A 201,984-nucleotide genomic window follows, 5' to 3' on the forward strand; every position below is an offset into this window, starting at 1 on the left:
TAACTGAAACCACAGAAAGCAAAACCACAGATAAGGGGGGATTACTCAAACAGCAAGAGGCACTACGTGTTAAATATGAAGTGAACAGAATGCATATTATCCAGATGTTTGGAATCCCCAAGGGTTAGGGTCCTTCTTAGAAACATTTTATATAAAATGTGAGATTTGAGCACGGCCTTAACTGGAGGGGTAGAACTAAACCAAGGGAGAAGGAAAAGAAGCATTCTACATTGGAGAAAATATGGATATATGGGCAGAGATAGGAAAAGGCAAGACAGATTCAGACAGGTTGACTGAACCAAGGAATGACATAGGAAGGTAAATAAACATAAAGGGTCAGATCATAGAGGGGCTTGCTTTATCCTAGATGAGTTTTCCTTTTGTATCACAGGCTTCTTTGAGACTCGCAGGAAAGCCCTGGACCTCTTCTGCTCTTTCTCAAAAAAAAAAAAATTTTTTTTAAGTGCATTCATAAAACTGTATATAATTTCAGGCATTCACAATCCTCCTGAACTCCCACTTAGCACTGAAAGGATGTGAGCAGAAGAAAGGTCATATGTTCCAAGCAGTGTTTAAGATTCCTTTGCCTAAGAGGACAATTGTTGGCAGGAAGGTCAACTGAGAAACTACTGCAACATAATGCAAGCAAGAGCTCATATGGCCCTATGCTAAGGTGTGGCTCTAGGAATTCATTTAGTAAGTAAACTTTTTTTTTTTTTTGAGAGCTTACTCTGGATCAGGTCTGTGCTCAGTGTAGGAAGGTAATAATGAGAAGATAAGAGCACAACTGTCAAGTAGCTCCAAGTTGGGCAGGATCAGAAAGGCAAGCAACCACAAATGCAGAGGGAATCAGGGCAGTAGCAGATAGTCTTACTCAGAACTTTGATTGCCCAGTTCTAGAGAATCAAGTCAAAGTCTTTGACATCATATTCAAGGCACTTCACGAAACTTCCACAAGTTACTTCTCTGCTGTCATTTTTCACTTAGGCCTCCACCACAACTACTTTTAACACACACACACACACACACACACACGTGCACCCGGAAGGGCGGTCATACTGCTGTCCTCTGCCCCTGCCTTGCAATTTTCCTGCCATTCTGTTACTATTTTTCCCCAACCAGCTATGCATGGTCAAACTCCTACCGACTACCCAAGACCCAGGTTGAGGGGCTGTCTTCCTTGAAGCTTTGTCCAGTCTCCCCATTCATTCTGCCCTAAGTTAACTGTGTGTGCCTCAGTCTCCCCTAGTACTCAGTAAGCTTGAGCCCACAGGGATGTTTTCTCTTTATCTTATCCTGGGAGGAGCCCCTCCCCATAATAGCAAGTGCTTAATATATTTACTGAACTGAAGGCCCAAGTCTGGGGAGAGACCAGAGTCAAGGTTAGGAGTCATCAGCAAAGCCTTGGCAGATAAAATCAGGAGAGGCAACCTAGATGTTCTTCTCCTCCTGGAAGCATTCACCCTCAGAGGACAGGAATGAAGGTGTTTCTGAGTACACACCACGTGCTTTTATGGGGTTTAAGAATATAGGACATTCACATCCAGGCAACTTAGGTCAGCCTATTTATAATGATTGCAGTTCCCACAGGGAGAGGATAAATATTATTCTCACACTGCTGGTTTGGGGTGCACACTTCCCATTTCCACTGGATTATTATTATTAATTTTTAAGAGAAGAGCTTACTTGCAAAGGTCAGATGGTTATAAGGCCTAAATCGTTGAAAGTATTGATTGTAGGTTCACTCAAATAGCTCTTGCTTTTTCATTCTTTAACAATTGTGGGTGAAACTGCAGAGTGCGATTACCTTGCCTTTGTTTGCACTATCCGAAAACACAAGACGCAACTAAGGACACCTGAATTCCTTGGCTTGATAGCAGCAGCAACACTACGGGTGCAGACTTCCGCCTTTGGGGTATGAGAGGATGTGGGTGCCTCTCTAGCCTAGCCCGCAGTCAAGAGGTCCTCCCAGACAGGTGCGCTAGGCAGAGAACAAAGTCCTAAACGAACCGAACCCACACACCAGGAAGTTGCCAAGTCCCGGCAACTGCCGCGTCTACTCAACTTTACTGAAGAAGAGTGGGGGCCAGGACCCCCAAGCCCGGTAGTCTGAGCGACACTCTGCAGTCTAGCTCCGCGCTCACTTCCCGTCTCCTGGCGGGTCGGTCCTCCAGAAGGTGCGCGTAGGTTCGTCTTCCCGCCAAAGAGTCCACTCACTTGCCCCGCCCCGCCCCGCCTGATTGGCCGAGGGCGGAGGGGGCGGGGCCGGGATTCCCGGGGGCTCTAGGCAAAAGCGCCGGCCCGGCCCGCTGGGCGCAGCGGGAGGGGTGGGTCTCGCGTGCGCCCGAGGACCCGGTTAGACTGCTGGGGCCGGCTCAGGATGAGGACGCGCTGGGCGACCCTTCGCCGCGCGGCGGAGCTCCTCTTGCTACTTCTCAGGTGCTGCGCACTGGCGGAGCCCTCTGGCCGCGCAGGTAACCTTGGGCGGGCCAGGTCGGCGGCGGCTAGGGCCCTCGAAGTTGTCAGGTCTGCCGACTTTCCTCGGTTGGGGTTAGGGCGGCGCCCCGGGTCTCGTCACCTCTGCTTTCCTCGGGGGTCTGGAGCCGAACATGTGAGCCGAAGGGGAATTCTGGGGTAGGAGGAGCTCCCTGGCCCTCGGGCGCCTGGAGGATGGAGGGGGGGCGGGGGGGGGGCGCGGGGGGGGGCAGGGCCTTTCTGGTGCTGAGAGAGAACAGTCCACCTTAGGGAAGGCGCATGACCTTTTCTGTGCCGGTCCCCCGCCCCTTCCTCGTCCTGAAGCCTCCAAAATCTTGCCTCCTTAGAATAAAGGGCTCTTCACCAACCCCCACACCCCATCCAGCGGGTCTCGCCCTCCTTCGCCTCCTGGTCACCTTGGCCACTCAGTGTCTAGAGGAACTTTCTACCCATAGCGCCCAGAATGATTAATGATGCCCCAACTTAGCTGCACGTCCGCCAACGTGCACATCCAAAAGGAAGTTAGGTTAAGCCATGTCTTCTAAAGTGACCATGATCATAACTTATTTATGATGCCCTCCCCTAAAGCCTTGAGCGGCGATCTTTTCCCCTAACTGCCTTATCAGCTCCAAAACACCCCTGCGAGGCTGACGGTCCCACGTTGAAGCGCAGGGGCTTGTCCAGAGACCTTCCTGCCTCTAACTGCGGAAGCAGGACCAGGAATAGACTCCCTTCGCTGATGCTCTGGGTATTGCCAGCCTCGCCATGCCCCCTGGCAGCAATCGGAGTTTGCTTTTACTTTCTTTTTGCCTTGGCAAAAGATGCCCCCGAGGACTTTCTTAGTCGGGCTGCATAGCGAGTGGTCAGTGGGCCGTCACCACCTACCACTTCTGTTCACTTTTCCTGTATGAGGAAGTAAAAGATGGGTAAGAACTTTTTTGAAAACCGTAGGCTGCTTGTGGTTCTTATTTTCCTGTAACAGCTAAACTAAGTTACTGCCAGATTTAGACTTTTTTCAGAGCGTGATGTGAAGAAGCTTCCCAGAGTGTGAGTGACATCACCCTATCTACAACAAGGACCTTTTAGTGAATGCTGATCTGATTCACACTTCTCCATTCTCCTTTGACCCTCCCTGTTGGAAACTGCCAAAAGTCCTTTACTGGCTGTGAGAATTCTTTTCCACCTGCCCACAATCCAGGTAGAAATATTTCACTGCCACAACTAACCACAGTCAAAACACCCTGACCTTTCTGTCACCAAAGACTTGGTTTCCACCTACTTCTGCTTTAGTCTTATCTGTTTTTGTCTCCCCCACAGAACTCAAGATTTCCTTAATTTTTGCAATCTCTGCAATCCCTGGCCTTTCTCATCACCCCAAAGCAAAGAGCATCAGCTTAACTCCATTCTTCCTGCACTAGGTCCTGACAGGTATTTGATTTCCTGAATCCTTCCTCACCCTTAGTAGCTGCTCTGGTCTGTTTACTACACCCTCAGACCAGACTTGTGGTCCCATTAAGGGAAGCACTGGAATTTTGAAACCCTAGCCATTTGAGTAATTTGTTTGGCAGCGTGTCAGCTTCACGATGCTGGTAATGGCATGCAGTCTGTCACATGTGTGCCGTTAGGTTTGTGCAGGAGGCCTGTGTTGCTCAGGTGCTGAAACACCTAATTTCAACACTTAGTAGTTGCTCTGTGCCCTTGGGGAAATCCCAATTGCTTGGTTTACTTTTTGGCTTCCTGGGAGAGCTAATAGCTTGAAGTAAACCAATCCTTCTAGAACTCCTGAGGTTCTCACCAGCCCATAACACCCAATCTGAATGCCATGACTTCCTGACTCCTAGTAGATTGTCATGGACCCAAGGTCACTTCAGGACCTGTTTTTGAACTGACAAACCCAAACTTCTGATTCTTTCCTACTCCACATGTATGATCTGTATACATGGTGGTGACTCCATGAAATGCTTAACATCGTGGGCTCTGGAAGTTCCCCTGAAACTAAAAATACTGCAATCTTCATCCTTCTTGCCTCTATCTCCCTCTCCATTTGTCTGTGATTATAAAATGTTGATGTTCAACTTCTCTTTGGAATGTGCAAACCTCTTTTGTTTAAGTAAGACAATAATGATTAGGCAATAGGAGATAGTTTTCCTTTGATGAATGTGGAATACTAAAAACTCATTTTCAATATATGATGATACTACTTAGCCATTTCCTCTCAGATACCACTAGAATATTTCTATGAAATGAAGCATATAAAAATGCTACTAGGGATGATGAGGCTTATTTTCATTAACCTCTGCCTTTTAGACTTGCCCAAATATTGTATGTGGAAGTAAACATTAAAATTCCATTTAGGATATATTATAAGATAACATGAATAAGATGCAACATAAGGTTGTCAATAAAGAATCTTTTATAAGTTGCTGTGTAATTACCTTTTCAAAGTGTAACATATTTCTGAAATATTTTATTTACCCTTATTTAACACATTTTATAAATAAGGAATTATTTTCACACTTCCTCAGTCCTTCCCACCCTTCAGTCTACCATCCCTATAGGGTCACAAGACTGAGGCAGACTGAACTGCTTCTGTGAAGGGTAAGGAATGATATGGGGAAACATCATGAAAAGACGACTCTCACTACCTTATATATTATGTATGAATGCTTACACATACATTATGTATGAAGGCTAATGGCAAGTTTCCTTAAATCATATCAATAATTAATGTATGTGCTAAGGGAACACTATGGATGTCAAACATTGATTGTAAATAGTTAAAAGACAGATCTAAAATGAGGCAAGTATTTATGATCATAGATGTTACAATTAGGTAAGAAGCTTGGCAACTCCTCTTTTACATAGCTTTTCCATGCCATTCCATACCTCTCCTGTAGTCTTACAGAGTTCCTACAAACTTCTTCAGTCTATGGGTGTCCCAGAAGTAAAACATACAGTAAATGGGAAAGGGTAATTTTTTTTTTCACTTCCAAAGAGTATTTATAAAGCATCACTGTTACCTAAGTGCACATACCTGATGCTAGTGGGATTAGGATGACCTAAAATGCTACTAGCATTAGCATGACATAATAAAGTTGTGGACATCTGTTTAAGAACAATATACAATGAGCTTGGCAAAGACCAGTAAAACCTGAAAGGCTAGGAAAACTTACCTTGTGGAAGCATAGGATATTAGTACTGAAAGTGGCTAAGGTATCTTAAACTTCTCTGCTTTCATCTTACATTTGGAGATACGAAGACCCTGGGGAGATTAAGTGACTTCCCCAACATCTCTACCAGCTAACTGGTAGTGGAGGTAGGTCTTCAACCTAGCACCCCTAACTCGTATTCCACTGCTTGTGCCACTATACTAAGAGCTATAGCTAATCTATTGGATTCTGCAAAGGCAACTTGAAAGAACTTTGAAACACGGCAAAGATAGCAAAACTCCTGCTGGCCCAGCTCACCTATCTGGGATCAAAGGGCACAGAGCAGAGTGCCCATGAAAGAAGACAGTGAGACCACAGGACAACGGAGGGAAATGTTCCAGCAAGGGAGGTGGCAGCCTATTCTCCTGTAGAAGCAGACTTCTTTTTTTTCTCCAGTAACTCCTGATACTTTGGAATATGAGATTTATCTTGGAGAAGTGAGAGAATAGTTTGGGAAAAAAGTACCTCATGGGTCTGCGTCGATATTGAATATTTCGGAGAAGCACACTGGAGAAATTGTGAGCGATAATCTTCTAAGACAGTATGTTTCCTCTTTTTGTTAACTATCCTCTCAAATGGTGTCCATAAAGCAGAGAATGGCAGAGAAATGTCCAAGAAGGAAGGGTGAGGGATGGAAGTTGCTATGACCAAGACACCTAGCTGCAGCCTTACGTAATATTTTAAAATACAGAGTTGAAAGCAGAAGTAACTTAAAGTTTTACAGGATTTTGTAGTTGTTCCTATTCTTGTTGCTGCTGCCGCTATTTAAAGCAAAAAATTCTGTTCGAAGTTCAAGCTGAGATTTGCCTTAATGGTATAGTTATTATTTATATGGTGAAATTTCCCCTCAAGTCCTTCGTATAAGAATTTTTAACTCTGAAAGCCTGTGAATTATTATCAGAAAAGGTATGTAGCGTTAGTAAAATCAATGGTTGTGAAGCTGGCATCAAAATGAAAGTGCCTTTTGGGAACTAAAAATTTACAGGTCCTTCTGCTGAACCCTTTGGTTCACTGACAATGATTGTTTAACTGTCTTTCAGCTTTCCTCTCGGCAACATGAACTTTTGTGCTATAACTTCAAAAAATTTTTCTTTCTAAAAGCACTGGCCAAATTGTTCAACTGTAAGTTGTTGTAACAGATGTGAATCCTGTTCCACAAGCTCAGGTGTGCAAGAAACCATGCATTACTTTATTTTCATAGAATCAGATTACATTTTATTCTGAGGTCCCATTCTACCAAGTTAGCAGAACTTCAGTTTTTGTCATTACTCAGGTCTTCCCCAACTTATGCAAAAGTGGCAGGGAAGCGTTCAGGGAGGTCCCTTGGTTCGCCTTCAGCTTATGCTCATCACTTTGGAGTTTCCCACTGTCCAAACCTCCTGGCTGTTGAATTCTGAATCCCAGGTGATTTCTGGAGCTCAGGCTCAGCCTCAGCCTCCGTAGGTGATCCACACAGTCAGCACTTTCCCGACCCCTCTTCACGGCTTCTCATCACGTTCCTGTGGGTGCTAAGGTAGAGCTGATCACAGTCCCTCCTACCCTTAGAATCCAGATCTTCATTTCCTCTCATCCCTTTACCCCACTATTCTACTTCTGCCCCCTCAGAAGTCTCTGCATCTCCTCTGAGACACGTTCATGCCATGTAATAATTTACCCTGCCATAGTAGCTAATATAAGCAAGACAGAACTGTGGTCCTGAATAGGTTCAGGATACTTTTCATTGACCGTAGACCACCTCTCTAAGGAAGATGAAAACGAAGGAGTTTCTTCATCTCATTAAATAAGGGGGGCAGATATTTCACGGAACAACAATAAAAATATACATACCATTCTAAGTGCTTTACCTGTATAAGCTCATTTTAACCTAATATCTACCATATGGAAGTACTATTTTACAAAGGAGGAAACTGAGGCATAGTGGTTAGATAACTTGCCCTGATCACATGGGTAGTAAGTAGCAGAGGCAGACTATGAACCTAGGCAGACTGGCTCATGCTCTTAATCCACACTATACTTCCTCTCTGACTACCACTGTCCTCTGACCTTGTGTAAATGCATTGCAGTTTATAGATGTTGGAGGGTGGGAGTAATCCCGGAGTGCTCAGACTCCCCTCAGCAAGCAGGGGCCAAGGCACACTAACCACACAGTTCAGAATCCTGAATGTCTTCTTTAACTGTCTGTCTTGACTCAGGCAATGATCCATTCACCGTTGTCAATGAAAACAGGGGCAAGTGCATCAAGCCACTGAATGACTGGATAATAGCAACGGACTGTGATGGAAGTAAGGACATGTTATGGAAGTGGGTGTCCCAGCATCGCCTCTTTCATTTGCAATCCCAGAAGTGCCTTGGGCTAGATATTACTAAACCCACAGACTCCTTGAGAATGTTCAGCTGTGACTCCAGTGCCATGCTGTGGTGGAAATGTGAGCACTACTCTTTGTACGGAGCTGCCCAGTACAGATTGGCTCTGAAGAATGGACATGCTATAGCAAGTACAAATTCATCTGACGTCTGGAAGAAAGGAGGCACAGAGGAAAACCTCTGTGACCAGCCTTACCATGGTGAGTATTGGGGAGGGATTTAGTCATTTGCTGTTGGGTTTGGTAAATGTGACATTGAACCTGCACAACTGATCACAAATAAAGTCATGCGTTGGTAAGGGCAGTGAGCTAGCATTCAATTTCAGGCACAGTGCAGTAGCATTGAGCTACCCATGTGAGGTTGGTGCTGTCTTTCCTATTTTACAGAAGAGGTTAGGTACCTCGTCAGAGGTCACACAGTCACTCTGTAGTAAACCTAGGATCTGAAATCTCTCTGATGCTTGAGCATATGTATTTCCTGTGATTACATTCTGAACTCCAGAGGGAAAGAAATGGTAGAGTAACAGGAAATTGTTCATAAAGGGTAAAATTCAAATGACCTAGTAAAATCAAACTTTTTATAAGTTAAAAAAGAAGAAAGAAAAAGAAAAGAAAAGAAAGAAAAAAGAAAATGTATTTCTCCTTGGCAGATTTTTATGTAATGGAAAAACTTCAAGACCTCGTGTGAGTGAGTTTATTTCTATTTTTGGCATGGCGGTCACACTTTGATGTTTGTGTTTATGATTCAGCATTTTAAGAGTGGACTTTTTCTCAATTGCTTTCAAAAATAAATACAGTTCACCCTTGAACAATGTGGGGGTTAAGAGCACTGACCCCCATGCAATTGAAAATTTGACTCACCTGAACTTAACTACTAATAACCTATTGTTGACTGGAAGCCTACCAACAACATAAACAGTTAACACGTATTTTGTATATGTGTTACATAATGTATTCTTACAATAAAGTAAGATAGAGGAAAGAAAATGCTATTAAGAAAGTAATAAAGAGGGGTGCTTTGGTGGCTCAGTCAGTTAAGCATCTGACTCTTGATTTTGGCTCAGGTCATCATCTCACAGTTGGTGACATACAGCCCCAAGTCAGAGTCGGCTTCGGATTCTCTCTCTCCTTCACTCTCAGCCCCTTCCCCACTCATGCTCTCTCTTTTTCTCTCAAAATAAGTAAATAAACTAAAAAAAAGAAAAGAAAATCATAAGGAATAGAAATACATTTACATTACTGTACCGTATTTATCAGAAAAAAATCCACATATAAGCGGACCTGTGCAGTTCAAACCCATGTTATTGGAAGGTCAACTGTATATGAATATTGCCTATGACAGAGCTGATCATGAACTTTGTTCTGCATCTAGAAACTGGATTATAACAACTTTCCAAGTCAGAAGGAGTAGATTTATTTTTTTTTAACCTCTAAATGTAATTTGGTATCACCCAAGCAAATCTTTTTCATCATCTTGTTCTGAATTACATCAAATGTTTATATATAAATATATATTTAATTATCTTATCTAAGGCTTAACCCTTATCTCACCTTTGCTCTTCTTTGTAAATTTATATAGTTCACAGGGATTTTTCTTTTCTCTTAAAGCTCACTTAAGCTAAATTTGGCTTTCTGTCCTTCCCATAACACACACACATTTTTCTCCTGTGGTAACCTATTTCTATTTCCTACTGAAGATGCATCTGCTTCTGAGATGTCAGGTTCTGCTCTTAACGGGAAAATATTGGAGAATTAGATATGGGGTTTTCCTTTTTTTAATCCTCGATCCTTGAGTCATTGAACAAGTCTGTTTTTGCTAGCCAGCTTCCTCCTAACATTAAAAAGCAATTGCTAGGGGTGCCTGGGTGGCTCAGTCGGTTAAGTGTCCGACTTCGGCTTAGGTCATGATCTCATGGTTCATGAGTTTGAGCCCCGCGTCGGGCTCTGTGCTGACAGCTCGGAGCCTGGAGCCTGCTTCCGATTTTGTGCCTCCCTCTCTCTCTGACCCTCCCCCCATTCATGCTCTGTCTCTCTCTGTCTCAAAAGTAAATAAACGTTAAAAAAAAAAAAAAAAGCAATTGCTATTTGGATACCACTTAATGGCAAGTTTAAATTTTGTACTTTGAAAGCGTTTCTCCAATTTGGCAACTAAGAGAAAACATGGAATGACACAAAATGCCTTTTGAACTGGATTTGACTTGTTTCATCAAATTTGTTCAAAGATCAGTCTTATTTTCTCGGCAGGGCTCTTTCTGTCTCCTGCTCCTGATTCTTTTGAGGGATGTAGTTGTAATCGTAAATTCCTTAAGTACCCCAAGACCTTAATTTCAGTCTAACTGATTTTCTTTGTAATCCTATGGGGTTTATTTTATGCATTTGTAATATTCTTCTGAGAAGGGCACCTGTGCATTTCATATAGCTGCCAAAGTTATCAGGAGCACAAAAAAAGTTTAAGAACCCACTTGGGGTACCAACCCAGAAAGAACTAAGCAGTGCCCACAGGCACAAAGTGTTTCTTGACCTTACCAAATACAATATTTGGAACACTGGATTTTCAAATAAGAACTTTAGAGATTTCTGAGAAAAGGCTCTCATAGTTCTGACTCATCAGCACACACCTCAAGTTTTAATCTGGACAGAAGCCAGGGTCAAACCTACTTCCTCTTTTCTATTCCTTTCCAGATGATTGGTACCATCCAAGTCGTGTGTGTCAGGAATCTACAAGTCACCCTGGAATTGTCCTGCTTTCCTCTCTTACTATATTTAATCACATATTAAGTCCTGGCAGTTTTACTCTTTTAAATTTATGTAGTCCCTTCCTGCTCTTAGATTAGAGACTACTGTCTTAAGTTAAGGGCTTTCTCTGGCACTACTCTGTCAGACTCTGCATATTGGTCTCTGCCCTGCCTTTTGTCTAGCTAGCTGTCTAGAGATAAGAAAGATAAGACTTAAGAGTCCCAATAGAGTGAAGTCCAAGGTTACCCAAACTTGTTACAGCAAAGCAGTGCTCAACACCATAATTGAATTCCCCAAATATAGCTTTTTTATTTCTCCCTTGTATTTGCAATATAAATGTTTTTACTTATAATATGAGAAAAATTATTCGTCATTGTTTCCTGGGTTGCCTTCCTCCAACCCCCATCCCGTGTGAGAGTCATGTTCATCTCAGAGAAAACTTTAGTTGTATAAACTTTATGAATGAATTGCCTTTGACCAGCCTCCAGATAAACGTGTATATCATTAAGATATCTTGAGCTCACTAGCAGCCTTCAAATTTTGAATATTTGGTGAATCCAGAGGAAATTGAATTTAGCGGAGAACTGTCTGAATTTTGAACAACTCTTGCGAGCCTGCCAACCTTTTTAACCATTGAAGCTATTTTGCCTCATGTGGCAGAAGAAATTAATGTTAGTTTTCCATGTAAGTGATTCAACTCACCAATTTGTACCTATTTCAGAATAAGCTGTTGTTTTGAGAGTGCGATCATCATAAATTCACACATTCAGAGAAGATTCTTCTCAGGAAAAGGCTGTCTCTCTAGGGAAACACGTAGGATTTAAGAGGTCCAGCAGCAGTGAAAAATGTGTGAGAATAAACCTCTTTGTGAACATTTAGCATAAGTTAGCTGCTACTGATGTGGTGGTTGCTATATCCTTATCATTCTTCAAACGATATTGTGAATAGGAGAGTTTTTTAACTGAAACCCAGCTTTAAGCTATGAAACAGAACTTGAAACCTGAGAAGGCAGCCGTTAAAGTCACAAGTTGTGCTTAACATGTCAAGGACTCTAATGAGGGAGCCAGTTCCCATCCTTGTCACTTATAGTTTAGTGAATGTTTTATTTAACTACATTGCAAAAAATGGAGATTTCACAAAAAAGTGTAATACATGCCCTGTAGATCTCATAGGTTTATGGTAAAGAGCAAGTAAAAGAAATGTATGTGAAAGCACTCTGTATTACAGAAACACAAGACTTTTTAAAAAGGAAGAAACTGAGGGTTCTACAAGTAATAGTTGCTGTGTTCAGGGACTCCTTTTAAGTACTATAATGTTGGAAGAGAAATTGTCATGAACTATTGGGAGCTTTGGTATCATTAGAAATAGAACACAGGTAATAAGCAGATTTATTATAAAATGTAAGGCCAAATTACTCTTTAACAGAAATATCCTGTCCAAAATCATTTATATGTCAGAGGAAAATAAAACCAGTGTCCCTTAAAAGATTGTTTGTAAATAAAAGCGTCTGGATTATTCTTACTTTTTGCTGTACTACTGCTTAATATATTCTAAACTGTTAAATCAAGTCTCATACTTCAGTTAACTGAATATTTGAGAATGATAAAGGACGTGGAATCAAATACTATCTTAAGTACACTTTTAAGCAAATCTGTGAGACATTTTGATGGACCCTAATAGCCTGGTAAAGGGTGATAAGATCTGACTATTATGCTTTACCTAATAGCCACTATTTGATCTGATAATGACCTTGGTTTTAAACAAATTAAGGGTATGGAAAAAGGTGACCAAAATAATTACATAGCTAGCTGTTCTATAAAAGCCCTTTCCAAGAGAACTGTTGTCTGCATAAATATTGAGCACTTTCTTTAGTATTTCCAGGCATATTTGTGGTTGGAATAATTTTTCAGTTTTTATCCATGCACCAGGGCAAATTATTAAAATGAAACTCAACAGATGAACATAGGGGAAGGGAAGGAAAAATAAGATAAAAACAGAGAAGGAGGCAAACCATAAGAGACTCTTAAATACAGAAAACAAACTGAGGGTTACTGTAGGGGAGATGGGTAGGGGGATGTGCTAAATGGGTGAGAGGCATTAAGGAGGGCACTTTTTAGGATGAGCACTGGGTGTCATATGTAAGGGATGAATCACTGGGTTCTACTCCTGAAGCCAAGACTCCGCTGTATGACAACTAGCTTGAATTCAAATAAAACAAAATGAAAACCTGGTACTAATACCTCTCTGGCCACCAGCCAGTCCCATGACTTCCCAGACGAAGCTGGTTCTTCTTTTATAACATGAATTACCGTGCCCCGTTCTTCTCCAAGAACCATCTCAGAGATCTAGCTGTTCTTTCTCCCACTTCCTCAAAACCCACAACCTCAGTTCTACCACCAGTCTGTGAGCAATGGGCTATGCGTCCATCTGCCTAACTACACCTGGTTCCAAAGTCCACACCCACCCTCAGTGACTCCAAGGTATTTTTCTGGCCCCACTCTTACTAAATAAAATAATTTAAAATGTAAATTTAGTCTCAGGCAGAGATCCCCTTCTGGTGAAGTAGTCTTCCACCCATGGTAATCATTTGATCCCTGCAGGATCAAGCCAGGATCATTTAGCTCTTTATCACACCATAATAAATGATGCTTTACATGGATTATCTCATTGAATCCTCTTGAATAAACCTATTAGCTAGATACTATTATTCCTAGTTTGCAGATACAGAAACTGAGGCTAATAGAAATTAGAGAGCTTGCTACAGCCACACAGTCACTCAGTGGGGGAGCCAGCATTCAAGTACAGATCTGACCAGTCAGCTTCCATGCTCTGAATTTCCACACTGTGCAACCTACATAGATACTGTATTCTCTTTTTTTATTATTTATTTTTTTAAGTTTATTTATTTTGACAGAGAGAAAGAGAGAGAGAGAACACGAACAGGGGAGAGGCAGAGAGAGGGAGAGAGAGAATCCCAAGCAACCTCCGTGTTCAGCACAGAGCCCAATGCCAGGCTTGAGCTCAGTCTCACAACTGCGAGATCACGACCTGAGCCAATATCAAGAGTCGAATGCTTAATTCACTGAGCTACCCAGGCACCCTGATAGTGTATTCTCTTAAGCGCAAACAACAATCTTTCTTTCACAGAAAATTTAGGAATTAGTTAAATGAAGGTGATTGTCCAGTTTTTAACTTTCCTTTCCTTCCTCCCCACACCACAGAGATATATACCAGAGATGGGAACTCCTATGGAAGACCTTGTGAATTTCCATTCTTAGTTAATGGGACCTGGCATCATGAGTGCGTTCGTGATGAAAATCATGGTGGGCCATGGTGTGCAACCACCTTAAATTATGAGTATGATCAAAAGTGGGGCATCTGCTTAATACCAGGTATGTATGGGCTAACAGGCTTTATATAGAGAAAGACAATGGATACCATTTCTGTGAAGCAACAGGGACAAAGAAGAGTCCAAGAGGACTCACAAATGACTGCAACAAATATTATCCTAGAGAAAAAATATATATTTGAGGGAAGAGGGAAGTAATGTGTAGCTATGAGCTTGCTTTTAGGAGTAGGCCAAGAATAGAACCAAGACAGAATGGTATCATGGAAGACAAAGAAGGAGGGAGTGTCTGTAGCATAGATACCTCAGGAATAGGAAGTGGAAAAGGCATGAGCAGTTAGGAAATTGCTGCTGACCTTCATTAGAGCAGTTTCAAAAGACCATTGGTCATAGAAGCTAAGTCATAGTGGACAGGTGTGAATAAGAGAGAAAGCCTCTTAAGGTTTATGAAATAGAAAAAGAGCAAAGATGGTGGTTTGCGGGGTAGATAGGTTAAAGAAACACTCTTAGGATGATAGACACTTAAGTATATTTATGGCCTGAAGTAGAGAGTAGGGGACAAAAGAGACCCATATCCCTGGCCCTCTCAAAATTGGTGACACTGTTCCTTCTGCTATTTGTGTGTGTTGAGCAGAGCATTTTTTCTAATTGCTTCTTACTAGAAGCAAACTATTCAGGACACGCTAAAGAGTTCACTGTTCTTTAGAAAGAGAGAGAGACCAAAGTAGCAGTTGATTCATTATCTGGCATATAACTGAGACATATTTTATCACCAGTCAGGTGAGAGTTACAGGTGATCACAATACCTGACATGTGATAAGTGCTCCAGAAATATATTTAAGTGGTCAGTAGTTTGGAAGAATGTATAACAAAGAGAAGGGAAAAATCTTCAGACCTAGGTAATAATAGTTAATGCTTTTAGGGCCTTACCAAGTGTCAGATACCATTCTAAGCACTCAAACTATATCAACTCATTCAGTCTTCACACAACCTAATAAGGTAGGCACCACTATTTATCCCCATTTCACAGATGACCAAAGTGAGGCACAGGGGAATTACAGCACTTGCCTAAGGTCACATAACAAATACATTTCAGAACTAGGATTCAAATCTAGGAAACCCAGTTCTGAATTCCTTGACCCAAATAACTATACTATATCATGCCTCATTCAGTAGCCAGTCTACTGGTATTAGTAATGCTGATTCCTCTTTAAGGAAGCTGAGCTTCAAAATGAAAAGTTCTAAGCAACTAGAAGAGGTTATACTGAGAAAATGGTTCTGCAGCAGAATCACTTGGAAAGTTTGTTAGAACAAAGATTTCTGGAGCCCACCTTTGGAAATTATAATTTGGTAGCTTTGGAGTGGGGCCCAAGAATTCACAGTTCAATGAGTTCCCAGAGGATACTGGTCTGAGGACCACACTTTGAGAATTCCTGTTCCAGGTAGAGGCATAGGCTTTTCAACACCCAGAACCTACTAAAAGATAAATGCTGATGTTTGCTTCAACTATAACTGATATGAGGCAGAGTTTGGTCAACTAGGCACTGATTTCATTTAAACCTCATTATAGTCTGGATCAGAAATTTTAGATGTGAAAGGGAGTGTAGAGGTTATCCAGTGCAATCCCTCAATTCTCAGGTGAGGGGCGGCAGACCCAGATTGATGACATGGTCTGTCAGGATCAGACCACATTCATACGGAGTCTGGTGGAGATTCCAGGATTCCTGACACTCATTCCCCACATATTTATTCCACTCCACCTTGCTTCCTTGACTGTTATGAGTATCAGTGTCTTTAGCTTCTTTTGGGTGGTGGGGTGAGAATGGGAGGTATTAATGCATTCATATACCTCTCAGAGTTCTTTTTAGGGACGAAGTAAGACTGTGAGTTTCTCAAAGCTGAGGATTCCTAAACCATGTAGATTATATTTTATAGCAGACATACTGCCATCCCCCGGAAGCTTCCAGATTTCAGGCATAGGGCTCCAGTGGTAATAAGGAAACTTGAGGCGATGTACTTGCAAATCTACCTATTTTGTTTTCACCAAATGTCACAACCACCTATATTGCTATTTAGGCCATTCAAAAGTGACTGAAGAAGCAGCGTATGCTGTTCAAAAGATCAACAAGAGTAGATTTAGAGACCGGTGCTCTGATCACAGCTCTGCCACAAGCACCTCTAGATCTTTGTTCCCATCTGTGAAATGAGAGCATTAGACAAGATGACCTAGGAGGGCCCTTCCAGCTTGAAAGGCCATGAGTCTAACATGTGATATGTGACTGATGATGGGAGGCTCTTTGAAAAACCCCCAGAGTGGAGCCTGGGACACATGCGATATAGCGTATATTAGGTTTCCTCTTCTAGACAGTATATGGGAGTCTCTAAGTATGTTTTTGAACCAGCTGTGTCAAGATCTATATATCTCATATAAGTAATTTGAAGGGTCTTTGTCTGGAATTGTAACTCCTTTTAGATATTTGGGTTTTTTTTTAACATTTATTTTGAGAGAGAGAGAGACAGAGAGAGAGAAAGCAGGGGGAGGGGCAGAGAGAGGAGAGGAAATCCCATGCAGGCTCCATGCTGTCAGCACAGAGCCGAACTCGGGGCTTAATCTCGCAAATCATGAGATCATGACCTAAGCCGAAATCAAGAATTGGATGCTTCACTGGCTGAGCCACCCAGGTGCGCCTAAGTATTTGTTGAAGAAAATAATATGCACATTATACAATGAATGTGTACGTCTGTATACGTATGCACACACGTGTACATATACATATGCAATATTGATTGTATAATATTAATTATATGTCATATATTAAATCCTCTGTTAATATATTAAGGAAAAATTCAGACTGAGTTTTTCAAATAAGGTAGTCACTTGGGTTCTACATTATGGGCATTTAAGCAACATGTCTGCACACACACATACACACAGGAGTTTCACTACAAACTGTGGCAAACCCCTCTGCCGTCTGCCGCTATCTGCAAGTGAACTTGTTTTTCATCAGCTCAGGAGTTTAACAATGTGAACACAGTTGAAGACTCCTACGTTTAGGCAGAGGGCAGGCAGGGGCTAAAATATGGCATTGTAATTGGTAGGGGATAATGGGAGAGTAGAGGATAGGAGAGTGGAAGCTTTCATCAGCCAAGGTCATTCGGTTCCTATGACTTCAAAATTTCTTTGTGTAACCAAAGAATCAAAACATGGTCATTTGAACAATAAACTTCAATTTTAGTGTATCCTAAGAAGATGGAAATTGAATTGCAGTATTGGTAAACATTCTTAGTAATGTAAAACATTATGCCCTTACTTCATGATGGCTAACATATCTTTTTATCAACAGAAAATGGCTGTGAAGATAATTGGGAAAAGAATGAGCAGATTGGAGGTTGCTACCAATTTAATACTCAGGCATCTCTTTCTTGGAAGGAAGCTTATGTTTCATGTCAGAATCAAGGAGCTAACTTACTGAGCATCAGCAATGCTGATGAATTAACTTATCTTAAAGGTAGGTTTGCATGTGGTAGACCAAATTGCCGGGATTGTAAAGATGCCATCTATCTACCTCTATTTTCATACCCGGGTATGTTGATTTGTGTATATATCTTTCTGTCTTTTCTTGGGATCTAAACATCAACACTGAAGCCCTCAAGCAAAAAGGTATTAGTAGAATCACACTCTATCCATTGAAACTGCATTTCATGTTGGAGACCGAAAAGAAGTTATTGCTCAGAAAATGGAGTGAGGTAGCAAGATTAAACTGCTACCCTAAGCCTAAGAGAAAAGATTTTGTAAAAGGTGAACATTAAACAGTTTGAACATTGAAAAGTGGAGAACTCAAGGAAGGTAATGAACATGGCTGAGTCACACTAGATGGCCTCAGTGAAACGTTCTTGTGGTTGGGTAGAGGAGTGCCATACTCAAAGGCAAGGAGAGAATTATGAAATCTGCAAATGGTTTAATGAATGGACACATAGAGTGGATAGGATTTTGTTTTATTTTGTCTGTGGGGTGATGGTGGTAATTTAAAAATTTTTAGGGGCGCCTGGGTGGCGCAGTCGGTTAAGCGTCCGACTTCAGCCAGGTCACGATCTCGCGGTCTGTGAGTTCGAGCCCCGCGTCAGGCTCTGGGCTGATGGCTCGGAGCCTGGAGCCTGTTTCCGGTTCTGTGTCTCCCTCTCTCTCTGCCCCTCCCCCGTTCATGCTATGTCTCTCTCTGTCCCAAAAATAAATAAAAAACGTTGAAAAAAAAAATTAAAAAAAAAAAAAAATTTTTAATTGTGAAAACTTGTACATACAAAAATAGAATATAACCTAAAAGAGACCTGTATAACCACCGCCCTGACTTTACACACTCGTTGTACACTAACATTTGTCATATTGCATTACATGGATTGATTCTGTCCCTCTTTCCTTGCTTCCCTCCCTTTAAAGAAATAAAATGTTAATAGAGTTGAAAACCCATGACCACGTCTCAAAATAACCATTCTCTGAGTGCTTTTATAACATATCTATGTATAAATACGGCCATATGTTTTCATTATATAGATCTATAATACACAGATATAAAAACATAGATTAAAGCAGATATAAAAACATCTAGGTTTTTAAATGATACAAATACTTATTTACCCATATGTAAGTTTATACGTTGTCAACTGCTGCTGTTACCTTGTATGAATAAACCACAATTTATCCATCCCCCTATTGAGAAACAGGTTGTTTTCAGCTTTTCCTATTACAAATACCACTGTAAGGAACATCCTCATATGTGTCTCATGGGGTAGACATGTATGAGATTTTTACTTGAGTAGGAATTGCTTAGTCATGGGGTGCACATCTCTTCACCTCTAATCAAAATTCCAAATTACTTTCCAAAGTGGCTGTATTCATTTACACCTCTGCTAGCACTTGATGTTGTCAGACTTAGTTGGCCATTGTGATTAATGTGAAATGGTTATTTCATTTGTCTTTTATATTTTCCTGATAATTCATGTGGTTTTGTGCCTTGTGTTTATTAGGCATTCAGGTTTTCAGCTTATAATCTGCCAGGTGATATCCTTTGCCTTCTTTTTGAGTTGTTTGCCTCCTTTTTCTTATTGATCTATAGTAATTCTTCATATACACTTATCTTTTGCTGTAGGATTACAAATATCTTTTCCTACCCTTTGGTCTTTTCACTTTTGTTGCTTCTTATTATTGAAAAATATGGTACTTTTAATTTGGTCAGTCAGTCTCTTCTGTAATGTTTTGTGCTTATTTATATTATTTAGCAAATTCTTTCTTAGCCCTAGTATGATAAGCATAACCTCTCATTTTTCTTCTAAAAGTTTTTAATTTTGCTTTTCATATTTACATCCATAATCCATTTGAAATAAATTTTCTAGAGGTGGGAATCTAATTTGTCTTTCTCCACATGGATGTTAGTTGATCAAGCACTATTTATTTTACATTTTCCCCTAAAATTTATTATTCTACCTCTAGTAAATATAAACTCCTCTATTACATGTGGGTTATTTCTAGGTTCTCCATTCTATTCCTTTGGTCTACTTGTCTGTCTATGTGTCTGTTCCACACTGTTTTAATTATGCCAGCTGCATGGTAAATATGGATGATCAAGTCCTCTCATTTTTTTTTTTCTTGAATTGCCTTGGCTATTTTTTAACCACTTATTATTTTCTATGAATTTAAGGATCAGCTTATTAATCTCAATGAAAAACTTTATTGGGACTTTGGAATTGCATTGAATTATAGATTAAAGAGGCACCTTTGTCACCACATTATTTATTAAGTCAACTCATCCATGAATATGGTATGCCTTTCTATTTATTTGGGACATCTTTTATGTACTCAGTAAACTTCTCTAACTTTTTCCATCAGAGCATTGCACTTCTTTTACTAGAAAGTTTATAAACAGAAACTTTTTGTATTATTTTTAAAAATCATGAAGCCAAAGTTATTAAGTCTCTGATGATTTGAATGAAAAAATAATCATAACATATGACAGCAATGATGCTTCAGACTGAGTACTAAATGCTTTTCATACATTATCTTATTTAATACTATATAACAATACTATGAGGTGTAGGTATTTTTATTAATAAGCCTACTTTGCAGATGAGGAATGTGAGGATCAGAAAGGAAATGTAACTTGTTCAAGGTCACCCACAAGTAATTAACAGAGCCAAAATTGGAACACAGTCAATCTGACTTGAAAACAAGTTGTATCTGGCATGTGTCTGCATTTACCTTTTTTTTTTTTATAAAGAGAATTTGTTCTTGTTTTTGTTTTTTTAATTTTTTTTTTTAGCGTTTATTTATTTTTGAGACAGAGAGAGACAGAGCATGAACGGGGGGAGGGTCAGAGAGAGGGAGACACAGAATCCGAAACAGGCTCCAGGCTCTGAGCTGTCAGCACAGGGCCCAAAGTGGGGCTTGAGCTCACGGACCGCGAAATCATGACCTGAGCCGAAGTCGGCCGCTCAACCGACTGAGCCACCCAGGCGCCCCTGCATTTACCTTTTTTAAGACTAGTTAAGTTCTTTGCAGGTATAGGTGGGTCTCATGGGTTGTTTTTTCCCTTTTGCGCAAAACTCTAAGCATTATTCCTATATATGAAACAAATACCTATTGACTAATTCAGATAAATCCCATCACACTGCTTTATAATAAGTGTTAATATTTGGTAAATCCAAACTATGAGCAAAACCCGCATGTCTCCAGACAAATTAAATAATTTAATTATCATTGCAACCTCATAAGGTAAGTATTTTTACCCCCATTTACAGATAAGGCAATTGATGCTTAGAAATAACATACCCAACATCACACACCTCAGAAGTATCAGAACTGGGATTCAAATATCAACATATATGACTCCAGAGCCCTTACTTTTTTACTATATTACTTAATCCTCTTGTATATATTTTTTTCTCTTCATTTCTTTTCATCATTAAAAGTCTACTAGTCTTTTGTCATGCTCTTTAGCTAAAAGCTTTCCTTTTAAAAGCCCTCCTTTCTTACTTCCTTAGCTTCACCCTTTTCCCATTTTGTTTGATACTTGAATAATCAGAGCTCTAGAATGGAAATCTATCAAATAAGCCTGATGGGTTAGTGGTTGTCAATGGAATTCCTTTTCAGACCTCACTGAACCTTACAACAAATATTGTTGAAAGTGAAAAGTACCAATAAATTTAAGCCTCCTGGAATATTGACATTTGGAAACTGATGTTTTCGGTGAAGGAGAAAAGTGTCCAAGTATGACTATCAAAACCCTAACAATCTAATGATGCATTTGGAGGAGTGAATGTTGCATGATTTCTTTATCTATCATTTTTATGTTATAACTCATAAAAGTGAGATAACATATTAAATGACCCTGCTGTTTCCTAGGCCAGACTCTTCCCACATTTTATATACAGCAATAATTTTAGAGATACACCCTTTCTAATATTCCAGACTTCTCTTTCACTGTGAATGCTGTTTAAGCATAATATAATTATTATAGCCTAATTATAACTGATAGTTTCCCAAGACTCAAGCTGTACTTTAACATCTGAAACTCACAGTATCAAAATCTTGAAAGTTTCTTGAAGTTTCTCTCTTTTTTTTAAATTTATTTTTGAGACAGGGAGAGACAGAGCATGAACGGGGGAGGGTTAGAGAGAGGGAGACACAGAATCTGAAACAGGCTCCAGGCTCTGAGCTGTCAGCACAGAGCCCGACCCGGGGCTCGAACTCACTGAACGCGAGATCACGACCTGAGCCAAAGTCGGCCGCTTAACCGACTGAGCCACCCAGGCACCCCACTTGAAGTTTCTCTCTTCACTGAAAGCTATCACGTGTAAATATTAGGCTAGGAGAGGGAGGCCAACAAAAGTGACTCAGAGATTTTGTGATCCAAGTGCTTGATCTAATTGGGGAAAAGAATTGTACATATGCAGAGAATAATGGAGAATGTTATTCCCAAATGATTTCTAGTTTGGTAGCTAATGGTAGACTAGGGAATCTACTGCCAGAAAAAAAGCAGAAGCAGCCCCTTGAAAATAAGTCCCATGCAACCTAAAAGAGCTTTCTTTTTCCTTTCTGCTTGCCCTGCACTTAGTTTTGTTTTGATTTTGTTCTACTAATACACGGGCTTTGGGGATGGGGGATTCTGGATTTTGTTTGGGAATCAGATCTCCCATGGCTCTAGCCTTCCCAGGGAACCTCTAACCACAGATTCATCCCAGAGTTACAAAAGAAGACCCAACAGTCCATTCTTCCTCATTTGTCTCCACCCTGAGAGGTTGTTCACTTAGAGTGGACACAACAGGTGCCCCAAGGCTAGGCTACTTCTAAGTGAGGGCCCCTTGCTGGTTTGACCTTCCTTATACATTAAAAGAGGTTCTTTTCTGGCTCCTTCCACATGCAATTACCATTATCAGGCCTGTAGTCTCCCTTGTGGGGAGAGGAATAGAAATAGAAGGTGAAGTCTGAACAGGTTTTAAGGACAGTGACAAATATCGACTTCAGTGAACTTGCTTGTTTGATTTGATTAGGTATGGGGATTTATGCTATCAATTGTCTGTTTCTTGATGGCAAAGATGGGGTGAGCAAAGTCTCAAATTGGTCAGCTTCTTGCTTGGACAGTATGGAGAAAAAAATCTAGCTTCAGATTGTCCAAGCCATAAAAGAAATACCTGCCTTCCATATTTGACCAACCCAGATTTTTAGAATCTATTTCCCATTCACATTCACCTGGCATAAAACACATAAAGAACATTCCTGTTTGTCAACACAGTCCATTTTAAAATCCTATAATTCTATTGAAGAATAAGTCACCAATACAGCTCACAAATAGGACAGTGTAATTAAGCAAATTATAGGAACTTACCAGCTTCCAGAGTTCATTTAGTTTCTTCATAAATATGTACTTCCCATGTGCAGGTAAGCAATAGGATTATTCAAATATCCTCCTGGGGATATCTGAAAAGTCTTCATGGAAAGAAGGACATTGAACTTGGGAAGGATGGGAAGGATTGGTCCTCCATAGTATCCCCATTAAAAATTAATAAAGGGAATTTGGAATATCCTGTAATGGTTGAGTTGGAGTGCCATAAATATGTTCCAGGACTTCTTTAGGAAGGCTAGAAAACTAATTACCCTAATGAGAAATTTACATTGGATTAAATCCTCAGTTTGTTTGCCAGCACTTATGCTAACAAGGTGAAAGAAAAGGATGAATCCAAAGTTCCCTTCAGTATGCTCTTCAAGCCATCTACCCAAATACCCACCTTTTCCTCCCTTAGAGAGTATCCTTACCATCTACTTCCTTGAGAAAAGTGAAGCAAACCCTTAGTTTCCCATCCTAGTACTTACAAACTTATCTGTATCTGTCATCCCTCCAGTTTGTTCAAGGTTAACTCCTTCCCCAAAGCTGTTTGTATCCACATCAGGTGTTTCTTCTCCCTCTTATATTTTCATTGATTCTCACTTCTACTGACTCTTCTCCCAACAGGCCATAAACTTATTAAAATTTCTACCATTAAAAAATATAGTTAGGTGTAGATACAGATATAGATACAAATACGAATATAGATATGGATACAGATGTAGATACAGATATAGATGTAGATACAGATGTAGATACAGATATAGATACAGTTACAGATACAGATATAGATACAGATACAGATGTAGATACAGATATAGATGTAATACAGATTCAGATGTAGATACAGATATAGATACAGTTACAGATATAGATACAGGATACAGATACAAATAAAGATATAGATACAGACATAGACACAGATGCAGATTTAGATACAGATATAGATACAGTTATAGACATAGATACAGGATACAGATATAGATGCAGATACAGATATAGGTATATCTCTCTTCTAGATCCCAAAGACCTGCCTCTGTCACAAATAAGCTTCTGGAAGACACAGGGTATCTTTGTAATTCACTGCTAACTTCACATCTCGTTCTCAGTGGAGTGGTAATTGGGCCTTTGTCCCTACCACCCTCTTTCCAGACTCCTGCCCATCCCTTTAATGCTGGTGTCTGGTTACTGCTCTTGGCCCCTTTCATCTTTGCTGTTGCTATTTCTGCTCTACACAGAGGATATTTTCCATTTCCTGAGTGTCAGTTCTAGTGAAGTCACATGTTTTAGGTATTCACATTCTCAAGTGCAGTAAGACAAAAATTGTGTACAGTCAAAATTCCCTCAAAAACCCCTTAAAATATGGATATGCTTTTCTATATGCAAATCATACAGATGTATCTGATATATGTAATGGAACAAAATGATACATATCAGGTATATCTGTTTGATTTGCATATAAAAATCCATATTAGGGCACCTGGGTGGCTCAGTCAGTTAAGCGTCCAACTCTTGATTTCAGCACATGACCTCACCATCGTGAAATCAAGCCCTGCATCTGGCTCCACACTAGGCATGGAGCCTGCTGAGATTCTCTCTCTCCTTCTTCCTCTGCTCTTCCCCTGCTCACATTCTCTCTCTTACAAAAAAAAAAAAAAAAAAAGAAAAAAAACATATCCATATTTTAAGAACCATTTTTTTGTATATAATATACATATAAATCATATAAAATATAATTATATTAATATACATTTAATTATTTTATAAATTTATAAATATTTATAATTTAAATTAAATAAATTAATTTAAATATAATTTGAAATTACATTTTATAATTTATAAATTTTACATTAAAATTAATATTTTATGAATATTATAATTATAAATATAATTATATTTCAAATGTATATATATATACAGAGAGATCATTTATATAATATAATAATGCATCATACATAATTCTCTGAGAGGAATTAAGAAATTGTTATCAAGTGTTTTACTGCTGAGAATATATCAACAAATTTACAGAGATTCCAACCTATTAACTCTTCCTATTGGTCAGCATCATCCTTGTTTTCTTAGGCCATTACATCAGTTCTTCCATCTCTTCTATCAGGCCCTCAATATCTTCAAATTCTTTTTTCATGATGTTGATGAAGTCTTTCCAGGTTGTTGAATAATTTTGTTGACTTTCTTGATACTGGCATAAAAAGCCTTATAATCTTTTCATTCAGTTTACCATATGTTTATGGGCATATGCATATTGAGTGGCATATTTACAACTGGCATCACTACTTAAATTATCTCTGCTTCTCTTTCCCTTTTTTGCTGATGGCTTCTGGTTGTCAAATAATGAATTTGAATGATATATCTCCACTGTCGTGTGGGGTGTGTGTGTGTGTGTGTGTGTGTGTGTGTGTGTGTCCTGTTCTGTGTCTTCATCCTAAATGTCTCCTTTGGACTCTAGAACTACATATTCCATTGCCTACCAAACAGTTCCTCTACATATTTCTGAAACAGTATGGGTAACACTTTACCTTTTGAGGGATCCATATCTCTTCTTGTCTACTAAATTGAAATCCTCAGAGAGGCAGGGACTTTGTATTTTTGGTTTTTATATTCTTAGTACCAGTTAAACAATATGTGCTTAATGAATTTACACTGTCAGTCTGGAATGCAATCAGTTCTTCAAAACTGAGATATATAGTGGAAATTGTTTTCTTCTGTATTAGTACAAGAGGGCTAAAAATAGTGGGACATCTGTTCTGAGAAGATTCTGTCCTTACCTTAGTAGACAGGGACAAGCTAATGGGAAAGCAGAATTGACTTAACGCATCACCTGCCTTTGTTGGATAAACAGCCTCCTGCAGGATTCCTGCCTCACAATCAAGGCCTTCAGATAATTTTGCTATTAGTAGAAGCTTAAGTCTGACTTAGGTAATAATTTAGGTAATTTTGTCACTTGTTAAAATTATGTGATTCTTACAGAAAAAGAGGGCATTCCAAGAATTTTCTGGACTGGCTTAAATCAACTATACTCTGCTAGAGGCTGGGAATGGTCAGACCACAAGCCATTAAACTTTCTCAACTGGGACCCAGGTAACTGCTCCTTCTTCCATCTATTATGAACAGAGCAAAATCTTCAAAAAAGTAAATAAACAAAAGCATCCCACTCACTGAGAGCTTATAAAAATTTCAAATCTTGGCAGCTGTTATTATGGTTAATTCTAAGAACAATTTTTTCCCCTCATTCCTTCTTTATTGTAATACCATGATAGCCACGTTGAACCATACCATGGAGAAGTGAGAATTTGTCTGTAACCGTTATGGCAACCCTACAATTTTAGGTAACAGCAGAATGAGCTTCATCACATGGCCTGGCAGTTGTTCTGTATCCTTTAGGGGACTTGACATGTCTATGACGGACCAATGGTGTTTCATCTGCAGCTCAACTCCAATACAGAAATATTCTCTCATTTTAGAACTCTTGGGGTCTCCTATAGTAGTGCTCAAGTACTGACAACCTAATGGTTATATTATATTGCATATGTAAATACCTTAAAGAAAATTTTATAATGAATAAAACAAACAAAACCCTAGTTAGCCAAAATATTTTTCTTCCCAAAAGAAGTTAGATACCTTTTTATTCTAATTAACTTTTTTGAGAGAGAAAAAGTACGAGCGAGCATGAGCAGAGGAGGGGCGAAGGAGAGAGAGAATCTTAAGCAGTCTCCATGCCCAGCACAGAGCTTGACACAAGGTTGGGACACAGGACACTCAACTGACTCTTGATTTCAACTCAGGTCATGATCCCAGGGTTGTGGAATCGAGCCCCATGTCAGGCTCCACACTAAGCGTGGGCCTTGCTTAATCTCTCCATCTCTCTCTCTCTCTCTCTCTAAAATTAAAAAAAAAAAATTAAATTTCAGCTTCTGACAAGTGTAGAATCTAAAAGTTAACACTAGCTTCAGTGTAAATGTATTCTATACACACATAAGAAAAATGAGTTAAGTGCAATACCAATAGGTCACTTTAGTTTAATGAAATTTCATGATCAGTGAGTAAATTCTCTATCACCTCAGTAAATAAAATCTTTAAGGATAATTTAACCTTTAATTCAAGGTCTTAAGGGCATTACTGAATCACAAATCAGTATATCTATTGTATAGAGTAGCAGATTAATAGCTACTGACCATAGAGTAAGAAGACACGGATGTTGATTAGGGATAGAGGTTTGGTTTTGGTTTTTGAATTAACTATAGTGTATTAGAGCGTTTCACCCTGTATCCTGTATTTTAGAAGGGAGACAGATTTAAGCACATGAGTGTCCATGGAGGCTTTAGTAGAAGGTTTTAACTATTTTATGAGCTCCCATAAAAGCAGAAAATTAGGAATACAAATTATCTTTTCTAACCACCACTCTGGCCCTAACCTCCTCTTTCTAATCATTTAAGATATGCCTAGTGCACCTATGATAATAGGTGGATCAAGCTGTGCAAGAATGGATGCCAGGTCTGGTCTATGGCAGAGTTTTTCCTGTGAAGTTCAACTGCCCTATGTCTGCAAGAAACCATTAAATAACACAGCGGAGTTAACAGGTATCTTTCTCATTTTCTGTGCAAGTAGGTACAAGTAAATCCATTTCAGATATCTATTTCCACCTTTCCTTCACCCTATACTGCCAATGCCAAAAACTACTTTATTTTGATGCAGTGGTTAGATGTCATCAACTATATATGCATAAAGCTTTGGTTTGATATATCCCCTTAAGATGGCAGAGATATCCTCAGTGAGAAATATATTTCTGTTCACAGGTGGCTTTTTTCTTTAGAGCACTGTTTCTCAGAGTGTGCTTCCTTAGACTAAGAGTATCGATATCAACCATACCTGTTAGAAATCAAATTCTTAGGACCCACCCCAGATCTACTGAATTGAAAACTCTGTGGACATCAACAATGTGTGTTTTAAGAAGACTTCCTGGTGATGCTGATGCACACTCAGGTCTTATATTTTACCTGCCTCTGCGAGAACTAAAAATGATGGATGTGGGAACTCTCCTCAGGTTTCCAGTTCCTAACCCATCATGCCCACCCCTGCTCTGTCTTTCTCTGCCGGGCTGCTTATTTAGGTTATTGTGTTGATAAATCAGGTAGAAAAGGTGGGGTGCAGAAGGACAAAATGTGTACAAGTATGGTTTTTTGTCAAGGGGTTTCAAGGATAAGAGAATCGCAGAACAGTTGAAATTTCTGAGGTGCAGAGAAATTTCAGAAGCCTTTGAAAGAATAAGAGGAGTGTCCTTACTGTCTTGCACAGGACCCATCATATACTGGTATTTGATTAAGTCCTCCTGAATAGGAAAAAGTAATACTCAAAACTGGGAGGGGAAGAAAAGGAGGTTTTAAAATGTCTTGCTTAAAGAATGTTGGGGGAAGGGAATAAAATTGCTTATCCATATAGGAACATAAAGCTATTTTTTAAGACTAGAAAATAAATATATAGAATAAAGATTGTTGGGAGATGTTTATAATCATAGATGAAAATGAACATTCATCTTCCAGGTTGATTCAAACCAAATTTAGTCCATACAACAAAAAGCGTAATAGAAAAGACAGCATAGATGAAAATAAAACAGAATGACTGATGATAGATCAAGTAAATACCCTGTAGCAGAGTAGAATTATTAAGTAAATCATGATGTTTCCACATGATTGAATAATATGCATTTATTAAAATAACTGTGCCAGCAGGAAAATACCATAGCAGAACAAAATGATATGCCTACTTATCATTTTAATCTTGTAAAAATATGTATTCATAGAGACAAAGACTAGAATAGGAAAACATTTGTTCTAAGTTCAATTATGGGTGTTTTTTTCCTCTGTTCCTTTATCATAATTGTAAAATATAATAATAATAATACCATGTCTTATTTCAGAAACTGAAAATTAGTTCAGTTCTCCTGTGTTCTCTTGTTCTCAAGTGTGAGAAGCTAGCTTGACCTGAATTTTATCTTTCAGTGAAGAACAAGCTGTTCACATTTTTTAAGATGCTGTGTTTTTATACGACAGACATTCCAAACAGTTCTGAATACACAAAGTCCAAGTAATTCAACTTAATTTCTAATTCTATTAAGAGGAGTAGAATTATTTTGTATGGTTTTATACCTCAATCTTTTCTCCAATCTTCCTTGACCATCATTTGAGTGCGTTTTAACATGGTGAAAACAAAGAATCACTAATTCTATGAGGATATAGGTCTAGTAGAGGGAAAGAAAGAAGAGGTCCAGAGAGGCCCCTGTGCCCTTTCCCTCCAGTACTATCCTCTCTTTCATGTGGAGTTTATAAATGTTTTACTCTGTTTCTTAAATCTCTGTATGTCTTTGTTCAACAGTGAGCATTAATTCACATCCCCTTGCTAATCTGACCATACACAAAAGGAGATTGGACTAAATAACCTCTCAAAGTCAGAGACTGGAGGGGAACCTAACAAATCCCATAGCAAGGAAGAGATTTGTCAGCAAATGGCTTATCCCACACCATTCTTCTGTCTACTAGGACTAAGGGCAGTCCCTCCTCAATGAGTCAGAGCCCAATCATGTAGCACATTTGTATCACAATAAAGTCATATCATTACCTGTATCCCTATAGTCACTCTTATGATGCTATGTAGAATGAGGCACCACATAAATCCATGTTCTTGTACTATTTGACATCACGTTCCCCAGTTTTCCAGAATCCTGATGATGTGAGAAAGAATTTAAAATGTTATTGATATATCTTTACTGGAATATATATGGATGCTTTTCCCCCAGATGTTTGGACATATTCAGATACACACTGTGATGCAGGCTGGATGTCAAATAATGGGTTTTGCTATCTTCTGGTAAATGAAAGTGATTCCTGGGATAAGGCACATATGAAATGTAAAGCCTTAAGCAGTGACCTCATCAGCATTCATTCTTTAGCAGATGTGGAGGTGGTTGTCACAAAACTTCATCATGGGGGTAAGTTTTTAAAATATCCTATTTGAAAGGTTTAAAACATTCTAAGGCACCCCTAATTTTCAGACTCTTTTTTTGTTTAATGTTTATTCATTATTTTTGAGAGAGAGAGAGAGAGAGAGAGACAGAGAGAGAGAGAGAGACAGAGAGACAGAGTGTGAGCAGGGGAGGGGCAGAGACAGAGAGGGAGACACAGAATCCGAAGCAGGCTCCAGGCTCTGAGCTGTCAGCACAGAGCCCAACGTGAGGCTTGAACTCACAGACTGTAAGATCATGACCTGAGCCAAAGTCGGATGCTTAACCGACTGAGCCACCCAGGTGCCCCCTAATTTTCAGACTCTTAGTGGGAATGAAAAGCTTACAATCATCCCTACAGATCAGCACTGTCCAACAGAAATTTCTATGATGATGGAACTCTTTTATAATCTATGCTGACCAATACAGCAGCCAGCCACCAGCCATTTGTGGCTTTTGAGCCCTTGAAATGTAACTGAGGAACTGAATTTTTACTTTTATTTAATTTTAATTAATGTACAATTAGCAACATTAGCAAGTAGCTACCAATTTGACTGTACAGCCAGTGATTGAGTAATTTCCCTCTTCTCATAAGATAAATACTATTTAAGTTGTTCCAGATGCTTAAGTGATGATTATTTCACTTTTGTAATTATTTAAAAGCTAAACACTGAAGAACAAAAAATACACTAGACAGGCAATATTATATCCTCCTCTTAGGATTCACTAATCACTAATAACTAATAATAGATACCTATTCTGTATCAGCATGGTGCTAATTGTTTTACCTGGGAGGGCAGCATAGTCATTCCAGGGCAGTGATGGACATCACTCCCATTCTAACTGGAGTATCTATGAGTGTATTTGTAGAATTTCATTATAGGTTCCCTTGCTATCCAAAAGTAGACTGTTCTTTTTTTAATTTTTTTTTTTTTTCAACATTTTTTATTTATTTTTGGGACAGAGAGAGACAGAGCATGAACGGGGAAGGGGCAGAGAGAGAGGGAGACACAGAAGTGGAAACAGGCTCCAGGCTCCGAGCCATCAGCCCAGAGCCTGACGCGGGGCTCGAACCCACGGACCGCGAGATCGTGACCTGGCTGAAGTCGGACGCTTAACCGACTGCGCCACCCAGGCGCCCCCAAAAGTAGACTGTTCTTATGAAACCTTTCATAAACCAAAATGGCATAAAACAAAGAAGCAAATACAATTTCATAGAAGTGAAAATCCTCTTCAGATTTCTTTCAATTAGTGAAAACATGTACATATGTTTTTTTGTAAAAGCGAAGTTGTGGAAATCTGTATACCCCATAAAGCAAGGTTTATCTAAACCTGATATCAGGAGCTCCTAACCTACAGATTATAGCATGGCTGTTCCACCGTGTGCTCTGCCTGCATAAGTACCCTAAAAAGCACTTGACTCCTGGCCTTCCTAACATCAATATTTTAATAGATTAATTGTAAATACCATCAAGGCTCTTAAAACCCCATTATCAGAATGTAAAAATCAGTAACAGTATACATACTGAAGTATGTAATTGAGTAAAACCAAATAAATAAAACATTTTTCTTTTAGATGCCAAAGAAGAAATATGGACAGGTCTTAAGAACAAAAATATACCAACTTTATTTCAGTGGTCAGATGATACTGAAGTTACTTTAACATATTGGAATAAGAATGAGCCAAATGTTCCCTACAATAAGACTCCCAACTGCGTTTCCTATTTAGGAAAGGTAGGAAAACTTCTGTGGTTTATTTATATTCTTATTATATACTAAATAATAATATTAAGATGACTTGGGTTAGGATATTTGTGTATAAGCTGGGAAAGAAAATAAAAGGTAAGAGCCCTGTAGATTGTCTTTCCAGTAGCTACTGGAAAAAAGAGGTAAGTAAAACAAAAGAATAAATAAGCAATCCTCTTCCTGTCTAAGAGTATCTGCTCTGGTCTGAAACAGATGAAGAAAATCCTTTTAGAATTCAATTCTTCTTGTGTCATATTGGTTCTAATAAGCTCTTTCTCTCTGGACCATCATTATAATATTTAACATAAAGTCACATCGCTTCTCGGCCTTTTGGCTAAGATCAAGTGTAGTAACATAAAGTCACAACTTAAGCTGAGAAATACCATCTTCTGAATTCATGTTCAGATTAAGTTTTACATTAATCCTACTTTGAGAGTGAAAAAATATTTTTATTTAAAAATTAGGTCTAGGGGTACCTGGCTAGCTCAGTCAGTAAAGCATGCAGCTCTTGATCTCAGTGTGTGAGTTCAAGCCCCACATTGGGTATAGAGAGTAGTTAAAAAAAAAATCTTTACAATAAATAAATAAATGGATCAGTAAAATAAAAAATAAAAATTAGGTCTAATGTTTTTCAGAGAACATCTTCTGTAGAATGCTTAAATATTTATTGATCATGCTTTAGTTAAGAGTCCAAAATAGATTGTGTGTTGAGAGAAAAGACATGTGTATCTCTATACTTTGTATCGCTTTCCTGGGGACTCCTAATTGTTTAAGAGGTTTGTGTCACCCAAACTTCTAGAGAGACTTAAGTAGAAACAATAAATGATATGTATATTTAGAAGTGTTTCAAGAGTAAAGATGTATTGAGAAAGTTGTCAAAGATTAATTTAGAAGTGTGTCACATTTGGTGCTCTGTTTAAAAGGACATTTAAGATATCTTTGGTAGAGTGTCAAAGATAGAAGTGAGGTTCCATAGGCAAGAGTAAACTGATAGCATATCTAGATAGCATTCCAGTGCTTAAAACTGACCCTTGGGGCGCCTGGGTGGCTCAGTCGGTTAAGCGTCCGACTTCGGCTCAGGTCACGATCTCGGGGTCCGTGAGTTTGAGCCCCGCGTTGGGCTCTGGGCTGATGGCTCAGAGCCTGGAGCCTGCTTCCGATTCTGTGTCTCCCTCTCTCTCTGCCCCTCCCCCGTTCATGCTCTGTCTCTCTCTGTCTCAAAAATAAATTTTAAAAAAAGTTAAAAAAAACTGACCCTTATCACAATTGACTTAATTGAAATTTAATTTGAAGAAAGCAGCAACTTAATAATTAAGCAAAATTAATCAGAGTAGCATATTTGAAAGAGAACTTTGAAATCTAGGCTGAAGTAGAGTTGGAATAAAATTTTGATTCTGTAATTCTTGAAGAGTAGCTGTTCTAACTACCATTTTACACATGAGGAAACTGAGATAGCATGGGTGGTTGATATGTCCAAAAGTTTTTAACCCATGGGCAAACTTTGGCCATACATATGGAAGAAGACAAGAACACTGGCAACTGTGTGTAGGCTGAGTTCTTCTTTCCTCAACTTCTGTATTAAATGTGCTTTGATGGTTTTATTGTTCATCTTAGAAGAAAATGGAATTCATCTCCACTATGAACTTGAGATGGTTCTGAAATAACAGACTGCAAGCCATAACCTTGCAGGCCTGTTCAGTAGCATTTCCTAGGAGTATGTTCTCAGATTTAGTCATTCATTTATAGTCATCTTCTCTTTCCCTCCCTCTCTCCCACCCCACCCCTTGCTCACAGTTTTGTGAGAAGAAACTATCTTGATTTAAAATGAGTTAGATTTCTCAAATTCCACATATGAGTGAAATCATTTTATATGTCTTTCTCTGGCTGACTTATTTTGCTTAGTATAATACCCTCCAGTTCCGTCTATGCTGTCGCAGATGGCAAGATTTCATTCTTTTTCATCACCGAGTAGTATTCCATTCATGTGGGTGTATGTATATATATACATACACCACATCTTCTATATCCATTAGGGAAGGGAAGGGAAAATCAGATAAAAACAGAGAAGGAGGCAAATCATAAGAGACTCTTAAATACAAAGAACAACTAAGGGTTGATGGGGTGGGGAGTTGAGGGGTGGGAGAAATAGGTGATGGGCATTGAGGAGGGCACCTGTTGGAATGAGCACTGGGTGTTGTATGTTATTGATGAATCACAAGAATTTACTCCTGAAGCCAAGACTGCACTTTATGTTAGCTAACTTGAGAATAAATTAAATAAATAAATAAATTTAGAGTTCAACTCTAAACATATGGCAAATAATTTCTCTGTGGAATTTTTTTTTCTATTTTTAAAAAGCTAGGTCAGTGGAAAGTCCAATCATGTGAAGAGAAACTTAAATATGTATGTAAAAAAAAGGGAGAACAAATGAATGATACCACTTCTGATAAGATATGCCCTCCAGATGAGGTATGTAAAATCCCTGTGTAAGTTTTTCTAAGCAATATTACAATTTCTTGGCTAAGGATGGTAGGTAAAACTGAAACAATTCAGACTTGGAAAAATAGAAGAAAGGACTACCTTCTGTTCATTTATGTTAGAATAAATCAGAGGTCAGTGAATCATAACATTTTGGCATTCTTACAGAAGAAAAAACATTATAGGAAAAGGAGTTACCTACTCATGAATTTCTATAAAAATGTATGTGGTTACAATTCTTAATGCTGATATCTTTACTTTCCCCCCATTTATATTTATCCTGTTCAAAAATAATGCGACCAACAACATTATAGTATGATGAGCTATGCCCTAGAGGTAAAGAGAATTAAGACACACTGTCTGTCTGATACAGGCTCACACTCTTGTGGGAATTCTCTGTGAAGTTGTATCCTACCTTCATCATGTGAATGAGTTTACTGGCCATGCCCTTAATTTCTCTAAGTGTGAGATTTTATTAGTGCGGCAGAACTTTGCTTGTCAGAGCAGGGACATCAAGTCTGAAAGACAGTGTGATGATATTTCTCCTTTGATTTAGGACTGGAAAAGACATGGAGAAACCTGTTACAAGATTTACAAGGATGAGGTCCCTTTTGGAACCAAGTGCAATCTGACTATAACTAGCAGGTGTGACCATCAGGAAACATGTACTGGTGAAATTTTAACTCTGGGTCCCTTTGCTAAATAAACTTCCCAAGAAAAAGACGCATCTTCAATTTATATAGTAATTCAGTCGTAAAAAACACCTACTGGTTTGACTCCTGTTTTGTAGATTTGAGCAAGAATACCTGAATGATATGATTAAAAAGTATACTAACTCTCCAGGAAAATACTTCTGGACTGGCCTGAGAGATACAGATTCACATGGAGAGTATAGCTGGACAGGTGTTGGTGGAGTAAAGCAAGCTGTAACCTTTTCCAACTGGAATTTTCTTGAGCCAGGTGAGTGCCTTAGCCTTTAAAGTAATGGAATCTGACGACTAGTGAAATGCAGTATCCCTCCCAGAGGTGTTCTTCACTTACCTTGGAAATGTGAGGAAAACGATAATCTTCAGGATGACAGTCTATCTGTGGAACTATAAATAGAAGGAGTGAATATGTCTTCCTTATTAAATTCTTGTGAATAATCTAGTAAAAGGAGCTAAAAAACTCAGTTCTTGGAAACTACCTCTAATGGCTCAAAGCTAGAACCATCAGTGTGAGGTTTTTTTTTATCTTTTCCATGTAAGTCTCAAACAGAATCTAGAAGCTTCATTTTGAAGTGTTTTACATTTTCATCTCTCTGCTTATTTCTTTCTCCAAAATTGAATTTATGTTTCATAAAAACAAAATTGTGTTTGTTTCTATTATTCCCAATGTGTGGGAATTAAGGAGGCAATATATTGTACTTATTCTGAAAGTTAGTTCATCCTCCTTTAACCAGCTCAAAGCATTGAGCATAATTAGCCGTAGAATCAAAATGTTTTGAACAAGAAAGGACTTCGGAAGTCCCTTCTCATTTTATAGTTGAGAAGACAAGAGACTTAGAAAGGTGATTTACTTGACAAATGTTACCTGGTTATTGACTTGCTAAAATTCAGATCCCCTGATTTATAATCTAAAATACGTTCTTTAAATACTTTTTTAATGTTTATTTTATTTTTTTATTTATTTTATTTTTTTATTTTTTAAATTTACATCCAAATTAGCATATAGTGCAACAGTGATTTCAGGAGTAGATTCCTTAGTGCCCCTTACCCATTTAGCCCATCCCCCCCTCCCACAACCCCTCCTGTAACCCTCAGTTTGTTCTCCATATTTATGAGTCTCTTCTGTTTTGTCCCCCTCCCTGTTTTTATATTTTTGAGAGAGAGCACAGCGGGGAAAGGCAGAGAGATTGGGGGACAGAGGATCTGAAGCAAGATCCGCACTGACAGCAGCAAGCCTGATGCTAGGCTCGAACTCACAAACTGTGAGATCATGACCTGAGCTTAAGTCTGTCACTCAACCAACTGAGCCACCCAGGTGCCTCTAAAATCCTTTTTAGAGGATTTTGGCTTTCTATAAGACTGGAATTATAAAGCATCCAACTTTTCTCTCTTTGGATTATTTGTATTTTTTTGTTTTTGTACAGTGTGATCACTAAAATCACTCTTTATAATGCAGTAATTTGAACATACGAGTGTATAATGACACACAAAATTTGAAATAGATTCTTGCCACCATAAATGTGAATGGTATGGATAGCAAAGTCATCTTTTCACTTCTAGAAAATGGAGGATACAGGTGCCAATCCTGGTTAAATATCACCTTAAATTATAATGTTCTAATAAATAAAACACCTGGGATTTCTTTTATAGACATTCTGATATCTTAGGGTCGGTGTCATAATCTTCATAGATAAGCCTTAATGATTGGAGAGATGCTCAGAAAGTAGCTACAATGACATTCTCTCAGTCTTTTGGCCAGAAAGACTACCATTAAGCTCTCTTTACCATAATTACTCCCAGCTTCAGCCAGCTTGGTCCATCATGGAGAAGGCATGGGTAGTGGGCTGAACAGGGTGGGGAATAGCACATTCATTCAGGGCAACATAGCATTTTTCTCCCAGTCCCTTGTTCCAATTGCTGACCATGTATGGGACATTAGACAATGCCTGCTTCGTGGAATAGAAATTGGGCCTATTACTTTCCAAACTATGTTCTTCTTGTCTTCTGCCCACTTCAGGCTCTATGGTGGAATATAAAAGGGAGCATGGCACTTTTCAAGTGCTGACTCTACCACTCACTAACTATGGTTATGGCAAGTCACTTATTCTTTATTTGAAAAATGGATCTGATAATACAGACTGTTGCTTAATGTTGTGAATAAATAAAATTCTGGCTGCCATAAAATAAATAGTAAACAACTGTATGTTACCAAACACCTCCTCCTACCTTTATTATACCAGCTCTTCCTGTGGATCTGAATCTGAAAGAGTTCTGTTTTGAGGGTTACTAAGTTGCCTTAAAACTGTTCAAAGTTGTTAAGCTAATATGAATATGAGCCACTTAGGCTACCCTGAGCAGCATAGTGGTTTAGGGTACAGCTCCACATGCAGAACTCCTGGGCTTTAATTCTGGATCAACCACTTACTAACCATTTACTTGAACAAGTCACTAATCCTCACTGTACCTTATTATGACAACAGAACCAATCCTGAGGTTTGTTGTGAGGACTGATTCATTTAATCCTCTTAGAATAGTACTTAGGAAGTAATATACACTTCTCTTTATTATCACCATTGTCATCATCATCATCATCATCATTATAAACAATACATTTCTTTCGCCCATTTTCTTTTATATTCTTTCTCCAAACCTTGTCTCAAATAAAGGGTAAGGACACTAGAAAATGTTTGGACTTTAATTTTCAAATGTAATGTTTAATTAAACTTTCTGTTAACCCCAGCTTCTCCAGGTGGGTGTGTGGTTATGGCTACTGGAAAGTCTCTTGGAAAGTGGGAGGTAAAAGACTGCAGAAAATTCAGAGCACTTTCAATCTGCAAGAAAATAAGTGGGCCCATTGAGCCTGAAGAGGTAGCTCCCAAGCCTGAAGCCCCCTGTCCTGAAGGCTGGCATAGTTTCCCCTCCAGTATTTCTTGTTATAAGGTAAAGTAACATTTTCATTCAATTACTCAATGAGGTTATCTTTCTACTATCCTAGTCCATATCCTTGTAGAAATTATGTTCCTCCCCAGACACATATGTAACCTACCAAGATGTTTGGGAGCACCATTGAACCTTTGTTATGAGACAGCTCATCCCCACATAAACTCACATCCTACCCAAAAGAACAAGGCCTGGGTGCCTGGGTGGCCCAGTTGGTTAAGCTTCCGACTCTTGATTTCAGCTCAGGTCATGATCTCCCGGTTCATGAGATCGAGCCCCATGTGGGGCTCTGTGTTGACAGCACAGAGCCTGCTTGGGATTCTCTCTTCCTCTCTCTCTCCCCTCTCACATGCTCATGCCCTCTCTCTCTTCCCCTCAAAATAAAATAAATACAGTTTAAAAAATAAAACAAAACAAAAACAAAAGAACAAGGCCAGAGTCAGAACTGGCTCTTTCCTAGTGTTCTTTTGTTCTGAGAAGTTGAGTAAGCTACATGCCACCCTGACGCTTTGCTTATGATCCTCCTATCTCTCTAATCCTTGCTATCAAATGAAGAATTCTATCAATTCTTACAATTAAAAAAAAATTATTTTAGGGCCCGTATCAGTCAGCTGTTGCCATCCCCAGTGACTATGACAACAAACATTTAGTCTCATGTTCACAGATCTCTGGGTCAAAAGGGATTGATTGTTTTGGTTTAGGCTTGAATGGTCGAGCTCTGCTTTCAACTGTCGGTCAGCTGTGCTAGGTTCCAGACTCTGAGCTGGATATGCTGCCCTTTGATCTGGGTCTCAGACTTGAAGGGGCAGCAGCTGTCAGGGGCTTGTTCTTCTTATAGTAAATGGCTGGAGCCTAAGAGGCAAGCCTAACCATGTAAGCACATTTCAGGCCTCTGTTCACCTTACCTCCACTAATATGCCATTGATCACTGCAAGTCACATGGCCGGGCCCCAAATCAAGGTGTGGGGAAGTATTCTTCCCCAACCAGGAGGTCAAGGCAAGAAGGTACAGTTATATGACAGGAATGGAGACTGAAGAATTAGGACTAATAATTCAATCTACCATTGTATCATCTCCGTCTCTTTTTTTTTTTTTTTTGAAACGACTGTGGTTACTTTGCCATAAAATTAGTCATCACAAACCAAAGAAATAGAAATGGCAAGTTTTGTTTTGCTGACTTCTGTCAATGTTAGACCAGTGCAGTCGGCCCTTTGATTCATCTTCATCAGAAAATAGGCCTGTGCTTGGGCAGGTCTCAGTGTATTATGTTTATAATTATTATTTTTAGCACATTTCTCTGCAGAAGTCCACTCCCAAAGTATTCTTATATACCCTTTATAGCCTTGCCTGCTGGTTCAATTTATTTCTCAAGGTCCTAGCAAAGCAGGAGACTATGGTGTCTTGTTGGAGCTGTTCCCCATACTGGCCAAGGAAGGTCATCCATCTGGCACCTGGGTTGGCCTTTAGTTGACATTTTCAGCGCGTCCTATCTGTGTCACAGTGTATGTTTTTTACCTGTTTTTATCACAGGTAAAAATGAAAACATTTTCCTTTTATTTTTACGCCTATAAGAATCCATTTTATAAGCCTACACATTTGAATTTACGAAACATAATAAATGAGCAAAGGTAAAAAAAGACAAACCAAAAACGGACTCTTACCGATACAAGAACAAACTGACAGTCACCAGAGGGGAGGTGGGTGGGGAGATGAGTGAAATAGGTGAAGAGAATTTTTTTTTTTTCAACGTTTTTTATTTATTTTTGGGACAGAGAGAGACAGAGCATGAACGGGGGAGGGGCAGAGAGAGAGGGAGACACAGAATCGGAAACAGGCTCCAGGCTCCGAGCCATCAGCCCAGAGCCTGACGTGGGGCTCGAACTCACGGACCGCGAGATCGTGACCTGGCTGAAGTCGGACGCTTAACCGACTGCGCCACCCAGGCGCCCCATAGGTGAAGAGAATGAAACAGTGTATTTATCTTGAAGAACACTGAGTAATGTATTGAATTATTGAATCACTACATTGTACACCTGAAATTACTATAACACTGTATGCTAATTATATTTGAATTAAAAACTTAATAAAAAAGCCTACCGTTTGGCTATAATTAATTTTGAAATTATGAATACTTTATGATTATGCCACAAAACAAATTAACATTGTATTTTGTTAAGCTGTTTCATATAGAAAGAATTGTAAGAAAAAGGAACTGGGAAGAAGCTGAGAGGTTCTGCCAAGCTCTTGGAGGACACCTTCCTAGCTTCAGTCATATGGATGAAATAAAGGAATTTCTTCACTTTTTAATGGACCAGTTCAGGTAATACTTTTAGAATGAGATCTTCCATGCTAAATTTGATGTCCTCCAGTCAGAAGTGATATGTTTTATTTTCTAAAAGAGTCATTTAGTGCTTAGCAGTCATTCAGCATCAAACATTTTTATGTGCAAGACAGTGTGAATGATTCAAAGGTAAGGAAGATAGACTCCCCATCCTTTATGTAGCATGACCAAATCCAATAGTGGGGATAAGAAAAGTGTGGTGAAAAGTCTAGCACAAAGGTAAGGACGGGCCATGGGAATGCTAAGGACAGATGAAGTGCTTTGGGGAGGTATAACTGGGAAAAATGTTATGAAGAAGGATGGATCTTGGAAGGTGAGGCAGTATTTTGAAAAATAAGATAGGAGAAGGTGTTAGAGACAACAGAACATTAGCAAACTTACTGAGACCAAGGTGTACAGATACAGTCAAGGAGAAATGAGCCATACCACTTAGTTGGAAAATGAGATTTGGACATTAAAATGGAGCATCCTTGTTCGCTAGGGAAGGAATTTGACCTTAAGTCAATAAGCAAAAAAACCAGACAACAATGTGTGTGTGTGTGTGTGTGTGTGTGTGTGTGTGTATGTGTGTGTGTGAGATACATATGTGCGAAGAGAGGAAGAGAGAGAGAGATTGAGAGATGGTAGGTACATGCAGGGCAAGTAATTCGAAGGCTATTACAGCCCTCATGTGGAAAACTACTTTGAGGATAGACAGTAAGAATGTGAAAATAGGAAAGTAATCAGAGGTGTTATAAACACAGAATCAATAAACCATTGCACTTTTGATGTTACGATGGAAGGATTTCAGGATGATTTTTCTGATATTCTAAGGATGATGTGGAGAAATATGGGCCAAGTGATGTTATCAAAGCAAAAAAAAAATTTCTCTGAAGCTTTGGGAGCAATCATGAATATGAGGGCCTTCAACTCCACAAATTTATTTTTTTCTTCCCTAAATTTATGAACTGAAAAGAAGACCCAAATCTGTAAATCAAGGATTTAGGGTATACCAGGCAGAACCATGTCAAGATTACCACTTGGACATACCTTAGTGAATACTTGCCTTATTATTTTGACTCAAAAACCTCAAAGAAAAACAGCAAATAAATAAACAAACAAACAAACAAAACAGGTACCAAAACACAAAATCCAACTAGCTTTCTTTTCTAGGACATTAAATGTAAGAAGGCATTTTAAAACTGACATCTATCAGGGTGCCTGGGTGGCTCGGTCAGTTAAGCATCCGACTTCGGCTCAGGTCATGATCTCACAGTCCCTGAGTTCGAGCCCCGCGTAGGGCTCTGTGCTGACAGCTCAGAGCCTGGAGCCTGTTTCAGATTCTGTGTCTCCCTCTCTCTCTGCCCCTCCCCTGTTCATGCTGTGTCTCTCTCTGTCTCAAAAATAAATAAACATTAAAAAAAAATTTAAAAAAACCCTGACACCTATCCTGAAACTAACTTTATACTGTATGTTAACTAACTAGAATTTAAATAAAAACTTGAAACAAAAACAAAAACAAAAAAACACCTGACATTTAAAGAGTTTTGAGGTGGAAATGTTTGTAATATATTAATTTTAGTTCTCAACTACATTGCTTTTCATTTGTGAAGATTATAATTAATATAACACTATAGCTTCTTTCTTGAAAAAAAATTCAAAGATGCATTCCAGCTGAGAGATGAAAAAAAATCAAGAACACATGAATAGGTAATTTATTTTAAAAGAATTTGAAGGAAGAGTATATAATGTAAAAACAGCCCCAGTCTACATAATGCAATATATATATATATATATATATATATATATATATATATAATTATAAAAATAGAAATTATTCTAAATTCTGAAAGAAACCTAAGAATATTTTAACAAGACCAGGTGTTTAACTCTATTTATAAATAAAAACTGGGATATGCTGAGATAAATGGTGGTAAAAAAATGAAAGTATAATAAATTCCTCATTTACCTAGAAGTCATATTTAGAACCATAGATTATGTACATTTTTAAAACAAACTGTGTTCATCTACTGAATATGTAATGGATGAAAAAAGGTTTATATAGCAAACTGTAAAAAAATAAAATAACAAAGCATGATTTCCAATAAAGCCAGGTGACAGAAGACCACATTTATCCATTATCAGTTATATTTATGTCCTAGACTGCAAATTTGCTCAATAATGATATTCGATACTATGCTGTTGAAAGATACCTCATGCAACTCTTGCCATTCTACCCAGCCCAAAGAGTATAATGTTCTTTTCCTAGAAGGAAGAAGCTACAAAGTATTTCAAAATAGAAAATTTTGATAAAAATCTGTATTTTTAACACTTCTTTAAATATTAAACAATAGGACATGTCTTCATATTATAACAGCAATTAGTTAGTCCTGAGTAGCCAGTGACCCACCAAGATAGGGCATCACTCTCCAATTTGTGGTGGTCCCTAATTTATTACTTCTTGACTTACTTTACTTATATTCTTGTCCCATTTTAACCTAAATAGCAATTTAGTTAATGATCACGAACTTAATACCACAAATAAAATGGGAAAATTAAAAGAATAAGCAAAATTATATTGTGTAAGTGTGAACAAAACCTAAAGTCACAGTATTTTTTAAAAAATTTTTTTAATGTTTATTTTTGAAGGAGAGAGAGACAGAGCGTGAGTGGGGAGGGGCAGAGAGAGAGGGAGACACAGAATCCGAAGCAGGCTGCAGGCTCTGAGCCATCAGCACAGAGCCCGATGTGGGACTCGAACCCACGAACTGTGAGATCATGACCTGGGCCGAAGTCTGACACTCAACCGACTGAGCCACCCAGGTGCCCCCTAAAGTCACAGTATTAATATTAGATAAAATACACTTGAAGTAAAAATGCATTGAATGGGGAAATGAGATCTATTTCATCTTGAATAAAGTTACATTCTACAATGAAGTTATAGCAGTCAAAAACCATTACATATTTAAAAATAATAGCATCAAAATATATAAAGCAAAAATATTAATTATATTAGTGAAATTGTCCAACAGATAACAGTAATGGGAGACTTTAACATTTGTCTCATTCATTAACAAGTGAGACACACAAAAAGGAAATAATGTAGAACATGTGAATAGTATAATTAAGGTTGATTTAATAATATCCTCTTTGTTTCTACATTACAAATTCCATATATACTTTCTCTTAGAGCTCGTTGACTGTATCACTTACAATAATTGATCTAATAGGCTAAAAAGCAAACCTAAAATTACTAAGTGATGAAATTATACAGGTAAATAAGAAGTGAAGTCAAACCCTTTTGTGGCAAAAAAATAAAAACTGTATAAATGACAATGACAACACTCATTCTGAAATTCATGGGATAGAGCCAAAGCTATAGTTGTAGGTACATTAATAGCTTTAAGAGCTTTAATAATTGGGGTGCCTGGGTGGCTCAGCCAGTTGGGCATCTGACTCTTGATTTCAGCTCAGGATGTGAGATTGAGCCCTGTGTCAAGCTCCCGTGTCAAACTCTGCATTGGGCTTTGCTCTGAGCACAGAGCCTGCTTGAGATTCTCTCCCTCTCCCTTTTCCCCTGCTTGCACTCACTCTCTCTAAAATAAAATTTTAAAAAAGAGCTTTAATTATTAAATTAAAGAAAATAAGCATTCACCTAAAAGTAAAAATAAATTTCAACATAAATACAAGGAAACCATAAGAACCAAATAAGTAAATAAATACATAAAGAGAGAGAGAGAGATTTAAAATGAAACTTTAGTAAGGGATTATAAAACTTACTTCATGGAGAAATTTTTAATTGGTAAGACTATGCATAATTCTATGCTGTTACAAATGAAATTGTTAAAATAAATAGTCTCCAGGGAAATACAAATTAGTATACAATTGATTTGATAAGTAGAAACCCAATAATTCAATAGCCATGAAAGAAATGGAAAAAGCTGACAAAGAATTTCTTCTAAGAAAGATAGGAAGTATAACATATGGTTATATATACGAATTTCTTTACATTTTATTTTTTTATTTTTTTATTATATGAAATTTATTGTCAAATTAGTTTCCATACGACATCCAGTGCTCATCCCAAAAGATGCCCTCTTCAATGCCCATCACTGAATTTCTTTACATTTTAAAGCAGAGATCATTGCCTTGTATTTTAGGAGTATAAGCAAGAGCTTGTATTCCATTACATAGAAACTGATGCAGGCATCAGGTTTATTTAACAAACTAGTCTAATTCTGATATCAAAGACTATCAACAACAGCACAAGGAATTACAGACCAACCTCATGACTAGACTTGAAAAAGTAAATACTGGGGCACCTGGGTGGCTCAGTGGGTTGAGCATCTCACTCATGGTTTCAGCTCAAGTCGTGATCTCACGGTGGGGGGGGTTGAGCCCCACATTGGGCTCTGCTCTGACAATGCAGAACTTGCTTGGGATTCTCTCACTCTCTCTCAAAATAAATAAATAAATGTTAAAAAAAAGAGAGGGGCACCTGGGTGGCTCAGTGGGTTAAGTGTCCAACTTCAGCTCAGGCCATGATCTCACGGTTTGTGGGTTCAAGCCCTGCAAGGGGCTCTGTGCTGACAGCTCAGAGCCTGGAGCCTGCTTCAGATTCTGTGTCTCCCTCTCTCTCTGCCCTTCCCCCTCTAGCACTCTGTTTCTCTCTCTCTCTCTCTCAAAAATAAATAAATGTTTAAAAAAAAACTTTTTAAAAATCAAACAACAACAAAAACACACACTATTGTGTTTTTCTCATTAAAGAAAGGGAATTTTCACTACTATGAGCTGGAAACCTGATGTAAAATACAGTACATGTGTTCCATAAATACTCACTTATTAAGCATCTGTTGTAGAAGTTCAGGCATTCTGGACTTCATTTTCCAGCATTAGGAATTAATATACAAGATTTCATTGCACACTAACCTGAGCTAATTGGGATATACAAACTCTTAGTTTCCTTTTGGGGTTAGTGCTTCTTAGCTACTTCCCACAACCTTGTGAGTAGATTTTAATGAATACAAAACTCAGACCAAATCTTTCCACATATATAAACATTTAGTAAATAAACATTCATTGAAGCAGGCACAAAACATTTCATAGAATCTGTTTTGTAACCTTCCAACATCCCATCCAGTCTGTCCTTGGTGTTCCACCCACCACCTTACAAGGAAAGTTCATTTGAGGTAGATTTGACAGTATTCCAGAGACAGAATTCTATTCCCATTAATAGCTGGCATCAGGCAGTTCCAATCACTCGACCCAATGACTGGACATGGGACCATTTAGAGATCAAGCCCCAGGTCCATTTCTTTTTTTAAAAAAAAAAAGTTCACTTATTTATTTTGAGAGAGAGATAATGTGAGTGGGGGAGGGGTAGAGAGAGAGGGAGAGAGAGAATCCCAAGCAGGCTAAACACTGTCAGCACAGAGCCCCGCAGGAGGCTGAATCCCATGAACCATGAGATCATGACCTGAGCTGAAATAAAAAATCAGAGGCTCAACTGACTGAGACACCCAGGTGCCTCAAGCCCCAGATCATTTGTTACGGTACTGGCTACCAGCCTCAGCAGAAAATAATAACCTTTTATGAAGGGTGAGAGTGTCCCTAAATATTTTAGCTATTCCTCATATCTTACATAATTTAAATTCCACCAATGAGAGACCATTTCTAACATCATGCTGGTGAACAAGCTTCTAATTTCTGATCAGATATACACTCATTTCTGATATCCACTCTGCTAATAACCAAAACCTCAGGTGTAGCTTCAGATACCACACATCCTTGCGGTGGCCACCTCTAGAACATACTCTAATACCCTGATGATCCTCCCTGAAGTGAGAATTTTGATCAGGGCAACTTACTGACCCCTATATCTCAAGCTTGACATATACAATATCATACTGTCTAAGCTAAAGTATTTTTAAAGCAAAATATTGACATAAACAAACTGGGTTTTGAATAACACCAAGTAAGAGGTTAGAAACCTTTAACTGGAACAGGGAGCCATTGATAAGTAATAAGCAATGAGGTTATAGATATTTATGGGAATCAGTTGATGGAAAATGGAATAACATGTGACATAAGAGCTTCTAAATACAGAATAGATTATACTAAAAAGCAAAACTAAATGCCAGAGGTAATTAAGGAATTTTTTTGTTTCTGATCACACTTGCTGAGTTTCCTTTCAATTAAAATTAATACATGCTCATTATGTAAGATTTGGGGACTATAAAAAATAACACTGAAAAAAATAAAAATCATCTCAAATCCTAGCTCTGTAAACATAGTTAGCATTGAATGCTGAACACAGCATTTAATGTGAATCCTTTCTACTTTCTCTCATTCCCATGCATATAGCTTATTTTCCAAAGGATGTACAAGAATCAATGTGTAATTTTTTTCTGACCACAGAAGTAATGTATATTTAATTTAGAAAACAGAAGAGCACAAAGAAACCCCACAAATCACCATAATCCTTTTGTTCATAGGGACCGTATTTTATTTGTACTCTTAAGCCAGCAGCTAATACATGCCATATTAAGGCAGACCGTGTTGTCTGCTTAATATGTGCTCCATTAATAAAGAGATCATTTGCCCATGTTATACTTAAAAAGGTAACATATTCTAAATCCAATTCTGTAACCATGGGTTGAAGGGAAGGAAGGAGGCAAACCCATTTATATCAGAAAATGATTCTAAAGCTTACTCCTCGAACGCCTTACCTTTTTATTGCAGAAATTGACCTTTCTCAGATGTCTGTTGCTCATATTGTGTGTTGCATGCCAAGGAGTTAAGTCAGATTACTGCTATACTTCTCACAATCTAAGTTCCACATCTCTATTTGTATTTCAGTGAAAAGGATTCATGGTGCACCAAGTCATTAAGGCTCTAAGATCTTTGTAACTCTTAATGGCAGCCCACCAGGGAAAGCCATTGTAGAGCAAAAATAGTTTTAGGATTAAAGGGGAAAGCCTTGTTTGCAATGCTGTTGCTGCTGTGTGTGCTACCTCCTGTGATGTGGCATGAATGGATTTAGATATAAATCTAAGGCTTTGCAGACTAAGCGCCCTCATCAAATAGTATTTATTGTGGTTTATAGCTGAGATACTGTTTTCCTTAGAAACCAGATGCAGCAGGAAATTTGATTGAGTAAGAATTTTAACACAGATACACATATTAACCTTTTGTGCAATGTCTTCTTAACCTAATACCCTAAAACCATATACTTAGTGCTTGTAGTAGAAGAAATTTATAAAGAGAGAGAGAAATTTTCCATTTGATTTAATTCTCCAGATATGATCCATTTTTTTCCCTCAAATTTTCTTTTTTTATTTAATTTTTTTAAATGTGTGTTTATTTTTGAGAGAGAGACAGAGTATGAGCAGGGGAGGGGCAAAAGAGAGAGGGAGACACAGACCAAACCAGGCTCCAGCCTCCGAGCTGTCAGTACAGAGCCTGAAGTAGGGCTCGAACTCACAAACTGTAAGATCATGACCTGAGCCAAAGTCGAATGCTCAACTGCTCAACTGACTGAGCCACCCAGATGCCCCTCCCTCAAGTTTTTGAAATCCACATTGAGGTGTGCAATAATTAATGTGATTTCCAATTTGTTCTCCTTATCTGCCTATGGATAAACCAGGTCAAACCAGGAATAAGTTACAATTGAGGAAATATGTTCCACCTCTTACCACACATGGAAAAAAAACCAAGTAGCTACTATTTTCTATATTTATAACACACTAATGAATCTCTTGAAGTGGTAGCTGAAAACTATAAATGTCTGGGTTGAAATGAAATTCAGTCTCAGAAAGTAGTGAATATTAAAATTTTTGGACAATGGGGCAAATTGTGTTTTCTAGGAAACTGTTTTCTGAGATGCTACTGAGGAAGCAAAAAGGAGCTTGAAAGGAAAGGTTTCTAAGTGGGAAAAGTTGGGGCTGAGAGAGGACTGGGTGGAAAGGTTAGAGATAAGATGTCTAAAGAGGATTTCTATGGGAGCTGACTATAGAGTAAATGCAGGTGCCAAGTGATCTTTGACCATCTTCCTGGTTGTACTGTTGATTGTGAAAAGAAGAATATCTAAGGCTTACTTGAGGGAAACACAAAATTTTGCACAAATTCCCCAGCCTCAAATATATTATGTGCAAAAATTTGAAAGAAATAAAGTCACGTCTTCAAGTAAATAACAAGGAAGCAAACTTGACCTTCTCTTTATGTTACCTGTCTGACTTTAATTATATTGTATATGGCAATTATCTAGTCTCTGTGTTTTAGAAATTCAACATTTGGTAGGGGTGGCTCAGTCGGTTAAGCACCCGACTCTTGATTTCAGCTTAGGAGTTCAGGTTATGATCTCACAGTTCATGGGATTGATACCCCCACCCCCACCCACTGTCAGGCTCTGTGAGCACAGAGCCTGCTTGAGATTTTCTCTCTTCCTCTCTCTGCCCCTCCCTTGCTCTCTCTCTCTCTCTCTCTCTCTCTCTCTCTCTTTCTCTCCCAAAATAAAGAAATAAACTTAAAAAAAAGAAATTGTACTGTTGGGATGTATGATAAATTTGGAAGCCTGTTAGAAAGCTCTGAATAGTTGAAGACACAACTACAAATTCTTCTTATAGCTGCTAAATTCAAATAGGACTTAATTGTCTCCACTGGATTATCCTAAGTCTATAAATGTCTGTATGAAAGAAAACAGTATAACAATAAAGACTAAGGGGATTGTCCTCACATTCCACTGCAGTAAGTTTAAAAGCTTAAGGCTGAAAAGACAAAAAGTATTTCTTTATATTAAAATATGAGGGACTCCCATCAGACGAGAGTCCAGGGCCAGATGGCTTTCCAGGGGATTTCTACCAAACATTTAAAGAGGAGTTAACACCTATTCTTTTGAGGCTGTTCAAAAAAATAGAGACTGAAGGAAAACTTCCAAACTCATTCTGTGAGGCCAGCATTACCTTAATTCTAAAACCAAACACTGTACTAAAAAGGAGAACTACAGACCAATTTCCCTGATGAATATGGATGCAGAAATCCTCAACAAGATACTAGCCAACTGGATCCAACAATACATTAAAAGAATTATTCACCACAATCAAGTGGGATTTATTCCTGGGATGCAGGGCTGGTTCAATATCCACAAATCAATCAATGTGATACATCACATTTATAAAAGAAATGATAAGAACCACATGATCTTCTCAATAGATGCAGAGAAAGCATCTGACAAACTACAGCATCCTTTCTTGATAAAAACCCTCAAGAAAGTAGGGATAGAAGGATCATACTGCAAGATCATAAAAGAAATATGATCTTGAATATATGAAAGACCCACTACTAATAACATCCTCAATGGGGAAAAACTAAGAGCTTCCCTGCTAAGGTCAGGAAGAACACAAGGATGTTCACTCTCACCACTGTTATTCAACATAGTGTTGGAAGTCCTAGCCTCAGCAATCAGATAACACAAAGAAACAAAGGCATCCAAATCAGCAAGGAGGAAGTCAAACTTCCACTCTTCGCAGATAACATGATACTCTATGTGGAAAACCCAAAAGATTCTACTAAAAACTGCTAGAACTGATCCATGAATTCAGCATAGTCACAGGATATAAAATCAATGCACAGAAATTGGTTGCATTTCTATACATCAATAATGAAACAGCAGAAAGAGAAATCAAGGAATCGATCCCATTAACAATGGCACCAAACACCATAAAATGTTGGAAATACATAGGAAATAAACCTAACCAAAGAGGCGAAAAATCTATGCACTGAAAACTATAGAAACCTTATGAAAGAAATTGAAGAGGACACACAAAAAAAGGAAAAATATTGCATGCTCCTGGATTGGAAGAACAAATATTGTTAAAATGTCGATACTACCCAAAGTAATCTACATATTCAATGCAATCCCTGTCAAAATAACACTAGTGTTCTTCACAGAGCTAGAACAAACAATCCCAAAATTTGTATGGAACCAGAAAAGACCCTGAATAGCCAAAGCAATTCTGAAAAAGAAAAGGAAAGCTGGAGGCATCACAATTCCAGACTTGAAGCTATATTACAAAGCTGTAATCATCAAGAGAATATAGTACTGGCACAAAAACAGACACATAGATCAATGGAACAGAATAGAGAACCCAGAAATGGACCCACAAACGTATGACCAACTAATCTTAGACAAAGCAGGAAAGAATATCCAATGGAATAAAGACAGTCTTGTAAGCAAATGGTGTTGGGAAAACTGGACAGCAACATGCAGAAGAATGAGCCTGAACCACTTTCTTACACCATACACAAAAATAAACTCAAAATGGATGAAAGACCTAAATGTAAGACAGGAAGTCATCAAAATCCTAGAGGAGAAAACAGGAAACAACCTCTTTGACCTCGGCCACAGCAACTTCTAACTTGACATGTCTCCGGAGGCAAAGGAAATAAAAGCAAAAATGAACTATTGGGACCTCATCAAGGTAAACTATTGGGACCTCATCATAGTGAAGGAAACAATCAGCAAAACTAAAAGGCAAACAATGGAATGGGAGAAGGTGTTTGCAAATGACATATCAGATAAAGGGCTAGTATCCAAAATCTATGAAGAACGTATCAAACTCAACACCCAAAAAACAATCCAGTGAAGAATGGGCAAAAGACATAAATAGACAATTTTCCAAAGAAAATATCCAGATGGCTAACAGACACATGAAAAGATGCTCAACATCACTCATCATCAGGGGAATACAAATCAAAACCACAATGAAATACCACCTCACACTTGTCAGAATGGCTAAAATTAACAACCCAGGCAACAACAGATGTTGGTGAGGATGTGGAGAAAGAGGATCTCTTTTGCACTGCTGGTGGGAATTCAAACTGGTGCAGCCAGTCTGGAAAACAGTATGGAGGTTCATCAAAAAATTAAAAATAGAGCTACCCAATGACCCAGCAATTACACTACTAGGTATTTATCCAAAGGATACAAAAATGCTGATTAGAAGGGGCACATGCACCCACTATACTATTTATAGTAGCACTATTAATAATAGCCAAAGTATGGAAAGAGCCGGAATGTCCATCAACTGATGAATAAAGAAGATGTGGTATATATATACAATGGAATACTACTGTACAATCAGAAAGAATGAAATCTTGCCATTTGCAACAATGTAGATGGAACTAGAATATATTACGCTAAGCAAAATAAGTCAAACAATGACATGTATCATATGATTTCACTCATATGTGGAATTTAAAATACAAAACAGATGAACATAAGGGAAGGGAAACAAAACCAATATAAAAACAGGGAGGGAAACAAAACACAAGAGACTCTTAAATGTAGAGAACAAACTGAGGATTGCTGGAGGGGTGTTGGGGGGGAGTATGGGCTAAATGGGTGATGGGCATTAAGGAGGGCACTTGTTGGGATGAGCACTGGGTGTTATATGTAAGTGATGAATCACTAAATTCTATTCCTGGTATCATTATTACACTGTATGTTAACTAACCTGGATTTAAATTAAAAAAAATAAAAAGTATGAGGGAATATTGAATAGAGGAAAGAGGTAAAGAAAAGCAATTAGTTTATTAAAAAGTGAGAAATTACTTGTAAAATAGTTTGCTCTACACTAGGTGTTGTATGGAAACCAATTTGACAATAAATTTCATATTAAAAAAATAAAAATAAAATAGTTTGCTCTAGACTTGATTCACTAGCAAATTCTTTGAATTGCAGGCTTCTACTTTTTAGCTATACATTCCATATGTTCCATACATTCTATTGAGCTTGAGAGTAAGAATTAATTTTAGATTTGGATCCTATCTCTTCTCTAATATGTGTTATATTTATATGTATCTAACATTTATATGTATTATGCACATATAACATACACTCATATGTACTGATCATATATACTACATGCAGTTAGAAGGTTAAATTATAAGGAAAGTAACCAACATCACCAAAAAAATTATATGTTTAGATAATAGTCTATTTATTAAGGCCTAAAAAGTGTAACATACTTTAGATAATATTTTCAAGTGGGGTGAGAGGTGAAGAAAATGTTCTTATGGTTCTATCACTTCTATTTATATTGTCAATATCTTCCTAGCCAGAGAATAAGTTTAATTGAGGAAAAGGATATTTACAATGTATGTCCCTGCTTCTATGTATTATTGTATATATCCTTCCTTGGAATGTCTTTCCTTTCTCTTCTCAGTCAGTTGTAATATTCGTATGTGCTAAACACTCAGATTATGACTCAAAAGAAATGTTAGCCATCCTTTGAAGACTATCTTTTGTTCTACTGACCTCACAAAATGTATTGTGACTTGCTGCAGTCCACAGTGACCCTCTTTTTCTGAACTTTCGTAATGCTTAAAATTTATACAAATTTTACGTCACTTGGTATCTTTCTAAATGGCCATTATTTTCTTTGTTCATGTATATATCATCCTCCTGACTAGTTTCTATGCCATTTGAGGATAGATACTAGGTCTTGTACTTCTCTGTGTCACCATGGCACCTAGCTCAATGCCTTGTACATAGAAGTATAATAGTAATGAGTGTTAAATATAACCATTTAAATGACTTTAATTATATTGCTCTCGTATATTCATGGGTATAACCCATGAAGTTTGGCACTTAGAAGATACTTATACTTGATCTTTAAAAAAAGCAGGGGGTACCTGGCTAGCTCAGTTGGTAGAGCATGCAACTCTTGATCTCAGGGTTGTAACTTTGAGACCCACATTGGGTGTTGAGATTACTTAAAAATAAAATCTTTGAAAAAAAGGGGCACCTGGGTGGCTCAGTCAGTTAAGCATCCAACTTCGGCTCAGGTCATGATATCACAACTCATGAGTTTGAGTCCTATGTCAGGCTCAATGCTGACAGCTTAGAACCTGGAGCCTGCTTCAGATTCTGTGTCTCCCTATTTCTCTGCCCTTCCCCTGCTCATGCTCTCTCTTTCTCTCTCTGTCTCTGTCTCTCTCCTCTCTCAAATATAAAGAAACCTTTTTTTATTCTTTGAAAAAAAAAGATATTTATACTTGTTTACTCTAAACTTAATGGGCAGTGGGAATAAAAATTTTTTTAAATTTAAATTTAGCCAAATGATTTATACTACATTAAAAAAAAAGATATCTAAATGTGTTATAAACACTTTAAGCAAATGCTATTGCTATCTTTGACTGTATCTGAAAACATTATCTAATATTGAAGCTCTCCAGTAAAAGTTTTAGATTATCATGCATTTTTTTTCCTCTGAAGTTCAAAATGGAAAGTTTTTACCTTTCATATGAAGAACATAACTTAAAATTTAGTTTTAAGAAGTATGGTACTTTTCCCATATTTAGGGTTCGGTTTCATTTCAAAAGATGTCTTTATAGAGCTTAAAATGGTGCTTTTCAGTTAGTGACAAGACAAACTTCTATGTCTTAAGCATTTTACTTATTTTTTTTATTTTTAATTTTTTAATGTGTATTTGTTTTTGACACAGAGACAGCATGAGCGGGGGAGGGGCAGAGAGAGAGAGGGAGACATAGAATCTGAAGCAGGCTCCAGGCTCTGAGCCGTCAGCACAGAGCCCGATGCGGGGCTCGAAGTCACAGACCACGAGATCATGACCTGAGCCGAAGTCGGACGCTCAACCGACTGAGCCACCCATGTCTTAAGTATTTTAGACATGTGAATACTGGGGCGCCTGGGTGGCTCAGTCGGTTGAGCGTCCGACTTCGGTTCAGGTCATGATCTCACGGTCCGTGAGTTTGAGCCCCGCGTCGGGCTCTGTGCTGACCGCTCAGAGCCTGGAACCTGCTTCGGATTCTATGTCTCCCTCTCTCTCTGCCCCTCCCCCGCTCATGCTGTGTGTCTCTCTCTGTCTGAAAAATAAATAAATGTAAAAAAAGAAAAATTTAGACATGTGAATACTAAATATTTTTGCCAAATCTGTGCTCACATTGTTTTTTAATACTTTCTTTTTACATAGTGACCAGCGTTGGCTGTGGATAGGTTTGAATAAAAGGAGCCCAGATTTACAAGGATCCTGGGAGTGGAGTGATCATACACCAGTAAGTTTAAACTTTCTCGTTTGGGTTAATATAAAGGGATTATTTGTTTCAATATCAAGTGAATTGATGAATAATACACCCATAGACCATACAAGTGTTAAAGTTATGAAGAAGTATCTTTATTGAAATGGAAATCCGTTCACATATAAGAAGCGAGGGGAAAAGTTACTAATCTCATTTTTATTTTAAAAAATAACCATATAAAGGCACCTGGGTGGCTCAGTCAGTTAAGCACCCTGGCTCTTGATTTAGGATCAGGTCATGATCTCATGGTTCGTGAGAGCCAGCCCCGCTTGAAGGCTCCGCACTAACAGCTCGGAGTCTGCTTGGGATTCTCTCTCCCCACCGCTCACTCTGCCCTTCCCCCACTCATACTTTTTTCTCTCTCTCTCAAAATAAATAAACTTAAAAAAATTAGAATTAAAATTAAAAAATAATTTAGTTTCTCTATAGTCCAAAAAATATGGATATATAGATATAGCGGTCATATTTGGATAGTAAAGTTTTTTCTTTTTCTTTGTGCTGCTTTTTATGTCCTTTATTCACAATGAGAGGCTTCTATTTTTATTAGAGTTACATAAGAGTTATGTAAAAGAGTTTTACTAGAGTTATGTAAAAAAGAATATGTCTTTATTGGGGGAAATAATTTGTTTGGGGAAACCTTAAAGAGACCTTAAATACTATTTCAAATGTTTATATTATCTTAAAGAGAAGTTTTAGGTAACATTTATAGGAGCAAATTATTCTCAAATGTATTGAATATTGACTCCACATTACCATTGTGTCAATTCATTGTATATTCTTTCCAAACATAAAATCCCTTGACTTTCATTTTTAAATGGGTACATGTCTGAAATTAGTTAACTGAATAACTAGCATTTCAACAGATGCCCAAAAAAAAGGTCTTTTGTAAACTCCTGATTCTCTGTGATCCCAGATGCAAACTTAATACACCGCTAACCTCCACTTCTGTAACTATAGCTTCCTTCGTTGGGAAACTGACGACAGTACGATATTTTCTAAGTCATCTGATGATTTAACATCCTGATATTAAAAAAAAGAGAGAGATGAAAAGTTTTCCTTCCATGGCATGTGAATGTGTTTGAGTTATTAAAGCTTCCTAAATTACATCTAAATTGCAAATATATATACATCAGTCTTAAGTTCTCAAGCCTCTCTTGTTCTTTAAGGTGTCTACTATCATCATGGAAAATGAGTTTCAGCAGGATTATGATATCAGAGACTGTGCTGCTGTCAAGGTCGGTACAATGCTGGAAAATCTGCATATTTAAAAAATAAATTTGACATTGTGTTCAGTCAGGCAACAGATCCACAGAGTGCCTTTTGTGTGTGGAGCATGATATTGGGTGCAGTGGAAGGTAAGAACCAAGCTACCTAACTTACACTTCATTTGAGAAGATAAAATTCATATTCAGGCAAGATGGCTTTTATTACTGTACAGTAATAGGCTCCAAGTGAATGAGCTGAGGAGCACTAATGAAACTCAGAAGAAGTGATTCCTATGGCCTATTTCCAGAAGGAGGTGGGACTTGAACTGTGCTGTTGCACAGGTAGGATAGGGTAAGCCTTTCCAATGGGGGATGACATGAGGAGGTGGCATAAAATCACAAGAGAGTTGAAGGGAGAGGCTAAGGCAGTGAGAACAGAATACAGATCAAGAAGGTTTCTTTGGTGCCGTGGTTGAAAACAAAGTTGAGGGGGGTGGCGCCTGGGTGGCTCAGTCGGTTGAGCCTCTGACTCTTGATTTTGGCTCAGGTCATGATCTCACAGTTTGTGAGATCAAGCCCCACAATGGGCTCTTCATTGACAGTGTGGAGCCTGCTTGGGATTCTCTCTCTCCCTCTCTCTCTCTGCCCTCTCCCTGTACTCGAGCCCACTCACCCTCTCTCTATCTCTCTCTCAAAATAAATAAACCAAAAAAAAAAAAAAAAGTTGGGAAATTAGATTGATGGTAAGCAACAGCATTATTAAGGATTTTTGACAAGAAACCAAGGAGGGCAAAGAAGATTCATATCAAGTCAGATTTCAAGATGCAGCAGATAGGATCAGAAGGCAATAAAAGACCAGTTAGGTATCTTCCTTTGCAACATTCGTTCACTTATTGATTCCACTAATGACAGTCCAAGCATTGGACTAGATGATTGACAGTGGTGATAGTGATGATGGTGGCAGCAGCTAATACTTGTGGACTCATGAGCCAGGCACAGTGCTAGGCATGTCACACTTATTATTTCATTTAATGCTTACATGACCTTGTGAGGTAGGTACTATTACCATATTCACTTTATGAGTTCTGAGAAATTTGAGTTCTGAGTAAGTATATATGATTATAGAACTGAAATTTAACCCCCCGTGTCTGGGTCCACCCTGCTATATGACTAGGCATTTATAGAAACAGTCAGAAAGGATACTGGCTTATGGAGAAAATACTACATTTTAGTTTAGATATTTTGAATTCAAGCTAGTGGTAAGAAATATTCTATAGTAAGTTGAAGTTAAGAGACTGGAGTTGAAGGAAAAATGTATATTAAAAAAGTATAAAGGGCCAAAAATGGATTTAGGGGAATCATCAACGCATAGAATGTAAGATGAGGAAGTAGGAGACCTATAAATGATATCTTTGCTATGCACGCCCAAGAAAGAGATTCAAGAAGGTGATTGCCCAGAAGTGCTGCAGGAAGGTTGAGAAAAGAACTGAAAAGGTCATTGGAAAACACTAGTTTCTAAGCACCTGTTCTAGTAATAAACTATATAGTATCATGCCATTTTTATAGAATTCTATTTAACACATGAGAAGATGACAACTTCAAAGAAGCTTATAAAGTTTCCAGAACACTGATGCAATAAACTATGTTCTATGTAAGTAGAATCCCTATGTGCGAAGAGAGTCAAAAATCTACCAAAGAACTAAATAAAAGAGACACTGATGCTACCTGTGTCAGGAACAAGACCAGCCAGGGCAGTGTTCTGGAAGGAGAATCTCACCTAATCTGCCACAGTACCCACCAGAATCTTGGTCATAAGAGAGAGCAGTCCAAAGAATGGTGGCGGTTCCTCCCAGGTCATGCCCTCTCCTTTCCTTTCTTCTCTGCTTGCTGGCTGGGGTTTGTAGAGAGTGATCTTGGATCACATAGAAGAAGCTCACATCCTGGCAGTGCAGAGCAACACCACAGCAGGAACCTAGGCCCTTGATATCAGCCTCTAATGTCACATTTCACAGATCTGCTTTCATCACAGTCTGCTATTTGGAAGCCACGGAAATAAGCATCTTTTTCTAGCTTGACCTTTCTCAAATTTAAAGGTGCAACCTACAATTTCGTATCAACAAGAACAGGAAAAAAAAGCAATAATTTATATTTTGGACATAAACATGACCTTATCATAAACATGACCTTATTTCCTTTATCAGCCCCTTTGAAGGTTCTTGATTAGGCTGTTAACCGTTTAAACACTGTGTTCATTCATTAAACAAATAACTTAGGTGCTAGAGCTAAAATAGATTAAACGCTATAGGGCCTAAAGTTTAGTGTTTTATAAACCTGCATTGACTTCAGAATTGTCTGCAATTCTCTTCCTCCTTTAGGTCATTCACAGGCCAGGGCGAAGAAGCTGGTATTTCTATGATGACAGAGAATTTATTTACTTACGACCTTTTGCTTGTGATACAAAACTTGAATGGGTATGCCAGATTCCAAAAGGTAAGTGGTAGTTATTCCTTTTCACAGTCTTCTCATGTGAACATTGTAAATGCTGAGCCTAAAGTGCCTAAGAGAGCATTTTAGTCTATAATCATAATTTTAAAAAGCCTATAAAGGCACAGTTAATACATTAAGCTCCATCCTGCTAGACTCCTACCCTGAGTACAAGGCTGGCTTATTGAGATTAGATGGTACCTTCCTCTTTGATCATGAAAGAATGTGTATAGAAAATAAAATTTAAGTTGAATTTAGAGAGATTAGATTTGGAAATGAAAGATTAATTCAACTAAAAGAAGATACATAGTGGAGGGAATCATTTCAATTTTTATTTTGATGCAAAATGAAGATAAACTTGGGAAGAACGAGGCAAGAATCAAGAAATCAAAATTTGGCAGGTCTCTGTAACATGTGGAAGCAATCTGCACTGAACTCCCATAGTGCTAATAGTTTATGGAATTCAAGTTCAAATCTAGGAGACCAGTTAGCTTGATAGTAGAGGCTTTGGTGACAAAAAGGAGAGAAAGGGGAATAAAGAGATACCTTTTTATTTAGCTTGTTACTAGGAAAATGTTAAAGAATATTAAGGAAAGTGTTAAGAAGATTTTTAACACTCAAATTGTTTTCAATAATTTTAAAATAATTTTAAGTAGTTTTATTGGATATATTAAATTAAGTAGTGGTAAATGCACAGAAAGCTCTAAAGGAAATTTCTGAACTGAATGTAAATCATTGGAACTAAAGGTAGATCCTCTACTAAGCTCTCAAAGAACCCAGAGTGTCCCTTCATACAACTATCTATTAGAACATTGTTCTTTTTCCCTAAGAAGGCCACCATATTGCCTTTAAAAGAGCTTCAGACATGATATCCAGTACAGTAACTGGAAAGTCTCTTTCACAAAAGCAACTGGCAGGCCATTAATAAAAGAGGGAACTGTGTGTGTGTTGACAGGGTTTTTCCAGTAGAGAAATTATACCTGAGGTATTCCTGATTATTTGATTAAACCTGCAAAGGAACAAAGGGAAGCCAATCTGGATACCCTTTAAACAAGCAGAGAAGTAACTAACATATATGACTAATTTGGATAACTCTCTGGTTTGAAGCAGGAGTGGTGATCTTCCCATTAATCTGTAGTATTTGCTAACATGCCACAGACAGTGTCATTGCTCCCTCCAAACTGTGTCCTCACTGGTATCTACCACCCCACCCCTGTGCCTCCTATCTGAGCAGTGGGGCAAACCCAAGAGTTCACACCAGCATAACTAGAGAAATTAAAAACGAGTAAGTACAGGAAATATTATGAAGAGCATGTAGTTGTCTTTTTGTCTTTTTTATATATTTTTTTTATTTTAATAAAAAAGAAGGGAATTAACAAGCTTAGCAAACATAAATCAATTAACTAAATAAATCTTCTAAATAACAGTACCCCTGCTCTCCTCATGTAGAAATAAATTTAAAAACTAAAGAACTTCCTTAGTCTATTCACAATTGTCTGAAGAAATTAGTGATTGTTTGATCCAGAAGTTTAAATGTTAGGGAAACTTCCCTTTGATAACCCCTAAATTCTAAGTTATAATGTGTCATATTCACCTAGCTGTATGTTTTCTCAGTTAGTAGAGCAGCTAAAGTCTGCTCAACTGGATATTTCTGTATCAATCTGTATTTTTCTGGTTTTGTTAAAGCAGTTTATAAACCTCAGTAACCTAAATCATCATACCTTTGCTCTAGTTCCTGCTTTTTTTTTTTTCCATAAAGAAGTTATCCTACCTATTTTTTTTTAATTAATTTATTTTTTTATTTTGAGAGAGAAAGTGTGGGTTGGGGAAGGGCAGAGACAGAGAGGGAGAGAGAGAATCCCAAGCAGGCTCTTCACTGTCAGCATGGAGCCCGATGTGGGGCTCAAACTCACAAACCATGAAACGATGACCTGAGCCAAAGTCAGATGCTTAACTGACTGAGCCACCCAGGTGCCCCTGTCCTTTTTTAAATGTTTATTTATTTATTTTGAGCGAGAGAGTGAGTGAGCACACACGCACAAGCCAGAGAGGGGCAGAGAGAGAAGGGGAGAGAGAGAATCCCACGCAGGCTCCACCCTGTCAGTGCAGAGCCCCATGCAGGGCTCAAATGCAGGAACTTCAAGATCATGACCTGAACCGAGATCAAGAGCTCGCACTTAACTAACTAAGCCACCTGGGTGCCCTTTGCTCCTGCCTTTTTTAAAAAGGTAAAAGATTTATAAGATCTGAAGAGAAACCAGAGTATTTGCCTTTTTTATTACCTAATCCAATTATTTCTAATTAGTCCCCCTTCTCTAAAAGGGATACTTTGACAACCTAGAAATTTTAAATAGCCATAGCCGCTATAGATATACATAATTTTAAAATACTCTTTTCTTTAAATTGAACAAATAGTATCAAAAATAAGACTCATAAAAATGTCTTTAGTAAAATCATCTATAATGCCACTACCCAAACACAACAAGTAGTATATTATACTTCTTGATAACTTGCACATACATACGTAATCTTGTGAAGAAAAAAAAATTTGCATTCTGCTTTTCTCACCAATTTAAAGAAATTTCAAGGTTAGACATAGCTTCCCCCAAGACACAAATGAACAGAACTTTTTGATGAGATTACAAACAAGAAACTATGTATATTTTTAATTGATTTGACCCATTGTTGATAGAAATTACCCAGTATACAGAGAACGACTCACAGAGAGAAACAGAAGATGTTAGATACATAGACAGTCCTCTAAGTAGGGTCATCTGTCCATTAGGCCCAGATACAACAGCGAAATTAAGAACAGCTATTTTGCCCTGTAATTTATAAGATTCATCAAATTATATCTTTGCCTTGGAATGGCATGACATTTGACCGACTCTTGATCTTAGGGTCATGAGTTCAAGCCCCGTGTTGGGCTCCGAGCTGGGAGTGAAGCCTACTTAAAAAAAAAAAAAAAAGAAAGAAAGAAAGAAGTTGGGGAGAAGAAGGCAACAACCATTCTGGGGAAGCTACTCTGCCCTGCAACTGTCTGGGTACTTTTGAAGGTGTGGTCTTAAGCTGATTTTCACAGTCTTTGTGAGTATGGTAGCAGAATCTTGTTTTTTTATTTATAGAGTAGAGAGTTGAGGCTCAGGGAGTTAAACAGCTAATCCAAAGTCCCACAGCAGTAAAGGGTCTGAGGGCATTTGGAAACTGACCCGCTCAACTTCAAAGACGAAAATTCTTTGTAATGTACTGTATTTTCTCTGTTTCCAACTAGGAATTCTGGGTGATTTTTATTATTTTTCTCCCAGCTTTGTCTCTTAAAAAAGCTTCTTAAAAAGTTCAGTACTGAATTACTCTACATTGTTTACAAGGATATCCTAAGACAATGAAGTCAACCAACCCAGGTTTATGGAACAATTACTCAAATTGCGTTGGATGGAGTAGTTAGCTTCTGAATAATCTCATCCTACAATGATTGTCTTGGTGCCTATTTCTTACTGCTCATATGTAATGTATATGATATACTCATTTGCTTATTTATACTTTCTAATTATTAACTGTATCTTATCCGTCTAGTCTTCCTTTGTGACTTAGTGATATAAGGTAGAGAACTGCTAGTAATACGTTAATAGTAATAGATCTGCTTTTTTGATTGCCACTAAAGCAGCTTTAGCTTAGGCCCCACGAAATTCAAACTGAAGCAATCATAATATGAAAGGTAATGGTTTGGCCATAAATGGTCAAACTCAGCAATTCTGCAAGTCCTCTTGAGTTAGATTAAAGGCACTTACTGACATTATCTCTAATTGGATACTAATTTTAAGCCTTTTGCTTTCTTTCTTATATAGGCTTTACTCCAAAAACACCAGACTGGTACAATCCAGGTAAGTTAAGGAAACTAAAATTTAGCCAAAGCTGCTTTTACCTTCTCAATAATGTATTTAGTTAATTATTTAAGCCATGGCCTAAGTGCCAGCTTTTCTATCACATCTTCAATGGAGGTGAAGTATCTCCAGGCAGGAAAGGTGATTGGCTGATGTGGAATGAGACTTTGAGGCTGGATTTGTGCTCCTCTGTGAGTACAGAAGGCTGGCTGTATCTCTCACTGGCTCAACAATCCTTGGTGCCTTGCAGACAGCACTGCCCTGGCCAGAGAGAGCCAATAATCTAAATGGATTACTATTTATAAGTAGTTTTGAATATTAATTTGTGTTTAGAGGCTGCATTTTGATTTGTACATAATTCTGATATTCTTCTTCTTCTTTAGAGCGTGCTGGAATTCATGGACCTCCAGTTGTCATTGAAGGGAGTGAATATTGGTTTGTTGCTGATCCTCACTTAAACTATGAAGAAGCTGTGCTGTATTGTGCTAGCAATCACAGCTCCCTGGCTACACTGACATCTTTGACAGGACTAAAAGCCATCAAAAACAAAATAGCAAACGTAATTTGAGATAATATATTAATTTTTTTTTCTTATTTTCATTATTTATTCCACTAAAAAATATTTCAGCTTATTGGGGCGCCTGGGTGGCTTAGTCAGTTGAACGTCCGACTTCGGCTCAGGTCATGATCTCACAGTCCATGAGCTCGAGCCTCGCGTCGGGCCCTGTGCTGACAGCTCGGAGCCTGAAGCCTGCTTCTGATTCTGTGTCTCTCTGTCTCTCTGCCCCTCCCCCACTGCTCTATCTCTCTCACTCTCAAAAATGAATAAATGTTAAAAAAAAAAAAACATATTTCAGAAATCTTGCCAAAATCTACAAAAGTTAAATGTTTCTTTCAAGTAAAATTTGCCTAACAACATCCAAATTCATCATTTCATGTTAGAAAAGTTAAATAGAACTGCACAATGTTTTAAAATATTCAAGATTAAATATAAATGCCAATTTATAAGATGAACATCAATAGATAATATAAATTACTCTAATTCTTTTGTAGTAAAGTTAATTTTATAGTTGAGTTTCTGTTTCTTCTAATAACTAACTTTGCAAAATATCTTTGTGGGAAAAATAATTTTTATATCTTTAAATGTATAATTCCTTGTAGTATATCCTCTATATCCAATTAACATATGTCTGTTATTACAGTGACCATATTTCCTGTATGCAAAATAGCACATAGTGAATATACAGAAGTTTCCATCTACTTCTTTGGTGAAAGGACCTGGTGTATATAAGTTAGAGACCAAGGAATGTCTGGAAATTTTAGTGGTTGTGGTTATGGTAAGATAGGGTATGTAAATCAAAACTCTCTTAAAAAAGTCAACACATGTAAGGATGGGTGATTTGGTTGGTTGGTTTGTTTTTCAGATATCTGGTGATGAACAGAAGTGGTGGGTGAGAACTGCCGAACAGCCCATAGATCGTCACTTTCTTAAGTATGTGACACAATTGATGCTGCCTTTGTAAAGTCATTTTAAGAAGGCCCAAATTCCCTTTAGAAAAGGGATTGCTATCTGCAATTTGTTTTGAACATTAATCTGTGAACTGTGTAGACTAGAGAAACCAAGTCTTTTTGCATATTAACATTAAGAAAAAAGTGGTATAAAATAATGGCATAACATTAAATTTAGAAGTAAAATTACAGTAAAAAACAGAATGGAACATGTAACTACGTTATGAGCTGTGAAATCTCTCCTTTTCTTTCAGCTCACGATATCTATGGCATCACTTTCCTATAACATTTCGGGAGGAATGCTTGTACATGTCTGCCAAGACTTGGTTTAGCGGTAAATTAATTCCAAATCCTTTAATGTTAATTATGTAATATGTGAACTTCAGGTTCAATTACTAGCTTAACCTTGTTTTCCTTTTGATTATATGTTTGGTTGCTTCATCTTGTTTTGGCTTATTGCTAATGACTATGGCTCAAATTCCAAATGCAGATAAAGGTGCTTTTCACTGTGAATATTTTGACTTTATCCTAAAGCAGTTACTTAGAAATAAACTTACCAATTTCATAATTGATAAGCTTATAAACAAATTTGCCAAGATAAACAGGTAGCAATTCTAAATATAGTTTAGGTCTCTTTCCCCTTCATTAGCCTTCGCTTTCAACCTATTTTCTCGCCATCAGGAACTGTGGTAACAGTGGTCATTATACCAAATGGGTGCATTTTTATCGGCAACACTGGTGTACTATAACCTACTGATAATTATAGAAGATAGAAATGGCTAGAGGAGAAAAGGAATATAATTTAACTGTTTGGGAAAGATTGATTTGAAGAGATTTTCTTTACTACTGGATTGTTTTTAAAATTTGCTGAACAGAAAATTCTCACTACAGTAATCCTGCTTTTCATTTCTCAGACTTAAATAAACCTGCAGATTGTAGTACCAAGTTGCCCTTCATCTGTGAAAAATATAATGTCTCTTCGTTAGAAAAATATAGTCCAGATTCTGCAGCTAAAATACAGTGCTCTGGGGATTGGATTGCTTTTCAGAATAAGGTAAAAAGAGAATTGCTACATTGTACAAATGATGATTGCTTTCATGCTGGTTGTATGGCCTGTGGCATACGCAGCCCATCAGATAACTTCACTAAGATAGCCTCTGCATATTTCAGTAACTCACCTGATCCCTCTGCATTTCAGAAACCAAGTTGACTCTCAAGTTAGGCATGCCTACAGGTCTCTCCAAGTACTGTGTTCCTATTCTGTTGCTACTAAACTTAAATTGCTGATATTGATCTGTCAATGGATTGTAATACTTTAAATAGACTCTCTCTATAGCATGAAGGAAACTGACAGTTTCTGGCTGATAAATTTTCCCCCCTGAAAGAAAACATCCAAGCAGTATCTGTCACTTAAATTAGACCAGCATTCCCCAAACTACTTTTTGGGAACTACACATATGCTAACAAAATGCTCATCATTGATCTTGCTTCCAAAGGGGGCATTCTAGATCTGCCTCTTTTGAGATTCATAATCTGTATTGGTATATGTATCTCTTTGGAAATGCTAAGTAGAGAGATTGCTATAGTATGTTAAAACATCTGTTCTGTTACGTAAGAGAAGTTTGATGATAAGCAGGCTGGGGTTGGTGTGAGAGCCCCATGACATCTTCAAAAATGGCTCCTTTTGTCTTTTTGCTCTGCCATCCTTAGCATAATAAAACGTCCAAGCTCAAGTTCAGAGTGTTCTCTCTCGGGTCTTTTCTAGAAGCCACCCGATGATGATGATTTATATAGCTCATTGGCCACTGCAGTCTGTCTGTAAGGAAGATGAAAGAAAGCATTTTGTAGAATGTTTCAAGAAACACAATTTAGAGCATACTACTCCATACTAATGTGATCACAATATCAAAAAGAAAAAGGAAGATATGTGTCTGACAACTGAAAGCTCTGTACTAAAGCTAAGATATTAATTTTAAAAGTAGTACAATCTTTTTTCCCCAAGGTACTGGGACTAAATTAATTTACATAGTTGGTGTAATTTTGAATTAAAATATCCTGCCAAAAGGAACAGGGATGATTTCTTTTAAAATATCTGTTTTTATATAAGGAGGTGATGATTTGGAATGCAGCCTTTGAAGTCAGATGGAACACAATCTAAATGCTGACCATACCACTGTCTGGCTATTTCACTCATTGGAGAAGTTACTTAACTGCCCTGTGCCTCAGTTTCCCCCCATTTGTTGTGAGAATTAAATGAGATAATATTATGCAAACTGTTTAGCACATGGGAAGCACTCAATAAATGGGAGGTTTTGGGGCACCTGGGGGGCTCAGTCGGCTAAGCGGCCGACTTTGGCTCGGGTCATGATCTCGCAGTCCGTGAGTTCGAGCCCCGCGTCGGGCTCTGTGCTGACAGCTCAGAGCCTGGAGCCTGTTTCAGATTCTGTGTCTCCCTCTCTCTGACCCTCCCCTGTTCATGCTCTGTCTCTCCCTGTCTCAAAAATTAATAAAATGTTAAAAAATAAATAAATAAATAAATAAATAAATGGGAGGTTTAAAAAAAAATAGTTTGACTAATAGACCACTCTAGTTGTTTATATTGAGAGCAGAGATCTGCATTCATATAGTACTACTTTGTAAATTTCCATCTCTCAGAGACCAAAAATTAGCAGCCCTCTAAAAGATAGGGTGTTTATGGGACACCTGGGTGGCTCAATCAGTTAAGCCTCGGACCTTTGATTTCGGCTCATGTCAAGATCCCAGAGTCATGGGATTGAGCCCCGCGTCAGGCTCTGCATTGAACGTGGAGCCTGCTTAACACTCTCTCCTCTCCCTCTGTCCCTCTCCCTGGCTTGTGCTCTCTCTCTCTCTCTCTCTCTCTCTCTCATTTTCTCTCTCTTTAAAAAGAAATAAAGAAAAGATGAGGCGTTTACCTCCTATGTGAGCTTTCCTGTGTCTGGAATCTTATTCTTCATAAGAATATTCTTCATGTTTTTTGTTTGCAGTGTTTTCTAAAAATCAAACCCAAGTCTCTCACATTTTCTCAAGCAAGTGATACTTGTCATACCTATGGTGGCACCCTTCCTTCAGTGTTGAGCCAGAGAGAACAAGGTAGCAGAATTGTTCTGAAAACATGTTTTATTCTGATCTGGGGAGCCAAGATAGTTTGGGGAGGCCGTGGGGAATTAGCATATTAAAAAATCTTATTAGGGGCACCTGGGTGGCTCAGTCAGTTAAGCACTTGACTCTTGGTTTTGGCTCAGGTTGTGAACTCGCAGTTGTGAGTTCAGCCCCACATCGGGTTCCTCAGTGACATTGCAGAGCCTGCTTGGGATTCTCTCTCTCTCCCTCTCCCTCTCTGCCCCTCCCCTGCTCATTCTGTCTCTCTTTCTCTCTCAAAATAAATAAATAAACTTATTTTACAGAATAGGTAAAAGACTATCTTTGTAGATAAGCAAGAGATATTCATTAACATTTTTAATATATCTTTAATTTGAATAAGTCAAATGCTTTAAAATAAATCTCTTTCTGACAGATTTTATTACATCCTTGCTTCCGGATATGGAGGCTACATTATGGATTGGTTTGCGCTGGACTGCCTATGAAAGGATAAACAAGTGGACAGATAACAGGGAGCTGACATACAGTAACTTTCACCCATTGCTGTCTGGTTGGAGGCTGAAAATACCAGCAAATGTAAGTTTTTTTGAATCAGAAATCTATATAGGTTTGTGACATACCCAAGTATTCCATAAATTACTAGATTAAGATAATAACAAGGGTCTATTGGGACACCTGAGTGGCTCAGGTGGTTAAGTGTCCAACTTCGGCTCAGGTCATGTATGATCTCATGGTTCATGAGTTCAAGCCCTGCATTGGGCTCCATGCTGACAGTGTGGATCCTGCTTTGGATTCTCTCTCTCTCTCTCTCTCTCTCTCTCTCTCTCTCTCTCTTTCTCTCTCTTTCTCTGTCCCTTCCCCATGTGCGTGCACTCTCTCTCTCTGTCTCTCTCTCAATATAAATAAATAAGCATATAAAAAAAGAATAAAGGTCTATTTTATGAGTCCACTTATATGAAATGTGCAGAGCAGGCACATCTTTAAAGATAAAATGTAGATTAGTGTTTGCCAGAGGCTAAGGAGGAAGGAAAGATTGGGGGTGATGCCCAAAGGGCATGGCATTTCTTCTTGGAGTGGTAAAAATGTTCTAAAAATTGATTGGGGGTGATGGTTACATAATTGAATATACTAAGAACTATAGAATGTGTGCTTTAAATGGGTAAATTATATCACCTATGAGTAATATGTCAATAAAACTGTCACAAGAAGAACAGGAGCTCCCCAGCATTCAGGCAGATGCCCCTGTTTTTCACAGTAGCTTCAGACTCCATGACACTTATTTTACAACCACAATAAGCCATCAAGGAGTGAGATGCAAATAGAAGCAAATATAAATGTTTTATTAACATTTTGGGATTTGGGGGCTGTCTCCTGGGGCCAAAAGTACAAAATTGGTGATTAGTGATCATTCTTCCCAAACAGCTACACACAAAGAAGCTATAGAAGGGAAAAAAGCATTGTGTTAAAAATAGTTACCTTATACCATGATTCTGCTGCCCCCTGCTTCTGTCTTCCCTATTTGCTGGATATAAACCACCCTTTGCACAATGGCAAAGATTAAGAAATTAACTTTAAAGTCAAATTCCAAAGGTATGCCTAGACAACAGTTGATGTTCCTGATGCAGTATAACTTTGCTCAAGGTAGATGTTGGTGGCAAAGGGAACTCTGAGTCATATGTAATTATGTACAAAGTAAATATTAAAATAATGCTTGGTTATCATAGAAAATCTGAAAGTTGTAGAAGAGTAAATGCAATAAAGAAAACTGTCAACCTGATTCTACTTATACTTAGGCCAGTAGCTTTCAAGGTTTCAACCATAACCCCATAGTAAAAAATACATTTAAATTACCATTTAGTACATGAATATAAATATAATACTGAATTGAAACAGATGTTTCAAGAAACAGTACTTACCCTTACAGCATATACCCACTGATATTTTCCTTCTATTTTATTTTATTCTAGTCTAGTCTAGTCTAAGCTATTCTCCTTCTCCTATCCAATCCTATTTCATTATCACATATGTGAGTCAAGATCTACTGAATTGATGTCACAACCTACTAAATGAGTCACAGACTATATTTGAACCCACATCTAGGAAATCACAATAAGTATTTCAGCATTTTTCCTTCTAGGGCTTTTTCATATATTATCTTTCTTTTTTTTTTTTTTTTAATTTTTTTTTTCAACGTTTTTTATTTATTTTTGGGACAGAGAGAGACAGAGCATGAACGGGGGAGGGGCAGAGAGAGAGGGAGACACAGAACCGGAAGCAGGCTCCAGGCTCCGAGCCATCAGCCCAGAGCCTGACGCGGGGCTCGAACTCACGGACCGCGAGATCGTGACCTGGCTGAAGTCGGACGCTTAACCGACTGCGCCACCCAGGCGCCCCCATATATTATCTTTCTGACATAGATAAAATCACAGTCTGTTTACCACTGTATACATACTATTGTATTCTACTTTCCTTATTTAGTATTATATAACAGTTTCTTATACCATTAAAAGATATACTTGATAAGCATTTTAATAGTTGCACAATACTTCATGATAGATATGTGAGAATATTTAAGGTTGTTTCCATTGTTGCACAATCATAAATAGTGCTATAGTGAACGTTTATGTGCATAATCTTCGGTTATATTTCAAATTACCTCCTTAAGATAGATTTTGGAAGTCATATAGCCAGATCAAAAGATGTAAGTAGTTATAAAGCTCTGATCACCAAATGCTTTCCAGAAATGTTTATGAGTTTATATTCTTATTAGCAATATATTATGATTGCCATTTTATCCATAGCAACATATTAACAATTTCTAACATTTGTTGAACATCTAATATGTGTCAGGTACTTTGCTAATGCATCATATACATTATTTCATTTAATCTGCATGACAGATGTGAAAAAGACTATTACCCCACCTCTATCTTAGAAATGTAAAAACAGAAGGAATCCTGTAACTTCCCCCCAATTGTGCAGCCATGCACATTTAAATGTGTCAGAGTCACATTTAAATCTAGGTCCAAGATTCCACAGAACCAGTGTTCTTAGGTTCTTTACTACGTTGCTTGTAAGGGACATTGTCTTTTTTTTTTTTTTAATATTAAATTTATTGTCAAGTTGGTTTCCATACAACATCCAGTGTTCATCCCAACAGGTGCAAGGGGCATTGTCTTTTAAAAATTCTTGCTAATTTGGTAATTTAAATATGTCATATTTTTATTTATATTTCTCTGATATCTAATAAATTATATATAATAAGTTCTATAAGTTCAGTAGTAATTTGAATTTCATCAAGTATAAATGTTATGTTTTGCCAATATTTATCAAAGCCTTCATATATTTCTTTTTTCTTTCTTGCCTTCATGTATTTCTTATGATATTATAACTGTAAATATTAAACATGCTAACTCTCTATTTCCTGTGTTTACTAAAAATATTCCAGTACATTTTTAAACTCTGAATACCAAAAATATTCTAGAAATAAGTTTTGATTTTTTGCATATGTGTATATTCAAATCTGTTTATTTCCTTTTTTTCCTCCATTTCTATTAGATTACAAAGCTCATCATGTAAATGTTACTTAAATATATGCTTATATTTTCTTTGCCTTTTTTTTCCTGACAGCATGGTACAGCCATGGTATGTTGTGTATGTTGTCAGTGAATACTTAAGGCGTTTCCCTAGTCCTGTCTAACATCGTTTATTAAATACACTTCCATTTGTTAAAGACAATATGGGATGCCTCCTTTATTATATATTAAATGTGTCTGTATGTGATATGCTCTTACATAGCTATAACACGGATCTAAATACTATAATTTTGCCATATTTAAAAAAATGTAATAAGAATAGTTATCCTTTATGTATACCTTTAAACAATAGTTTTAGCTATTCTTGTCCATTCTTCCAAACTGTATTATTTAGTAAATTTCCAACTAAACTAATTAAATTAAAAAAAAACTTCTGATGAGAATTTGACAACATTTTAGGGAGAATTAACATCTTTTTATTAACCTTTCAATTTAAAAATATGGTGTACTATATCTCTTCATTTACTCAAGTCTTCCTTCAGAGCCCTCAGTGAAGTTTTTGTAATTCTGTCTCATTGCCTCTGAGAATGGCAGGTTTTTTCTTGATTTTCTGACAGGCAGAAAGCTATTATTTGGGTATATTTACATATGTATTTCATAGGCATCCATCTTCCTAAAAGGCTCAGTACTTCTCAGAGTTTTCGCTACATTTTTTGGGGGGTTTCCTAATCAGATAATCATAATCTTCAAATACCTGTCCATGCTTCACCACATATGGCTGGACTTCCAGAACTGTTGTACTACCAGAAGTAATAACCACCAACCTAGACTTGCTCTGTATTTTCTGGACTGTCTGAAGTCTCTCATTGTTATATATGATGCCTACTCTTTGTTTAAGTTTTATCATTCTAGAACTAGCTTATTTAGAACTTCTATTCGAGAATAAGTACTGAGTTTTCTGAAGCTTATTTCCAGCATCTGCTAAAATTGTGGTATAGCTATAGTAAACCATTTTCATCTTCTTATCATAAAATCTAGTTGCTCAGAATGGATTGTTATTTTACTAGTATACTGAATTGGATTTATTAGAATTTTATTTGAGAATGTTTTCATCTCTGTTCACAGAGTTGATTTTTTTATGCTATGTGGTCGGATTTTTTTTCCGATTACGTCAGCTTCGTAAGATGAACTGGGTAGCTTTTTGCCTTTATGTTTTGAAATTATGACTCAGCCTGGAGGATTTTCTTTCCCTGAAAGTTTGAAGGAATTCCCTAAAAAATCATGTGATGTTACTTTTCAGAGATCATTCTTTAATAAGAAAAGGATTTGGTGTAGTGGTTGAGTGCTTAAACTCCAGAGTCACATTGTCTGCGTTTGAATTCCATCCAGCCATTTAGTGTGCCTTTGTAAGTTCACTTAATTTTTCTTGAGCCTCAACTGTTCATCTGTAAATTCTGACACTGTTATACCTACAATACAATGTGAGAATTACATAGACAATTCATTTAAAGGTTTTAGCTCTCTGACGCATAGTGTTTAAAATGAACTATTAATATTAATTTTCAGTTTCCTCCAAAGTTACTGGTACATTTTGGATTTTCTGTTTCTCCTTATAAAAAGTATGCTAATTTGTAGTTTTCAAGAAAGTTGCCTACTTCATTTAGATTTTTTTTTAAGTTTTTAAAATGTATTTAAGTAATCCCTACATCCCACATGGGGCTCGAACTCATAACCCCAAGATCAAGAGTCTCATGCTCTTCGAACTGAGACAGCCAGGTGCACCTCATTTAGATTTTCTAATGTATTAGAATAAAATTGTGTATACTATTATCTTTTTAAATCTCCATATCTTAATTTGATTGTGTTTTTGCTTTTTCTTATTCAGATTTTTACAAAATTGGTGTGTTAATGGCTTCCTCTTCCCTCTTCTCCCCTCTCTACTCCTATTGCTTAAGATACATTTACAAATATTACTACATTTTCTATCCTGTTTTTCTTGGAGTTATATTTTTATTCATTTTCTAATCTCCTGTATTCAATTCTTAGTTCATCTTTCCTTTAAAAACCAGAATACATTTAATAATATATATTTGCAGAATTCCACTATTGGGTATTCACCCAAATACCAAAACACTAATTCAAGAAGATATATGCACCCCTATATCTATTGCTGCATTATTTACAATAGCCAAGATATGGAGGCAACCTAAGTATCCATTGATAGATGAATGGATAAGGAAAATGTGGTACACACACACACACACACACACACACACACACAGAAATACTACACAACCATAAGAATGGATGAGATCTTGCCATTTGTGACAACATGAATGGACATAGAGGGTATTATGCTAAGGGAAGTAAGTCAGACTGAGAAAGACAAATACCATTTCACCCCTATGTGGAAAACACTCATGTGAAAAAAACAAAACAAATGAATAAGCAAATAAAAAGGACAGTCAGACCTATAAACACAGAGAACAAACTGAATGTTTGTTCAGAGAGCAAACTGAATGTTTGTTCAGAGAACAAACTGATAGTTGTCAGAGGAAGCGGAGTGGGAGAGTGGGCAAACGGGGTGAAGGGAAGAAGAAGTTATAGGCTTCCAGTTATGGGAATAAGTTACAGGAGTAACAGGATTATATAGTGACAGACGGTAGCTACACTTGTGGGGAGCATAGTATAACATATAGGGAAGCTAAATCACTATGTGGTATGCCTGAAACTAATGTACCTTTGTGTGTCAACTATTCTCAAATAAAACACTTAATAATAATACACATTTGCCTCTGTAAAAAAGTTTTACACATATCCCTGGTGATATTATTCTTTCCTATAATTATTTTATTTCAGTTTTAGTTCCGTGTTTATTGTGTAACATGTGTGTATGTGTTTTTATAAAATTTGTAACTCCTGGGATAAGCCTACTTTTCTTATTTTTCTAAGTGTGTGATATGTTTCAAGCATACAAAAAATATAGGAACAATATACTTCGAAAAAATTTTTATATCTAGTATTATTGATTTGTGATCAGAGAATGAAATCTAAATAGATGTTTATGGATGTTTTTATAGTGACAGATACAGGATCAAAGCTTTAAGGTGAGTACTCTGTTGTAGTATACAGTTTGTCAACATAAAAAATTTAAAAACATCTAATTAAATTATTCATCATTACTTTTTTTGCTTTGAAATATCAAGAATGATAGCAGAGTGTTAAATATTACTATAATTGAGTTTTAATCTTGTACCAGTTTTTCTTGATCTGTTTAAAATTTTTTTTAATGTTTATTTATTTTTGAGAGAGACAGAGACAGAATGCGAGTGGGGTAGGGGCAGAAGGAGAGGGAGACAAAGAATCCCAAGCAGGCTCCAGCCTCTGAGCTGTCAGCACAGAGCCCGACGCGGGGCTCGAACCTACGAAACTCTTCATAGAAAGAGTTTGGAAGTTTTCCTTCCATTTCTATTTTTTGAACAGTTTCAAGAGAATAGGTGTTAACTCTTCCTTAAATGTTTGGTAGAATTCCCCTGGAAAGCCATCTGGCTCTGGACTCCTGTTTTTTGGCAGATTTTTGATTACTAATTCGATTTCCTTACTGGTTGTGGGTCTGTTCAAATTTTCTATATCTTCCTGGTTCAGTTTTGGTGGTGTATATGTTTCTAGGAATTTGTCCATTTCTTCCAGATTACCCATTTTATTGGCTTATAATTCCTCAAAATATTCTCTTACTATTGTTTTTATTTCTGTTGTGTTGGTCATGATCTCTCTTTCATTCTTGATTTTACTTATTTGGGTCCTTTCCTTTTTTCTTTTATAATTTCTAAAGTTAATTGCCCTTTTCCCATTCTTTGGAACTTTTGGAGGATTTTCTTGTGATTTCACAGTCAGCTCCTTAATGAAATTTTTATAGGACGAAAAATCCAATTTGGAATATAAAGTTCTCTTGCTGGGATCTTCAGACAGGTAGTTTCATGATTATTTGTATATATTTGCCTTTTCCTTTAGATTTTTGAGGAAGAGTCCCAATACCACTGTGCTATAATGCTCAACCTCGAAAAGTCGCCTTATACTGGGACATGGAATTTTACTTCCTGCAGTGAGCACCACACTCTGTCTCTCTGTCAGAGATATTCAGGTATGAATTATCATCTAGATAACTATGCTACTTTATGCTGTTAGATATATACACTACTTTTTCATGAAAATCTTATAAATGAATTAATATTAATTTGTAAACATATAGCTTCCCTAAATTTTCAACATGGCTAAACTCATATTGGTTCAGTGAGTCAGATTATCTCAAATGGAATGTGATTTTTTTTCAAGTGTCACTGCTTTACCTAATTAAATATCAAAATTAAGTATTGGTGCTGACAGCTCTGAGCCTGGAACCTGCTTTGGATTCTGTGTCTCCCTCGCTCTCTGCCCCTCCCCCGCTTGTGCTCTGTCTCTGTCTCTCAAAAATAAATAAATGTTAAAAAATGTTTTTTTTTAAGAGGTCCATATTTTCAAAAAGATGTTTTTCAAAAGTATCACATTGTTTCCATTGATCACAATGTTATTAATAAATGATTAAAAAAAAAACCAAAACCTTTGGGGACGATTGGGTGGCTCAGCCACTTAAATGTTCAACTCTTGATTTGTTCTCCGGTCATGATCCCAGGGCCATGGGATTGATCCCTGCGTTGGGCTCTGTGCTGAGCATGGAGCCTGCTTAAGATTCTTATTCTCTCTCCCTCTGCCCCTCTCTCTCTCTCTCAAAAATAAAAATAAATAAATAAACAAAAAAATAAATAAAATTTCTAAAAAGCTTTATCATGCAATGAGAACCTCAAGCAGATAATCCACGTACTTCTAAGGAACTTTTTGTTTAATTAACCTATGGTCATTTGTCTCATACTGTTTAGTAACTGCTTTATTCAGGGAAGTACTGTAAAATAATAATTCAATATATCCTCTTGTGGGTTGTTTTGTACATTTTTTTCATGGGAGCTCTCCCAGATTAAAACTTTGTAAGGGAATACCTAACACCTCCTCTTCTTAAAGTAGTTCAAACAAAGGAGGTATTTGATACCAATCTGAAATGGTAATCTCATTGTAGCCTACTTTTACTTATGCCTTTTTTCCTTCCTAAATCAGATTAACAAAAACAATTTTGTTCCAATTTTAGAAAAAAAAAAAAGATGCGGCTCAAACATATTTGCCTAAGGTATACACCAAGCCATACCTAGTTCTCCCAACGAAAATCTAAAATAAATGAACAGATAAGTAATATCTAAAGTACTTATGGAGAAATGAAGAAATGTCCCATGCCTTGCAGAGTGGGTGGTTTTTGTGTTTTTTTTTTCTTTTACACACAGAAATTGAAAGCAGACAGACCTTGCAGAATACTTCAGACACTATAAAGTATCTAAATAATTTGTACAAAATAATCCCGAAGAGTCTGACTTGGTTTGATGCTCTGAAGGAGTGTCAGAAAGATAACATGCACCTGGTGAGCATCACAGACCCTTACCAGCAGGCGTTCCTAACTGTGCAGACGGTCCTTCATAACTCTTCTTTATGGATTGGACTCTCCAGTCGAGACGTAAGTTTTCAGTCCCAACTGCCAGGATTGACTGACGAAACGTGAAATTTTTGTTGCGCACAGCATTTCTCATACCAGACCAAAAGAACCCAGAGGTTGTAAAATCTTACTCCACTGAGTAAATTTCATGAAGTGTATAATTTTTAGTGGTAGTCATCCTTCCACTGTTGAAAGTTCTGGTGCTTTATTGTTTAGATTAAGGAGAAGTTCTAGTGGGCATATGTAGATGAGCACTTCTTTTTATTCTAGTAGAAGACTGAGCTAGAAGCAGGAACTGCCATCTCTCCCCAGCCAGTGAAAAGCAGAGAGGAAAAGAAGAATTAAATCAGATGAGGTCCAGTGTGTAGAAGTACTGTGGCTTCTGATGAAGAGTCTTTTTATCCTTCTCAGAATCAGCAGAGTACAATTAAGCCTCTCTAAAAGTGGATTAGAGTAGTGTTTCACCACAGTTCAAGGCCTGATCCTGGATAGATGTCTTAAGTACTTCTAGTTTATTTCACAGCCCAGCAAAGAATACCAGCCTCCTGCTAATTCTCAGTGCTAAGCTACAAACATGTTACATAAACAGGAACATTTATGCTTCTGAAGCATTTAGCTATAATTAATAAGTATTTTTCTAAATAAAGGTATAGTAAAAAAAAATAATAAATAAAGCTGTAGTATTTCTGTCAGCATTGTAGGTCATTTTTGTCTCTGTTCTAGGCTCTCTATGTATGCCCACTGAGATGTATTGAAGGGTAAAATATAGGGCTGGTATGTGAGGCTGCATATATTATGCTCTGCATAGGGGGTGCCATTTACAAAGATTGTGATGTGAACTCTGCCCCCCTGCATCTGCACAGTGCATGACTGGTGAAGCCCTTGTTAGATAAATGTCCCCTAAACCAGTATTCTTCACTCTCAGAGAGAAGGCAATTGGCAGAGTAGGACAGAAGAGTACCTTACATTGTGAAGTAAACCTAAGTTATATATACCTTGGGGAAACCCTCGATATACCAATGTGGTATATACCAAGATGGTTTTAGGACTGCATGGAAAAAAATGTGATTGAAAGTGATTTAGTCCTAGCACACACCCAGAGTTGAACTGGAGAATGGGTGAAAAAAACTTAAAATAGACTCAGAAGTAAACATTACCTTTGACAAATTTTGGATTCATTACCACCAGCATGTACTAGAAGCTGTTAAAACTAGCATTTAGAAATTGCTTGAAGAATGTTTTCTCTGAGACTCTCAGAGCCAGATCGTCAGCTTGAACTAGTTTTGTTTTTTTTTTGTTTTTTTTTTTTTTTTTAATTTTTTTTTTCAACATTTTTTATTTATTTTTGGGACAGAGAGAGACAGAGCATGAACGGGGGAGGGGCAGAGAGAGAGGGAGACACAGAATCGGAAACAGGCTCCAGGCTCCGAGCCATCAGCCCAGAGCCTGACGCGGGGCTCGAACTCACGGACCGCGAGATCGTGACCTGGCTGAAGTCGGACGCTTAACCGACTGCGCCACCCAGGCGCCCCTAGTTTTTAAGACTTACTATATCAATTCTTTCATAACATTGCTTTTATTTATTTCCTCTTCAGTGTTTGGGTTTATGTGAAACCCATCATTGTGTCTCTTGTGAGGGTAGTAATAAGTTATTACATTTCCTAGTTTCAATCCCCTTTAACCTTTTGAAACAAAAGCAATACCATCCCTGTGGAAAATTTGTAAATTTATAGTAAATATTTTTTTTTTTTTTTTTTAATTTTTTTTTTCAACGTTTTTTATTTATTTTTGGGACAGAGAGAGACAGAGCATGAACGGGGGAGGGGCAGAGAGAGAGGGAGACACAGAATCGGAAGCAGGCTCCAGGCTCCGAGCCATCGGCCCAGAGCCTGACGCGGGGCTCGAACTCACGGACCGTGAGATCGTGACCTGGCTGAAGTCGGACGCTTAACCGACTGCGCCACCCAGGCGCCCCTATAGTAAATATTTTTAAAAGAAAATTAAGATCACCTATAATCCCAGTAACTAGTGATAAATATGATTTAGTAATCTGTCATATATCCCTCAAGTTTTTTCTATGTACACATGTATTTTTTTTTAATGTTTATTTATTTTTGAGACAGAGGGAGACAGAGTGTGAGTGAGGGAGGGGCAGAGAGGGAGGGAGACACAGAATCTGAAACAGGCTCCAGGCTCCGAGCTGTCAGCACAGAGCCCGATGTGGGGCTCGAACCCACAAACCGTGAGATCATGACCTGAGCGAAGTCTGACGCTTAACCAACTGACTCACCTAGGTGCCCGCACATGTATATTTTTAAGATAATTAGAATCATACCATTTTGTAACTTTTTATTCACCACTTAAGGATTTTGGCCTTATTTCTTATCCTATTTTCAGTCTGTACCTATGTTTCTCTTTTTTCTTTCACTCTTTAACATATTCTATGTAGCTGTTTACTATGTATTTGCATAAGCTGCCTTAAATCTTTGGAGCATGGACAGGATACATTTTACACTGAAAGCAATGGAAGGGTATTGAAAGATTTTAAACCTGGTAGTGACAATATCAGATTTTTACTTAAGAAGAATTATACTGGCAGAGGGTGGGTAAGGAAGCGAGCAGTTAGGAGATTTCTTACAGAAATTCATGCAGGAAATGATGTTGGCCTGAACTAAGGCTCACGGCAGTTCTGGTTTATATAAAGTTCAGACTGTGGTGGTGGCAGTGGGTCACTCAAGTACACAGAAGTGGAAATACATAGAAAGAGAGGAAGTCAAGAAGGCTTGGGAGCTGGATGAATTACCCACATGAACATTAATGTCTGTAAGTCGATGGCTGGACCAAAAGGACAGAGCAAGACATGGGGTATCTCCCCAGTGAATATCAGGGGGGAATAAGGAGGCAAGTCCTCAGTGAATGTCAGAGAGAGCAAGGAATCTGGGAGCTTGCATAAACCTCAAAGGAAATGACTGAAGGAGATAAAAAATAACCTGCTATCCCATTCTCATAGCCCTGCAGTATCTGAGAATGGAAAAATAAACAGCCTTCCCTTGTGGGTGTTGAAAGGAACTTATTCCCTTGGGAAAGGCAGGTTTTAATTAAGATCAATTAAGGTCAAGAATTTAGTAAAGAGATGCTTACAGTCGTAATAAAGAGAGATCACAATCAGCAGAGAGATAGAAGGTGCGGTGATTTATCTATGAGGAATAGAAGTTCCAAAGGCCTGCTGTGAGTGAGTGCAACAAAGGTGAAGAAATCCAGGGTAATAACCAAGTGCAAGCAACATCCCATGGCCAAAGGGCACATTTGAGGTCAGAGGCTTAGGCCACAAGGTTACAACTGGAACTCTGGTGGAGAACGGTTTTCAGAATGAAACAGTTGGTGGTATTGAAGCCTGAACATGTTTGTTATTTATGGTTCACTAAGGATACTGTGTGTGGCCTTTGCCCAGTATTCCAAATAAACCAGGGATGCAGAATTGCCTTGGGCCTCAGGACAGCTTAGTTCATTGGGTCAATGTATAAGGGCTGGTGCTCTGACAGCACCATGGGGAAGCCCAAACAGGTCTGTACCCTGGACTTTTGTACCTATTCTGTAAAGCCTCCCTCAAGATAGGTGGGTGGTCAGGCCCTTGTCAGGATGTAAAGATAGATGTTTATAGACTTTTAGTGCACAATAGAGTTTAGTGAATGAGGAAGCTTTTCTACAAAGACAAGTGTAAAAATAGCAGTGTGAGAGCCAAAAGGCCTGAGTCAGGGTTAGAGGGAGAGAGCCAAGATTTATGTAGCTCTTCCTGTGCACCAGCTGGCCATTGAGTTACATGTTTTATACATTACCCCACGAATTCCAGCCCTGAGAGGTTAAGTGTCATATCGGTTTAATAGATGAGGGGATGGAAACTTGGCAAGGTAAACTCAAAATCAAAAACTAATATGGGACTGAGCCAGAATTCAAAACTAGATATGCGTAGCTCCAGAGCCCATGTTCTTTACACTACCACATAATTGTTTTTCTGACTTGCAACAACCAATAGTTCCAACTATGTGTGAGGCAGCCAAGCATAATGACTCGGGCCATGGACTCTAGCACCTGATGGCCTGGATTGGAATCCCAGCACTGCAGTATACATTCTATGTGACTTTGGGCACACTACATGCCTTCAGTTTCCTCATCTGTGAAAGAAATATAAAAGTTCCTATCTCATATGGTTGTTAGGAAGATTAAATAAGTTAATCTTTGCAAAGCACTTAGAACAGTGCCTGGCACGTGGTAAGTGCTGTGTAACTATGTGCTAAATATAAGATAAAATTAAAAGTTATTAGATTGAGCATGAGGGTTGAAATAATACAAAGGAGATAACATGAAGTATTGCCACTTGAACTGTATTTCGGCTGCTTACAGGATGAACTCAACTATGGTTGGTCAGATGGGAAACATCTTCAATTTAGCCGCTGGGTTGAAAATAATAATCAACTTGAAGACTGTGTGATGTTAGACACTGATGGTTTCTGGAAGACATCTGACTGTGAGCGTCAGCAACCAGGTGCTATTTGCTACTATCCAGGAAGTATGCTAATTTTAAATATTTTAATTTATGGGGGGTGGTTTTGTAAAATCTGGTTTTGAAATTATAATCACGTTCTTTTTCTACAACAAAATTTGTTGTGAAAATTCAAGTAGAATTATTATATATTAAATACTTTGTCATTGATTTGTTATTTTAGACATGTTATATCTTTATTTTTGTCAGCTGACAATGGTACTTGACCTTTGAGTTTTAACTCCCGTTGGTCTCATTTTGTATGTATTTTGTGTTTATGTTCTATAGAAAACTCATATTTGTGAGAATTATTTTTTTGTAATTCTTATGATCAACAACTAATCTTTCTTTTTAAGAGTCACTGTTAAGATTCATTTGTTTGCCAGTAACAGTAACCAGCTCAAGCCAGCTTAAGCCAAAAGGGACACTTAGATCCTCAAAAATGAGGATATCGCTGAGCCTCATGAAGAATGGGAATCAGAAACTGAATGGAATCTGGAACCCAGAGATACTGTCTCCCACCTGTCCTTTCTGTTTCTCTCTGTAGACCCGCACTCTTCTTTTTATATACTTTATGCTTCTCTCTGTGCATGGTAAAACATGGCAGCTCTGTAGCTTTCAATGATAGCCATAACTGGAGATGGTTTGACTACCCCTAAATTATAGTTTCCAAATTCTTAGAATCTGAAGTACCTCGCTAGAGTAAGGTGTGCAATCTCTAGCTCAGTCAGAGTAAAGTAGTTTTACAGCTGCCAGAGGCCCACATGTGTGTGTTTGCAGTAGAAAGAAAAGACTACTTCCCAAAGGGAGTTGTTGCAACCTGGGAGACATGCTGGATGGTCTCTACTGCATATTAAATCTGTTTGTTGACTTTGAGTAGAGTATATCTATATTTGCATCTCCTGGAGTATATGTCTTTTTCATAATAAAAGCCATAATCACATTTTCAACTATTTCTGTTTGCTTTCATTAAAGCAACAACTTAGAACATCACATATTTCATTAAAATGTACCTTTAATAAATAAATAAAAATTAAAATTTATCTTTAAAATTAGAGAAAAGTGGGGCGCCTGGGTGGCGCAGTCGGTTAAGCGTCCGACTTCAGCCAGGTCACGATCTCGCAGTCCGTGAGTTCGAGCCCCGCGTCAGGCTCTGGGCTGATGGCTCAGAGCCTGGAGCCTGTTTCCGATTCTGTGTCTCCCTCTCTATCTGCCCCTCCCCCGTTCATGCTCTGTCTCTCTGTCCCAAAAATAAATTAAAAACGTTGAAAAAAAAAATTAAAAATAAAATAAAATAAAATAAAATTAGAGAAAAGGAGCACCTGGGTGGCTCAGTTGGTTAAGTGTCCAACTTCAGCTTAGGTCATGATCTCACAGTTTGTGAGTTCAAGCCCTGCATTGGGCTCTCTGCTGACGGCACAGAGCCTGCTTGGGATTCTCTCTCTCTCTCTCTCTCTCTCTCTCTCTCTCTCTGTCTCTCTGTCTCTCTCTCTCTCTGCCCCTCCATCGCTTGTGCTCTTCCCCTCTCTCAAAAATAAATAAACACTAAAAAAATTAAAATTAGAGAAATACCAGTAACCAGAAACTTAAAGATGAGTTCCCAAAGTTATAGTTAGGTACCTATTATTAATATCCTTGTGTAGTCTCTGAGGTTGCCCCTTGTATTTGAGGTTTGGTGATACAAGAATACAGAAACAACATTTAACCTAATAGGACCTATTGTTTTATATTCTCCCACTCACTCCACAGCAGGGGAAAGAAATTATGTTAAATAAACTCCTTCCTACAGAAACCCAGTTAAGAGGTCACATTATATTTGAGTATAAACAGAACAAGCATCATTAAGCTATTATTTATTGGCTTCCTGAATATTCCCTACACATCAAGCCTAATTACTCTGAACAGGATTTAACATTTACATCTAAGATTAGAATTCTTACCATTGTCATTTTTTCAGATGAGACTGAAAAAGAGATCAAACCGGTTGACAGTGTTCAGTGTCCCTCTCCCGTTCTGTCAACTCCGTGGATACCATTTCAGAACTCTTGCTATAATTTCATGGTAGGAAAGACTAAATATCATGCAGTAACACCAGATGAAGTTCATTCTAAATGCCAGAATCTGAGTAAGTATCTTAAGTGTTCTAGATAAGTGATTATTAAAATTATTGACTATTTTTTATTTAACAGATCCAAAATCACATGTTCTGAGTATTTGAGGTGAAAAAGAGAATGACTTTGTTCTTGAGCAACTTATGAGTAATCATTACATTTGTTCATTAAAAAAACAAGTCTCACCTGAGTGTGTTATAAATATTTTTAATTAGCACTAGCAACTAGATTTCAAAAATACTCATCTCCTAATTTCTACATTATCAACAAAAAATTAAAATTTGTGTTTAGTTAAAATGGAGAATATAGGGGCTACTCCTTTACCTATCCATTAGAGAACCAGTCTGTCTTTACATGTATGAACAAAATGAGTTCTACTTTAAAAGACACAGAAATGACACTAGCAAGCAGAGAACTGGATGTTCAGCCAAGCGAGGCTACAGGCTAAGTGAAAATAGGCAAATTTGCATAGTTGAAAGCTCAGGTGAGTAAATGAAAGGAAAGAAGAGCTCTGCATAAAAGAAATGCATATTTCACACTTGTGGCTCTCAGGACTCTCCAGATATTGTCGGTGAGATCCACTGAGGCTTTATGACTTCTCAGCAGTGGACCTGGGAACTGTGGGAAGTTCTTATGGAAAATATCAAACCATTATTTCCAAAAATGTAGAAACTAGTCTTGAGAGGTAGTCTACAAAAAAGAATCCTTTGAAAAAGAGCAAGGTTGAGAAACACTACATGCCATTGTTTCCTGTTAGACATTATCAAATATATATTAGCATGTACTTTAAGAAGTACAGGCACAAATGAAGTAGTTTAACTTTGTTTAATTAATGTTTGTGACATTTTTATCCATCTAGTCTTTTTCTGGGAAATTCCTGCTAATTTCCTGAGGGACACCCTTTGGGAAATATTAAACTTTTATAATCCAAATATCAGAGTGATCTCTAAAGAAAAAGATCTAGCATATAGACCATCCAAGAGGTTATACTTATTATAGTTTTTGACAGTGTATCTTTACCAGTGTAAATTTGTACCAATTCGAAATAAGATTTAAATGGAGGAAAAGTGAAGCAAATCAATGTTTTAAATTCTCTACTCAGCTATAATTTTATACTAGGCTATAAGACATCAAAATGTTTGATATCAGAATGTCAAAATTTAACATCAAAATGTTTGAAAACTTATTAATCTATTCATTTTCATACAATGAGATAGTTTTAATTTATACATCTGTCTTATTTTTCAATATTGTTTTAGAGTTTATTAAACTAGGAAATAAAATTTTCTAAATCTATCAAAGTGTTCTAGATAAGTAATTATTAAAATTATTGACTATTTTTTTAACAGATCCAAAATCACATGTTCTGAGTATCCGAGATGAAAAAGAGAATAACTTTGTTCTTGAGCAACTTCTGCACTTGAATAATATGGCTTTATGGGTCACATTAGGTATAACTTATGAAAGTAAGTTATAAATCTGCTGGTTTTCTTTATATTCATACTTCATTATAAATTAATTATCAATGGAGCGCCTGGGTGGCTCAGTCGGTTAAGCGTCCGACTTTGGCTCAGGTCATGATCTTGTGGTTCGTGGGTTCGAGCCCCGCGTCGAACTGAGCTGACAGCTCAGAGCTTGGAGCCTGCTTCAGATTCTGTGTCTCATCCTCTCTCTGCCCCTCCCATGCTCATGCTCTGTCACTCTCTGTCTCTCAATAATAAATAAATGTTAAAAAAAAATTTTTTCTTAATTAATAAATTACTTATCAAGCTACAAAGGTATAGTTCTTCAACATATGTGTTTATAGATATACAAAATTATAATTATGCACTTAACAGAACTTACATAAATACCAGACAGTTTTGTATCTCTAATCTGCCATTAAAATGCCTTTACCACCAAGCTTAGAGTCAAATGGTGGAAAATAATTTCCTTTCTCCACTATTCCTTCTAGCAATTTAAGACTAACTAAAAATGACCACACTGTCACAGAAACCTTCGATATTGACTTTATATCTCTCCTAAGAATATGGGATGAGTGAGAATGGAATTATACTTCTATTAATGTTGCACCTTTCGGTTTACAGCATTGATTTAGAATATACGTTAGAAAAATGAGAAACTGTCTGACAGTGGGATAGAATATTTGAAATTGGAACTGAATACCACAAGTCCAAGGTATAATTGCTATGAAATTTTTTAAAGCAGTTTTGCTTTAAAAAAGCAGTTTTGAACTGTGCCAGTTTTGAAAAATACTTACTTACAGATGTCCTGAAAATCATAGAAGTTTGGAATTACGAAAAATGTCACTCTGGGACATAATATATCAAAAGCATACATTTACCCAATAAGGGGGTGGGGCTTACTAGGAGACAAGGGACAGTGATAGCCATAGGCAGAAGCTAAATTACTCAAATATGACCTTTTTTTAAAAATTTTTTTTAACGTTTATTTATTTTTGAGACAGAGAGAGACAGAGCATGAATGGGGGAGGGTAAGAGAGAGGGAACACAGAATCTGAAACAGGCTCCAGGCTCTGAGCTGTCAGCACAGAGCCCGACGCAGGGCTTGAACTCACGGACTGCGAGATCATGACCTGAACCAAAGTCGGCCGCTTAACCGACTGAGCCACCCAGGCGCCCCTCAAATATGACCATTTTAAAATAGTCTTCACCTTGCTATCTAACCTGACTCTTTCTTAGAGTTGCTAAAGTTTTTCTTAAATATTTATGGCTTGCAGATGAGTTAACAAAAATCAAGCTATCAAGCAATAGGTAAGACTTAGCTTGCCAGTTGAAGATGAATTCATCATAGTAGGACTTATGTGCCCAAATCTTTTCTCCAATGACACTTGAATACCCTTAAAATTAAGGAAGGGGGAAAAAATGGAGAGAAACTAGGTGGAAAGTTCCCAGCTGTACATGAAAATGACTGAGGAAACTGATGCCGTAGGAACCAGTGGAGACCGTACCCAGGATACAGAGTTCAATTTTACCTTTTGATATACCTTATTAGTTATATTATCAGAAACACCTGAAAATGTATTCTTTCTTCCAAAAAGCATTTTCAGATCTGTAAACTTCCTTTTAATCATCTTAACTTCTTTTATAAATTGTATGAGTAACAGGATTTCTGACTAAAATATGTAGAAATATGAGTGACATATAGAAAGATGTTTCAAGCAAACAGCAAATTTAGTTTAAATTTAATTCTTACTGGCTTGATTCACACCCATAGATTTGTTAAATTACTTTAATCTTAAATAATATTTAATTATATATACCACCTATACAAAGGATTTTGTTTTTTAAAAAGTTCAGACTTTTCGAAAATAGGGCCATGAATAGAAATTACTAAAATAAGCCACTTGTCAACTAAAAGATACTTCAAGCCAAATGAACAAGTGACCCTTTTGTATAACAACTTTAGAAATATATCACTGCCCATCATATTGTCCAGAAAATTGTAACTTTAACATTTGGGGAGAAGGAAAGGGTGACTGGGAGACAGGAGGTGATAGAAAGCAGCAAGCAAGAACCAATCATATGTACAGTATTTCTAGTGTATCTTTGCTGCAGGCAGATATTTAGGTATCTCTCCTCAGAAGATGGTAATCAGGAAAGCTACAAACAACCAGGACAACAACGGGTATGCGTACCTTATAATTACTTCACTCTTTATGCCAATTTATGATTTTAATAGGCCTAGCAACTTGTTTTTCCAAAAGCTTTAATAAGATATATTCCCATATCATACAATTCAGCCATTTAAGGTATACAATTTAATGGCTTTTAAGACAGTCACAGAGTTGTGCAGGTATCACTACCACAAAAAGAAACATCGTACCCATTAGAACTCCTTCCTCATTCCCTACCCCTCTCCCAATTCCCAGCAACTACTGATCTGTTTTCAGTCTTTAGAGATTGCCTATTCTACACATTTCATATAAATGAGATCATACAATACGTGATTCTTTTTGTGACTAGCTTGTTCTACTTAGCATTTATGCATGCAGTACTATAGTGTGTATCAGTATATCAGTCCTTTTTATGGCTGAATAATATTCTGTTGTACGGATATACCATATTTATCCATGCATCAATTGATGGACATCTAGGTTCTTTTCACTTTTTTGGTTATGAATAATGTCACTATAAGCATTCATGTACAAGTTTCTCTGTAGATGCATATTTTCATTTATCTTGGGTATATACCTAGAAGAGGAATTTCTGGGTCTTTTTTTAATCCTTTGAAGAACTGACAAACTGTTCTTCTAAGCTGCTATACCATTTTCCATACCTTCCCATTTTTTCCATACGTATGCCAACACTTCTTTTTATCTCTCTTTTTTATTGTAGCCACCCTAGTAGTTATGAAGTGGCATCTAATTGAGGTTTTTATTTCATTTCCCTGATAACTAATAATATTAAACATAATTTCATGTGTTTATTGGCTATTTGTATATCATCTTTGGAGAATACATTATTCAGATCATTTATCCATTGTTTATTTTTATTTGTTTTAATACTGTATTTTCTTAAGTTTATTTATTTAGAGAGAGAGAGAGAAAGAGAGTGTGAGCAGGGGAGGGACAGAGGTGGGGAGAGAGAAAGAAAGAGAGAGAATCCAAATCAGTCTCCATACTGTCAGCACAGAGCTAGACTTGGGGCTCAATCTCCCGAATCTTCAGAGATCATGACCTGAGCCGAAATCCAGAGACAGATACTTAACCAACTGAGCCACTCAGGTGCCCCAGAACCTTTATCCATTTTTTAATTATTTGTCTTTTTTATTGTTGATCAATAAACATTCTTTATATATTCTGGATATAAGTTCCTTGTCAAGTAAATGATTTGTAAATATTTTCTCCCATCACTTTATTTCTTTGAAGTAATCTCTACTCTCAATGTGGGGCTCGAACTCACAATCCCAAGATCAAGACTTGTAAGTTCTACCAACTGAGTCAGCCAGGTGCCTACCCCCCATCACTTTCTAGATAGTATAATCTGTAGCACAAAACTTTTTAATTTTAATGAAATCAAATTTATCTATTTTTTATCACTTGTGCATATCTAGAAGACTTTGCCTGCCCTATGGTCATAAAGACACACGCCAATGTTTTATTCTAAGGGTTTTATAGTTTTAGCTCTTACCTTTAGGTCTATGATCTATTTTGAGTTCATTTTGTGTATGATGAAAGGGAAAGGTCAAATATATATTAGATTGACATAAATGTGCACAATTGTGTATGGCTTAGGTCCGGAGAAGAGATTTCTGTCACTAGTTTTATAATATATTAATTTTTTAAATGAAATAATTATACTAATTTTCATTGCAATTAAACATATATACAGTAAAAATGAATATTTGGTTAAAAATAGTAAGCATAAAGTTATTGCAGGATGGTGAAATTATAAGTAAATTTTAATTTTTATGTTTCTAATTTGTAATTTCCAAATTAAAAATAAACATAATTTACTGTTATAGTCAGCAAATATTTAATTATTTATATCTCTTTATGTATAAAGAGATATACATAATTATATAACTTTTTAGAAAGCAGGTAAAGAAGAAAGAAAATTAGTTGAGTTTGAAATATTAACCTCATAACTCTAACTCAAATCTTGATTTAATCTCTAATTGTAGAAAAAATGTTTCTTCTCTAGATAATTCTCTTCTGTGGTCTGATAAGACCATGCTGTCATACACAAATTGGAGAGGAGGAAGACCAGATATAAAAAATGGCAATTTTTTTGCTGGCTTGAGTACTGACGGCTTCTGGGATATTCAAACCTTCAGTGCTATTGAAGAAATATTTTACTATAACCAGAACAGCATTCTTGCTTGTAAAATTGAAATGGGTAAGTATGCTAATGTAGAATTTTCACTCCATAAGGCTAATTAGCTCCGCAAGTGGGAATCATGCAACTATATTTTTTGAGTGCCTCCTCTATTTTCAGTCCTGTGAGAGGTACTGTGGAAGTTACACAGGAAGGAAAAGATACAGTTCCTGGTGTCATGGTCTTGATCTCAAGGAGTAAAATGTAGTTGGGGAGACAGCATGAAATTCTTTATCATTGTTTCATGTAGGTTACTTTTAGGTGATTTGGTACTGGCTTAAATTTGTTGGAAAGTCAAAAGGGATCAATGAAAACAAATAATGACAACAAAATGCTTTGAGAAGAAAGTAAAACTTGGTTGGGTCTTGAAGAATGGAGAAGATTTTTATAAATAAGAAAGTGTGTTTGGGTAGAGTTTTGACATTCTAGGCTGAAAATAAATTTCTCTTAAATTTGCCTAATTCCTTAAATAAATCTATTTTAAAATGCATATCAGTTTAAAATTTTTCACAGCTTAAAAACTGTTTTAAGTTTTAAGACCTCTGCTAACATCCAGGCTGACCTTCTCCCTTCATAGTACCACAGAATAACTTTCTGGAACACCATTTCCATCAACAATCTCCAGGGATTCCCTACTACCAATTACTTTGGGTCCATGTAAGCTTTTAAGACTTTCTAGAAACACTGTCTATCCTAAAATTCTAGGCTTTCTTCCAACCTTGATTTTTCCCCCCATTCTTGGCTCAATAAGGCTCTTTTTCTGTGAGGCTGATGTCTTAATTGTCCCATGTACAGTGTATGCTTATCCTCATTTGTACCTTTACTTATGGTTTTTTTTTTTTTTATTGACAAGAAGTCTTCCACCTTTGTTTTACTTCTTTAACAAACTTTTTATTTTAGAATGATTTTATGTTTATAAAAAAAGTTACAGAGACAGTACAGAGAGTTCCCATATATATCATAACCAGTATCCCCTATTGTTGACATCTTGTGTTAGTATGGTACAATTGTCACCACTAAGAAACCCAATATGATGGATTACTTATTCACTAAAGTCTATACGTTATTTAGATTTTTAACATTTTTACTTAATATCCCTTTTCTAGTCAGGATTCTATACAGGATACCATGCTAATATAGTCATCTTGTCTCCTTAGGTTTCTCTTGGCTGTAAAAGCTTCTTAGACTTTTCTTGCTTTTAATGACCTTGACAGTTTTGAGGAGCACTTTTTTGGTCATGTATTTTTTTTTTTTTTTAATTTTTTTTTTTTTTCAACGTTTTTTATTTTATTTTTGGGACAGAGAGAGACAAAGCATGAACGGGGCAGGGGCAGAGAGAGAGGGAGACACAGAATTGGAAACAGGCTCCAGGCTCCGAGCCATCAGCCCAGAGCCCGACGCGGGGCTCGAACTCACGGACCGCGAGATCGTGACCTGGCTGAAGTCGGACGCTTAACCGACTGCGCCACCCAGGCGCCCCAGGTCATGTATTTTTTTGGTCACGTTTTTTATGGAATGTGTCTCCCTTCAGGTTGGCTGATGTTTTTCTCATGATTAAACTGGAGTTGTGGGCTTGAGGTTTAGGAAAAACCACAGAATTAAAGTGTCATTTTCATCACATCATATGAAGGGTATATGCTATCAACACGACTTCCCACTGTTGATTTTAACCTTGATCACCCGGCTCTAGGTGTTTGTCAGCTTTCTCCACTGCAAAGTTATTCTTTTCCCCATTTCCATGCTGTACTCTTTTTAAGGAAGTCAGTATGTTTAGTACATATTTACAGGCTGAAGAGTTATTCTGCACCTTCCTGAGAAGGGTGTACGTATGTAAATTATTGGGAATTCTACCGCGCAAGAGATTTTTCTGTTCTCTCCCATTTTAAAATTTATTCAGTTATTTATATCAGTATCAGTTCATGGTATATATTTTATACTTTGGGTTATAATACGATATACCACATTATTTAATATTTTATTAAAATTGTTCTAGTTTGGGCCATTGGGAGCTCTTTCACTTGGCTCCTGTGCCTCTTTCAAGTACCCTTATCACTGTGCTTTTGTTATTGTTGTTACTATTGTCATTTTGTTACTGTTATATTTTTCTTCATTTGCTTTTAGCTTTCTGATTACTTTATTTTTTTTTTGGTCCTAATTCACCTCCTGTGCTTTTGTTATTGTTGTTACTATTGTCATTTTGTTACTGTTATATTTTTCTTCATTTGCTTTTAGCTTTCTGATTACTTTATTTCTTTTTGGTCCTAATTCACCTCACCTAAACTCTGGAAACCTAATTTGATAAGCAGGCTTTCTGACTCTCTTAACTCAGATGAGTCTCTCCTTCTCTACTCAGTCACACATATTAGAGTAGATAATTGTTTTGCCTGAATTTCAGGTATTGTTGTTTAATGTCTGCAATTAATATGTAAGTTCCTTAAATGAAAAACAATGTTTATATCTTTTTTTTAATCCACCAGGCAACTATACTATTTAAGAACCTATTTTATGTGTTGTGGCAATACGAAAAATAAAGTATGCATTTTACCTCCCTTGTTAATAAGAAAAATCCAGTTTTATTTAACTTTAGAAATGGTTGCATGTCCAGTCTTACCCAAAATATATATTTTAAATAATTTAAATTTAATCACTAATACTCTTAATTTAAATATTATAGTTGACTACAAGGAAGAATATAATGCTACTCTGCCACTGTTTATTCCATATGAAGATGGTATTTATAATGTTATTCAAAAAAAGGTAACATGGTATGAAGCATTGAACATGTGTTCTCAAAGTGGAGGTTATTTGGCAAGTGTTCATGACCAAAATGGCCAGCTCTTTCTGGAAGATATCGTAAAACGTGATGGATTTCCACTATGGGTTGGGCTCTCAAGTCACGATGTAAGTCTTGTCTTGTTTTCCAGAAATTTTCCAAATGTGTTAGAAGGTTGGAAATTTGAGCATAAGATATTAATTCAGAGTATAACATCAGAGTAAGTCCTGGGACTCAATTTGCATAGCATAGTGCTTTCTTATCTTTTTACAACAGAAACTAAATAGAAAATTGTATTTGTAGAATGTAGGGCAAATGGCCTGGACTGCAGCCACCCTAGACACTGCCAGGCCATCCCAAGGGCCCAGTAGATTAATATCTCAACAACACCTCTCTGTTACCTAGTTGGGGCAGACTAATTGCAAAGCTGGGAAAAAAGAATAGCACCGAATCAGAAAAACCCGAGTTCTGGTATTAGTGGTAGGTCTTCCATTTATGTTTGGTGATCATGAGCAGGTCATTTAATCTTTGGAAGTTAATTTCTTCATTGGTAAAACTGGGGTGATAATATTTTCCTTAGTATAGGATTATAGTGAGATTAACACAAAAATTTATATAAGATGTCAAATAAAATTCTTAATATTAGGACTAATATGTGTATTTTCTTCTCACTTTCACCCTACAAATGAGCACTATTTGAGATAATGTTTTGGTAGTAAATACATCTTTTGTGCCACTATTTGAATCCTATTAATTAGTATATTCATGTACCTATAATAATGTCCAGTTCCTGCCCCCCCCCCGCAAGAAATAGGCTACTATAGAGATTAGAATTGAAAACCTAATTTAAATAATCTTTAGAACAAAGTGGAGAAAATTTTAAAAAGCATGACAAATTAGGTTTATAGAATAAAGGAAAAATCAAAAGTAATCTTCCCATATGAGTTTCTTGGGAAGTATTTTCCTCTTCCAAACCCCTGCTGCTTGATGGCTTCTGTAATATAAAGCATGTAGCCAGAGACACAAACCACAGAACTATAAAACATAAAAAACAATATTCAGAATAATATGAAGGTTTCTAATATAAATCTGTAATTGTGACAAATGGAAGCCATTTGCACATCATTTAATTTCAAGTATTATATAAACTCATCCTTAAAAAAAAAAATGAATAAATCTAGGGACAGAGTATAGTAACTGTCTATAAATTTAAAGTCCTACTTAAATTGCACCAGAGTAAATGTCTCAAATCAATGCATCAAAAGTAAATCCCTGATTTTACAAATAGGTCCAGACCTATAACAGTTGTAAGCAAATAATTAACAATCCATTCCAATATTTCTTAAAGTATATATATTCTTCTTACTGTTCTTTTTGAACATTCTTTTGTCTGGATTCAGGTTTCCTGTATTATTATTTTTTTTAATTAAAAGCAATTCTTATGCTAAAAATGTGCTAAGCTTTTTTATCTCTATTATTCTTAAAACAGGGAAGTGAATCAAGTTTTGAATGGTCTGATGGCAGTACATTTGACTACATCCCATGGAAAGATAAAAAATCTGCTGGAAATTGTGTTGTCTTGGATCCAAAAGGAATTTGGACACATGAAAAATGCAAGTCTGTTAGGGATGGTGCTATTTGTTATAAACCTACAAAATGTAAGACTTGATTTTGAATAACTGTATTAATTAAAATATGACATTTTGTCTTGTGCACATGATTAAATACTCAAAGGAATTTTTTGTAGGTTTTAAATAATGTTTATTCACACATCCTACAAAAATAAATTTGATACTTTGTGAAGGAGATGAACATGATATACCCATTTAGGGTATGTATGTACCCAAAGACTTTCAGTTCCTCTGTCACCAGGTACATACTACTCTAGAATTTGTGAATTTTGGTTTCACTTAGCAGTGTTCCTCAAAGGCTGACACTGCTTTTAAAAAAGAATTTGGGGTGCTTGGGCAGCTCAGTCAGTTAAGCATCTGACTTCGGCTCAGGTCATGATCTCACAGTTCATGAGTTCAAAACCCCGTGTCGGGTTCTGTGCTGACAGCTCAGAGCCTGGAGCCTGCTTTGAATTCTGTGACTCCCTCTCTCTCTGTTCTTCCTCTGCTCATGCTGTCTCTCTCTCAAAAATAAATATAAATAAATAAAAACAGTAAAAAAGGGTTCAAAAGCACATAAATTTGGGAAATACTTCAGGTCTGATTTATCATATTGACGGCTCTGATAGTTTCTGTAGTAAAGACAGCAGTTTAACTTTGTGTAACTCAGCATTTTCCAAACTTACATGATTCTTAAAATCTAAGGAAAGAGCCCCTTCCACCAGGGTTGGGCTCATCCTGACAGGTGGAGCCTTAATGAAGAACAGAAGAGCTAAGATGCCCCCCCGCCCACCCCGGAGCTGCAGGGCCTGCTGGACAAGCCAAGAGATGGTGGCGGTGATGGTCTCTGAAGCCTCTGGCTCTCAGCGCTTGCCATGCTTCTGTTCCAAAGAATATTCTAGAGAAGATCCAACATTTGGAATTAAACAGATTCAGGCAGAAGAAAATGTGAAAACCTCATCTAGAGAAGCAAGTGAATACAAGAAAGGGAGAATGATATCAAGAATGAGAAATAAATGGATGATCAAAACCTGACATCCCAGGTGTTAGGTACAGAAAATGAATGTAATGTTTTAGAAAAACAATGAGGATACATGAGAAAATGGAAAGGACATCTGTGTTAGCTAAACAGACTTTATAGGATCAAGTTGAATGACATGAACAAACAAATTCAGTGCCATACTGGGTTGAATAGTGTCCCCCCCCCCCCCATATTCACATCCACCCAGAGTCTTAGAATGCAACCTTATTTAGAAATAGCCTTTGCATGGGGCACCTGGGTGGCTCAGTCGGTTAAGTGTCAACTTTGGATCATGTCATGATCTCACACAGTTCGTGAGTTTGAGCCCTGTGTCAGGTTCTGTGCTGACAGCTCGGAGCCTGGAGCCTGCCTCAGATTCTGTGCTTTCCTCTCTCTCTCTCTCTCTCTCTCTCTCTCTCTCTCTCTGCTCCTCCCCTGCTCACACTCGTCTCTCTCAAGAATAAATAAACACTAAAAAAATTTATTAAAAAAATAAATTAAAAAATCGATTCAAGGGGCACCTGGGTGGCTCAGTCGGTTGAGCGTCCGACTTCAGCTCAGGTCATGATCTCACAGTCTATGAGTTTGAGCCCCGCGTCAGGCTCTGTGCTGACAGCTCAGAGCTTGGAGCCTGCTTCGGATTCTGTGTCTCCCTCTCTCTCTGCCTGGCTCATACTGTGTCTCTTTCTCTCTCAAAAATAAATAAACGTTAAAAAAAAAAAAAAAAAAAAAGAAATAGCCTTTGCAGATGTAATTAGTTAAGATGAGGTAATGCTTGATAAGGATGGGCCCTAAATCCAATGACTGGTGCCCTTATAAGAGGAGAGAAGCAGACAGACCGAGAAGGCCATTTGATGATGGAAGCAGAAATTGCAGTGATGCAGCTACAAGCTAAGGATTGCCAGCAACCACCAGAAGCTGGGAGTTCTGACTCTCCCTCAGAGCCTCCAGAAAGTACCAACCCTGCTGACACTCATTTTTAGACTAGACTCCAGAACTGTGAGAGAAGAAATTTCTGTTGTTTTAAACCACCAAGTTTGTGGTAATTTATTATGGCAGCCCTGGGAAACTAATACAAGAGCAAACATTAAAAACTGAATCTTCAAAAAACAAAAAAGGAAAATAACAAGTGTTGGCAAGGATGTGGAGAAATTGGAGCCCTAGTACACTGCTTGTGGGAATAAAACATTGTGTGTAGCCACTGTGGAAAATGGTATGGAGATTTCTCAAAATTTTTAAATAAAATTACCATAGGATCCAGCAGTTCCACTTCTGGGTATATACTCAAGAGAAATGAAAACAGGGACTGGAACAGATATTTGTACAACCCTGTTCACAAGCGTCATTATTCACAATGGCCAAAAGGTGGAAGCAGCCCAAATTGTCCATTGACAGATGAATGCATAAGCAAAATATGGTATATACATTCTGTGGAATATTAATCAGCATTTAAAAAGCAGGAAATTCTAACACATAATACAACATGCATGGATGAATCTTGAGGATATGATTCCAAGTGAAATAAGTCAGACACAAAAGGACAAATGCCATATGACTTGAATTGTATGAGGTACCTGGAGTTGTCAAATTCATGGGATCAGAAAGTGCAATGGTGGTTTCTGGGGGCAGGCAGGAATGGGGAGTTATTATTTAATGGGTACAGAAGCCATACTTAGACTTTTTGTTTGAGACAGATTTTGCTGTGCAGATACACTGCACTGTGTAAACAAATTACCAAATTTTCACTTGTAGATGTGATTTTTAAAAGTAGTTCTTTACATGGCAAGGTAAAACTAGTTATATATTACCAAGATAAAAAGAATTCAAGGAAAGAGTTTTAATTGTTTCAAAGTAGTTACAGGCCTACTCAGCCAGCCTGTCTTTGCTTCTTTTCTTATTCTGTCTCTCCAATTGTTTTTACATTAAGCTAATTACATCTTAGAAAGCTAAATAGTTTCTTCTATTTTCTAAGTTAAAAATGGTATTCCAAAAAAGCTAATTAGAATGTGTATTCTTAGGGGTGCCTGGATGGCTCAGTCTGTTGAGTGTCCGACTTCAGCTCAGGTCATGATCCCAAGGTTCATGAGTTCGAGCCCCGCATCAGGCTAGCTGCTGTCAACATGGAGCCTGCTTTGGGCTCTCTGCCCCTATTCTGCTTGTGCTCTCTCTCAAAAATAAATAAACACTTAAAACAATGTATACTGTTAGAGTATGAGCTGTAGCTTTCTCTGGTGTGTGTATTGAGTTGAATGCTTTCTTACTCACAGGCACCACAGTTTCAAACAGGGTTTAGTGAGATTTTTAAAGCCAATCATTTTGTCTGTGCATGTTTACAGTCATGTCTAACATTTTTATAGCTAAAGAGGTGTCTTCTCATACATACTCATCAAGATGTCCAGCAGTGAAAGGGAACGAATCACAGTGGATCCAGTACAGGGACCACTGTTACGCGTCCAACCAGGCATTGCACAGTTTCTTGGAAGCTGAACTGTTTTGTTCAAAACTTGGTGAGTTAAAGTCTGTTGATTTTCTTGGACTCAATAATTTAATCATTGGAATTTTTCCCAAGGATGTAATGATTATATTTTTGAAAATATTTTTAGAACACTCAATATCTATAATGGCATTTTATAACCGAATTGCCCAGTGGTGGGGAAATAGGTAAGTATTTTATGATGTATGAGTTAAGTGGAACATTGGAATAGCCATTAAAAGTGACCAATGTAAGAATAAGTACATGGAAAATAAAAGTAAGTGGGAAGAAGTAGAATAAAAAATTGCTATGTGAATTATTATGTGAAAATAGGGACAAATGAAATGGTTTTAAATATAGTTAGATATGCTTAGATGAAGGGATTAAAGGCAATTTTTTTTTGAAGTTGGTTAAGTACTAAATACAAATTACAGATTTTCCCACTACTTAGTTATAAATAAGTAAGCTTATCACTGACCAGGGTAACAAAATCAAGGAAGCATGGGTTGTTCATCCATCCTGCAATAGAAATGGCCCATATCCTCTGAACATCATAAGGAACAGGACTTTTTGTCTTCAAATTTAACTATTTTAGAAAGAACAGCAATAATTGGATCTCTCCCATAATAAATTTACTCTATAGTCAAACTGTGAAATGACTTCTGGGGAGACCACCGAGAGTATTTCAAAGACCTGCATCCTTGGGTAGCAGTTTAGCCAGACTGGTGGCATATCTCTCATTTATTTTGCTAACTGTTGTGGAGTCATTTGCCTGATTTAAAAATCTCCTTGTTACTGCTTGACTACATGATGGAAACTTTTGTGTGGGAACTCCTGTGTGGTGTATGTGTATACACACACGCGCACACACACACACACACACACACACACACACGATGGGAACTATTGTGAACTATGTATGTGTTCTGAAAGTGAGACGCCTCTTGCTCCTACAGGAAAAAATAGGAAGGGTTACTGTCATTGTAGTGTGGGAGTTAAGTACTTAAGCCTTGGAGGCAGACAGGTCTAAGTTTTAAATCCTACTCCCATACTTACTAGCTGAGTGATACTATAGAAGTTACATAATTGCTTCTCTTTTCTCATCTGAACAGTGAGAATGAAAATAGTACTTATTTCAAAGGTTGCGTTGTTGTAAGAATGAATGAAATGAGATAATATATGCAAATGTAGCACCGTGCCCTGCAAATAGTGAGCAAATTATTCTTATTATTAGAAAATATTGAGATTGTCTCTCTAAATTTATAACTGGCTAGCTGTAAAAACCTGAATGATTAATCTCCTTGAGGCTCAATTTCCTCATCTGTAAAATAGTGATATCTTCCCTACAGGATTATGTAATATTAAACAAGCATGTGCACACTGTGGTCTTCTATAAAGGAGTAAAGACTTGCCTTTGCCATTCTCCCAGTATCACCACCACGAAAAAAATGCTTTAGTTCAAGTGTAGATAGCCTTGTCACTGTTGGAGAGTATTTGATTCTACTTAGGATTTATTTCCAAGTCTAGTTATTATTTTATTTTTATCCCTTGCTTGATGATGGTGATAATACTATTTTCTCTGTGGGTTTAGGGCAATTTATCAAACTTCAAGAGTATTCACTTCCATACTATATTTGGGAACATATAATGGGCATAACCAAGTTCATTTATGTATAAAATAATATTAAAGGAAACGCTAATGCTCCTCAATATCCCAAACCTGTTTGCTTTTATTTTCATTTTAATAGAAGCGAATTTAAAGCTGAGCTATTATATGGAGAGTATGCTGATATGTCTTTTTACAATCACATACCCCACTTCTTCTAACTAGCTGTTCATATACAAAGGTCTCATTGGTAGGCAGTTCCAAGGTCAAATAATATTATCAGGTAAACATTTTAAAGAAACATAACATTTCTCTAAATAAAGTTTCAATCTAGAAACATGTCTAACTTTTTTTGGGATCTATTAATGCTATTCTTTTAAAAATATGACACAAATATCAGATTTAAAAAGTATTCTCTATGTAAAGCTTGAATTTCTCAATGATCTATCAAGATTGATTTTTTTTTCTCAAATGGCTGTTTGAAAATAAGCCATTTCCCTAGTTTGCATAAAGCTCATTAGTTTAGGATTTGTTTTCCGTCAACAGATCATTCTGCAACTATTGCTACCATAGAGGATGAAGATGAGAATAAATTTGTGAGCAGACTGATGAGGGAAAATAATAACATTACCATGAGAGTTTGGCTCGGATTATCTCAACATTCTACTGGTAAGTGACATATTTGTGTGGACAGTGTGCAAAGAGAGTTCCAATTTGTCCTAAATACCAAGTCAGCCTTGCTAAAGAATGTCAAGTGGTTGTTAATTCAAATGCTTCTTATTGATGAATAAGCTAGGTCTGCTGGCTGTTTTGGACATTTATAAAATCCTAATGAATATTCAAGTGACTTATTAGTACCGATGGAAAATACTAATGAAATAGAAAGTCAGATTAAATCAACTGGGGTGTTCTAGATGCTTAAGGTACTTGGATCAATAGCATATTTTTTCTCCTACAACGATATTTGTGCCCCCATGTCCCACAAAGAACCCATGACTTACTTTCCTTAGAGTTCTAGTGTCTATCAGTCGTATTTTTATAGCTTATAACTCTGTTATTCAGAAAGTTCTCTTCTTATTGTTCTCTTCCATCTTGAAATATTTTTACCATAGAGAATAATTAATTCTTTAAAAAAATTTTTAATATTGGAGCACCTGGGTGGCTCAGTCAGTTAAGCGTCTGACTCTCGGTTTTGGCTCAGATCATGATCTCACGGTATCGCATTAGGCTCTGCACTGACAGTGCAGAACCTGCTTAGTATTCTCTCTCTCCCTCTTTCTGTCCCTTCCCTACTCACACTGCCTCTGTGATTTTTTTTTAAGTTTATTTATTTGTTGAGAGACAGAGAGACAGAGCACAAGCAGGGGAGGGACAGAGAGAGAGGGAGACACAGAATCTGAAGCAGGCTCCAGGCTCTTAGCTGTCAGCATAGAGCCAGAGGTGGGCTCAAACTCACTAACAGGAACTGTGAGATCATGACCCCAGCCGAAGTTGGACGCTTAACCTACTGAGCCACCCAGGCACCCCAAGAGAATAATTAATCCTTAATGATGATTTTGTCTTTCAAACCAGCTTAGTAAAATTGCACAGAATTAAAAAAGATTTGTGGAAGAATTTCTCAAGGAATAATGGATTAATCCAAGCAGTAATGGGTAAAAAAGATTTTAGTGAATTTGAAATGGATAAAGAATGAAGAGTACAAATTCAATAGAAGAATAGGAAGTGTGTTTCACATTTTATACAAAGTTGAATTCTAAATAATTGAAATACATGTGAATTCCAAAATATTAAGCACTTGTCAAAATGAATGGATTCAAAGTTGGCCATCTAAATGAGTTCTAAATTGTGTTTACACTATCACCACAAGGTGGTGCTACCTCAGCTGGAAAATAAAAATGGAGTCCTGGTGGGGAGACCCTCCTGGACCCTCTAGACCCTTCTTCCCCAGCATATCTTTAATGATACGAGTTTTTTAGTAGGAGGTGAGGTTGCTGATGGAGATGCAGGTCTTTAGAAATCTATCCCTTCCACAATGAATGTGCAAGCATTCTACTTTTTAATCAAAACACCACATTTTATATCAGTGCTAATAGAACTTTCCGCAAAGATGGAAATGTTCTATATCTGTGCTGTGTAACAGAGTAGTCACTAGCCATATATGGCTATGGAGCACTTGAAATGTGACAAGTGCAACTGAAGGACTGATTTTTTTTTAATATTTTCATTTTTAATAAGTTTCATTTTCAACAGTAGCATAGCATAGTTCTATGTAAATGAGTTATATGAGCCACATGCCTTTCTACCTTAGAAATTTAGAGACAATAAACTTAATTTCTTTCTTTAGATCAGTCTTGGAATTGGTTGGATGGATCAAAAGTGACATTTGTCAAATGGGCAAATAAAATTAAGAGTGGTGATGGAAAATGTAGCATTTTGTTAGCTTCAAATGAAACTTGGATAAAAGTTGAATGTTCACATGGCTATGGAAGGGTTGTCTGCAAAGCTCCTCTGGGTAAGTACGGAACCTGCCCTTAAGGAATATTTTTGCAGAACAGGTCAGGAAGTAAATGTACAACTCAATTATGTGCAATGTTTTGCACTTGCCTCCTGAAGTCCTTATTTAGTCCTTAAAGGATAACCAAAAAAATTGCTTAAGCTACACAGATGCTTTCCCTCAGAAAAATATATTGTAAGAGATAATAAATACCAAGATGTCTAAGACTCCCAGGTGAAACCACAAACAGCCTAAACTTTGTGTAATTATTTCCTAAGAAAAATAGAACCTGCCAGAATATTAGGGAGCTCATTTCTTTGAATATGTTCTTAAGATATATTTGACTCTGTTGGTCAGATATGTAAAAGGTCAAAGGTCTAATTCTGTAGTTAGCTTGCTTCCTTTCTCCTCATTCCCATAAAACTCATGATTAGCTTAGCAACAGTGCAAAACTGGATTTAATTAATTAAAATTTCCTGGAAGGAACATCTGTAGAAAGTCATAATTTAAACTTAGGTTTCATCCTGAATTGATGCATAGAATAACCAGAAAAAATCTTACCTTAATTTCATTTCTAGAGAAAGGAGCTCTAAGTTTTTCATGGCAACATTTTTAAAGATTTAGCATAAAAGCGTCCTTTTGGTGAATAAATATTGAAGATAAATCGCCAATACTAAGTGATTGGTATCTATATATTCATGCATTGATTCAGCAAATATTTGGCGTGTCTACTGTATGCTGGGTTTTGTGTGCTGGGTATGGGGATGGCTACACTAGATTAGGTTATCAGGGAAGATGTCTAAGAGTAGGAGACACTGAAGCTGAGATTTGAAAGGCCAGCCAAACAAAGATCAGGGGAAAAGGCACGCCAGGGAGAGGTACCAGATGGAGCAAAAAGCCTCAAGCAGAACAAGCTTGATGAGTGCTCAAGGAAGAGCTGAAAGGTAGGCGTGTACCAGCCACCTAGGGCTCTGGAAGCCAGGCTGAAGAGTTCAGGTTCTATGCTGAGTGAAATGGAAAACAACTGGAAGATTATAGGGGGAGCCCAGGAGCAGGGTTAGGGTGATGTAAGCCGAGAGTTCTGATTTGGCATTTTGAACTGTCCATATGGAGATGAGATATTCATATGGAATGTCTAGCATGCAGTTGGACATATGAAAGAGAAGGGAGGTCAGTTTAGAGATGATGTTTAAAACAAGGGGACAGAATGAGTCCATCTGTGCAGCATGTAGAGAAGGGGCCTGGAAGAGCATTTGAAATTGAATAGCTAGTAGCTAAATGAAGTCATCCTAAAGTCGTAAATTTGCTTTAAAGCAAATAACACTTTATTTGGCATTGGGTGAGTCAAACACAAAAATTTACAACTTACAGCAATTTGCTATCAAAGTAAGGTAATATACTGGGAGTGATGTTCTCAGAAAGGATGATGAGGAGGGAAAGTGAGAATAATGATAATACTCTAAGTTCTTTAAAAGAAAATTGCTAAAACAATGAATAGGATTTGAATGAAAAGGAAAACGGTTAAATCTGTAAAGAAAATACTTGAGTGATGATGACTTTGAATTCTGTGTTAATGCTATGAAACAAATCAAGTACTTATTGTGTCTAATTCGTACAGAGTTTACAATGTGACACACAGCCTAATGTATTAGATCAATAATGATCGCTTTTATATTCTCTCCTCCAATGTCAAACCTTTCCCTATTCTAGGCTCTGATTACCGAGGAATAACTATCACATTTGCTGTGCTAAGTGTCTTAGCTCTCATCAGTGCACTGATTTGGTTCCTCTTCCAAAGGAACCGTTTGCACTGGGCAGTCTTCTCTTCAGTTCGATATGAACAAGGAATGAATGAAGATGAGATTATGCTTCCCACTTTCCATGAGTAAATTCTTCTAAAAGTTTGTTAATTTGCACTAACGTGTTAAGGAAAATGAGCCTTCTCAGATTTTCCCAGTGTCAGTATTTACTCTGTTCTAAAGTAGAAGTCATTAGTACTTTTTCAGTTGTTTAATTGCAGTCCTAGTATCTACAGTGAATTATCCACGAAATGCCATGTTTAAAACTTTACTTAATAGAATGGAGGGGCGCCTGGGTGGCGCAGTCGGTTAAGCGTCCGACTTCAGCCAGGTCACGATCTCGCGGTCCGTGAGTTCGAGCCCCGCGTCAGGCTCTGGGCTGATGGCTCGGAGCCTGGAGCCTGTTTCCGATTCTGTGTCTGCCTCTCTCTCTGCCCCTCCCCCGTTCATGCTCTGTCTCTCTCTGTCCCAAAAATAAATTAAAAATGTTGAAAAAAAAAATTAAAAAAAAAAAAAAAATAGAATGGAAAAGAACCAAAGCTGGGACTAAAGTCCAAGTTATTTGTAGGGTAATAAATTTCATGTGCATTTTCTCTGTAAGAATGTAGTTAGTAACTAGGATATGTATATTTTAATGGTATTTTAACTTAAAATTGGCATGTTAATAAGTCACAAGTCTACCTTTTTGCTTTTAAAAATATCCAGCCTAGGGGTGCTTGGCTGGCTCAGTCAGTAAAGCATGCAACTCTTGATCTCAGGGTTGTGAGTTCAAGCCCCACATTGGGTATGGAGCCTACTAAAAAAAAAAAAATCTAGCCTAATGCAAAATTTGTACCTCAAGGTAAAAACATAACTGTAAATAATATCAACATTGTTTTAAAGTAGTCATTTGTAGCATTTAGGAGAAATTATTAATGAGATATGCTTACTTTTTTATACAGCAAAATAATGCTCTTGGCAAGATGCTTCTTATACTATTCCAAACATATTTCATACTAAAATTGATTAAATGCAAATATTTTGTTTTGTCATACTTATTCATAAAATGATGGCTTTTAAAGAAGATTTAATACTTAACATTTTTCTAAAGTATACAGGAACATTGTTTTTAGACTGATTTAGGTATACTGTAGCAGTGTGGTTTTTGTCTTTTCTTATGTACAATATTTAACTCTTTCCCTCTTAAAGGGAATCAGCTAAGGATACAAGTTCTTGAAAATTTTGCAATTTTTATGCTTTATGTGACATGTCAAATTTTGACTAAGAAGTTTGTGTTACTTTAATGCCTTTTTCTGTGAGCTAAAGAGAAAAGGTGTCTATGTATACAAGAAATTGTGTATCTTGCATTTGTGAAACTGAAAATTTTATAATGAAACTCTAAACTTTGTGATTACTACTATTTTAAGTGATGAATAATTAAGGAAACACTGTTTGGTGGTTATCACTTTAAGTTTACCACCTAGAATATATTTTGAATGATAGTTTCCACTGAACATGGTGAATGTTTTATTCAGTGTTTATATTTATACTTTAGAATATTTTTGTATAATATCCATAGATTTATTTTAAAATTTTAGAGTGTTTGTACTATGATAAACTTATAAATAATTTTCAAAAGACAGTTTTAGTATAGTCTAAAGTATAGTATGGTTGTCCTAAAAAATATCTTTTACTGAATTTGTTAGACTAGGTCCTCTTACCCTGTGATCTGTACAATTTTAGTTGTTAAAGACTTTCTTCAAAGAACTAAACCAACTTGATGTGAAAACACAGCTATATATAGTAGCGATGCTATAATAAACGTTTCATTTTTTTAGTGAAAGTGTTGTTGATCCTTGTTGAAAAAATGTATCTCAAAAACATCTCTAGATTGGGTTTTATTATGTGAGGCATGTAGTATAAGAAAAGGTAAATATACAGCTGTTGTAATGTGAGGTATCCTTAAGATTTTGTGTACATTTTTTAAAGAATAAATATCATCCTGTACCTCTGAATGTTTGACTTGAGTCTCTTTTTCAGATGCCATTGATTCAGCAGTTCTCAGCAAGTCTTTTAACTATTAGATCAGCAGAAATTCCATCTACGATCCACTCTTACTTCTCATAGTGCTCCCTCAGGAGATTCTCCCCTACCTCCCAGCCCAAGGCATTCATCAGCCACTTCTAAGTCAGTAGATTACATATCAAGTTCCAGGCTCATATTTCTAACTCCCACTGGATAATCTACATGAAAGTCCTTCTCAGCATGACCACAACTGCCCATATGGTGTTCACTTCCTCATTTGACCAGTTGCAGATGGATCAATAGAAATGAAGACAGCCTTTTCCAGTCTTCCCTAGCTAATTCAACCCTCACATGCGGTCTGACAAAATTGATCTCTTGAAACCGGGTACCTAAAAAAGTAAGTAGATGCACCTAATGATCAGGTACAGGGGACAAATGTGGAAGTGATACCATTGATCATCCTCTTTTTCGTCCTTTCTCCCCACACACAGCATGTTCCCCTCCCCGATCCTGGGGCAGGATGTTGCCATTATCTGGCAGTTGTCTTCTGCAAATGACTACCATAATGTTGGTAACCCCAAATCCTCAAGCCACTGCTAAATTTATGCTATGGAAAGAGATTCACATTCCTTTATCTTAGGTTCATTTAATCCTAAAGCCCTCTTGGGGAAGTGAAGACTTAATTGTTATTAGTTCAATAATTTTATCTTGTTTAAGAAAACAAATTTTAGCTAGATGTCAAAGACTTATTTTGACTAGACCTCATCATCCATACAAAGTCACCTCTAATTCCCTGCATGTTCTAAATTAAAATGTTCTTACAATTATCTACATTTCAGCAAATTTAGTATATGTGTATTTCTCTTTTTTTTCCAAGCTAAATTAATCAGAAGCAGAAGTTTAGAAATTTTTTTTCCATTTCCCCTAAGTTTTCGTATATTCTCGTTCAATCAGTATGAAAACACTACACTCCTTTTCCCCCAAGCTAGAAATTCAGAATTCATCCTCCAATCATCTCTTTCTCATCTCCCTAATTCAACAATTCAGTCAGTTTTATCTCAGGCTTCTCACAGAGTGGCTGTCTCCATTATCAGCTCTTTCAATTCAGGCCTTTATAATTTTTTTTTTTTTCTCCCGGATTGTTTGCACCAGGCTCTTCACTGGTCTTCCTCATCAACCTTTCCTCTTCATCCCATTTTCCCCACTCCTGAGCCTACAGGAGCTGAAATACAGAGGAGGACTCCCTCTGTGTTTTGGTCTAAAATTATCTAGGCCTCCTACCTATCTCAGGCCAAAAGGGATCTCAGCAATGCCCAGCCCAGGGACCTTCCCCAGGAACTTATGTGGACTGACAGTTTGGGAAGCCCTAGGGGGTAAGTTCACTGGCCAAGTTCACCCTTTTAATGCAATGTAACATCAAGTCAATCCAAACCCAGTTCCTCTTTCTATGGGCTTAGACCTGCCCTTCTGCATCTTCCCCAAGATCTTCTCCCAGGACTCCATCTCTCTTCCAATTGCTAAGCAATAGAGAAACAAAGTCAGATAAAACTGGACTCCAGAAATTAGGAAAACACTGGTGATCTAAGCCAGTGGAAATGTAGCAGAGTGGAGCCAGAATCCAGAGTGAGCTGCAAAGTGAAAGGGAAATTAGAAAATGGGGAACGTGAGATTCTGAAAAGTATGGTGGAAAAGGAAAGAAGAGGGAGAAGGTGGGTTGAAGAAGGTTTTTTTTCCAAAGAAGGAGGGAAAGAGGTTCACAGATTAGAAACTGAGAGGAACAAAGCAAAACAAATCGAAAGATCCACAAAGAGTGGGCAGAGAGAAATTAATGATGCAGGGAAGAAAGATGGAGTCATAGGAGAAAATCTTGGGGAAGATGGAGAAGGGCAGGTCGAAGCCCACAGAAAAAGGAACCGGGTTTGGATGGGACAGAGAAGACTGCCGTCCTCTCTGAGGCCACACAAGGAAGACCTGTGTGGAAGAGAAAGGGAGAGCAGGAAAGTATTTGAAAATTTTTGTCTAGACCTGATGGCCCCCCTTTCTCTATGGAGTAGAAGGCAAGATCTTCTACTGAGAAACATGAGTAGCAAATTGGGTCTCAGTTTGAAGAGTGTTAATAAAACATTTTGCAATACCCGATTAGAGGAATGGGGGAGGACAATGACCAAGACAAATAAAAGGATCATAGAAAAGGCATACAGGACCCAGATAAAATTAAAAGCCATACATTTGTACTGATGACAACCAGGAAAATTGATCGATTTCCTCTACCTGTCCTCAGTTACCTCACTGAAGTTGAGGAACAGGAGCCTGTGAAGAAGAAAGAAGAGGACCCATCCTCAAAAAATTAAAAATAGGATTACCAGAGGCACCTGGCTGGCTCAGTCAGTAGAGCATGAGACTCTTGATCTTGTGGCCATGAGTTCAAGCCCCACATTGGGTGTAGAGCTTACTTTAAAAACAAAGAAAGAAAGAAAAAGAAAGAAAGAAAGAAAGAAAGAAAGAAAGAAAGAAAGAAAGAAAGAAAGAAAGAAAGAAAGAAAGAAAGAAGGAAAGAAGGAAAGAAGGAAAGAAAGAAAGAAAGAAAGAAAGAAAGAAAGAAAGAAAAAGAAAGAAAGAAAGAAAGAAAGAAAGAAAGAAAGAAAGAAAGAAAGAAAAGAAAAGAAAAAATATATATATATAATTATCATATGATCCAGCAATCCCACTTCTAGGTGTATAGTCAAAGGAAATGAGAACAAGATCTTGAGGGGATATCTGTACTCCCCTGTTCACTGCAGGATTATTTGCAATAGCCAAGACATAGAAGGAACCTAGTTATTTGGCAATAAATGAATGGATAAAATAAATTATGTATAGATACCTGTATCACACATACACACATAGTGGAATATTATTTAACCACGAGAAAGAAGGAAACTGCCATTTGTGACAACATGGATAAAACTTGAGGACATTATGCTGAGTGAAATAAGTCAGCATCACAAGCAAAAAAAATATTTTTTTTCTTTTTTTAAGAAAAATATGTATAATTATATATGGCAATGGATGTTAAGTAAACTTACTATGGTGATCATTTCATGACATATACAAACATAGAATCATTATGTTATACACCTGAAACTAATATAATGTTATATGTCAATTTATATCTCAATACAAAAACAAAAAAGTAAGACAGAAAGACAAATGCTGTATGATGTCACTTATATATGAAATAAAAAATAGCTGAACTCATAGAAACAGAGCAGAGTTGTGGTTACCAGGGGCTTGAGGGTAGAAGAAATGGGGAGATGTTGGACAAAGGACAAAAACTTCTAGTTATAAGATGAGTAAGTTCAGAAGGTCTAATGTACAGCATAGTGATTACAGCTACTAATACTGTATTATATATTTAAGGTTCTTAGTATCTTTTAATGACCTGATAGTTCATTTCTTTTTAGTGCTGAATAATATTCCATTGTATTAATGTACCACAGTTTGTTCATCACCTATTGGAAGACATCTTGGTTGCTTTCAGGTTTTGGCAATTGTGAATAAAGCTGCTATAAACATACGTATGCAACTTTTTGTGTGTGTGCAAGTTTTCAACTTGTTCAGGAAAATACCAAGAAGCACAATTGTTGCATTGTATGGTAAGGATGGATATAAATAGTTCTGTTAAGAAGCTGCGAAACCGTCTTCCGAATGGTTGCACCATTTTGTATTCCCACCAGCAACGATTCAGAGTTCCTCTTGCTCCTCATCTTCTTCAACAGTTGTTGTCAGTGTTTTGGATTTTAGCCATTCTAATAGGTGTATGGTGGTATCTCATTTTTATTTTAATTTGCAATTCTTTAGTGACCTATGATGTCGAGTGCTTTCATATGCTTTTTACCATCTGAAAATCTTCTTTGGTGAAATATTTACTCAGATCATTGGTACACTTGTAAATTGAGTTGTTTGTGTTTTTATTGTTGAATTTAGACTTGACTTTAAAGCAGTGTTTCACTGAAGACATGAGGCTATGTCTGGGGTTTAAACAAACAGTCTTACTTGGCTCTTGTTTGTGCTTTGTGTTAATCTGGTTCTAGATGCCTCGCCAGTCAGTTCATAGCTGCTTAGATTATACTTACAGCAAGCACAGTTTTTTTTGTTTTTGTTTTTTTCCTTTAAAAAGAGAAATTTATTGTCTCACAGTTCTCGAGGCTAGAAGTTTGAGATCAAGGTATGGGCAGCGTTCGTTCCTTTCAGGGGCTGTGCAAATATAGTTTAAAGTCCTCAATCCCTGAAGCTGATAACAGATGAAAGTTGTCTGAGAGACACAGTCCACTGGGAGGAGCCTTTGAAAGGTTTCTGACCACTAGATCCAAAGGAGGAATCTGGCAGACACTTGGACCGAGTGTTCAAAATTAGCATCACCAGTGATAAGACATACTGACATGGTGTCTCTCCTGGGCAGGACACATCATTTCTGTGGTACTCTCGCCAAAGAAACAAAAACATAACCTGAATCCTGTTCTTCCAACTTCCCTCCAGAGGATACATGAGACACACCAAAACTGAAGGACATTCTACAAAATGGCCAGTACTCTTCAAACGAGATGGGGGAAAGACAAACAATGACAGAGGAACTGTCCCACGTTAAAGGAGACTAAGGAGAGAAGACATCTCAAGGCAATGTATAATGCTGGACTGGATTTTAGAACAGAAAAGGACACACACACATACACACATACGCGCGCAGAACAACAACAAAAAAGACCGTTAGAGGGACAATTGGCGAAAGGTGATAAAAGCTGAAGATTAGTTAATAGCATTATACCAGTTTTAATTTCCCGGCTTCGACCATTTTACTGGAGTTATACACGTTGTTAACATTTAGAGAAGCTGGCTGAAGGGTTACGGAAATTCTTCGGACTCTTGCAACATTTTTGAGAGTCCGAAATTATTCCAGTTCAAAGGACAAGTTCCAAATAAAACAGAGACTTCGCAGAGGCGGCGCACGGGCGGGCTCTCGCTGCCGGGTCAGCCCCCGGCGGTCCCCCTTCCGCCCCCTTGGCCTTTCTCCCCCGCCCCCTGAGACCGGCCGCGTGGGCGGGATTCGCTGCGCCCCGCACTTCCGAGGAGCGCAGCTGGGCGCCCGCACGCGCCGTCATGCCCCGGGCCGCGCTGCCGGCTCTCCTGCTCCCGCTGCTGGGCCTCGCCGCCGCCGCCGTCGCTGGTGAGCTGCCTCTTGCCGCGTCCCCTCCTCCTCCCGGCAGCCAAACCCCGGGCGGTAGCCCTCACCCCCGGCACGGTGGTGTAGCTCCAGCCGCTGGCCGCCCGAGGGTGGCCCGGAGGCGCGGCCTCCCGACCGGGCGTCTAGCCCTACCCTGCTCTGCGCGCCCACCCCGGGCGCCCTCCTGCCTGCCCCCCTGCTCCGGGGCCCTGCGTCCGGTCACCTCCCGGCCCCCGCCCGGCGCCCCCTGGTGCAGCGGGTTCCGAGAGCGCGCCCCAGGGAAAGGCCCGTCGAAGACCCGAGCTTGCCCTTTCTCGCCCACCGTGCGCACAGCCTCGGCGCAGACCCCACTAGCGGGGAGGGGTTCCCAAACGGGGGTGCTGTCTGATGGCAGAGCAGAGGGACTTAGAGCCGCACGCCAGGGGAGCTTCAGGGCCATTTGGGGCCGAAATGAGAAGCGGGGAAGTCGGCTGCGGAGATTTCCCCTCTGCGCATTGCGGACGGAGGGTGGGGGCGGGAGGAAGCAGGCCCTCCCGTGCTCGCCGCCTTGTTTGTCCCGCCGCTTGGTGTTCAAGTTGTTGAAACAGGAAAGCAGTTCAGCCAGCTAACCCCTGGATCGCGGTGGGACGTGAACAGGCTAAGCTCAGATTCGTCTTACGTCGTGTGATTTTAAAAAGTCTTTAAGTCTGCTCTGCTGTTGTGCAAGGGTCATCTGTAAAAATCACACGTGATTAGTCAGTCATTGCCAAAATGACTACGGAGGAAAATAGACAATTCCGTTGAATATGTGGGGTGTTTGTTTGTTTACAAGCTTTTTACAAGTTTTTTATACAAGCATGTCAAAAAAATTGAATGGGGGGGGGGGGGAAGACTTCCATCCAGAAACACTATTGATTAAACAGTTCCAGGAATTAAAGAGCAAATTAAACAAGAACCAAGGGAATACTTGTGTGGGTTTGAATAAAATGCTTATGCAAGTGGGTTTTTTTTTTTTTTTTTGGTTTTGTGTTTTGTTTTTTTTTTTTGTTTTTGGGGTTTTTCCCCCTGAATTTCTCTCCCATTTTGTAAGTTCTTCCTGGAAGCCTGCTGACAGGCAGAAATAGTTGAACGGATCTCAGTGTTGGAGGCAGCTAGAGTAAGCAGCTCAGAATCAAAGCTCCTTTCCTGAGAGCCCTTGTGGATCAGCATTTAGGACTAGTTATGCCATCTGCTGCCTTTGGAGGGGCAGAAACAAGATGTGCCGATTTTCATACTTCACACTGAGCCTATTTTTTGAGTAAGACAAGGCTGGACTGTTTCGTGACCCCGCCCTCCCCTACACACCCTCATTGTGTTTGCCAGTAACATCTAAACGCCTGTGTAACCCACCCTCCGGGCTGCCATGCCCTCATACTTCATGTTAGTCAAAACATACTTTTCCTGTCAGATTTTTAAAACAATCTATTTCTAGATTTTGATATCTGTCTTTTCAGAGAAGTTGGTTTCGATCAGTAATAGAGGACAAGCTATCTTAGGAAAATTTTGTTCTTTTTTCCTTGTTAACTAGGCTTTTCCAAAGCTTAAGAAGGGGGCATGTTGAATAAATTAATGCTAGTAATTAACCAGCCTCTATCAGTCAGGAGGCTGTAAGGATTAACTTAGAAAGAGCATAAACTTTGGAGTTAGGTACAGATTGTATGGCCTTGATCAAGTTATCCAACTCATTGCACTTGGAGATAATACCCCGAATGACCATCGTGAGCATTAAGTGAGAACTCGATGGCTTGTACCTAGTGCAGGCATGGCAAATCTTGATTTCCTTCCTTTTGTTCTCTTCATACAAAATGAAGGGTAATTATTGCAATTAGAAAACATCATGAGTGCCACATTATGTGGGTTTGGATAGTTGTGGTTACTGATTACATTCACATACATGATGATACAGGGCTGAAAAAAACCATGTTTTTCATCATACTTCACAATCTTCTATCCAAACACCATCAGAAAATTACATTAGACTTAGAACTAAGTCAAGAAAGAGCTTTTCAAGATTATCACAGAATTAGCTGAATGGCAAGATCTTAACAGAAAAGCACCTTTCATATTGTATGCAGTATAAATTTAACGTTGAAGTGGAAATCATTGTTATTGTTCTCTGTTATTTTGGAATTTATTAGTATAAGTGATCTTATGTTCTTAGTTATTATCTTGAAAATCAAAATAAATAACACATTGTGTAAATTCCTGAGTAAGGTCCCATGGCATCCCTTTTAGAAAGTTCTTCTATAATGGTGCTTTTTGCACACAGTATGTGATCAGTATATGTTTATTGGGTCAGTGATTTCCCATCGGCGGTATGAGGTGAGTGAATAAGCAAATTCAGAGTAAGTCCTCATTCTGTGGCCATGTGGATCAGTCTACATGACTAATTTTGAATTTCCATGGGCTACAAGCCCTAGATGAGGTGCCCGTGCCCCTGCCTTTCTTTTTTTTTTTTTTTTTTTTTTTTTTTTTTTTTTTTTTTTTTTTTTAAATTTTTTTTTTTTCAACATTTTTTATTTATTTTTGGGACAGAGAGAGACAGAGCATGAACGGGGGAGGGGCAGAGAGAGAGGGAGACACAGAATCGGAAACAGGCTCCAGGCTCCGAGCCATCGGCCCAGAGCCCGACGCGGGGCTCGAACTCACGGACCGCGAGATCGTGACCTGGCTGAAGTCGGACGCTCAACCGACTGCGCCACCCAGGCGCCCCCCTGCCTTTCTTTTTGACGTTATCTTTTACCGTTCTTGCTGTTCACTCTGTTTATCCATACTGAGCCCCTGGGGACTCAACCACCTGCTGGCTCTTCTGCCAGACCGCCCTCCCCTTCCCCTATCCTTGGCATGGCTGCCCCCGCCCACGTCATTCAAATCTCTGTATGATCATATGTCACCTCCTCAGGCCTTCCCTGAACGCCCCACATTCTCAATATCACAACCCCATATTTTATCTTCTTCAAAGCACTTAATACTATCCAAATGCATCTTGTTTACTCATCATCTTCTTGCTTGTTGTCCCCTTACTGAAGAAAGATACATAATAACAGAGACTTTACTGTCTTGTGAATTTTTGTTTTGAGTTGTGTCTCTGTACTTTTGTCTAGTTTATAATAAAAGGACCAAAAGTTTTAAATGAATGCTTTTTAAAAAGTAAGGGTGATAATGGGATTTCAGTTTCTTTCAAATTACTTTACCTCTTTCCTGAACTGATCTCATAATTGAATTCAAAGCATGAAATCATCTTCATGTATTGATGTGACTTTTTCTAATCCTTGTAGATGGCACAGCGATGTTTCAGGGGAAATTATCTCAGGTATATTTTTGCAAATTTTGAAACATTAATAAATGTTTCTTTTTCTTCTAAAAAGAAGAAAGTGAAATTACAGTTAGGTATTATTTCAAGACTTTTATCATTGTTGAGAAGCATTTAAAAATGTGCTTGTGTGTTGAAAACCAGTTTTGCAACAGGGTCATTGTCCACTTTTTTTTTTGAGAGAGAGCGCAAGCAGGGGAGGAGCAGGAAGAGAGGGACAGAGGATCTGAAGTGGGCCCTGCGCTGACAACAGTGAGCCCAGTGTGGGGCTTGAACTCACAAACTTGTGAGATCATAACCTGAGATGAAGTCTGATGCTCAACTGACTAAGCCACCCACGTGCCCCATCTACAGTTTTTTATGATACGTATCAAGTATTTTATTTTTGTGTGTGTGGGTTATTTCACATTTTGAGAGCAAATCTTGAAACTGAATCTATAAGAAAATGGACCAGTGATGCCCACCGAGAAAGGTGCAGAGTAACACCGGCACCCCCATTCTATAAATAAATCTCATGACAGCTCTTCTGCGATGGGACTGGAGGGTGGATGATGGAGGTGGACATCTTGGAAGCTGGGTTAAGGGTGATATGGAGGCGGAGTCAGAGAGGCTGAATTTCCTTGTGATTCAGGGAGATCTTGCAGCCCAGAGTACAGCCACAGGCCCTCTGGGTTAGTCAGGGACTTGGAACCCCACTCCTGCCTTCATACATAATAAACAAACAGCTCCTCTTCTTTCTTTGACTCTACCACAGTTGCTCTTATGGAAGGTACGGAAGCACGACTCATATCCTAATGGAGAGGAGCAAAGGTCTTCTTATTGACCAGGGGGAAAAGTGCAGTCCTTGCCTTCACTTTGTTAATATTCAGAACAAGTATTTCCCAAGGATCACTTCCTCTTATGCTGTGCCTGGTTGCTTAAGAAGAGAAATTATAAGGGAACAGCGAGTTCTACTAGAACTGACTGATAATGCCAAATATTCCTGTAGATGTGCCGTTTTATTGTCTTAGCACATGGTAATTTTAGGTAGAGGATCTATGTAGAAACTTTTGGAATCATAAGTACAAGCTGCTCAAGTTTTCATCAGGCTCCTAAATTTCTGTATATATTGAGTCAATAGAATTATAAAGTTATAAAATCCATAAAGAGTCACATAATAATATAAAGTTATTAGTAACCTATCTTTCAAGGCTGCTGTGAAGAAGTAAGAGTAACAGAAAAGTACTTTGCAAAGAGCATTGTGGGCAGGCTGTGTGTGTGTGTGTGTGTGTGTGTGTGTGTGTGTGTGCTTTGTTGAAATATATTTGTATAGAAAATATTACAGCATCTTGTAATTGAAAACTTCTGGCAGTATTTTGGGGAGGCAGGTTTTTAATGATAACAGGGTTACTGCAAAGATAAACAGCATGGAAGAAGGCTTAGCTTAGCTTTCTGCTCATGAAGTGCTTAAACCTCAACAGCTTTCTGCATAAGAGCTATCCAGCCTCTGCTCGAACACCTTTCTTCTCAAAGTAAAAACATATCTCTTGGCGCTTAAAACGTGTTTCTGGGGCACACACTGACTTGTAGCACGAGAGGAAGGGTTCAGTGCTGAATTAACTGGGGTTACTGCTAATGCTGAAATGAGCCTGAGTAGGAGGCAGTTGAAAATTTTGAGGAAGTGAACAGTTTGTTTTCTATTTTTCTGTCTATAGCTTTCTAAATTTTTTGTTTTGCCATGTATTGCTTATGTAATTATTCAGCAGTGGTTTTTGAGTTGCTCCAGTTATCATTATCATTACTATACTCATTCCCATCTCAGGGGCCCATGTTTGCTATTCCCTGTCTGACCTAGATTTCCACATGGCTTTTTTTCCTTCAGCTCATGCAGACTTTTCATACGTCACCTTTATAATGAGATCTTTCTTAGACTCCTTTCTAAAATTTCTAACCCCTGACCTACATTCAGGATCTTACTTCTCTGGTTTAGCTTTGCTCCTCCATGCTTATCACTATCTACCTTCCAAGATGGCCCCAATGATTCTTTCCTCCTGGTATTCATAGTTTTGTGTAGCTCACCCCAGCACCAAATAGGGCTGACCTGTGTAACCAATAGGATATTGCAGAAGTAAGAGTGTGACTCTCAAGGCTGAATTATAAAAGTTATTGTACTTCTCCCTTGTTCTCATTTGAATCATTTGCTCTGAGAGAAACTATCTGCCATGTCATAAGGAGCCTCAAGCCACCCTGAGGCCTCTTCCCCACAATGAGCATCAACCCACCATCCATATAAAGGAGGCTTCTTGGAGGCGTATCTTCCAGCCTCAGTTCAGTTTTCAGATCAATGCAGCCCTGGCCAATAGCTTGACCGCATCTTCATGACAAACTCCAAGCCAGAATCACCCAGCTAGGTAGCTGCTTCCAAATTCCTGACCCAGAGAAACTGTGTGAGATAATAAAGGTGTTTTGTGTTTTCTTTGCCATTTTAAGCTATTGATTTATTACATAAAAATAGATTACTAATGTATCCTCTAAGTATAAAACATCATCTAACATATCTTGCCTTTATGTATCTGCCTCAACTACCAGAATGGAAGGATTTTTTCTCCTTTTTGTTCACTGTGGAATCCCTAGCACCTTGAACAACTTTCCCACAATAACCTCCTGAGAGTAGGTACTGTTATCATCCCCGATTTTACAAAAAAGGAAACTGGGGCACGGTAAGGTTAAGTAACATATCCAAGGTCATGCAGTCAGAACCAGACTTCTCCACAGCTTAATGTGCTTAATCAGAACCCTGCAACGTCCTAGTTCCTTGCATGCTATCTTGTGTTACGTACAAGACACTATGATAGTTATTATTAAGGGTACAGTTAGATTTAAGAAGTGATCTCTGTTGGGCCCCCTGGGTGGTTCAGTCAATTAAGTGACTTCGGCTCAGGTCATGATCTGGAGGTTTGTGATTTCGAGCCCCACGTCAGACTGTGCTGACAGCTCAGCACTTGGTGGTGTGGAGCCTGCTTGAAATTCTCTCTCTCTGCCCCTTCCCCACTTATACTCTCTCTCTAAAGAAATAAACTTTGGGAAAAAATAAAGAAATGGTCTCTGTTGTCATGCAGTTAACAGTCCAATTGGGAAAACAGGGTAAATATCAGATAACTATCATACAAAGTAGGATTTGATCAGTGCTATATGAATGAGTGTCGGTCATCAAAAGGTAACAGCCCCTTTTCCAAGAAGAATGGCTATCTGTGGTTCTTATGCATAGGTCCCCATGTTTTGTGCCATTTTATCCTTACTGCCCTAACCTCAACTAATCAAAAGAGGGATGAAGGATGACTATTCTAGGCTGGGTAGCAGCTCAAGGGAGTTCCTGGTATAAGAACCCTATGAAGCCTATTTGCTGAGATAGAATCTTCAGATTTCTTATTATCCCTTGTATCCTTATCATGTCTATCATTTGGGGTAACCTGAACAAGTCTTTCGTTCTTGAAACCAAAAAGGCCTCTCATATGTAGTGTAGTGCAAAGTCTTGTAGAAGTTCGGAGGAGAAAGAGGCTACATACAGGAAGATGAGGGTTGGTCACTTCACAGAGAATTCACACATGAGCTGCCTCCGAAATGAGAGTATACTTTAATCAATAGATGATGTGGAGAGCAGAATTAGCATTTATAAAGCATAAGAACTACAAGTGTACAAAGAAGTAATTTGTAAACTTACATTACTGGGTGTTGATTATATTTTTGTGTACTTAATAGAGTTCCTTTATTCCATATAAACAGTATTGCAAAAACTATTTTTATATTCTTGAGTTATTTATTATCAGTAGAAAATACTATGTGTAGCTTTGACTAGAAATAATACAACAGCATTTTTCAACCTGTGATCCAAGAACTTCCAGTGATAGGTAAAGATCTCTCAGGTGTCATCAAATAGGGTAATGGAGTCTGTTTCCATTTAAGGTTGTTTTTTTTTTTGTTGTTTTTTTTGTTTTTTTTTTAATTTCATAAGGAGAAAGAAAGGGCAGCAAAAGGAATCAGAAGAAAGTAGGAGAAGGAAAAAAAAGGGAAAAGAAAGTTAAAATTTGCATTTGATAGTACCTGCCCTTGTGACTTTCTATTTGAGTTTCATTCTGGAAATGACTGTTTTGTCTCTCATGTCTTAATACATGAAATATTATCTGGTAGGAGGGAGAGACCTGCCTACTTCACTAATACAACAAATATTTCACTCCTTTACTGGGTGCTTTTTATGAAATTCCCTTTATTTTCGAATTTCTTTCTCTTTTTCTTTTTGTATATGGCAAACTCCTTTATCCTGTGAGTTGTAGCTCAAGTTATTTCCTTCTTTTTAAAATGTCAATACCCAAGCTTCCCACTAGAGTCCTTTATAGAGGAGAATAACATCATCTAGAGCCTCTGCTTTTTTTCCTACACAGTGTCTGGTAATTGATTTAAAAAATAAAAAACAACAACAGCAACAACAACAAAACACATCCAGTCATGTACCAAGGAATAAGAAACAGGCCAAAAGGGAAAAGAAACAAAAATAGACCAAGAGGCAACCCAGAAATTAGAGTAATCAGAAATGGACTTTAAAATAACTGTAATAAGTTTAAGAATATAGATCATAAAATTGAGAATTTTAACAGAGACCCAGAATCTTTAAAAGTATAAACAAATTAGAATTCTATAACTGAAGAAGCATTGACATTATGAACTCAATAGATGAGTGTTAACAGCAGATTTGTTAAAACCTAAGGAGTAGATTAGTACACCAGAAAGAACAAGATTATAGTATGGAAAGCCAGAAGTATTAAAAATATAGAAAAGAGCAAAGGGAACATATGGGACATGGTGAAAAGTCTAACATAAACATAATTGTAGTCCCAGCAAGAGAGGAGAGAGAAAATGAAAGCATTATCTGAAGTGATAGTGGCCCAGAACTTTCTGAGACCATTGAAAATAAGCCATAGATTCTATAAATGAAATGAAATGTTAGCAGGATTAAAAAAAAAAAAAAAAAAAGAGGGGATCCTAGGTGGCTCGGTCGGATCAGTCATGATCTCACGATTTGTGAGTTTGAACCCTGCATCTGGCTCGCTGCTGTCAGCATGGAGTCCACTTTGAATCCTGTCCCCTTCTCTCTCTGCCCTTCCCCTTCTCACACCTTCTCCCTCTCTCAAAGATGAATAAGCATTAAAAAATAAATAAAATAAAAATGAAGCATACCACCGTCAAACTGCTAAAAAACAAAGACAAGATCTTGAACGAAGCCAGGAAGAGCAACAATCAGCTGATTTCTCAATAGGAACGATGGAAGCCAAAACAACAAAATGACATCTTAAATGAAAGATAAGCTGACAATCTAGAATTCCGTATTTGCAAAAATATCCTTTAACCATGAAGGCAGTATAAAGATATTTACAGAAAACCCAAAAACTGAAGGAGTTTGTAATAGACTTGTAGTTAAATAAACACCAAAGGGATTTCTTCAAACAAATGGAAAATGATTCCAGTTAGTAACACAGAAATGCAAGGAAAAAAGAGGGAGGAGGATCAAAATGGCAGAGTGGGAGGATCCGGAGCTCAACTCCGCCCATGGACCCGGCCCGGCTATAACGATCTACGGATCAACTCTCTTTGAGCACGACTAGAGCTAGCAGCGCAGCTCTTCCACAGATAAAGATGGAAAGAAAAAGCCACATTGGGAAGGGTAGGAGGGGCAGAGATGTGGTCATCACCACTCAACCGGCCTTACAAGAAACCTTAACGGGACTCCGTTAGGCAGAAAAAAAAAACATAAATAGAAGGAAGATTTTGAAAGAAAAAAATGCACTGGTAAAGGAAACGTCTAGTATGGGTAGTGGATCAACCACTTATAAAGCTAGTATGAAGATTAAAAGACAGAAGTAGTAAAGTCAGTTATATCTACAATAATTAGGTAAGGGATGCACAAAATAAAAAGTTGTAAAATATGTCAGATATAAAATGTGGAGAGAGCAAAATGTAGTGCTTTTAGAATGTGTTCAAACTTAAGCAACCATCAACTTAAAATAGACTGCTGTATACATAGGATGCTCTATGTATGAACCTCATGGTAACCACAAACCAAAAACCTATAACAGATACACAAAAAATAAAGAGAAAGGAATCCAAACATAACATTAAAGAAAGTCATATCACAAGGGAAGGAGCAAAAGAAGAAGGAACAGAAAGAACTACGAAAGCAACCAGAAAGCAATTAACGAAGTGGCTGTACATACATAGCTATCAATAATTACTTTAAATGTAAATAGTCTAAATGTTCCAGTCAGAAGACAAAGGGTGACTAAATAAATTAAAAAAGAAAAAAAAAAAAAAAAAGACCCCTAGGGTACCTGGCTGGCTCAGTTGGTAGAGCATGCGACTCTTAATCTTGGGGTTGTGAGTTCAAGCCCGCATTGGGCATAGAGCTTCAACAAAAACAAAACAAGACTCATTTACAGTCTGCCTATAAGACTCACTTCAGACCTAAAGAAACATATAGACTGAAAGTGAAGAAATGGAAAAAGATATTACATGGAAATGGAAAGAAAGCTGGGTAGCAATACTTAGACAAAACAGACTATATTTACTTATTTATTTACTTAGAGCACACAAGCAGGGGAAAGGGGCAGAGTGGGGGAGAGAGAGTCACAAGCTGATCCAGAGCCTGACATGGGGCTTGATGCAGGGCACAATCCCACAACCCTGGGATAATGACCTGAGCCAAAATCAAGAGTCAGATGCTTAACCGATTGAGCCACCTAGGCACCCCTAGACAAAACTGACTTTAAAAGAAAGACTGTTAACAAGAGACAAAGAAGGGCATTACATAATCATAAAGAGATCAATCGAACAAGAGAATATAACAGTTACAAATATCTGTACACCCAACATATGAGCACCTAAATATATAAAGCAAATATTAACAGATATGAAGTTAGAAATTGACAGTAATACAATAATAGTAGGGGACTTTAACATTCCACTTATATCAGTGAATATATCATCTGGACAAAAAATCAATAAGGAAACAGCAGCCTTAAACAATGTATTAAACCACGTGGACTTAATAGATACACACAGACCCAAGGGAAGAATACACATTCTTTTCAAATGCACATGGACTATTCTCACTTTAGGTCACATGTTAGGCCACAAAACAAGTCTCAATAAATTTAAAGATTGAGATCATATCAAGCATCTTTTCTTAAATGTTTATTTATTTTGAGAGAGAGCATGTGTGTGAGCAGGGGAGGAGCAGAGAGAGGGAAGGAGAATCAATCCAAGCAAGGTCCGTGCTGACAGTGGGGCTTGATCTCAGGAATCTTGAGATCATGATCTGAGCCAAAATCAAGAGTCAGTCGCTAAACTGACTGAGCCCCTCACGCACCCCAAGTATCTTTTCTGATAACAACATAGCTAGTATGAAACTAGATATCAAATACAAGAGAGGAAAAAAAGTAAAAAATCCTCAAACCCCACAAACATATGGAGGCTAAACAACATGGTATGAAACAATGTCAATGAAGAAATCAAAGAGGAAATTAAAAATACCTTGAGGTATTATATGATTTCACTTATATGTGAATCTAAAAAAGTTCCTCTAAGAACCCGACTTTCAAAGAGGGCAGCAAAGGTATATAATGAAAGTATGATGGTTGAGTACTGTTTCGTAGGAAGAGGATCTCAGGGTGTTGCTCCTCCACCTACAGACTTTCAACCACACATTCTGTTTTCAGGTCCTCCCTGAACGCTTCCCCTACAGATGTGTGTCTGGCCTCTCCAATTCTTAAACCTTTCTGGACTTCTTGCTTTTTAACTCCTGAGATCATACTGCACATACAGTTTTACAGCCAGATTTTTTTTTTATGCTTGATGTTTCATTATGTAACTGTTGCTAAAATACCCTACCAACTACCTTTAAGCCACCACAATGAGAAAGTTCTAGATTTCTATCAGAGTTCAAGCCAAGGTAGTCACAGGTGTCATGCAAGTACTTACAGAACAGCAGGAAGGAAAAAACCTGTATATAAAATAAATTGTATCTTGAGACACCTATCCTTATGCTAGTACATCTTGAATGATTTATTTTTTATTTTTAAGTAATCTCTACACTGAACGTGGGCCTCGAACCTACAACCCCAAGATCAAGAGTCACGTGTTCTACCAACTGAGTCAGCCAGGCAGGCACCCCCATCTTGAATGAGTTAACTACTAAATATAGCAGTATGAGGCCAGGAAAAATTTAGGTCTCATCATGGAGGCAATTTTAAGTAACCTGTGGTATTATTTAGAATATTGACCCAGATGCTGTACAGTGACCTGAGTTAACAATGGCTTATCAAGATAGAAGTTTGTTTTCTGTCTCGTAACAATCCAAGTGTGATATGATGGCTCCATGTAGGATCCTTCTGTCTTGTTGCTGTTTCCATTGTTCATATGATTAAAGATGGCTGAGTACACGTTAGCCAGTGGGAAAGGGGAAGTATAATCCAGGGAACACACTTTGAAAGTACTTTTAAAGGCAATTTTGCACCTTTCACTTCAGCTCACAGCTCATTATCCAGAAGTTACTAGAAGACTGGAAAACAGGTTAGCTTGGTGGCCATGTATTTTGTGCTATATAAGAAACTGAGGGAAATGAAATGAAATGAAATAATGAAATGGAAATGAAATGAAGTGAAATGAAATGAGACAAAATAAAAATAAATATACCAGAAAAGAAACGCTGAGGTTAAGTACTGGGGACAGCTAATGGTCTTTGCTATATTCTGAGCTTAGTAAAGTCAAGTTGTTGAATTTAAATTAACATAGGTCTGAGGTTAAGTCCTGATCTTTGTAGTAAGGGATTCTTTTACTTGTGTATACCAAAATTACAAACAAAACTTAAAAATAAAACCAGGAAAAATCATAGTGATTTTCCCTATAGAGGCTTAAGGAAATAGGGAAGATTAATGCCTTATGCTTCTTTTATTCACTGGAATTCAGTAAAATCCTCCTCTGTTTTCCCCATTCTGGCCAGTGAAATCAAGCTCTTTTACTTTTGCTTCTAATACTAATGAAATTCCAGAGCCAAGGTTTACAGATGTATACATTTAAATTTTTTTTTTTTTAACATTTATTTTTGAGACAGAGAGCATGAACGGGGGAGGGGCAGAGAGAGAGGGAGACACAGAATCAGAAGCAGGCTCCAGGCTCTGAGCCATCAGCCCAGACGCAGGGCTTGAACTCACGGACCGCGAGATCGTGACCTGAGCTGAAGTCGGACGCTTAACCGACTGAGCCACCCAGGTGCCCCCAGATGTACACATTTATAATGAACAAGAAGAGATCAAGAGACAAAAGAGGTGCCACTCCCCTTTGCAGCAATGGAGGAAGAGAGATGGTTCTGTTTCACAGAACTAAGTTCAACGAATCTGCTTTGATGAGGTGTTAAACTAAAAACATTCATAAGAACATCTATCTTGTTTTCCTGTGCAATATGAAAACGTGTCTGAATATTCATAATCTAGCAATTTGTTCTCTGTTCTTGGAAGTATAATTTTTAAGAAAGGTCTTATAAACTCTTGAGACTTTGAAATTGTTACTACATACTGCAAAGACAACCTTCACAAAGAGCTTGTATTTCTATTGGTTGTCTTTCTTGATAGTTCGTTGCCTTGGTAATAATGCTGTAATCTACATGTCTGAATTTCTAAACACCCTAAAGGCTTGTAACTTTGTTCTGTCAAATCAGAAGAGAATCATTGGCACATTTCTCTTCTCCCATATATAGAATGGAGAAAAATAAATTCCCATCACAGTAGTTGATTTCTTTTGACAAAGACTGAGAGCTTTGTTGCTAAATTAACAAGGGGTATTGCCTTTCTTTTTCTCTTTGAAAATTTAGTATCTACTATCTTTAGGAATTCATGGAATTCTTTTCAAGTTATTTAACAGGGTTTCTTTTTTCCCATATAGACTGTCCTTCATCTACCTGGGTTCAGTTCCAAGACAGTTGTTACATTTTTCTTCAAGAAGCCATCAAAGTAGAAAGCATAGAGGACGTCAGAAATCAGTGTACTGATCATGGTAAGGAGTTCATTCTTTTTTTTTTTTCACAGTCTTTAAATAGTGTTCACTAATTCCTTGCAAAAATAGTTTTGTCAGGGCGCCTGGGTGGCTCAGTCGGTTAAGCTTCCAACTTTGGCTCAGGTCATGATCTTGTTGTCTGTGAGTTTGAGCCCCACATCGGGCTCTGTGCTGACAGCTCAGTCTCTGGCCTGCTTCAGATTCTGTGTCTCCCTCTCTCTCTGCTCCTCCCCTGCTTGCATGCTCGCTCGCATGCTCGCTCGCTGGCTCTCTCTCAAAAATAAACAGTTTTGTAATATCTCGCTTTTACCTGGGTCCCTGTAATAGATGGACCATTTTTATTGTAGAATACATAAGCCATAAGTGGAATTGGGCATATACTTAACCTTTGAGTTGGGAGACAGCTGTTAGCCAGTACTGTCCAAAGCTTTGTGCCAGAAACTTAGCAACAGAAGTCTCCATTTAATGTGCATACTCTGTGCCAGGCACTGTGCTTAGGCACACCATATACTTTACCTGGCTTTAATGAACGTAACAAACCTATCAGGTAGTTTTTTTATTATCCTCCTTTTATCAACGGGACAAACTAAGTGCAGTTTATTTGTTCAAGGTCACACAGGTAGTAAGTGACAGAGCCAGGATTTAAACCAGGGTCTAGCAAGGTCTAACAGAACACTCTGTTATTCTGCCTTGAAAGTGCTGTTTCAGGTATGTAGTGTGGGCAGAAGTCAAATGGGACCATGAGGTGAAACTGTGGTAAAGAAATGTATGTTAAAGAAAAAGGAGAAGGGCGCCTGGGTAGCTCAGTCTGTTGACTGTCTGACTCTTGATTTCAGCTCAGGTCATGATCTCATCGTTCATGAGATCAAGCCCCACCTCGGGCTCTGCACTGACAGCTCAGAGCCTGCTTGGGATTCTCTCCCTGCCCCTCTCCTGCTCATGCTCTCTTTCTCTCTCTCTCTCTCTAAAAAAAAAAAAAAAAAAAAAAAAAAAAAAAAAAAAAAAAATTAAAGAAAAAAGAAAGAAAGGAAAGAAAGAGAAAGAAAAAAGAGAAAAAGGCTATTTGCTAGCAGATACATTCAGTGTTCTCCAGAAAATATATTTACAACTTCACATTGTGAAATATTTTAAATAAAAATGGTATTTTTAAAAAGGTGTGCTTGGGTGTTCTTTATATGTTTGGCTGTTTGGCCCAAAGTGCATCCTTGTTGTTGTCTCTAACTGTTGTGATACTTGTAAGTTCAAACTGAAACTAGGATGTGAACTAGCAACTTTTTCAACTGAAATACCTGTGATGGTGATAGGAGAGTCCTTGATTCTTTAGAGGTGTTTTTTATTACTGCATGAGATCTAAAATCTCTTGATCATTTCATTAAATTGTATCTTAGACTCATCAGTAACTCCAGCATTTAGAAATGCCCTTTACCTTAAAAAAAAAAAAAATCTAACAACCGACCAATACAACATTTTGGAAGAATATCAAATCATATTCACTTATCATAGAAGGAGTGAATGTAAGCATAGAGGTTTTTAATCCTGGTAAGTGCCATGTAGTACTCAATGCATATTGTTTCCCTTTGAAAAACCCATACCTGCCAAATGGTGTTGAACATTGGCTCTTTGAAAACAAGACATTTCGAATCTACCAGTATGGTTTCATTTTAAAGAAATTGAGGGCTGCCTGGGTGGCTCAATCGGTTAAGCATCTGACTCTTGATTTCAGCTCAGGTCATGAGCTCATGGTTTGTGAGTTTGAGCCCCAAGTCAGGCAGGCCCTGTGCTGACAGCGTGGAGCCTGCTTAGGATTCTCTTTCTCTGCCCATCAGCTGCTCACACATTCTCTATCAAAATAAATATTTTTTCAAAAATTGAATAATAGGCATTTTTTCAAATGGGGCTTCCCCTATAACAATTTTCTATCTTTTTAAAAAATTACTTATATTAGGTATACTTAATGTAGATTTCAATAACAGACATTATTTGGGAGGCTGAGAGCCTAGAAAAGACCTATTATACTCTTACTAGCCTGTATGAACCACTATGTCAGAATTCACTGTCCAGTTTTACTACTTATCTTTAGCAATTAAGCAAATGCTTACTTTACACAGGCAAAATTACTACTGGTTGACTTTTTCTACGACTCAACTGCAGTTGAGTTGTATTTGCCATTTTTCTTTAGCAAAGCAAAACAGAATTGGAAACAGCCAGAAACTTTGTGATTTGACCTTGATTGCTTGTTCTGGAGTCCATTAACTCTACTTGTTCAAGCAGGGCAGCCACTAAGGAATTTTAAATGCTTATTTATTTTTGAGAGAGAGAGAACACAAGCAGGGAAGGGGGACAGAGAGGAGGAGACACGGAATCTGAAGCAGACTCCAGACTCTGAGCTGTCAGCACAGAGCCCGATGCGGGGCTCGAACCCACAAACCATGAGATCATGGCTTGAGCTGAAGTTGGATGCTTAAGGACTGAGCCACCCAGAGGCCCCAGGAATTTTAAATTGTTATATTCAAGTTTGCTTATAAAATTTATCTTGTGTCTAAAGAAAAATATAACTCTTTTCCCCAGTTAAAAATCTATAAATTCAGTTTGTCTTACTGATTGGATTTTTAAAAGTTTCTCATACATTTCTCTTTACCTTACCATTTATTTGAAAATCCTCTATATTTGTTTCTACTCTGGAAATACCCAGTTCATTAATGAATCAGAAAATTAGCTAAAATTAGTTAGTAACACTGGTATTTATTTTTGGCTACACCAGTGTTTTGGTTAAGAGTCGTAAGTAGACATAAATTCAGTGTTTGCTATGTATGAAGAAGAAAAAGCATAAGGTATAATACTACAGTATTTACATTGGGATTTATAAAATCTTGCCAGCTATACAAAATCATATGTAAAACCTGTCATTAGGGGTTTAGAAAACAAGTGACTTGTTACCTTTTGTGCTGCAGTGAGCTATCTTTAGAAATATTCCCAGTGTTTTGTATAATTTACTTCATATTACCTCTCATTTTTGGTATCCTTATTCATTTAGGTAAATAATTGTGAGAGGCTAACATTTTTCTTATTTTGCAACATTTACCTTTAATTTATGTTATCATTATAATAGAAAAAATAAATATTTTCAATATTTCTTTTTTGTGATTTGTGAGATATGTCACTAGCTATAAAAAGAATTGAAGACCCATATTATATCTCAGCAGGTAGTGTCACTGGTAATGCACTGTAAAAAAATTTTTCTTGAGCACATGCATTCTCCAGGGACTTACCCTGTCATTTGTTAAAGAAAATGAAAGTGTGACTTATTTGCCTGACACAGTAATTTAAGTTTATACAATATTTAATTAGATTACAATGTTAAGAATCATTAAAGTTCCCTTGGCTTCCACAAGGTCAAAGAAAAGGATGAAAAACTCCTCTCTGAACACTTAAGCCAAAACTATAACCTAGTTAAATACTTCCCTTGAGAGTTTTTCTAGAGTGGTATTTTGGTCACATTTTACAAGTGAGTACAAGTATCAGGGTGAAACAAATTAAAAGTCTGTGCGACATTTAACAGGCAGGCAGCTGGAAATGATAAGAAAACCATCATAGAGTTTTTCAAAATGGAGATACGACTCAGAGAGCCTTGCTGAATCCTAACTTTGGATTAAAGTATTGTTATCTGATTTTTCTTTTAAAAGTTCTTTGTAATATGCACAATCACTATTAAAAAACTTAGAAAAATACATGTGCAGATATTTTAAAAATATAGCAAAATCACCCTAAATTGCACCACCCTAATAAGGAAATGTAATGATTGTTAACATTTTGGTTAAATATCCTAGACATTTCACCCCAGGCAAATTTATATTAATACTTTTTTTTTTTTTTTTTTTAATGCAGTGTGCCTTTTAATGTTTATTTTTGAGAGAGAGTACCAGAGGGGGAGGAGCAGAGAGAGAGGGAGGATCCGAAGTAGCTCTGTGCTGTGTGTGCAGAGCCCTATGCAGGGTTTGAACTCACGAACTGTGAGATCATGACCTGAGCCGAAGTTGGGTGCTTAACCTACTGAGCCACCCAGGCGTCCCAGCTATTTTTTTAATATATAAAAAAAGGGATATTTGGCAAACTGTCCCGTAATTTGCATTTTCCATTAAAGATGTCTGTGGCAGCAAAAATGTAATGCATATTTCCTAATAACTGTGTATTAATCCAGTATATAGAAATGCCATAATTGATTTAATTAATCCTTTAATATTGGCTATTGAATTATTTGCAATCTTTCAGTGTCACAAACATGCGGTGAACATTAATGATTGTGTCTATTTGAGCATAGAGCCAATGATTATTAAGGATTGCTGGGTCAAATATGTGCCCTTTTAAGGGCTTTTGACACATCTTGCCATATTGTTTCCAAGAAGGTTGTACTAATTTTTACTCCACCTAACCACTTATGAGTTTCTATTTTGTTATACCCAGGGCCAACACTGTTTAATCTAGAAGGCTGAAAGGCTGCTTAATTTAATTTTCATTTCTTTACCAGTGAGATTGCATTTTTCACACATTTCTTTTGTTAGATTTCCTTCTGTGAGGGTGAACTGTCTTTTTTACAGTCTTGAAACAATTATTTTTCTTCCATTAAGGTGTTGGCTTCTTTATTTATAATAGAGCTGCAGTCTGCCTGGTTTGTGATTTTAGACTTTTTGGCCCTACAGTAATTTTCTTTTCCCCTATTGTTAAATTTATTGGGGTTTTTTTGGTAAGCTTCTTTTAAGATATAAAAGTAATCATTTAATAAAAATTTTTCTTAGTATATCAGTACATAGTAGCTCTGTCTTTTCCATTTAACTGTTAACTTATTACAAAATATTATCAACTTTAGAGTGATGTCATAAATATAGTAGCCTACAATTTAAGCCACCTGTAATTCTCAAAGGATGGTCCCTGGATCAGCAGCATCAGCATCACCTGGGAACTTGTTGGGAATGTAAATTCTCAGGCCCCATCTCATTCCAGTTGGAAGCCCTCCAGATTTTGATGCATGCTCAAGGTGGAGAACCACTGAACTAAGACAATATTCTGGAATTTTCAGGAGACTTTGTTAAGTTTGGATGATTTTGGAAGAATGTAATAGTAGGCAAAAGTACCTTATTTCTCCATGTACTTGCATTAGTTATAGTACAGAAAGTCTCCACACTGTAAGATATACGTAGGATCAACAACTTATCATTGGAAAATGGGAAAATTGTTACTTCTAAATTACTGAGGCTGAGAAGTCCTATGTTTATTATTTTTGTGTTATATTCCATATTTAGCTGAGTACACCTGAAAGGCTGTTACATTATTATTATTATTATTATTATTATTATTATTATTATTTTTTTTTTTTTGTCTTACACCCAGGGATTAGATGTATCCTCCCTGCCAGCTTTCTGGCTGCTTTGAGCACAAGCCTTGATGTCATCATTTATTCAACTGTCTTCACTTGAAAAAACAGAGTATCATGAAAGGAACTAACTCTACTAGCATTTTCTCTAAAGTATTATCCAATTAAGACAGTGAAATTCTTTTTAATTTGCAAGAGAATCTTTGTCTAGGTAAGGAAACAGGGTTAAATATCTCTTGGAAAAGTAGTTACTCCTGATATTTATAGGATGCTTGTATGTATATGTAGCTTATAGACTTTAAGAACCACAAAAGCTAATGTATGGGAGATATAAAATATAGATCGCTGCTGCTCTTTACTCTTGAATCACATGAAAGTGTGATTAACTATCCAATGATAGACCTCTTTTATTAATCATTTTCCTTAACCAGGAATTTTCTAAAGACCACAGAATATGTACATGTAAGGCTTTGGGCAGCAGGCACACGAAGGCCAGTTAAATGAGGCAAGTCAGAGACTGTTGCTTAATTTCACGTCTTGCAACTGTTCTGGCAAGTTGACTTCATAGTTTACAGTTCTCCTAGATTTGGTCAGAGCTTCTCCTCACTACACTAGTAAACAAAGGGAGAAACCATGGTTGCTCGAGGAAGAGGTGATGGGAAAAAGGAAAGTTGAGAGATGCAGAAAATATGTTCTATTGCTGAAGCCTCCCATGATGTTTTGTTCCCTTGTCTGTAAATTACCAACTCTACATAAATGAAATGAGAATATAAAATTGTTGTGCTCAATTTATCACATCACTTTACTCATGAATATATTGTCTCTTCAAAATTGTGCATATTCTTGGGGCGCCTGGGTGGCGCAGTCGGTTAAGCGTCTGACTTCAGCCAGGTCACGATCTCGCGGTCCGTGAGTTCGAGCCCCGCGTCAGGCTCTGGGCCGATGGCTCGGAGCCTGGAGCCTGTTTCCGATTCTGTGTCTCCCTCTCTCTCTGCCCCTCCCCCGTTCATGCTCTGTCTCTCTCTGTCCCAAAAATAAAAATAAAATAAAAAAAAAACAAAAAAAAAACGTTGAAAAAAAACAAAATTGTGCATATTCTCAAGCTGAAATTTAAAAAGGTGTGAAAGTATAATACATTATGGTAAATGTATTATAATGCATAATTTTTATATAATTCCTGTGATCTGCATTGATTCTGGAAACATGGTAACTTTATTTCTACCTAAAAATAATTTCAGGAGCAGACATGGTAAGCATACATAATGAAGAAGAAAATGCTTTTATACTGGAGACTTTGAAAAAGCAATGGAAAGGCCCAGATGATATCCTACTAGGCATGTTTTTTGACACAGATGGTAAGTAATATTTACCTTGTAGGAAACCACTTTTTTTTTTTTAATGGTAATAAAACTGGTAACTTTGAGATTCTTCAGTTCTGTAGTTCAAGTTGATGTTTCCTATAGTCTCTGGGTATTCTATTTTCAGTGTGCACCTATAACCTATACTGCAACTCTTTCCTGAGCAGCTGTGTTTCTTTTGTCCGGATTAAAATATGGTTCTAGGCTCAGCATTTTTGTAATATGGTAGTGTCATAAATGTGTCAACTGTAGGATATCGCTAGATTGAACTATCAAGGTTATATTATGTAAATGTCTTTATTGTCCCTGTAGGAAACAGAAAGTACATGCATTATTAATGAGATGAAACTACTAAGGTTACTATTAATATTTTAATTTTCTTGGCTATTTCCCCCAAGAAAATGTTACTTTATTATTTTCAAAAACAGGATCTTCCGTAGAACTTCTTTGAGCCAATACCTTTCATTTGCTGGTACACAAGATAATATTCCTCCTAATTTAAATCCTACAACTAAAAGTTTTGAGTAGACATATCTTAGTAATTTTCCACCTTTAATCCCAGATCCTTTTCTTAGGCTTTCTTTTTAACTCCATTTAACACTGTCATAATGATAAAAATATTCTTAACTGACAGATGCAAGTTTCAAGTGGTTTGATAAGTCAAATATGACATTTGATAAATGGACAGACCAAGAAGATGGTGAGGATCTAGTTGACACCTGTGCCTTTTTGCACACCAAGACAGGTGAATGGAAAAAAGGAAATTGTGAAATTTCTTCTGTGGAAGGAACCCTTTGTAAAGCAGCTAGTAAGTATAACTGAAAACTTTTTTCCATTTCTAGAGGGGTGGGGAAAGTAGGGCTGGTTTTAAAATAAAAATTTTTGAGACAAGTATGCCTCAGTAAATTAGAGGGAGTAAGAAAGACTTCAGAATATATTAATTAGGATGCTATGCTCCCAGATCTTTTGGAAGTCCAATATAATTCTCATGTGAATCAGGCATACTTTCATTCTATCTGCTTATTCTTAGAGCCTGCAAGAGGTCAGAAATTTCTTCTCTTGTTCAAAGGAATTATCATAGTCTCCTTGCATGTTATTGGATTAGCTACTCATGTCTGATTCCAGAGTTCTAGCTAATGTTTAAAGAATTTTACCTTGTACAGGTACTAATATCCTTTGTTTAGGCAAATGAAGAAAAACTGCATTGTAGTCAATAACTTATTCTGGACTAAAATGTAATTTTTCTTCTGACCCATCAGAATGCTTTTTCTCCCCACCGCAACCCTGAGGTACAAGCTCTGAACCTGGCCCCTGCCCTTCCAACCACCACCCCTGGGCTCTGGCCGTCCCTTCTTCCCCTTCAGAATGCTTTCTAATGGACAAAATTATTATGTCCCACAACAGTATTTTGATGTTATTGTTAAACATCAAAGCATGTTCCAAGTTTCAGAAAAAATTTTGTTCTTATTAAAAACACTTAAAATTCCAAAATATGATTTTGGGATACTTGAAACATGACAGCCATTTCTCCACTTTGCATCTTTAGTATTTCCCCCCTTCTACTTCAACTGTAAACCAAAATTATTTTCCCCTTTTGATTTTTTTGTATGCCTCAGCAGGGTTCTTAACTACAGTTGATTATATTAAATTTATCATATTTTTATGGTAGTGGAATTCCACTTCCAATATTTATTGGATTAAAAAAAATTTTTTTTCATGTACTAAGTATCAGGGCACATTTATATAAACCAAATTTTTAATTAAACTATAACTGAAACATCAGAAATAGTGAGCAAATCCATACTAATGGGGTCACAGTTGTATACTTCAATTTTATTAGGTTTGTTTTCTATAGAGCCTCTAACAAAAATTATTTTCCTCACCTCGTCACTTTGAGTTTCCTTATTCTTTCTCCACCAGCCAAGCTAATACACTGTTAGACCTCTACATCTTTAAAAAAAAAGAAACAAAAAACAACTTTGTTCAAAATGGAAAACAATTGACCAAGCAATAGAAATAGGGATATTAAGCTACTAAATTTCATTTTCAACTATTTTGAAAGTGTTTAAAGGCAAACTTAGAATAAAGTATACATACTTGAATTTTAATTTTCATTTTCTTTTGCATTTTAGTCCCATATGAAAAGAAATATTTATCAGGTAAGTAATGGTCTTTTGTTAAAAATCTTCCCACAAGTAAAAATACATTGATTCTAATGTCAAAATATTACTAAAGACCTCCTTAAAATTAATTATATAATTTTATAAAGTGGAACAACTTTTGTAAGAATTTAGAAAGGTCTCAACTTAGTAATAAGAATTGACATCCTAAATATGGTAACTGCAAATATGTATGAATTTTTTTAAATACCAAATTGTATTTTCCCATTGAATTCCCTTTTTTGTGGGAAATGAGTCTGCAATCTTTTGTTTAAAAGACTTTGACCTTACAATTATAGTTCTTTAAGGTTCTGTCTTAAGGGTTTACTAAATGCATTTTTTTTAAAGTTCATTTACTTTGAGAGAGCCCGTGTGCATGAATGAAGGGGCAGAGAGAGAGGGGAGAGAGAATCCCAAGCAGGCTCTGCTCTGTCAGCAGAGCCAGATGTGGGGCTTTATTAGGAACAGTGAGATCATGACCTGAGCTGAGATCAAGAGTTGGACACTTAATTGGCCGAACCACCCAGGTGCCCCTAAATGCATATTTTTTTGAAAGAACAGGTAATACATTAACATGGTTGAAAAAGCAAAATAGTAAGGCAAATGCTGAAAAGTCCGTCTCCCATCTTGCCCCTGTCTACATTATTCTACTTTTATCCTTATTGGGCACCAGCTCAAGTTTCTTAACTGTGTTTCTTTTGCCAAGATCAGCAAATTGAGATATAGGACTTACTTTGCCCTTTTATTCACTAATAGATTCTAGGTATCAACAACGCATACTCTTCCGTATATGTCTTTATGGATATAAACCAGCTCCAGACCCTTACTGGCTGGTTTCCAAACATTACAGTGCTGCAGTGAATGAATCTACTTGCACAAATACATTATTTAAAGATTAGATTCCCTGAAATGCAAATGTTGGATTTGAAAAGTGGATGTAGAACTTTGATCGATAACATGGTTTTAGAATTGTACTATTTTGCATTCCCAGAAACATGTCTATTAAAATTTTTTTTTTTTTTTTTGCCAATTGGTAGCATAATTTTTTTTTTAAATTTTTTTTCAACGTTTCTTATTTATTTTTGGGACAGAGAGAGACAGAGCATGAACGGGGGAGGGGCAGAGAGAGAGGGAGACACAGAATCGGAAACAGGCTCCAGGCTCCGAGCCATCAGCCCAGAGCCTGACGCGGGGCTCGAACTCACGGACCGCGAGATCGTGACCTGGCTGAAGTCGGACGCTTAACCGACTGCGCCACCCAGGTGCCCCGGTAGCATAATTTTTAATCTCTTTGAGGTGTGAATAAGATGCACAAATCTTAAGTGTACAGTTTGATGGTTGCCTCTGGATATACCTGGGTAACTACCTCTCAAATCAAGATAGAGAAAGAACATGTTACACCAAAAAATTTCCTTCATGCCCATTACCAATAAATGTATCCCCTACCATCATCTCTCCCAGAGTTACCCACTATTTTGAGTTCTATCACCATAGGTTAGAGTTGCTGGTTTAGAACATAGATAGAGTTCTACTGGCTTTTTTCACTCAAGAATTTTTTTTAGATCCATCCATGTTACGTATATATTGTACTTATTCTACTGTTGTATAGTACTTTGTAAATGTATCACAATTTGTCCAATTTCCTATTATGTATATATGCATCATGTCTAGTTTGGTACTAAAATGATAGAACAGCCTATGAACATTCTCATTTGGACCTATTTTCTCATTTTCCTTGTGTATATTCCAAAGAGAAGAACTGCAAGGTCAATAGGGTAGCTAATATATTTGGCTTTATTAGAAACTACCAAGTAATTTTTCAAAGTGGTTGAACTGCTACATTCCTACTGCATATCCATCCCATGGAAAGTCCCATCTAATTTCAGCCATTCAGGTGTGTGTAATCATTTTGATTTTCATTTCCCTGGTGAATAATGTTGAGCACTTTTATTAGCCATTTCATTGTGTTTTGCGAAATGCCTATTCAAGTCTTTTGTCCTTATTTTTTATTGGGTTGCCTTCTAAATTGGTAGTTGTTTTTAAAAATTCTGGATTGGCATGGTCAGATGTAGATTTTCTAATTTGGGGCTTGCTATAACTGTGATGGAAGAGGAAAGGAGTGTTTGAGAATTCGTGTGTATATTGGAGAATTAAGTTCTCACTCTTCAACAGGAGGAATAAATACCTTAAAGTATCAACCAAAGGGGCATCTGGCTGGCTCAGCTGGTAGAGCACTTGGCTCTTGATCTCGGGGTAGTGAGTTGCCCCATGTTGGCACAGACCTTAAAAATAAAATCAAGCAGAGTGCCTGGGTGGCTTAGTCGGTTGAGCGTCCGACTTCGGCTCAGGTCATGATCTCGTGGTTGGTGGGTTTAAGCCCTACATCGGGCTCTGTGCTGACAGCTTGGAGCCTGGAGCCTGGTTCAGATTCTGTGTCTCCCTCTCTCTGCCCTTTCCCTGCTCATGCTCTGTCTCTCAAAAATGAATAAACGTTAAAAAAAAAAAAAAACAACCTCAAAAATAAAATCAAGCAGAGCACCACCTCACATCCATTAGGTTGGCTACCAAAAAAAAAAAAAAAAAAAAAAAAAAAAAATATATATATATATATATATAACACACACACACACACATATACATATAACAACAAAAAACAGAAATCAAGTATTGACAAGGATATGGAGAAAATGGAACAGTTGTGCCCTATTGATGGGAATTTCAAATGGTACAGAAAACAGTAATGATAAATTCTCAAAAAACTAAAAATAGAAACACCTACGATGCAGCAATCCCACTTCTGGGTATATACGCAAAAGGAATGAAAAGAGGTATCAAAGATTTGTACACTCATGTTCATAGCAGCATTATTCACAATAGCCAAAAAGTGGAAGGTGCCAACCCAAGTGTCCATCAACAGATGAATGGGTAAGTAGAACATGATATATACACTATGGAACATTATTTAGCCTTAAAAAGGCAATTCTGACACATCCTACAATATGCACAAATTTGGAAGACATTAGTTAGGCTAAGTGAAATAAGCTGGTCACAAAAGTACAAATACTTGGTGATTCCAATGATCTGAGATACCTGGAGTAGTGGACCTACAAAAGGTAGAATGGTGGTTGACAAGGAATAAAATAAGGGAAGAATTGGGCATTACTGTTTAATACATAGTTTCTCGGGTTTGAAAGATGAAGAATTCTGTGGAGAAACAGTGGTGACAGCACATCAGTGTGAACGTACTTAACGCTATAAAACTGTAAACTTAAAGCAGGTTAAGATGGTATTTTGTTATGTGTATTTCACATTAAAAAATTAAATCAAGAAAAGCCGTGTATGTTATTTATAAGTATGGAGGCAAATAATCTTAAAAGGAATGGCTTTGATGAATGGGAATTCAGGGTGAGTGGCAGTGGGACAGGAGGAGCACAGTATTTTCTGACACATATCTTGTAGAACATTTGCACGTGTATATTTGGGTGAGGGGGAAGGATATTTACCGATTGAGTAGAATATAAAAGGATACATAGAGATTTAAGTACAAAAGTGTATGTAGGTTTATGATGGTTCTCAAAATCTTATCAGGAGTTGTTGAAAGAACTAGCAACAGAGTTGTCTTTGAATTCATTAAAAAATATTTCATAAGACTGTGCAACTATTTGCCTGACTTTCTTGACACGTTTTCATCTAAAGGTCCAACAAATAATACACCCCAAACCTTACCAAACTGTGACTGCTACAAACTTTAAAGATCAAAAAGGAGAGAATTTTCCTTTTAGTGGCCATTTTCTTCCTCCTAACTCCTAAACTGAGTTAATTTCCCTGGACTGACTTATGGAAAGTTTATGAGGGTTTTCAGTAGCCAAGGACTGCCATGGTTGTAATTACTTCAGGAATACACATATATATAGTTACTTGAATAGAAAAAGGGAGATACTTCACTGCCATTCTTGTTTTTTCTCAGTGATAACAAATTTTAAATGCCAAAAGCCAGATGAACCAATAAGTTTCATTAATGTAAACAAGTATCTAAAGACAACTAGTCTTGAAAAGAGCAGTAAATAGGAAGTCTTAGACTAGGAAGTAAAATCCAAGGAAGACACATAGAACCGTGACATACTGAGTGTAGGTAATTTCCATTTTAGGATGGAGAATTGTAAAACTTAAAATCTTAAGAATGGCAGTCATTCAAGCTAACAAATACAAATCTGAATAAGTGTAATTTTTTATTTTTCTCATCAGTGTGGGAAATTCTAATAGGCAAATATTTACATGATGAAACTGTATCATGTATCATGTATCATGAAACTGTATTTATGCCCCCCCCCCGCCCAAGTGCAGTTCTAGCAACTGGGTGTCCTGATTTCCATATATATATATATATATATATATATATATATATATATATATATATATTTTTTTTTTTTTTTTGTCTTTTCCTTTTCAGATAACCACATTTTAATATCAGCTTTGGTGATTGCTAGCACAGTAATTTTGACAGTTTTGGGAGCAATCGTTTGGTTCCTGTACAAAAGAAATTTGGATTCTGGTTTCACCACAGTTTTTTCAACTGCACCCCAATCACCTTATAACGACGACTGTGTTTTGGTTGTTGCAGAAGAAAATGAGTATGCTGTTCAATTTGACTAAGATCTTGGAAATTTCAGATTAAGACATCAAATGTTGACAGCGATTTCCTGTACAGGATTTTAATGTAAAATTTGACAATGAAAATCAGTTTTCATGGTATATTTCCTTATTCCAGTAACATTATTCTCATATAATCGTGACAAAAACTGATCTTTAGGTTCATCATAAGTTTTTAAAAAGGAATGATCATAAATACAATTTGGTAGTTTTAACCACCTCCCTAAATGTACCTTTCACTTAAAAAAGTTTAAATAAAGCCTAAAGTAGTAAAGTAGATAAAAATAAAAACCCAGTCTACTGCTCTATCTTCCTTCCCATTTGGTTGAACCACCTTAGGTTAGAATTGGGGAAGAAAACAAAAACAAAAATAACTCTTACCTACCACTGTAGTTTTAGTAATCACCAGGTCTTAACCAATTTCTAGGTCTTGCTCTTTTATTAATAAACATGAGAAAACATACCTATAAAAAGATCCTATACATTAAGACGTCACACATTACAATTTACTGTGGCAGACGATTCCCCTAATATTTTTATCTTCCCTTTTGAGTTAGATGTAGAAAATTTTTTAGATTTTAACCACCCCATATCCTACATTTTAAAATTTCATTACTTTTAGAACATCACTTTGGACAAGAAATCTTATTTTGTACTAATAACAAATGGTTAGAATGTCAATGAAATTTTATAAATTTTTTGAAGCAAAAAGGATTACAGCCATACCAGGAAGGTGTGGAAGTGGATGGCAGTGAGGATAATGCTTTGATCACAGAGCCCCTTTATTTAAGAATATTTCTTCTCTACCTCCAGATCTGTTCCTATATAAGGTGTGTCAGTGCTCCCCGAACACTGATGAACTATCATTCAAGGACATGAAAACTAGGGTAGCAAAAACTGCAGAAAAACACTACATACTACTGTAGTTGTGATGCTCAAAGTTGTCAGTAAAGATGAGAAGAATCTTTTTGGGGGTAAAAAATGAAAACGAGAGCTGAATCAAGAGTGATTTTCCTTAGCATTCTTTATAGCTTAAAAATACTAGAAAAGATAAATATATGGAGTTCACATAAAATTATATTTACTGTATTTAGAAACCCTGAAAGCTCAAAGTAGTAGTCTCTCTCCCTAACCAATGTCTCATCCATTATCTTATGGGAAAAACTTTTCTTATGGGGAGATACACTATCTCAAGCTTGACCAATGGCAACAAAGTCCCAGCTTACACGATGTGTCCACTGGCATTACGAATAACCTCCTTCATCACAATTAATGGCACTGTTGTTTAATGACATAGGAAAAACTACAAAGTGCTGACAAGACTATATGGTATGGCTGTGTGGTACTAAAAGAACAGATGTTACACTAGCCTTCTTACACAAAACAACTACACTCTGCAAGAGCTTTACATTTCTAAGTTTTTGGATACTATTTTATTCCTGGTAAGTTATTAATAGTGAACAGATTGGAATTCCTTCCTTTTTCTATTCAAATTCTACCAGTCATTTAAAAACTAAGACAGATCTTAACTCTTCCTTAAAACGTTCTCTAATAGTCACAGATTTCTACAGTATCCAATATAGTAGCCACAAGCTACATGTGGCTATTTATGTTAAAATTAAATATAACTTAAAGTTCAGTTTCTCAGTTGCACTAGCCACACTTCAAATGCTCAAACACATGTAGCAGCTACCGTAATAGGCAATACAAATTACAGAGCATTTCCATTTCCATCATCACGAAGTTTTACTGGACAGTGCTGCTCTAGAATCTCCCCTTCCACTTAACTCCCATACAACTAATTTTCTTGTTCATTTTGATCACTTCTACCCAATGGCAGCTCTTACAAAACAGCTACATTAAACTGATTTAATTTTCCATATTTGATTTCACCTTTCAAGTAAGTCCTTAGAGGTCCCTGGTTAGTGAAGTGTTAAATCTTAATTTTCTTCATACATCAGAATATCTGTAACAGGGCCTTTGCATCTATTCAGTGGTCAACAGCAAACTGGGTCATTCAAGTCTGTATGTATATTTTTAATATTATCAACATAACCATGCTTATTTATATTCAAAATGTATAAACTGCTTTCTTCAACATCTTGGTTTTGGTTAATAAGGACAGTATAAATTCTTACGTTTGGCAGGTATCTAGAGAGAATAACATTAAACTGCATTTTCCTAAGAATTTGCATTCTCTGTAGTGAGTGCTCTATGGTCTATTTCTGTTTATATGGTTTTAAAAGTAATTCACACGTACAGGGTATCAGAAGCTTATGCAATATTGAAATATGAAATAGTAAGCGGTACTACGGAACTGAAAGTATACTAAGCTCAAGCCACTGTGTATCTCTGGCATTAAGCATTTAATATGACAATAAACTGCATACCAATGGAATGTTTTCTACTAAATTAAAAAAAATATAACATTTATTTTTGAGAGACAGCGAGTGAGTGGGGGAGGGGCAGAGAGAGAAGGAAACACAGAATCCAAAGCAAACTCCAGGCTGAGCAAGCTGTCAGCACAGAGCCCGACGCGGGGCTCGAATGCACAAAACAGGAGATCATGACCTGGGCCGAAGTTGGACGCTTAACCAACTGAGCCACCCAGGCGCCCCCTACTATTTAAATTTTGAAGTAAGTTTTGTGGGTTAAGTAGAAGATACTTAACTTTCATGCTGAGTCTATTAAAAGTGTAATTGTTTGAAACTCAAAGCACCCCTTAAGGGCCCACAGAATAGTGAAACTGGTATCCTTAATTTTGTATTTTTCCTTTAAGGCAATGCAGAGATAACAGGTAAAAATTGAGCAAATGTTTTACATTTAGGGGCGCCTGGGTGGCTCAGTCGGTTAAGCGGCCGACTTCAGCTCAGGTCATGATCTCGCGGTCCGTGAGTTCAAGCCCTGCGTTGGGCTCTGTGCGGACAGCTCAGAGCCTGGAGCATGTTTCAGATTCTGTGTCTCCCTCTCTCTGACCCTCCCCCATTCATGCTCTCTGTCTCAAAAATAAATAAACGTTAAAAAAAAAAAAATTTTTTTTTAAATTTATATTTTTGTATGAATTGGGATTTTACTTCTTAAAAAAGCTTTAAGGTTTGAAGTCTACTTTGAGCACCAGTTCAAAAGGAAACATTTCAAACTATAAAGTAAATCAATCAGTATGCATTTTATTTCCAGCCAAGGTTTTACATTAAGACAAACTAAGTGTGGGCAAACTGTTGATTCACATTGGAGAAATTGCATGGTTTCTATTTAGGTTCTGAAAATGTAGTTAGTTGCCATAACATAAGACTATTTAATCTGAAACCACCTGAAGGTGTTTAAAAGTATATCCTAAAGGGTGTTGACAGAGGAAATATATACAGTGTTATGAAACTTTATACACAACTCCTGACCATGGTGTAGATCTATTCATGGTGAATAGGTGATGTTCATCTGTTCTCCAAAAGTGGTGAAAAATATTAAGTCAGTAAATAAATGCTCAGAATTACCAAGGAACAGTTAAAAACGACCAGGATCCAAACAGGTTATTTATATCGTATTTATCTATAAAGAAGTGACAACACTAAAAAACACATTGAAAACCAGTGTTTTAAACTTTAAATGTGGGATTTAAAAATATTCCATTAACTTGAGATTGCAGTAATTTTTTTTCCCAAATAGCATTTGATGGGCAATTCCAATATAATTTACAGCTGTAATACTCCTAAAAGGAATATCTACATACTATGGCTTATCAAATATAATCTGCATTTTGCAAATCAATACAAAAATTTATCCATCATTTATACATTTTATATTTATATACTTCTTAAAAATTAGATTTTATTGCTAAGTGAATTTAGGATTCGTATTAACTTTGGGAACCTAATATATAATGCTTTCATAACTTCCCAATTATTTTTTTTATAAACACTGGAAGCAAATGATCATGAAAATGAGACTGTAACTTAAGGCATTTTTGAAAAGAAAAATAATTAGGTGCCATTTTATTTCAAAAGCATATTTTGTCCCACTTTTTTCACTAGCAAGAAACTAAAAACATGAACCATTTTTTTTCATAAATATGACTACAGTAATCAAAACACAAAAAAGGGTCATCAGCATTACTTAGATATTTAAAACAAGGATAACATTTTCCCACTCACCGAAAAGAAAAGTACTTTTGATGACCAGTTTATAAACATCAGATTCATTGGCCATGTTAAAAGGTCCAGGAGAATTTTTAATTCAGCAATACTTGAGAATATATATATATATATAGATATATATATAGATATCTATCTATATATATATCTATCTATATATATAGATATATATCTATCTCCAATAGGCATTCCCCACAAAATTAAATCATACGTAATTGCCAGTTTTAATAAACACTTGTTCACAGATCATCCATTTGTCTTATATGAAGTTAGGCAATATCAAATGTTCTGTTATGGTCTCCATCTTCTTCGGAATCATCCTCTGAAGCTGTTGAAAGAAAACAGGATGATCAAGAATGATTTTAAGGGGGATGAGAATGGATGTGTAAATATGAAGCCAGAACAGCAATGACTTGTAAAATAAAAAAAACCCAATTTAGTATTCTGTTTGGTCAAGATGATAAGTTATGACAGGGTTAGGGGTGGTCTGACTGTGGGTGATGCCCATCCATATTGCTCCCACCCCCACATCTTTTTATGTTAGTTTTTATAAAAATGAGAATGCTTAAAAATATGCTTCAAGAACGTCTTCTAAAAAGCTTCTGAGATCAGCCTGTGTTCACAGTAGCTAATGATTTAGACACTAGAGAAAAAAATGAACTTAAGGCAAGTGCTCTCACACACCTGAGTAGAATCTGGTTTATTACCGCTGCATGTTTGATGCATCCGATGAGAATGAAAAAAAATGTACACAGAATAGGTTATGGGTATTCTTGCAATTTACATCAAAGCTATGTCTATACAATGCCAAGAAAAAGCTCTATTTAGTCCAAAAAGCTTTCATATAGACACAGCCTAAGTTAAAACAATTGGATTTAGTAAAAAACTTTTCAGATTATTCCTATGCCTCTACATTGTCAGAAACCTCATGTTTGTAACATTTCTGACCTCAATTTAAGAGCCATTGTAGTAGCTCAGAAGTTTAAAATAAACATCCTGGAATGTCAATAGGAGGGACCTAAGTATAAAACTATGGATTCTCTAAATTGTTATGTGTTGAGGAAAATGGAATTCACTAAAATAAACACCCAACCAGCATTTCCCCTATTATCAAGGGCAGAAAGGTTAAATGTATACTCTTCTTGTATTAATATTAGACCCAATATTTAAGAGCACCCAACAAATGGAATCAACAAAAACATCCTACATGTATGGATGAAACTTAAGTTTTCATGTTTCAATTTATCTTGCAGAAATCTTCCATCCATTTTTAGTAAATGATAGCAAGCATATACTTGGCTCATGAATGAGTAAATCCTATGGTTAAGTTTTATGCTATATTATGGAGAAATATCAAACTAAGAAATAAAACAGTTTTTCAGAGAATTTCTCATGTTTTCTCTTAAATTAACTCCACAAGAGAAGAAAATTCAGTGAGAACCAACTTTTAGAATACATTAATATTCTGGTACTTAGGAGTAAGCTTGTAGCACCCACAACAGCTTTTACTCTCAGCTGAATCTGGGTATATTTCACCTCTGTCTTTCTTACATGCTGGCAGTAGACATTGCTATGTTTAGGAAACTACTAAATGTTAGTTTAAAAAAAAGTAAAGCAATCTGGGGAAAATATTACTATCATCTAAAACAAATTACTACCATCACATCTGGCAAAGTATGAATTATAATTTGCTAAAAGAGATCTTTGTGTTAGGTAACATAAGGGATGTGAAGTTTATATAAAAGAAAAAAAAAGATGTATACCAAATGAATTCCCACTTTATATACCAGACTCCTTTATATACCATTTTCACACATACTAAACTGTGAAAAGGCATCTGGTTGTACCTCTAATCCTTTCAAAACTTAAAAATAGTACAAACTTAATGACAACAACCCATGTCTTAGAATATTCTAGGAATTAAAAGGCTCTCATGAAGACCAAGTCCTTCTCAAACTTTACTTCAAAGGGTAAAAAAACACGCACACTACAGGTAACACTCCACAAGTGTTTCGAAGATGAGTACAGAGAATAATCAAGTGGAGAATATATATTTTAAAACACTTCAAAGAGTGTAATGGAATCTGATCGTGGGGAGCCAGTTGCTTTGGGTGAAAAAGTACAATAGGTAGGGTAATCTTGAATTCCCAGGAACTATTTCAGAGCCACCAATATCTGTGCCCACCTGGTACGAAGCACCCTGGAGGTTGTAGGACTTTGAGGTTAAGCTGTGCAGATGCCTGTAAAGATTTGGGCATTAAGTGCCTTCACATAGGAGCCCAGGCAGAAGTCCTAATACTGGAACGTGATCTTAAGAGATTGGAGTTGCTGTCGGAGCTGGCTGCCTATTAAAGGTCCATGAGGACCTGAACAAGGAGCAAAAAAAAAACTATGGCTTCTGTTACGGACTCAGAACTAGGAATCTTTCACCCCTATTTTCCTAGAACTATACACAAACCCAGGGAAAACTTTTAATGATCTAACAAAGATGAATAACAAAATTTCTCTCTCTCTCTCTCTCACACACACACACCTAACAGATTTAGAAGTGTGGTTTGACCAGAAGTTTTCTTTTTGATTAAAATTAAGGCGATCAAAAATAAAAATTTTAAATAAAACACTAGTTAAAATATATCCTTCTGTACCTTAAAATTATTTTTTAAAAATATGCTTTGAAAAAGGTCAGTTGCCCAACCCATCTTTCCCAAATCAGTTATTATGGTATTACTACGCCTATAAATGAAGCTCTAATTTGGTAGAAAGCATATACAGTAAGGTTTTGGTCTGTGGATTTAATTTGCAAAAGAAATTAAACAAGTCTGGGAAGGGGAAATTCCACCTACTTTCGAGATCTTCCATATGTGCCTGAAGAGTTCTTGCAAGGTTAATAAACTAGAAACAATGCAGAAAGAAATATAGTAGTTTAAATGTTGCAAATTGCTCTAAAAAGAGAATCAGTATAGGAGATTCATTTCTACTTTAAAAAGTCAAACACCATTGAAGCCTTTAAAATAGGGGTCTTTCTACCCCCACATCAAAAATTACAAGCTTAAAATATTCTTTAACTGTTGTATATAATCACCATTATATAAATGGTCATGTAGAAATCATGAATCATGTAGAAACTGAAAGCTGCTATAATAAAATAATTTTATCTAATGGCATTTCTGTCTTGCATAAATACAACACTTCAAAAAATTATGGAGAAAAAATTAAAACCATTACAATGCGGACACAAATGAACACTCTTAGGGGTCAAAAAAACAAAACAGGAACAATTTTATCTTCCTGTCTAAATTTGATAGCTCCAGATGTATTACATTTATTTCGATACTTAAAAAAAATTTGTGAAAATGACTTCCACTTTAATAATTTGTACCTTTTACAAAGGCATGAATTATATGCTTTATATAAAGGTTTATTCATTTTGAAAAGATAAGTTACCTTTTAGGAAATCATCTTATGGCATCTACTATATTTAGGTACTACGATTTCTAAAGTACTTAAAAGTCCAGAGATCTTCGCTCAAATTATAAATGCTCGATAGTTCATTCTTTTTTCTCTCAATGATAATAATCTATCAAATGGCTTACAGGAATGTTCACATGAGGATTACAGAAAAATGTTTTACCAATTTCCAAACTATATATATTTGGTAATTTTGATTATTTGGTTATTTGGTAATTTTCAAGATAAAACAAAAACATTACACCTCACCAGAAATTTGGCTCCATTTTTAACAAAGTGAATATTTAAAAAATAGTCTGAAGTATATGTTTATGAACACATTTCAAGATATGAAGTGTTCACAATACTACAGTACTGATGCAGGCCCTAGCCCCTGCCACACAAATTGGGCGAGGCAGAGCGTATAAATTTCCTATGGTACACTGAGGTAAGTAGCATCCTATACTCATAAGCACCTAAGAGACAGCTAGCTCAAGTGTTAACATTAAGGTAAGAGTGTACAGAGTAAACACACAATAGTCCATATCTTAAGTAGTTTCTAGTAATATGAATACTTAAAAATTAGTACACTGCTAATCTTTTACAGGATAGTAACAAATGAAATTGAAGTTAATTTCCCATATTCTTTTGGTTTTTGGAGTTCAATTTAATAATGAGTTGTTTTTTTCCCTCCCAAATGAAAAAGAGCATTTTCCCTAGGTATTTTCAATTCCATCCCTGTTTTTCACTAAAATATATTCCAATTACCTTCAAGAGCTAGAAAATTACTTGTTTAAAAATAGCTTTTTGAAAAAATTAGCCTGCTTGATAAAGAAGGAAGAAAGCAATTCCCATTAAATCTACATTATCTTTATTTTCAAGGCACATTTTAATATAAGAGCTCCCTAAAGAAAACTAAATGTAAACATGTAAGACAATCTGCTTTCCAAAGCGAACACTTGCTGCATCACACCCTCCCTGCTCCCCCAACTCCAATATTACTTACTCGGACACGTGTGCTTGGTTCATTTGTATTTCCCATCATATCAGAAAAACTTTGTTCGCACAAGTGCAATAACACAACTAGGTAGAGACCAGAGCTGATAAACTCATACTCAGCCTTCAACAGGAAAGCAAGCGAGAAAAAAAAAAAATGAAGAATGAAAAATTAGTAGAATTGAGATTGATACTTATAGCATACCGATAAACTAGAGGAAATGTATTTACATCCAGCTCCTAGGAAGAGTATAATGCCAATTATTGAAAAAGAAAGAGCTGTCTTTCATAGTTTCATAAAAGTTCACTAATTGCCATATAATGTATTCAAATAGGTGTATGAATAACCTTTTCATTCTCATATAGTCTTCCTTTATGTAATGATTTATATAAAAGTGGGAAAAATCATTTGATGGTGGAATGAATGCTCTGGTTCTACATAAAGCTGAAAACTGATTTCATTACACAGATAGCTGTAACTATTTGCTTAAAAATTACCATTTCATCTACAGCAAAAATCAATACATTATGTGACTAAAATCCTATTCTGACAGGTTGTTCATGTAATTTAATTAACTTAAAGGCAACACTAAATATAAAAATGAACTAAAAAAAAGGTAGTAAAGTAACTTCCTCCTATCATTCACATAGAAATTTGCAATGGGTAAAAATAGATCTTTGGTTCAATGCTGTTCTGTTGGTTTTGAAGCTAAGAAAACAAATCATGAATATAGTGCTATTAAAAAATCTAATCTCTTCTGTAACTGTTACACAGTGATCTCTAAATTGTATCATATTTTGATAACTTAAGAAATCTATGTTCTTAGTAGCAACTTCAGCAAGTAACTGGTTATAGATTCTTCAGAATACTCAACAAATTTGAAATTAAAAGTTTCTCTAAATGCTTCACTTCATTAACTTTGTTTTTAACTTAAAAGAAAATCATGCATCCAGAAGATTAAAATGTATTATAAACTAATCATTTAAAATGAGGGTATCTGTCAGACCACTAAAATCCATGATTCACCAAGAACAAAGATGTTAAAGCCAGAAAGCTTCATCAAGACTGTCATTTTCCACCTAATATTTCTCAATGCCTCTCAATTATTTAAGAGGTGGGTCATTAAAATCCTTGAAGAACAATAAAAATACTCTTGGCTGTACTGAAAAGCCAAAGAACCACCTTCAAGAAACATGATGGAGTACCTACAGAAAGAATGGAAGAAGAAAACCATTCTTTGAAACCTACTCTGATTTTGAGGAAAAAAATAAAAATTTCTTTGCATCTTTCCATACTCTTTCTTCTTGTTCTTTAAAATACCACTGTCTAGGGACGCCTGGGTGGCTCAGGTGGTTAAGCATATCACTTCAGCTCAAGTCATGATCTCACGGCTTGTGAGTTTGAGCCCCTGGTCGGGCTCTGTGCTGACAGCCTAGAGCCTGGAGTCTGTTTTGGATTCTGTCTCCCTCTCTCCCTGCCCCTCCTCCACTTGCGCTGTGTCTCTCCCTCTCTCAAAAATAAATAATAAAACATTAAAAAAAAATTTAAGGGGGCGCCTGGGTGGCTCAGTCAGTTAAGCAGCCGACTTCGGCTCAGGTCATGATCTCGCAGTCCGTGAGTTCAAGCCCCGCATCGGGCTTTGTGCTGACAGCTCAGAGCCTGGAGCCTATTTCAGATTCTGTGTCTCTCTCTCTCTCTGACCCTCCCCCGTTCATGCTCTGTCTCTGTCTCAAAAATAAACGTTAAAAAAAAACTTAAAAAAAAAAACCAAAACTTAAAAAACTTAAAACTCTAGCTGTCTAGAGAGACTCCTTAAGAATTTAAGACAATTCCTTATTGAAAGTGGTACTCCTTTTGGACAACTGGCTTCATTAAGGAATAAAACAATAACCAGTATTAGAGTAGCATCTGTACTATATCAACTAATTTTTTTCATTCCTTAGATCAGTGATTCTTAACCTGGATCTAGGCAATTAGCTTCAAGAGATCTGGGAGTCCCTTAAATTATATGCAGATTTTGTGTCTATGTATATTTTGTAAAGAGTGTTCCTTGGTTTTAATCAGATTTTCAAAGGGTATCTATATTCGCACATTTAAAAAGAGTGTCCACAAAAGATCATATATTGCATGTTTCAATTTATATGAAATATCCAGAATAGACAAAGTCAAATAGAACACAGATTGGTGGCTGCCAAGGGATGGGAGAAGGGGGAAATAGGGATCCCCTACTTAATGGGTACAGGATTTTATTTTGAAGAGATGAAAATGTCCTGGAACTAGAGAGAGGTAATGGTTGTGTAGTGCTCAAGTGTACTAGTACCAATAACTGTTCACCTTAAAATGGTTACATTACATAAACTTCACTTTAATAAAAAAGGGAGAAAAGTGTCCAAACACTTCATTTAAAAGGTGTTTTTCAAGCATTCATGCATTCTGTCACCATCACCTCTCTTTTTATCACAAATATGCTAATAAGCACATTTGGATAGTATGGCCCTAGAGTTATCCTCATAATCTTTCAACATCTCCCACCTGAATTTTCCTTTAAAAAGGAAAAAATACTGAGCTCTAAATTTCAAGAAAAATTAGTGATCCAATCAACAGGGGGAGAAGGGAAGGAGAGATCAATACATACCAAAAAAATCTGAGACATGAGAGGATAATACATGAAATAAAATTTTAGTATCATCAGAGAAATCCTGACATTATGTATTTGTAGTGATACAAATACTAAAGGAAAGAAAAACAATGTGAACTTGGAATAAATGATTTCACATAAGATAACTCGTTCAACATATAGATGGAAGCGAAATGGGGAGGGTAGAGGGAATGAGACATGAGGAAGAACAGGGGATTATATAGGCACATAAAAAATTATTCCTAACATAAAAAAAAAAAAAAAACCAAAACAGGATGCAGATCTGGGGTTTGGTGTTTCAATTATTTTCCAGTACTCGGAGGCATTCACAATTGAGACAGCTCTGGGGAGAGAAGGTTGGCATGCCTACTTTGGGACCCATTTCCTAAGCTTTCCTTATTTTTAGGTTTATTTAGGAAGCATATGATGAATTTTACCTTACACTTAAAATTTGTGACTTTGTTATGTGCCTTGTGCTTTAAAAAGTTAGGGGGAAAATGAAAAATTATAGAATCATATAATACCTAATGTGGTAACAGAATTATATTAAAAACATTATTATTATTATTATTTTAATGCAGGTTTTCTGACCATGACTTAATCTTTTCTTCAAGAGTTGTCCTTTAAGCATAGAACAGACACTTACCAAATTAGGCAAAATATACTAACTTGTTCATTTGCATGAGCTCTATGTAGTTCATGAATATCAAAATCCTCCAGGTTAAGCTGCAACTTCTCTTTACAGAGTTCACAGGTGGTTACAGCCTCTAATGAAGAACCTGGTAAAATTAAAAGGAAAACTTAGTTTGCTATGTCTCCACAAAATACTATTCCTTGTAAAGTTTTAAGCTTAGAATATAGAGAATCAAAAGGGAGAAAGGAAGATTGCATTACTGCCATAAACCCGGTAAGGTCTCCTAAAATAACAACTGGTTAACACTAACGTGCTTGTCAGGTCCTAAGCTTATGCCCATTATTTAGGTGTCTGTTTTTTTCCTTCCAGAAATGCATGCTACCCCATCCTTGATGGTGGGAAGCTGACAATGGAACATCATCTGTACTTCCCGCTTCTTATTTAAGTACCTTGGCACGATGCCATGAAAACAATGTTAAATAATGTAGTATCCCAAACAACTAGTTACCTATATCCAGGCCAGTATCTCTGATGTGACAATATATACCTAAGACGTTTTGTCCTCTAAGAAATGTGCATTCCCTGTAAGCTAGGAGGGAACAAAAGGAATCCACCTTTGTCTAGGTAAAAACAGCTCCATTCAGTCATAAAAGGAACAAAGTCTTGATACATGCTACAACATGGATGAAAATAAATAAGTTACCAGGGATTCAGGAGAAAGGGAGGTGGGAGCTGCTGCTTAATGAATGAAGAGTTTTTGTTTTGGGGTGATAATAAAATTTTGGAAGTAGATAGTGGTGATGGTCACACAACATTCTGAACATACTCAATGACACTGAATTACACATGTAATAATGGTCAAAAGGGAAATTTTACTTTATATATATTTTATCACAAAAGGAAAAACAGTTCTTTCTGTCCAATATGCAGTTACTGGTTACTCCTAAGCTTCTGGCTCCAATTAAATCATTGGTAATTTTGTCTAATTAAACATATAGCCATTTCCCCCCATGCTTATTTTTAGACAGCTTTAAACTAAAATATACATATACATATATATATATATATATCCTAAAAGTGTGTGTATATATATATATATGTATATCCTAAAAAAATGTGTGTATATATATATATATATATATATATATATATATACACACACACACACACACACATATCCTAAAAGCAGAGAAGTCATGTGATTAACAGGGTAGAAGTTTAGATTCAATTAACATTTGTTGACTGTTATATGCCAAGATTTAGAAGGAAAAAGAAAAGTAGTAACCTCTGCCTTCAAGCTCTTAAAGCTCTTAAACAGTAAAATCTGGCATAAAGTCTAAGACAGCAGTAATTTATATGCATTTTCTTTTGAAAATAGTTGGAACAGAAAGTGAGTGCTATTCTAAGGTAGTATGTTCTCTGTTGTCTCAAAATGTCCTGTAGTCAAATTACATTAAGATAGTCACTATATTTACAGTATATGATTAAAACCAAGCTGTTGTTGCTGTTTTAGGAGTCTAACATACATAGAGATACTGAAATTAAAATGCATCTGGAATATTTTAATTAAAGACAATTAATATTGTACCACTGAACTAAATTCAGGATAAGTCCATACTATGACTGATGGAAAACAAAGAACGTGAAAGAGATTTATCAGACATTTGTTTTTAAAATTTTTAATGTTTATTTTTGAGAGCGAGAGAGACAGACAGACAAAGAGGGAGACACAGAATCTGAAACAGGCTCCAGGCTCTGAGCTGTCAGCACAGAGCCTGAGGTGGAGCTCGAACTCACGAATGGTGAGATCCTGACCTGAACCGAAGCTGGACACTTAACCTACTGAGCCACCCAGGCGCCCTACATTTATCAGACATTTCTTAGAACTATTCTCTGATTCAGAAGCAGGAGAAGTGTGATTATAAAATACGGACCTCTGAGATCATTTAGTACAAATTCTTTCACGTTTTAGTGCTTCATGTTTTTTCTTCTAGGAATTAAGTGACTTATAGAACAACGTTCAGTAGATCATATACAGCTCAGAAAAGCCCATTTATCCCTACATGTTTAATCTAGGGCTCTTTCCATTAAGACCCCACCTCATTCAGTAGGCCCTGACTGCCTGACTGCATTCGCCTCAACTTGTACTAGACTTGCTTTATTCATTTTCGTATACCCTGAGAGTTTAACAGTCCATACGTGGCAGCTGCTTAATAAATGTTTAAAATCAATCTCTACCAGAATGAATCTTCTACTAGATGGGGTCTTTACTAAGTATGAGAAAGCCTTTGTGAAAATTTATCAAGAAGGTTCAGTTCTTGAGATCTTTATATTCATCTGATCATATCTTAGAAAGCTTATTAATAACCTGGTAACACCCATCTAATTGAGTATTTACCACATGCCCAGTACTGTGAGAAACTATAAACGTCATCTCATTTGACCTTCACAACAACCTTATGTGGTAAGAATTACTCACTTTTACTCATAATGGATCTGAGGCCCAATCCCAGACCTACTTAAGAACATTCAAAAGTAGATCTAAGGCATCAATGTTTTTTAAAACTCTAAGGGATAATTTTGATCAGCAGCCAAGGTTGAGAACCAATGTTAGAAAAACTTACTCAAGATCCTTCAGTTAAGTTTTAGTGCCATTATTCCAATCTAGGCCTAACAATGTTCTTAACACACTGTATCAACTGTTTTCCTGCCTACACAACGCTAAATGTCTAACTGCAAATGTATTAGAAGGTGAGTCAACTTGTTTCTCATTTTGGTAATGGCTAACATTGCTGGGCCCTTACTAAGTGTCAAGAACAAATGCTACCATGCTGAACATTCATTTAATCTTGATAATGGCCCAGGACATGATAAAGCCAAGAAGCTATCACACCACCGTACAGCTAAGAAGCTGCAACAGGTGAGATGGGTCTTCCCCCACAGCACTGGGATCAGGCTAGTTTAAAAGAAAACATAACCTCCCTACCCCAAAGGAGGCCTTGGTTACCTAGCTACAAACAAATTTTTCCCAGGATTCTCATAATCTCCAGCTTGAACAGGTTACCCAAGTCTTCCAAAATGATGATTAAAATCAGTATTAACGGGGCACCGGGGTGGCTCAGTCGGTTGAGCGTCCGACTTCGCCTCAGGTCATGATCTCGCAGTTCGTGGATTTGAGTCCCACATTGGGCTCTGTGCTGACAGCTCGGAGCCTAGAACCTGCTTCTGATTCTGTGCTTCCCTCTTTCTGCCCCTCCCCTGCTCATGCTCTGTCTCTCAAAAATAAATAAATGTTAAAAAAAAAAAATCAGTATTAATGCCATCCTACCTCACAAATTATTTTCCTGTCACCAACTATTATCAGACCATCAATCTCATACAATAGCATACACTGGTGCACCTGGGTGGCTCAGTCAGTCAAGCATCTGGCTCTTCTTATCAGCTCATGATCTGACGGTTCGGGCCCGTATGGGGCTCTGTGCTGACAGCATAGGGCCTGCTTGGGATGCTGTGTTTCCCTCCCTCTCTCTCTCTCTCTGCCCCTCCCCTGCTTGCTCTCTCTCTCAAAACAAACAAATATTTTTAAATTGTGCACATTTACTAATCTCATCTAATTTCCCACCCTTCTTACCTTAGGAGTCATTTTTACTTATATCCTCTGGTACTCATGGTCTAACAAATTTCTCTCAACTTTAAAATTAAATTTCACTCTCTCAAAATAAATAAATGAACATTAAAAAAAGAGGGGTGCCTAGGTGGCTCAGTCAGTTAAGTGTCTGACTCTTGATTTCAGCTCAGGTCAAGATTTCATGGTTTTGAGTTTGAGCTCTGCATCGGGCTCTGCACTGACATCTCAGAGGCTAGAGCCTGCTTCTGATTCTCTGTCTCCCTCTCCCTCTGCCCCTCTCCAGCTTGCACTCTCTCTCTCTCTCTCTCAAAAATTAATTATTTATTTATGTTTATTTACTTTTGAGAGAGAGAGAGAGAGCGAGCGAGCGAGCGGGGGGGGGGGGAGAGGGAGAGAGAGAGAGAGAGAGAGAGAGAGAGAGAGAGAGAGAGAGAGAAACACAGAATCTGAAGCAGGCTCCAGGCTCTAAGCTGTCAGCACAGAGCCGGACACAGAGCTCAAACTCACAAACTGAGATCATGACATGAGCCCAAGTCAGACACTTCATCGACTGAGACACCCAGGCGCCCCAAAAGAAGTAATATTTATTTATTTATTTATTTATTTTTTTTATTTATTTTTTGGGACAGAGAGAGACAGAGCATGAACGGGGGAGGGGCAGAGAGAGAGGGAGACACAGAATCGGAAACAGGCTCCAGGCTCCGAGCCATCAGCCCAGAGCCTGACGCGGGGCTCGAACTCACGGACCGCGAGATCGTGACCTGGCTGAAGTCGGACGCTCAACCGACTGCGCCACCCAGGCGCCCCAAGAAGTAATATTTAAAAAAAAACAAAAAAAACACAGTACAATACATTAAATTTTGAAGCAAGATTAATGAAGTTCATTAATGCTTTTGCTTCAAAAATTAATTACCATACTTTTGATAAGAGTATAAATTTGACAATCAGTAAATTATAATCAGATTTGGTAACTAAAATGTATATGTACGTGCATCTCTTGGAAAGACTGCAAAAACAAAACACACAAAAAGGCAAATCTTACCAGAGTTAATTTTGGCCTGTAACCACTTTTTCATACAATCTTGGTGAACATACTGCAAGCTTCCTGTGCACTTGCACGGCTCTATCAGCAAGTTAGATGATGATGCAGCTGCCATCTGACAAATTCTACATAAGTCACCTTCTTCTTCTTCAGAGTCCTCTAAAAGGAGGCTAGAAAAGAAGGAACATCTTGTAAATACAGCTATCAAAACTTACCCTGGTTGGTCATTTCAAATCATACATAATCTCAAACAATATTTTTGTTATTTCTATTCATGTTCTAAGTAGAAAAAAAGCAAACAACCATAAAAAACTCCAACCACCATTAAAAACCAATTCAATGAGAATGAAAATGACAATAACTGTTTTAAAGGTAAATGAAACAGGATATCCTATTATTTACCTTCAAAGGCTTTAAGTAATTTTGTCTTTGATATCACACTTATTTCGTATCACACCTTATTTTTCACAATCACTTTACAAATATCCCAAGAAATTTTAATTTCTACAGTGTCGTAGACTACTTCAGTTCCAACGGTATAAAGGTAATGTACTTACATACTTAGCACTTTCCTCCCCCATCTCCGAAAAAACATTTAGGACAACTTCAAAAAATTAAATCCGGGCTTGTGTTTTTTCACTTACATGCTATCAGAACCACATAGGGTTAAACTGATAAACTTTTTGTGCTAAATCACAGTAAAAGAACAAAGACTTTTATTCATTTCCCCCACCCCTAGCAATGTTATTTATTTAATCATCCTCATTTCAACAGAGTAGGCTTTTAAAGTGTGAAGCAGTTTTCATTAACCTATGTCCTCTAACAGCCCCACATGTACTGCTTAATTTAAATGCAGAATGATAGCCATTTATATATATATTTTACAAATATTTAATGTTTGTTAAAGTGCTTATTGCCTTAGTCCACTGCTGGCATGAAAGAAGTAACTCAGTAAATTACAACTGAATGCTAAACTGTTACTAAAATACAACCTGGATGATACAGGTTCCTAATGAATTCAGCAAAAAGATGTATGGAAAGAGGATTAGATGTACAACTGTTAGGTGATTATCATGGTCTGGTTAAGCCAGAGATATAACCTCAAGCATAAATATTTATGTTTTACCTTCAGATTTAACTTTCTCTGGCTTATACTTTCAATTATTTTTACTGAAGAGTTTCAATTTTTTAGACTTGTATTAATTTACTTGTGGAGTGTCTTGAAATCACATATTAGCAAAAAATATATAACGAAGGAATACCCACACACTATTTCTATGACAAAATAACCAACAAATACTGCTTTATAATCTAACCAGACACGGTGGTGCTGGCTTAATTTGTTTCTCTTTGGAAATTACCAAACTAATGCTTTGCCCTCTGTTGAACCACTGCCCTCAAATTAACCTAACTTTGAACACAGGAAATATAATAGTTAATACATTTATCAGCAGACAGCTTATAATCAGAGGGAGTTACTATTACATTAAAGCTAAGACTACCAGGGTATCTTTTATCAAGAAAGGAAAAATAGCAAACTTCAAATGTGAGAAGAGAATAGTCCCATGCTACAATTTGTCCTACATAAAGAAAAAAGGGAATGTAGTAGCCTAATACCCAACAACCCAGACTCTCTTTATCCCCAGAGAGTTACATTTTAATGTATTTCTTCTTAAAAAAATAAAAAAATCTAAAATAGTAAAAACTATGCTTCCCAACAATCCCATTACATTAGTTATTTATGAAGAAGAAAAAGCAACAAGTTAAAACACCCCACAACCTTAGCTTTACCTAAGTCTTGTCTTCCTATATTTTACATGAACTATCCTAATCCATTTTACAATAAAAATTATTTTAATAGATGGAAAAACTAAGTACACTAAAATGACAAAATAAACAATCAAGTTGGGACTGAAATCTCTGATCTTTCATCTTTTCACTCTTACCAGAGATTTTTAAATAATCAACTGTACAAAGATTGTATTTGCATAAAAAGATTCTAAGTCCTAAATTTAAACTACTATTTCTGTCAAATCAATATACAAAGAATATTCTGTGTACATGTACACGTCAAAAACAAAATCTGTGCAAATGATTTTATTTTATCTCATTCCAGAAGAGTCTGAGATGAGATATACAAATAAATGGTAAATAAATCTTACTAAAGGGTAAGACAATAGTTTTGATAATTTATAAACCACTGGGGTCCCTTATCAATTCTACTTAGCAATGGTCTACCAAGGAACAGGGTGAGACATTAAGATTTTTTGCCTTTTTATGCAAAAAGCTGTATTGAAAGCTGGTTAAAAATAATCTTCAGACTATTTCTTGATGCAATCTACACCCCCAGTGCCTATCTTCATTACTAATTCTCATCCACTTTACCTCTGAGAATTTAACATCTTAGTGGGTATAAATTTTAAGGAAAGAAATTTCCGGTATGTTTCTTGTTATGAGAAGCCATTTTAGAAATAAAGATTTCTGGGGCACCTGGGTGGTTCACTTGGTTGAGCATCTGACTTCAGCTCAGGTCATGATCTCACAGTTCACAACTTTGAGTCCCACATCAGGCTCACTGCAGAGCCCCCCTTCAGATTCTGTCCCTCTCTCTCTCTCTGCCCCTCCCCCACTCATGTGCTTTCTCCCTTCAAAAATAAAAAAAGATTTCTTCCTCTAATCTGCTCTTGCTTTACAGACTTATGACAGGTATTCAAATTTACCTCTCTTTTATTTTCTGCAGTTTTTCTGGGTCTCTTGAAGGTGCACTTTTAGTTTTATCACTCTTTCCATCAGATGAACTCCAACCTGAAGGAATAATATCTACAGTGATCATGACATTGTCGGTCAAATTATTTCCAAGTGCTGGGGGGACTGCGAATCGAAATAAAGAACCAGGAAGGATCCCTGTTATTCCTGTACTTCTTCCACTGTGAGCTGAATCTGATGTGGAGCCACCCGTAGCAGCACTACTCGATGCTGCAGATGCTTGTGATCTGTTGGCAGTAGCCCCAAGGGGATCACTCTGTGCTTCAAGGTGAACCACTTCATTTGATTCTCTTCTAAAAATATGATGAGATCTAGGTGGTATATCAGAGGTAGGTATCCTTGAAGATTCATCTCGTCCCTCTCGTCTCCTTCTAGAGAACAAAGGTGTGCATCTATTTCTAAGTGAGGAAGATAACCATGGTCCTGTATTTCTACCTTCAGATTCTTGGTTAAAATTTTCTGAATCAGGCTCAGAGCTATGATTTTGGCTAAGAGATGACAAACCCCATCTTCGCCTAAGAAATCGAAATCCCTGAGAAGCTTCAGATGCCCTATTATCGGGAACATCAGAAGCTGACGCTGCATTGCTACGAGACTGTGAAGCTGTCAAGATTCTTGGAGAAACATAGGAATTTTCAGAACTCAATGATCTTGTATTCAAGGAATCCTGACTAGATCTTCGGGGAAAGAAGGTAGATGACATACTAGAAGCTATACGTGAAAGCAATCTTCTGGTTGAACGTCTACCTTCGTTGTCAGAAGATTCTTGAAATGATCTTTGAGATGAACCAACCCTATCTGAACTGCTTATGGTTGAGGCTTCATCTCTATTTGAAAGATAAGAAAATCCAGGCTGTGTACTGCTTTGGGGAGATTCCAATTCTCTTGGAGAAAAATTTGACCTTAGAGAATTTCTATTAGAGTCCCTAGAACATGGTACAGTCTGATGTTCAGAAGGCATTTGGTGGTTTGTGGATGATGTATTCAACTGTAAAGTGCTCACTGAGTTATCTTTTGGTCTTGCTCCCTGTGAATATGAAGAAGGAACTCTGTCTTGAATATCTATTTTTGAAAGAAAAGAAAGATAACCAATTACATGAAATATTTTGAGTATTAAATTTAGAATTATTAACTAATATTTGCAAAATGAAACACTGGATTCAAACCAATACTGCTATTATTATGAATACACAGCTTAACTACTATTACAGAAAAAAACATAAATGTATTTCTCTTTTTATACTGCTAAGTCAACACTCCAAACTGAAAAGAAAGAAATGTATCATGGCTAATGAGACAAACATCTAAATCTACTAAATTAATGAAGGTATAACAGTCTGAATCTGTTAATCAGAAAATGCCTTAATCAGAAAATGATATGGTAAATATCTAACATCTAAATGGATAAGGAATTTTATTTTATTTTTAAATGTTTATTTTTGAGAGAGAGTGCGTGTGTGTGTGGGGGGGTATTTTTGAGAGAGAGCGTGTTTGGGAGAGAGAGGGAGACAGAGGATCCAAAGTGGACTCTGCGCTGACAGCGGAGAGAATGATGTGGAGCTCAAATTCACAAACCATGAGATCTTGATCTGAGCCAAAGTCGAATGCTTAACCGACTGAGCCCCCCAGGTGCCTCTAAATGGATAAGAAATTTTCAATGAGCCAAAGAATTCACTGTAAAGGACTCTTACAATAAATAATGGCAAAATAATCCTAGGAAGACAGTGTTTTGGAGATTCTTCCTACACTGCAAGAAGTATAAAAGTTATTTCATACAAATACTATCATCCTTAAAATTTTACGGCAAACCTTGGTTGACAGCTAAAAATTCCCCTAATCTTTTTTCTTTCAAGTTCTTATCTCTGTTACTTATCAGACATAACTCTATTTTTCAATACTTGCTAGAAGCTAGGAGTCAGAATAGAGCCCACTAGTGGTGGTTCTACACCTTAAAATGAGATGAGAAATACTACAGCATTCCTTTATAAAGAATTCTCAACCACACACTTAAAGAGTGAGATTGATACTGTGCTAACACATGGACCTTTGTGAAGGGATAAACTGTTAGTGGCTAAATCTACTCTACCCTATACTTTTAGACATTCAAACCTAGACGCCACTGATACTATATACTAGAGCTCATACGCCTAAAACCAAACAAATAAAAAGAGGTCTTCATTGATCATTGGTCAAGGCAAAGACTGCCCCAATAACTTTATTTAAAATAACCTACACAGGGTGTGCCTGGCTGGCTCAGTTGATGGGGTTGTGAGTCTGAGCTCCAGGATGGGTGAAGAGATTACCTAAAACAATTTTTTTTTTTTTTTAGTTTATTTTGAGAGAGAAAACACAAGCGGGGGAGGGGCAGAGAGAGAAGGAGACAGACAGAGCCCCAAGCAGGTTCTGTGCTGTCCACACAGAACCCAACACAGGCCCTCGATCTCAAGAACCCTGAGATCATAACCTGAGCCAAAATCAAGTCAGGCACTTAACTGACTGAGCCACGTAGGTTCCCCAAACAAATGTATTTTCTTCTATGTAAATCAAACTCCACTTCTGCCTGCTAGATCTCTCAACTTCAATAAGCACCTTTTGTTTTTTAGTATTACTATTTTATGACATTTAATTTTGAAAACCTTAATACACTGACAGAAATAGTGTGGGTCTTTATTTCAACTGAATGAATAAAAGCACATTCATGTTAAACAAAAGTAATTCTAAATTATGCCTTAAAATGTTGATTTCAAGCTTTAGTTAGGTCAGAAATTTACCATTAAGTAGTTATTACACTATACAGTTAATCCCTGAACAACATGGATTCGATCTGCATAGGTCCACTTATCCACAGATTTTTCTGGTAAATACAGTAGGCATTATATATGTATTTCTCTTACGATTTTTTCTTTTCTTTTTTAACATTTTTAATGTTTATTTATTTTGGGGAGGGCGGGTAGGGGCAGACAGAGAGAGAAAGAGAGACAGACAGACAGACAGACACAGAATTCGAAGCAGGCCCCAGGGTCCAAGCTGTCAGCACAGTGCACGATGCGGGGCTCGAACTCACAAACTGCGAGATCATGACCTGAGCCGAAGTCAGACACTTAACCGACTGAGCCACCCAGGCACCCATTATGATTTTTTTAATGACATAATTTCTTTTCTCTAGCTTACTTTATTATAAGAATTCATTATGTAATACATACAAGTATATGTTATCTAACTGCTTACATTTTTGGTAAGGCTTCCAGTCAGCAGTAGGGTATGAGTAGTAAAGTTTTGGGGGAGTCAAAAGTTATATATACATAGATTTTCAACTGCACTGGAGGAAGGGGCAGATAGGGGCCAGTGCCCTCACCCCTGCATTGTTCAAGGGTCAACTGTATAACGCAAATGATATTGGGGTATGCTAAAATTATTTAGTATACTTTACGACATAGTTTTTAATAAAGTATTTTTCAATATTTATTTATTTTGAGAGAGAAAGAGTGGGGGAGAGTCAGAGAGGAGAGAATCCCAAGCAGGCTCCAAACTGACAGCACAGAGCCCAATGCAGGGCTTGATCTTACGAACCGTGAGATCATGACCTGAGCTGAAACCAAGAGTAGGAAACTTAACTCACTAAGCCACCTAGGTGCCCCAACATATACTTTTAGAAAATTATAAGCAGGCAGAATCCAGATACGACTGTACATCTATTTTAAGCTTTTTATTTTTTAAAGTATAAAAATAAATAAGCTAGTATACAGTATAAAAACATACTAAGCTATTTTGAAATCTCCGTAAGATGCACTTCATGTATTCGTTTGTACTGTCATTTTAATAATACATACACAGAGGAAAATGTAACATTATTAAGCTATACATAATAATACAATTTATACATACATGATGAATTTGTGAAATCACCACTTCGGTGGCTATAATCCATAAGATTACTAATGGAAGAATCTGTTCTTCTCTCTAAATCTCTTCTCTCTCTCATCAAGTCAGTCCCAAATGATCCAAGTACCATTGATGAAGATCTAGGAACTTGATTATGCCTCCAAGAAGATTCTTAAAATAATGGAAGAAATTTTAATTCAGAAAATGCTTTCAAGATTTCTGATGACAATTCTGTGGTATTATACAGGGAGGTTATCATGATTTGTTACATAGTTGCAATCAGAAGCAAAATTCAGCAAAACATAAAATTATTCACTAATGAACTCATCACTTATAAAATTGTTTCCTATTCAAATATTCTTCTCTAACACTACAATTTACCACCCATCCATGATGCCAATGTCTCAGTCACCTTCTAGAACACCTGACCATACCATGTGAGCTTGATGTAAAATAATTCCAGAACAAAATGCAAAGCTGGTCAAAGATGCAGAATTTCCTGAAAAGTCAATGAAACTGATATTGGAGAACAGCCAAAATTAAAATCAAGCCATGTCAAAATGGAAGATGTTTTACTATAGCCACTGAAGATATTTTATCAGAAATATTATCATTGCCATCACACTTGCTTCACTTATTGTAAAAATTAATGTACTGTTGCAATCATAATCTAAATTTTTAAATGAAATCATATCTAACAAAATAAATTAAAAATAAGTCTGATAACTTTCCCCCCTAACTATTTACCTTGAAATTTTGGTTCTTCCTTTCCTAGTCCCAATAGCCTTATTGATTCCTCCTCATTAAGGGAAATGGCCCAGGGTATTTAATGCTATGCCTTCACAGAGTAGAAGAGACCAAAAGTATCTGTGCACAATGGTGTTTGTCTACAATGTTAAGGACAGTCTGCTCTTCCCCATCACACTACTCTTAATATTCTTCAGATGGGCAGTGTCTTTCCCCAGGCAGTCCTGCCTATCAAAATAGAAAGGAATCGCTTACACTAATTCAAATGATAATACAAATGCATTTCAAGAATTTTATCTCCAATTGTGTCATCACAAACTCTGTCTCACCTTACAACTATCTCAGGCATTTCCTAGTGTTTCATTTGAAGAGGAATCTAAGTGAGGAGGGAGCCTCATCTGCCCCCTCAAGGAAAAGAAAAGATGTTTTCAATTTGTGCAATAAATGTATGTCTGTGAGTACAAAATACCATGCATGGAACTTTATGGATAAGGCATCTAAATCCCAGAATGGTTAAGTGACTTGTCCAATGCCATACAGAGGTCTAGAATTGAATCATCGCTTTCAGATTCCTTATATATAGAACTCCAAATAGAATACCATCAACTATTTTTGTTCAAAGAATTTCTATTTTTTCTCAATATAAGTATATAACACAATATTCACCATTTATAAAAGATACGCTTAGGTTAGGGAATGTTAACGTATCAGCAAATTTGGCTTCCCTAGTATAACAATTAAAAAAAAAAAAAGTGACCTCCTATACAATAACCAGCAAAATACATGTCATTTTTACCAATTTGATTACCAAACAGATCAGCTATTCTAATTAACCAAAATATGTTAATCTTGTTTGTACAGGAAATTTGTATCAAATTTAGAAAGAAAATCCAAACTGAGTTAATTTTAGTTTCAGCACTAATAAGATTTTGAAATCTCCACTACATTTTTGAACCACTCTTGCATGCAGAACTTGTTTAATAACACTAAGTTTTGGTAAAAGGGCTTTAGTCCATAATGCATATATAATAACCCTTACACAAATTTAACTCTTACCTGATACGGCAGTTAAACCATGTCCAATATTTCTCCCAGCAGAGGTAGATGCACAGTTTGTACAGGAAAGTTTAGGTCTTTTTGAATCATGATCCCGTTGCTGGTTTTGTGATCTTGAGCGTGCTCCCTGAGTTATCTCAGATTCACTATACCAAGTAGACTGAAATGGTGATGCTGATGCTGATGTAGACTATCAGTAAAAAAAAAAAAAAAAACAACAAAAAACGGTTGTAACGGAACAAAATGCTTGTATTCAGTCTACTAATTTATTCTGAATTCAATTCATTCCTCACAAGCATACATTTTTCTACTATGTAGGTTTTTCATAGTTTTTTGTTCCTTTCTACTCACATGTCCCTTTACTTTATACTGTAATTATACTCTGCTAGGTAATCAATCTGATATAGATTACATCTACTATGTAAATGTATATAAATACTTGTGTTAGAAAAAACTGAGGAACAAAATTCTTACAATCATTTTTTTTTCCTGGTTTAATATTTCAAACTCCTGAGAAACCTATGTCCTTTCCTAAAGGTGAACAGAACACCAAAAAAATAATATATAAATAAATTATGAAAACTCTACTATAAAAACAAGATTTTTCAAATAATAAAAAATGTATCCTGGATCTAATGCCCAGAAATATTCTGTATTTTTCTCAGAATGTAAATGGTATTAAAAAAAAAAAAATCCTAGTATCTGGATTTTTTTCATCAGTGAAGCAAGAAACAGGTAAACATATACATAGTAAACATAGTATATATTAAAACTCTTAGCTCAAGGTTTTCTCTTTGAACACAGAAATATACACACACAAGTTATAGCAACCTGTAATACAAAAATTACTCAGAATGTACAAACGATTTCACTTCCTCCTACTTCTTTAATTGGTTAAAGCAGTTTATTCTATGCAAGGCATAAAAAGAAAAAGGATTAATCTATCCCTTTAAATATGTAGACTTAAATAATAAGAACATATTCCAACATAATTGTTGAAAGTGTCCTTTTCACGGCACCTGAGTGGCTCAGTTGGTTAAGCAGCCAACTTTGGCTCAGGTCATGATCTTGTGGTCCATGAGATTGAGCCCCGCATTGGACTCTGTGCTGACAGCTCAGAGCCTGGAGCCTGCTTCTGCTCCTGTGTCTCCCTCTCTCTCTGCCCCTCCCCCATTCGCATTCTGTCTCTGCCTTTCAAAATGAATGTTAAAAAAAAAATTTAAAAAAAAAGTGTCCTTTTCTATTATGCTTCAATTACAAGAAGCATACTGCATGGTTTCAGGGAACTATGTAATATTTGTTCAGGGTACCTGTACAGAATAAGCCTTGCACACATGGAAAAGTAGAAGATGCAAAGCTGAATAAGTAGGAACAGGCCAGATCCAGAGTTCATCCATCCCTTGCCCATCCCTACTGCAAACTCAATGTGGCTTCAGCTTAGTACAAATTTGGTCTCACAAGCCTTCTGCACCAAGTCCTCCACAGAGCCTCAATGAATGAACTGGAGTAGCATTAGAGACAAAATTCATTAGATATTTCACAACCAAACTATTATGTGCCATCATCAGGGTATTAGGGACCATGTGTTATATAGACCACTGATTCTAAGACCTTTGGATTTCAGAGACCAAAATAAAGATGTTTTAATTTAAAATTTAGAAAGAATTGCCAGGTTGACAAGCAAGGAAATCTAAATTAGCAAATACCATCTAATCCCACTCCAACTTTTAAAAGGGACACTTTATATACTCCTCAAACATGACAACATAATAGAATAAAACAGACTTTTAAAGTGAATAAACTTTATTCGTATAATATCTTTTCCTTATTTTTTCCCTCTTGCATGGACCAAATTGTTACTGAATGGCACTTCTGCAAATTGGACTTTGGTAACTACTAAAGGAGAAAATACCATCGGATCAACCACTTCTTAGATCCTTAGAGCATTGTGGAAGATGAAAAAAACGGAATAACAGAAAGTAGGAAAATCAACTATGAAGTCATTGAAATAGCAGGAAATAAGTGCTTGCAACAAAAGCAATGAGAACAGAATAATTATAAGAGATGAAAACTCATCAAATTTAGAGACATTGTGAGAAATGAACAAAAAGTTGAGTATCAATTCTGTTTTCAGGCACTGGCTACTGGTGGGTAAAGACACACTCACTGCTCAGGAAACAATTTTCATGACTTCCCACTCTAAAATGCAGCCCATGCAGCCTATATGTCATCCGAGAGACAAAAGTGCTTGTTAATATCAATATATGGAAAGGAAAAACAGAGGTTCTGACCAGTATTTCTGCTGGTTTAAAATCAAAATCAAAACTGTTTTGGGCTCCTACCAACTTGGTCCACCGTTCAAATACCTTTAGTCTGAAATTTTTACCATTCTTAATTATTTTAACAATTTGGAACTATTGGTGGGCAAATAAAATAGGAAATGAGTCTATCTCCAAAGCATACTGCCCTTCAGATAATGGATGCTTTAAAAGTAGTTTTGGGGTTATTTCCACTTTTTTGACTATTATGAATAATGTGAAAAAAATTTTTGTTCAAGATTTCTAAGGTCTAAAAAACACTGCCAACACAACTGATCTTACTAAGATGGTGCAGTAAAAAAAGAACATTAATGAAAACTTATTTGTAAATCATAGATTTAATAAGAAACTTATATCCAGAATATTCTAAAAACTCTCACAACTCATAAATTAAGTCAATACTTAAGTTTCCAAAACAGGGAAAACAAGGCCCACATGGGTTCACTGGTGATTTCTACCAAACATTTAAGGAAGAAAATACAACAATTCTCTCCAATCTCCTGCAGAGGACAGAAGAGAAAATACTTCTTTATTCATACTATAAGGGCAGCATTACCCTAATACCAAAACCAGACAAAGACATAACAAACAACAAGTAAACTATAAACCACTATCTGTCATGAAGACACACAGAAGTCCTCAATAAAATACTAAAGCACTGAATTCAGAAAGTACAAGACAAATCATATACCACAATGAAGAGGGATTTATCCCAGATATGTAAGGCTGGTTCAACATTAAAAAAAATCAATCCATGTAATCCATCACATTAAAAGGCTAAAGAAACAAAAATCATGTGACCAACAGATGAAAAAAAAAGCATTTAATAAAATCCAACATCCCTTTCTGATAAAAATTCTCAGCAAACTAGAAATAAAAGGTAATTTCATCAATTTGATAAACAATTATCTATAAAAAAAATACAGCTACAAAGAGAAACTTAAAAAAAAAAAAAACATTTACAATTACACCCAAAATAATAAAATACTTAGGAATAAACTTAACCAAGGAGGTGAAAAACTGTACAATGAAAACTATAAAAACAATGATGAAAGAAACTGAAGAGGACACAAAGAAATGGAAAGATATTCCATGCTCACAGACTGTTAAAATGTTCATAACAATCTACAGATTTAATGCAATCTCTATCAAAATGCCATTTTTCACAGAACTAAAATACTAAAATTTGTATGGAACCACAAAATACCCAGAATAGGCAAAGCAATCTTAAGAAAGAAGAACAAAGCTATAAGAATCACACTCCCAGATTCCAAACTATACTACAAAGGTATAGTAATCAAAACACTATGGCACTGGCACAAAAACGGACAAATAAATAAATGGAACAGAATAGAGAACCCAGAAATAATCCCATCTTTCAGGTCAACTGATCTATGACAAAGGAGGAGAGAATATACAATGGGGAAAAGACAGGGGCACCTGGGTGGCTCAGTCGGTTAAGCATCCGACTTTGGCACAGGTCATGATCTCATGGTTCCTGAGTTTGAAACCCACGTCGGGCTCTGGGCTGACAGCTGGGAGCCTGGAGCCTGCTTCGGATTCTGTGTCTCATTTTCTCTCTGCCCCTCCCTCACTTATGCTCTGCCTCTCAACAATAAATAAAAGTGCAAAAAAAAAATTTTTTTTAAGAAACAATGGAGAAAAGACAGTCTTTTTAACAAATGGTGCTGGGAAAACAGGTAAGCTACATGCGAAAGAATGAAACTGGACCACTTTCTCACATCATACACAAAAATAAATTATTTAAAGACCTAAAGGTAAGATCTGAAACCATAAAACTCCAGGAAAAAAATACAGGCAATAATTTGACATTGGCTATAAAAACATTTTTCTAGCTATGTCTCCTCAGGAAAGGGAAACAAAAGCAAAATTAAGCTATTGAGACTCTACCCACCCCTGCCCCCAAAATCACTTCTATACCTCAACAAAACAAAAAGGCAACATACCAAATTGGGTATTTGCAAATGATGTATACAATAGGGGGTTAATAACCAAAAATTATATAAAGAACTTATACAAGCCAACACCACCACCACCACCACCAAATTAAAATCGGGCAGAGGACCTAAATAGACCCTTCTCCAAAGGAGACATACAGATGGCCAACAGGTGCATGAAAAGATACTCAATGTCACTAATCATCAAGGATATGCAAATCAAAACCACAATGGGGTATCACCTCACACCTGTCAGAATAGCTCAAATCAAAAACACAAGAAATATGTGTTGGGGAGGATATGGAGAAGGAACCCTAGGGCACTGATGGTGGGAATGCAAACTGGTTCAACCTATGTGGAAAACAGTACAGAGATTCCTCAAAAAATTAAAACCAGAAATGCCATTTGATCCAGTAATTCCACTACTGGGTATTTACTGAAAGAAATGAAAACATTAATTCAAAAAAAATGTATGCACCTCTTCGGGTGCCTGGGTGGCGCAGTCGGTTAAGCGTCCGACTTCAGCCAGGTCACGATCTCACGGTCCATGAGTTCGAGCCCCGCGTCGGGCTCTGGGCTGATGGCTCAGAGCCTGGAGCCTGTTTCCGATTCTGTGTCTCCCTCTCTCTCTGCCCCTCCCCCGTTCATGCTCTGTCTCTCTCTGTCCCAAAAATAAATAAAAAACGTTGAAAAAAAAAATTAAAAAAAAAAATGTATGCACCTCTACTAGAACTGATACATGAATTCAGCAAAGTTGCAGGATACAAAATCAATGTACAGAAATCAGTTGCATTCTTATACACTAACAATGAAGCAACAGAAAGACAAATAAAGAAACTGATCCCATTCACAATTGCACCAAGAAGCATAAAATACCTAGGAATAAATCTAACCAAAGATGTAAAAGATCTGTATGCTGAAAACTATAGAAAGCTTATGAAGGTAACTGAAGAAGAATTAAAGAAATGGAAAGACATTCCCTGCTCATGGATTGGAAGAATAAATATTGTCAAAATGTCAATACTACCCAAAGCTATCTACACATTCAATGCAATCCCAATCAAAATTGCACCAGCATTCTTCTCAAAACTAGAATAAGCAATCCTAAAATTCATATGGAACCACAAAAGGCCCCGAATAGCCAAAATAATTTTGAAGAAGAAGACCAAAGCAGGAGGCATCACAATCTCAGACTTTAGCCTCTACTACAAAGCTGTCATCATCAAGACAGCATGGTATTGGCACAAAAACAGACACATAGACCAATGGAATAGAATAGAAACCCCAGAAATAGACCCACAAACGTATGGCCAACTCATCTTTGACAAAGCAGGAAAGAACATCCAATGGAAAAAAGACAGTCTCTTTAACAAATGGTGCTGGAAGAACTGGACAGCAACATGCAGAAGGTTGAAACTAGACCACTTTCTCACACCATTCACAAAAATAAACTCAAAATGGATAAAGGACCTGAATGTGAGACAGGAAACCATCAAAACCTTAGAGGAGAAAGCAGGAAAAGACCTCTCTGACCTCAGCCGTAGCAATCTCTTACTCGGCACATCCCCAAAGGCAAGGGAATTAAAAGCAAAAGTGAATTACTGGGACTTCATGAAGATAAAAAGCTTCTGCACAGCAAAGGAAACAACCAACAAAACTAAAAGGCAACCAACGGAATGGGAAAAGATATTTGCAAATGACATATCGGACAAAGGGCTAGTATCCAAAATCTATAAAGAGCTCACCAAACTACACACCCGAAAAACAAATAACCCAGTGAAGAAATGGGCAGAAAACATGAATAGACACTTCTCTAAAGAAGACATCTGGATGGCCAACAGGCACATGAAAAGATGTTCAACGTCGCTCCTTATCAGGGAAATACAAATCAAAACCACACTGAGATACCACCTCATGCCAGTCAGAGTGGCCAAAATGAACAAATCAGGAGACTATAGATGCTGGCGAGGATGTGGAGAAAAGGGAACCCTCTTGCACTGTTGGTGGGAATGCAAATTGGTGCAGCCGCTCTGGAAAACAGTGTGGAGGTTCCTCAGAAAATTAAAAATAGACCTACCCTATGACCCAGCAATAGCACTGCTAGGAATTTATCCAAGGGATACAGGAATACTGATGCACAGGGGCACTTGTACCCCAATGTTTATAGCAGCACTCTCAACAATAGCCAAATCATGGGAAGAGCCTAAAAGTCCATCAACTGATGAATGGATTAAAAAATTGTGGTTTATATACACAATGGAATACTACGTGGCAATGAGAAAGAATGAAATATGGCCTTTTGTAGCAACATGGATGGAACTGGAGAATGTGATGCTAAGTGAAATAAGCCATACAGAGAAAGACAGATACCATATGGTTTCACTCTTATGTGGATCCTGAGAAACTTAACAGAAACCCATGGGGGACGGGAAGGAAGGAGAAAAAAAAAAAAAAAGAGGTTAGAGTGGGAGAGAGCCAAAGCATAAGAGACTGTTAAAAACTGATGAGAACAAACTGAGGGTTGATGGGGGGTGGGAGGGAGGGGAGGGTGGGTGATGGGTATTGAGGAGGGCACCTTTTGGGATGAGCACTGGGTGTTGTATGGAAACCAATTTGACAATAAATTTCATATATTAAAAAAAAAATGTATGCACCTCTATATTTACTGTACCATTATTTACAATTGTTAAGATACAGAAGCAACCCAAGTGTCCATCAATAGAAATGTGGTGTGTATATACATACACCCATACATACATACATACATACATACATACAGGGGACTATTAACCATAAAAAAGAATGAGAGCTTGCCATTTCTAACAACATGGGCAGACTAAGTGAAATAAGTCAGTCAGAGAAAGACAACTATATGATTTCACTCATGTAGAATTTAAAAAACAAAAGGGGATCAAGAGTACACTTATCTTTTAATTTTTTTTTTTTTTAACATTTATTCATCTTTCAGAGACAGAGACAGACAGAGCATGAGCGGGGAAGGGGCAGAGAGAGGGAGACACAGAATCCGAAGCAGGCTCCAGGCTCCGAGCTGTCAGCACACAGCCCAACGTGGGGCTTGAACCCATGAACAGCAAGATCATGACCTGAGCCGAAGTCGGACGCTCGACTGAGTCACCCAGGTGCCCCACGAGTACACTTATCTTGATAAGCATGGAGTAATCTACAGAACTGTTGAATCATTATGTTGTATACCTGAGACTAGTAACACTGTACAAATAAGGCAAGAATGTCCTCTGTGATAATGTGGATTATACTTTCAGTCCTACGTCACTCCCCAACCTCCAGAGAGAACGGTGAAGGTTTAAGTATATAATAGCAAATAGCTTAGGTAATTATGACTATGTAATGACGCCTCCATAAAAACCGAAAAGAACTTGGTTCAGACAGCTTCTAGATTGGTGAACATGTGGAGATGCAGTAGAGTGGCATGCCTGCAGAGGGCTTACAGAAGCTCTGCACCTTTTCCCCATCCGTTACCCTATTTATCTCTTCATCTTACTCATATTATTTAACAAACCGGTAAACATAAAAGAATTCCCTTGACTTCTGTGAGCCACTCTAGCAAATAAAAAACTTAAGATGGGGGGCACCTGGGTGGCTCTGTGAGTTAAGCGTCCAACTCTTTTTTTTTTTTTTTTTTAAATTTTTTTTTTTTCAACATTTTTTATTTATTTTTGGGACAGAGAGAGACAGAGCATGAACGGGGGAGGGGCAGAGAGAGAGGGAGACACAGAATCGGAAACAGGCTCCAGGCTCCGAGCCATCGGCCCAGAGCCTGACGCGGGGCTCGAACTCACGGACCGCGAGATCGTGACCTGGCTGAAGTCGGACGCTTAACCGACTGCGCCACCCAGGCGCCCCAAGCGTCCAACTCTTGATTTCAATTCAGGTGATGACCTCACATTTCGGGAGTTCAAGCCCCCACATCAGGCTCTTTGCTGAGAGCATGGAGTCTGCTTGGGATCCTGTCTCTCCCTCTCTGCCCCTCCCCTGCTCTCCCTCACTCAAAATAAATAAAATAAAAAAGCAAAAAAAAAAAAAAAAAAAAAAAAAAAAATCTAAAACCTAAAAGCTCTGGTGGATGTTGATAGAACCTACAATCTGTAGCCTGTGACTGGCATCTAAAGTGGGGGAGTGGGTAGAAGGCAGTCTTGCAGGATTTTCACTAATCTGTGGAAATCTAATGCTATCTCCAAATAGATAAGTGTTAGAATGGAACTGAATTCTTAGACACACCAATGGTGTCCAAGAATTATGTGGGTTGTGTGAGGGATCCCACCCTCTCCCACTTTGGAATTGGGTTGGAGAACCCAAGGCCCCCTAACATCAGGTATAAGGCAAAGATTTACCCCTCAGCACTGCTTATCTTTTTATATCCTCTTAAGAAAAAAACCAAACAAACCTTAGATGTAACTGCCATATAACATTAGTTTCAGATGTCTCACATGATTCTCTGTGTATCATAATGATAAATACAGTCATTCTAGTCAACATCTACTACAACACAGTGATAAAATTTCTACCCTTGTGACTGAGAACTTCTAAGATCTACTCTCTCACCAATTTTCAAATATACCCCCTGGTATTATTAACTATAGTCAATATACTGCCCATTATATCCTGAGGACTATTTTATAACTGGAAATTTATACCTTTTGGCCACCTTCACCCACTTTGCCCAACCCTACCTCCCAGACTCTGGCAATCACCAATTTGTTCTCTGCACCCATAAATTCAGAATTTTCTTTAGATTTCATATAGAAGTGAGATCTAATTAGGGATTTGTTTCTGCCTGACATATTTCACTTTGGCACAATGCCACCATGCTGTTGCAAATCGTAGGATATTTTTAATTTCTATGGCTGAATTATATTCTACTGTAAATATACACACAACATTTACTTCACCCATTCATCCATCAATGGACACTTGTTTCCATGTCTTGGATACTGTAAATAATGCTCAATTAACATGCAGGTGTACTTATCTTTTTGAATTAATGCCTTTCTTTCAGATAAATACACAGAAGTAGAAATGTTAGATCATATGGTAGTTGATTTTAATTTCTGGAGGAACCTTCATCATGTTTGTAATAGTGATTACACCAATTTACATTTCCACCAATAGTGCACAAGGGTTTTCTTTTCTCCATACCCTAGCCAACACTTGCTAATTCTTGTCTAGCTATTCTTGAGGTGAAAGGTCATTGTCTTCTCTAATAAGTGATGTTGAATACCTGTTCAATGTACCTATTGGCCATTAATGTGTCCTTTTTGCGAAAATGTCCATTCAGATCCTCTGCCAATTTTTTAAACAGTTCTTTTGTTTGCTACAGAGTTGTATGAAAATTTCTTTATACATTTGAGGTTAACCCCTTATAAGGTATATCATTTGCAAATATTTTCTCCTGTTTGGTAGACTGCCTTATCATTTTGTTTTGATGATTTCCTTTGCTATGCAGAAGCTTTTTAATATGATGCAGTCCCACTTGTTTACTATTGTTTTGGCTGCCTTTGCTTTTGGTGTGAAATCCAAAAAATTGCCAAGTCCCCTGTCAAGGATCTTACAGTCTATATTTTCTTCTAGTTTTATGGATTCAGATCTAACATTCAATTCTTTAATCCATTAACTTGATTTTGTGTATTGTGTAAGATAGTGGCTCATTTTAATTCCTTTATATATGGCTTTCCCGTTTTCCCAACACAATTTATTGAAGAGACTTTACATTCCACACTGCACATTCTTGGCTCCACTGTGGTCCATTAATTGACCATATATGCGTGGGTTTATTTCTGGACTCTTTACAGTGCTCCACTGATTTAACTGCTTTTTACGCCAATATCATAGTGTTTTGATTAGTCTTAGGATTGTAATCTAGTTTGAAATCAAGGAACACAATGCCTCCAGTTTCACTATTCTTTCTCAATATTGCTTTAGCTATTGGGGCCTTTTGAGATACCAAACTTTAAGACTGTTATTTCTGTGAAAAATACCACTGGAATTTTGGTAGAAACTACACCCAATCTGTAGACTCTTTTGGGGAGTATGGGATTTTTTCTTTCAATGTTTATTTATTTTTGAGAAAGAGAAGGGGGAGGGTGAGGAGGCAGACAGAGAATCCCAAGCAGGCTCCGCGCTGTCAGCACAGAGCCTGACACGGGGCTCAATCTCACAAACTGTGAGATCATGACCTGGGCCAAAATCAAGAGTCAGACACTCAGTTGACTGAGCCACCCAGGCACCCAAAGCAGTATGGGCATTTTAACAACATTAATGCTTTCAACCCAAGGGCACAGGATAGCTTTCCATTTATCTGTGTCTTTTTCAACTTCTTTCATTAATCAATGTCTCATAATTTCAAGTATACAACATTCACCCCCTTGCTCAAATTAATCCCCTGTAGGTATTTTACTTTTTGATGCAGTTGCAAATAGGACTGTTTCCTTAATTTCTCTAATAGTTTGTTATAGAAATGCAACTGATTTTTGTACTGACTTTGTATCACACAGCTCTACTGAATTTTTAAGTTAGTTCTAACAATTTTCTGGTGGAGTCTTTAGGGTTTCTCTAAGTATTATGTTATCTAGAAAAAGGAGGCAGTTTTACACGTTCTCTTTTGATGCGAAAGCCTTTTATTTCTCTTTCTTGACCAACTACACACTGGCTAGAGCTGCCAATGCTATGTTGAACAAAAGTGATAAAGAGTAGGCTTCCTGTCTCTAGTTTGATCTTAGAGGAAAAGCTTTCAGCTTTTCACCATGGAGTATGATGTTCCCTGTAGGCTTGTCATATATGGTCTTTACCATGTTACATTCTCTCTATACCCATTTTGCTGAGTTTTTATCATAAATGCATGCTGAATTTTGTCAAACACTTTTCCTGCATCTGAGATGATATGATTTTTAGCCCTCATTTTGTTAATGTGGAATATCACATTGACTGATATGTGGATGTTGAACCATCCTTATATCCTAGGGATAAACCCCACTTGACCATGGTGTAGGATCTTCTTAATGTATTATTGAATTTGGTTTGCTAATATTTTATTGAGGATTTTACATGCGTGTTCACCAGGGATACTGGCATATTTCTTTTATTATAGTATTCATGTTTGGTTTTGGTGTTAGGGTAATGTTGGCCCCATAAAGTAAATTGGGAATCTTACTGTTTTTTTGAAAGTTTGAAAAGTTTGGTAAAATTTGTACAAGTGAAGTGATCTGATCCTGGACTTTCATTTGTTGGGAGGTTTTGATTACTGAGTCAATCTCCTTACTCATTATTGATCTGTTCAGATTTTCTATTTCTTTATGATTCAGCCTTAGTGGGTTATGTGTTACCACGAATTTATTTCTATAGGCTGTCCAGTTTTTGGCATATAATTGTTCATAGTTGTCCCTTATGATCCTTTGTATTTTTTGGTATCATTTATTTCTGATTTTGAGACCTCTTTTTCTCTTGGTGAGCCCAGCCAAAGGTTAGTCTATTCTGTCTAGCTTTAAAAAACAAAACAAAAAAAAACCCAAACAGCTCTTAGTTTCACTTATTTTTTCTATTGTCTTTTTAGTCTCTATTTTTTATTAATCTTTTTAATTTCTACCCTTTTAACTTTGGGCTTAGTTGGTTCTTCTTTACACCACTCTTTCCTAACAGTGCACTAGAAGTTTTAAGTAGTGCAATAAGGCAAGAAAAGGAAATGAAATGTACAGATTGGGAAGGAAGACATAAAAGTATCTTTATTTGAAGATGACACTCTCAATGTGGAAAATCTTACAGAATCAACAACAACAAAAAAATATCTTGTAGAACGAAAAAAGGATTACAGTAAGGTTGTAGACCACACGATTAATATGAAAAAAAAAAAAACTTGATCACTTTCCCATATGCTAGTAATAAAAAAGTGGAATTGAAAATAAAAAACTTTTACCACTCAATAATAAAGCAACAAATAACCCAAGTAAACAATGAGCACAGGATCTGAATAGATGTTTCTTCAAAGATATTAAAGTAGCTAATTATAATTAGCAAAAGATACTAAACATCAAGAGTCATCAAGGAAATCTAAATCAAAGCTGCAATAAGATACTTCACACAGGATAGGATGGCTAGAATCAAAATGTAAGATAAGTGTGTAGGCAAAGATGTAGCAAGATCAGAACCCCATACTTAATTGCTGGTAGGAATATAAAATGGTCCAGCTGGTTTGGAAAATAGTCTGGCAGCTCCTCAAAAAATTGAACAGAGTTATACCATATGACTGAACAATTCCACTCTCAGGTATATACCCAAGGTAACTGAAACCGTAAGTCTGTACAAAAACTGTACATGAATATTTATGGCACCATTATTCATAATAGCCAAAACATGAAAACACAAATGTCCATCAGTGGATAGATGAATGGATAAACAAAATGTGACATATCCACACAATGGAGTATTATTTATCCATAAAAAAAGTATATCCAATTCAATGGAATATTGCTCATTCATGAAAAAGGAATGAGGTACTGATATACGCCACAACGCAGATGAACCTTAAAGGCATGCTAAGTGAAAGCTAATACAAAATACCATAGCGTATGCTTCTATTTCTGTAAATGAAAGTCCAAAATAAGGAAATCTACAGAGACAGAAAGTAGACCAGTGGTTGCTTAGTGCTGAGGAGGAAGGGCAGTGCAGTGATAGCTAAAGAATCTGGGTTTTTTCCCTAAGGAGATAAAAAGGTTCTACAATTGATTGTGGTGATGATGTGCACAACTCTGCAAATATACTAAAAACCACAAAATTGTAGGGGTGCCTGGGTGGCTCAGTTGGTTAAGCGTACAACTTCAGCTCTGGTGATGATTTCATGGTTTGTGGTTTCAAACCCTGCATCGGACTCTGTACTGACAGCTCAGAGCCTGGAGCCTGCTTTGGATTCTGTCTCTCCCTCTCTGCCCCTCTCCAGCTCATGCTCTGTCTCTTCTCTCAAAATTAAAAATAAACATTAGAAAAAAATTAAAAAATAAAAACCACCCAATTGTATACTTTAAATGAGTGAGTCATATGCTATGTGACCTATACCTCAAAGAAGTTATTCTTGAAAAAAAGAACATTAACAATTGCTGCAAATACAATCAGTGTCATCCACTGGACAATGCTTAATCATTTAATGCACTGTACCAGAACCAAGTCCAGAATGAAATGCTCTTCCTTGGCTCATCATTTCCATGAATCAATGCTATGACTGGGATGACTGCTAATTCCTGCTTTGAAAAATTTCCAGACCAAAATTATCTCAGCCATAAGTAACAACTTGGAACTTTGACCGCTTCTAAATATTCATGTGTTAAGAGTATACATTGCCACACTAATGTGAAATCTTACATTCCAGTTTGTATTCCGAATGAGTAGTCTTCAATTTTCATAAAAAAGACATTAGATGATTTTAAGATTTATGAACTAATTCATGCCCAACTTTATGATAAATCCAGGTAAGAAATCTTACAGAATACAAAAAAGGATTTGGAGTCCACTGATCACTCAAAATTCCCCAATAACTATATGAAGACTACCAGAAAATTGGTATTTAGATCACTCTGTTGTCCCTTTATGGAAGTGATTTCACTGAGCTGTACTGTAGCATCACATCCTTTGCTAATGCTTAGGTTTACCATGAAACAACTTGACTAAACTAGGAATATACTAATAATATGAACACTAAAGACGTGGTCCACTGTATTATTCATGGTCCCCTTCCAAACCAAATTGCCAAGCATTGCTTTGAGGAATTGGTTACTTGTCCTTATGAACAAACCACCTTAAAAGCTGAAAGCTGACTGTATTTCCCTGTGACCTTTCTGAAGCCCAAAACAAGAGTCCAAGTTTAACATTAAAACACTACAGGACTTACAAATGCCTGCAGTGTTACAACTTTGATCCACTTTCAGTATTTTATCTGTATTTTTCCTGATTCCATTTTAAAACTATTTTCATTTTCTTGACTGATTATATGCATACTTGCATGCATTTAGTTCTCTGGAAGTGAACCTTGTTAGTACATAAACACATATTAATGACCATTCTTTTAATTCTTCAGATAACATAGTATGCAAAATATGCAAATGGTACTGAGCTCTCTAAATTGATCTACAAACTAGAAAATAAACACAAAGCCTCTCATTTTATCGTTTCACATTAAAAGTAATCTCAAAGCTGGATGTTACAGGGGATGAATCACTAGAATCTACTCGAAATCATTATAGCACTATAGACTAAGTAACTTGTATATAAATTAAAAAAATAAAAATTTTAAAAAATTAAAAAAAATAAAAATGAAAAAATAAAAGTAATCTCAAAGTAGAAGAGAGAAAGTGTAGTGGGATTATGGTCACTTAAATTGAGTTATAGAAATATACGTAAAACTGAGGCTCCTGGGTAGCTCAGTTGGATAAGTGTTGGACTCAGTTTCAGCTCAGGTCATCATCTCATGGTTTATGGGATCAAGCCCTATGTTCGTCTCCTTGCTGACAGCATGAAGCCTGCTTAGGATTCTCTCTCTCCCCCCATCTCTCTTGCCCCGCCCTGCCCCCCCATCACATACCTGCTTTCTCTTTCAAAATAAATAAAAATAAAATAAAATAAAAAAAGAAATGTATGTGAAATAATTATTACATATTACAAAATACTACCAAATTCTTATTACAATATGAATTATAGGAATTATATTTTTTCAAAAATATTTAAAATTCTACTTAACTGTTACCAAAGAAATAAGATGATCATTCAAATTGTTAACAAAAACTTCAAGATGAAGTAACAAAAATTTCAGCAAGATTCGTAAGAGAGGAAGCCCAGCTTACAAATGGCTGAAAACCAAAAGATCTTGAGAAAATCAATTGTTCGGAACTTAGAATCTATATTTTCCCAAAGAAACAATGCTATCCCTAAGTCTTAGATTTTTAGGTACACTATCCTAATCATGTGACTGGGGAAACCACTTCTCTTTCCAGATTGCAGATCTTTATGCATGAAATGACACAAGTATCCACCCTACGTAAATAAAGTTAAAAGGAAACATTATTCTATAAAATGTTAAGCACTATATAAGGTGTTTCCCTATTATTTAATCTGTAATGTAACTGAAATTGATCTATCATGCCTATCTTTTTGAAGCTTCAGCTTTACCAAGTGTCTGAGATAAGGGGAATGCTAGGTTGCAAACAGGTGTGAGAAAACAGGAGTAATTTTTAAAAATATTCCCTTTGATATTTAAAGGGAATGTAAATGTAAACATTTTGTTGAGTAGTATTAAGATTATATAAAACTAAATATATAATATGTAATTTAAATATTCTGGTAACATATTACACTGTACCTTAAGGGTATTATCTATTTAAACCAAAATAAAGCCAGGAAATAATGAATACAGTAACAATCACAAACATCATCATAAAATGGAAACAATAATCTTTATAAAATGGAAACATTTGAACCCTAAGCTCCAGCCACAGTTGTTGTAAGTGCTTTAATGTGTTATTTCTTTCACTTAATCCTAGTAATAACTGTGTGAAAAGCTATTACCACCATTTTACAGAAGAAACCCAGATAAAAAATAATTTACACAAGAACACAGAAATTTCAGTTTCTAAATCAAAGCTAAAGAGCAAAGCAGGCTAGGAGTAGTTGATTTAAGACTAGAAATGTTCCTATAATCCATTAGAAAAAAATGGATGCCACTTAAAGCGATTGAAAAACATTAAGAAAAACTCCAAAGCTGATTTATCTTATTAACAACCAATGAAAGATATAAGTGATTTTTCATGCTTGCATTTGTTGAACTTCCACCATGAAAACTGAGACTTTTAGAGTAATCTAGTAGGACATTAAGAAAAAGAAGAAAAAGCCAGAAGGAATAGTATTGTAAATATGTTTTAAAGTGGTTGTCAATAAATTTTCTAAATGTAGTTAAGACTTTACATTTAATATAATTAGCTATAACAATTATAATGAAAACAAATGTAGCAGCTAACACTTACATAGTGTTTATCATGTGGCAGGCACTATTCTCATTCAGTGTAATAATTCACCTAACACTAATAACCCAACTGACTGATATGGAAAATAAGAAAGAACAATGTAAAGTAACTTGCCTAGGTTGACACAGCTAGCAAATAACAGAACAGGACTCCAATCCAGGCAATACAGTATGGTTTCAGAGTCTTTGTTCCTTACTAACAAGCTATATGAAAAATTGGAAAAAAAAACAAATCTGTGCTCTTAATCAGTAACAATCATTTAACCCAGAACTTTTCTATAGAATGAAAATATACAATTCTGCACCTCTGGGCAAGTGTCCTTTTTGTCTAGCAACAGAATAAAAAAATACATTATCAACCAACATTTAAAATGAGACTAAGTTGGGGTGCCTAGGTGGCTCAGTCAGTTGAGTGCCTGACTCTTGATTTTGGCTCAGGTAATGATCTTACAGTTCCTGAGATCAAGACCTGCATCGGGCTATACAATGACAATGCAGAGCCTGCTTGGGATTCTCTCCCTCCCCGGCTCATGGGTGGTGCTAGCTACCCCCCCTTTCTCTCTCAAAATGAAAAAACAAACATTAAAAGATAAAATAAGGGTGACTGTGTGGCTCAGTTGGTGAAGCATCCAATTTTGGCTCAAGTCATTATCTTGTGGTTCATGGGTTTGGGCCCTGCAACAGGCTCCATGCTGACACTGCAAGAGCCTGCTTGGAATTCTCTCTCTCTGCCCCTCCCTCACTTGTGCTCTCTCAAAAAATAAACTTTAAAAACACAAATAAAATAAGAGTAAGTAAATAGTTCGTAAAAAGTGAGGAAGTATGTAATAGATTAGGCACTTTAAAGAAATATTTTACTTCAGTCTTTCTCGGAATATTTTATAAAATGCTTATTACTATGTAGAAATATTTTAAAATGACTCTCTCATATAATACACATCACATGGTATACATATTTTTAAATAACTTAAATGGAAATTCTCACTAAAGGATTTTTAGATTCTAGTTACCCAAACAGACTTTTGCACATCACTTATGATTTCATTAGCTGTTCAGACAATAATGAAATAAATTTAAATTTGAAAGATCAGCCATATAAATTGCATTAAACCTAGAAATCATGGCTTTTGAAATTTATACTGTTTTATACTACAACTACTGTGTTTATATCACTAATAAGCCCTTTCAAAACTCTGCTGTCAATCTAAAGGAAAATTAACTACATAAGAGTAGCTTATGTAGGTTTATGTAGATAATGAATCTGCAAACTCCTAACTAACCATAAAAATAAAACCCTAAAGTTCGTCTAAAAGACAGTCTGTTAACAATCACCTACTAATAAAATCAAAATATTTAAAAGCCATACTGTGAAATAAAAACACTTAACAATCAGGGGTGCCTGGGTGGCTCAGTTGGTTAAGCATCTGACTTTGGCTCAGGTCATGATCACACAGTTTGTGAGTTCAAGCCCTGCGTACAGCTTTGTGCTGACAGCTCAGAGTCTCGACCCAGTTTCAGATTCTGTATCTCCCTCTCTGCCCCTCCCCCACTCACACTCTGTCTCTCTCTCCTGCAAAAATAAACATTAAAAAAAAAATTCATTATTCCACCACTGCTTTGCGTACATGCAGAGAAAAGTCAGATGAATTCATAATATAATGTTAAAGAAAGGATGTAGTTTTTGGTCCTTTGACCAAGTCATCCACATTGACAAGTTAAACTTACACTTAAATGATACTTATGTTTTTAAGTAAACAGGTTTCCAAGTCTTTGAAATACAGTAAAATTATTTTACATAAGAGCATCAAGGACGCCTTTATTTTTTTTGAGGGGGCGGACACAAGGGCAGGCATATGAGAAGGGGAGAGGAGCAGAGGGAGAGAGAATCTTAAGCAGGCTCCTTGCTCAGCACAGGAGCCCAACCCAGGACTCGATCCCACCCATGACCTGGGATCATGACCTGAGCCAAAATCAAGAGCTGGATGCTCAACTGATTGAGCCATCCAGGTGCCCCAAACCACAATGTCTTCTTCATAATTCTGAAGTCCACAAAGCTGGAAAAACACTGAGTTTTTAATACTTGGTGTAAATGGTCATTCACTTTCCTGCAGATATATTAATGGGTCGTATTACAGGATGTCTCAGATCCAGCTGAAGATCTTAAAATTGCACTTTTCTAAAATCTAAAAAACATGTGGCCCCAGGAGATTTTGAAAAAGAGACTGTATACATATATTCTAAGTTGTTACCTGATATTCAGAATCCAGTCTAAATGAAGAGTCTCTTGAGTGATAGGTATCATTTAAACTATTTCCTCTGCTTCCAGACATCATCCTAGCACTTAAAGAGCCGGATGGTTGAACAGAAATTCTTCTTGGGATCCTTGAAGGTTTAGACTCCATTCTTAAAGTTTCCTGCAAAATGTAAATTTTGATTAATTGTCTTTGGAAAATCATGGAAATCTTAGGTTCTTTCTTTCTTTCTTGGGGAGGGGTGGGGGGTGGGCAGTGAGGGGCAAAGGGAGTGGGAGAAAGAAAATCCCAAGCAGGCTCCACCCTGAGCCTGATGAGGAGCTTGATCTTACGACCCTGAGATTATGACCTGAGCCAAAATAAAGAGTCAGATGTTTAACTGACTAAGCCACCCAGGCGTAATCATCAACTCAAATCAAGAATTAACCATGCAAATTAACTGTATCAGGCATGGGGAATTATGAGACTATCAAAACTCTTCTTCTACAAGGCAGGAATCTAAAGTCCATCAAAGGCTTCCTATTGCCCATAAAATGAAGCAAGCTGATAAAAGTGGGATGAGGAACTCAGGTTGTTGCCAAAGCTTGGGCTCTTTTCCTTAGTAATTTCTCTCTATAGAATCCTACACAAATTTGTAGGATTTTTCAAAAATGAGAATAACTTCTAAATTTTCTTTACTAAATATTCCTTAACCTACACCAACAGCTATACATGATCTTTTAACTATGCAGGTATCTCCTACTTTTCAAAAGTCTATGTTATGCTACTTCACCTGTTTTCACTAACCAGAAGAAATCCAAAGAGAATTTTTGCTTTTATAAAAAGAAGGCAATGGGGTGCCTGGGTGGCTCAGTTGGATACACATCTGACTCTTGATTTTGGCTCAGGTCATGATTTCAGGGTCCTGAGATCAAACCCTGTATTGTGCTCTGTATTGGGGTGGAGCCTGGGTGGGATTCTCTCCCTCTCCTGTGATGCATGCACACAGGCACACTCTCTCTCAAAAACAAAAAAAGGTGAAAAGTGAAAAAAAACATTCAGTATTTGTTTTGCAGCAAGCCATTATAGAGGCAATGTGTACTGAGTAGCAAGTGACAACACCAACCTCCTTTCCTAGGAACTACATTCCTGGCCTTGGCATCAAGTTCCCATAACTTTAAACTGTGTCTATGAGTTTCTGTGCCTTACCTCAATGTATTTTATGCAACCATTAACAAGAGGCGGCCTAAGGTGCCAGAAAAGTCTGGCAACAAGAGGTTATTTTTTGGGCTGGGAACATTCAATACTTTTCTCACATAAACTAATGGTATTTGCTTCTTCTCTTTACACCAATTTCAGCTTACAGTTTCACAGAAATGCTCTACTTTTGGACAGAGGTGGACACCTGTGTCTATATGAACAGAAACATACAACATGTACTCTTCTATGTCTGGTTTTATTTGCTTAATATTGTATTTGTGAGAGTCATTTGTGTCGTTGTATGTAGCTGTTGTAAGTTCACTTTAATTGGATTGTACGGTATTTTACTATATCAATACACGTAATTTATTTTCCTATTCTACTGTGGATGAACACTGAATTGGTTCCAGTTCTAGGCTATTACAAGTAGTACTGCTATAAAGACTTCCAAACATATTTTTTAATATTTATTTTTGAGAGAGAGAGAGAGAGAGAAAGAGAGAGAGAGAGAGAGAGAAGAGAGAGAGAGAGAGAGAGATACAGTGTGAGCAAGGGAAGGGTAGAGAGGGAGGGAGACATAGAATCTGAAGCAGGCTCCAGGCTCTGGGCAGTCAGTACAGAGCTTGATGTGGGGCTCAAACCCACGAACCATGAGATCATGACCCAAGCCAAAGTTGGATGCTTAACTGACTGAGCCACCCAGGCACCCCTCACATTATTTTTATAAATTAATAAACTTTAAAAATTTTCTGGGGAAAGGATTTAGAAATCTAAATCCTCATTTAGAAATGAGGCCACTGGATAACTGAGAAACCACCAGTCTTGAGAGGAGAAAGAAGAAAAGGGCAAAAGAAAGTCGCAAATAAAAAAGAAATAATAATCTCAACTTTTCCCTCACTTTCAATGTCAAAAATTCCCTTATTGTTCTGGTAATGGATTGAAATTAAAGCAACTACAAACAGATGCACTTCACTTTCCTGGCATGCTGCTTGTATTTAAAGAATTTGCTTTACCAAAATATTCAAATTTAAACATTTAAAGTAAAAATACCTAATTTATTTTTGGCACGTAACCTTATTAACTTACCTACCTTGGATCAATCACAACTTTCTACCTTAAAAGTTACTACAAAAGAACTATCAACAATAGCCAAAGTATGGAAAGAGCCCAAATATCCATCGATGGATGAATGGATAAAGATGTGCTATACACACACACACACACACACACACACACACACACACGATGGAGTATTACTCGGCAATCAAAAAGAATGAAATCTTGCCATTTGCAACTACATGGATGGAACTGGAGGGTATTATGCTAAGTGAAATTAGAGAAACACAAAAATCATATGACTTCACTCATAGAAGGACTTTAAGAGACCAAACAGATGAACATAGGGAAGGGAAACAATAATATAAAAACAGGGAGGGGGACAAAGCATAAGAGACTCATAAATATGGAGAACAGAGGATTGGGAGGGTGGGTGTAGGAGGGGGGATGGGCTAAATGGGTAAGGGGCACTAAGGAATCTACTCCTGAAATCATTGTTGCACTATATGCTAACTAATTTGGATGTAAATTTAAAAAAAATAAAATTAAGGGGAGCCTGGGTGGCTCAGTCAGTTAAGCTCCGACTTCGACTCAGGTCATGAACTCACAGTTTGTGAGTTCAAGCCCCGCATCGGGCTCTGTGCTGACAGCTCGGAGCCTGGAGCCTACTTCGGATTCTGTGTCTCCCTTTCTCTCTGCCCCTCCCCTGCTCATGCTCTGTCTCTCAAAAATAAATAAATGTTAAAAAAAATTTTTTTAAATAAAACAAATTAAATTAAAAAATAAAAATAAAATAAAAGGTAACAGCACACAGAAAAAAATACCACAAAAGAAATTTCCTTTGCTGATCATATTTACTTTAAAAACATGGTATCAGGCGGTAACAGAAAAGATGAAGAGGAAAAAACAGTAGGAAATATACAACAAACATGAAAACACAAATGCATGATCAATTAAAATGATTCCACTAAGAATATCTAGCTAATGAGAAACCACACTAAAAATTATACTGAGATATGATTAGATCAAAGAAAGCTTATCAAAAAAGGTCAGTTTTGAACTTTCTGTTAAAACATGACAGGTTATCCTAGGGGCGCCTGGATGGCTCAGTAGGTTAAGCCTGCACTTTGGCTCAGGTCATGATCTCAAGGTTTGTGAGTTCGAGCGCCACATCAGGCTCTGTGCTGACAGCTCAGAGCCTGGAGCCTGCTTCAGATTCTGTGTCTCCCTCTCTCTTTACCCCTCCCTTGCTCACACATTCTCTCTCTCTTTCAAAAATAAGTATTTAAAAAAATGACAGGTTATCCTTATGCATCTATTTGCCCCTCTTTCCAAAACCTTTATAAGACAATAATTGAAACCAAAGGCTTTAACCATGAAAAGAGAACAGCAAGGGGGCCACACAAAGCAAGAGATCTTTTTTTAAATTTTTTTTAATGTTTATTTACTTTTGAGAGACAGCGGGGGAGGGGCAGAGAGAGAGAGAGAGAGAGAGAGAGAGACAGACAGACAGACAGACAGGCAGACAGACACAGAATCTGAAGCAGGTTCCTGGCTCTGAACTGTCAGCAGAGTCCAATGTGGGGCTTGAACTCACCAACTGTTAAGATCGTGACCTGAGCCGAAGTTGGAGGCTTAACCAACTGAGCCACCTAGGTGCCCTGAAAGCAATAGATTTCAATGTGTATTTGGAAAATCTAGAGAAGGAGAGGTATAATAATTAAGCAGAGAAGATAAAACTATACCCTAGGCACTTAGAAAGAGATAGAAACTAAAAACAAAACATTTGGCCTTAGCACACTAAAAAGAACCAAGACCTGAAAAGTATCATAAAAAAAGATGCATGGGGTTGAAAGTGAGCTGAATTAAAATCTGTAGCTGGAACGGTAAAACTCCAAATTCTTCCCCTAGCTTCATTCTTTCAAAAGTCAGAATAAGGCTTCTTCAGAATAAGGATTTCACAGGCAATCCACCTCACTTAAGCATACAATCATCTTTACAGGAGTAAATGTAAAAAAAAAATAAAACAAAATCTATACATGTTCAATACTGAGACCTGAAAACTTTTTCCTGGTCCTATTTCTACAATATTGCCATAAAATTAAGGGATTTTTACTGTTGGATCACCAAACAAAACACCAGAGGAGTAAGATTTCTGGACACTGACATTTGGACTGCCCCCGGTTACAAAGCTAGTTTGCCACATAAACATCCTACTCCACAGCAAAGTCTACTAGTCACCAAGAGTTTCTAATCAGTTTTTTTTTTTTTTTTTTGGAGTGAGGGAGTGGCAGAGGGAAAGGGACAGAAAGAATCTTAGGCAGACTCCATGCCCAGCGCAGAGCCTAATCTGGGCTCTATCTTACAACCCTGAGATCATGACCTGAGCTAAAACAAGAGTTGGATGCTTAACCAATGGAGCTACTCAGGCGTCTCTCTAAACAGTTTTAGTGTTTCATTCAAACAGTAACAATAAGGATCACTAAGTAAGTGTCCAAAGAAATCCTCCAATTTGAAAGAAAGACCAGAGTAAAAAAAAAAAAAAAGGAACTTAAAGAAAATTTAAGGAGATAACTACCCTCCTCAAAGGGATCAAAAGACATCTATTCATTAAATAATAGTCCTTAAGAAAGCAATCAGATGATAATAAAAATCTTGTGTGGCCCATTTAAAATGGGATATGCTTGGGGCGCCTGGGTGGCGCAGTCGGTTAAGCGTCCGACTTCAGCCAGGTCACGATCTCGCGGTCCGTGAGTTCGAGCCCCGCGTCAGGCTCTGGGCTGATGGCTCGGAGCCTGGAGCCTGTTTCCGATTCTGTGTCTCCCTCTCTCTCTGCCCCTCCCCCGTTCATGCTCTGTCTCTCTCTGTCCCAAAAATAAATTAAAAAAAAAAAAAAAAAAACGTTGAAAAAAAACCATAAAAAATAAAATGGGATATGCTTTTTATTTTTTTTTTATTTTTATTTTTTTTTATTTATTTTTGGGACAGAGAGAGACAGAGCATGAACGGGGGAGGGGCAGAGAGAGAGAGGGAGACACAGAATCGGAAACACGCTCCAGGCTCCGAGCCATCAGCCCAGAGCCTGACGCGGGGCTCGAACTCACGGACCGCGAGATCGTGACCTGGCTGAAGTCGGACGCTTAACCGACTGCGCCACCCAGGCGCCCCGGGATATGCTTTTTAAAAAATGTGATACATTCATCTAAATTCAATATAACTGTTAAGAATAAATTGAGAAATCCTCTTAGAAGTAGAAAATACAACCTTAAATTAAGAGAATTAACCAGGCAAATTACTATCTGACTTTAACCATGGTGAAAAAAGAAGAAAAATTACCAAAGAAATAGGAACATTTCTATTAATTTAAAGATATAAATCTCCGCATTGAAAGGGCTCTAGATTACCCAGCAGGATCAAAGAAAAAAAGACCAACACTAATCACAATTTATCATCTTGAAATTTGAGAACAGGAGAAATGAAGGGAAGACCCCCTACTGGCTTCTTAATTACAACTTTAAAAACGCTTAAGACAATGAAGCAATTGCCTGTGGTACTGAGAAAAAGGTTTAGCCTTGAATTCCAATCTAGCAACTAAGTGTAAGGTGGCGAATAGGACACATTTTCAGACATTCAAGATCTTTAAAACAAAATAAAGAAAAAAAAAACAAGAAAAAAAGTCAAAGGAAGCTAAATGAAGAACATATCCTAGAAAAATGAGAGTGTAGGGGCGCCTGGGTGGCTCAGTCGGTTGAGCGTCCGACTTCGGCTCAGGTCACGATCTCGCGGTCCGTGAGTTCGAGCTCCGCGTCGGGCTCTGGGCTGATGGCTCAGAGCCTGGAGCCTGCTTCCGATTCTGTGTCTCCCTCTCTCTCTGCCCCTCCCCCATTCATGCTCTGTCTCTCTCTGTCCCAAAATTAAAAATAAACGTTAAAAAAAAATTTTTTTTTTTTTAAAAAGAAAAGAAAAATGAGAGTGTAAAGAAACAGACATGGAACCCAGGAAACTTAAGTAAAAGAAACTCCAGACACAGAACACAGGAAACAGTTCCAAAGATATATAGGAAGCACAGGGAACAGCTAATCCAGACTGGAGCAGGATCCCAGATAATGAAAGCAAAGTTCTAAGGGGGGTGGAGGAAATCGTAAGGAAACTATTTTGGCATGTGTCAGAGACCATTATAAAATTGGGAGGGGCGCCTGGGTGGCTCCGACTCTTGATTTTGGTTCAGATCATCTCATAGCTCCTGAGATGGAGCTGGGTTGACAGCGCTGAGCTTGCTTGGGGATTCTCTCTCCCCCTTTCCCTTTGTCCCCCCACCCCCAAATAAATACATAACTTAAAAAAAAAATTGGGAAAAAAATGCTGAGCACAAAGAACAAATGGCAAATTAGTTTTCTGTTAGGAAAAGTTATTTTTCAAAAAAGGGGGTGTTTGGCAAAGTGAACCTTAAAATTTACATAGTTATAATAATGTAAACATAAACTATTGAATCAATAATTTTGCTACAAACATGCTGTGGAATACAGGTGATTGGAGAAGCCAAGGGTGAATAGGAAAAATACATATAATAGTGAAAAATTATTAAATAGTATAAACACATTATTTAGAAATATGAAGATAAATTCTAGAACAGCTAAAAAGTTGAGGGTCAGTGCCTTTGGAAAGAGACTGGGAATGAAGGGTGGGGCAAAAGACTTCTCTCCTTTTAAGTAGGATGACCATATTTCCTGGTTTGCCTGGCATGGCCAGAAAAGTCCTAATTTGTGCTCATTATCCCAAGACAACTATTAATAGTCCTTGGTTTGTCTCTTAAAAGTGGCCTGGTTTGGATGATAAAGCATACAGTCACCTAACAAATCTTTTCTACCTTCAGTTTTTTATAAACGATTTATATTATACTATACAAAATTTTTTTTTATTAAAGAGGATTATGAATTTGACCTTTAAAAAAGGTTTGCATTAGTAGTAAGAATATCACTGGTTAAATACAGACATTCAAAAACCCATAAATGATTTAACAAGTACCAGATTTATCATTTTATTAAGAAGTCTTAAAAATACTAAACAAGGGATATATTTGTGATAAGTATAGAGACACAAATTTTGTTTTAAAAGATACAGGCCTGCAGCCAGTTCTTTAACAATTATGCTTCTTAATCATACCTTATAGTTACTTTGTATTTATACCAATCTTACTTGCAGACTTACTTGCAGAATGAAACTAACCTAGTAGGAAATCTGCTCAAAACAAACCTCTCGGGAGAAGGCAAAGAGGCAGAGTCCTCTGAGATATATAATTTATACTGCATAAAACTATTTTTGGCAACTCCTCTATATAAATTGATTGAATTCTGACAATGTAGGTGTTACCAGAAAACTTACATAACTTGGTTGCATAAGATGTAGGTTGAAAGCACAAAAAAACTGTAGAAAAAAATAAAATGTGCAGGTCCTTGGAAGACTTCTACCAGACCACCTACAATGTGGACTGCTACCAGACCACATACAAAGTATTATGGAGGCATCTTTTCAAGCCTAGATGCTTAGTGTGTGTGCTAGGCACATTAATTAACACTAAACAAAGGTATGCGGTCAGAGGATAACATTGAGTACGAACACTGAGATAGTGACTAAGAAGATGTTGTAGACAGGTAGAAAACAAACCACATAAATAACCATATAACTTAAATTGTTGTTAAGTGCTATAAAATAAAGGTGTAAACAAGAATGGACTATCGGAAAAAAGTATTTGAAGCTTTAACCAAAACTTAAAGACTACAGCACAATAAAGTTCATGTGTCAGTGTAATAGTTTCTCAGGTTTTTCTAACACTATTATGCCTTTAAATCTAAATTTCTTTAGATTTGATTCCAGAGTTACACAGCTCTCTTTCTGTATGGTAATAAAATAAACATATCACCAAGGTGTGAGACACCTTTGCACAAGTATAGGACCCTGAAAGCTCTGATGCTGACACACTGAAATTCTTGATAATTTCATCCTTGAACTCCTGTTTTATAAGTGAAGTCAGGAGTGCAGAGCATGAGCGTGAGCCGAAGGGGTATGTAACTATCTGGAATACCTTCCTACTCAAGTTGCATATAGTACTGATGACTACTATGAAACTTCCACAACACAATTTATACTCTCTTTAAGCCCCATGCAAGTCCTAGGCATCACGGGTCTACCCACATTATGTGTTCATGTTCCTTATTTGACTAGTAAGCTGAAGCACTGCTAGCTCCAAGGGGCTGATTTTCCGTTCTCCAGACTTGGTTTGAATGCAGAAAGAAGGAAACGAGCCACAAAAATCTTTTGATCAATTTGAGAGTTTTACTTTATTGAACTTTTCAACTTTGGAAATCAGAGGTCTCTTAGGTGAAGATTCTCTGGAGCAGGTATTTAACTGCTAGTTTACCTAATTAGTTGTGATTTTACCCTGTTAAGTGTACCCTCACCTTGAGGCATTTTAATAATGACTGACATAAGCAACAGGAGTGGAATACAGGTGTTCATATCAACTCCACAATTTATATAGTACGTTCATCTCATAAACCTGTAACTTGTTAGCTACTAGAAAAATTGATTGTTTTTTTTGTAGATAATATCATTCTGCTAGGTTTCCTAAGAAACTCTCTGAAGAGCTCTTTAAAACAAGTTCATGTTTTCCAGTGACCTGCTGAACATTTTAAAAGATCTTTAGATTTAAAAAAAAAAAAATGTGTTTTCTACCTATAAACAGCACAATTCAAATCTATTCTGTGGCAAAAATAATTCCTTACACCTTCTCTTAGTTCAGATAAAAAGCCTAAAAGAATTCCATGTCATCACCTGACATGCAAAATTCTGTAATTCTGCACCTTGATGTTATCTGCAAATTATCAAGATCTCATAATCACATGTTAAATGCAACTGAAAAATTTTCTCACAACTAACACTGGAATACAAACAAATTAAAATTGAATTTTACAATGTTTACCAGCAAGACTTTACTTGGACATCAAGGGTACTCTGGGTAAACCAACAAAGTTAGTCTCTAAAAATACCATACTAAGATCTGTCTAAAGCAAACTCATCATTAATCCACACACCTTCTTTTGTATTTCATTCTACTAGTAATACACCATTTCCAACCAAACTTTTTTTTAATACCTTAAAAAGAAAAGCCTAAACTCTTTGGCTCAGCATCCAGAACTCTAACCTACTGTTTCCAGTTAATTTCCAATTACTACCTTAAAAAAAAAATTCCTAGTTCCAGTTCATTCAACTTTTAAAAGTTACTGACTACTGGGGTGCCTGGGTGGCTCAGTCGGTTGAGCGTCCGACTTTGGCTCAGGTCATGATCTCACAGTTTTTGAGTTCAGGCCCCAGGTTGGGCTCTGTGCTAACAGCTCAGAGCCTGGAGCCTGCTTCAGATTCTGTCTCCTCTCTGCCCCTCCCCCACTTGTGCTCTGTCTCTCAAAAATAAATGTAAAAAAAGAATTTTTTTTTAGAGTACTTTTTTTTCCCTGAGTACTTTCAATATGCCAGGTGGGGTGCTAAATTCTCAAAATATAAAAAAAAACTATCTCCTGAACTCATACTTAAGGGGTACAGGGAGTGAATAGAATAAAAATAAATAAATACATAAATAACTCCAATAAAATACAAATACCAAAAATATACAAAATGCTATGGAAGAGAATCATACGTTCTTGATAGATTATTCAAAGCAATCTTCCCTCAAAACAATGAAAAATATTAGACTGAAATATAAAGAGCATCCTCTTAAGAGCAATGAAAGGTTGACAAAATAAGGAATTACTAGGTCAACAATGAAGGGGAAATGGGACTCTAAGAGATATGAAGATACAGAAGCTACTTCTGCCCCTGGGAGCATTTGTAAATTCCCCAAAATTTAAATTTTCATTTTACCACTCTTGTGGAAGAAATCAAAGCCCAGGATATGCACAAGGCATGGTTGTACACATATTAATTTCACTAGTCTCCCAACTTTTCTGTTTATTTTTTAATAAAGTTTATTTATTTGGGGGGAGGGGGCAGGTGGAGAGAGAATCCCAAGCAGGCTCCATGATATCAGCATGTGCCTGACACAAGGCTCGATGCCACGAACCTTGAGTTCATGACCTGACCTGAAATCAAGAGTCTGACACTTAACCAACTGAGATATCCAGGCACCCCTCTGCTTGAATATTGTCAAGAAAAGTCAAACTAATCAAATAAAATTGGGATTAAGTGTCACCCCACTGCTTCATGGAAAGCCACAAGAGACCATCATTCCAACACCTAACATATCAAGAATGAGCCAGATAATCTATAAAATCATTTTTCTTGAGTCCACCAAAGCTGAGGCTACAAGGCAAACAGACGAATTGAAATACAAAGAATGGTAAGCCCCTCCAAAAGAAATAAAACAAAGGAGGCCATCAAAAAAGCTGGTAACACAATAGCACTGCTAGGAATTTACCCAAGGGATACAGGAGTACTGATGCATAGGGGCACTTGTACCCCAATGTTTATAGCAGCACTCTCAATAGCCAAATTATGGAAAGAGCCTAAATGTCCATCAACTGATGAATGGATAAAGAAATTGTGGTTTATATACACAATGGAGTACTACGTGGCAATGAGAAAGAATGAAATATGGCCCTTTGTAGCAACGTGGGTGGAACTGGAGAGTGTGATGCTAAGTGAAATAAGCCATACAGAGAGGGACAGATACCATATGCTTTCACTCTTACGTGGATCCTGAGAAACTTGGCGGAAACCCATGGGGGAGGGGAAGGAAAAAAAAAAAAAAAAGAGATTAGAGTGGGAGAGAGCCAAAGCATAAGAGACTCTTAAAAACTGAGAACAAACTGAGGATTGATGGGGGGTGGGAGGGAGGGGAGAGTGGGTGATGGGTATTGAGGAGGGCACCTTTTGGGATGAGCACTGGGTGTTGTATGGAAACCAATTTGACAATAAATTTCATATATTGAAAAAAAAAAAAGGCTGGTAACAGCCAAAATTTATCAAATTCTTAAATACACAAAGACAAATATTTGTTAGTGTAAGACACTTTAATAACTCTGGGAGCCTCAATACAAGGTAAGTCTTTTACACAGGCCTCCATTGAGTGCTCATAACAAAGAATGAGGACAGACAGGAGACTGGAAAGTCTTACTCTCTGCAGCATGACAATGCACGACCTGCCTATGTTTAAGAAAAGAAAAGGAGAACTTGAAGAAGCTCGTCCATGCTCCAGATCCTGCAGGAGTACAAGGTGCGAGTGGCTGTTGCTAATAAAGGGTATGAAACCCACTTCCAGCACAGATTCTAAACTGATACAAGGCTGTGGTCTGTATGTAGCTACTACAGAAAGACTATGAAACCTGCTTGCCCAAGATCTTCCATCAATACAAGGCAGAGATCAGTTGCTTTTGGGGTGGGGTAGGGGAGATGGCAGAGTTTTGCATGCACTCTATACTCTAGAAGGCAGCAAGAAGGACAGAAATCTGAGGACCAGGCACAGAGAGCTTGCCTAAGATTAGAGAAAGATGTACAGAACTAAGTACACTTCCTTTTGCCCCAAGCTTTGTTCCAAATAAGAAAGGTAGCTTACTGCTGAGAGAGTTGTAACAAATTGAGACCCCTTAATGCTAGATGTGCAGGGCCTGAAGGAAGTTGAGGCTACTGAAAGAAAACTTATATCCTCTAGTATCCAAGGCCTCACACTAAGCACTATGTAGTGACAGTCTACTACTGGAGTACTCTAAAGGTAAATAAAGTGATAATAAATTTCAAACCTGACCCAACTACAGACTAAACCAACACAACCCATCACACTGTCTGACAAAAGTGTATTATGTCCAATGTCCACATTCAGGCTTAAATATTATTTATTTCAGTCTCTTCTTTTACTTACAATGTTTGGCATTTAAACAAAAGTTATAAGACACACAAAAATACAAGGGAAAAAAGAATCAACCCACCACTAGGAGATAAGAGAGTCGGGCAGAACCAGATGAATATGGCTCCAATGTTAGCAAAGTGGAAAACTGATGCATTTAACAGTAAACTAAGCAAAACTAAAAACTAGGGAACTGGAAAATAGGCCAGAAGAAAATTATCAAGCATGAAGCATAGAAAAACAGATGGTGGTAAATATAGAAGAGAGGGCTTCAAAGATACTAAAAGAAGACTAAGGAAGTCTACCATATGTTTAGGTGGAATTACAGAAGGAAAGGACCAGGACAGAGAAAAAAAAATTGGAGATACTGGCTTTAAGTGTTTCAAAAGTGACAAAGGATTAGAGTCAGAAAGCCCAGCAGATATCAACTAGAATAATTAGCAATTACATCAATACTCACTGAAAATTATGCTTAAACTGAACATATTATGCTCACTAAAAATTCTGCTTAAAAACAACAAAAACCTGAAAATGCCATGGGAGCACTGATTGGAAATAAACAAAAGTTCCAGATGAGAAAGACTTCAGAAAAGGGAACGTCTGAAGAATAATAGAAAAAGGAGGATGCATAAAAATGCTAAAGCATGTTGAAGAACTGGAAAATAGAAAATGATCTGAGTGCCAGAGTGAAAGGGATGGTATGGGAGAGATGAACAGAAAGGGTGCTAAAGGGAATTCATAAAACAGGTTATATCCATACTGTAAAGGCAACCTTGTGTTCTCTGCTCAGGAGTTCGTACTTTAACAATACAATGGTTTTCGGGGAGCCTGGATGGCTCAGTGGGTTAAGTGTCCGACTTTGGCTCAGGTCATGATCTCCCAGTTCATGGGTTCAAGCCCCACATCAGGCTCTGTGCTATTAGCTCAGAGTCTGGAGTCTGCTACAAATTCTGTCTCCCTCTGTCTCTGCCTGTCCCCTGTGCACATACACGTGCTCTCTCTCAAAAATAAACATTAAAAAAAAAAATGATAGTTTTGAAGCTTTTACCACTAGTAATTTGTATATTATTTTTCTCTTAGGACCCCATAAATTATGTTCCTGACAAACAGAACTTTCAAAGATGAAACAATTAGTAACCCAACAAAACTCTGTCTAGTTTTGCCTAGTCTTAAGAATAAATTCATAAACATCTTCCTGCATTTCTTATAATACTGAAAGTAATTAATTTTAATACCTTTGTGGAATAAGGGAGCACAATCTAATACTATGGACTACAGGCTCAGGAGCTACTGAAGATTTTGAAATACCATCAGCTAAAAACAAACACCCCCCCCCCACACACAAGTTTCTCCCCAATTAAGGACAAGTTATCAGAAAGAAACATACTGGCTCCAAGGCAAATTAAAGAGGATCCAAAAGTAAATGGATAGAAGGCATATTCAATACATCAAATAGAAAAGAATTCTATGGGGGGTGGGGGGATGAGACAGATTATTCAGAATGATGAAAAACAAACATATTTTTCTTTTTTGGCAGGGAGCTGGGAGTGGTAGACAAAAAAAAAAAAACAAAAAAAAAAACACAAGCTGAGTTTTAAAGAAATGAGTAGCCTGAAATATATGTAAGAGATCTAGAAGCACATTGGAAATAGTTTTGAAAACACAGGACAGCAGCCTGGGGTGATAAGAGATTTTAAATCACTTACACACTGATCTACTTACTTTTCCTCATACACATAGGTTATCTCCCTGCCCTTTGATTTCACTGTACCTTCTACATGGTAAGCCTAAGTGCTTGCCTCCCCTAATTATGTCTAATAAGTAGAATTTGGGGCACTATGAAAAAGTAAACTGAAAAGCTTCAGGCAGTATAGGAAAACACTTAAGACCAAAGGAGTCCTACCTATTACCCTACTTAACATAAAGTTTTCTTTGAGCACTACCACAAATTGTTTACCAAGCAGGGCTTGGATTTTTGGTTACCAAAGTTGGAAAACTTACTAATTCCTAAGATCAGAGAAATGATAGCATAATGTTATAGTTTTTCACTGATTCTGCCTATAAAGGAATCTCTTAAATAGCATGTATTCGTTGTCACCACTCTTAAGATTATGTTAACAGTCTGTTCAGGATCTGTCAAAAATCACCAAGTTTGGGGTGCCTGGGTGGCTCAGTTGGTTTGGCTCAGGTCATGATCTCGCGGTCCGTGAGTTCGAGCCCCGCGTCGGGCTCTGTGCTGACAGCTCAGAGCCTGGAGCCTGTTTCAGATTCTGTGTCTCCCTCTCTCTGACCCTCCCCCGTTCATGCTGTCTCTGTCTCAAAAATAAATAAACGTTAAAAAAAATTAAAAAAAAAAAAAAAATCACCAAGTAGTCAAAAACCAAATAACCAGACTAACATAAAGGCCCCAGCCTGATCTATATCAACAAAGTACAGCCCACACCTAAGACTTTTCCTTTCAGAAATCAAGATTAAGATACTAATTAAGATAGAAATAAATAGGAACCTGAGACTAAGCACAATAAATTAAGCATTGCCCAATTTTTAGTATAAAAGCCAATTTCTAACTATTTGCAGAAATATGGTAGTTAAGGGGCCTCTGGGTGGCTCAGTTGGTTAAGTATCTGACTCTTAATTTTGGCTCAGGTCACGATCTCATGGATTCTGAGTTTGAGCCCTTATTTGAGCTCCAGATTCTGTCTCACTCTATGCTTCCACCCCCAACTCGCTCTCTCTCAAGAAATAAACATTAAAAAAAAAAAAAAAAAAAGAGTTAAGAATGCAAGCTATGAGGTCTGTCCTTGGTGCGACTCTAAGCTTAATTTCTCTAATGTTTAATTCTTTACCTACAAAATGGGGATAATAATAGTACCAACTTCAAAGGTATATTGTGAACTTTGCTGGACATAATATGTATTCAGCAAATACTCCCTATTATTGAGCAATGCCATCGTCTTTAAAAGATTTTCATACAGCTTTGTAGACATTCTGTTGGCTATTTCATTACTTGAACTTTGTTTTTAACACAGTAAGACTTTTAGTGTCATGCGGATTTATTACAGGAGGATAACTGCTACAGGATGAAGAAATACACTTTGCCCACTGGAGTATGTACATAAATATTGGGAAAAATAAGCATTATTAACATTTTTTCCTGTTATCTCTAACTGGATTTTGTCTTCTTTGTATTTAGTTTTCGAAATTTCCTTAATGTACCTGCTCTTCCTTTTGTAATTATGGGAAGCAATTATTTAAAAATGAAAGACATGTTTCTTTTTTAAATATAATAAACTCTAGAGAACTCCTAAGAATAATTCCCTAAATTGCAGCACTACTGGTCTACCCTCTTTAGGATCTACTAACCACAAAAGAAAATTAAAAAAAATTAAAGTACTATTCTAGTAATTACTAAGTAGAAAATAAAGTTAAAATCACTCCACAAAACATTTAGAACACCTGAGTATGCTTTAAAATTTTTACTATAAAAAATTTCAAACATATACTAGAGACAATAAACTTCCACATACCAATCAACAGTCTCCAATAATTATCAACATCTGACCTATCTTATAGCCTGTTTTACCATCCTCTATTTCTTTAAGATTTTATCTTTAAGTAATCTCTGCACCCAACATGGGGCTTGAACTCATAATCCCAAGATCAAGAGTCCCACCGTCTACGCTCTACCCACTCAATCAGCCAGGCACCCCACCATTCTCTATTTTAAAGCAAATCCCAATCAAGATATCTATAAGAGTGCCTATTCTTAAACTGTTCTAAGCAACCTGTGGTAAATTACAAAACATGGCTCTAAATCCCTCCAAGTATGCATACATACCTCCTTGCATTATCATGTTGCCTGTCTGCCCAGAAGAGGCAGACTCTTATTTTCCACATCCCTTGAATATGCGCTAGTCTTGCGAGACTTACTTTGATTAAAAGAATGTAGTGTAAGTGACATCATATGATTTGCAAAGCTGTAAGCCTTACAACTTCCTCTCTCTCTCTCTTGGAATGCTGTCTTGAGACCCCCATGCCATTAAGATGACGACATGGAGCAGAGCCTACATGTTAACTGATACCAACTGTCAGAAATATGAGTGACACCATCTAGGACCTTCCAGTCTGAGAAATCCTACAGCTAAATACTGGTATGTAAGTGAACCCCAGCAAAACCAGAACTGCCCAACAGGCACATAGGGCTGTAAAACAGTAAACAGTAATTTTAACCCACTAGGTTTTGAGGTGGTTTGCTATGTAGCAACAGAGTAAAGCTTCACAATTCATCCTAATTTCTATTTTGCCATAATTATCATTATGTACCCAGTTTCTATGAAAAATCTGATTCTATTACAGGGTCTAATTTAGAATTTGTCTTAAATATCTAGGGGAATTGAAGTTAATGAATTATCAAGAGCACAGTATTACTACACAATAAATTCATGGCATGAAGGCCAAAGTTATCACACAAAATATCAATGTATTTCAATAGCCAGTAGTCTCACAGAATTGCATAGTTATAATTCCATTATTTACATCTATTTGGTATAGTCTTTTAATCAGTCTGCTTCTGGGGGAAAAATAATTTTTTTTTGTAAGTGGGAAATCCTAGTGTTTTATGGGTTCTAGTGAACATGGAAATGTGGAAGCTATTTCATTCACACTGGGTGGTCACATCAGAAAGCAGAGAACTCTTTGGGTCTTTAAAAAACAAAACAAAAAAAAACTGCCTCTGGGTTTGTAGCTGACAGATACTTAGGACAAACATACCCACGTCTTAAAAAATAATCAGAAAAAGGTTTAACATCCTCACGAGAAAACGACTATAGTCTATATACTACCTTATGAGATAATCTGTTTTCCTTTAAAGTATGTATTTAATCTGCTGGGGTACCTAGGTGGCTCAGTCGATTAAGCATCCGACTTCAGCTTAGGTCATGATCTCATGGTTCTTGGGTTCCAGCCCTGCATGAGGTTCCATGCTGACAGCTCAGAGCCTGGAGCCTGCTTCAGATTCTGTGTCTCCCTCTCTCTGCCCCTCTCCCAATCATATTTCTCTTTCTCTTTCTCTCTCTCTCTCTCTCAAAAATAAACATTAAGAAAAAAATTAAAATGTAAATATCAAGTTTCAATCTTTAGACTGGCCACCATTTTAGTTAGTTTTTTTTTTTTTTTCCTGGAAGGTGAGAGACACATTATACTATAGTGCAATAATAATAGATGAGAACCTAGCTTTTAAAGTTCAGAAGTTGCCCTCTTTTAAAACTGTTGACAAAACTAGGTGGAGAACAGTAGGTGATTTCAAAACCAGGTATTCAACTTATGTAGTCTAACTGGTAGAGCCACAGAGAAATATATTTGAGAGCAAGAAAAACCAGCTTTGATCGATCGCATGACTTCAGACCAGAATAGAAAAGTTAAGATCAATGAAAATTAAACCACAGCCAACTCTCAAATTATAATTTTATCCCTTGCTCTTGGGTTCATCTTACTATCAGCAACTTTTTAAAGACAGTATTTCTATAAAATAATGATTTGTGAGGAGATAAATTATTTCACTATAACAGAATTTTGCTTTAGTGAATTCAATAGATGTTACAAGTAATTCAAAATCTTACTCATTTCACATTGTAATCCTAATGGGATCAGTTGTTAATCTGTTATTTAGGAGTTAAAAGTTAATTAGTTAAGTTTAATTTTCTGGTTAAAAATAAGGTTTGATGCAAACATTTCACTGCCTTCCACTTAAGCATTTCCCACTGTTCTTTATTACTGACAATTATCTGCAGTAACAGAAAAGATGCTGTCAGTAAAGGCAATCTTAAAAATTACTTTTATTGGTCTTAGGGACATAATAGCTCTCCATTTCCAAAGACACAGAGCACTTTCTCAAACAGTAGAGGTTTTTCAAGTCATCTTCCATTCAATTCGTTGCAGCTATGGGAACAAACTGTCCATTCCTAAAACAAAATGGGATACCATGACTTTGCAGTTTCCTTATCAAACTCCTATAGTCTTCTCCACATCTCAGTTCAAGCAATACTTTCTGTACAAATTTCCCCAAAGATTAAGCACCCCTCTTCTGTCCTCCCACAGTACTACTATGTACCTACACTAAGATAATAGCAGTAGTTGTTTATACACTAGTCTCATGACTAAACTGTGAGTTGTAGAGGGCAGATGAGGTGTCCAGCTCATTCTCATAATGTGAAGCCCTGGTCTAGTAGCTGGAATGCAGTAAGTTATCAAAAAAATGTTTTACATAATTTGATAATTCTGCACTACCATTTTCCTAAAACATAGTATTAAAATGTGGGCAACTCTTGAACATAAGCCAGATGAAGAGTTGTGTAAAATGGATATAGAGCTCATTAAAGATTGGCTGCATGTGAGCCACGAATGAGGTCTCACTTGATTACCTGACATCTTCATGTAGAACATATGTGCAAGTCTATCTATATAAGGGAATCTTTGTACTTTATCTTGGAAAATAAGCACTCTTACCAGTATAGCAGAAAGAGTAATCACTTGTATTTAAGTAGGAATTTTTAATCATTCTTATTCAAGACATCTGACCCTGTGTGCAACTTTGAGAAAAGCCAAGACTATGCATATCCACAGGCTGACATCTGAGGCATCATTTAAAGCAAAGGAAAAGCTGTAAAAAGTTCTTATCTAAAAACACTTGCAGCCATTTGCAACTACATGGATGGAACTAGAGGGTATGCTAAGCGAAATTAGAGAAAGACAAATACATGCCTTCACTCATATGAGGACTTTAAGACACAGAACAGATGAACATAAGGGAAGGGAAGCAAAAATAATATAAAAACAGGGAGGGGGACAAAACAGGAGAGACTCAAATATGGAGAACAGAGGGTTGCTGGAGGGGTTACAGGACAGGGGGATGGGCTAAATGGGTAAGGGGCACTAAGGAATCTACTCCTGAAATCACTGTTGCACTATATGCTAATTTGGATGTAAATTAAAAAAATAAAAACATTTGTATTATAGAATTTATATAAATACAGGTTACTGGGGGGAAGGAGAAATTACAGGCAGAGTAATATTTTAAGGTTATTCTGACTGGAATATAAACTGGACTTGAATCAATTCCAATTGCTTTTATATACATTAAAAATTCACTTTGAGAGTATTATGTCCCCTAGGTGTTGACTACTACAGGCGACCTCATCCACTTTGGTCCTCACATCAACTCTAGGAAAACTGCCGTTTTCAAGGAAATCTGAAGAGATTTAAAATCGGCAAAATTAAGACTCAAATCCAGGTCTTCGGACCACAACTGTTTCACAAAAGGCTGTAGACCTGTAAAGGAAATACTGACCTCATTTCTGAAACAAAATCTTTATCTTCACCAAAAAAATCTCGTTACACTTTTTGTCTGCCTTGTTAACAACATACTGTTTGGTTTTTAAAACAAAAATTCATTTTTAACCTTACCTCTTAGTTGTAAACAGAAAGGGAGGAAGGGGAGGTTTAAGTAAAAATAAATAAAAGTCCTACAAAAAACAAAAGACACCTTACTAAATTCAATTTCACTTTGGCACATTTACTCTCAATAGTGCCAAACGACACTAGTGAGGAATCCATTACCAGGGTAGATTTCCCCCGTATATTACTATCTATCTGTGTACGTACGAAAAAAAATAATTGTAGTATTTTATGGTGTGTGTTTGTACATGTTCATCTTCACTACGCAGTTCCATCAAAATGAGGGAATATTCTACAAATCGTGCCTTCCATATTTTTACTTCTTCTACCAATAGGTTCGTTTTTTATACATACCACCAACTATTTCAACTCGAAGAACATACAAATTTATCACAACACAAAGCAACTCTCAAAGTATCACGATATTCAAGAAACAGGGCGATCAACGAGCAAAGCGCCACCGCAACTTAAGGGGCTTAGCAAAGTCCCTTCAATTCGAGACCGGGTTGGCAGAGGCCCAAACTCCCCCGCCTTCCACACCGCGCTCCTTAAATACTTCACTCGTGACACGCCCGGCCCGCAGGGCTCTGGAGGACCCTCCTTACCCCGAGTCAAGAGCAGGCCTCCAAAGGCCAAGATAGGGCCGAAACCCCCAGCCCTTGCCAACAACACGTCCTTAGGGAAGACGTACAATCTGCCCCTCCACCCGTCACAAACTCCACCACGAGATGAAAGGCCACCGGCAGAGGCCTGCGCCCAGTCTCCCTTCGTACCCGTGACTCCGTATCACGATCCTCCGCCCCAAGTAAAGACGGAGGAAGCAGCCTCCGCGTCCCCAAGCCTGTACTTCGTTTTCTCCCCTCCCCCACGCGGCCTAGGTTAGAACCAACTCCCAGAAAGAGAAAAGCCCGTGCGCCGCAGCTTATTACCCCTGCTCCCGAGCTGGCAACGAATAAGGCGTGTCTCTCTCGCAACGACCGCAGCACTGCCTTCCTCCTCGGAGTTCTAGGCCTCTAACTGAGGCAAAGCAGTCCGCAGAGAAGCACAATGGCGACCGCCCCTCTCTCAGATCCGGCGCAGAACCAGCCGCCACCGTTAAAAGCCCCTCCCTTCTCTTCCCCCCCACTTCACGGACTCCGCCGACATCTCGCGAGAGGGGCGGCGCTGCGGGGGACCCGAGAGCTGCGGGCGGGCTCGACGTACCCTACCGCGGGGTGGTGCTCTGACTGCGGCAACCGTTGAAGGGCTGCCCCCAGGGAGGCAGCAAGGCGCCACCGGTAAGCAGCTGCGGCTGGTGGGCCGGCGGGCTGGCGGCTGGGCCGGCAAGGGTGCGGACGCCGGGAGAGGGGGTGCTGGAGGCCCAGCCCTAGTTGCCGCCTCGCTTACTTGGCTAGAGGCTCTAATTCAGCCTTGCCGGCCCCGGCGCCCGAGTCCACGCCATCGGCTCTTGCCGCCTCTGGCAAACCAGTTGGACCCACTGCTCGAAATACCGCCCAGTTCCTTTTTTTTTTTTTTTTTTTTTTGGCGCTTGGTAAGTGGCGCAGTGAATGTTTATTGACTTGAATCAAGCACTGCCTCTCCCGACCTCCCCTCCTCCCACTCTCTGCCGGTCCTGCCCGTGGTCTGAGAGCCCTCACCTTTCAGGGTAGGAGCCAGTTGCCCAGGACCGTTTCTTGCTGGTGGTCATTCAGCCTTGGTGGTGGTGTACTTTTACAGTCGTGTCTCCTAAAATCGTGATACTGATCTTTGATAGTGTAGCTACAGATTTTGCAGTAAAAATTCACTTGGAGGAAAATTTTAAGGTAAATGGTCCTGTGAAAATTAGGCGAAACATTTAAAAACCCTGTAATGTGGTAAGCTTAGTATGTAAATGATTAGTAAAAAATAAAAAGGAGTAAGAGAAAACTGCAATTGATGTGGATTTAGATTACATTACGTGGATTCAGGTGATATTGTACTTATTTTGAATAATGTATCAAACATAAAAGTTCTTTAACGGTAAAGATAAGTTACTGAGACTTGTAGACTTACTCAACGGCATCTGTTAAAGTGACTGTTTTATTAGGTTTTAAGCGATGCATTGTATTCAAATAATTCCAATAAATGAAGTATGAGGTTTCTATGAATATCTTTGTCATTTCATCTGAAGGGAATGCACTGTCACTTCTCATCCCCATTTCACTCTGGGAGACTAACAGACTATCCATGCTTCGTTCACTATTATAAATTGTAAAATATTTTAAATTTTAAAGATTCAAAGTTTATTATTTAAAATTGTCATATAAATGCCAGTCTAGCTTTTTAGGATTTGAGTTAAAGATTAAGCATGTGGTATGGGATAAAGTGAACATATTAGAGGAAATTAACTTGCCCTTTTTAGAAAACACATTTTTTTTTTTTTTTTGCAGCCAGGTTGAGTATACTACTAGCAATGTAGTTATGGATATGCACATGTGAAGCACCAGATTGCATGAGTTCATATCCTAGTTCTGCCTCTATATTACTACCTTTGTTGTGTTGAGCAATTTTTTTAAAATTTTATTTAGGACTTACTTATTTTTGAGAGAAAGAGAGCGTGAGTGGGAGAGGGTCAGAGAGAGGGAGACACAGAATTGGAAGCAGGCTCCAGGTTCTGAGCTGTCAGCACAGAGCGCGATGCGGGGCTCAGACTCACAAACCCTGAGATCATGACCTGAGCTGAAGTCTATTGCCCAACCAACTGAGCCACCCAGGGGCCCCAGCAATTCTTTAACCTTGATAAGCCTGTTTCCTGTAAAATGGGATTAATAACAATACCTGTACCCCACAGAGCTGTTGAAAATATTAAAT

General features: G+C 37.2%; 2 protein-coding genes, 1 long non-coding RNA gene and 1 pseudogene across 19 annotated transcripts; 2 read left to right on the top strand and 2 right to left on the bottom strand.

Annotated features, from left to right (window-relative positions):
* The first annotated feature begins 2,287 nt into the window (after nt 1-2,287).
* Nucleotides 2,288-138,232, top strand: LY75 (lymphocyte antigen 75). 3 transcript variants are annotated; one of them, XM_058694564.1, is made up of 39 exons: nt 2,295-2,474; nt 7,877-8,248; nt 14,005-14,175; nt 17,474-17,638; nt 25,991-26,101; nt 27,457-27,600; nt 29,814-30,005; nt 31,594-31,751; nt 34,122-34,232; nt 34,798-34,886; nt 35,032-35,201; nt 37,689-37,888; nt 40,066-40,208; nt 54,203-54,284; nt 55,475-55,543; nt 57,889-58,003; nt 61,843-61,878; nt 62,262-62,437; nt 63,303-63,370; nt 63,642-63,721; nt 64,302-64,441; nt 66,393-66,498; nt 66,923-67,083; nt 74,055-74,184; nt 75,410-75,636; nt 80,017-80,182; nt 82,113-82,280; nt 83,616-83,732; nt 87,933-88,127; nt 90,781-91,007; nt 92,369-92,537; nt 95,868-96,017; nt 98,136-98,258; nt 99,934-100,101; nt 122,384-122,494; nt 129,101-129,217; nt 129,855-130,028; nt 131,353-131,379; nt 135,830-138,232. In XM_058694564.1, exons 1-39 carry the CDS (start codon nt 2,381-2,383, stop codon nt 136,030-136,032), a joined length of 5,625 nt encoding a protein of 1,874 aa, XP_058550547.1. In that variant the 5' UTR covers nt 2,295-2,380; the 3' UTR covers nt 136,033-138,232. The 3 variants fall into 3 exon arrangements, with proteins under 3 accessions (XP_058550537.1, XP_058550529.1, XP_058550547.1); XM_058694554.1 differs by lacking the exons at nt 122,384-122,494; nt 129,101-129,217; nt 129,855-130,028; nt 131,353-131,379; nt 135,830-138,232 and adding an exon at nt 108,328-109,025 and having other exon boundaries at nt 2,288-2,474; XM_058694546.1 differs by lacking the exons at nt 122,384-122,494; nt 129,101-129,217; nt 129,855-130,028; nt 131,353-131,379; nt 135,830-138,232 and adding an exon at nt 101,794-102,167 and having other exon boundaries at nt 2,288-2,474.
* On the top strand, nt 32,078-32,281 carry LOC131505717 (U2 spliceosomal RNA; annotated as a pseudogene).
* On the bottom strand, nt 63,205-71,008 carry LOC131491596 (uncharacterized). Its single transcript, XR_009251540.1, has 2 exons — nt 70,798-71,008; nt 63,205-65,199 (listed from the first exon to the last, which is right to left on the bottom strand). It is a non-coding gene; the product is annotated as an uncharacterized LOC131491596 (long non-coding RNA).
* A 944-nt stretch (nt 138,233-139,176) lies between the features above and the next one.
* MARCHF7 (membrane associated ring-CH-type finger 7) lies at nt 139,177-200,250 on the bottom strand. Of its 15 annotated transcripts, none has more exons than XR_009251494.1 (12): nt 200,085-200,250; nt 179,574-179,738; nt 161,015-161,204; nt 159,624-159,710; nt 159,215-159,382; nt 155,284-156,391; nt 152,564-152,733; nt 147,929-148,038; nt 144,631-144,744; nt 143,021-143,069; nt 142,363-142,543; nt 139,177-140,505 (listed from the first exon to the last, which is right to left on the bottom strand). XR_009251494.1 is itself a non-coding variant. In XM_058694623.1 (12 exons), the coding sequence occupies exons 2-12, from the start codon at nt 179,724-179,726 to the stop codon at nt 140,493-140,495; spliced, it is 2,187 nt and encodes a 728-aa protein (XP_058550606.1). In that variant the 5' UTR covers nt 179,727-179,738; nt 200,085-200,249; the 3' UTR covers nt 139,177-140,492. The 15 variants fall into 15 exon arrangements, 11 of the variants coding, with proteins under 11 accessions (XP_058550606.1, XP_058550577.1, XP_058550583.1 ...); XM_058694623.1 differs by lacking the exon at nt 142,363-142,543 and adding an exon at nt 140,862-140,886 and having other exon boundaries at nt 200,085-200,249; XM_058694594.1 differs by lacking the exon at nt 142,363-142,543 and having other exon boundaries at nt 139,177-140,886.
* Nucleotides 200,251-201,984: the final 1,734 nt, after the last annotated feature.

The sequence above is a fragment of the Neofelis nebulosa genome, chromosome 2 (assembly GCF_028018385.1).
Source record: "Neofelis nebulosa isolate mNeoNeb1 chromosome 2, mNeoNeb1.pri, whole genome shotgun sequence".
NCBI classification, from domain to species: domain Eukaryota; kingdom Metazoa; phylum Chordata; class Mammalia; order Carnivora; family Felidae; genus Neofelis; species Neofelis nebulosa.

Coding starts and splice junctions, on each gene's coding strand:
- LY75 (XM_058694564.1), top strand. CDS start 2,381: ATGAGGACGCGCTGGGCGACCCTTCGCCGCGCGGCGGAGCTCCTCTTG. Junction 17,639..25,990: donor TGAATTAACTTATCTTAAAG/GTAGGTTTGCAT, acceptor TGATTCTTACAG/AAAAAGAGGGCATTCCAAGA. Junction 129,218..129,854: donor CATGTTTTTTGACACAGATG/GTAAGTAATATT, acceptor CTTAACTGACAG/ATGCAAGTTTCAAGTGGTTT.
- MARCHF7 (XM_058694578.1), bottom strand. CDS start 179,726: ATGGAGTCTAAACCTTCAAGGATCCCAAGAAGAATTTCTGTTCAACCA. Junction 156,392..159,214: donor TGATTTCACAAATTCATCAT/GTATGTATAAAT, acceptor TTTCAAAAATAG/ATATTCAAGACAGAGTTCCT. Junction 143,070..144,630: donor AACCAAGCACACGTGTCCGA/GTAAGTAATATT, acceptor CATTGTTTCTAG/TTTATTAACCTTGCAAGAAC.